The sequence below is a fragment of the Hevea brasiliensis genome, unplaced genomic scaffold, assembly GCF_030052815.1.
Source record: "Hevea brasiliensis isolate MT/VB/25A 57/8 unplaced genomic scaffold, ASM3005281v1 Scaf25, whole genome shotgun sequence".
Classification (NCBI taxonomy): domain Eukaryota; kingdom Viridiplantae; phylum Streptophyta; class Magnoliopsida; order Malpighiales; family Euphorbiaceae; genus Hevea; species Hevea brasiliensis.
The window spans coordinates 76,277-356,361 of NW_026614751.1; the positions used below are offsets into that span (position 1 = coordinate 76,277).

The 280,085-nt window shown below is 33.6% G+C and overlaps 4 protein-coding genes, 1 long non-coding RNA gene, 1 other non-coding gene and 2 pseudogenes across 7 annotated transcripts; 6 read left to right on the plus strand and 2 right to left on the minus strand.

Moving 5' to 3' along the window:
* The first annotated feature begins 1,408 nt into the window (after window positions 1–1,408).
* Window positions 1,409–2,067, plus strand: LOC110668601 (uncharacterized). The gene is made up of 2 exons (XM_058141843.1): window positions 1,409–1,725; window positions 1,960–2,067. The coding sequence occupies exons 1-2, from the start codon at window positions 1,441–1,443 to the stop codon at window positions 2,056–2,058; spliced, it is 384 nt and encodes a 127-aa protein (XP_057997826.1). The 5' UTR covers window positions 1,409–1,440; the 3' UTR covers window positions 2,059–2,067.
* A 41,800-nt stretch (window positions 2,068–43,867) lies between these two features.
* On the minus strand, window positions 43,868–43,975 carry LOC131176807 (small nucleolar RNA R71). Its single transcript, XR_009146693.1, has one exon. It is a non-coding gene; the product is annotated as a small nucleolar RNA R71 (small nucleolar RNA).
* Window positions 43,976–50,546: 6,571 nt separating this feature from the next.
* LOC131176803 (uncharacterized) lies at window positions 50,547–217,648 on the plus strand (annotated as a pseudogene).
* On the plus strand, window positions 142,059–150,644 carry LOC110668591 (uncharacterized). 2 transcript variants are annotated; one of them, XM_021829917.2, is made up of 3 exons: window positions 142,066–143,314; window positions 143,552–143,677; window positions 150,357–150,644. In XM_021829917.2, exons 1-2 carry the CDS (start codon window positions 142,214–142,216, stop codon window positions 143,648–143,650), a joined length of 1,200 nt encoding a protein of 399 aa, XP_021685609.2. In that variant the 5' UTR covers window positions 142,066–142,213; the 3' UTR covers window positions 143,651–143,677; window positions 150,357–150,644. The 2 variants fall into 2 exon arrangements, with proteins under 2 accessions (XP_021685610.2, XP_021685609.2); XM_021829918.2 differs by lacking the exon at window positions 150,357–150,644 and having other exon boundaries at window positions 142,059–142,959.
* Window positions 217,649–220,430: 2,782 nt separating the features above from the next.
* LOC131176806 (uncharacterized) lies at window positions 220,431–221,554 on the plus strand. Its single transcript, XR_009146692.1, has 2 exons — window positions 220,431–220,745; window positions 221,047–221,554. It is a non-coding gene; the product is annotated as an uncharacterized LOC131176806 (long non-coding RNA).
* A 3,866-nt stretch (window positions 221,555–225,420) lies between these two features.
* LOC110668593 (uncharacterized) lies at window positions 225,421–229,626 on the plus strand. Its single transcript, XM_021829921.2, has 2 exons — window positions 225,421–225,939; window positions 228,554–229,626. Exon 2 carries the CDS (start codon window positions 228,557–228,559, stop codon window positions 229,544–229,546), a length of 990 nt encoding a protein of 329 aa, XP_021685613.2. The 5' UTR covers window positions 225,421–225,939; window positions 228,554–228,556; the 3' UTR covers window positions 229,547–229,626.
* A 6,501-nt stretch (window positions 229,627–236,127) lies between these two features.
* Window positions 236,128–239,645, minus strand: LOC110668617 (THO complex subunit 2-like; annotated as a pseudogene).
* Window positions 239,646–250,488: 10,843 nt separating this feature from the next.
* On the plus strand, window positions 250,489–251,041 carry LOC131176805 (uncharacterized). Its single transcript, XM_058141842.1, has 2 exons — window positions 250,489–250,834; window positions 250,926–251,041. Exons 1-2 carry the CDS (start codon window positions 250,498–250,500, stop codon window positions 250,967–250,969), a joined length of 381 nt encoding a protein of 126 aa, XP_057997825.1. The 5' UTR covers window positions 250,489–250,497; the 3' UTR covers window positions 250,970–251,041.
* Window positions 251,042–280,085: the final 29,044 nt, after the last annotated feature.

The following is a 280,085-nucleotide window of genomic DNA, read 5'->3' on the forward strand; positions in this document are numbered from 1 at the left end:
GGACTGTTATTTGACTACTGGAGCAATAGAACGTACAGAACACGTATAGGGAGGATGTTACACAAATAGTCAACAGTTACAATGTGTAAAATTATAATTTAGTCCTTATAATTAATCCTTTTGCAAAAACTACGCAAATGAACTCTAAAAATTCTAAAACTTTACTTCGCGGTCCTTAGCAATATTACTAAGCCAATGCAAAAGGAATTATAATTTTCTAAGCTACCATGAATATTTTATGGATTTTTAATCCAATTTAAGCACTAGATAATTAAGAAAAAGTAAGGTTCGGGTTTATCTATGCCGATTCCGACCATGGGAACGTGCTCGGGTCGTCTGACAATGGTGGGGTAGCCAAAATCTCAATCTAATTCCAAGACTTTTTCGGTAGCCAGTCTGTCTGACCCTGAAATTGCAGATCCGAGCAACTGTGGAATTTTCGCAAATTGAAGGTACCTACGCGAAGCCCATAACACAGGGGTTAGTATATAATTTTTACGAAATTTTCTAAGCTCATTTAGTGCTCGGAAAAATACTACGAAGTTTCGTGGGACCCACCGAAAAATAGTGTCAGAAAATTTCGAAATTTATATTGCCGCGAAGCTCTCGATGAGTGGAGCACTCCGGTACTCTCGGTTTTCTAGTGGGGTTTACGGTTTGCGATAAATCTAGCCCAAAAGTCAAAATGGGCTAAAATTTCCCGGATAAAAATTGGGTAAACTGCTCGATGGATTTTGGTGTTCTTGGTGTCTATGGAAAGCTCTCGAGGTGTGGATGAGGTTTGACACAAGATCCGGTCCAATCGGTGGCCGGATCGGCCGAAATCAGCCCGGGAAGCCAAAGCAGCGCTCTGCGTGTTGGGTGGTCTTCGCGCTTTCCCGTGCACTGTGGCGGCCGGCGAGGAGAGAAGGCTGGGGCAGCACGCCGGCGAGGGGAGGAGGGCTGAGTGGCGGCTGGCCGGCGTGGGGAGGAGGGAGGAGAGTGAAAATGGGAGAGAGAGGAAGAGGGACAGGACTCGCGGGAAGAAAGAAAAAGGAAGAAGGAGGCCGGTCCGGTTCAATCGGTCCGATCCGATCTGGTTCGATTCGGCCAGTTCGATTCAATGTACCCGAAATTGAATTTTTTACTTTGCCTTGGGACTAAAAACGAGGTCCAAAACTTTCGAAAAAATTTCAGAAAACTCAGAAAAATCCATAGGGTTTAAATATATTTTTAGTTTTACCACGTGGTCTTAAATAGATTTTTAAAAATCACCAAAGTTTTATATTTTTGGGAAATCAAATCTGATTTTTAAAATCCGAAAAATTTCAAATAATTTTCCAAAATTTAAATAAAATAAAATATTAATATTTACCCATAAAATAATAAATTTAAAAATTATGGGTGTTATAAGACTAAAATCCAAGAATGTTCAGCAGCCTCCCAATCAAGACTATATCAATGAGGGAAGAAGTTGACTCTTTTTATGACTTGGATTGTAGCAGTTTTATTTTGCACTTGGGGAATCAACATTTCTGTTATCTGCACACTGGGTCTCCTCATGCTTTTGGATATCATGCTACTATTCAAGATGATTACCCCCGCACTCTTAAATTGTTTGTCTTCGAGGAAACCAACTGCAGTGCATCCGAATTTAATCCAAAAATTGTTTATTCTGCCAGTTTTGATATTAAAACTTCATTCATTAATAAGGGTGATATCATGAACTGCCATATCCTTAGCCCAGTAAGCTTTTAATTTTGTGTTTTTGTTACGATAAATGATACAACTTTGATTGTTCAGAACCATCCAACTTGTTACTGTGCTGAAATGGCTTAACCTTGCTGTAATTCTTTTCTGATGGGATCATTTTGGTTTTAGCTTGTATGAGGAAATTTCCTTTGTTGCATCCTTCAATGCTTTTTTATTTTTGTAGTATTTTTGTTTGGCTTTTGTTGGAATTTGATAATGGTTGTGCAGGGAGAGAAGCATGAGAGCATGAAGAGGAAACAAGAAGATAGCTGGAAGCATGAGAGCATGAAGAGAAACAAGAAGATAACTGGAAGCATGAGAGCATGAAGAGGAAATGTTTGCTGATTTTACAACCACCGCAAGTGCACGGATCGCTAACAACCAAAGCATGAGTTAAGTATCGTTTCCACGAGAACCGTGTTGAGTACCGAACTATAGTGATTTTAATTATCTAGACGATCGAATTGTGGAGAATTAATAATTATATCTAAATTAAAAGAAATAAAAATTAAAATTCTAATGGATGAGAACATTCTAGAGCTAGGGTTTGACACTTCAATCAATTATAAAATCAATATAATTCATTCAATGATTGGGAGATTATTACTTTGATGGAAATTAATCCTAAGTTATCTTACGTCCTCTCTCAAGGCACTCAAGGTGTATTTTAATTAACCCAAACCCTACTTTCGTGGTGATTAAATTAATTTAAACGCTTTAAGATCTTTGATTAATTTTGGAACTCCACAAAGGTCATCAGCCTATCTCTAGGTCATATTTTCTAGGTTCAAAATCTCGATTTTCTAATATTAATCTTCACCTTTCAGTCCTTTAATTAGTATCTGTAATCAATACTAAGTGGGTACCAACATATAGCATGCATTATGATCACAAGAAATTGAATCAAAGAATAAAATACCCAATGTATTAAATAAAATCAAACCAGATCCATAATGAAATTGAAAGTGCTATATCTTAACCCTAGAATAGGGAACCTACTCACCCATGGTGAGTTTTACAATCAAGTTTATAAAAAGATAAAGAGATGACATGAGAAGAAAATAGAGTGAAAGAACCCAAAAGGAGATTTATAGCCTTGGACTTTTAGAACTTCAGCTGAACATCTCTTCTAGCAATCTTGCAGATCTTGTATCTCCCTTGCCTCTCTTGAAGTTAATGTGCCTCCTTGAATGTAAATCAGCTCCCTTGAATCTAAATTCTATTCTAAATGTAAATTCTACTCTTCCCTCAATTTCTGACTTGTTCTATTTATATCTGGTGTAAAAACCCTAATTTCAGGGTCCTAGAAGTGTAAGGAGTCCATCCGGGTTGAGTTGGAACGCAGAAAGTCGCACTAGAATCGCTGTCAGGGGACTTTACACGGCCCGTGTAGTGTTACACAGCCCTGCCCCCTGTAACTTTCTGCCACTCTTGTTTTTCAAGTTTTCTTTGTCTAGAAGGTTGCACGGGGTCCAGGAAGTTACATGGGGCAAGTTACACGGCCCGTGTAATGTTTTTGGCACTGTATTTTTCACGTTTTGACCTCCAAATCTCTTCCAAACTCGTCTTTAATTCTAGAACCACATAAAAACACCTGATAAGATTTAAAAATCAATGAATTGAGTTAGATTAACATGTCTTCTAAAATAATAATGAAAACACATAAAAATAAACATAAAAGGAGAATAAATGCTAACAAAATGCAATGAATGTTAACCTTAAATGTCTATTTAATTTGATGCAATCAAATACCCCCAAACTCAAACCTTTGTTTGTCCTCAAGCAAAGTAAAACTTTACAAAAACTCATTGGGGTACTTAGAAACATAACTAAAAACTTAACTTGCACATAATTGGACACTCTTCAACTTTCATATCAATTCCCACTTTCAAGGCATACGGACCTCAACAATTGCCCGCTAGAACCTTACCCCCTTTATGGTGTTTCAACTAATTATTCCTCTATACAAGGCCATTAATAAGTCACAAATAACCTGTTTATCAGGATAGACTTGAGAAACACTTACTCCCCCAAATTTGCCTCTATTGTGGATAATTGTGATGAAGTGACTCAATTCCAACTCCATAGGCATATCTCATTTTTCTATCTCTCCTAATATAGCATACACTTTTCAAAAGATCAAAAGGTCTTTAAAAGGGTTGTAATGGGGTAAAAGGGATAATGACTTGGTTGCCAATGAAAGGTTTTTAAGGGATGCAAATATATGAGAATAGCATTTATGCATAAAGTACCAAGTATACTAAGTTTATTCTACTGATTTTATATAGAGAGGAAGGGCTTTTGGTTTTTATAGTGCCAAGCATACTTCCATGATATTTATCTTGGGACTTTTTCTTCTTCTTCTTTTTTTTTTTTTCTCTCTCTTTTTTTTTATGTCCCTTTTATCCTCTCCCCCAAACTCATTGCTTTTGCTGGGTTGGAAAGGCAAATTTTTCTTTGATTTCAATTGCACACTTGCACTCTTTCTTGAGTTCTTCATCTTCTCTCCATTTTCCCTCTCTTTTTTTTTTTTTTTTTTTTTTTTGCACTTAATATACTTTTTACTTATGCATTTAGCTTCCTCAAAAGGGTAGGTATGTATTTAGGCTAGGGGCTAGGTAAATAATATGGGTAAGCAATAAATTCTAAGGGATAAATATAGGCTTCAAGTTGGCTGCAAAGGATATATATTTTAATTAAGGGTGGCTAAGGCTTAATGGAGTTATATCAAATAATGCCTTAATCATCTCTTCATCAAGCATATGCTAGGATTTCGCCTTGATAGGTCCAAGAGACATGTTCTAGAGCTAGTGAGACATTTTTAGATTTGCTTGTATAAAAAATTTTCTCCTAATTTTGCAAGTTCAATGTGACAGATTAATAACTATGAAAGGGTTTAACTAGTTTAACTCCACTTAAGTGATTAAGCTCTTCACAAACAACATATTAAAGCCTTTTTGCCCATTCAGTTACATTCATTCCTCTTTCCCAGAGAGTCCAATCATTAGCTCATCAAGGTTTTACTTATAATTCTAAGTTAAAAGCCTTTTGAAAAAGTCTAGAATTTTCAAAATTTGTAAAAATTTTCTGGATTTTTGATACACAAATATAATATAGACATAATAAGGTGATAAAATGCAATATATGAATGCAATGCATGAAATGTACCCCCAAACTCAAATTTGACATTGTCCTCAATGTCATCAAGATATCATAATCAGGTCAAGAGCAACATCATAAATGTAATAACAAGGAAAAGCTAATGGATATAGAATACTCGCCCTTGAAGCGTGCCTTCCCTTGAAGATTTGTGAGTTTGATCTCCATTGCTCATTTCAAGTGCTTCTTGAACCTACAAAGTGAACAAATATCAAAATTAAGTTTGGGAGGGTGATAAAATAAAAGAAATAGACAAATACAAATATTAAATTTAAAACTTGGGTTGCCTCCCAAGAAGTGCTAATTTAATGTCATTAGCTTGACCCCTTTCAGAATTGCTAATCAAAAAGCAGCTTTCGCCCATAGTAGTTATTATACAACACCACATATGGGCCTTTATTTATGATGCCCTCAAGATTGGCAAGATTTGGAATAAGATTGCATATAGCACGAACAACACATGGTTTAGACTGATATGCTTGGGAAGAGGACTGCTTTAGCTCATGGAGGACATATGATGATGCGAGAGGTGTCCATGATAGAAAAGGGTCTTCTACTGGTGTATGTGTAAGCATCATTAATGAGCTTAAGTTGATAGTCTTGTCAATTTCTTCATCTACCACCTTCACCTCTGATTTATCTTCATGTAAGCACTCTTCTAATGACCCTCCAATAATAAAGGAGTTGTTTTCAATTTCTTCTTCAAGTAACTCCTGCTCTTGTGGGAACTCTACTGGCAAGTCATCTTCATAGGAATTTTGTTCTTGAGGTTTAACTTCTTCTATAGCTTCAAATTCCCATGAAGCTTCTTCATTCTCCCAACTTTGTTCATTTGTTTCCTCCTCATAGAGTGATAGCTCATTGTTCATCATAAGGTTGTCAAAATTTTCCAATGAAGCTATCACCTCTTCAAGTCCCACTCCCTTCTCTAATTATAGCTTGAATGGTTGGTGTGAAATATTAAGTTGATAGATGTCTGGAGGGTATTGGTGACTCCAAACCTGTAGTGAAGGATCCCAATGCCAATGGTGATCAAAATCTGCCATGTCATTCAATAAGTGAATGTCATCATTATGGTTTTTTTTAAGAATGTAATCACCGGTAGCCTAAGCTCCATAATCTACCCAATTCCTTATCACTTCATCCAGACTATTGTAGAATTTGAGAGTGAGTTCATAATTCAAAAGATTATGATTAGCAAATTGCTCTACCAATTCATTAAATCTTCTCCAAGCATTGTGAAAAGGTTCATTGTGTTGTTGAATAAAACTTGTGAAGACTTGTTGATGAAATATCTCAATGTACCTCACAAGAAAAACAAGTAAAAATAAAATTAAACAAGAAATAACAAAAAGAGAAATAAGAATGTCTAGAGTAATCAAATCACTAATCATTCAATATCAAGCACAGGTCCCTGGCAACGGCGCCAAAAACTTGTTTGCTGATTTTACAACCACCGTAAGTGCACGGATCGCTAACAAGTAATAAAGTGATGAGTTAAGTATTGTTCCCATGAGGACCATGTTGAGTACCGAACTATAGTGATTTTAATTATCTAGACGATCGAATTGTGGAGAATTAATAATTATATCTAAATTAAAAGAAACAAAAACTAAAATACTAATGGATGAGAACATTCTAGAGCTAAGGTTTCACACTTTAATCAATTATAAAATCAATATAATTCATTCAATAATTGGGAGATTATTACTTTGATGGAAATTAATCCTAAGTTATCTTAAGTCCTCTCTCAATGCATTCAAGATGTATTGTAATTAACCCAAACCCTACTTTCATGGTGATTAAATTAATTAAAACCCTTTAAGATCTTTAATTAATTTTGGTACTCCACAAAGGTCATCAGCCTATCTCTAGGTCATATTTCCTAGGTTCAAAATCTCAATTTTCTAATATTAATCTTTACCTTTCAGTTCTTCAATTAATATCTATAATCAATACTAAGTGGGTACCAACACATAGCATGCATTATGATCACAAGAAATTGAATCAAAGAATAAAATACCCAATATATTAAATAAAATCAAACCAGATCCATAATGAAATTGAAAGTGTTACACCCTAACCCTAGAATAGGGAACCTACTCACCCATGGTGAGTTTTACAATCAAGTTTATAAAAAGATAAAGAGATGACATGAGAAGAAAATAGAGTGAAAGAACCCAAAAGGAGATTTGTAGCCTTGGACTTTTGGAACTTCAGCTGAACATCTCTTCTAGCAATCTTGCAGATCTTGTATCTCCCTTGCCTCTCTTGAAGTTGATGTGCCTTCTTGAATGTAAATCAGCTCCCTTGAATCTAAATTCTATTCTAAATGTAAATTCTGCTCTCCCCTCAATTTCTGACTTGTTCTATTTATATCTGGTGTAAAAAACCTAATTTCAGGGTCCTAGAAGCGTTAGGAGTCCATCCGAATCGAGTTGGAATGCAGAAAGTCACACCAGAATTGCTGTCAGGGGACTTTACACGGCCCATGTAGTGTTACAAGGCCCTGCCCCGTGTAACTTTTTGCTACACTTGTTTTTCAAGTTTTCTTTGTCTAGAAGGTTGCACGCGGTCTAGGAAGTTACACGGGGTAAGTTACACGGCCCGTGTAATGTTTTTGGCACTATATTCTTCACGTTTTGACCTCCAAATCTCTTCCAAACTCATCTTTGATTCTAGAACCACATAAAAACACCTGATAAGATATAAAAATCAATGAATTGACTTAGATTAACATGTCTTCTAAGATAATAATGAAAACACATAAAAATAAACATAAAAGGAGAATAAATGCTAACAAAATGCAATGAATGTTAACCTTAAATGTCTATATAATTTGATGCAATCAGGAAACAAGAAGATAACTGACAAAGTAAGATTAGATTATTATTTGTTTCCTTCTTGCCTTCCCCTTTGTTAGGGTTTGAATCCCTAATGAGGCAGTTGTAGGTAACTGGGAAAGAAAAGAATCAGGAAGAAAAGAAATAGAGAATTTAGAGAGAGTTAATAGCAGAGATAGAGAGAAGAAAGAATTAGAGAGATGAGAACTTTAGTTATCATTTCAAGTGTTCTTTCTACTTATTTATACAGCTTCAGCTAGCTTCAGTTATTCTAATTGAAGTAGTTACAGCTGTTCTTATCTAAATGACTCCTCTTAACTACCTCTATAATAGTTCATCCTCTTAACTATTCTCTAGACTTCTTCCTTCTGTACTTTTTCCTCACATATGTAACAATCTTTAGCACCTTCTTGCCCCAAGAAGGGTGCAAAATCTAGAAATTTGGACATGATGAAAGAGGCATCCTCGCATGTTGCTGAATAGTGAAGCCATTTGATGAGAACTTGTGAGACTGGTAGACTGTTCCTGGTGATAATGCTTGACTGCAATGCTTTTTCAGGGGCTGCCTGCTGTAGTTTTTCTTGCAACACCAGAAGCTCTATGCTAGGGTTTATGAAACCCTAAGAGAAAGAAATAGGGGAATAAAGGTAAGAATAGAAAGAAGAGAGAAGAGAGAGACTGTGTTCTTGCTAATTCTTGGAATGAATTACAACAAGGTGATTGTTGAAGTATTTATAAACAATAACTGCCTTGTAAATACTTTAACTGACTATTCTAGCTAACACAACAGAGTTAGTTACGCTTCCTGCTAATTACTAACTCGTCAACTCCTCTAGAATTCCTAATCACATCTTATTCTTATATTTCCTCCTATAATATGTAACAATACCCCCTCTTCTAGTATTTTCTTGTCCCCAAGAAAGTGGAACTTCAGTGAACTGGCCTTCAGTAAAGCACTATCCTCCCAGGTGGCATCTTTTGCCAACAGATTAAGCCATTTTATAAGCCCTTCTTCTCAAGCATAGACACATGAGGCAAATCCAGGTGATAGGTCACCTTCCCAACTTTTGCCAAAATTCTGTATGGCCTATAAAACTTGGTAGGCAGCTCAAGGACTCATCTTACATCAATTTAAGTTTGCCAGCAAACTCCCTCCTAGTCCTTCTTTTGTTAGCTTGCTGTGTCATTCTGTGCTAGGCCACTTGTCAATTCTCTTTCAATAGATGCTTAAGCTGCTGCCTCTCTTTTAATAACTTCCTTACAGCCCCTACTGATGAATCAACTGAAGAATATTCATAAAATGAGGAAGGAGCATACCCATACAATGCATCAAATGGAGCCATTTGAATAGCATTGTGAGAAGATGAATTGTGCCACCATTTTGCCATAGGCAACCAAGACCTCTAATTAGTGGGCTTTAAATGGACCATGCCTTAAATTGGTTTTAACTCCCACATAGATTTTGTCTTTTTGATATAGAATCCCATTTTTCACATAATACCCAGAGATGGCATCCTTATCCAATGATAGCCTCTTAATTAAATTAGAGGCTCTCTCATAAATAGCAATCAACTTTTGCATCCAAGTAAGAATTACCACTGAATACATAGAATAAAAGTGGGTACCCACATCAATAGACCTCCTGGATAAAGCATTTGCCACATTATTTTTAATACCCTTCCTGTATAGCATTTTATAATCCAGTTCCAACAACTTGAGATACCTCTTTGCTATAGATTATTATTTAACTATACAAAAGTGGCATTAATTTCGGAGTGTCCACCAAAGTGAGATTTGTGATAAAGAGCAAGTAGATGCTCTTTTAAACTCCTATTACTCCCTACATAGAGCTTATCCTTATAAAGCAAGAGGCTATCCTTACAAGAGTACCCAAGATGAGCCTGCTCATCTATTGAAGGATGAGATATTAATTCTGCTGCTTTAGGATCCCCATCATAATTGTGAGACAATTGAGTTATCCAAGTAGAGTGTAAGGAGACATGAAGAGTGTAATTCAGCATCTTCTACTGCAGGTATTCTAGACAAAGTATCAGTAACTTTGTTATCTATACCCTTTCTATACAAAATCTTGTATTGCAGCCCTAATAATTTAGAAACACCCCTTAATTGCAAGTTGGTATGCAATATTTGCTCCATCAAATGCTTAATACTCTCATGGCCAGTCTTAATAAAAAAAATGGACCTTGCTCTAAGTAATGTCTATACTTAGAGACAACAAAAGTAATGGCCAACAACTCTCTCTCACAGACTGACAAGGCCTTTGTTTTGGGACCAAATGCCTTAGAGAAATATGCAATGGGATGCCCTTTCAGTTGCAAGACTGCCTCCATCCTAGAACCACTAGCATCTATTTCAAAAGTAAATGGCTTAGAGAAATCAGGAAGTGCTAATACTGGTGCTTGAGACATGATTGTTCTAAGATTATCAAATGCATATTGAGCTGCATCAATCCATTGGAAAGCATCCTTTTTTAACGTATCAGTAAGAGGTTTACTGATTATACCATAATTGTGGACAAATTTTCCATAATACCTCCTAAATTCTTTCACTGATTTAGGGGTTGGCCAACACATAACATCCTGAATCTTGGCAGGGTCTATGGCAACTCCCTTTCCAGATATATTAAGGCCCAAATAATCTATCTCAGTTTTGCTAAATGGACATTTACTGAGTTTGGCATACAGATGTTGTTGTTTCAACACTTCAAACACTAATTCCATGTGTTGTAAATGTTATTCCCGTGATGAGCTATATATGAGGATATCATAAAAAAATACTGACACAAACTTCCTCAAATAGGCTGAAATATGTGATCATAAGAGCCTAAAAAGTGGCAGGGGCATTTGTTAGCCCAAAGGGCATAACAGTAAATTCATAATGCCCATGATGCGTCTTAAAGGTTGTTTTATGAATATCAGGTGGACTCATCCTGATTTGGTGGTAACTTGCCTTTAAATCAACCTTAGAAAAGATTAAAGCACCATGAAGCTCATCTAAAGGATCATAAATTATTGGAATTGGGAACTTGTCTTTAATAGTGAGGTCCTTTAACTTTCTATAGTCAATGCAAAACCTCTAAGAACCATCCTTTTTCATGACAAGAAGTGTTGGAGAAGAATAAGGACTGGTGTTGGGTTGTATGACCTCATTTTGTAACATTTCATCTACCAATTTCTTTATTTCTGCTTTCTGAAAATGAGGGTACCTATAGGGCCTAATATTCATAGGTTATGTTGTTGGTATAAAGGGAATAGAATGATTGTGACTTCTAATTGGTGGTAAGGTATTTGGATCTTCAAAAACACACTGATACTTATTTTATAGATTCTTTAATTCAACTGAATTAGTATCATGAGTATTTGAAACAACATTATCTACTGCAGTAATTTAAATTGCAGTTGAAGGTGATCGAGACACTTCCACACTGAATAAAGGAGTTTGAAAATCATTCCCTTGCTTTTGTAAGAGCTGCTGATAACTCAAAAAATTCAGTAGCTTGGATTGAAACCCCATATCGCTAACTCTCTGCAATATTATCTCCTTCCCATCCTTCTTGAAACTAATTTTAGAATACTGGAAATCAAATAAAATGGGATTACAGTGTTTAAGCCAATCAACTCCAGGGATCATATCAAAATTGTCCATTTCTAACAATCTGAAGTCAAAGCTGAAAGGATATTGATGAATCTTTTAGCTAAATGCAGGCAAATATAAGTACTAGCAATTTTTCTACCATCTGCTAGCTTAACAAAAATTGCTGTTACTTCTACAAATGAAACTTTCAATTCCCAAGCTACTTTGGTATCCACGAAGCTATGGGTACTTCCACTGTCCACCAGAATTAGGAAAATTCCCTATTTTGAAACTTGCCAATAACCCTAATAGTTTTAGCCCTTTGAATTCCCTCCAAAGCGTGAAGTGAAAGAGTTATTGCCTTATCATTGTCAGGCACATCTCCCTCCATTGCATCATTGTCAGGTACATCTCCCTCCATTGCATCATGCCATTCTTCCTCCTCTTCTTCGTTTCCCTGCAATAGGAAAATTTCTCATTCCTTCTTAGTCACTTGTAAGGACATTAATGTTTTCTGTTTACATTGATGGCTAGGGTTGTATTTTTCTCCACACTTAAAGCGGGGCACAGGTTGCTTAATTGAATTTGGATTGGTGGAATTGATGGAATTAGTCCTAGTGACAGGGCTGATTTGCAAAAGATTGACTGGTAGTAGGTAAGGTTTTCTACACAGAATTTGATTATTTTGAATTGGAATTCTGGTATGTAATTGGAGGTTTGGGAGCATAGGGATAACTTTGAGAAGGTTGATTAAATTTATAGGTGAGAGGTGCTGAAGGTAAGAAAGTGTTAAATCTGAAATTAGCTTGTTAGGGTCTAGAGTAAGGAGTGGATTTCTTGGTAGAATTTATGAGTTGTTCTTGCAATCTTGCAACCTCAGTAGCTTGAGAAAGATTAATTGGCTTCATCATTTTAACCATGGGTCTAATGTCATTCCTTAATCCACTAATAATGCTTGATAAAAAAAAAAAAAGATTCCCTAGGTCAGGGATAACTCTTTCCAACCTGATTCTCCATCTTCAAATCTATCTTGATAATCTTCAAGAGTGCTTTCTTGCCTTAATCTCAGAAATTCTTCAACTACATTCCCAAATCCTTCATCCCCGCACCTGTAACATAATTCCTTCTCAAAATCTTCTCTAAGAATGACCTCCATCACCCTTACCCCAATTATGATATGCATCAGCTCTTTCTATCAAGAATAAACTTGCTATTCCCTTCCTCAGGAACCCCATACATCTCAAAATGCTGAGTACATTTCCTTAGCCAAGCCCTAGGTTCTTTGCTATTAAAAGTAATCAATTTAACTTTGGGTAAAATCTTGGACATACCTTCCGCATAAGTTGCAGATCCAGAGCTATTGTTATCACCTTTCTGAGTTACATTATTGTTCTCCTTTGATGTGGGAAGAATTCCCCTTCCCCCAATAGTAGCAACAGAGGCACCAGCTTCCTTATTGTCACCCTGATGCATTCCTCTACTTTTTCTAAGTAGATTTCCCCCAATTTTGGATCACAATTCTTCCAGAAGAACATTTCTGGTATCAATTATACCTTGTTGAACTCCTTGTTACACACTTTGCTTAATTTCTTCTTTCAATTCCTCCTTATTCCTTCTGGTTTCCTCTTGCAAAGCCTTAATAACTTCCTCTAAATTAGAGATCCTTGATTCCTGAGTAACTGCTCCAGATCTAGTCACCTTCACAGTGTTTTGAATCCAAAAAGAAAGCTAATCCCTCACACAACTTAGCTCTGATATCAAATTATTATGGACCAGATCTGATACAATCTTTAGATAGAGATTGGAACTCTAAACAGAGAAGAAAGATGAGATGAGAAGAGAATAGAAGAGTGAAAGAGAGAAATGTATTCTGTTATTGATTCTTGTAATGCCTTATTACAGAAGTTCTCTCCATCATACAAGAGCGATTATCGCATCCTAACAGAATGGCATAATGGCCTATAACAGATTCTGTTGCTAGTAAAGTATCTTTCCCTCTAATTCCTTAACTACCCAAGACTAACACTACTTATCATTATTCCTCTTTCTCCGCCTATAGTATGTAACAGATCACTAGTGAGATGGTCATCTTTATTAATACTTCGAAGATATACACGGACTGTTTTACAAAATTTGCTCCAGTAAGTTTGTTCTGTGATTTTCTTCATCACAGGAATCACATCGGCTATGATGGATTAACTTTTTGTCATTCTATATAAGACTACCACAGGCTAACTAAAGCATCACTTAATTCTTCACCAGGCTACCAAGAAACACAAACCTCGTGCCACAAATAGAAACCCAAGAATCAGTATTCGAATCAAACAGAAAACGCATAAAGCTAGAGAGAGCAGCACCAAAAATAGTATGAAACAAAACATGTAGTCACAAAGGATGAGTAGGAGCACTTTTAAGAAGTCACCAAATGGGGCAGTAGCACACCAGGGTGGAGTCCCCTCTTCAAGTTTACAAAGTAGGGGGAAGCCAGAGCGAAAACGATCGTCGAAAACAGCCTCACGTGTTGGAGCGTGGGGCAAGGTCAATGGAACAAAAAGGGCACGTGAAGGCCATACGTGCTTCCAGGCGCTGAATTCTAGGGGAAGGCCAGTTGATGGCCAGCGGTGCTTCTAGGGTAGGACATGAGAACAAAAGATCATCTTATGTGGGTGACCTCATTTCACAGTGGGTTTGGCACACACAGATAGAGTTCAAAGACATAGGATTCTTGAGAGATTTCAAATCAGATAACTAAAATTCTCAAAGACAAAAATTTGCCTATACACTTGGCTATACAAGGAATATATAATAATTAGGAATATATAGTTGACTTTCCCTAACAGCTCTTAAGCATTATTTTGGTGAGGATAAGCAGCTGATGCATTTAGTCATATAGCTACTGTTCTTCGTGAAATGAGTGAACATGTCATTGGTTTCGATAGGGTGTGAGATGATGATGATACTTGTTCTGATTTTGGTATCATTTTCTAATGGGAAATTGCCTAATACAGTTTGTAGTTTAATGCATCCATAATCATAAGCATAAATAAAGTCATTAGGAAACTGTCATTAATTTGCAAGCACTTATTCTAGTGATTTGATATAATATGGTATTCTTATGGTTCCACAATCCAAACAAGCTTCTATTTGAATGCACTGCAGTGTTCTGCCTTTGAGGAGGCTTGTTTTGTTGTTTTTGTTCATATGGTGAATAATTGAACTACTTGTTTTGAAAACTTGTAAGTGTTTGTTTGTTTAAAGATTGATGTACAAGAGTAGTGCCTGATTTGGAAATGAGTAGGCGTATGAATTTGGAAGATAAAGATTTTAAGATCTCTGTGTTATCTTCTACTCATTGCATAGTATTCAAGAGACATGATTATTCAGTTGTGTAAATTTTGATGTTGTGGCTATAAGTACCCAGGGAGAGAATTTATTTAGTCCTTGCATTTTCATTTTTTTCCCCTCTTTTTATTAATAGGAATCTTTTAAATCTTTTTATTCTATATAACATGGAAGGACATGGTGATTTTATTTTATATGATTGTGGTTGCATTAAACTGTATTATGCAATTTACTGTTAGAAAATGATTATGTTTATAGCATTTCATTTGTTATAGTTTAATTTAATTTAACACAATTGTGAAATAAACTATTGGCATTTCAGGGAATTTTGGTGGCAACAATTGGTTACAAATAGATCTATTATTTTGTGTCAGAGGTTGTAGCACATGCAACTTCATTCCACATATGTAGCACATGCAACTTCATTCCACATATTGACATACATGCAAATTCATGTATATTTGATGGAGTTTTTCTTTAATATTTTGTTTTGAAGCTGGCTTTATGTTTTAGTTGTTACTTTGTAGGACTCTTGTCGTTGTTCCAACCAAAGAAATGGTTTTAGTTTGAAATTTCTTGGACTTGGATTAATTTATTTTTATTTTTATTTTCTTGGCATTTCAGATCAGTTGGACTAACATTTTCTATGATGCTTATTCCCTATCTACAATCTAATAAGCTGTTAGTTTGAATTGTTGCCTGAGTTCCATTGATGGCACTTAGTGATTCTAAATTAGGCAATTGAGAAAAAGTTTCATCTATGGCTAGTAAATTACAATAGCACTGGCAAAGTAATTTTGGGTGGTAGTCAAGGCAACGTATTTAGAGATTCCAAGCACCATACATTTGCCAAACAAATCCCTTTTGTATTCATTAAAAAAGTCTTCCTTATCCAAACCAAATTAGGAAGTTTATGGCATGATCCACGTCCAAATATAAGCAGTTTCATTTTAAAAATGTAAGTTTTCACGTGGAACACAGATTCATATGGTTATGGTTCTGAAACTATACCCTTGTATCAATCACATCCTGGGGTGCTGGCTATTCTTCCAAATGGTGGAGTTCTTGCTGACGCCACACAATGTTGTGAGGTAAAGAGTTAGCAAAACTATTTAAAAATCTTTAAGCTCACTCTTATATCTTTACCTAATTTATTGCCAAAGTAGACTGATTTTAAGAAGGAATCAATTGTTCAATTCATTGTTTCAGCCTCATATCCTGTCATTACGTTTGGTCCGTTTGCTTCACACACTACTATCTTGAAATCTTTATCTCATGCAATTGGTAATTTATTTGACCCTTTTAGCTTTTTCTCTTTGAATCTAATTTGTCCTCTTTTAATGACTTTTTTAGTGTACACATTGTGTTGGGATTATTGTTAGATTTACATTCATATTTCATTAGACATGCAATATATAGCTTATGGAATGAATTTAACCTTTGAGAATTGACCGGTGAATATTGGGGTGTCTTATTTTCATGTTAAGGAATGAATCTTAAGTGTAAAAAGGTATGCCTCTATGTATGTTTATGTGTATCAGTTTACACTATGCATTTATGTCAGTTTGCAATCATCACTGTACTAGAAAAATCCATTGTAAACAAAATAGGTTATAGAGTCTACAATAAAGGATAAATTTTGACAATTGTCCCTGAACCTATTTAGTTGTAACATTAAAGTCCCTCAACTTAAAAATGTAACATAAAACCCCATCAACTTTCAAATTTTGTACAGTAAAATCCCTCTAACCTCCAATTATCAGTTTTTCAATTAGACACTGACCTGTATAGTTCCAGCATGGAGCTTAGTTAGTATTTCTCTTTTCTCTCTCAAGCCATGTGTAAATTGAATCATTTTTTCTCTCTATAGGCAAAATAATTTTTCATGCGTAAAGAGAATAATTTTACACTTTGCATAAGAGATGAGAGAGAAATGTTGACTAAGCATCATGCGGGAGCTATTCACATCAGTTTCTAACTGAAAATTCAGTAATTGAAAGTCAAAGAGATTTTACTGTGTAAAATTTGAAAGTTTAGGGGGTTTTATGTTACATTTTAAAGTTAAAAGACTGTAATGTTATAACTATATAAGTTCAGGAACAGTTGTTGAAATTTATCCCTACAATAAGGGATGGGAAATTAGGAGACAAAAGAAAGAATGAAAGGAAGATAACTGGGGATATCTACTACCTTACGGTGTATGGCATCACCACTCCCTTGGTTTTCAACTATCTTTGTTTGATAAATGTCATGTGAGACAAATAAGACCTCTTTGTTTATGTTTTTGCCCTTCCCTCTCTGATTGGCAATGAGATTTGTGGTTTTATATATATATATATATATATTGTATTTGAAGTGTAGGAGAAGTTCGTAAACTTCAAGAGAGAGCTAATTGTAGGCCTACAGTAAGTTTAGTAGCTTATAAAGCTATGTCCACAACCTTTAAGCTCATAAAATGCTGTTTGTATGGAACATTTGCTTTCCCTTGCTATTTCTCAAAGTTCTGTTTAGAATAAGGGTGTTTGTGAGCAAAACCTTGAAAGTGCCATTGAATGGGGTTCTATGGGTCTAGTAGTAGCACTAGCTTTGTAAGCAAGCTGTCTAAACTATGGCCAATCCATAATCTTTTGGCCATTGTGTATTAAAATTTTTGCCTTCTGATATAATATTTCTTGTTTTTGGAATTGGGTATTTGTAATTGCAATGAAATGGGATAAATTTTGACAACTATCCCTGAATTAATCTAGTTGTAACATTACAGTTTTTCAACTTATAAATGTAACATAAAACCCCATCAACTTTCAAATTTTGCACAGTAAAATCTCTCTAATCTCCAATTACTAGTTTTTCAGTTAGACGCTGACCTGGACAGTTCTAGCATGGAGTTTAGTCAATATTTCTCTTTTATCTCTCAAGCCATGTGTAAATTAAATCTTTTCTCTCTATAGACAAAATAATTTTTCATGCGTAAAGAGAATAATTTTACACTTTGCACAAGAGAGAAGAAAGAAATGTTGACTAAGCATCATGCGGGAGCTATTCACATCAGTTTCTCATTGAAAAATCAGTAATTAGAAGTCAGAGGAATTTTACTGTGTAAAATTTGAAAGTTTAGGGGGTTTTATGTTACATTTTAAAGTTAAAGGACTATAGTGTTATAACGATATAAGTTCAATAACAGTTGTTGAAATTTATCCTAATGAAATGGCTTTATCTTTGTTGTAATAGCCATAATAGTTTTTAATCGCAATGCCAAAAGGGATGTGCAATGGTTGGGTAGTAGAGGAAAAGAGAGAGAGGGGGGGGGGGGGGGGGGTGTTAGGTGGCATACCATAAAAGTGGTATATGGGTGGCTTAGGTGGTTATAGGTTGGAGTGTAAATGTCTAGTCTAACTATTTATTTTCCATTTAAAATTGTTTGGATACCCATATCAATGTAACTGATGTGAATAGCTCTCGCATGGTACTTATTCAACATTTCTCTCTCCTCTCTAATGTAAAGTATAAAATTATTCTCTTTATACATGAAAAATTATTCTGTCTATAGAGAGAAAAATGATTCAATTTACACATGGGTTGAGAGAGAAAAGAGAAATACTGACTAGGCTACATACTGGAACTATCCAGGTCAGCGTCTAACTGAAAAACTAGAAATTGGAGGTTAGAGGGATTTTATTGTGCAAAATTTGAAAGTTGATGGGGTTTTATGTTACATTTTTAAGTTGATGGACTGTAATATTACAACTAGATAAGTTCAGGGACAGTTGTCAAAATTTATCTATAGTGGTAGTGGTAGCACCTATTGATTAGTTTGTTTTTATTCATTTAATTTAATAGCCATTAGTAGGGGTGTACTGTTTTGCAACTGGAGCCAAACTAAAATTCGGTCTGATTTTTCCGTTCAATTCATTAATATTTCAGTTTCAATTCAATTTAGTTATCGATTCTTCAGTCTCAGATCTATTTTGTACAGTTTCGATTCTTAAAAAAATTTTATGCTTTTTTTTTTTTTATAAAAAGTCAAACATGAATTAACATTTAGGGCATAATTGGTATTGCTATTGGAACCACTATTAAGAAAATTACTTTTTTAAATATACTAAATTGAGAGTATTAAAAATAATTTAAAATCAAATTTGATAAGTTTTAATTATAAGAATATGAAAATAATAAAATAGTTTTTTCCAAACTATTTTTTTTAACAGTATCTAAAATAATATTTTTATTTAGAAAACAGATGTCAGTCCTCCAAATACAATACCAAACAGGCATTTAAACTCTAAAATTGGTTTGGTTATTAACACACTATATATTATATAACATACCTTTTAGCTATTTTTAAATTTATAATCTTTAACTATATGATTCACATATATTTTAGAATTATGCATATTATATAATATTTGGGATTAAGGCTTAGTTATATATAATATAGTAGTACACGTACATCATATAATATACAACGTTACAACGTCTTCTTCTTCAATAGTTTGTATACTTTGCCCATTTTCTAATTTAACAAGTACATTTTTGGCATTTAAATACTATTTCTATCTTAGTTTTGTTTCGAAAAAGGGAGTTTGTGAGCAAAACCTTGAAAGTGTCGTTGAATGGGGTTCTATGGGCATAATAGCATTCATTAATGTTGTAGATAGGGATGTGCATTATTCGATTATAACTGAATAACTGAACTATACCGATGAAATTCAGTTATTTCGGTGAGAGTAAGTTCGATTCGGTTCAAATTTTGATTAATAATAATAAAAACTTTTGATTTTAAATTATCGATTCGGTTACCTTTAATTTGGTAATTGAATTAATCAGAATAACTCAATTTATATTAATAAATGTATTAATTAAAATTTTATTAATAATATAATTTATTATTATTATTTTTATTATTTTGTAATAATATTTAACTTGCAATATTTTCTTATATATTAAATCATATTTATTGTCTTTTTATAAATAAAAAAGGATTGTAAATATTTTTATTAATATTTAATTAATTAATTGATAATATAAAATGTATATTTTATTTTTTTTTATTAATTAAAATTGAGTGGATGCCTATATCAATGTCACCCAAACAAACTCTAACCTACCCATTTATGCAATTGGTGATAGATTAGTAGTGGAGGTGGTATCACCTATTAATTGTTTTTTTATTCATTTAATACCCATTAGTATGTTCCAGTCTTAGTTTGAGGTCTGCCTTGGAACTGGAATCGAATTGAAATTTTGGTATGATTTCAGTTCGATTCATCGATGTTTTGGTTCTGATTCAGTTCAGTTATCGGTTCTTCAGTTTTAGTTTGGTTGTGTATAATTTTTTTTTCTTGAAACAATTTTATGCCCTTTTTTAGATATAAGTCATTCTTAAATTAGCATTTAAGCTTTAAAATTGGTTTGGTTGTTAAATATAACATACCTTTTAGCTATTTTTAAATTATATAACCTTTAACTATAAGGTTCGTATATATTTTAGAATTAAGTATATTATATAATATTTGGGATTAAAGCTTAGTTGTTATATATAATGTAGTTGTACATTTATATCATAGAGTATACCTTTTAACTGTTTTTTAATTATGTAGGTTTTATCTATAAGATATATAAAAAATTAAGAATTAGAAGGTAATTTAATGTATTTATAATTGTGAGGAAAGGTGTTTTTATTGATTACATAAGACGTTTGCACACCCCCACCTACCCACCCACCCACCCACCTACACATATTTATTGTATATTTCTTATACTAACTAGGAATTCTACATTAGGTAGGAATCCTTCTTTAATTAGGATATCCTATACAGATCAACTTCCTATACAGATCAACTTCTATAACTCAAGTTAGAGCATAAATATCAATCATTCTAAACTTGTTACATAAATAGTCAACCTAAGCTCCATTCAGAGCTTTTGTAAACATATCTTTTTATTACTTTCCTATTTTGATGCGCTGTGTTGAGATGATCTCTTGTTGGAGGTTTTTATAGACAAAATGACAATCAATCTCAATATGTTTGGTCCCTTCAGTTTAAATTTAAATTAATTATAATTTATTAATATCCTTATGCACATGAACATATTTTTTATTTTTTAATTTATTAGTAAATCTTAATTAGATTGTTGATTTTGAGCATAAGGCTACAAGAAAATCTAATTATGTTTTTGCATAATATATGTGAGAACTTACATTTATTATTACTTTAATTTTTAAATATCTTCATCCATTTATATTTTTAAAACTTATTATTATATATTTTTATTATATTACATTTAATTTTATAATTAATTTAATATTACATGCTAATAAAATAGCATATAACTTTTATAAAATATGATTCAACAAAAAAATTCTTAAATTAATAAATCTTTTATTTATATAATCAATTAAAATAATATTAAAATTAATATTTTAATTTAAATAATTAAGTATAATATTTATAATGCTATAATAATATTACAACATATATAAAAAGTAATAGAAAGTTATATTATATAAAAAAATAAATTATGAGATTTTATAATGTGGAAGTAGCATAAGAAACAAATTAGTTAACATATATATAATAAAAATATATCATTATTCATAAAAGTAATCTAATGAAAAAAAAAAAAATATATATATATATATATATATATATATATATATATATATATATATATATATATATATATATATATATAAAGTGTTATCATGATGATATTAGTAGATAAATAATAAAGATAAATAAAGAAATAAAGAGAAAAGAAAACACATGTAAAATCAACATTAAAAGCTTATCTTGGTATACATCCATAAATAATTTCATTTCCTTGCTTTTATTACATTTTCTAATATGACTGATTATAATCAATTCTATTAATAATAAAGAAAATATTTTTATATAGTCTAAAATTTGTAATTTTGGACGATTTAAATTAAAAGAAAATTTTATCATCTAAAATTAGTAATTTTGGGCAATTTAAATTAGATAGAATCTCTAAGAATCTTTGTTAATAATTATTAGGTTTTCTTATAAAAGCTTTAGCGATACAAAATCATGAAGTAGCCACAGCATCTTCTTCTTTAACAGTTTGTATACTTTGTCCATTTTCTAATTAACAAGTACATTTTTGGCATTCAAAATACTGTTTCTATCTTTCTTAGGTTTCTTTCGAAAAAGGGAGTTTGTGAGCAAAACCTTGAAAGTGCTATTGAACGGGGTTCTATGGGCAAAATAGCATTCATTAATGTTGTAGGTAGGGATGTGCATTATTCGATTATAACTGAATAATTGAACTGTACCGATGAAATTCAATTATTTCGGTGAGAGTAAGTTTGATTCAGTTCAAATTTTTTCGGTTCGGTTCAAATTTTGATTAATAATAATAAAAACTTTTGATTTTAAGTTATCGATTCGATTACCTTTAATTGGTAACTGAACTAATCATAATAACCCAATTTATATTAATAAATGTATTAATTAAAATTTTATTAATAATATAATTTATAATTATTATTTTTATTATTTTGTAACAATATTTAACTTACAATATTTTCTTATATATTAAATCATATTTATTGTCTTTTTATAAATAAAAAAGATTGTAAATATTTTTATTAATAATTAATTAATTAATTGATAATATAAAATGTATATTTTATTTTTTTTTATCAATTCGGTTATATAACCAATAATTAATCAAATATTTTCAGTTTCAGTTAATTTTGATTTTTCTCTCAATTTCGGTTTGGTTTGATTCGGTTAATAATTTTAGAGTCGGTTAACAATTCAATTAGTTAAAAATTTGGTTTAATTAACCGAATGCCCTAGTTGGAGGCAAGCTTCTAAACCATGGCCAATACATTATCTATTGGCCACTGTGTATAAGAATTTAGCCTTCTAACATGATATTTCTTGTTTTGGAATTGGGTATTTATGATCACAATGAAATGGCTCTTTATTTGTTGTAATAGCCATAATAGTTGCTACTCATAATGACAAAAGGGATGAGTAATAGTTGGGTAGTACATGAAGTAAAGAAGAGGAGGGGGAGAAAAAGGGAGGGGGGGGGGTGTTGAGGGTGGGGTGTTAGGTGGCATACCGTAGAAGTGGTATATAAGTAGCTTAGGTAGTTATGGGTTAGGGTGTAAATGACCAATCTAACTATTCATTTTCCATTTAAAATTGTGTGAATGCCTATATCAATGTCACCTAAACAAATTCTAATCTACCTATTTATGTAATTGGTAATAGATTAGTAGTGGTGGTGGCAGCACCTAGTAATTGTTTTTTGATTCATTTAATACACATTAGTATGTTCCTGTCTTAGTTCGAGGTCTACCTTGGAACTGGAATCGAATTGAAATTTCAGGATGATTTTAATTCGATTCATCGATGTTTTGGTTTTGCTTCAGTTCAATTTTTGGTTCTTCAGTTTCAGTTTGGTTCTGTACATTTCTGGTTCTTAAAATAATTTTTTGCTATTTTTTAGATATAAGTCATTCTTAAATTAGCATTTAAGCTTTAAAATTGGTTTAATTGTTAAATATAACATACCTTTTAGCTATTTTTAAATTATATAACCTTTAACTATAAGGTTCGTATATATTTTAGAATTAAGTATATTATATAATATTTAGGATTAAAGCTTAGTTGCTATATATAATGTAGTTGTACATTTATATCATAGAGTATACCTTTTAACTGTTTTTTAATTATGTAGTTTTTATCTATAAGATATATAAAAAATTAAGAATTATAAGGTAATTTAATGTATTTATAATTGTGAGGAAATGTGTTTTCATTGATTACATAAGACGTTTGCACACTCACACCCACAACCCCACCCACCTACACATATTTATGTATATCTCTTATACTAACTAGGAATTCTACATTAGGTAGGAATCCTTCTTTAATTAGGATATCCTATACATATCAACTTCTATAACTCAAGTTAGAGCATAGATATCAATAATTCTAAACTTGTTACATAAATAGTCAACCTAAGCTCCATTCAGAGCTTTTGTAAACATATCTTCTTATTGCTTTCCTATTTTGATGTGCCGTGTTGAGATGATCTCTTGTTGGAGGTTTTTATGGACAAAATGACAATCAATCTCAATATGTTTGGTCCCTTCAGTGTAAATTTAAGTTAATTATAATTTATTAATATCCTTATGCACATGAACATATTTTTTATTTTTTAATTTATTAGTAAATCTTAATTAGATTGTTGATTTTGAGCATAAGGCTATAAGAAAATCTAATTATGTTTTTGCATAATATATGTAAGAACTTACATTTATTATTACTTTACTTTAATTTTTAAATATCTTCATCCATTTATATTTTTAAAACTTATTATTATATTTTTTATTATATTAAATTTAATTTTATAATTAATTTAGGATTACATGTTAATAAAATAACACATAACTTTTGTAAAATATGATTCAACAAAAAAATTCTTAAATTAATAAATCTTTTATTTATATAATCAATTAAAATAATATTAAAATTAATATTTTAATTTAAATAATTAAGTATAATATTTATAATGCTATAATAATATTACAGCATATATAAAAGTAATAGAAAGTTATATAAAAAAATAAATAATGTGGAAGTAGCAGAAGAAACAAATTAGTTAACATATATATAATAAAAATATATCATTATTCATAAAAAGTAATCAAATGAAAAAATAAAAAAATATATAAAAGTGTTATCATGATGATTAGTAGATAAATAATAAAGATAAAAAAAGAAATAAAGATAAAAGAAAACACATGTGAAATCAACATTAAAAGCTTATCTTGGTATACATCCATAAATAATTTCATTTCCTTGCTATTATTACATTTTTTAATATGACTGATTACAATCAATTCTATTAATAATAAAGAAAATATTTTTATATCGTCTAAAATTTGTAATTTTGGACGATTTAAATTAAAAAAATAAAATTTATAATTTTGGACAATTTAAATTAGATAGAATCTTTGTTGATAATTATTAGGTTCTCTTTATAAAAGCTTTAGTGATACAAAATCATAAAGTAGGCGCAACATCTTCTTCCTCAACAGATTATATACTTTGCCCATTTTCTAATTTAACAACTATATTTTTAGCATTCAAATTATTGTTTCTATCTTTCTGACTAATATAATTATCTCAGCATCCTTTAGGTGATCCAGTGAAATTAAAAACTAAAATATATGCTATTCTAACATCAGAATTTCCTTTGGCTCTATAAGCAGTACAAGCCATAGCAATTTCTTGTAAAATATTTAAAATGTAATATTTAGATAGATCATCTAAATTTCACTCATAAATTACTTTACGATTATATTTAGCTTGAGCAATTTGACTTCTTTCTGCAAATATTTAAAATGTACATCAGGAGGTGTAGGACTTGGATAATAATTTATAGTCTTAGATAGATTATATTATAATATTAGTTTATTAATAATATGTTCTTTTTAGTTTATTACAATTATTTTTATTTTTCACTTATTAATTTTTATTTTAGTTAATTACTTCTTATAAAATTTTATATTTAATTGAAATTAAGTATAATTAAGATTAAGAATTTTAAATTTATATGAACTCTAAAATTAAAATTTTAAATTTATGCAAACATTAAAAATTAATTTAAATAATAAAGATATAATTGTAATTAATTTAAAGGATGAAAGGCATTATTGGCAATTCAAATGCCTCAAAAAATAGATATATATATATATATATATATACAAATTATAATTTAATATTATAAATTAGCAGAAAAAATAAGTTATTAATAACAATTAAATTATAAATTCAATAATCAATCAATTTAAAAAATGATCTTAAAGGAAAAATACCATAAAAAATAAAGTTAAATATTTGAATTTCAATTGGAAATACACAAGCTTTTATAAAATATAAATGTTACAAAAAAAATGAATTTCTGTGTATTTAGTTAATTATTAAAAAATGGGTCAATTTTTTTTTCCCAAATGAAGTAATGATTTTGGGAAAAAAAATTGATTTTACAACTACAATTAATATTTTATAAAATTTTATTTTAAATTATATTAAAAGATTTAATTAAATAGGATTTAAATATAAATAAGATTAAAAATTTTTAAACTTATATAAATTTTAAAATTTTATAAATAATTAAATTTTAATTTATAAATAAAATAAAATCTAAATTTATGTAGAAAATCAATCTAATTAACTATGTTTAAAATTTTTAAATTAAAATAATTATTAAATTTTTTTTAATTAATCACCTACTAATTAAATTTATTTAAATTTTTTAATATTATTAATAATATAAAGAAAATTTTACTTATTTTAGAATTAATTTTAATACTTATTGATCAATTAAATTTAATTATTTATTATTATAATTAATTTTAAATTATATATTTCATTTTTAGGGTATCTTTATCCAATGTTGTCCTCCTCTGTCTCAATACCCCAAAATCGGGATAAATTTCAACAACTGTTTATGAACTTATATAGTTGTAACACTACAGTCCTTTAACTTTAAAATATAATATAAAACCCCCTAAACTTTCAAATTTTACACAGTAAAATTCCTCTGACTTTCAATTATTGATTTTTCAGTTAGAAACTAATGTGAATAGCTCCCGCATGGCACTTAGTCAACATTTCTCTCTCATTTCTTATGCAAAGTGTAAAATTATTCTCTTTACGCATGAAAAATTATTCTGTCTATAGAGAGAAAAATAATTCAATTTACACATGGCTTGAGAGAGAAAAGAAAAATACTAACTAAGCTCCATGTTGGAACTGTCCAGGTCAGCGTCTAACTGAAAAACTGCTAATTGGAGGTTAGAGGAATTTTACTGTGCAAAATTTGAAAGTTGATGGGGTTTTATATTACATTTTTAAGTTGAGGGACTATAATGTTACAACTAGATAAGTTCAAGGACAGTTGTCAAAATTTATCCCCCAAAATCGTGAACCATCTGAAAATTCTTTAGACTCTTCGAATTGAATATTAGCTCCTAGCCTATCCTTGTTTAAACTTCCTTTATCAAAACTGGATTCGCCAAGAAAATGAGTACAGCGAAACCTCATCTCTCTCCGATTTTTGAATTTCTGCAACAAAAATATCGCAGACAAATTTGCTCCATCCAGTTGGGGTATGAATTCTACTTTCTTGGTGGGGAACATGACTTGAGGACGAATTAGCTCCTCTTGATCAATTTTTGCTGATGGAAAAGGTTCGATGAAAAGGGGTGTGTCTATGAACGCCGGAAAATGTGATCCATGTGTAGTTGTGGCTGATGGTATGATTTTTGTTCTTAGTAGTAGCTTTGTTTTTAACTTCACTGTACCTGGTTACACCGAGAAAGGGATGCCCATCAATAATTCTATCAGATTCTTTGAATGCTTTGATCCTGAGAGCAATAAATGGATGGTCCTTGATGATCTGCCAATAGATATTCTGGCCTTGTGGCGCTTCTTCTTCATTGGCCGAAGGATTATTTTCTTTATTGGCGGTGACGCAGATGGTTTCAGGGTACTTTCAGGCTTCAATCTCGACACCTTAGAATGGACATCCTTAATGAAGGTGGAGAAGGAGAAGATTACTGCTGAGGCTTCAATCTCTGTTATTTACTTACTGGGTCACCTCCTTCTGGTTTGGGATTTCCTGCTACTATTCCAAATGATTACTCCCGCGCTGTTAAATTGTTTATCCAAAAATTGTTTATTCTGCCAGTCTTGAGATCAAAACTTCATTAATTAATAAAAGTGATATCATTAACTACTAGATCCTTAGCCCAATAAGTTTTTAATTTTGTGTTTTTGTTACTATAAATGATACATCTTTGATTGTTTAGAACCATTCAACTTGGTACTGTGCTGAAATGGCTTAGCCTTACTGTAATTCTTTTCTGATGGGATCATTTTGGTTTTAGCTGGTATGATGAAATTTCCTCGGTTAAATCCTTCAGAACTTCTTTTTTGCTTGTGTTGTAATTTTTGTTTGGCTTTTGTTGGAATTTGATGATGGTTGTGTGCGGAGAGAAGCATGAGAGCATGAAGAGGAAACAAGAAGATAACTGACAAAGTAAGGCTAGATTATTGTTTCATTCCTTCTTGCCTTCCCCTTTGTTAGGGTTTGAATCCCTAATAAGGCGGTTATAGGTAATTGGGAAAGAAAAGAATTAGGAAGAAGAGAAATAGAGAAATCGAAACCCATGATTTGGATAGAGGAACCTAGGGGTGGAAGGCAAATCTGGTAATTATGGTTTGGTGAACTTTATTAAATCATTCAAACCATAGTCTGGGCAACTACTTTAGACCATAATGCCTTGTTTAGTCTATAAACTTTCCCTTTAGTTTCCATGTAAAAAGACATTCTTAACATCAAACTATTGGAAGTCCCACTCAAGATTTGTTACACAGGACAACAAGATTTTTGATGTCATTCATCTTTGCAATAGAAGCACTTGTCTCTTGATAACCTACTCTATATGCCTAAATGAAGTCTTTTGATACTAATCTAGCCTTATACCTTTTGATTGAGTTGTTTACTCTATGTTTTACTTGTTTTACTGTGAGCACCCTTTTACATCCAACTGGTTTCTTTCCCAAAGTAGGATTAACAAAATCTCATGTCTCAATTTTTGCCAAAGCTCTCATCTCCTCAACCATTGCTACCTTCCATTTTGAATCAAGGTATACATCCTTTCAATTTCGTATGAAGGAGACAACGAATCATAGGAAACAAAATTGGAAATAGGATGTTCTTTACAAGCTTTAACTTCTGTTCTTACAGCAATGGGTACATCATGATCAACAGTAGAGGAATTAGGTTAGAATCAAGCCGTAATAGTACTCATGCAATTGTTCTGATGTTCTTTTCATCTGCTGTAGCACTATTCTTGATCAAGGAATAGATGAATTGCAGCATGAACTGCCTAAAGGAATCTAGTTGAGATTTGATTTTGATTTTGATTTTGATTATTAACATCCGGTATGCTTATTACATTAATAGTGCTTAATTTCTAAAGATGCATTTTTCTTGTCCCTAATTTTTTTTTTTTGTATAACAGGATTTGCCAACTTTATACTTGCAAGGTAGATCAATAATTCCTTTGGGGCCCCCTCATCAGCATGTTGGTGAAGCTAATTTTTTTGATGACTTGACGCTCATTGTTGCATTAAGTGAAAATGGTAATCTAATGCATATTAATTTTCGTGAAGAAAAATCTTAAAAATTTGCATATATTAGTGGTTTTTAAGGAAAAAAAATAAAAATGAAAATTAAAGAAAAAAAAAAGACTAGACCAAACCGATCGTTGGACCAGTTCCAGGTTTCACCAGTTAGCTCTCTCATTCAGTCTCGTCCAAATCTTTAAAACACTAGTAATAACCAGTATATAAGTTATGCTATTTTTTTGGTTGATAAAAAATAAATAAGATTTGTTATTTTTCTATCTTTAAATAGTAAATAAAATTCGTTGTTTGTTTGTCTTTAAGGTTTCCCAAGAGATGAAAATCCAAGTTTCAAAATCCCCATTGGTAATGACATAATATTTGCTGTCTAAAGCTTGATCTAAGTTGTTGGATGACAAAATCTTGTAAAAAAACATATTATGAAAGTCAAATTCAGCCTCTAAGGAATTGGGTAGATTTCCATGGGATAGTAAAATTACTAAAATTTAATTCCTAACATTTAAGCTTTTTTAGATAATATTATGGCAAACATTTCTTTGTATTTCGTAGTAATTCTTGCATATTTTCAAAAATTGTAGAATCTTGTTATTTTGATGTCATCCTCTGACTTATCCTTAAATGATCATGATAGGATTCTAATTTAAACTTTTGTTTGGATTAGAAACATGGTTGTGATGTCATAGACTGACAATAGAGACTTGCAAAAATAATAGAGAATAGATTATCTCTTTCCCAAACATACCCCCTAAAGCAAATTTGTATTTGTATTTCATTAGTAGAAAAAGAGACTGATATACCTATGAATGTATTTCCATGGGCTTCTATTAGCTGACTTTTTTTTTTAATTCTTTTTTGTCTTGATATGCCACCTATGTTGGTGTAGGCTAAAATGAATCCTAAACTTATGTTGCTAATTCTAAACTAATGTCCGTCAATTGACACAGATCATCCACTTGATTTACTTAGCATGAATCAGGCAGCTTAAATTGTGGTGGTCGGCAATGCTTGAGAATCCAGATATCAGGTCTCCTGTGTTGATAAACAAATCTGTTATTGAAAATTTGTGTACTTTTATTAGAAATAATTGTTAGTCCTCCATGTATAGATGATGAATGTTGATGGCTTTAATAGATTAAATTAACCCAAATGCAAAGCATCTACTTTTTATGAAGTGCTCTAGCTTTGTAGATTTATTGTAAACTTTAAATTATCTATATGGCAATTCTTATTATGAGAATTTGATATTGCCTTCCTCAGGAAAGCTTTAGATTTTGAAAAGTGCAGATATAGGACTCCCCTCAGTAGTTCTATAATACTAGTTCTGCCTATTTAAGTGTGTTTAGTGATATAGGATTTACCAGATATTTTAGGACTACATATTTTCGAAAGAAGTATAGGAAGTAAAGTCTTAATTTTGCTTGGGAATTTGTGTTGATTTGAGATTCCTAATTAGAATTGGATTAATATTTTCTTGTTTAGGTTTCCAAATCCTAGTACTTGTAGGATTTCAAATGTTCTATATATACTTGTCTTCTTAGTATTTTGATGAGAATTTTTCTATGGTTGACAATTGATTTGAGTACTATAAAATTGAGAATTTTGTTTCTTATTCCCCCTTTTCGCTTTTGTTGTATTGGTTTTACATCACCTAGTTAAGAAAAAAGAGGGAACAAAGAAATAAAAGGAAAATTACAATACAGTATAAAACACCTTGACATTATGTAAAATTTACATTCACATTCTTATTTTTGGAAAGTGAATCAAGTAGTCCACTTTAGTCCTTCCATTACATTTTAGTCCCTTACTTTTTAAGTAAAATAATAACTTAATCCTTCACTATTATATTTTCAGGAATGAAAAGTTTATTTTTCTTGAAAACTCAAGGACTAAAATGTAATTCAAAATTTTAGGGACTAAAGTATATAATATTTTAAGTAAAAGACAAAGTTGTTATGAAATTAAAAAGTTGAGGTCTATTTAATTCAATTTTGAAAATGCAAGGATAGAGGTGTGAATATTGATAAATAAATGTCAAGAGAGATTTTTTGTAATTTTCCCAAAAATAATATAGTAATTGGCATTATAATGTACAATAGAAATAGGGAGGGTTTAGACTGATTAGGACATACAAGATTCCTGCTCGTATGTCCATTCAACCTTAGTAGTCTTGTGCACTTTGATTTGCCTAATTATAGTTTTGCTCACATTAGGGGTCCGGACCTCTTGCTCTAGTTTTTTGTATAGCAAAAGGAAAGGCAAGATGATCTTCCTACTCTGCTTCAGTCTCTATCACTCTCTCTGCAATTGCATGATTCTATGTTGGTCAGCTGGCAAAGGGATGTCTAAATCATTTCTTATGTACAGGGCAAGCTAAAGGTATATTATTCGAAGATGATGGTGATGGATATGAATTCGCCAAGGGTGGATATCTGGTTACACCTTATGTTACTGAACGTCTATATTCAGTTGTTATTGTTAGAGTTTCTAAAGCAGAAGGGTGATGGAAGAGGCCCAAAAGATACTTGCAAGTGCTATTATTGCTTGGTGGAGGTGCAATAGTACATCCTTTTTACTCAAGGGACATTGGCTTAGTTAGCATTGCCTATAATTTGCCTTTTGATTTGAAATATTTTGCAAAACTTATTTAATCAGTTCAAGCAGATTGAAGCATGGTGCATGGATTGAGGCGGTGTGATAATTTGGATGACTTCATAATGTTTTTGAGTTGGTATCAACAAGCGAGAAACAATATAGGAGGCGTTTAGGTAATATTTTTTCTTTGGAGCTGTTAGCCTGCCCCCTCATCCTCCTTTGCCTTCTCTATCTGGTTCTCATACATGTAGTTTAATTAAGATCTCTTTTAATATTACTATAATTTTCTTCGTTGACACTATCTTGATACATTAAATTGATGGCATAATTATCTTCTTCCAATAATTATGTGCGTGCTAAACATTTTCTTTTTACTGTATATTCTTTCCTTACATTTCAATTGTCCAACTTCATATTATATCTTAGTTTCTATGCTATTGAATTTTTTTTTTTTGTTATTTATTTTGTGTTTCGTTTCTTGTGTTGCCATTGTTATGATGTTATGATATTATGATGGGCAAATATGTTTTGAAGCTTTAAATTTTTAGTTGAAAGCTTCATGTTCTTCTTGTTCCTTTTCCCCCATCTTTTGTCCTCAGGTTCTTTTAGCAATAAGATTTATATTTTACTATAGTTATATATTGTATTTCTGGCTTTGACTTGAGATAAAATCTTTTATGGGCTTTCATGGTTGGTGGATTTTGGGGTCGAATTTATGGGATGAATTAGTTTTCTATAGTTAAATGCTATTAAAATACGTGGAAAATTCAGTGCTCATCTTGGATTGCAAATGAATTAGGAATTTATGGACTGAATGTCAAACTAAAATTAAATTGTCTAATTTCCTGCATTGTCATTGAGGCTAAATTTGAAAATTTTGAAAGTATGGAGACAAAAAGTAATATTGTGTCTATTCCAACATTTAAATTTGGAAAATGAGAATTGGAAGTTCACATTTTTATACATGGATGAATATGCCTTAGAAAAGATGTGTATCAATAGCTCTACTAGCATGATTTTACCTGTTATTGCTAGACCTTTAGGAGTCCTCCTTTTATATATATTATAGTGGATTCTCTTATTAAAGTGGCAAATGTAAAATATTATCTCTCTTTCTTCTCTTTTTATAGGATATTTACTAAATCAATTTCTTTCGTAAATAAATTTACTGATGAATACTAAACTTCAAATATTCCTATTTATCAATTGTGAACTTTTAGGTAATGTCATGTTCTTTGCTCATTGTTCAATGCATAAAGTTCTAAGCATATTCCAGATGTTAAAGAGGTTTCAGAACCAAAGGGCGCAAAGCTTTCTGGAATCCCTATTGAACTGAAATGTGATGATTGGATTGTTAAAATGGTTCCTTGGATTAGGGGTAGAATTATTTCCATGGGGCACATTCCTTCAGGTAATGATCATATTTTGGTGAGAGTAGTAGAGGCACAAATTATAATTGTATCTTTCTGTGTGAGACTATATATTTATTCATCTTGTTTTAATGGCAATCAATCAATGGCATTATATTACGATCCATTTAGAAGTCTTCACGAATTTTGAGATTGATAAAATTAAGAATTTCTTGTCTCGGTATTATTTAAGTAGTTTGCTCTTAGCCGGTCTCAAGCCCGGATAAAGGAGGAGGGTTGCGGTAGGTGACAACTAGCGTAAAAATTTTGTCACACCTTATGATATGGATTCAAATGATATAAATGTTGGGGCGTCATTTACTTATGACTCGCTACATCAGAGCCCGAGTGTAGTGAGAAATATGCAAGGGTGTAGGGCATTCACCGAAAGTGACATGCCATGCCGGCGCCTGGGTGTGGTGTTAAATGAGCAAGGGTTCCCACATCATGGACGGGTGTGGATAAAGAAGTTAGTCCATGGGACAGATAGTAGAACAAATAGTGGAACAGAACACAAGATCGGCATAGAAAACAATAGAAGATATCATAGAAGGAGATCAATTAGGAAGGAACAGGATGTGTGACACCCCTTACCTGTCTACTGTATAGCTGAACAAGAAGTGCCACATTCAGTGCCGGAGCACCCTATCTTGTCTTATCATGTCCATCGTAAATTTTAATATCATTTAAAATAGGTAATCTATGTGTAGAAATTTTTTTTTTGTCACACAACTTGTTTCTATGGAGACCTGGACAATGCCTCTTCCGTTTTGTTAGCATATGGCGGGTTCCCCTAATTACCTGTTAACATGTTCATATTCATTTCACACATTTCTATATCATATTTTTTCATGTCATTTTATGTCATTAAACATTCATATAATTTGCTCATATTCATTTCAAATAAGGACATCTCATTTCATTCATATAAAAGTTTATACATAATAATTTACAACCTCAAAATATGATTACATAATATTCATATACAATAAACCAAAATACTAAGTCTAATACATGGGCCCTACCAACAAAATATAAACAGCTGAGGTGATAAGTAGACATTGACAAATTTGATCGGTCTCTATATGAGCACTGCTGCTGCGGCTGCTGGGACTGATCTCCAGTACCTACGCAATAGAAAACCAATATGCTAAGCATAACGCTTAGTGGTGCATAATTTATAATAACAATAACTATATAATTGAAATAATAATGGCAATTCGTAATTTCTGGGTTTTTTACATTTTTATTTCACTTTGAAAATAATTAAAATTATTGGGATCTTTTCTATTTACTTATTGTATATTCAGTCTTAATTAATCATTATCAGTGCCTAAGAAACCTATAACAAATTATAAAAGTTGGATACACGAGAGTATACTAGTTAGACAGCCATATGTCTATCTAGTATACGTCGGTCATGTCAGGCATGAGGCCTGCGGGTAGGCATTTAAGCCAGATATAATATTAGGCACAATGGCCAACAGGCAGGCATGAGGGCTGTAGAACAATCATGTCAGACATATTTAATCTGTTAATGATTATTCTTATAGGCAGTATTGCTATCTGTAGTCCCTAATTGGTATACCAATTGATCCAATTTAAATAAATAAGTCTAGGTATACTATGGGCAAATAAACATTAATACTTATTTATTAGAAATATTTATGTCACTTTACAGTGGGAAAATAGGTCCCACATACCTCTTTCATGTGATTTAGTGTTTAATGGCTTGTTAGGGTTGATTTCCTACCACAAGATAATTTATCTCATGGACCTTTCTTTAGATTCAGTTTTTGTGTCTCACTTTTACCTATCCATTTAATCAATTTGTAGCTACTGTTTGGCCACACTTCCCTCATAAACATTGTTCCCCTATGTCTTATCTTTATTTTCCCTTTTGAATCATGTCAATTTGATTTTTAGAAATCAAGTTATGGTCGGATAACCATAGCTGACTCATTTCTAAATTATGGTTCATTAACTAGGCAACTTTTGGACTTAGACTTTACCTAATTAATGGAACATATTGTAGTCACTTTTAGGCATGGTGATCTTCATAGAAATTTTTTCCTATGTCTCATGATCATTGAGAAATTTGTATCATAATTTTTCAAGTTTTGTGGAATTAATTATGGCCAATTAATTGACCTGGGCTCATGTACCCTATTCTAACAGGTGTTCAGTTTAGGTCAGTGACTGCAGGTCAATTTTCAAGGTTCTTAAATCAATAATTTGAGGTAGGTTTCTAAAACAAAGTTGTAGCCCTATTTCTCAGGTTTTTGGAAAGGTATGGCTCATCCCAATTGCATTTTTCTAGTGAAAGATATGGCTAAAAGACTATTCTGGGGTCAAGTGAAGTTTGGTCAGATTCCAGGTTTTGATGCAGTGACTTATTCTAACTATTTAACCTAGTTCTCTTGATTTCTGGGTGTTGGTCAAAATACCAATTTTGTAGGTCTGTGTCCTGTGGACATTTTGCCACTAGTTTCATTTCATTTGACTTTTTGTGGACCAAGTTATGGCCATTTTGCCAAAACTGGTCGGGTAAGTTTATGTCCAGCAGTTTCTGGACAACCTAATTCTTGACAGTTTTGTGACCCAATTTGGGCCAGCCATTTGGTTTGGTTTTTGGCATTTCTGGGTTCAGTAATCTTCATGAAAATTGTAGCCCTATATCTAAGCTTTCCAATGATATCAAATTCAAGTCATTTAGACCATTATAGAGGGAGTTATGACCAAATGAACACGTACTGTTCATTTAGTCATTTTCTGAGTTTTGTGCAGGTTTATCCAGATTTGGGCTGAAATTTGATCATGATTTGACAAATTTTGGGCATGGTGTCTGCATAAAAAAATGGCTATTTTGAGTTTAATTTCACTTCCAATTGGCCTCATACCAATTGGAGTCACACAATTTTAGTTATGGCTCAATAAATACACTGAACTCATTGAGTCCCAACCTGCAGAAAACAAACACTCCCAATTTTCAATTTCCTCCAACTCCCTTACTTCAATTGGCATATATAGCACTTCTATAAGCAACAATCTCATTTCAATTAGGTCAATTTCAATAATTTCACAAAATCCCCAAATTCATATGCACAAAACCTAATTTCAATTATCCAATTGCTACAAACTTAACACATTTACACTTCTAATCATATCAACTTATCAAACATCCCCATGAAACCAATTTTCATCATTTAAAACTATCAAACCCCAAAGAGTTCATGGCTGCCGAAATTCAAATGTCTCTTTCCCTCAAATTTTCTTTTTAATTTCATGAATTTTACACTTGGTTTAGCATGATTTTCATGCTTAAAGAAGAGATTAGGAGTTTAGTGCACTAACCTCTTAATGATCCAACTTCAACTTCAACTTTCTTGCTTCTTATAGATATCTAAAGCTTCCTTATGGAGTGGGGAGGATTTTTAATGAAGAGGGCTAAAGGTTTTGATGGGTAAATGAAGAGGAAATTAAGCTTTAAGCTTGACAACAATGGTGGAAGGGAGAGAACCAAGCAGCCGGCTCATGAAGAGAGAGAAGTGGTGGAGAAGAAGATGGTTGGTAGGTTTTGTCTCTTATGAGTATTTATATATTCTATATGTTGTACTTAAATTTTTTAAATTTCAAAAGCCTTTTTAAATTTTTAAACAGTAGAATGTACGGACTACCTACAGTGAGGGCGTTACAATTCTTCCCCTCTAAATAGAAATTTTGTCCTCGAAATTTACTTGATGTGAAGAGCTGAGGGAACTACTGCCTCATCATTTCCTCGCTCTCCCATGTCACTTCTTTTGTGTTGTGGTGTCTCCACAAGACTTTCACTAATGGAATCCTCTTGTTTCTGAGTTCTTTCACTTCCTGTGCCAAGATTCTGATTGGTTCTTCTTCATATGTCAAATCAGGTTGTACAATTATCTCCTCTGCTGAAATGACATATGAAGGATCTGATTTGTATCTCCTGAGCATTGACAAATGGAATATATTGTGAATCTTGTTCAGCTCAGGTGTTAAAGCTAGCCTATAGGCTACTGGACCCACACATTCAATGACATCGTATGGACCAATCAACCTAAGGCTTAACTTACCCTTCTTGCCAAATCTTAGCACTTTCTTCCAAGATAATACCTTGAGAAACACCTTATCACTAACCTCATACTCTATATCCTTTCTCCTCAGGTTGGCATATGATTTCTATCTGTCTGAGGTAGCTTTTAAATTGTCTCTAATGAGTTTCACTTTTTCCTCAGTCTGCCTCACTAAATCTGGGCCCACTACTTTCTCCTCACCCAATTCTATACAACATAAGGTAGTCTTGCATCTCCTCCCATACAATGCTTCATATGGAGCCATTTTTATGCTGGCTTGGTAGCTGTTGTTGTAGGCAAACTCTACCAAAGGAAGATACTTCTCCCAACTTCCTTCAAAATCAATGATGCAGCTTCTAAGTATATCTTCCAGCACCTATCATGTCATTTATGTCATGTCATTATTATCAATCTTTTTTTTTAATTTTTGTAACAATTTGCAAAGTTCTAAGGGTTACCCGAATCACCCGTTCTGATTGTCCATCCATTTGTGGATGAAAAGTCATACTGAAGTGTAGTCAAGTGCCTAAAGACTCCTGTAGCCTCTTTCAAAATCTCGAAGTAAGTCTCGAATCTCGGTCAGATATGATCGATGTTGGCACTCCATGTAGGCAGACTATCTCATCTATGTAAATTTCTGCTAATCTTTCCAATGAGTAATCGGTTCTAAGTGGTAGGAAGTGAGCTGACTTAGTCAATCTATCCACAATCACGCATATAGTATCATGCTTCCTCTGTGTCAATGGTAGCCCAGTGATAAAATCCATAGTGATGCGATCCCATTTCCACTCTGGTACGGATATAGGTTGTAACAACCCTGATGGAACATGATGCTCAGCCTTAACTTGCTGGCATGTCAAACACCTGGTCACAAAATCACCAATCTATTTCTTCATCCCAGGCCACCAATAATGTGTTTTCAGATCTTGGTACATCTTGGTACTTCCTAGGTGCATAGCATGGAAGCTACTGTGTGTGGAAGCTACTGTGTGCCTCTTTCAAGATATTCTTCTTTAGTTCCTCATCTCCTGGTACACTTATTCTGCCTTTATAATACAAGCACTCATCTCTCTTCAACTCATAATCATTCTCCTTCCCCTCTTGAGTTCTGCCTATAACAGAAGCAACTTTTCATCCCTTAGCTATGCTTCTTATATTTGCTGTAACAAGCTTAGCTTTACAAGCAATTCAGCCAAAAGTACCCCATCCTGTGCTAAAGACAATCAAGCATTCAATGCTCTTAAAGCCATCATGGACTTCCTGCTCAGTACGTCAGCCACTACATTTGCCTTCCTCGGATGATAATGGATCACACAATCATAATCTTTAAGGAATTCAATCCATCTCCTTTGTCTTCGATTGAGTTCCTTTTGGGTTGGCAAATACTTTAGACTTTTATGATCTGTATATATGTAGCATTTCTCACCATATAGGCAATGCCTCCATATCTTCAATGCAAATATTTTTGTCGCCAATTCCAGATCATGAGTTGGGTAGTTCTTTTCATGTGGTCTTAGCTGTTTGGAAGCATAGGCAACTACTTTCCCTTCCTGCATCAGAACACACCCAAGCCCATTGTGAGAGGCATCACTGAAGATCACATAGTCTTTCCCAGACTCTAGCTGGGTCAGCACTGGAGCTTCTGTAAGCATAGCCCTTAGCTTCTTAAAACTGGTTTGACATTTGTCATTCCAATCAAACCTTGCATTCTTATGCAATAACTTAGTCAATGGGGCTGCTAAGGGAGAATCCCTTCACAAATCTCCTGTAGTACCTAGCTAACCCCAAGAAACTTTTGATCTCTGTTACATTTTTGGGAGGTTTCCATTCAACAATTGCATCAATCTTCTTTAGATCTACCCTGATCCCATCTGCCGATACAATGTGTCTAAGGAAGGATATCTCATCCAACCAGAAATCACACTTGGACAACTTGGCATGCAACTGCTTTTCCTGCAGTGTCTATAGTACTACTCTCAGGTGTTCATCATGCTCCTCTCAATTCTTAGGATACACCAAGATATCATCTATAAAGACCACGATGAACCGATCCAAGTAAGGATGAAAGATACTGTTCATTAGGTCCATGAAAGCTGCCGGTGCATTTGTCAGTCCAAATGGCATCACTAGAAACTCATTGTGTCCATATCGAGTCCTAAAAGCAGTTTTAGGAATATCTGTCTCCTTCACTCTCAACTGGTGATAGCTTGATCTGAGGTCTATCTTGGAGAATACTCCAGCTTCCCTCAGCTGATCAAACAAATCATTTACCTGAGGTAAAGGATATTTGTTTTTCACAGTCACCTTATTCAACTGTCGGTAGTCTATACAAAGTTGTAGTGTACTGTTTTTCTTCTTTACAAACAGCGCCGGTGCTCCCCAGGGCGACACACTAGGGCGTATGAAACCCTTGTCTAGTAGCTCCTATAACTGAACTTTTAACTCTCTCAGTTCAGTGGGTGCCATCCTATATGAAGCAATGGAAATTGGTGTAGTACCTGGCATAGCCTCTATAGCAAACTCCACTTCTCTATCTGGCAGCAAACCCGACAACTCTTCCGAAAACACATCTGGAAATTCACATACTATGGGGATCTCCTGTATGCTTGGGCTAATTTTCCTGGTGTCAACCACATGTGCTAAGAAAGCCTCACAGCCTTTTCTTATTATTCTTCTGGCTGCTATGGCTGATATGATAGTAGAAAGACAACCCGTTCCTTTGCCCTCAACTAAAATCTCATCCCCTTCTGCTGTTTGTAGTGACATCCTCTTTAGCCGACAATCTACCATCGCCTGATGACGTGATAACCAATCCATTCCCAATATCACATCAAACTCATGGAATGGCAGTTCAATCAAGTCAGCTGGAAACTCATACCCTTGTATTTTCAGAGGACAACCCTTATAGACCTTTTTCACCATGACACTATGGCCTAAAGGGTTTATAACTTGTATGTCCTCCTCTAACTCCTCTACTTGTACCCCTCTACCAACAGGTGGGGCGATGCACACATATGAATGTGTGGAGTCGGGATCAATTAGTGCACATACTAACATATCACAAAGAGAAAATGTACCTCTAATGACATCAGCTGGCTCTGGCTCATCTCGAGCTCTCATAGCTTAGACACAGGGTGCTACCCTAGTCTCTTGCCTCTGAACTGTCTCTACAGTAAGCCTCTATGATGTACCAGCTGTATCAGGCCTCGCAGGTCATTTACCCCTCTATGCTGCCAGGGTAGGTCTCTCTGTCTGGAGTGAAGCAGTGGGAACACTAGCACCCCTCTGTGGGCAATCCTTCAGGAAGTGATCCATCGACCCACATCTGAAACACCCACCAGTCAACAATCTGCACTCCCCTCTATGGGGCCTCCCACAATGTGTACAAGCGGGTGGTGGGGCTGATCCCCGTGTAGCTGCACCAGGTGAACTACCCACGGATGCACCAAACTGTCCTACTCCTCTCCTTGTAGCAAATTGAGATTTTTGCCTCTTACCCTGGCCCTGAGTCTAACCCTGAGACTCCTTGGTTCTCTTACTACTCGTGGTTGTTGAACTAGACTGACTAGATCCAGAACCCCTCTTACGCTGCTTGTCCCTCCTGGATTGCTCCTCATCTTTGACTCTCTCCACATCAAGGGCTGATGCTATCAACTGGGAGAAGTTTGTGAAGTGATGAGATGTGACTATCAGCCTGATGTTGTCATTCAGTCCATCCTCAAACCTTCTGCATTTATCAGTTTTTGTGGGCATTAATTCCAATGCATATCCGCTAAGTCTCATGAATTCCTGCTCATATTCGGACATTATAAGCTGCTTCTGTCTCAGTGCCAGGAATTCTCTCCTTCTGGCCTTCAAATACACATGGCTGATGTATTTCTTTCTAAATTTAGCCAGAAAGAACCCCCATGTAATTTGTGCAGGCTGTACCACTCTCGATACTGTCACCCACCATCTATATGCATCCTCTTGTAGCAGTGACAGTGCACACTCCAACTGCGCCGCCTGCGGTGCAACCGCTGCAATACCCTCTCTCCTCTCCACCAATACTGCTACTCTGGTGGATCATCATCCCTCTTACCCCTGAAGTCAACTGCCTCATACTTCCGCAGTCTCTCTAGTGGGGATCTGTGTATAGGTTACGGCTGTGGGGGCAGTGGCGGCTGTACAGGTGGTTGTGGTGGTGGTGGCTGTGGCTGTGGAGGTGGAGGTGGAGGTGGCTATGGCTGTGGCTGTGGAATGGCTCCAGTGACCTGACGAATTAGCTATGTCATCTGTTCCAAGAAGGCCTGCTGTGCCCTATCCATAGCACCTTGAGATGACTCTGCTCTACTACTACTGCGCCCCCGACTAGGAGCAGGTGTGGGTGCGTGACTCTCTACCTCCTCCTCTATCGGTCCTGGAGGTCCATGCTCCGAAGGATCATATGCCATCGATCATATAAAACAAATAAAGAACAGATCTGCATTAGTGTCACCTCAACTCTATTTAAAGGCCCATGCATGCGATGCACTCTATCTATTCCTAACTATCTAGGTTTAAGACTGCCTAAACCTCTGCTCTGATACCACTAAATGAGACGCCGCTTACCCGTCTACTGTATAACTGATACATGCATTTTGCATAGTCATTTAGGTTTAATTTCATGGCCATTTTAGTTGATTGTTAGTCACTTTTAGTCAATTTTATTAGTTATTTAGATAGTTTTTCATGATTGTCAATTTTTGGATTAATTTGTAATTTTATTTTATTTTGTAGGAAAAATGGTGTTTTTGAGGGACTAAAAAAGAAATTTTGCCAATGAGGAGTGATTTCTACGGCCAAAGATGTCAAAAACAAGTTTCAATGTTGAAGTATGCATTGGCCAAATTGCGCATAACTTGCCGCATAAGTTGTGCAGTTCTGCACAGGGAGAAGAAGCAATTTTCCAAACCTGTCAAAATCTGCATAAGTTACTACATAACTTGTGCAGATTCATGCACTGCTCATGTAGCTTCACATAGAGAGCCCAGAAACTTGCCAAAAATTGTATAAGGGACTGCATAACTTAAGCAGTTTTATAGAGTCTTCATAATGAGCTGGCAGAAGATTCCCACAAGAAAACAAACCTCAAACACACTATTTTAGGGCTACTTGTCAGAAAAAGATATAAATAGGCCCTTATCTCATTTTAGAAAGGGAGGAAGAGACATAAAAGGGAGCAGCAGTAGGGGCAGAGTCAAAAAGAGGGAGCAAAAATGTCACCCCTCCATTTCTAGACCAGATTTGGAGTTTTCTTTCCTTTCTTGCATATTACCTACCTTTCTTATATTGAGTTTCTTACTTCTTAGCTTAGATTAAAGATTTATTTCCATATTAACTCAGAATTTCTTGTAAATATTATGGATAGTGAGTAGTTTTCATTAGATTCTGGAGTTGGGATGTAATATTTGAGATATTTTGTGGATTTTGATTGGGTAATCCATATTTTGTGGTTTTAATGAGTTTTATTCATTTCTTGTGTGCTCAATGACATGCTTAGTGTAGGATCCCATTAAGTGTTGTTCTTAATCCATGGTTGAAGCACCGAAAGAAGAAAACCTTGTAATAGATAATCAAGAAATTGGACTTAATTAATTTAGATCTAGAAATAGACTAAGGATTAAGAGGATTTACAGATTAATTAAGGAACTTAATGGGTCTTGATTAATTTTAACTCCATGAAAGTAGGATTAGATTGATTAAGGCACTCTTTGTCCCACTCGAAAGGGTATTCAAAGGATTTAAGAATTAATCTCCTTAAAACCTGTAAGATCCATAAGATTGGATAACCAATTTAAAAATCCCAAAATAGCTTGAATATGAACTCCTGAACTCCGAAATTGCCCTTTTATCATTGTTAATTTCTAATTGAATTTAATTACTTGCCATTTTAAATCTTGCCATATTTCAATTTGTTATTTTAATTTGTTGCAAATTTAGTTAAATCATTACATTGTTGAATAGATTATTAATTTTGCACATATGGATTTCCACTTCAATATCTATCAATTTATTGCTTTAATTTCAAAAATAGTTCAAATTAGTCAATTTCCATATCAAAAATTCGATCATTAACACAACTCCTCGTGGGAACGATATCTTTTCTATATTACTTGTACGACCCGTGCACTTGCGGTTGGGCCACATTAAGTTTTTGGTGCTGTTGCTGGGGAGTTATTAGTTTAAGATTGAATTCTTGATTATTTTAGTTGTTTATAGTTTTATCTTTGTTATCTTTTCATTTTGTGTTTGTTTGTTCTTTTTAGGTACTCTTAATCTTTTATGAGAAGAGCTAGAAGCACAAGTGACACATCCTTATTGTTTAATCCTGAAATTGAGAAATTTAGTAGAGCCAACAAGAAAGAAACCAGAAAAAGGAAAGAAGCCTTGAGAGAAACTGAAATTGAAGCAGACATGGCTGATGAAAGAATTAGAATTGGTGGTGGTAATGCTGGTAATGATCGAAACAATGAACATGTAGCCCAAGGTGAAGAGGTTGTAAATGCTAATGTGCCTAGGGAAAGTATAATGGATCACGCATTTCCTTATTTTGATGATTTGAGAGAGAGCATAGCAAGACCAAGAATTGATGCAAATAGATATAAGATGGATTTTAGAGTACTATAAATGATTCAGAATTCTTAATTCAGAGGTCATCCTTCAGAAAATCCTCATACTCATCTTAAGAAGTTTGTTATGATCTGTGACATGCAAAAACAACCTGGAGTATCTGATGATGCAGCAAGATTGAAGCTATTCCCATTCTCTTTGAAGGATAGAGCATTGGATTGGCTTGATTCTTTACCTCACAACTCCATTACAAATTAGGAGCAACTCACTGATGCATTTCTTGCACAATATTTTCGACCTGGAAAAACTCAAGAATTAAGGAATCAAATGACAGCTTTCAAACCAAGAGAAGATGAAACTCTCTATGAATCATGGATGAGATGGAAGGAATTAGAGAGACAATGCCCACATCATGCCATTCCAAAATGGATGATAAACCAGAATTTTTACACCAATGTTACTCCTACAATTAGAGGGATTATTGATGCTCAAATAGGAGGAGAATTTATTATGAAGCATGAAGATAAAGCTTATGAGCTATTGGAGAAAATTGCAAAGAATACTCATCTTTGGAGTAGTCCAAGAGGATCAACTCCAACTCAAAAGAGGCAAGCTGCTGGAATGTATGACCTTGATCCATTCAACATGATTAATTCAAAGTTTGATGCACTTACAAATGTTTTGGCTAAGAAGATGGAAGATTTAAGTATGTTGGTGAGTTCATCATTATCATCTGGAAGTTCACAACAAGTTGCTTTTGCAGAAGGAACTACCAGCTGTGGAATAGACTATGGAGAGCAAGCTGCATATGTTGGTAATTATGGAAACAAACAAATGGGGAATCCTTACTCTCAAACTTATAATCCAACTTGGAGGAATCATCCCAACTTTTCATGGGGAAATCAGCAAAGTCAAGTCCCAAATCAGAATGTTCAACCACAACAGCAACAAGGAATTCTATATCAGCAAAATAGGCAACCATTGCCTAATTTTTAGCAGAGAAACATGAATCCTGCACCTTCACCAAAACAGCAAGAACAAGGTTCCACCACAGAAGCTTTATTACAACAGATTCTTGCTAACCAAACTAAGCATGATGAAGAGATGAGAGAGATGAAAGCAAGGCTAGAACAGATGCAAACACATAACAGAATGTTGAAAAATCAGATTGCACAACAAGCATCTTCCTCAGGTACCAAGTCTTTTGGAAAACTTCTAAGTCAACCGGAAAACCCAAGAGAACAGTGTCAAGCTATTACTTTAAGAAGTGGGAAGGTTGTAAACAATGAGAAGAGAGAAAATGAGAAAGAAATTGATGAGAGTGAAAAACAAGAAAGTGAGAAAGAAAGTGCAGAAAAAGGTAAAGAGAAAATTGAAGAGAAGGAAGAGAAGTATATACCTCCAGAGCCTTACAAACCACAACTTCCCTTTTCACAAAGATTTCAGAAAGCCAAGCTTGATAAGCAATTTGGAAAGTTCTTAGAGGTTTTGAAGAAGCTATACATAAATGTGTCTTTTATTGATGCTCTTTCACAAATGCCCTCTTATGCAAAATTTTTAAAAGAAATTCTCTCAAACAAGAGGAAACTTGAAGACCATGAAACTGTAGCTTTGACAGAAGAATGCAGTGCTATCCTCTAAAGGAAACTTCCTCCAAAGCTCAAGGATCCAGGGAGTTTTTCAATTCCATGCCACATTGGGGAATCATGTTCTACAAAAGCTTTATGTGATTTAGGGGCTAGTGTTAGCCTTATGCCCCTCTCCATTTATGAGAAGCTCAATATGAAAGATCTTAAGCCAACCCACATTTCTCTTCAATTAGCTAACAGATAAATTAAGTATCCTGAAGGGATTTTGGAGAATGTGCCTCTAAAGGTTAGGAAGTTCTGTATACCTGTTGACTTTGTCATCTTGGACATGGAAGAGGATTCTAATATTCCAATTATCTTGGGAAGGCCCTTTCTAGCTACAGCAGGAGCATTAATTGATGTTAAGGGAGAAAAATTAACTCTTAGAGTTGGTGAAGATCAATTGGTTTTCAATATTAATAACACTATGAAGAAACATCATTCTGAAGCTGATACTTGTTTGAGAATTGATATCATGGATGAGCTGGTTGAAGAACACTTTAGAAAGAGATATCCGGAAGATCCACTTGAAAATTGCTTGGTTCATGGAGGAAGCATAGACAATGATAACCCTCATGTGGCTGCATATGCTCAACATTTTGAGAGCAGTCCACCATTTATTTCTGCTCCAGTTTTTCAACTCACACAAAAGGAAAAAGTCGAGTCTAATAAACCATCATTCAAGGAAAAAGATGCACCTAAGGTAGAACTTAAGCAACTTCCTTCTCAGCTCAGGTATGAATTTCTTGGCCCCAATAACACTTATCCAGTAATTGTAAATGCAAACTTGAGCACTTTAGAGGTTGATAAGTTGTTAAGAGTGTTGAGACAATTTAGGAAATTTTTAGGATACACCATAGATGACATTAAGGGAATAAGTCCACACTTTTGCATGCACAGAATTATTTTGGAAGAAAATTGTAAGCCATCTATTGAACATCAAAGGATGTTGAACCCAAATATGAAAGAAGTTGTTAAAAAAGAAATTTTGAAGTTGCTTGATGTAGGGATCATATATCCTATCTCAGACCATACTTGGGTGAGTCCAATACATGTTGTCCCTAAAAAAGGTGGAATGAAAATGGTCAAAAATGAAAATAACGAATTAATTCTCACCAGAATAGTGACTAGTTGGCGAATGTGCATAGATTATAGAAAATTAAATATTGCCACTAGAAAAGATCATTTTCCACTTCCCTTCATTGATCAAATGTTAGAAAGACTGGCTAGGCATTCTTATTTTTGCTATTTAGATGGGTATTCAGGATTTTTCCAAATCCCTATCCATCCAAATAATCAAGAGAAAACCACTTTACTTGTCCATATGGAACCTTTGCTTATAGGAGGATGCCATTTGGGTTGTGTAATGCACCAGCCACTTTTCAAAGGTGCATGATGGCAATCTTCTCAGATTTCATTGAAGATATAATGGAGGTTTTTATGGATGACTTTTTTGTTTATGGATCTTCATTTGACATATGCTTGGCTAACCTTTCTAAAGTTTTGCAGCGATGTGTAGATACTGACCTTATGTTAAACTGGGAAAAGTGTCATTTCATGGTTCAAGAAGGGATAGTGCTTGGACATTTGGTGTCTAACAGAGGAATAGAGGTTGATAAAGCCAAGGTTGAAGTGATAGAGAAGATGGCTCCTCCTACCAATGTCAAAGGAATTCGAAGTTTTTTAGGACATGCCGGATTCTACAGAGGCTTTATCAAGGATTTTTCTAAAATAGCCAAACCTTTGTCTAATTTGTTAAGTCATGACATACCATTTGTATTTGACCAAGAGTGTTTGGATGCCTTTTGTAGATTGAAACAAGCTCTTATCACTGCACCAATCATGCAACCGCCTAATTAGAGCCGACCTTTTAAAATTATGTGTGATGCTAGCAACTATGCAATTGGAGCTGTTCTTGGTCAAAGAAAGGACAAAAGGGCTTATGCTATTTATTATGCTAGTAGAACACTAGATGAGGCTCAAACAAATTATGCAACAACTAAAAAGGAATTCTTAGCAATTGTCTTTGCATTGGAAAAGTTCAGACCTTACATTATTGACTCAAAGGTGGTTATATTTTTAGATCATGTTGCTATTAGGTATTTACTTCGTAAAAAGGAGGCTAAACCTAGGCTCATTAGGTGGATTCTGCTGCTACAAGAGTTTGATTTGGAAATTAGAGATAAGAAGGGAGCTGAAAATGTAGTTGCGGATAATCTTAGTAGGTTGAAATTGGATGATGAAGAAATGGATGAAGTCCCTATTGATGAGTTTTTCTTGGATGAACAACTTTTCTCTCTTGTTGCTAAACTACCTTGGTATGCAGACTTGGTGAATTATCTATCTTATGGAGCTTTACCTCTAGGAATGACATGGCAACAAAAGAAAAAGTTTTTGCATGAGGCAAGATTTTATAGATGGGATGATCCTTTACTCTTTAGGAGATGTTGTGATGGTTTAATAAGAAGATGTATTCCTGATGAGGAGATAGAGAGTGTTATGCATCATTGCCATGCTTTTAATTATGGAGGACACTTTAGAATCTCTAAAATAGCCAATAAAATTCTGTAGGCTGGTTTCTTTTGGCCAAACCTTTTTAAGGATGTGAGGAAATTTGTGTTAGAATGCGATAAATGTCAAAGGAGTGGAAATTTGTCAAAAAGAGATCAAATGCCCCTAAATAATATTCTTGAGGTGGAATTATTCGATGTATGGGAAATAGATTTTATGGGCCCACTTCCTCTTTCATATGTTAATAAATACATTCTAGTTGGAGTTGACTATGTGTCAAAGTGGGTAGAAGCTATTGCAACTCCAACTAATGATGCTAAGGTGGTAGTGAAATTCTTGAAGAAATTTGTCTTGAGTAGATTTGGAGCTCCAAGGGCTATAATTAGTGATGAGGGTTCACATTTTTGTAATAAGCAATTTGAGAGCTTAATGAGGAAGTATGGCGTAGTGCACAAAATAGCTACCCCATACCATCCTCAAACTTCAGGATAAGTTGAAATTTCTAACAGAGAACTCAAACATATCTTGGAGAAAACAGTGAGCAATTCTCAGAAAGATTGGTCTGTCAAACTAGATGATGCTTTATGGGCATATAGGACTGCTTACAAAACCCCTATAGGAACTAATCCCTTTAGGTTGGTGTATGGTAAGTCTTGTCATTTACCTATGGAGCTAGAACATAGAGCATATTGGGCCATTCAGACCTTGAATTTTGATCTCAAGCAAGCTGGTGAGAAGAGGCTATTGCAACTTAATGAGCTTGAAGAATTAAGGATGGATGCCTATGAAAGTGCCCGTATTTATAAAGAAAGAACTAAAGTTTGGCATGATAAGCATCTTAGGAAAAGGAATTTAAAGAAGGTGATTTAGTTTTATTATTCAACTCAAGATTGAAATTGTTCCCTGGAAAACTTAAATCAAGGTGGACTGGTCCATATAGAGTTTCTAAAGTTTTCCCTTATGGAGCAATTGAAATTTGGAGTGAAAAATCTAGGAATTTTAAGGTCAATGGACATAGATTGAAACATTATATAACTGGAGACCCAATAAAGGGAGCAAGCTGTTACAAGCTCTCTGATCCCTCACCTCCTTTTTAGTGAGATGCATGAAGAGTCCAGCTAAGGACTATAAATTAGCGCTCTTGGGAGGCACCCCAAGTTCTTTTATTTTGCTTTTGTTGATTTACTTTTATTTGCATTACTTTTGTTTTTATCTTAAATCTCCCCAAATTCAATTTTTGACATTGTTGAATTTTGTCTTTTGTAGATGTATTTCAATGGATGAAGGTTTTTGCACTGCTGGAGAGTAACTCTTAATCTAATAATTTATCCATTAACTCTCCCAAGATTGGTTTATTTTCATTGAATAACCTGTGCAGGACCCCTTCTTGGCTTATGAAGAAAACTTTTCAGCAAAAAGGGTCTGCAGCATATGGTATTTGCTTCTTTGTTGAGGTTGGGTGTGTAACTTTTATGTAATTGTGCTTATCATGTTAATATGATGGTAAGTGGGTCATTTTAGTAGTTCTGAACTTAATTGGGTTGTGTGATTCAATGTGCACATGTTGTATTTTCTTGGGATAACTTGGAGAGTCTATTTTCTTTTATGGATAAGTGCAATTTTGTGTAGATTTTTATTGAGCTTTAATGTGCTAGAATGTTAATTTGCAGGGTTTGAGTTAAAATGACATAACTCACATATGTCTCTTATGCAGAACTTTCTTCTACAAGCTTGTATAGTGCAATTATGATGGATTCTGCATATATTAATGTGTTTTTGATGATAATTTCTCATGATTTATACTTCACAGGGTTACATTTCTTCATTCTTGTGTATTTTTCAAACTTGCAAAGTATTTTTATTATAATATGAATCTTGTTGAAATGTGCATAAGTAACTGCATAACTTATGCAGCTTTCAGGTCTCTTTTTTTTCCCATTTTTCTTTTCTACCAAAACCTGCATTAGCTCGTGCCTAACTTATGCAATCCTGCATAACCAAATTTTTGCCATTTCATTTCTTACCGAAATCTGCATAAGGGTGTGCATAACTTATGCAATTCTGCACCGCCACATTTTTGCCAATTCCCAATTTCTGCCGAAACTTGCATAAGTGTGTGCATAACTTATGCACTCTTGCATAACTTCAAATCCTGCATTTTTATTTCTGCCGAAATCTACATGACCAAGTGCACAGCTTATGCACTTTTGCATAATCAAATTTTCTGGGATTTTATTTTTTGCTAAAACTTGCATAAGAAAGTGCATAAGTTATGCACTTTTGCATAACCAATTTTTCAGACTTCCCATTTTCTGCCAAAACTTGCATAAGAGAGTGCATAAGTTATGCACTTTTGCACGACCAACCTTTCACACTTCTATTTTTTGCCGAAACTTGCATAAGAGAGTGCATAAGTTATGTACTTTTATATAACCAATTTTTCAGACCTCCCATTTTCTGCCGAAACTAGCATAAGAGAGTGCATAACTTATGCACTTTTGCATAACCAACTTTTCACACTCCCATTTTCTGCCAAAACCTGCATAAGAGAGTGCAAAACTTATGCACACCCATTCTCCCCTTATGCAGAAAATCGCATGTCCTGTGCAAATCAAAATTTTTGGCACCCCACTTTCCCACCTCCCACTTCCCGTTATTTCTGTTCACAACCTCCCTCCTGTTCATTTTTCTCAGTATCCTTCTCCCCACACCCCCTTCTTCACCGACCAAAACCTTAATATCCCTTTTCCTCTTTTACTTTCTTCTTCCCTCCTCCATTCCCACCATCGTCGACCACCACCATGGAAATCCCTTCCCTCAAGGCTCTCCTCTCCAAGTCACGCCCCTAGCAATGCAGGCCCCCAATCCCAATTCTCCTCCACAACAAACCCCTCCACCTTTTCCTACATCCACCTATAAGAGGAGAATCCGGTCGAAATCAACCAGACCCATGGCCTCTACACCACCTCTCGCAAAACGAAAAGACCCACTTGCTACTCCACTTTTAGAACCTACACCCAAAAACCCCAAAACTTCAACTTCCACACGACAGGGGGTTGGCGTTTCTATCTCTACCCCACAAGCCAAATCACCCTCTTCTAGCAAGAAACAACCTTCAGCAGCGGCAGCACAGGTATCTAAACTAACTTGGCCTCTTTCTGATGCAACCCATAAGGTAACTTTTAAGAGGCTAAAGGACAGAAAAGTGCAACCCACTAGCTACATTTCTACAGATGCCCTCCAATCAGTTGGTTTATTTGTTAATGTTGTTGCTTACCTTTATGGACTAGGTTGGATGGAATTTGTGCATAAACAAGAATTAGTTTATCTAGCCATAGTATTGGAATTTATTTCCTCATTTTCTGCTACTCTGAAATTGCATGAGATAGATTACAAGCCAACTATGAAATTTAGGTGCTTGGGGCAAAATAGAGAGCTATCATTAAACCAATTTCATAGTATTTTTGGGTTTGCTATTGATGGATTGTTTAGGGTACCATATACAGGCATAGAGGTAGCAAATAAAGGTATTTGGAATGCTGTTCAGTTTTGGAGAAGCATTACAAACCAATCTCAGAGTTTTTATGCTGGCAGATCCAAGACCTCCCAAATAATAGACCCAGCACTTAGATTTATCCATAGGCTTATTACTAGCACTATCTTGGGTCGAGGGACTAGTTCTGGTGCTGTTGGAAATTCTGACTTATTCATGCTATGGTGTGCTTTTTACAAAGTCAAAATATCTCCTGGTTACTTCTTCTGTGAACATGTGTTGCATATTGCTACCAAATCTGTAGGTGATACAGTCATGGGTGGGCTCATAACTGTTATAGCTAAACATTTTGGTTTTGATCTGGAAGAGCATCCTCTACCAGCACTTTTAGACACTCTATATTTTGATGCTACTCACTTATCCAAAACTGGATTCAGTTTGCCACCATCTGACACTGTACAACCAGTAGCAGATACAGGACCATCTGCACAACCAGAGGCATAATCTGCACCAGCAGTCCAATAGCCTTCTGCTGAACCTGCACTACCTACTCAATCTGCACAGGATACCCCAACAGAATCTGCACAGCCAACACCATCTGCAGCTAGACCTTCTTCCTCCACAGCACCTCCTCCCTTCAACACTAAAGCCTTATTCACCTATCTTGAGAGGCTTAGTGATGATGTATATTTTATGGATAGGAAGCTTGAATCTGGTCTTGATACCCTTAAGGATCGCCATGATCAACTCTTTGATCTTGTTATGGAAACCAGAGATAAGCAGAAAGAGTTAAAAGAGATGATGAAGTAGCTCATGGCTTTTCTGGGTATGCCACCTCCACCTCCATCACCTCCTCCAGAACCACCCCTTCAGCAGAAGCCAGCTCCATCCAGTCCCCTAGCAGCACCTTTGGACAAGGGCAAAACCATAAAATTAGATTAGTTTTTATTTTGCTTTTGTTCAGCTTCTAGGAGTTTTCTTTTTAGATGTGCTGAAACAATTTTAGTTTGTCTTGAATTCTGTTTTCTTGAAGTTCAATTGGATGGCTATTCCATTAGTTTTTCATTGCTTCTCATTGCCTTTGCTGCCCTTTTGTGCATACTTGTCAATACACTGTATATATTTACATACCTCTGCCAGTGTTTGCAAGTTTTTCCTTGATATATCATTATGCTGTAGCTTTTCAATATACTGCACAGGCTGTGAAACTCCTTATGCAAATGTTCTGCATAACCTGTGCAGTCCCTTATGCAACTCATGCCATACTGCACAGCTTATGCACTCCCCTTATGCACCTGTGCTGTAAAGCATTTATTCTGCATAACTTGTGCAGCTTTCTTATGCATCACCATCATCTCTTGAATTCACATTTTAGATACTAAAACATTGCTCTATGCCAGGTAACTCTTTCTTTTTGCTTTTAAATTTAACTATTCCTGGCTATTCCTCTTTCCTTTGAATTTTCATGCTGCACTGCCTTAGACATTGAGGGCAATATCCAATTTTGAGTTTGGGGGTGTGCATTTTGATTTTTGCTACATTTTTCACATTTTGAGTATAGGAACATCTCATTCCATTCCATTTACATATATATTGTAAATATTTTACATACACATCCATACATAAATATACATAACACATTCACATACTCATTATACAACACTTAGAAATTATACACATTGCATATAAATAGATTTCTTCCATTTAGTTAATGCATTGCTCATTTTTAGGAATCGTGCATCATGAAATAAAATCTTTTGCCAAATCCCTTGAGTATTGAAAAGTTGCCTATTAGAGTGATTTGACTTACCTTAAGTTGGGTTTGTGGATTGAAAGTTTCCTAAGAGGTGCAAAGTTTTGAAGTTTTTATCCCTTGCCTATATCTTTTTAGCCAAAAAGCCACCCAACTAGTCCTTTAGAGATTAGAGTGTTTAGAGGGAGTTATTGGATATAAGGTAGTCAAGTGATGTCTCACCAATCCTAGAACAAATTTTCTAAACCTTTCAAGGGGAAATACCAGCTTGTACTTGAAAAGAGAGATGATTAGGCGTTCTTTGATTTAAACCTTCTCATTTTATACCTTTGGCCTTTTTCCTAATTAAAATTAACCCTTGCAAACCCGTTTTAGCCTTTATATTCCTAATTTTTCTTGAAACCCTTATTGCTACCTAACCAATGAACCAAACACTCCAAACCTTTTCATGAGGATAATTATTTATAATATTAGGTACATTTTATATTCATATAAAAAAAATAAAATAATAAATAAAAAAAGAAAAAATATATAATAATGAAAGCGAGAAGAAATGCTTGCCATCTTGTAAAAGTGCTAGTATACATGCTTTTCATTATTGTTATTCAAATTGAAAAAAAAAAATCCACCCAAAGTAATTAAAAGAAATGAGTTTGGGGGTGGTATTTTTAGGGACATTCATCAAGAGAAAATACAAGATACAAGTTTAAAGTATCAAGGTGTCCCTCCATTTTATGTATTTTGTAAAATATGCAAGCACTTGAAAATTCTTATTGTGTATTTCTCTCCTCTTTATATAATAAATAAAAAATAAATAAAAAAAGAGAAAAAATAATAATAAGAAAGTGTACCTTATGTTTTCAAGATTGAGAATATTCTCATGCTTTGAATCCTTTTTACCCTCATTCTTCTTAACCTCATTTTAAACCTCATGGCCCCATTACATCCCTAAAAAGACCTTTGATCTCTTGATAGTACCTGCTACATTAGTGGAGATAGGAGTAGGGAATTTGCCTATGGGATTGGAAATTTATTCATTCACTCATTAAATTCCATCATTCTATATAGAGACACTTTGGCTATTGATTGTTCTAGAATTCCTTTTGAGCATGACTCTCTCTTTTGATTGGTTGGTTTGGGAATTTTGGATGATATTTGACTTGATGGCTAAGCGGTGAAAGTTTGGATAAGCATTAAATTCTTTGCATTTTTGAAGGATGGGTATATGGATTATTGGTATGGCTAAAGGTATGTTAAGTTACTTTAATAAGTGATTTTCATAGCTCTTTGGACAAGGCACCCCTAAAAATTACATTATATTTTAAAGTTTGCTTGAGAACAAGCAAAGACTTGAGTTTGGGGGTTTTGATACATGCATTTTGCATAGTCATTTAGGTTTAATTTCATGGCCATTTTACTTGATTGTTAGTCACTTTTAGTCAATTTTATTAGTTATTTAGATAGTTTTTCATGATTATCAATTTTTGGATTAATTTGTAATTTTACTTTGTTTTGTAGGAAAAATAGTGTTTTTGAGGGACTAAAAAGGAAATTTTGCCAATGAGGAGTGATTTCTACAGCCAAAGATGTCAAAAACAAGTTTCAAATTGCGCATAACTTACCGCATAAGTTGTGCAGTTCTGCACAGGGAGAAGAAGCAATTTTCCAAACCTGCCGAAATCTGCATAAGTTACTGCATAACTTATGCAGATTCATGCCCTGCTCATGCAGCTTCACATAGAGAGCCCAGAAATTTGCCGAAAACTGCATAAGGGACTGCATAACTTATGTAGTCCACTTATGTAGTTTTATAGAGTCTTCATAATGAGCTGGCAGAAGATTCCCACATGAAAACAAACCTCAAACACACCATTTTAGGGATATTTGTCAGAAAAAGATATAAATAGGCCCTTATCTCATTTTAGAAAAGGAGGAAGAGACATAAAAGGGAGCAGCAGTAGGGGAAGAGTCAAAAAGAGGGAGCAAAACGTCACCTCTCTATTTCTAGACCAGATTTGGAGTTTTCTTTCCTTTCTTGCATATTACCTACCTTTCTTGTATTGGGTTTCTTAGTTCTTAGCTTAGATTAAAGATTTATTTTCGTATTAACTCAGAATTTCTTGTAAATATTATGGATAGTGAGTAGTTTTCGTTAGATTCTAGAGTTGGGATGTAATATTTGAGATATTTTGTGGATTTTGATTGGGTAATCCATATTTTGTGATTTTAATGAGTTTTATTCATTTCTTGTGTGCTCAATGACATGCTTAGTGTAGGATCCCATTAAGTGTTGTTCTTAATCCATAGTTGAAGCACCGAAAGGAGAAAACTTTGTAATAGATAATCAAGAAATTGGACTTAATTAACTTAGATCTAGAAATAGACTAAGGATTAAGAGGATTTACAGATTAATTAAGGAACTTAATGGGTCTTGATTAATTTTAACTCTACAAAAGTAGGATTAGATTGATTAAGGCACTCTTTGTCCCACTCGAAAGGGTATTCAAAGGATTTGAGAATTAATCTCCTTAAAACCCGTAAGATCCATAAGATTGGATAACCAATTTAAAAATCCCAAAATAGCTTAAATATGAACTCCCGAACTCTGGAATTGCCCTTTTTATCATTGTTAATTTCTAATTGAATTTAATTACTTGCCATTTTAAATCTTGCCATATTTCAATTTGTTATTTTAATTTGATGCAAATTTAGTTAAATCATTACATTGTTGAATAGTTATTAATTTTGCACATATGGATTTCACACTTCAATATCTATCAATTTATTGCTTTAATTTCAAAAATAGTTTAAATTAGTCAATTTTCATATCAAAAATTCGATCATTAACACAACTCCTCGTGAGAACGATATCTTTTCTATATTACTTGTACGACTCGTGCACTTGCGGTTGGGCCACATTAATAACCGAACAAGAAGTACCATATTCAGTGCCGGAGCACCCTATCTTATCTTATCATGTCCATTGTAAATTTTAATATCATTTAAAATAGGCAATCTATGTGTAGAAATTTTTTTTTTCACACAACTTGTTTCTATGGAGACCCGGACAGTGCCTCTTCCATTTTGTTAGCATCTGGCGGGTTCCCCTAATTACCTGCTAACATGTTCATATTCATTTCACACATTTCTATATCATATTTTTCCATGTCATTTTATGTCATTAAACATTCATATAATTTGCTCATATTCATTTCAAATAAGGACATCTCATTTCATTCATATAAAAGTTTATACATAATAATTTACAATCTCAAAATATGATTAAATAATGTTCATGTACAATAAACCAAAATACTAAGTTTAATACATGGGCCCTACCAACAAAATATATACAACTGAGGTGACAAGTAGACACTAGAAAATCTTATCGGTCTCTGTGTGAGTACTATTGCTGCTGCTGATCTCCAGTACCAACGCGATGGAAAACCAACATGATGGAAAACCAAGCGATGGATAACCAACGCGCTAAGCATAACGCTTAGTAGTGCATAATTTATAATAACAATAACTAAACAATTGAAATAATAATGGCAATTCCTAATTTCTGGGTCTTTTACATTTTTATTTCACTTTGAAAACAATTAAAATTATTGGGATCTTTTCTGTTTACTTATTGTATATTCAGTCTTAATTAATCATTATCAGTGCCCAAGAAACCTATAACAAATTATAAAAGCTGGATACACGAGAATATACTAGTTAGACAACCATATGTCTATCCAGTATACGTTGGTCATATCAGGCATGAGGTCTGCGGGTAGGCATTTAAGCCAGATATAATATTAGGCACAATGGCCAACGGGCAGGCATGAGGCCTTTAGAACAATCATGTCAGACAGATTTTATCTGTTAATGATTATTCTTATGGGCAATATTGCTATCTGTAGTCCTTAATTGGTATACCAATTGATCCAATTTAAATAAATAAGTCTATGTATATTATGGGTAAATAAACATTAATACTTATTTATTAGAAATATTTATTTCACTATACAGTGGGAAAATATGTCCCACGTACCTCTTTCATGTGATTTAGTGTTTAATGGTTTGTTAGGGTTGATTTCCTACCACAAGATAATTTATCTCATGGACCTTTCTTTAGGTTCAGTTTTTGTATCTCACTTTTACCTATCAGTTTGTAGCCACTGTTTAGCCACACTTCCCTCATGGAAGTTGTTCCCCTATGTCTTATCTTTATTTTCCCTTTTGAATCATGTCAATTTGATTTTTAGAACTCAAGTTATGGTCGGATAACCATAGCTGACTCATTTCTAAATTCTGGTTCCTTAACTAGGCAACTTTTGGACTTAGAATTTACCTAATTAATGGAACATGTTGCAGTCACTTTTAGGCATGGTGATCTTCATAGAAATTGTTGTCCAATGCCTCATGATCATTGAGAAATTTGTATCATAATTTTTTAAGTTTTGTGGAATTAATTATGGCCAATTAACTGACCTAGGCTCATGTACCCTATTCCAACAGGTGTTCAGTTCAGGTCAGTGAATGCAGGTCAATTTTCAAGATTCTTAAATTCATAATTTGAGGTAGGTTTCTAAAACAAAGTTGTAGCCCTATTTCTTACGTTTCTAGAAAGGTATGGCTCATCCCAATTGGATTTTTCTAGTGAAAGATATGGCTAAAAGACTATTCTGGGGTCAAGTGAAGTTTGGTCAGATTCCAGGTTTTGATGCAGTGATTTGTTCTAACTATTTGACCTAGTTTTCTTGATTTCTGGGTGTTGGTCAAAATACCAATTTTGTAGGTCTGTGTCTTTGGACATTTTGCTACTGGTTTCATTTCATTTGAGTTTTTGTAGACCAAGTTATAGCCATTTTGCCAAAACTAGTCGGGTAAGTTTATGTCCAGTAGTTTCTAGATAACCTAATTCTTGACAGTTTTGTGACCCAACTTGGGCCAGCCATTTGGTCTGGTTTTTGGCATTTCTGGGTTTAGTGATCTTCATGAAAATTGTAGCCCTATATCTAAGCTTTCCAATGGTATCAAATTCAGGTTATTTGGACCAGTATAGAGGGAGTTATGACCAAATGAACAATGGTCATTTTCTGGGTTATCCAGTTTTGGGCAGAAATTTAATCATGATTTTGACGAAATTTGAGCATGGTGTCCACATGAAAAATGGGTTATTTTGAGTCTAAATTCACCTCTAATTGGCCTCATACAAATTGGAGTCACACAATTTCAGTTATGACTCAATAACACTGAACTCATTGAGTCCCAACCTGCAGAAAACAAGCACTCTCAATTTTCAATTTCCTCTAACTCCCTTACTTCAATTGGCATACATAGCACTTCTATAAGCAACAATCTCATCTCAATTAGGTCAATTTCAACAATTTCACAAAATCCCCAAATTCATATGCACAAACCCTAATTTCAATTATCCAATTGATACAAACTTAACACATTTACACTTCTAATCATATCAACTTATCAAACATTCCCATGGAACCAATTTTCATCATTTAAAACCATCAAACCCCAAAGAGTTCATGGCTGCCGAAATTCAAATGTCTCTCTACCTCAAATTTCCTTTTTAATTTCATGAAATTTACACTTGGTTTAGCATGATTTTCATGCTTAAAGAAGAGATTAGGAGTTTAGTGCACTAACCTCTTGATGACCCAACTTCAACTTCAACTTTCTTGCTTCTTATGGGTATCTAAAGCTTCCTTATGCAGTGGGGAGGATTTTTAATGAAGAGGGCTAAAGGTTTTGATGGGTAAATGAAGAGGAAATTAAGCTTTAAGCTTGACAACAATGGTGGAAGGGAGAGAACCAAGCAGCCGGCTCATGTAGAGAGAGAAGTGGTGGAGAAGAAGATGGTTGGTGAGTTTTGTCTCTTGTGGGTATTTATATATTCTATATGTTGTACTTAAATTTTTAAAATTTCAAAAGCCTTTTTCTTTTCTTTTCCTTTCTTTTCTTTTCTTCTTTTCTCTTCTTCTTTTTCCTAATTAAATTCATAATTTTTAACTTATGTTAATTATTTCATTCTCTCAAATTTTATTTTGACATTTAGGTCAAAATTCACCTTTGGGGGTGAAATGACCAAAATGCCCTTCGTGGTGCTCATCGGGTTGTTTTTATTATTTTTGTACTAATTAATAAATTCTCAAATTTTATTTTATTTTCTCTAAATTTTTCCTATATTTTCTTAGCATTTATTCCATCTATTTATGCCTGCTCACTATAGTTTAAGTGTAGTTTCAGACATTCTGGCTGTCCCAATAGACATTAGTCGTCGAAACAGTAGAATGTGCAGACTACCTATGGTGAGGGCGTTATAGGATGGGAGGAGAATCAGGGTTGGTACTTGGAATGTTAGATCACTTACAGGAAAATTAATGGAGCTTGTGGATACCTTGGAAAGGAGAAGGGTGAATATTGCTTGCATTCAGTAGACTAAATGGGTAGGAGAGAAAAGCAAGGAAGTGGGTAATTCAGGGTACAAACTGTGGTTTACCGGAAAGGAGAGAAACAAGAACGGAGTGGGTATAATCATAAACAAGACATTGAAAGACGCTATAATAGTTGTGAAAAGAGTAGGAGATAGAATTATACTAGTAAAGCTAGTACTAGAAGGAGAAACAATAAATGTAGTTAGTGCTTATGCACCACAAGTAGGACTAGATAGTGAGAGTAAACAAAGGTTTTAGGATAATATGGATGATCTAATACAAAGCATACCGAATAAAGAGAATGTTTTCATTAGTGGAGATTTGAATGGATATGTAGGAAGTGATATGTAAGGTTATGAGAATGTTCATGGAGGTTTTGGTTTTGACAGTCGAAATGAGGAGGGAAAAAGTATCTTGGATTTTGCTATGGCATACGACCTAATACTAGCAAATACCTACTTTATAAAAAGAGAGTCACATTTAGTGACTTTCAAAAGTGGGCAACATAGAATCCAAATTGACTTCCTCTTAATTAGGAAGACAAATAGAGCTCTATGCAAGGATTGCAAAGTCATTCCAGGAGAGGCTTTAACAAGTCAACATTAGTTAGTGGTCTTGGATGTCAAGTTTAGGAACAATTCAAGTAAGGTCAGAAGAAATAGTGTAGCTCGAACAAAGTGGTGGGAGTTCAAAGGAGTAAAGCAAGTGAAGTTCAAAAATGAGCTTCTCGAGTCCGAAGCATGGAAGCTGGATATGGAGGCCAATGATATGTGGATACAGATGGCATCAAAGATTAGAGAAGTAGCTAGAAAATTACTTGGAGAGTCTAGAGGACATGGACCAGCCTCAAAAGAGAGATGGTGGTGGAATGAGGAAGTACAAAAGGCAGTGAAGAGAAAGAGAGAATGGTATAAGAAATTAGCTAAATGTGATAATAATGAGGCATATGAATAGTACAAGATAGCAAAGAAAGAGGCAAAAAAGGCAATTAGTCAAGCAAGAGCGTAGGCCTTTGAAAAGTTATATGAAAAACTTGGAACTAAATAAGGGGAGAAAGATATTTATAGATTAGCAAGGAGGAGAGAAAAGAAATGTCAAGATCTCAATCAAGTTAGGTGCATTAAGGATAAAGAAGGAAAAATATTGGTGAAAGATGAGGACATTAAAGAAAGATGGAGAAATTATTTTGATGATCTCTTTAATAATAGTCAAAGTAGTAATAACGAGAATATAGACTATAGAACAATAGAAAAGAATGTGAATTATACTAGAAGGATGAGAGCTTTAAAAAGTAAAGGAAGCACTTAAGAGAATGAAAATGGGTAAAGCCTATGGACCTGATGGAATACCATTTGAAGGGTGGAAGTGTTTGGGAGATATGGGAGTGGCATGGTTAACTAAATTATTTAATAAGATTCTAAACTCAGAGAAAATGCCTGATGAATGGAGGAGGAGTATTTTAGTACCTATTTTTAAAAATAAGGGAGACATATAGAGTTGCTTAAACTATATGAGAATTAAACTCATGAGCCATACTATGAAGTTGTGGGAGAGACTTGTGGAGCATCGACTACGTCATGATACTTCTATCTCTCCCAATCAATTTGGCTTCATGCCCGGTCGTTCAACTATGGAAGTGATCTTTCTCATTAGAAGCTTGATGGAGAAATGTAGAGATGTGAAGAAAGATCCACACATGGTTTTCACTGATTTGGAGAAGGCTTATGATAGTGTTCCAAAAGATTTCTTATGGAGAGTGTTAGAACAAAAGATGGTATCTATTAGGTACATACAAGTATTGAAAGATATGTATGAAGGAGCAACTATCATTGTGTGCACAGTGGGAGGGGACACAAGAGATTTTCCGATCTCAGTTCGATTACACTAAGGATCAGCTATAAGCCCTTACCTTTTTACATTAGTTTTAGATGAATTGACAAAACATATACAAGAGAGTATCTCTTGGTGCATAATGTTTACGGATGATATAGTTTTGATAGATGAGATACCAGAAGGAGTCAATAGAAAGTTAGAGCATTGAAGAAGTGCTTTAGAGTCAAAGGGCTTTAAGTTAAGTAGAACAAAGACATAATACACGCATTGCAAGTTCAGTGAAGGCCAAACTGGTGATAGGGAATGAGTTAGTTTGGATGGAGTAGTACTATCCCAAAGTAATCAATTTAAATACCTCGGCTTAGTCCTTCAAGTAGATGGGGGATGTGAGGAGGATGTTAGTCATAGGATTAAAGCTGGATGGTTGAAGTGGAGACGTGCCACGAGAGTTTTATGTGATCGTAAGATTCCCCATAAGTTGAAAGGCAAATTTTACCGTACAGCCATATGACCGGCCATGTTTTATGATAGTGAGTGTTGGGCATTGAAAGAGTCGTATGTGTCTAAGATAAGAGTTGCAGAGATGAGAATGTTAAGGTGGATGAGTGATCATACTAGATTAAATAAAGTCCGTAATGAGAGTATTAGAAAAAAGGTAGGAGTGGTGCCAATTAAGGATAAGTTGAGAGAAGGGAGATTGAGGTGGTTTGGTCATGTGAAGCGTAGACATACAGAGACTCCAGTTAGACAAGTAGATCACATTAGGTTAGAGGATAGAAAGAAAAGAAGGGGTAGACCTACATTGACTTGGAGGAGAGTAGTACAACATGACCTAGAAGCATTACACATTTTTTAGGATTTAACCCAAAATCGTTTAGAGTGGAGAAAGCGATTCCATATAGCTGACCCCAAATTTTTAGGATAAAGTCTTAACTGAGTTGAGTTGAGTTGAGTTGGTATTATTTAATTATACATCATGTGATGAGAGGTATTTGATTCCTATTTTGTTAATGATGACAATAGGAACACAATGGCTTCATAGTAGGATTGGGATTGATGGATATGAAGAATATAGTTGTACTGAGTACCCGTCAGCAGGATTCTATGAAGAATACAAGTTTGTTGAGTAAGTTGCTATGAATATCTGTTTTCTAATACAAACATGATTTTGAAATATATATTTTTTTTTCTATTACTTATTTCTACGTAATGAACATGGCTATCTATGTGATAAGTTAAAGCATGTGAGGTAATTACTGATGAAAGTCATGATAGACTATTCTACAAGGGAATTATTTTTAGATCGGTGGCATAGGGAACAAGAAGGTGAAGGAAAAAAAAATTAAATTAAGCAATCAGGAAGCTTAGAATTAAAGGAGGGGTTTTAAGTAATGGAGTTGGAAATGGTTTCGGACTTGGAAACAGCATAGTGGAATCAGGTTGAATCGGTCCAAAACAAACCAAATCAGCCACTAATTTCATGAATTTTTTTAAAAACTATCAACAAGATGACTTATATTTAAATTTAAATGACTGGTGTAAAACTTTTTGTAAATTGGTGATGTTTTTGTTTCTTCTCGCACTATATTTCCTTCTTCCTTTGAAATTGTTATCCTCCTTCCCTTAGAAGATAATCAAACTTATGCTTGAAAATAATTACAATATGCCTTCCTTGCTCCTGCTTTATGTTATGTAGTTGCTACACATTTTGACATCTATTCAATTTCATTGGAACATGTAATGTATCTATGCACTTCCTTATAATGAAAAGAGTAGACATTTAAAAGAAAGTCTGATATACCTCATTTTGCTTCTGTATGTTAATCTTTATTATTTGATAAATCTTTTTTTTTAAATGACCTTTTCATCCTTATCAATCAAGGAATAACATCTGAAATCATAGAAGTGTACTTGCTTTTATAGTTAAGTCCTAAAAGTTTTTTTTTCTTAATATAAATTTTAACAATCAAGTCCTTTTATTTCAAAAATTGTTCACTATTAATCTTATCCATTAATTGAACGCCAAAGGTACACTTTATCTCTCTCTCTCTCTCTCTCTCTCTCTCTCTCTCTCTCTCTTTTATTTCAATCCTAATACTTGTAAAAAGTACTTTCTTTTTAGTTTTGTATTCCCTCCCGCCCTTCCTCTTTTCTTGTTCAATTTATAAGAGAGAAACTTTAGTAATTCTTCAAAATCATATAAAATGATCATGGCCAATTTAGTGATGGAATGCATTAATATATAAGACAAGATAATATAGCAAGATCAATTGACCAAAAGTCTTTAGTTTCTGTATAATGCTAATAAATATAAAATATTTTTCTATTATTTTCCTTTGACCAAAAAAATAAAATGTTTTGCAGTGTTTGATAAATAATAAATATTATATTTTGGGAAGAAACTATTATTAAATAAGTGCTGCATACAACAAAAAGTAATTTGAGATAAATTATTATTGAGTTATTGTAGTTTGTCATAATTAATGATCATGTCCCTATGGTTTGAAAACTCAACAATTTGCCCCTAAAATTTAATTTAATCAATGATTTCATCCTTCTGTCTATTTAACTTGAGTTTTGTGATAAGTCAAGCCAACTAAATGAGAGATTCTTTCTTTCTCTCTCTCTCTCTCTCTCTCTCTCTCTCTCTCTCTCTCTTCCTATCCTCTGCTTCATGACCTGCCCTACCCCCCACCTCCTACTTCCCAACCACTGTTTTAAATAAATGTAATAGCCTTTATTTACAAGTGTTGTGAGATACTGTTTGGTCATATGCTTGCAGAGGGTGTTTGGATTTGCTTATAAGCTCTTAATATTTATATGCTAATATGAGTTTATAAGCATTTAAAATTGTAAGTAGTTATTTGTTTGGTTAGAGTGTTTATAAATGGTTAATAAGTAGCTAACATACTAGGTAAAAAAATCCACATAATCGACCATAACTAGTATGAGATGAAAACTTGGTCGTTCTTAATGTTATTATTGTTGTTATACATTAAATGCTAGAAACAGTGTGAATTATTTTTTCAAATTATATATATATATATATATATATATATATATATATATAGAGAGAGAGAGAGAGAGAGAGAGAGAGAGAGAGAGAGAGAGAGAGTCATGAGGAAAAAGAAAACTTATAAAATTTAAAAATTTATTTTTAAGAAACTTTTTCTTATATTTAAAATCTAAAAATTTTAAGAATAATAGCTTCAAAAATCGTCAAGTGTTTTATGCACTTTTGTTTTCAATTTATTAATCATTTTATTAGTATATATCAATTAATTTAAAAAACAATAAAAACTAATTTATCAATCAACTTATTTATTAATATTTGAAATAAAATTATAATTAATTAAAAATTTTATTATTCACATTATATATATCAAATTATTCTGCAATGATTAAAAAACAATAATTTTTGCATCAAGCGGGAAAAATGATTAGTTTTAGTTATAATTATGTGAACCTCACAATTAAGAAAAAAGGTTATATTTTCATTCAAGTCGGCTGTCATGTAAATGAATTTCAATTTTGATTATTGAATAAATTTATATGTTACGATAAATTACTAAATTTAAAATATTTGAAAATAATTAAAATTTCACATAGATTTTTTTTTTTCATTAAGCCTGCCCTTTATGCTTATTTCAATACTATTTTTTAAAGCCAATAAAAATAAATACATGTTGGGAATATATAAGTGTGGAATTCCCATATCAAAAAAAGATGAGATGAGTGAGAAACATATAAGTGGAAAAAATTCATACACCCATTGCCTTGGGTTGGATGTGCTGTCAAGTCCATGAATGTATTCTTTTATATGGCCGATCAGGAAAAATTCTCCCCAGAGATCTCTAACAAGTGCTATTAGATGTATTTTTTTACTTAAAAAAAAAATTTGAAATCTTAATTTTTCTCTAATTTTTTTAAAAAATGTTAGCAGGTGGAGAATGGGGTATACACATTATCATCCTTAGGCCAAGTTTAGATAACATATCAAACTCCAATTCAAGAAAAGTTATTATAATATTTTGAAGCCTTCGCTTGTTTTATAAAAGATCATTTATATCAATTAAAAAATATTTTTTAAGCGGACATTAATAATAATAATAATAAATTTTAATATATATTAGTATGATATAAAGAAATGCTATATTATTAATATATTGAAAGACCTTAAGGCTTATTCATGAAGGATTGGCTGAGTAGTAATGCGCATTTAAACTCTATACTTGGACAAATGTTTGAGTAGTGGAGTCACTATTTATGGGATGGCTTTAACATGATTACACCCAGCCAAAGGTGGGTTGTGTGTGTGTGGGGGAGAGGGGGAAAGAAGAAGACCTTGAGACTCAATCCAATAGAGTTGATTAAAGCTACAAGATTGATTGGTTAAGATGATAAAAAGGTTGAGAAATTTTACAACATGACTGATGAATATAAAGTTCTTTTTGCCTAAGAAGTGATTCAATCATTTGATTAAGTTGTGAGTTTTTTAATTTTTAGCATTAAGGATGCTTTATTAATTTTAAATATTTTTACAAATTAAAAAGAAATGTCTCATTGTCTAGCCTAATTTTATTCATTGGTTAAAGGCATAATACTCACATGATAAATGCTAAGTTTTAGTCCCTAGTTTCCCATTTTTTTGAAAACAAAAATTTTCATTATAAATTTTACATAATTAATTTATAGATCACATTGAAGATAAATTTGAAAACATAATGAGAATGAATTACATATTCTCATTCTTATTCCTAGGCCTTGTTTACTCTACTTTCACTTTTTAGGAAGTAACTTACCCTCATGAGTGTAAATAAGTTACTCCTGTGAAGTGAAAGAAATCGATTCCTTGACATCTGTAACACTCCTATTTGTATAGCCAGGTATATTTCACTGTTCCGGTGACCGGTGTCGGTCCGGACAATAAAGAGAATTAGAACCACGCCTAAGACACTTAATTAAGCCCTAAAAACAAATAATTAGTAATTGTCAAATACTTAAGTATAAATAAGAAAAATAGAACACAAGAAGTTAAATGAGCCGAGAGTCACAGCGATGGGTGACCTTCTCGGGAAGGACTGCGAGGTCGATTTAAACTCAATTTTTGAACCGTAAAATGTGACGCTGCGGCCCTTAGGACTATTACGAACACAGTGAAAAAGAGAAAATCACGAAAAAGAATTGTTAAGCAGGTCAAATAATTCGGTCAGGGATCCGGAAGAAATATTAAATTATTTGCAAACTGGGTCAAATCAACGAGGGGCAATTTGGTCAATTTACCCCTAGAACTGACTCCTGACCTAACTGTCCAATAAAATTTAAGAAATGAAAATTTTGAAATGTAGATTTAAATTGAAGAGTAAATGAAAAAGAAATGAAAAAGAAGTGAAAAATAAAAAATCAAAAAGTTTATGACATCATCCATGACACAATAAATGTCACACCTTACCCCTCTGTAAGGCATAACATGATCCCGTAGAATACCTAATGAACTACCGAACTTCACCTACCGCTAATTCATTAAGTACACTACAAGGGATTTTGAAACAATTTTCTTACATTTTGGAAGTGGTGAACATTTTGGTAGGAATTAAAAACCATTTATTCAAAGTTTAAATACTAGTAAAAATTTTTGTCCATTTTAATTTTGCCACAAATTTTATAAAAATTTTGACAGAGTTCCGTTTGTAATTAGAGAAAACAGTTCTTCAAATACCTGCGAAAACACTTCCAAAAATTTTTCACAACTCCCAACCTCCAATAAACCTCAAATCAACTCAATTCAATTCACTTCAAAGTAATTCCACGATCCAAATCAAAATTCATCATCTCAAAATATTTAATACTTCATTCACAAGGCATAAAACATGAAATTCACAAGTACAATTATGAATTTATAGAAGGAAATCCAAAAAAAAATATTATTACAATTTATTTACAACTGCTCAACTTACATTGATACATACAATATTTCTATATTTACATCAAAATTATCTACAAGGGTATAAAATAATACCCGTACAAAATGATCGATGTGGTCCACAATTCGATAGCAGCTCACTCTGCTGCTTTCTCCTTGCTCTTATCTGCGACACCAAAATAAGCTATCGCTGAGTATAAACATACTCAGTGGTGCACAATAAAAATTTAAAATGCAATACATAAATTATTCATTGGTGAAACACAATTTAAATACTTCTTAATCACATTTCACAAATATCAAAGCTCATAACAACTCCATTTAGTCAAATAATTTATTAAACACAGTGTTGCCAAAATCATACACAACTTAAGCCATGACACAAAATTTCCGATCAATGCCGTGTTGTACACCACGACAAAGCAATCTCAACCCCAATAATCGAAATCAATGAGGGAGGTGGCTAGCTAGCTAGCTAATGAGTACTCATCCGATCTCAACCTCAACTGGCAAGCCAGAGAAGGAGGAAAATAAACGATCTCAACCCCATAAATGGAGGAGGAATAATGTGATACTGTCATGCTAAGTGTGAATACAAAATCAATCCAAAACAATTTATTTAAATAATTTATGAGAAATCTGATCAATTTCCAAAGTCATATTTACAATTATAAAATGGCAACACAGTACATAATTAATCACAGAAGTCAAATTTCTGAGAATAAAATATTTAAACAAAAATTATTGTGCACAGACCTGACGTGAGTCGCCTCTAGGCCTTGACTCAGTCTCTCAGAGCTTCCAAGTCTTTTTCAGCTGAAACACACAGTTTCATAGTGTTTCAGTACTATAACTTAGCATAAATCCAAAAATAAATTTCACTTCAATTTTACTAGCTCTATTGCGTTAAATTCGACGTTCTCGAAGTTTTTGTATTTTGGGTTACTATTCACTACACTATTCAAGTCAAATTGTTGACTTTTTAAGGCTTAATAGGTATGGGAATTCCAACTTCACCCACATACCACATTTTGGTCATTAAATTTGTTGGTTTTGGTCATTTTCTCAAAGCTTAAGTCCTTTTGGCAAAATTGTCAAATTTTGAGTTTTGGTGTCCCTAGTTGCACTGTTCCATTGGTCATTTTACTGTTAGAATTTGACAAAACTTCCTTCATAGAAAATGTTCCTTATTGTCTTAAGTTTATTCTCATTTTTGGATCACCCCAATTGGAGTTTTGTAGCTCAAGTTATGGCCATTTGAACCAGGGCTGCCGGATGGAAAACAACCCAGATTTTCTGGGCAATTTTGGTGCTGGCAGATTTGGGTCACCAACTTGGGGTGGCCAAATGGCTTGGTTGATTGCAGAATTTGGACTTGTATTCTTCATAAAAGTTTTAGGTCTATATCTCATCTAATCACTGGTAAAATTTCAGGTCAATTTGACCTGTCTAGCTCGAGTTATGACCAAATGAACAAATACTGTTCATTTGGTCAGTTTGTACAGTGGCAGACTGCACTTATCCAACTTTGGTCAATTTGTTCACTAGGTTTTGGTCACTTTTTGGGCATGGTTCCTAAATGAAAATTGTGTCATTTTATGTCTATTTTCATCCCCAATTGGTGCCATATCAATTGGACTTGTAAAATTTTATTTTTGGTCCTTCAAAGTTGACTTGGTCATGCTGCCAGCAGCATGACCATACACCCTCCGAATTTAGCTTCAATTCCAACAATTCAAACACAACTCATTTGGTCACAAATGACCATTTTTCACTTCACAATAGGTCAAACACATCATTTACTCATTTCTCCAAATTTTTGCCTCAAAACCCTAGGCCTCCAAACCCTAATCACACTAAATTGTTGCATTCAATCACATTTAAGCATTTTAATCTTAACCATTCAACTAAATAAGGTTTTTAAACTCATTCAAATCCATCAAACCATACAAAATCATACTCCCCTTCAACCTGGCCGAAATTTCAGTTTGGTCCTCCCTCCATATTTTTATTTTATTTCATTAGTTTCTAAGCTCATTTCAACAACTAAATATGCATTTAAAGTAATAAATTGTAAGTTAGCACACTAACCTTTCTTAGATCTTCAAATCTCTATCTTTTGTTCTTCTTTCTTCTTGTAATCTTCTTCTTAAGTAGCAATAACAAGCTCTAGTGAGGTTTTTATGAGGGTTATTAAAGTTGAGTAAGGAAATTTAAGCTTCCTTTCCCTTAACAATGGTGGAACAAAGTGAAGGAATTGGGAGAGAGGGGTGAGGCAGCAACAATGGAAGAAGAAGAGGTTTTTATTTTTTTTTTCTTTTCTTTTCTTTTATCTATTATGGCTTATGGAAGACCCCAAAAAATCAAATTAATTAATTTATTAATTATACACTTATGGCATCATGCATGATGTCATGCATGATGTCATCACCTTTTTACTTTTTCATTTTCCCCATTTTTTTTTTAATTTTCTATTAATTCTTTAATTTAATTCTCGATTCCAAAATTTTCTTTCCTCTGATTTTATTTGACAGTTAGGTCAGGAGTCAGCTCTCGGGGTCAATTGACCAAATTGTCCCTCGCCGGTTCATCCCGGTTTGCAAATAATCCAATATTTCTTCCGGCTCCCTGACCTAATTATTTGACTGGCTTAACAGTTCTTTTTCGTGATTTTCTCTTTTCCACTGTGTTTATAATGGTCCTAAGGACTGCAGCGTCACATTTTACGGTTCGAAATTTGAGTTTAAAATGACTTCGCAGTCGTTCCTGAGAAGGTCACCCATCGCTGTGACTCTCGGCTCGTTTAACCTCTTATGTTCTATTTTTTCTTACTTATACTTAACTAATTGGCAATTACTAATTATTTGTGTTTATGGCTTCTCTAGTTGTCTTAAGTATGGTTCTAATCCCCTTAATTGTCTGGACCGACACCAATCACCGGAACAGTGAAATATACCAGGCTATACAAATAGGGGTGTTACAGTTCTCCCCCCCTTAAATAAATTTCGTCTCGAAATTTTACCTGGTATCAATCTCTGAACAGCTGTGGGTGTTGTCTCCTCATGTCCTCCTCTCGTTCCCAAGTAGCTTCTTAGCCCGAATGATGGTTCCACAGCACTTTTACCAATGGTATCTGCTTGTTCCGTAGCTGCTTCACCTCATAAGCCAGAATCTTTATGGGTTCTTCCTCATATGTGAGGTCTGGATTCACTTCAATTTCTTCTACTAGTAGTATATGGGATGGGTCTGATCGATACCTCCTCAACATAGACACATGGAAGACATTATGTATCTTCTCCAACTCTGGAGGTAGTGCCAACCGATATGCCAAAGGACCCACTCTTTCCAGAACCTCATATGGCCCAATAAAATGAAGACTTAGTTTCACCTTTCTGCCGAATCTCATAATTCTCTTCCAAGGAGAAACCTTGAGGAAAACTTTCTCACCCACTGCATACTCAATATCTCTTCTTTTCAAATCAATGTAGGACTTCTGCCGGTCTGATGCAGTCTTAAGTCGGTCTCTGATCACCCTGATTTTCTCTTCAGTCTGTTGAACCATTTCGGGTCCAATCATTTTTCTTTCACCCACGTCATCCCAACACAACGGGGTTCTACATTTTCTGCCATACAAAGCTTCATATGGAGGCATCCCAATGCTTGATTGGTAGCTGTTGTTATAAGCAAACTCAATCAAAGGCAAGTGTGTATCCCAACTACCCTCGAACTCAATCACACAAGCCCGTAGCATGTCCTCCAAGATCTGAATTACTTTCTCAGACTGGCCATCTGTCTGTGGGTGGAATGCAGTACTGAAGTTCAATCTAGTTCCTAGGGCTCTCTGAAGACTACCCCAGAATCTAGAAGTGAACCTAGGATCTCATACGTCTGATGGATACCGCACTCCATGAAGTCTCACAATCTCATCGATGTACAACCCGCCAATCTGTCCAAAGCGTAGTCCATTGATCGTGAGAAAATGAGCAGACTTAGTCAGTCTATCGACGATGACCCATACTGCATCATGACTCTTCTGTGTCTTTGGAAGTCCCATCACAAAATCCATAGTTATTCTCTCCGATTTCCATTCTGGCACTGGTAGTGGATGTAACAACCCAATGGGTACTTGATGCTCTGCCTTTACTTGCTGACAAGTTAGGCATTTGGATACAAACTCTGCCACATCTCTCTTCATACCCATCCACCAGTAATGCTCCTTTAGCCCTCTATACATTTTTGTACCACCAGGGTGCATGGCAAAAGGAGACTCATGTGCTTCCTTCAAAATGATCTGCCTCAAATCAATATCATTAGGAACACACATTACGCTCAGTGTAGCAAGAAACCATCATCTCGATTGAGAATTCGGTTTCTTGCCTGTAGGACTTCTTCCAAAGACTTCTGATACTTTTCATCATTCTGAGCAGCCATTCTAATCTGATCAATCAACATTGGCTGTACATGCCATGCAACTGCTGTCTGCCCATCATCATTAATCTCTAAACTGGCATGTAATAATCTCAACTCATGTACCAAAGACAAAGGAGTAACCCGTAGACTTGCCATAGTCTTGCGACTTAGGGCGTCAGCCACAACATTAGCTTTCCCTGGCTGATAGTCTATCAGACAATCATAGTCTTTTATTAACTCTAACCATCTCCTCTGTCTCAAATTAAGCTCTTTTTGGATGCCTAAATACTTCAAACTCTTATGATCTGTGTAGATGTAGCACTTCTCCCCATACAAATAATGTCTCCAAATCTTAAGAGCAAACACAATGGCTGCAAGCTCCAAGTCATGCGTCGGATAATTCCTCCCATGCGGTTTCAGCTGGCGTGATGCATAGGCAATGACATTTCGATCTTGTATCAACACACAACCTAACCCATTATGAGAAGCATCGCTGTAAATTGTATATTCTTTACCCGGTGTAGGTAAAGTCAGGACTGGAGCCTCAGTCAAATATCTCTTCAATTCATCAAAACTTTGCTGGCATTTGTCCGTCCACTGAAATTTCACATCCTTTCTAAGTAGCTTGGTCAATGGAGATGCCAACATGGAGAATCCCTTCACAAATCGACGGTAGTATCCAGCTAACCCCAGAAAACTACGAATCTCTGTGACATTTCTGGGTGGCTTCCAATTAAGGACAGCTTCTATCTTGCTAGGATCTACCTTAATACCCTCTGCTGATACTATGTGCCCCAAAAAGGATATCTCCTTCAGCCAAAATTCACATTTCGACAATTTGGCATATAGCTGTTTCTTCCTCAAAGTCTGTAGTACAATCCGCAGATGTCTATCATGCTCTTCTGCATTCCTCGAATAGACCAATATATCATCGATAAATACCACAACAAACTGGTTGAGGTATGGTCTGAAGATAGTGTTCATCAGATCCATAAAAGCAGTCGGAGCATTAGTTAACCCGAATGGCATGACCAAGAACTCATAATGGCCATAGCGGGTTCTGAAGGCAGTTTTAGGAATACTCTGCTCTTGTACTTTCAGCTGATAATAACCTGATCTCAGGTCAATTTTGGAGAACACAGCTGCACCCCTCAACTAATCAAACAAGTCACCAATACGGGGTAATGGATATCTGTTCTTTATTGTCACCTTATTCAACTGCCGATAGTCAATGCATAACCGGAGAGTGCCATCTTTCTTCTTTACAAACAATACTGGCGCTCCCCAAGGTGACACACTAGGGCGGATAAAGCCCTTATCAAGCAGCTCTTGCAACTGTACTTTCAATTCTTTTAGTTCTGCAGGTGCCATTCTGTATGGTGTTATGGAGATTGGGTCCACACCAGGCATAACATCAATTTCAAACTACACTTCTCTTTCTGGAGGTAATCCTGGCAATTCATCAGGAAATACATCCGGAAAGTCACATACAGTAGGAATGTCCCTCAGTGCTGGACTCCCCACTTGGGTATCTATTACATGTGCCAAGTACGCCTCACACCCTTTCCAAATCATTTTTCTAGCCAGTGCAGCTGAAATGATGTTTGAAGGTAATAACTGTCTCTCCCCATGTATTACTACATCACCATACTGAGGGAGACCAAAAGTGTCTGTCTTCAATCTACAGTCAATCATCGCATGATGCCTAGCTAACCAATCCATGCCCAAGATAATGTCATAATCTCTGAAGGGCATTTCAATTAAATCAGACAGAAAAGTGTGTCCTTGGATCACCAAAGGACAGTCCCTATATAGCCTATTTACCCTGACCTCCTAGCCTAATGGACTAGTTACTAGCACATCATAGTCCATTGGTACACACTGAATAGCAATAGAACACATCACACTAGCACTAACATACGAATGTGTGGAGCCAGGATCAAACAACACATGTACATCTTGGTCAAGGATGGAGAAAATACCAGCTACTACATTTGATGTTTCAGCCTCCTCCCTCTGACGCATGGTATACACTCTGACTGGTGCACCACTAGGTGCTGGCTGGTTAACAGTGCTTTGACTTCCAGGAGTGTTACCAGGACCCCTACCTCTGCCTCTACCTCTAGTAGCTGACTGTGACCCTCTAGGTGCAGAGACTTGGGCTGATCCTTCAGATGTAGCAAAAGATCCAGACCGGCGTGGACTAGTGCAATCCTTAGCGAAATGTCTGCTCCCTCCACAATTAAAACATGCACCGGTGGCCTTGAAACAAACCCCACCATGAGTTCTACCACAAGTTTCACACTGTCGTACTGATAGAGCTCCTCGGGATGATTGCTGGGTCTGCTGACCAGACCGGGGTGGTCTTTGGCCAGAAAATCTGCCTCTGCCAGATCTACGGGAGCTGGATCCCCCAAACTGTTTTCTCTTTCCAAAACCACTCTCAGATGCTTGTCCCGTAGTCTTTTCAGTTTTCTCTTTCTCTTGTATACCCTTCTTTACTGCCCCTTCTAATTCTATCATTTCTAGTTCCAGGGCCTGTGAGATCAACTCAGCGAAATTCTGATGTCGGAAACCCACAACTTGCATTCTCAAATTCGGCCTTAGCCCGGACTCAAACCTCTTGCATCTATCTCTGGGGGTGGAGACTAAGCTTCCAGCATAGTGGCTTAGCCTTGAAAAGTCTCTCTCATATTCTGCTATGGTTCTGTCCCCTTGTTTCAAACTCAGGAATTCTTGTAACTTCATATCCACATATGCATCGGGAACCCACTTCTGTCGGAACTCCCTCAAGAAGTCTGTCCATGTCAGCACAGGTGGCTCAACCAGGCTGTGGGGGATGGTCTTCCACCATTCATATGCATCCCCTTACAACAAGGAAACAGAATACTCGAACTTCATCTCTTCTGTACACTGCAGCTTTCTGAAAACTCGTTCTATTCTTTCCAACCACTGTTTTGCCTCCAGTGGATCCACAGTGCCTTTAAACTCGGTGGCCCCAAATTTCATCAATTTTTCATATTGCCGTGCTGAGGGCTGTGGTTGTGCTACAGGTACTTGCATCTGAGCTTGGGGTGGCACATTACCCGCCATTTGCTGGAAGAACGCAGCCATCTGCTGTACAAATTGAGTAGGGAACTGCGGTGCTGGAGCAGGAGCTGGAGTGGCTGACCCACTCACATTCTGGAGTGCTGGGGCTTCCCCTTGAACCTCAGCCTCAACAGATTGTTCTTCGGAATGATCTCCTCCTTCCATTCCATTTTCCCAAATTTTTTACTTCCTGAGATCAAACACAAGGAGGTTGACCTCCGTTAGTGCATATTCATAATGTAAATGTGTCATATGTATCAATTAAAGATACTTGAGCAGTTGTACTTATCAATAAAATATTCATACACATAGTCAAAATTTATTGCAAAACCATGCTCTGATACCACTAAAACATGTCACACCTTACCCCTCTGTAAGGCATAACATGATCCCGTAGAATACCTAATGAACTACCGAACTTCACCTACCAATAATTCATTAAGTACACTACAAGGGATTTTGAAACAATTTTCTTACATTTTGGAAGTGGTGAGCATTTTGGTAAGAATTAAAAACCATTTATTCAAAGTTTAAATACTAGTAAAAATTTTTGTCCATTTTAATTTTGCCACAAATTTTATAAAAATTTTGACAGAGTTCCGTTTGTAATTAGAGAAAACAGTTCTTCAAATACCTGCGAAAACACTTCCAAAAATTTTTCACAACTCCCAACCTCCAATAAACCTCAAATCAACTCAATTCAATTCACTTCAAAGTAATTCCACAATCCAAATCAAAATTCATCATCTCAAAATACTTAATACTTCATTCACAAGGCATAAAATATGAAATTCACAAGTACAATTATGAATTTACAGAAGGAAATCTAAAAAAAAATATTATTACAATTTATTTACAACTGCTCAACTTACATTGATACATACAACATTTCTATATTTACATCAAAATTATCTACAAGGGTATAAAATAATACCCGTACAAAATGATCGATGTGGTCCACAATTCGATAGCAGCTCACTCTGCTGCTTTCTCCTTGCTCTTATCTGTGACAGCAAAATAAGCTATCGCTGAGTATAAACATACTCAGTGGTGCACAATAAAAATTTAAAATGCAATACATAAATTATTCATTGATGAAACACAATTTAAATACTTCTCAATCACATTTCACAAATATCAAAGCTCATAACAACTCCATTTAGTCAAATAATTTATTAAACACATTGTTGCCAAAATCATACACAACTTAAGCCATAACACAAAATTTCCGATCAATGCCGTGTTGTACACCACGACAAAGCAATCTCAACCCCATTAATCAAAATCAATGAGGGAGGTGGCTAGCTAGCTAATGAGTACTCATCCGATCTCAACCTCAACTGGCAAGCTAGAGAGGGAGGAAAATAAACGATCTCAACCCCATAAATGGAGGAGGAATAATGTGATACTGTCATGCTAAGTGTGAATACAAAATCAATTCAAAACAATTTATTTAAATAATTTATGAGAAATCTGATCAATTTCCAAAGTTATATTTGCAATTATAAAATGGCAACACAGTACATAATTAATCACAGAAGTCAAATTTCTGAGAATAAAATATTTAAACAAGAATTATTGTGCACAGACCTGACGTGAGTCACCTCGAGGCCTTGACTCAGTCTCTCAGAGCTTTCAAGTCTTTTTCAGCTGAAACACACAGTTTCATAGTGTTTCAGTACCATAACTTAGCATAAATCCAAAAATAAATTTCACTTCATTTTTACTAGCTCTATTGCGTTAAATTCGACGTTTTTGAAGTTTTTGTATTTCGGGTTACTATTCACTACACTATTCAAGTCAAATTGTTGACTTTTTAAGGCTTAATAGGTATGGGAATTCCAACTTCACCCACATACCACATTTTGGTCATTAAATTTGTTGGTTTTGGTCATTTTCTCAAAGCTTAAGTCATTTTGGCAAAATTGTCAAATTTTCAGTTTTGGTGTCCCTAGTTGCACTGTTCCATTGGTCATTTTACCGTTAGAATTTGACAAAACTTCCTTCATAGAAAATGTTCCTTATTGCCTTAAGTTTATTCTCATTTTTGGATCACCCCAATTGGAATTTTGTAGCTCAAGTTATGGCCATTTGAACCAGGGCTGCCAGATGGAAAACAACCCAGATTTTCTGGGCAATTTTGGTGCTGGCAAATTTGGGTCACCAACTTGGGGTGGCCAAATGGCTTAGTTGCTGGCAGAATTTGGACTTGTTTCTTCATGAAAGTTTTAGGTCTATATCTCATCTAACCACTGGTAAAATTTCAGGTCAATTTGACCTGTCTAGCTCGAGTTATGACCAAATGAACAAACACTGTTCATTTGGTCAGTTTGTACAAGATGTGCATCGCACTTATCCAACTTTGGTCAATTTGTTCACTAGGTTTTGGTCACTTTTTGGGCATAGTTCCTAAATGAAAATTGTGTCATTTTATGTCTATTTTCATCCCCAATTGGTGCCATATCAATTAGACTTGTAAAATTTCATTTTTGGTCCTTCAAAGTTGTCTTGGTCATGCTGCCAGCAGCATTACCATACACCCTCCGAATTTAGCTTCAATTCCAACAATTCAAACACAACTCATTTGGTCACAAATGACCATTTTTCACTTCACAATAGGTCAAACACATCATTTACTTATTTCTCCAAATTTTTGCCTCAAAACCCTAGGCCTCCAAACCCTAATCACACTAAATTGTTGCATTCAATCACATTTAAGCATTTTAATCTTAACCATTCAACTAGATAAGGTTTTTAAACTCATTCAAATCCATTAAACCATACAAAATCATACTCCCCTTCAACCTGGCCGAAATTTCAGTTTGGTCCTCCCTCCATATTTTTATTTTATTTCATTAGTTTCTAAGCTCATTTCAACAACTAAATATGCATTTAAAGTAATAAATTGTAAGTTAGCACACTAACCTTTCTTAGATCTTCAAATCTCTATCTTTTGTTCTTCTTTCTTCTTGTAATCTTCTTCTTAAGTAGCAATAACAAGCTCTAGTGAGGTTTTTATGAGGGTTATTAAAGTTGAGTAAGGAAATTTAAGCTTCCTTTCCCTTAACAATGGTGGAACAAAGTGAAGGAATAGGGAGAGAGGGGTGAGGCGGCAACAATGGAAGAAGAAGAAGTTTTTATTTTTTTTTCTTTTCTTTTCTTTTATCTATTATGGCTTATGGAAGACTGTAACACCCTAGGCAAATCCCACATCGACAAAACACGGGAGAGATGCTGGGTTCATAAGTTGATAGTTCGTAACCCCTATTGACGCGTTTTAAAACCGTGAGGGCTTTGGTCCAGAGCGGACAATATCACTAGTGGGTCGGGCCATTACATTTGTGGTATCAGAGCAGCTCCGCGTGCAACCTTGAACGATGGTGGGGCAAAGTGAAATTGTCCGCTCTGGGCTGAAGCCCTCACGATTTTAAAACGCGTCACTAGGGGTTACGAACCACCAACTTATGAGCCCAGCATCTCTCCCGTGTTTTGTCGATGTGGGATTTGCCTAGGGTGTTACAATCCACCCCCCTTATGGGACTCAGGTTTGCCCCACCATCGTTCAAGGTTGCACGCGAGCGCTCGATACCATTAATGTAATGGCCCTACCACTAGTGAAATTGTCCGAAGCCCTCACGGTTTAAACGCGTCACTAGGGGTTACGAACCACCAACTTATGAACCCAAGATCTCTCCCGTGTTTTGTCGATGTGGATTTGCCTAGGTGTTACAATCCACCCCTTATGGGACTCGAGGTTTGCCCCACCATCGTTCAAGGTTGCACGCGGAGCGCTCTGATACCACAAATGTAATGGCCCGGCCCACTAGTGAAATTGTCCGCTCTGGGCTGAAGCCCTCACGGTTTTAAAACGCGTCACTAGGGGTTACGAACCACCAACTTATGAACCCAGCATCTCTCCCGTGTTTTGTCGATGTGGGATTTGCCTAGGGTGTTACAATCCACCCCCCTTATGGGACTCAGCGTCCTCGCTGAGGTTTGCCCCACCATCGTTCAAGGTTGCACGCGGAGCACTCTGATACCACAAATGTAATGGCCCGGCCCACTAGTGAAATTGTCCGCTCTGGGCTGAAGTCCTCACGGTTTTAAAACGCGTCACTAGGGGTTACGAACCACCAACTTATAAGCCCAGCATCTCTCCCGTGTTTTGCCGATGTGGGATTTGCCTAGGGTGTTACAAAGACCCCAAAAAATCAAATTAATTTATTTATTAATTATACACTTATGGCATCATGCATGATGTCATGCATGATGTCATCACCTTTTTACTTTTTCATTTTCCCCATTTTTTTTTAAAATTTTCTATTAATTCTTTAATTTAATTTTCGATTCCAAAATTTTCTTTCCTCCGATTTTATTTGACAGTTAGGTCAGGAGTCAGCTCTCGGGGTCAATTGACCAAATTGCCCCTCGCCGGTTCATCCCGGTTTGCAAATAATCCAATATTTCTTCCGGCTCTCTGACCTAATTATTTGACTGGCTTAACAGTTCTTTTTCATGATTTTCTCTTTTTCACTGTGTTTATAATGGTCCTAAGGACTGCAGCGTCACATTTAACGGTTCGAAATTTGAGTTTAAAATGACTTCGTAGTCATTCCCGAGAAGGTCACCCATCGCTGTGACTCTCGGCTCGTTTAACCTCTTATGTTCTGTTTTTTCTTACTTATACTTAACTAATTGGCAATTACTAATTATTTGTGTTTATGGCTTCTCTAGTTGTCTTAAGTGTGGTTCTAATCCCCTTAATTGTCCGGACTGACACCGATCGCCGGAACAGTGAAATATACCATGCTATACAAATAGGGGTGTTACAATAAATATTAATTTTTAAAATTTGAAAATTGGGAGATAATACAACATAAAAAGGAGCCAATAAGAATTAAAAGAAAAGAAAATTCATTTTTTTTTCCTTTCTTCTTCTTCTTGCCGTGAACCTATTCTCTTCTCTCTCTCATTTTTCTTTTCCTTTCTTCCATTAAAGCTCTCTTTGAGCTTTTGAAACCCCAAAAATTAACCATAAATTCCATAAATTCCTTCATTAAACCTTGTTTTTGAAGCTTGGTAAAACTATTGACAACAAAAAGAAGAGGAAAGAAAGGATATTTGAAGAAGGAAAAATTCAACAAAAGAGGTTAGTGGTTAGTTTTCAATTTTATGTTTAAATTCATAATTAAGTAGTTAAATTACATTAGAAATTGTGAAAAAATGAAACAAAAATAACATGTATAGCAACCCATGAAATTTGTCCATGTTAGAGATGAATAGAAATTGATGGGTTTGGATGCAATTAAATATATAGGCAAGTTTGATTGAGAGTGTAGATAATGTTTATACAATTTGAGTTCATGATTTGAAACTATTGAAGAATTAGGGTTTTGGATCTAGGGTTTGGAAGACAAAAATTGGAGAATTGGTCAAATGGTGTGTTTGATCTTATTTGAGCTGAAAAATGGTCATATGTGACCAATTGTGGTATGTTAGAAGTGTTAGAATTAGGTTTAAATTCGGATTGCTTATGGACATTCTGCAGGCAGCAGGACCAAGGTCCCTTTCAGGGACTAAAAATGAAAATTTACCAGTCCAATTGGTGTGAGGCTAATTGGGAATGAAACTAGACACAAAATGGCACATTTTTCATTCAGGAATTATGCCTAAAAAGTGACCATAGTATAGTGAACAAATTGGCCAAATCTGGAATTGAGTGTTCTACCCTGTACAAAATAACCAAATGAACAGTGTTTATTCATCTGGCCATATCTTGGGTTAGACAGGTCCAAATAACCTGAAATTTTACCAGTAGAAAGCTGAGATATAGATCAACAACTTTTATAAAAACACAAACACAAATTATGCCCTTAACCAAGTCATTTTGCCACTCAAATTTGATGACCTAAAACTGCCAGAATCAGTTTTGGTGCCCATAAAATCTGGGTTAGGCCAATCCGGCCAGCCATGTTCAAATGGCTATAACTTGAGCTACAAAACTCCAAATGGAGTGATTCAAAAAGGGAAATAAAGTTAAGACAATAAGGAACAATTTCTATGAAGAAAACTGGGCCAAATTCTAACAGCAACATGACCAATGGAACAGTACAAAATAGAACACCAAAACTGAAATTTTGTAATTTTTCTTAAAAGACCTAAGTTTTGAGAAAATAACCAAAACCAACAAAATTAGTGACTAAAATGTAGTATGCGAGTATAGTTGGAGTTCTCATACCTTTTAAGCATAAGAAAGTCAATAGTTTGACTTGAATAGTACCATAAATAGTAACCTCAACATGAAAATGTTCAAGGATGAAGTTTAAGCTATAGGAATTAATTATTGGAATTGTTGTGAGGTAAAGTTACTGAGACACTATAAATTTTGTGTTTCAGCTGAAAAAAACCTGGAAGGTCTAAGAGACTGAGTCAAGGCCTAGAGGCAACTCACGTCAGGTTTGTGCACAATAAACCTTAATTTATCGTTTTCTCATAGAAAATTTGTGTAGTTATGCATTGTGAAATTATTGTGTTAATTAAGGATTTTGAGAAGTACTGTGTTGCCACTTTGGGAATGGAAATTTGACTTTAGAAATTGATTGTGTTTTGCATAAAATATTTGAATAACTTGATTTAAATTATTTTTTAATTCACACTTGGCATGGCAATATTAATATGTTCCTCCTCCACTTGTGGGGTGAGTTTGATATTTGATCACTTTCCTCCCTCTCTAGCTTCCCAGTCTGAGGGGTGAGTTTGAATGAGTACTCATTAGCTAGCTAGCCACCTCCCTCATTGATTTCGATTAGTGGGGTGAGTTTGCCTTGTCGTGGTGTACAACACGGCATGTTTGGAAATTTTGTGTCATGGCCTAAGTTGTGTTATTGATTGGCAACAGTATGATTATTAAATTATTTGATCAAATTTGTGTTATATTAAGTTTTGAAATTTGTGAAATGATTAAAATGTGATTTGTTATAAATGTGATTTAAGAAAAATTTGTGAAATATTTGAACTATGAATTAATGACAAATGTTTTATATTTTGCATTTTATATTTATTGTGTACCACTGAGTATTTTTATACTCAGCGATAGCTTTCTTTGCTGTCGCATATAGAGAAAAGGACATAGCAGCAGAGTGAGCTGCTACAGTCAGAGAGGAGCACAGTTGAAGAATTTTTGTACGGGTATTTGTTAATACCTTTGTAATTATTTTGATGTAAATGGTTTAGTGTCATATGTATTAAGGTAGATTGAGCAGTTGTACAGTGAATGTATAATAATATTATTTTTGAGATTTTACGTCTGTAAATTAACTTATAAATGTAAATTAAATATTTAAAATGCAATGTGCATGAGTTTATGAAATATTTTGAGATATCAATTCTTGATTTGAAATTTGGATTTTGAATTGAAGTGTTGCTATTGCTGTTGATTTGAAATTTGGTGGTTGCAAATGGGGTTCAAGTTAATTATTTGAAAGTGTTTTTCACGGGTTTTGAAGAACTGTTTTTCCCAAATACAGACGACACTCTGCCGAAATTTTTATAAAATTTGCGGAAAAATAAAATGGGATAAAAATCTTAACTAGTTTTCAAACTTCAATTAAATGTTTTTATTCCTACCAAAATGCTCACCACTTCCAAAATATAAGAAAATGGTCTTAAAATCCCTTATAGTATATTTAATGGGTTACCGGTAGGCAAAGTACGGTAAATCATTAGATGTACTACGAGATCATGTTACATCTTACTAAGGGGTAGGGTGTGACAACTTGTCAAGAAGTTGAGATAAAATGCCAATCAAATAAAATTGATTTTCACAATTTTCTAGGAGCCTGAAGTTTGATAACCAAATTATGCCCAACCGAACAAGGTCCTAGTCTCATAATTGGGCTATTCTTAATTCCGAGAAATTATTTAGTATACTCAATGTACATACATTGCTTAGAATATATAGAAATTTATGAAGGGAGGAACATTAGCACCACCTAAAATCCCCTTTATGATTTACATTATTTATGAAAATACTAATAAAAATATATCTCTAGTGACATATATATGTATTTGTCACTGATAACATAAATAGCGAAGAAAAATTCGTTGCTAATTGCCTATAGTGACAACATATTCATCGCTAATACTTTTAGCAATGAGAAGTTAGTATGTATAAAGTTGTTGCTAATACTTTTAAGGATGACATATTCATCACTAATACTTTCAATAATGAGAAAATTATTCTATACAAATTCATAACTAATAATTTTTAGCGACAACTTATCTTTCCCTAAATAATTTGAATTGCTAATATAACTATAATTAATATAAATTGAAATTTTAAAATTATTTTAATAGTAATTCTATTTATATAGAAAATCATCTTATAATTATATATTCTTAATTCTATAAGTATTATTAATTCATTAAAAATTAATTAGGTTATTCTAATAAAATTAATAAACAACTTTAAACATTGAATTTAATTTCCACTAATTTATTTTTTTAATTATTCTAAATATTTACATATTATATTAAATTATAAAATTACTTCTAAAAAATTAACTATTTAGTTAACATAATTATAAAATTATTATTAAAAATTAACTATTCAAGTAAATAAATTTTTTTTCTTATATCAATAGATATGAAATTCTAATCTTATTCAGTGACAAATATTTTATTTATTATAAATTTGTAGTTTTTTTTTAAATAGTAATAGATAATTATTATTTTGTACGTCACAAGTACTATTAGAAGGTAGTTATATGTGAATGTAATCACTATGATTTTGTTATTATTGACAATATCAAATGATATCTTTGCAAATTCAATAATTTTTATAGAGGCTAAGATATATTGATTTTCCTATTTCTTTCATTTTTAATATTGATACATTCAATAACATTTGGGATTATTAATATTATTTTTGCATAAAAAATGTATTTTACATGTGATGATATGATTTTTTAATTTGTTTGGATCTACGTAGTTTAAATTTAGATTAATTATCATTGATTAATATCCTTATATGCATGAATATATTTTTTATTTTTTAATTTATTAGTAAGTCTTAGCTAGGTTGTTGATTTTGAGTATAAGACTATAAGAAAATCTAGTTATATTTTTACATAATGTATGTGAGAACTTACATCTATTATTACTTTATTTTAATTTTTAAAATCTTTGCCTATTTATATTTTTACAACTTATTATTATATTTTTTTATTAGATTACATTTAAGTTTATAATTAAGTTAATATTATATGTTAATAAAATAACACATAGCTTTCATAAAAATATTATCCAACTAAAATTTTCTTAAATTAATAAATATTTTATTTATATAATCAATTAAACTATTATTAAAATTAATATTTTAATTTAAATAATTAAATATAATATTATAAAAATATTACAACATATATAAAAAATAACAAAAAATCATATAAAAAAATTAAATTACAAATTTTTATAATGTGAACATAGCACAAGAAATAAATAAGTTGACACACACACACATAAGAATGTATGTATATATAAAAGTGTTATCATGATGACTAGTAAATGAATAATAACAACAAATAAAAAATAAAAATAAAAAAATACATGTAAAATCAACATTAAAAGCTTATTTTGATCTGCATCCATAAATAATTTCATTTCCTTACTATTATTACTTTTTTTTTATTAATTTTTTTATAGTCGATGCTATTTAATTTTTTAAGATTTTAGACTCAAAAGTCTCTTTGTAATATTATAAGAAATCAAAAATAAAAAATCGATAGAAATGTAAACAAAATTTGAGAGTTAAGACTTATAAAATTTAAAAGAAATAATTAAAAATAGAGTAAATCAAATAACAATTTGAAAGCTGAAGAAAGCTTGATAGTTTTCAAATAACACAAAATGTTTATTATATACAAGTAAAATGAGAAAAAAATTTAAAATAAAATTAATTCAATCATTGAATAATTTTAATTTAAAATAAAATTTCACCATTAATTTTGAATAAGTTTAGCCATTTATTGGTCATAGATCATCGGTCATCCTATTCCTTCATGTATTCCTACTTTTGAATGTGTTTTAGGAAAGCAGATTGTCAAACTTGAGGTTGGCCTTTCCCATATTTCTACCCTTTAGTTGTTAAATTTAAAATTTCATTCCTTTTTGTTGTCTCTAATTGTATTTATATGCTTATAGCATCTTTAATGCTAATGATGTTTTTTCCCCCTGGTTCAGCCTCCTAATGGTACCTCCTCCTATGGAACTGGGGAAGTTGGTGGACCACTTAAGTGGATAGGGAAGTAAGCAAGTCATTTTAATTTGTTTACCATTTCCACTCTGAATTTACATCACACTCTTATAGAGTTCTCAAATGAACTCTAGTATTTAGAGATTCCCAGCACCATATGCCCAAAACTCCCTTTCTACATTCATTTAAAAAAGTCTTCCAAATCCAAACCTAATTAGGAAGTCTATGGCATGATCCACAACATCTAAATATAAGTAGTTTCATCTTAAAAATGTAGGTTTCACGTGGAACACATATTCATTTGATTATGGTCCTGAAACTATATCCTTGTATCAATCACATCCTTGGGTGCTAGCTATTCTTCCAAATGGAGAGGCACTAGATGTTCTTGCTGACACCACACAATGAGGTAATGAGAATTACAGCAAAATATTTAAAAATCTTTAAGCTCACTCTTATATCTAATTTACTGTCAACGATCTATAACCAGCAGATTGATTTGAGAAAGGAATCAATTATTCAATTCATTCCTTCAGCCTCATATCCTGTCATTACATTTGGTCCATTTGCTTCACCCATTGCTGTCCTGAAATCTTTATCTCATGCATTTGGTAATTTACTTGACGCTTTTAGCCTTTTCTCTTTGAATCTAATTATTTCCTCTTGCAATGACTTTTTTTGTGCGCATGTTGTGTTGGGTTTGCTGTTAGATTTACATTCATACTTCATCAGACATACAATATATAGCTTATGGAATGAATTTTAACCTTTGAAAATTGACTGATGAATATTTGGATGTCTTATTTTGCTGTTAATGAATGAATGTTAAGTGTGAAAATATATGTCGGTATGTGTGTGTAAAAATATATATATATTTATATACATATATATATATATATATATATATATATATATATATATATATATATATATATATATATATATATATATATATATATATGTTTGCTTCATGCATTTATATCAGTTTGCAGTCATCACTGTACTAGAAAGTCCTTTGTCGACAAGATGGGTTATAGAGTTTGCAATAAGGAAATGGGAAATTAGAGGACAAAAGAAGGAATGAAAGGAAGATAACTACAGGTATCTACCACCTTATTGTGTATGGCATCACCACTCCCTTGGTTTTCAACTATCTTTGTTTGATAAAATTTTATGTGTTACAATAAGACTTCTGTGCTTAATGTTCTGCCCTTCCCTCTCTAATTGGCAATGAGAATTGTGGAAAGGCTATCCTTTTTAGTAGTTTTATTAAATATATTTTTTTTTTGTGTGTGTTGTGCTGGAGAAGTTCATAAAACTTCAAGGGATAGTTAATTGAAGGCCTACAGTGAGTTCAGTAGCTTGTAAAGCTATATGCACAACCTTCAAGCGCATAAAATGTTGTTTGTGGAGAACATTTGCTTTCCTTTGCTATTTCTCAGAGTTCTGTCTAAAAAAAGGGAGTTTGTGTGCAAAACCTTGAAAGTATGGTTGAATGGGGTTCTATGGGCATAGTAGCATTCATCAATGTTGTAGGTAGGGATGTGCATTATTTGGTTATAACTAAATAACTGAACTGTACCGATAAAATTCGATTATTTTGGTGAGAATAAGTTCAGTTCGGTTTAAATTTTGATTAATAACAATAAAAACTTTGGATTTTAAGTCATCAATCCGGTTATCTTTGATTTGATAACTAAACTAATCGGAATAACCCAATTTATATTCATTAATATATTAATTAAAATTTTATTAATAATATAATTTATAATTATTATTTTTATTATTTTATAATAATATTTAACTTACAATATTTTCTTATATATTAAATCATATTTATTGTCTTTTTTTTTAAATAAAAAAGGATTGTAAATATATTTTTATTAATATTTAATTGATTAATTGATAATATAAAATTTATATTTTATTTTCTTATTAATTCAGTTTTATAACCAATAATCAATTAAATATTTTCAGTTTCAGTTAATTTTGGTTTTTCTCTTAATTACGATTTGGTTTGATTAGGTTAATAATTTTAGAGTCGGTTAACAATTCAATTAGTTGAAAATTTAGTTTGGTTAATCGAATGCTCACCCCTAGTTATAGGCAGGCTTCTAAACTATGGCCAATACATAATCTATTGGCCAATGTATACAAGAATTTAGCCTTTTGACATGACATTTCTTGTTTTGGAATTGGGTATTTATAATCACAATGAAATGGCTCTTTATTTGTTGTAATAGCCATAATAGTTGCTACTCACGATGACAAAAGGGATGAGAATTAGTTGGGTAGTGCATGAAGTCGAGAAGAGAAGGGGGAGAAAAGAAGAGGGGGAGGGTGGGGTGTTAGGTGGCGTACCATAGACGTGGCATATAAGTGGCTTAGGTAGTTATGGGCTAGGGTGTAAATGACCAGTCTAACAATTCATTTTCCATTTAAAATTGTGTGAATGCCTATATCAATGTCACCCAAACAAACTCTAATCTACCCATTTATGCAATTGGTGATAGATTAGTAGTGGTGGTAGCAGCACATATTGATTGTTTTTTTATTCATTTAATACCCATTAGTATGTTCCAGTCGTAGTTCGAGGTCTATCTTGGAACTGGAATCGAACTGAAATTTCAATTCGATTCATCGATGTTTTGGTTCTGATTTAGTTCAGTTTTCGGTTCTTCAGTTTCAGTTCAGTTATGTACATTTCTGGTTCTTAAAACAATTTTATGTAGTTTTCCCGATACAAGTCATTCTTAAATTAATATTTAAGCTCTAAAATTGATTTGGTTATCAATATACAATGTATCATATAACATAACTTTTAGCTATTTTTAAATTATATAACCCTAATCTATAAGGTTCGTATATATTTTAGAATTAAGTATATTATATAATATTTGGGATTAAAGCCTAGTTGCTATATATAATGTAGTTGTACATTTATATCATAGAGTACACCTTTTAACTGCTTTTTAATTATGTAATTTTTATATATAAGATACATGTAAAATTAAAAATTATAAGGTGATTTAATGTATTTATAATTGTGAGGAATGGTGTTTTCATTGATTACATAAGAGGTTTACACCCCGACGCCCACACTCACACACACACACACACACACATATGTATATATATCTCTTATACTATCTAGGAATTCTACAGCAGGTAGGAATCCTTCTTTAATTAGGATATCCTATACAGATCGACTTCTATAACACTCCCCCTCAAGTTGGAGCATAGATATTTATCATTCCAAACTTGTTACATAAGTAGTCAACCCAAGCTCCACTCAGAGCTTTTGTAAATATATCTCCTTATTGCTTTCCTATTTTAATGTGCCGTGTTGAGATGATCTCTTGTTGAAGGTTTTTACGGACAAAATGGCAATCAATCTCAATATGCTTAGTCCCTTCATGAAATAGAGAATTAGAAGTAATATGAAGGGTAGCTTGATTATCACACCACAATTGTGCAGGCAAAGATGTCTTAAGGCCAACCTCATCTAATAATTGAAGTATCCACATTATCTTATACACTTATTATACTATACCTCTGTATTCTGATTCAGCGTTAGATCAAGAGACTACACTCTGCTTTTTACTCCTCTAAGACACCAAATTACCTCCAATAAAGACATAATACACAATAATCGATCTTCTATCAGCCTTAGATCTTTCCTAGTTTGCATCTTAAAAACACTCAATATTTAAATGCCCATGATTACTAAATAACAATCCTCTCCCTTGTGCTCCCTTAAAATAACACAAGATTTGTCCTAAAGCTTCCTAATAAGCATCAGTTGGGGAAGACAAACTGACTCACCAAATTGATTGAATATGTAATATCAAAACGAGTTACTGTAAGGTAGTTCAATTTACCCACTAGCCTCTTATACTTTTTTGGATTTTCAAACAACTTACCATTCTGTGTTACAAGTTGCAAATTTGGGATCATTGGTGCACTATAAGGCTTAACACCTAATTTTTTTATTTCTATCAATAGATCAAGAACATACTTTCGTTGAGACAAGAAAATACCTTTCTTACTTCTCATAACGTCAATATCCAAAAAATACTTTAATGGATGAAATGCCTGCAGAATCACTTCTAGTGATAACAATATCATCCACTTACACTACCAATAAGACTAGGGTAGCTTCAGATTATCTATAGAATATTGAATGATTGCATGTACTTTTCTACATACCAATCTCTTTTACTTCTTCATTTATCTTTCAAACCAAGCTCGAGAACTTTGTTTCAAGCCATAAAGCAAACTTTACCCAACTTTCCCAGAGCAATAAATCTTAATGGTTGCTCCTTATACACTTCCTCCTAAAGATCAGCGAGAAAAAATGCATTCTTGATATCTAACTGATGCAAAGGCCAATCATATGTAGCTTATAGAGAGATAAACAATTGAATGTCTTTTGGCTATAAGATGTGCTTTTAATCTGGCTATAGAACCATCAGGATTCATTTTCACTTTAAATACCCATTTGCAACTAATAATTTTCTTAACAATAGCCAAAGGCACTAGTTTTCATGTACCATTTGTATCTAAAGCCTCTATTTCTTCTTTCATAGCAGCACACCAACCAGGATGAGATAATGTCTCAATAACAGTTTTAGGGATATGGATAGAATCCAAAGAAGCAATAAAACATCGAGGAGAGGACAAATGATCATAAGACACAAAAGAGGAAATAGGATAAGTAAATGTAGATTTATCTTTGTAGAGAGCAATGGGAAGATCTAGAGTAGGATCATGATCAGTGATAGTAACAGCATCTTTCGATGAAGAAATTGGTGAGGGATCTGAGTCTAGAGCCTCTAATCTCCTCATGATTGGAAATGAAAAGGTTGTATATATATATATATATATATATATATATATATATATATATATATATATATATATATATATATATATAATTGGTTCTCGGTTGGGGACTCTTGAAAACCATACACAACTCTACCCATTAGTACCCTTTTATAATGGCTGAATAATTTGCCACCTTTACACTGATAGTATGAAGGGCAATACCATATAAGAATTTTAGAAAGAATTTATATTCAAACATTAATTGGTTGTGTGTTGGAAGGCAATATATATGTGTGTATGGTGCCTTGTTGATGGAAGGGGATGATTTTTTTTTTTTTTTTTTTGGTGGTGGGAGGTTGGTTTACACTAGTGTTGGACTTAGGTTGCTTCTCTCTCTCTCTCTCTCTCTCTCTCTCTCACCATAATTCCTCTTATAGCCTTAATTTCTAATTGCCTAAGAACCATAGTGCTTTGTGGGCTTTCATTTAATCTGCCTTTAAATTTTAAAACTAGTAAACATTTGCGACAAAATAAGTTCGGTCAAAATTTTTCTTGGTAAGTAATTTTCCTCAACTTTTTTTGGTTAAACTTAAATAGAAGACTTGTATTTGCAAATTTTGTCATAGCATGACTACTAATAGACTAATAGTTGGTAGAAATGGTGAAGGGGGGAAGCCATGGGTTGAAATCCTAACATCATGTTAGACAAAGGTCATGGCATTTGTATCCAATTTTTAGAAAAAAAAAAAAAAAAAGAATGGTGAGTTTACTCAAAGCTTTAAACAATTACATTTGACAACTTGTGTAGTTTTAGGTTATCAACAATGCCATTGGAGCTATAATTCTAGTAAGAGGGTTCGTGAGGTACCGTGTTAATGCATTATGTCAATATGTTGGCCACTATGGGATCTCAAGCTAGATTGTTTTTTATTTATTTATAACTATGGAAAGTCAAGTTTTAATAGTTCCCTTTTGCAAAGTTTTGTCTATTGCTTTTACTGTAGGCCTTTGATAGTTAGACATCATATATCCTTTCTTCTTGTTGTTGAGCCTTTTGCACTTACAAGTTGGCAGAACGTGCACGAAGAAGGGCATTCCTTGTGATGTCATATGGATAGCCATTGACTACATGGATGGTTTTCGCTGTTTCACATGTGACCAGGCATGTTTCTCTTAGATCCTTTGGATGATAGATTCATCCTTAATTAAATTGAAATGTTAGGCTACTCTATGGCTAAATACTTCTCATTTTTTTTCCTTGAATAAGCTCAATGTCATCATTCTTTCCTTGCCTCTTTGCTTTTTGCTACATATTCACTATTAGACAACACTGAAATTTACCGCTTATGGATGACCATTATTCAATTTTAGAATCAAGAATGTCATTTTTATGTGGAGCATATTTAGTGGCTTGCATTATCCTAATCTTGGTAGTCATGTCTATGGACCTAATTGAGTTACTACAAATACAAATGCAAAACACAAATTCATATAGATATGTCATATACATATATGTTGAAAAGAAAGTTTATGATATTCCTATTTCTAATAAAATGAATTTTTCTGCATTTTTGGTTGAGACTATCCTTAGAATCCAAAACTGAATCCAGCCTTGCAACTTAATAATTCAAGTCTCGGGATGCAAATAAACCAAATGTGCATTGTTCAAGTCTTTAAAGGTAATTGTAGAAAATGAAGAGGGAGAATAACTAGAAAAAGATTGTGGGGAAGATGGTAGATTATTCCCTTAAGCCTTTTGGTTATATATATATATATATATATATATATATATATATATATATATATATATATATATAATGTTACACATAAAGTAAGAATTGTAACACCCCTATGTTCGGTAGTGCGTTCTAATGTTCTAGTGACCAGTGTTCATCCGGACAGCTAGGATGCCTAGAACTACATTTAAATATTAGTGAGGAGACATAAAATAATGAAATACAAGAAAGGAAAATACAAGAAAAACAAAGGAAAAATAATAGCAATGAAATGAAACTAAGTTAAACGAGCCAGCACCGCAACGATGGGTGACCGCACGGAGAAGTTATGGCACAGGCAATAGCCGACCCCAGGACAGCAGGAAACCCTCAGAATTTAGTTTCGAGACATAATTAAAGACTTATTGAAGTATAAATGTCATTAGAAATATTAAAGAAAAATTAATTAATTAGTACAAAGAAAAACGAGAAATCGAGAAACCGACAAAAATCGGTGTTACCGAAAAATCAGGAATACAACTCGAATAGGGGCATTGTGATTATTTAACACCCCGAGTTGTCTTTTGACCTAAATGTCCATTAAAAATAAATGATATTAAAATTTGAAAATATCATAAAAATTAAAATGGTGGTACATAAATTAAATAGTAAAAGAAATGAGGTAAAATGTGAGAATTTAGAAACTTTGGAATAATTAATCATTAAGCTAACTTAGTGCTCCACTAATTATGTATTAAGTGGCCATATATAATGCCTTAGTGGATAGCTCAACATCATCTTCTTCCTCACAAATTCACTTTGGCCGAATTCAAGCTCCATTCCAAATCACCATTGCCGGTCATGGAAGGACCTCTATGCAACCTTGATCAAGTCACTTTTTTCACTAGGTTCCTTCACTAAACCTTACCTACACACCTTGGGCAGCAATAAGGGAGCAAGAAAGATAAGTTTTAGTGGAATTTTTAAGAAGTCCAAAAGAGGTAAGTGGTTATTTTCAATTCTTGTTTCATTAAAAGTGTAACTAAGGTTGTGGGTAGTTGAATTATGGAAGAAGTTTGAGGTTTGATGAATTATTGGTGATGGAGCATTTCGGTAGCCATGGAACTTCATCATGTACAGCTTGTCTTTACATGTAAATGGTTGTTTGAGATGTTAAATTAAGTGTTTAAATGTATTGGAGTTGGTTTTCATGTATAAAGTTTGATTTGTAAGCTTGAAAAGTGAAAATGGAAGTTGATGTGTATGTGTAATTTTTGGGCAGCCTCATAATGGAAAAGGGTAATGTTTAAGTTCATGAAATATTGTTGAAGTAGTGTACAAGAATGGCAGCACATGTGTATGGAATAGTAGTGATAGGTATGTAATTTGATGATGGAGGTATGTGTGATAATTAGAAGTAATTATGTATATATATTGTTGGGTTTGAACTTTGTGAATTGTGATTGCATTTGATGCATTTTGAAGTGGTTATATTCTGTCCAAGTTGACCTATAATGTAAAGAATTGAATGGTTTTGGTTAGTGCCAAATGCAGAATGGTATGGAGAAGTGAAGATGTAATTAGTAAACATGTGTTTGGTTTGGTGTTTGAAAAGCATGTAGAGGGCAGTGTGCGAATGGACCTATAACCCTAAGTGTGTGGCTCCAATTGGTATGAGGCTAATTGGAGGTGAAATTAGGCACAAAATGTGCCAACTTTCATGAAGAAAGCCTACCTAAATTCTGTCCAGAAAGTGACTTGAAAAATGACCAAATCCGGATTAGTGACTTGAAAGCCTGAAAATTGACCATTTGGGCAGCAGTTAGTTTTTTAGCCATAACTCACTCAAAACAGGTCCAAATGACCTGAAATTTTTACCATGAATAGGTTAGACCTAGAGCTACAACTCTTATGAAGACACCAAAACCCAGAAATGACCATAAGCAAGTCAAATAGCTTGCACAATTTCGGGTATAAAAACTACCAGAACTAGAAATGACCTAAAAATGACCTAAAGTTGCCATTTTAGTGCAATCTGTCCAGCTTTAGTAAATTGACCATATATTGGTCTATGCAACTCAGAATGACCTAAAATTTTGCCCCGAGTGCAATAAGACATAGAGCTATAATTTTGCTTCTTTGACCATAAGTTAAAAACCAAGAGAAATAAAGCTAGACTAATCTACCACACAAAAATTGAGAATTTGACATTTACATACAATGATGCTTGAGGTAATTTGGCAATGAACGCCAACTTGTAAAAAGGATAAATTGCATTGTATTGACAGCATATTGAATTGTAAATTGTGACATGTTGATGCTAGAATCAACTTATCCATATTACCTAAAAAGGTCAACATTATAGGTTGACTAATGAAAGGAGTAGTATCAATAAAATTTAATTATGGAACATTATAATTAGAAACAATTTAACTGAGTACTGAAACACTTTAAATTATGTGTTTCAGTTGAAAAGAATATTGAAGAGCATAAGGAACATTGAGTTAAGGCCAAGAGGTGACTCATCCGAGGTCTGTGCATAATATTTTTATATTCATTGCTTTTACTAGAAATTTTATTGGGAGAAATGAGTTTTGAATAATTTTTTATTGTTTTGGCTTTGGGAATTTTATTGGAAATTATTGTGTTGCCTACTTTGTGAATGGAAAATTGACTTTGGAAATGGATTATGTTTGCATGAAATATTTGAATAATATGATTTGAAATTGTTTTTGATTCACACTTGGCATGGCAGTCCCTTACTCTATTCCTCCTCCACTTGTGGGGTTGAGTTTGATATTTGATTATTTTCCTCCCTCTCTGGCTTGTAAGTCTGAGGTGAGTTTGGATGAGTACTCATTAGCTAGCTAGCTACCTCTCTCACTGCTTTCGATTAGTGGGGTGAGTATGTCTTGTCGTGGTGTACAACATGGCATGTTCGTAATATTTTGTGTCATGACCTAAGTTGTGTTATTGATTGACAAAACTGTGTTATTCAATTATTTAATCAAATTTGTGTTATGTGAGCTTTGAAAAATTGTGAATTGTTTGAATTGTAAATTGTCAATAAAAGTTTTATATACAGCATTTTAAATTGTTATTGTGCACCACTGAGTAAATTTTACTCAGCGATAGCTTTTTCATTACTGTCGCACGTAGATGGACGGACAGAGCAGCAAAGTAGGCTGCTTGTGCTACATTTTGAGATTTCGCCGGTATATTGAGTATACCATATTTTGTAGTTTTTATTGTAATGTATGTGCTCTGTATGTATATATTGTACTTGGTCTTGAGCAGTTGTAAACTAAAATTGTAAATTACTTTGGCCTATAAAAATATTGTGATATATTTATCTTATATCAGCTTTTGGAAACACTGGAAAATTGATGTTGAACTGAGTTGATAAATGTTGAGAAATTTATTGTGTAGAACTACTATTGGAGTTGGGATTGAACAAATTATTAGAAGTGCTTTTTATAGATTTTTGAAGAACTGCTTTATTAAAAATACATATGGCACTCTGCCAAAATTTTTACAGAAATCGTTGATACTCAAATTTGTTAATTGTTTTCACTTCAGTTAAAAATATTTTAACACCTGTCAACACTGCTCACCACTGTAAAAAGAAATAAGAAAAGGTTTAAAATCCCTTGTAGTGTATTTAATGGGTTATCAGTAGACCAACTAATTCATTAGGTATACTACGGGATCATGTTATGCCTTACGGAGGGGTAGGGTGTGACAAGAATGGTATGTTACCCATTTATAGTACAAAGGCACATTTATAGGCATAACTTATGAGTGACCGTTGTCTTCATATAACAATCTTTATACATTTACGTGGTTATCAAATGCTCAAGGCGCACCAAGTCGCTAAGATGTCTTGGATCCTAGGTGTTAAGTGCAGGCGCACACCCGAGCGAGTCAAGGCACGAAAATAAAAAGAATAATTAAAATTAAAAAAGTTAGAAATATTCTATCACACTTTAAGTAACATAATGCTAAATATTAAAAAAAAGGAGACAAGGAAATTAATAATTTATAATAACATAAGCTCTATTTACTTAATAGTAATTAACAAGCAGCAACATACAAGCCCATTTATGATACCATAATCTCAATTATAATAACAAAAACTAATAATTTATAACAGCATAAACTCAATTATTATATTTCTAAATTCTAATAATTTATAAAAAGTTCCACTAATAGCAAATCTAATCGCAATTACCAAGAAGATAAACCTAATTTCATTCAATCATAAACGTAAAAACTAATAACAAATTTAACCCATAAAGCTAATAAAAAATTTAGAGTAATACAATGTTAACATACTTTCACAATAAAGAATAAATAAAATTAGAAATTTAGACAAGAAAACCAAAAAAAGAAAATAGCATACGAATTGAAGGAAGAGCATGGTAGAATGGAAAAAAAAAAAAAAAAAAAAAGGGAGAGAGCAGCTGCTAGACAAAATAGAGCGAGGGAGAGAGAGAGAGGACCAAGCATGGTAGAACAAAAAAAAAAAGGAGAGCAGCTGCTGGACGAAACAGAGAGAGAGAGAGAGAGAGAGAGAGAGAGAGTAGAAAATGAGTAGAAAAGAAGAAGAAAAAAAGAAGAAAAATATATACGTGCCTGGATTTGGATTGTTGGGGATCAAGGTTAGTAGCTTCTTCTTTTTCTTTTTCTTTGGTGGCTAATGGCAGGTTTTAAGCCAAAGAAGCCCTATCTTCTTCTTCTTCTTCTTCTTCTTCTTCTTCTTCTTCTTCTTCTCATTCTTTGGTGGTTAACGGCAAGTTTTAAGCCAAAGAAACCTTATTTTTCTTTTAAATGCGGTTTGCCTTGTTACACCTGGGTGATGTCCTATGCCTTCTTCTTCTTCAAGCGCCACCACTTGTGCCTTGGGCCTTAAGCTCGCCTTTGATAACAATGTCCTTTTGACATACTTGAGAATGTAGATTACTGCATCCTAATGGCTATTGCATGGAGTTTGAAAAAATTAACCACCACACTAATAATTAAAAGAATATCTAGGAGGTAATTAAGTTTTCCAACAAGTCTCTAATATCTTCTAGAATCTATCAAGGCCTCCTGTCCGATAATGAGTTTTACGTTTGGATCCATAAGACTATCTATAGGTATGTAATCTAAAACGCTGGTTTCTTTCAATATGTCTAGTGCGTATTTTAGCTATGAAATTGAAATACCAATTCTAGATTATGCAACTTTAACTTCTAGAAAGTATTTCAATTTGCCCAAGTCTTTGATCTAAAAGTAATTGAATAATGTTATATTAATTGAATAATTCCATCATGATCATTGCCTACGATAACAATATCATTGACATAAACCACAAAATAGATACTCTTACCATGATTAATATGACAATAAATGCTCAATGATCAGCTCTACTTTGAGTCATCTCAAATTGTTGGATAAAAGTATTGAACCATCCAAACCATGCCCTTGGGGATTTTTTAATCTATAAAAGGATCAATGTAGTCTACATTCTAAGCTAGGCTGTCCCTAAGCAACAAACCTTGGTAGTTACTTTATACAATCCTTTTCTACCAATTCCCCATTTAAGAAAGCATTTTTTACATCAAGTTCATGAAGTGGCCAATGATAAATAGTGGCCACTTAGATAAGGAGGTGAATGATGGCAATCTTGTCCACTGGAGAAAAATTATCACTATAATCTTGTTAAAAAATTTTGAATGTATCCTTTAGTAACAAATCGATCCTGCAGGTGATCAAATTTTCTATTAGGACGGAGCTTATCATATAATTCTAACAACCAATAGTAGACTTCCAATGAGGCAAGGGAACTAAATGTTATCATGTGTATTATTAGAATGAAGAGTAGTAATTTCTGTAGTCATTACCTTGCACCACTTAGGATGGGATAATGCTTCACTAATGGTTTTTAGATCTTCGGTAGAGAAAAATTTGGAACAAAAGCATAATAGGGTGAGGACAGATGATGATAACCAAAGAAATTATAAATGGGATGCAGATTACAAGTATGAGTACCTTTATGAAGTTGTTTCTGCTGGAGGCTTGACCAGTGTAAGTGATGATGTTGGTATAAGAGATGAGTCACCCAGAGCATTTTGTGGACTTGTATCATAAAGGGAAACATCATTCTTATTAGTATGAGGATTTGGATGAGGTATTTGTTAATAGACCCGAGGAGGAGGTGGGATAGCATTTGGAGGAGGACTAAAAGGAACTGGGAGAGCTTCAAAGATGAAATTTTGTTTGCTTCTTAAATGAGAAGTTCAAAGATGTTTTGAAGAAAGTTACATCTATTAAAAAGAAATATTTGTTTGTGGTTGGCTCATAAAAATTTGTAAGCTTCTGAAAGAATATCCTGGAATAGTACAGCTAATAGATTTTGGTTGAAATTTGTCTTTCTAGAAGTAAGATTATGAACAAAGCAACTACAACAAAACACACAGGGAGAAAGATGATATGGCTTTCAATATGGAAATAAATGAGAATGAGGACTCTGATTCTTTAAAACAGAAGAAGACATATGATTAATTAAGTAACAAGAAGTAAGAATCTCTCCCTAAAAATGAAGCAGAACATGATGGTGTATGAGTAAAGTATGGGTTGTTTACATAAGTTGCTGATCCTTATGCTTAGCTACTCTTATTTTGTTGAGGAATACAAGCACAATAAATTTGATGAATGATTCCTTGAGAAGACATGAAATATTAAAAAGGAAGAGAAAAATATTCTAGTGTATTATTACTACGTAAGACTAAATTGATTATGTATCTCAGCTTGGGGTGTAAACGAACCATGCTGAGTCGAGCTTTGAAGAGCTCGGGCTTGAATAATTTAGAGGCATCTCGCAAGTAGCTTGAATAATTTACATCCTTAATGAATTTAAGGTTTAGAGTTATAAAGTTTAAACTTCACACTTTTGATTAGCTCTTGTAACACCCCGAACCTCCAAGTTATGAATAGTATCATTTTTGGTCCGTGACTAATACTATTCGAAGACACCTTGAGAACCAAAAATAAATAGAAAATTAATTGAGATAGAGACAATAAAAATTCTAGTGAACAAAAAAGCTAAGGACTCATCGGGTATTATAAAAAGAAGGATTATTACCCGATGAGGGGCATTTTGGTCCATTCACCTCAAGAGTTGACTTTTGACCAAAATGTCAATTAAATTAAATGAAATTAATGAATTGAATTATGGGGTAAAAATTGAAGAAAAATTCAAGTAAAAATATGTAAGGGAAAATTTAAGAAATGAAAACTTAAACTTTCATTTCCATTATAACAAAATTAAAATGAAAGACTTATAGGCTTTTGATAGTTAAATTTAATTATTTAATTAAAGGGAAAAATTAAGTGTAAATGAAAAAAAAAAGGAATAAAAATTTAAGTTTAATTATCCTTATGACATAATTAAAATTTATAATTTTAATAAGCTAATTTTGGGGATAAATATATATATATATATATATATATATATATATATATATATATATATATATATATATATATATATATATAAGAAGACAAATGTCTTCTTCATTTCTTTTTTTTTCATAAGAGGCCACCACCCTCTCCTCTCTCTTCCTCTCTCTTTCTCTCTCTCTCTCTTTTTTTCTTCTTCTTCCACTTCTTCCCCTCATTGATTTCCCCTCCCAACTTTTAATTCCCTTAAATTCCCTTCATAAATTCCATAGCCCACTAAAAGAAAACATCAAAGAGATCTTTGATTGAGAGATTAAAAGCAAGGAGAATAAGAATTGAAAGAAAAGTGAAGTTGGAAAGAAATCAACAAGAGGTAATTTTCTTTTCAAGTTAGATTAGTTGTATAAGCTTGGAATGAAGTTAATTTATGATGAAATTTCATAAGAAAATGAAAGAAAACATATATGGAACCTAAACTAGGGTTTTGGCCAAATGGGAGAAAAATTAGGGTTTTGAACATTAGGTTTAGAGACCAAAAATGTGAAGAAGTGCTAAATGATGTCTTTGACATAGTTTAAGGAAAGAAATGGCTATTTGTGACCTAATTAAGTGTGTTAGAAGTGTTTAAATCAAAACTAAATTCGGATTGGGTATGAAGCATGACCAAAAGTCAACTTTGAGGGACCAAAAATAAAATTTTACAAGTCCAATTGGTATGGGACCAATTGGGACTGAAAATAGGCACTAAATGACACCATTTTCATTCAGGAAGTATGCCCAAAAAGTGACCAAAACCTAGTGAACAAACTGACCAAACTTGAAAAACTGCAGTATGAACAGTACACATGAACAGTAATTGTTTTTGGGTCATAACTCAAGCTAGGCAGGTCAAAATGATCTGAAATTTTACCAGTAGTTAGATGAGATATAGACCTAAAACTTTTATGAGGAACACAAACCCAAATTATTCCATTAACCCAATCAAATTATTGAGCAAAGGAGTTACTGAATCTGCAAAACTACAGAATTGCCATATGAGCAGTAAAGTTTCAATGGCTATAACTCTCTCTAGAAAACTCCAATTTAGGCGATTCTTGAACCGATGGAAACCTAAGACACAGTAGAATATTTCATATGAAGAATATTAGGCCAAATTATGAACTTAACTCAATCAAATTGCGAAAAAAATTCGGGTCACCGAATCTGCCAGAATCTGGGCACCTAAAATTGACCAAATGAACAGTAAACTTTGTAAGGCTATAACTCTCTCTAGAAAACTCCGATTTAAGCGATTCTTAAACCGATGGAAACCTAAGACATAGTAGAACATTTCATATGAAGAACATTAGACCAACTTATGGACTTAACTTTGTCAAATTTCTGAACGAAGTTGGATCAATAAATCTGCCAGAACAAAATCTGTAGCATGAACAGTGACGTAAACAGTAATGGTGTTTTGGGCATAACTTGAGCTATATAGCTCCGAAATAGGCGATTCAAAAAGGAAAATAAAGTTAAGACCTAAATGAACAATTTTCATGAAGAACATTTCACTAAATTATGATCGAAACTAGGTAAAAATTGGGTTCAAAGATTGGGGCACCAAGCTGTCCCAAAACCAAAATATTCTAAAATTTTCAAAGCTAACTTGGGATGCATTAGACATGCATATAATGAGTTCTTGGCAGCAATTGAGATTGGTATTGAGGTATTCTATTTGTGTATTTTCAGTAGAAAAAGAAGTTGGAACGGACAAGGAGAAGTAGGTAACAATAGAGGAGAGCATTGAAGGTTTGTGCACAACTAACATTTTCTTCGTTTTTAAATTTGTAAATTACTTGGAATGTGTTAAATTGAATGAGTTTGCTTTGAACAAGTTTACTTTGACTGAAATATGGTTTTTCTCTTGCATTTAAGAAATTTAGGTGTTGTTACCTTTATTTGGATATTATGATGAATTTAAATGTGTTTATTGGTTTATAAATGTGATTGTTGAATGGAAAATTTTTGGAAACTGTTTTGAAACCACAGTTAGCATGACAGTCCCTTTCGGAACTCTCCAGTAGTAACGAATACTTGGGGTTGGTAATTGATATTGATTATGTCTCCCATTAATAACGGTTAGTGGGGTAAGACTATATGAGTACTCATTAGCTAGCTAGCCCTTCCCTCATTAATAACGGTTAGTGAGGTTGATATTGCTTTGTCGTGGTGTACAACACGGCACTGATCGTGAAATTTTGTGTCATGGCCTGAACTGTGTGTTGATGTTGGCAACATTAATGCTTTGTGAATTGTGATTTATGAAGTATGATTTCTCATTTACAATGTTATTCTAATAAATGGCTCTTATGAACTTAGAACTCTTGTGAAGTTTTCATGCTTAAGAAAAATGTGATTTATTATGCTTTGACAAATTATGTTTTACCTTAAGTTTTAAAGTTATTAGTTGTGCACCACTGAGTGATATACTCAGCGATAGCTTCTTTATGCTGTCGCAGGTAAGGGAAAGGAGAAGGCTGCCGAGTGAGAGACTTGAAAGCATCATTTTGGTATTGTTTGTGGGTATTTACGTTAGGTATACCCTTGTGATTCCTTTGGATATATTTTGTACCTATATGTATGGATGTACGGATATTGAGCAGTTTGTATTTAAAAGCATTGCATTGCTATCTCATTTTGAGTTTGTAACTATTTTGTATTTTACTTTGAGACTTATGAAAAATGTAACTTTTGTAATATTTAGTCTATTATTATTTACAATGAATGTTTACATGGAATTTTAACTATTCTCATGCAGTTTTCCGCAAAAGAACTGATAAGATAAAAAGTTATGGTTTGTTTTAAAATCCTTTGTAGCATAACTAATGGGTTATCTGTAGGTGGAGTTTGGTAATTCATTAGGTATGCTACAGGAACATGTCGTGCCTTACAAGGGATAAGGTGTGACATGTTTTAGTGGTATCAGAGCTTTAGTTTTTATACAAGTTTTGAAATTGCATGTTTGAAAATTTTTGATAAGTACAACTGCTCAATTGTCATTATTGATACATATAGTGCATTACATCATAAATATGGACTAATGGAAGGAAATCTCCTTGTGTTGGTTGCTCAGGGAGTAGAATTCCTTGTGATTCAATATGGAAGAGGGGGATCACACAATAGAGCAATCAGTAGCAGCTGAGGTACAAGGGGAAGCCCCAGCTCCTCAGAATGCTAATGGATCGGCTGCACCCATCCCACCTATGTAGTTTCCTGCTCAGTTCGCTCAGCAGATGGCTGCACTATTTCAGCAAATGGCTGGCAATATACCAGTCCAAGCTCCTGTGCAAGCACCTCCAGTGCAACCACCATCCCCAGCCAGACAATATGACAAGTTAATGAAGTATGGGGCAACAGAGTTCAAGGGTACAGTGGACCAATTGGAAGCTGAGCAATGGTTAGAACGGATGGAGAGGGTCTTCAAGAAATTGCACTGCACAGATGAGTTGAAGTTTGAATATTCAATGTCCTTGCTGTATGGAGATGCATATGAGTGGTGGAAGACCATTCCCCAAAGTTTGGCTGAGCCGCCAGTGCTGACATGGGATGACTTTCTAAGGGAGTTTAGACAGAAGTATGTTCCTGATACCTATGTGGATATGTAGCTACAGGAGTTTCTCAGTTTGAAGCAAGGGAACGAGACTATAGCCGAGTATGAGAGAGACTTTTCTTGCCTCAGCCATTATGCTGGAAGCCTACTCACTACCAGTAGAGACAGATGCAAATGGTTTGAGGCCGGTTTGAGGCCTAGTTTGATATTGCAAGTGGTTGGGTTTCGACATGACAACTTCTCTAGGTTGATATCACAGGCCCTTGAATTGGAAAGGATAGAACTGGAAGGGGCATTTGAGAAGGTAATCACTGAAAAAGAGAAGAGCAGTAAGCCTACAGGTCAAAGTCCAAGTAACAATTCGGGTAAGAGGAAGAGTTTTGGGGGACCAAGTAACAGAGGATCTAGTAGGGGAAGATTCTCAGGGCAGAGGCCACCTAAATCCGGACAGCAGACATCTAGGGGTTCCTTTCCTACCCGTGCTTGTGAAACTTGTGGCAGGACTCATGGAGGAGTATGTTATAAGGCCATAGGAGCCTGTTACAACTGTGGTGGAAGTGGGCACTTTGCTAGAGATTGCACTAGTGCCCGCAGATCTGGACCACCTACTACCACTCAGGGATCTGTTCAAGGTTCTGCTTCTAAAGGACAACAGATAACTAGTAGAGGCAGAGGCAGGGGTAGAGGTAACACTTAGCGGCGAGGCACGATGAGCTAACGAGAGCAGTGGTGCACGGTCGAGTGTACACCATGTGCCAGAGGGATGAAGCTGAGACATCAGATGTTGTGGCTGGTACTTTCTCCATTTTTGATAGAGATGTATATGTGCTGTTTGACCCTGGTTCTACACATTCTTATGCTAGTGCCAGTATTGCATGCTCTATTGCTATTCCTTGTGTGAAATTGGATTATGATGTGCTAGTGACTACTCCTTTAGGACAAGAGGTTAGGGTGAACAAATTGTATAAGGATTGTCCTTTGGTGATCCAAGGACATACATTCCTGTCAGACTTAATTGACATGCCCTTCCGAGATTATGATATCATCTTGGGCATGGATTGGTTAGCCAGGCATCACGCCATGATCGACTGTAGACTGAAGATAGTCACTTTTGGTCTTCTCGAGTATGCAGACATAGTGATACACGGGGAGAGACAGTTATTGCCATCCAACGTCATTTCAGCTACACTTGCTAGAAAGATGATTAGAAAGGGATGTGAAGCTTATCTAGCTCATGTGATAGACACCCAGGTGGGGAGTCCAGATCTTAAAGATATTCCTACAGTATGGGATTTTCCGGATGTCTTTCCGGAAGAATTACCGGGATTGCCTCCAGAAAGAGAGGTGCAGTTTGAAATTGAGACTATGCCTGGTGTGGAGCCAATCTCCATCACTCCTTATAGGATGGCACCTGCTGAGTTGAAAGAGTTGAAGGTACAATTGCAAGAATTGTTAGATAAGGGTTTCATCCGCCCTAGCGTGTCACCTTGGGCAGCACCAGTATTATTTGTGAAGAAGAAGGATGGTACTCTCCGCCTATGCATAGACTACAGACAGTTGAATAAGGTGACCATAAAGAATAGATATCCTCTGCCACGGATCGATGATTTATTTGATGAGTTGAAGGATGCAACTATATTCTCCAAAATTGACTTGAGATCAGGCTACTACCAGTTGAGGGTGTAGGAGCAAAGTATTCCTAAAACTGCCTTTAGGACTCGGTATGGCCACTATGAGTTCTTGGTAATGCCATTCGGGTTGACTAATGCTCCAGCTGCTTTTATGGGCCTAATGAACACTATCTTCAGGCCATATTTGGACCAGTTTGTTGTGGTGTTCATTAATGATATTTTGGTGTACTCAAATAATGCAGAGGAACACGACAAGCACTTGAGGATAGTATTGCAGACTTTGAGGGAGAAGCAGTTGTATGCCAAATTGTCGAAATGTGAGTTTTGGCTAAAGGAGATTTCATTTTTGGGGCATATTGTATCTGCAGAAGGTATCCAGGTGGATCCTAGCAAAGTAGAAGCCATTCTTAATTGGAAGCCACCTAGAAATGTCACGGAAGTTCGGAGTTTCCTTAGTTTAGCTGGGTATTATCGAAGGTTTGTGAAGGGATTCTCCATACTAGTATCTCCACTGACCAAGCTACTTAGGAAGGATGTAAAATTTCAGTGGACTAATCGATGCCAAGAAAGTTTTGATGCGTTAAAGAGGCATTTAACTGAAGCTCCAGTCTTAACCTTGCCCACTTTGGGTAAGGAGTATACCATATACAGTGATTCTTCTCATAACGGATTAGGCTGTGTGTTGATGCAAGATAGAAACGTCATTGCCTATGCTTCACGCTAGCTTAAACCGCATGAGAGGAATTATCCTACACATGACTTGGAGCTAGCAGCCATTGTCTTTGCCTTGAAGATCTGGAGACATTACTTGTATGGGGAGAGATGTTATATATACACAGATCATAAAAGTTTGAAGTACTTGGGCACACAAAAGGAGTTAAATTTGAGGCAAAGGAGATGGTTAGAGCTGATAAAAGATTATGATTGTTTGATAGACTATCAGCCTGGAAAAGCTAATGTTGTAACTGATGCTTTAAGTCGCAAGACTATGGCTGGTTTGAGGGTTTCTCCTTTGTCCATGGTGCATGAATTAAGGGCATTGCATGCTAATTTGGAGATTAATGAAGATGGGTAGATGGTAGCTACTTGGCAAGTGAAGCCAATGCTGACAAAACGAATTAAAGCAGTTGCACAGAAGGATGATAAGTATGTGAAGTTGATGGAAGAGGCTCGGGATGGCAAGAAACCAGAATTATCAGTAAATGATGAGAGCTTGTTGTTATATAAGGGCAGAATGTGCATTCCTAAGAATGTTGAACTGAGGCAGACCATTTTAAAGGAAGCACATGATTCACCTTTTGCAATGCGCCCTGGTGGAACCAAAATGTATAGAATTGTGAAAGAGCACTATTGGTGGAGAGGAATGAAGAAAGACATTGCAAAATATGTTGCCAAATGCCTAACTTGTCAGCAAGTAAAGGCAAAACACCAATTGCCTGCAGGGTTGCTACAGCCATTGCCAATTCCCGAGTGGAAATGGGAAAGAATCACTATGGATTTCGTAACAGGACTTCCACGTACACAAAAGAATCATGATGCAGTTTGGGTTATTGTTGATAGATTGACCAAGTCTGCACACTTTTTGCCAGTGAGAATGGATTACAGCTTGGAAAGATTAGCCAAACTATACATTGATGATGTTGTGAGGTTACATGGAGTGCCAGTGTCTATTGTGTCGGACAGAGACCCAAGGTTCACTTCTAGATTCTGGGGTAGTCTCCAAAAAGCCCTAAGAACTAGATTGAACTTCAGTACAGCATTCCATCCACAGACAGACGACCAATCCGAAAGGATCATTCAGATTTTGGAGGATATGCTTCGGGCTTGTGTGATTGAGTTTGAAGGGAGTTGGGACACACACTTGCCTTTAATTGAATTTGCCTACAACAACAGTTATCAGTCAAGCATCGGAATGCCTCCATACGAAGCACTTTATGGCAGGAAGTGTAGAACTCCCTTGTGTTGGTATGAAGTGGCCGAGAGGAAGTTGATTGGTCCAGAATTAGTGCAACAGACAGAAGAAAAGGTTAAGCTCATTAGAGACAGACTCAAAATTGCAACGGATAGACAGAAGTCCTACATTGACCTAAAGAGAAGAGATATTCGGTATAGTGTGGATGACATGGTGTTCCTGAAAGTTTCCCCATGGAAGAGGATCATGAGGTTTGGTAGAAAGGGGAAACTAAGTCCTTGCTTCATTGGGCCGTATGAGGTTCTGGAAAGAGTGGGTCCATTGGCATATAGACTTGCATTGCCTCCGGAGTTGGAAAAGATTCACAATATCTTCCATGTCTCCATGTTGAGGAGGTACAGATCAGACCCCTCTCACATTTTACCAATAGAGGAGATTGAGGTGAATCCAAACCTGACATATGATGAAGAGCCCATAAAGATCTTGGCACATGAGGTGAAGCAGCTGAGGAATAAACAGATACTGTAATGGCCCGACCCACTAGTGATATTGTCCGCTCTGGGCCGAAGCCCTCACGGTTTTAAAACGCATCACTAGGGGTTACGAACCACCAACTTATAAACCCAGCATCTCTCCCGTGTTTTGTCGATGTGGGATTTGCCTAGGGTGTTACAATCCAACCCCCTTATGGGACTCAGCGTCCCGGCCCACTAGTGATATTGTCCGCTCTGGATTGAAGTCCTCACTGTTTTAAAACACGTCACTAGGAGTTACGAACCACTAACTTATAAACCCAGCATCTCTCCCGTGTTTTGTCGATGTGGGATTTGCCTAGGGTGTTACAGATACCTCTAGTCAAAGTGCTGTGGAACCATCATTCAGGCCAGGAGGCTATGTGGGAGCGTGAGGAGGACATGAGGAGACAGCACCCACAGCTATTCAGAGACTGAGACCAGGTAAATTTCGAGGACGAAATTTATTTTTAAGGAGGGGAGAATTGTAACACCCCGAACCTTCGAGTTATGAATAGTACCATTTTTGGTCCGTGACTAATACTATTCAAAGACACCTTGAGGACCAAAAATAAATAGAAAATTAATTGAGATAGACACAATAAAAATTCTAGTGAACAAAAAAGCTAAGGACTCATCGGGTATTATAAAAAGAAGGATTATTACCCGATGAGGGGCATTTTGGTCAATTCACCTCAAGAGTCGACTTTTGACCAAAATGTCAATTAAATTAAATGAAATTAATAAATTGAATTATGGGGTAAAAATTGAAGAAAAATTCAAGTAAAAATATGTAAGGGAAAATTTAAGAAATGAAAACTTAAACTTTCATTTCCATTATGACAAAATTAAAATGAAAGACTTATGGGCTTTTGATAGTTAAATTTAATTATTTAATTCAAAGGAAAAATTAAGTGTAAATAAAAAAAAAAAAGGGAATAAAAATTTAAGTTTAATTATCCTTCTGACACAATTAAAATTTATAATTTTAATAAGCTAATTTTGGGGATAAATATATATACATATATATATATATATATATATAAGAAGACAAATGTCTTCTTCATTTCTTTTTTTTCATAAGAGGCCACCACCCTCTCCTCTCTCTTCCTCTCTCTTTCTCTCTCTCTCTCTTTTTCTCTTCTTCTTCCACTTCTTCCCCTCATTGATTTCCCCTCCTAAGTTTTAATTCCCTTAAATTCCCTTCATAAATTCCATAGCCCACTAAACAAAAACATCAAAGAGATCTTTGATCGAGAGATTAAAAGCAAGGAGAACAAGAATTAGAAGAAAAGTGAAGTTGGAAAGAAATCAACAAGAGGTAATTTTCTTTTCATGTTAGATTAGTTGTATAAGCTTGGAATGAAGTTAATTTATGATGAAATTTCATAAGAAAATGAAAGAAAACATATATGGAACCTAAACTAGGGTTTTGGCCAAATGGGAGAAAAATTAGGGTTTTGAACATTAGAGTTTAGAGACCAAAAATGTGAAGAAGTGCTAAATGATGTCTTTGACATAGTTTAAGGAAAGAAATGGCCATTTGTGACCTAATTAAGTGTGTTAGAAGTGTTTAAATCAAAGCCAAATTCGGATTGGGTATGAAGCATGACCAAAAGTCAACTTTGAGGGACTAAAAATGAAATTTACAAGTCCAATTGGTATGGGACCAATTGGGACTGAAAATAGGCACTAAATGACACAATTTTCATTCAGGAAGCATGCCCAAAAAGAGACCAAAACCTAGTGAACAAACTGACCAAACTTGAAAAACTGCAGTATGAACAGTACATATGAACAGTAATCGTTTTTGGGTCATAACTCGTGCTAGTCAGGTCAAAATGACCTGAAATTTTACCAGTAGTTAGATGAGATATAGACCTAAAACTTTCATGAAGAACACAAACCCAAATTATTCCATTAACCCAATCAAATTTTTGAGCAAATTTGAGTTACTGAATTTGCAAAACTGCAGAATTGCCATATGAGCAGTAAAGTTTTAATTGCTATAACTCTCTCTAGAAAACTCCAATTTAGGCGATTCTTGAACCGATGGAAACCTAAGACATAGTAGAATATTTCATATGAAGAATGTTAGGCCAAATTATGAACTTAACTCAATCAAATTGCGAAACGAATTCGGGTCACTGAATCTGCCAGAATCTGGGCACCTAAAATTGACCAAATGAACAGTAAATTTTGCAAGGCTATAACTCTCTCTAGAAAACTCCGATTTAGGCGATTCTTAAACCGATGGAAACCTAAGACATAGTAGAACATTTCATATGAAGGACATTAGACCAACTTATGGACTTAACTTGGTCAAATTGCTGAACGAAGTTGGATCGATAAATCTGCCAGAACAAAATCTGCAGCATGAACAGTGACGTAAATAGTAATGGTGTTTTGGGCATAACTTGAGCTACACAGCTTCGAAATAGGCGATTCAAAAAGGAAAATAAAGTTAAGACCTAAATGAACAATTTTCATGAAGAACATTTCACTAAATTATGATCAAAACCAGGTAAAAATTGGATTCAAAGATTGGGGCACCAAGCTGTCCCAAAACCAAAATATTCTAAATTTTCAAAGCTAACTTGGGATGCATTAGACATGCATATAATGAGTTCTTGGCAGCAATTGAGATTGGTATTGAGGTATTCTATTTGTGTATTTTTAGTAGAAAAAGAAGTTGGAACGAACAAGGAGAAGTAGGTAACAATAAAGGAGAGCATTGAAGATTTGTGCACAACTAACATTTTCTTCGTTTTTAAATTTGTAAATTGCTTGGAATGTGTTAAATTGAATGAGTTTGTTTTGAACAAGTTTACTTTGACTGAAATATGGTTTTTCTCTTGCATTTAAGAAATTTAGGTGTTGTTACCTTTATTTGGATATTATGATGAATTTAAATGTGTTTATTAGTTTATAAATGTGATTGTTGAATGGAAAATTTTTGGAAACTATTTTGAAACCACAGTTAGCATGACAGTCCCTTTCGGAACTCCCCAGTAGTAACGGCTACTTGGAGTTGGTAATTGATATTGATTATGTCTCCCATTAATAATAGTTAGCGGGATAAGACTATATAAGTACTCATTAGCTAGCTAGCCCTTCCCTCATTAATAACGGTTAGTGAGGTTGAGATTGTTTTGTCGTGGTGTGCAACATGGCAATGATCGTGAAATTTTATGTCATGGCCTGAACTGTGTGTTGATGTTGGCAATATTAATGCTTTGTGAATTGTGATTTATGAAGTATGATTTCTCATTTGCAATGTTATTCTAATAAATGGCTCTTATGAACTTGGAACTCTTGTGAAGTTTTCATGCTTAAGAAAAATGTGATTTATTATGCTTTGACAAATTGTGTTTTACCTTAAGTTTAAAAGTTATTAGTTGTGCACCACTGAGTGATATACTCAGCGATAGCTTTTTTATGCTGTCGCAGGTAAAGGAAAGGAGAAGGCTGCCGAGTGAGAGACTTGAAAGCAGCATTTTGGTATTGTTTGTGGTTATTTACGTTAGGTATACCCTTGTGATTCCTTTGGATGTATTTTGTACCTATATGTATGGATGTACGGATATTGAGCAGTTTGTATTTAAAAGCATTGCATTGCTATCTCATTTTGAGTTTGCAAGTATTTTGTATTTTACTTTAAGACTTATGAAAATGTAACTTTTGTAATATTTAGTCTATTATTATTTACAATGAATGTTTCCATGGAATTTTAACTATTCTCATGCAGTTTTCCGTAAAAGAACTGATAAGATAAAAAGTTATAGTTTGTTTTAAAATCCTTTGTAGCATAAATAATGGGTTATCTGTAGGTGGAGTTTGGTAATTCATTAGGTATGCTACGGGAACATGTCGTGCCTTACAAGGGATAAGGTGTGACAGCTCTCATATAAAAAATAACTTAATTTTCATAAAAAATTAAATTTAAAATACAAATAACTATATTCTATAAATACATTTAATATATTGATTATATCATAGATTTGCGAAGGTCGAGCTCAGCTCATTTATTAAACAAGCTTGAAAATCAATCTTGAGCTCGACTCGTATTCTAAACAAGTTGAATGAGCTTGAGCAACTTTCGAACAGCTTGGTTCGTTTACACCTTTAATCGCAGGGTGAATATAGAAAATAATTTAGAATGATTTTTCACAAAAAATAAAAAAATGCATCGAGAATAATCATCAATAAAGATAACAAACAGTGAAATGCCAAAGTTGAAGTGTTGAATTGACACAAATCGGACCTAATATGTCCAATTGAACAATGTAAAAAATGAATGCAACCCAGTTATTAGCTTGCTTTGGAAAAGAAGAATGAGTTTGTTTTTAAAGCTAACATGACTCGCAATTTAAAGAAGATAAGGTGGAAAGAGTACGAACTAGTGTCTTGATTTTGGAGATACTAGGATGATCAAAACGATTATGAAGAAGATCAAGAGAAGTGATGAAAGGCAATTAAAGATTTTGTTTTAGAGAGATAATATAGTCCTTTTTATTCATGTCCTATGCTAATCACGTTCCCCATACCTTTGTCCTACACAATGATAGAATTAGTTATAAATGTGACAAAACAATTAAGCTGTTTGGTGAATTTGCAAATGGAGATTAAAGTATATGGACACTTAGAAGTAAATACTACTAAAGTTAAAGAAACAGAGGGGAGAGGAAATTCCTCCCTTACCCTTCAATCTTGGCTTTCGATCCATTGGCTAAAGTATCATTAGATTGAATGGGAGAAGAAATACGGGTGGAAAAAAGATTTTTGTTCTTAGGATGTGATTAAAAGCACTAAAATCAAGGACTCATGGTTCAATGGATGAGGATTGGTTTAGACAATCCAAGATATTACCAAATTGAGAAAATGAGAATGACTACTGGTTAGGAAATTGATAGTGCAAGTATTATTCATATTAGACTTCAATCAAGGTGATAGAATGAGTTAATTAATGAGCAAGATGACACATGATTGTATTTATAGAGATTGCTTTGTTAGTCACCCTTTTTTTTCTTTAATCAGGAAGGAACAATATCTTGAATTTACAAGCCCAAGAAGTGTAAAAGCAATAGCAATAGAAATGGTTAAAAAAAGAAGGAGTGGGGAAGACTGAAATACCTAGAGAATAACTTTGAAGTGGTTGTGGATTCATGATACCTAGAGAATGAAATGAAGGAGGGCCAAAGGCTTCAATTCTTAGAGAAAATAGACTAAGATATGCTTTTATTAGATGAGAGGAGACAAATCTACAATAATCCAAGATACCAAAACCTTATGTTCTCTAAGACACCCAAGATAACAGGGGATTTAGTTGAAGGTTTGCTGCTAGAAGGAGTTGCGTAATTAAAGAAATGTGACTAGTGTTGATTCCAATGGAAAAGGATGGTTGACGACATCTCATTCACATGCATGTGTATAAGAGTCCAGAACCTTGTGACACTGTGTTATGGTCAGTGGGGGGCTTTCCAGTAGTAAGATTCTAGTGGAAAAGGCATTTGGCGGAGGATGGTGCTGCTACTAAGTATCTCTTCAACAACCCTTGATTGAAAAACATTAGTTTCATTTCTCAAAACAATGAAATAAGGGAGAAATAAATGTTAGGAGATGAGAACCTACATTTCTAATACCGTTTAGAAAATTAAGTGGGCGGAGTAATCGAAAGAGAATGTAGGGAAGAATTGCTTGATTATTCCCTCAAGCCTTTGGGTATATATACTGTTACACAAATTGAGAATTATATGTTACATATTTATGGAACACGCATTTAGAGGCATAAACATAGCACACAATCACAAACCCAATTTACTCAATCATAGCTTAATCCCAATACTCAATAAGTCATTCACAACTAGCACTCTAAAGTAACCATCTTGGTGAAAGTATTTAAATAGTCCGACCATGTTCAAAACATCTTTCTTACAACTCTGTTTTACTGGGGCAACACAGGTTTATGGACATTTTGTGAGCGATTAATGATTATCTAATCCTCTGGATGCATTTACTATTGTGCTCTATAATTTTATTAATTTCTTGCCTTCTGCCAAATTCACTACGCATTAAGCAAGATCTAAATCAATGATATTGGCATAGATAGAAATGTATTTTCTATGATAAACTTACAATTGTCAATCTTGACATAGAAATTTTGTTATGAATTATTTCAGAAACATTTTCCAGATCCACAATTTTTGGGCAAAGATCTATATGATGCAAGTTTTAAAGGAACTTAAATGCTTAACCCTGGTATCAAATGTGAGGAAGGCTATTTTGTGTATGATAGTGGTTCTAAAAGTGATGTTTGGGTTCTAAAAAATATTGAGTTGTTACTCTATTCCTACCCATTTTCAGGGGAGGTGTGGCCTGGGCCTTGTGTTGTCCCTGACTTCACGCAATTAAAGGTTTGCTCTTGGTGGGCTAGTTTAGTTAAAGATTTCATTTCTGATGATGTTGATGGTATATGGAATGATATGAATTAGCCAGTTGTTTTTAAAGTGACTCTTATTGTGATTTTCTTAGTGCTTGCAATTTCTTTAATAGTACTTAGACTCATTATTTAACTTTTCACATAGAAACAAGGGCAATATCTGAAAGCAATATTCGTCGAGGAGATAATGAACTCGGGGTTGTCAGGACCATTCGTGCTATCACAATGTATTCATCCTTTGCTTTTCCCTTATTTTGTTTTAATAAGATAATGATTTCTTCTAACGGAATTTAAGAATAGTTGTAACACCCCTATGTTCGGTAGTGCGTTCTCTTTATTAGATGATGATGTCTCATGCAGACAGTTAGGATGCTTGGAACTACATCTAAATATTAGTGAGAAGACATAAAATAATGAAATACAAGAAAGGAAAATACAAGAAAAATAAAGGAAAAATAATAGCAATGAAATGTAACCAAGTTAAACGAGCCAAAAATCGCAACGATAGGTGACCGCACCGGAAAGTTACGGCGAGGACCGTTGACTAGCCTTGGACCACGGAGAACCCTGGAAAATATTTTTAGGACTTAAATAAACATCTATTGAAGCATAAATGACATTAGAAATGTTAAAGAAAAATTAATTAATTAGTACAAAAAAAAAATGAAAAATCGAAAAACCGACAAAAATCAGTGTTACCGAAAAATCGGGAATACAACCCGAATAGGGGCATTTGGGTCATTTAACACTCCGAATTACCTTTTGACCTAAATGTCCATTAAAAATAAATGATATTGAACTTTGAAAATGTCATGAAAATTGAAATTGGGGTACATAATGTAAATAGTGGAAGAATAGTGACAAAATTGTAAAATTGGAAACTTTGGATTAATTAATCATTAACTAAACTTAGTGCTCCACTAAAGGGATTAGTGAACATATAATATATCATATTTGGGGCAGAAACCACTTCATCTTCAACCTCATAACAAACAGCCATATGAACCACCATTAAAGCTCCATTGCCGTCCATGGAGCAAGCCACATGCACTTCCATTTCAAGCTTCATTTCACCATAATTCCTTCACTAAAAGTGATCACCACACTTTGGGCAGCAATTAGGGAGCAAGAAATATAGGTTTTTATGAGTTTTTAACAAGCTTCAAATTGAGTAAGTGCTTGTTTTCCATTTTTGCTTCATTAAAGTTTGTGTGGGTGTTGTGGGTAGTTGATTTATGGAAGAATTTTTGTTATTGATGAATTATTGGAGTTGAGCCATTTAGGCAGCCATGAAACCTCACCATGAACAGCTTGTCCTTGTATGTAAATGGTTGTTTGGATGATGATTTAAATGTTTAATTGTAGTGAAGTTGAATTCCATGTGTAAGGTTTGATTTATAAGCTTGAAAAGTGAAAATGGAAGTTGATGGATATGTGTAAACTTATGGCAACCTCATGAAGAAGATTGAAGTGTTTAAGTTTATGAAATATTATTGAATTATGTTGCTTATGGTGGCAGCATGTGTATGTAAATAATTGTTTGGATTTGGACATGTGAATGAGGTATGTTCATGTGGTTAAATTATTGTAATTGGACTTTGAAAATTCTGAGTTATAATGTGAATGTTGAGAGTGGTTACAAGCTACCCAAAATAACCAAAATGTGATGTAAAGTGTGTTAATGTTATGGTACCAAATCAGAATTGGCATGAAAGGTAAACTTGGTAAGTATTGAATGTGTAATTGGTAAGTGTTGAAGAATGTGTAGCAGGGCAGTGTGTGTTTTAGCTTAGAACCTTAAGTGTATGACCCCAATTGGTATGAGGCCAATGGAGGGTGAAACTAGACACCAAATAGGCCAACTTTCATGTAGAAATGTTACCTAAATTCTGCCTAGAAGGTGACTTGAAAAATGACCAAATCCGGATTAGTGACTTGAAAGCCTGAAAATTGACCATTTGAGCAGCAGTTAGTGTTTTGACCATAACTTACTCAAAACAGGTCCAAATGACCTGAAATTTTTACCATGAATATTTTGGACATAGATCTACAATTCTTATGAAGACACCAAAGCCCAGAAATGGTCAGAACCAAGCCAAATGGCTTGCACAAGTTCAGGTACCAAAACTGGCCGAACCAAAAGTGACCTAAAAATGACCTAAGCCTACCATTTTAGTGCATTCTGTCCAACATTGGTAAATTGACCATATCTTGGTCTACACAACTCAGAATAACCTAAAATTTTGCCCCGCGTGTAATAAGAAATAGACCTACAAGTTTGTAGTTTAGACCAAAACTCGAAACCGAGGAAACTAGGTCGTCCGGCTAGGTCAAAATAGTACACCGAAATCCGGTAAATTGTAATAAAATGCAATACACTTGGAAATGAAATTGGTGACAAATACCAATACTAAAGGGCTATAAAATGTGACATATTGGTAACATTAGAATTGACTTACTTAGAGTGCATCAAGAGTCAACATTATAGGTTGACTAATGAAATGAATTGAAGGGAATAGTACCAATAAAATTTAAATATTAGATTTTATTGTTAGAAACAAATTCATTGAGTACTGAAACACTTTAAATTGTGTGTTTCAGTTGAAAAGGATATTGAGAAGCGTAAGGAACACTGATTCTGGGCTAAAAGGCATATATCAAAGGTCTGTGCGCAATACTTTTTTTATTCACTACTTTTACTAGAAAATTTATTTGGAGAAATGAGTTATGAATAATTTTTTATTATTTTAGCTTTGGGAATATTATTTGGAAATTATTGTGTTGCCTACTTTGCAAATGGAAATTTTGAGATAAAATGTGATTTGTGGTTTGTATGAAATATTGTGATTTGGAATTGTTTTGATTCGCACTTGGCATGACAATGTTACTATGTCCCTCCTCTATTTATGGGGTGAGTGTGATTATATTCCTCCCTCTTTGACTTGCCAGTCTGAGGTGAGTGTAGATGAGTACTCATTAACTAGCAAGCTTCCTCCCTCATTGATTTCGATTAGTGGGGTGAGTGTGCCTTATCGTGATGTACACAGGGCATTTTCGAAAAAATTTGTGTCATGGCCTAAATTGTGTTATTGATTGGCAAAACTGTGTTATTCAGTTATTTGATCAAATTGTGTTATTGATTGGCAAAACTGTGTTATTCAGTTATTTGATCAAATTGTGTTATTGATTGGCAACACTATCTTATTTAATTGTTTGATCAAATTTGTGTTATATGAGCTTTGAAAAATTGTGAATTGTTTGGATTGTAAATTGTCAATAAAAGTTTTACATACCGCATTTTTAAATTGTTATTGTGCACCACTGAGTAAATTTTACTCAGCGATAGCTTTTTCATTGCTGTCGCAGGTAGACAGACGGACAGAGCAGCAGAGTAGACTGCTTGTACCACATTTTGAGATTTCGCCGGGTATATTGAGTATACCATATTGTGTAGTTTTTGTTATAATATATGTGCACTGTATGTATATATTGTACTTGGTCTTGAGCAGTTGTAAACTAAAATTGTAAACTATTTGGCCTGTAAAAGTATTGTGATAAATTTATCTTATCTCAGTTTTGTTTTGGAAACACTGAAAAATTGATTGTTGAACTGAGTTGATAATGTTGAGAAATTTATTGTGTTGAACAAATTATTAGAGTTTGGGATTGAGGAATTATATATTTGAAGTGTTTTTTACAGGTTTTTGAAGAACTGTTTTATTTAAAATACAGATGTTACTCTGCCAAAATTTTTACAGAAATTGTTAATACTTCAAATGTGTTATTTGGTTCACTTCAGTTAAAAAAAAATTTTAACACCTGTCAAAAGTGCTCACCACTATAAAAAGAAGTAAGAAAAGTTTTAAAATCCCTTGTAGTGTATTTAATGGGTTATCAGTAGAAGAAGTTGGTAATTTATTAGGTATACTACGGGATCATGTTATGCCTTACGGAGGGGTAGGGTGTGACAATAGTTCCATGTTGTGATTGTTTTTATTTATACTTACTGTTGATAACCAAATAAATTTTGAACTTGAAGTTCTTATTTTTAGATATATGGCATGCTAATGGGAATATCAACATTTGAAGGCATGAAATTAGCTAATGAAAATAAGCATCCCTTTGTTCTTACTAGAGTTGGATTTATTGGCAGTTAAAAGAATGCTGCAACATGGACAGGAGATAATGTTTCCAATTGGGGGCATTCGCACATGTCTATGCCCATGGTTCTTTAATTGATGAGTAATTTATGAAGTTTGAGAAACCAGATATTGTATTTTGGGGCTAGAAGTCTTAGGAAAGTGTGGAAAATTGAATAAGCAAGAGGCCTAAAGTTTATGAATATCCTACATGAATGCCATTAGCAAAGTTTACCTAATCAACATGATGGAGATTACGCACCTTGCATCCTCTTTTCTATGGATTGTTGGATTTTGGGGCTAGCAATCTTAGTTTTATTCATAATTGAACCATGGATTGATTTCAATTACTTTAGGATGAAAAGGCTATCAAATGTGCAACAATGCTAAAACGGTCCGAATAAATGGCTTTCATAAAGTTTTTGCATATGTTGAACTAAGGATATGATTGTATTAGGGCTTTGATTTTAAATGTTGTAAAACTTCACTTGTAGATACTTTACTTGTCTTTTATGTGTTTCTATTATCGTATCAAATAATGGCTACTATTGAATTTTGAATGTTGCATTAAAGACCTTGATGCCCGAAATGATACTCGAAAAAAAAAATTCATGGTTAACAAATGACACTTTGATGCCCACGTCAATTTCAAGGAGTTGGGAGTTAAGGTTGAATTAGTGGAGATAAAAGAATGAAGAGTGTTTTTGAGGAGGAAGACTTAGCTTACTTGTCATATCCTAGTCTCCTTGTATCTCTTACTATAATTGTTACTCCTATCTGGTCTGTTGCTTTAAAAGCACTTTCAAATAGGTACAGTGTATAGCAGAATAGGTACTACATTTGTTTATTATGGAAAGTCAACTAAACTCTATATAGTAGGATTCCTATTTACAATGGATAACTAAATTGTACAAACGTAGTTATAAGGACTCTGAATATATATATGTATGCGTGTGCACGTGCATGTATGTATATAAAATTCTCTTTGAAATTAATGAAATAATATTGCCATTCTACATAGTCCGTAAAGAGACCTTGTTGTGTTCATTAAACTTTCTCCTATAATTTGTTCCTTGCAAAGGAAACGTTCCTAATTGGGTTTAAGCATTTGAACTCCCAATCAATATAGTGAGCTTGATAGTATATAACCAAGCTAAGAGCTTGGTTATGTCTGTTGGCTTTGAGGTCGTGGCAAGTTTGACTCAATTATTTTTAAGCATTGTCTTTGAACACATTTCATCTGAAGGTCGACCCAATATACCATTTTTCTCATGAAAGGTGGCTCGTATTTTTTATCCTACCTTAGTCTTAAAGAACCTCCATGTGCTTTGTTGGGTTGATTTATTAATGTTATGGTGTTTCGTGTCTTAAGTGTTGTATTGCTAATACTATCTTTTGTAGACAAGCCAAGGAGTAGGAGATTGTCTTAATTGTCTATGCAAATGATATTGTGATTACAGGATATGATATTAAAGGCATTCAAGCACTATATAGATGTTAAGGCCCTTTGCTAGGGATCACATTATAAGTCTATGGATAGAATATGGCGGTTGGTTTGAAGTCTATAAGGAGAATGTAACAAGTTTTTTCTTCTTACCAACTATGAATGCTAACTTATGGGTTCATTAGAGAGCATGCAAAAATCTCAAGTTGGAAGGGCATTCAAATTAATTTGGTATTCTAGGAATGTATATGTGTACATATGATTAGTGTTTAATCAATATAACAACTACATATTTGTTTTCTCTGTCTTTGTTTATTTTGATGGTCTTTTCATCCTAGATTGCATATCTATTTTGCTGAATTTTGTTCTTTGCGAAACTTGTTTTCCTTGTCATGATCCTCCTTATCTTCCATTCTTCCTTATTTTCTTGAATTTTTCATTGATTCTCTGTATTTTTTGGGGAATAGTTTGATTTGGAAGGAAGTAGAAAATGGTCTTTTTATCTGAAGGAAAATAAATTGCTTCAATAATAAAAATTACTTTTTGGGTCATCTCTTGCAACATAGTTATTTTATATAATTTTGGTTTTACTTTATGAACATGGACTCAGTGATCAACCATTTTTAAGACCTGATATTAGCGGATTTTTTGGCAATGCAACGCCCAAGCTTTTTGGAAGGTGGATGGATGTTAGTGCAATGTTTCCTTTTTGCCATGGGCATTCTGAAAAAGGCTTTTTTGACCATGAGCCATGGTCTATTGGAGAAGAGGTTTGTCCTATACACTAGCAATTTGATAGTAACCATCTTCAGATTTCCTACTGATATGTATGTCGATATTTCATTTATTAAGCAAAGCCTAGAGTTGATTTCCTACTGATACATATGTGTTTGCGCCTATCTTATCTCTTTTTAAATTTTCTATATTGCTTTTCAAGTTTATCCTAATTATCTTATTATGTTGGCAACTATGTGATGAACTAACTTCAGTTTCAACTTCCAATAGTGTGAAGAAGTTTGCCGTCAGACATTGAAGAGATGTTATCGCTTTATACCACACTTATATACTCAGAGTTTTATGCTCCTCATATAATGGGTACACCAGTGATAACTCTTTCCTTCTTCACTAGTATGTGATTGTGCTCGTGCTCTTGAATAATCCCATTTCATTTGAATGAGTTTGGAAAAAATATGTTCTTTTCAGTACTTAATGTACACAAACTGCTTGTGCAGATCCAAAAAATCCTAGCTTAGGGACCACTGAAAATTCCTTCCTTTTGGGTCCACTTCTGGTTTATGTAAGGTTTTGCTCTCTTTATTCTGAGATAAATCACTAGGTTATAACACACACGTGTTTGTGCTTTGTTGACTTTATATCAATGCACATAATGTGGGTTGGTTTATAAGGTTTTTTTTTATTTTATTTTTTATTTTTTATAAAATAATACTTATAGCTACGTCACATAAGGACCATTGTGCACTATAATGGTAAGAGCTTAGGTTTTCAACGGAATTTTTGTGATGATAAGGACTTATAGTACTTCATGTAAGGAGTGTTGCTGTGTTGCATATAAGAGAAAGGAAAAAGGCTGATAAATAGCTTATTCTAAGTTAATTATGGCAAGCACAGTTGTAGTTATTTATGTTTTGTTATAAAACAAGCTGTAAAATATACATCTAAAATTGTAAAGTGAGAATTCATTGATTGATTAATAGAGAATTCACCTTTATTCTTCCCTTTCTCCTCCTCTTTTTCCTACACTCATCTCCCTTAATTCCTCAAGACTAATTTTTCATTCCTAACATGTTTCTAGAATTTCCTTTTGGGTCTTACTTGCCATTCCCATAATTGTAACCACCTCTTTTTTTTCCCCAATATTACCACACATTAGGGTTAATCAAATCTCCAATCTTCATGCTGCACGTTAGGGGTAATCAAATGAAAAGAGCCAGAATTGAAAAAATGAAATTGACAAAAAATGGTTAGATGAGCCAGTTAGATTAGATAATAGTCATGGTTTTTCATTTTAGGTTTTTGGCTATGGATTTCAATTTAAGAATCCATTAATTAACTAGTGAAGAAGTGAGACAAATAGATCTATGTGATTGCAAAATACCAAATTGAAGGGAGAATTTCAGAGGACTATAATTCTACTAGTTATGATGTATGATAGTATGGCAGAAATGAGGATGTCAAGATTAATGTGTGAAAAATACAATAATAGAGATGGTAAGGAATTAATTGATGTGCATGAAGGTAAAAGTGGCAGAATAGGAAAAACTAAGAGAATGGACTACCTAGGGAGAAGCATAGGAAGTAAAGGGTTCCCAATACGAGTACTTGTAGGATTACAAATACTCTATATATACTTGTCTTATAGGTATTTTGAGGAGAATTTTTCTATGATTGACAATTGATTTGAGTATTAACAAAAAAGAGGAAACAAAAAAATAAAGAGAAATTACTATAAAGTATAAACCCCCTTTCCCCTTCACATTATGTAAAATTTGCATTCACATTTTTGTTTATGGAAAGTGAATCAAGTAGTCCATTTTAGTCCTTCGATTACATTTTAGTCCATCACTTTTTATGTAAAAAAACTTTAGTCCCTTGCTATTCGATTTTTCAGTGATGAAAAAGTAATTTTATTTGAAAACTCAAGGACGAAAATTCAATTCAAAATAAAATCTTTGGGATAAATTTTATAATATTTTAAGTGAATGAGAAATTTTTACGAAATTTAAAAGAGGACTATTTTAATTCAATTTTGAAAATGCAAGGACATAAGTTTGAATATTGGTAAAAGTCAGGGAGATCTTTTGTAATTTTCCCAAAAACAAAATAAATATTAGCATTATAATGTGCAAAATAAATAAATACCATATGTAAGAACCCTAGTGTAAGGTTTATCCTAATTAGGATGTGCAAAATTCCAACTAGCATGTGCATTCAACCTTGGTAGTCTTGTGCATTTTAAACTGCCTAGTTATGGTTTTGCTTATGCTAGGGGCCTGAACCTTGTCCTCTAGTAATTTGTATAGCTTAAGGAAAGGCAAAATAACCTTCCTACTCTACTTCTCTCTCTCTCTCCCTATCTCTCTCTCTCTGTGTGTGTGTGTGTGTGCAAGTGCATTGAGTTTTAACGGTAAAAAAAAAAACCTTTTTAGAAAAGCACCATTTTAGATATTGTTAAAAAAAGTTGTTTGAAAAAAATTATTCGAAAAAAGCTATTTTATTATTTTGATGCTCTCATGAAGAACATGTTAAATAATTTTAAATGAATTTTAATGCTCTCTAACTAAATATTCAAGAAAATGTTTTTTTTCAATGATAGCTCTAACAACAATGTTAAATAGACTCTATATATACTTGTCTTCTATTTATTTTGAGTAGAATTTTTTATATTTGACAATTGAATTGAGTATTAATAAAATTGAGAATTTATTTCTCATTCCCCTTTGTTCTGTTAGTTCTATATCACTTAGTCAATAAAAAAAAAGGAACTAAAAAATAAAGGAAAAATTAGCAAAAACCCCCTTGGCATTATGTAAAATTTACATTCGTAATAACTTCTTAGTTCCTCATATTCAATTTTTTTAGGGAAGAAAATGTAATTTGATTTGAAAAATCAAGGACTAAAATGTGATTCAAAATAAAATCTTAGGGACTAAAGTATATGATATTTTAAGTGAAAGACTAAAGTGTTATGAAATTAAATCATTGAGGACTATTTAATTCAATTTTAAAGAAGCAAAGACATAGGTGTGAATATCTATGAAGCACGGAAACGGAAACGTGGACACGGGGAAATGCAGAAACAGCATTTTAAAAAATATAAGAAACGAAAACGTGGGGGAAACGTGTAAATATAACAAATATTGGGGTGTATATATATATATATATATATCATGAAAGATGTTCAATAATGAATAAAGTCCAAATCAACATTCAAATTCAACCATAAAGATATATATTTAAAAGTTTAATACTTATAAGAAATAAACATTAACTACAACATATTCAAATATTTAAAAAAGAAAAAATAATGAAATTTATGACATTTCCTCTACTTCACTTTCTCCTTCCCCATACTTGTAGTTGCATTTTCATAAAAAACTCTTAACTTTGGTTCATCCAATGAAAGGTTGGCAAATTCAAGAATTCCTACATCTTCTGTAATGGCCCGACCCACTAGTGATATTGTCCGCTCTAGGCTGAAGCCCTCACGGTTTTAAAACGCGTCAATAGGGGTTACGAACCGCCAACTTATAAATCCAGCATCTCTCCCGTGTTTTGCCGATTTGCCTAGGGTGTTACATCTTTCATACTCCCAAATTGATCACCACTAACATCTCACAATTTTGTCTTCTCATCATAATATTGGGAGGAGTTTCTCGACAGAAAACGAAAATTATTATGGATAAAAACTAAGTTCTCTGCACATTTTGGAGTTAATTTATTCCTTCTACATGAATGAATGAAGGAATAAGTACTCCAATTCCTTTCACAACAAGAGGAGGAAGTAGGTTGTCCAAGCACTTTAAAAGCCACCCTTTGAAGTAAAGATACATTGGAACTAAAACATGCCCACCACTTCCTAGGATCTGTAGCATATATATTTTCAATAGAATCAAGATCTGTAAAAGGCCCACTTTTCAAAGAAAAATTTGCAAATTCATCATTTTCTCTAATTCATTAGAAAAAATTCCTCTTAAAGCATTTAATTCTTTCAGTTGATACTTCTCCATCCATATGAGGAGGCACTCTACCTTCTCCCTCTTGAAGCCATTTTTCACTATAAAATCTTCAAAAATAAGAAAATAAATTTTAGAAATAAAAAAAATTATAACAAGAAGATGACTGTATAAGTTAGAAATTTACCTTGAATTTAATGAATGAGCCAAACAATGAAGGGGAGTGTTGCTCTTTGCCCAACGATCAACAAGAATTCGATGAACCATATAATAGAAAGGAGAAAACCTATCTGTTTACTTTCTTTTATGATCAAAAATAACTTTCTTCACCTTTTCAATCATAGAATCCCACAACTCATAAGTCAAATAAAGGCATGGTATGTCTATGTTACAAACTCTGATCATGTCATAAATGGGCCCAGTAAAAGCAAAGATGTAATCAACATTTTCCCACCAATCCTCATCCACCACTTTATAATGAACAAATCTAGCTTTGCCTTGGTCATCTTCTCGGTATTGTGCCCACTGATCCTCATAACCATTGCTTCTAAAGCATGCCTAATGAGTTTAAATATTTTAAACATCACAACAATATAAGCAAAACGAGTTTTAGTAACTGAAAGCAATTTCAAAGGGCTAAACCGATTATAAATTGCAAGCCTCATGGAATGATTCATTATAAAATTCTTGATTTGCAAAGCATCCCCATGGATTTCAGTGATCCAGTGACACACATCATAAGTTTCTTAATTAGTTTCCAAATTTTTTATTGCACATATATTCTTCAAATCAATATTAAGAGTGTGCACAACACAAGGAGTCTAATAAAGATGTGAAAACATTCTCTCAATGATTTCTCCAGCACCTTTACAATTTGAAGCATTATCAGTAATGACTTGTAGCACTTTTTGATGACCTACCTCATCAATTACTTCTTTTAGCAAATTAGCAATAAATTGCTCATCTTTCACTTCACTAGAATAATCTACAGATTTGATAAACATGAGGCCAAACTCAGAAACAACCATAAAATTAATCAAAGGCCTCCTCTGGGTATCACTCCATCCATCACTCACAATACTAACACCCTTTTCTAATCAAGTGCTTTTAATTGGTTCAAGCAACCTCTCTACATTTGCTTTCTCTTGCTGAAGTAATGTGGTTCTCAATTTGTTATAACCAGGCGGCACATAACCACCCAAAGCATGATTAGCAGCAAAAGAATAAGAACTCACATAATAGGGGTTTCTAGCAAAATTAAAAGGTAGACCCCCCCCCCCCCAGTGTAGAACATTCTAGCAATCTCTGCATCTAATTGAGCTTTAGTTTGCAAGTCAAAAGCTCTACCAAGAGGAGAATCATTAACTCTTCTTTTCTTCAAAGCTGCTGAAATACTTGGTTCAATTATATTCAATAAAGGAACAGAAGTTGTACTAATAGGCAAAGGAACTCGCCTAGATTGTGAATTGGTAATTCTATTTGTTGCCTCATCCTCCTGTTTCCTCATTTCAGAAATACTATCATTCATCTCTTTTTTACACACACCAATCCCTTTTCCAGTGATTTTCAATAAATAAGCCATCACTCTAGTATAAGTCTCTTGCTTTTCTTGTCCACAAAAATTACATATCCATTTACAATTACCCCCTCCTCCTCCAGTTTTCTCAAGTTTAGTTACATATCTCCATAAAGGTTTAAATTCTTCCTCCCTAGTTTTCGAAGAAGTGGCACTCATGCTATTTGCTCGAGTAGAATTAGAGTTCAAAGAATCCATTCAAATATTGTCCTATCAAAATGACAAAAAGAAAATGCAATTTCATATAATTTACAAATTATTTAAACAAATTATATACTAAGGATTAAAGCACAATGCAAATTATATATTAAAAGATTAAAGAATTAAATAATAGAATTGAATAAATTGACTATAAAAATTATTATGAAAAATTTTAATATTAATATATAATATAACGATACATTAAAACAAATTATATTAAACACATTATATATAAATTATTACAAAAATATAAAATATATTAATATAAAATACAAATTTTGAATGTTGGAATTTTTTTTATTTATCATTAATTATAATTTAAAATTGAAATTTTATAATTTTAAAAATAACTTTAAAAATATATTTACATCTGTCCTTAATTTCCTTCAAAACTTTGATTGTAAAAATATGGCAAATCTCAAAAAATTTTAGTGAATTTGAGAGAAAAATTTTTTTATCTTCCTTTTAAAAAAAAAAATATTTATGATAACTCTTCAAATTTGGTTTGAGAAAAATCTAATTATGGAATACATTTAGAGAAAAAAAATGATATTAAATGTGATAAATTTATGATTAATTAATGGAATAAAATTGTAATTAATTAATGGAAGTTGCTTAATAAAATTGTTTCACAAAGAAATTAAAAAAGGAAAATAATAAATTAAATGATAAGGAAAATAATAAATTAAATAATAATAAATTAATCAAACAATAGCTATATAAACCTAAATACCTAAATGTGATGGGGAATGAGAAAAGAGTGCACGATCGGGAATAAGAAAGGGGAACCAGAAAAGCCAATTGACAGAGAAGGCAAAGTGCAGATAAAAGAAAAGAAGAAAAAGGCAAATGACATCTTTACCTGTGATGCTGTCGTTTCTCCCCTTTTGCTTCTTTTTCTTCTTCTTCTTCTATTGATGAGGATGGATCGGGCAAATCAGAGAATGAATAGGACAGACCAGAGAGAAAAGAAGACAAAGCAAGATGCAATCCTTACCTGCGATGCTGTCGTTGAAGTTCTAATCCTCCCCTTCTTCTTCTTTTTCTTCTTCTTCTTTTTCTATTGATCTTGATTGTGAATGTGAAGTGGTGTGATTTGTTTGTGATTTTAACCTACCCATTTTCCTTTTTTTTTTTTAATTTTCTTTAAAGAAACGTGTTTTCATTGCCGGAAATGCATTTCCAATTTTCAATATTTTTGGAAACGGCCTGAAAACGTTTCCCAGCCATGTTAGGTTGTTTCCTCATAAAAAATGTTTTCGACACTGGGAAACGTGACCCAGTGCCATTTATGTGCTTCATAGGTGAATATTGATAAATGTCAATGATATTTTAGTAATTTTTCCAAAAATAAAATATTTATTGGCATTTGACTGCACAGTAGAAATAAGGATTATATGTAAGAACCCTTGCATAGGGTTATATATTATGAATTGATTAGGATGTACAAGATTCCAGCTAGTGTGTCCATTCAACCTTGGTAGTCTTGTGCACGTTGGACTGCCTAGTTGTAGTTTTGCTCATGTTGGGAGCCTGAACCTTGTCCTCTAGTAATTTGTATGGTAGAAAGAAAGGAAACATAATATTTCTACTCTAGTTCTCTCTCTCTCTCTCTCTCTCTCTCTCTCTCTCTCTCTTTGTGCAAGTGCATCATTCTGTGTTGTTCAACCAACAAAGTGATGTCTGAACTATTTCTTAATTACAGGGCAAGTGAAAGGTGTATTATTTGAAGATGATGGTGATGGATATTGTGAAAAATAAAACAGAAGAAGAATATTGAGAATGATTGAAGAGTTTGATTATTCCCTCAAGCCAATGGTGTCAATTTATAATCTGCACAGGACAACTAAATAAGAAAGACAATCCTAATTAAATACATAATTATAGCCACGATTCTAGTACCTAAACATATTCACATAATTACTACAGATACACATATCCTAGCTATTTATGGTACATATCTTAACATTCCCCCTCAAGCTGGAGCATACAAATCATATGTTCCAAGCTTATTATAAACATATTCAATCTGAGAGCCTCTGAGAGATTTTGTCAGGATATCTGCTAATTGGTTATTTGAGTTAAAAAAGCTAATGGCAATACACCTAGATTTAATCTTTTGTTTGATGAAATGATAGTCCACCTCTATATGTTTCGTTCTCTCATGAAACAGTAGATTAGAGGCAATGTGAAGTGCAGCTTGATTGTCACAGATTAGCTACATTTGTTTAAGTTCCCCATACTTCAACTCTTGAAGAAGTTGTTTCAACTATATAAGTTCACAAGTTGCCAAAGCCATAGCTCGATATTCTGCTTCTACACTTGACCTAGCAGCCACATCTTGCTTCTTACCTTTCCAAGAAATCAAATTACCTCCAATCATAATGCAATATCCTAAAGTAGACCGACTGTATGAAGGAGAACCTGCCCAATCTGCATCGAGTAACCAATAATCTGTGAATAACCCCTATCTTTATATAATAGGCCTTGTCCTAGAGCTCCTTTAATATATCTAAGTATCCGAATAACTGCATCCCAATGACTACTACACGGTGCTTGAAGGAACTGACTAACCACACCTATAGCAAATGAGATGTGTGGGCGTGTGATTGTAAGATAATTGAGTTTTTCAATAAATCTCTAGTATCTACCAGGATCCTCCAATGGCTCCCCCTGTCTAGGAACAAGTTTGACATTTGGATCCATAGGAGTATCTGCGTGTCTACAGTCTAACATGCCCATCTCTGTCAGTATATCCAAAGCATATTTCCTTTGAGAAATGGCGATACTTGTCTTGGATTGTGCCACTTCAATCCCCAAGAGATACTTTAGCTTCCCAATATCCTTAGTTTGAAAATGACTAGACAAGTGTTGTTTGAGTTTTGAGATCCCAACATGATCATTTCTTGTAATAACAATGTCATCAATATAAACAAAGAGACAAATCACTTATCATGGCCATTATGGTGGAAAAATACTGAATGGTCAGCTTCACTCTGAAACATTCCAAATTGTTGGACTACAGTACTGAACCGTCCAAACCATGCTCTTGGAGATTATTTCAAGCCATATAAAGAATGCTGTAGGCAACATACCAAACTAGACTCCCCCTAAGTAACAAACCCTAGTGGTTGCTCCATATAAACTTCCTCAGCTGGCTCGCCATGTAAAAAGGCATTCTTGATATCCAGTTGAAGAAGTGGCCAGTAATGGATGGCAGCTAAGGAAATAAGAAGGTGAACCGAGATAATCTTAGCCGCGGGAGAGAAGGCATCATTGTAATCAAGGCCAAAGATCTGAGTATAGCCCTTTGCAACAAGGCGAGCTTTAAGTCTAGCAATCTGGCCATCAGGCCCCACCTTGACTATATAAACCTATCGACAGCCAATAGTAGTTTTGCCCTTCGGTAGTGGCACCAAATCCCAAATGCCATTGTTATGGAGAGCAATCATCTCTTCAACCATTGCATTACACCATCCTGGATGTTCCAAAGCTTCTCTAACAGTCTTAGGTACATATACATTAGACAAAGTGGTGACAAAAGCATAGTAGAAAGGAGACAAATAATGATAACTCACAAAATTATAAATAGGATGAGGATTTCGAGATGAACGAATACCTTTTCGGATGGCAATGGGAGGAGTAGCATCATCTGTTAAAGGTGAGACCGGAATAGGTGAAGATGAAGGAAGGCGAGAGTCACCAGGAGCCGGTGTTGTACCTATATCAAGCAAAGGAGCATCAATGGTGTTAGTGGGAGGATAAGGACAACATGAGTAGACGTGTAGAGGCGGTGGACTGATTGGTAGTGGAATAAGAGTAGGAACTGGTAAAGCAGTAGGAATAAAAACCTTGGATGCAGTATTGGAGGAAAAATAGGGAGATATTTCAAAGAAGGTTACATCAGCTAACACAAAAGTATTTATTTGTAAGTGGATTGTAAAATTTATAACCTTTTTAAAGTCTAGAATATCGCAAAAAGACACATTTTATTGATTTGGGCTGAAGTTTGTCTTTGTCAGGAGTGTGATCATGAACAAAACAAATACAACCAAATACACGCAGGGACAACTGATGGGAATCTTGGTCTGGAAACAAAATAGAATGAGGACTTTGATTCTACAAAACAGAAGAAGGCATTCGGTTAATTAAGTAACAAGCAATAAGAATAGCATCTCCCCAAAAACGAAGAGGAACATTATGGTGAATAAGTAAAGTGCAGGCAGTTTCAACTAGATGACGATTCTTTCGTTCAGCAACCCCACTTTGTTGAGGGGTATAGTCACATGAAGTTTGGTGAGTAATACCCTGAGAAAATAAGAAATGAGTAAAAAGAGTAGACAAATATTCTTGTGCATTGTCACTACGAAGTATTTTAATAGAAACGCCAAATTAATTATGTATTTCAGCAGAGAGTTTTTGAAATATAGAGAATAATTCAAAACAAGTCTTCAATAAAAATAACCAAGTGCAATGAGAATAATCATCAACAAAAGTAACAAAATAATGAAATCCTAAAGTTATACTGACACGACTTAGACCCCAAATGTCTGAATGGGACAATTTCAAACATGGACTTAGCCCTATTATTGACTCGCTTAGGAAAGGAAACACGATTTTGTTTCCCAAGTTGATAGGACTCACATTCAAAAGAAGATAAATTAAGAAGACTAGAAACTAATTTTTGCAATTTGGCAAGACTCGGATAACTTAGACGATTGTGAAAAAGATCAACGGAAGTGGTAGAGGTAAGAGCAACTGGAGAATTTGAAGTAGAAAGATGGTACAACCCTTGTGACTCACATCCTACTCAAATCATCTTCCCCGTACTCTGGTCCTACATAATAACAGAGTCAGTTGTAAAGATGACGGAACAATTGAGATTTTTAGTCAATTTACTAATGGAGATTAAATTATATGGGCATTCTGGAGTGAACAGAACTTTGGTTAAAGGAATAGATAAAAAAGATTTGTACTTCTCCTATGCCCTTAACTAAAGTTTGTGAACCATTAGCTAAAGTAACTTTAGACAAAACCAGAGGAGAAACTAAAGATGAGAAAAGACTTTTGTTACCAGATATATGATCAAAAGCACCAAAGTCTAGGATCCATTGACTAATGAGCGAAGACTGTGTTAGACAAGCAAAGAAATTACCAGAATGAGCACTGCTAGAAGATTGTTCTTTGGTTGTTTGATGTTGCAAATACACCTTGTAATCAGCTCCAGCTAATAGGGTAGAATCTGACACCTGATCCTTTTCATCAGGTAATGGAAGAATACCATTTTCATCGGATTGAGCCATATGAGCAGTTGATCAGCCCACATTATTTGTTTGTGATTACTCTTTATCACAATAAGTGCAATGGAGCCTTTTACCCTTGCCTCTCTGATAAGTACCCTGTCTCGGTTGGTTTCCACTTTGTGCAGCTAAAACTGAAGATTCAATTCCGAAGAAATTATTCTTATTGAGTGAGATGCGTAGAAGCCTGGCAGACACATCCTCTAGAGTGGGAACAACCAGACTAGTTAATATCTGGTCTCTAACAGAATCAAGGTCAAGTCTTAGCTCAATTAATGCCAAAACCATGAAGAACCTATCCCGCTGTTGCTCAGAAGTATTATCAGTACATGGCATGATAAAATTAAATTCATATTTCAGTGATTCTACCTGTCCCAAAAAACTAGACATATCTTGTTGATTTTGTTGTAGATGAACCATATCTGATACTACCTTATAAATACGCTGCACATCATTTATATATAAGGTTTTCTCCTTAGTCCATACTTTGCAACAGTTTTTACAAGACTAAAAAATATTAAGTAATTTTGGGTCTATAGAATGCCATAAGAGACTATATAATTGAGCATCAATCTTAGTCCAATTAGCTCTATTTGTTAAAGCTATATCTATGGCGTTTTTTAACCAATTGGTCATCATACCCTTACCCCATAAACCATAATTCCACTGATGTAACTCAAGACATATAATTTTGACTTCCTACTAACTTAATAATAGTAATAGCTGGTGAATTACCAATAGAAGAAAATATGGGTTTGAGAATCTCAGAACCTCTGTTGGAGGCTGTATTGGAGGACTCCTCAATCTCAGACATGTTGGCAAGAGAAGCACACTAAAATGTTACTTAGAAATACGTTAGAAAAGCCTACTGTATGAAAAGGTAGCGATAAAAAAGTGAGAAACAGGTGATAGGACTAGCGTGGTTGAGGTCGCCTGAGGCCGGCGAGTCAACGAGAAGAAGCGCGTGTGCCGGAGTCTTTCACCGGCGATCAGTGGAAAGGCCGATCTTGGGCTATGTAATCCACTAAGTTATGCTGTGATAGCCACGGACTGTTAAAAAGTGATAGGAAAAAGAGGGAAAGTTCCTCCCTATGAGGACTTTGTTTCAGATTTCAAATCAGACCCATCGAGGGCTCTAATACCATGTGAAAAATAGAACAGAAGAATAATATTCCCTCAAGACAATGGTGTCAATTTATAAACTGCACAAAACAACTAAATAGGAAATACAATCACAATTAAATACATAATTATAACCACGATTCTAGCACCTAAACATATTCACACAATCACTACAAATACACATATCCTAGCTATTTATGGTACGTATCTTAACAAATATTAATTCACCAAAGGCGCTTATCTATTTACATGTTATGTTGCTGAACTTCAATCTTCAATTGTTACTATTTTTCTGAAATAGAAGGGTCTTGGAAGAGGGCCAAAAGATGTCTGCACGTGCAATTATTGCTTGGTGGAGGTGCAATGGCAACATCTTTTTTACTCGAGGAACATTGGCTTAGAGTTAGCATTGTCTGTGATCTGCCATTGAAATATTTTGCAAAACTGGTTTAATATGTTCAAAAGGTTGATTCAAGAGGCATGTATGAAGATGTTGTGCAAATTATAATGCCTTTAGAAAATGATGTTTCTGAGCCAGTAGCAACAAGTAAGCAACAATATAGGAGTCACTTTGGTAAATATTTCTTTTTTGGAGCTGTTAGCTAGATAGCTAGTTAGCCTGCCCCTCATCCTCCTTTGCCTTCTCTTAGTTTGATCTATTTTAATATTACTATAGCTTTTTTTATTGACAATGTTTTGATGCATTAAATCGATGGCATAACTATCTTCTTTTAATAATTGTTGTGTATGCTAAATATTTGGTGTGAAGTGATCATTCTTTTTACTGTATTCTTTCATTATATTTCAATTGTCCAAGTTCTATCTTAGTTCTTGCATAATTTATTTTATTTTTTGTTTCTTAAGTTGCCACTACTATGATATTATGATGAACAGATATGTTCTGACACTTCAAATTATTCTTGTTCTTATTGTTCCTTCTTCCCCTTCTTTTATCCCCTGGTTCTTTTAGCAACAAGATTTAGATTTTGCTATGGCTATATACTGTAATGTTGGCTTTGGCTTGAGATAGAATCTTTTATCGGCTTTTGTGTTTGATGGATTTGGGGGTTGAATTTATAAGATGTATCAGGTTTCTATAGTTAAATGTTGTTAAGAAAGGTGGAAATTTAGCGCTTATCCTATATTGCAAATCAATTAAGAAGTTAATGGCTGAACATAAAGCTTAAATTAAGTTGTCTAATTCTCTGCATTTTCATTGAGACTAAAATGGAAAGTTTGGAAGTGTGGAGACTAAAACTAATATCTTGTAAATTTGGAAAAAATTTTGTTATCTAATAAATAATTTTTATATGTGGATGAATATGCCTCAGAAATAATGTGTATTAGCAGCTCTACCAGCACAATTTTACCTATTATTTCTAGACCTTCAGGAGTCCTCTCTTTATTTATGTTATAGTTGTTTCTCTTATTAAAGTGGCAATCAGAAATAAAAATATAAAAAAAAAAATCAATTCTCACTCTTGCTTCTCTTTTTATAGGATAATTAGTAAGTCAATTTCTTTCGTAAATAAATTTACTAATGAATCCTGAAATTTAAGTATTTCTATGTATCAATTATGAACCTTTTAGTTAATGTCATATTGATTGCTCATTGTTCAATGTAGAAAGTTCTAAGCATACCCCAGATGTTGAAGAGGTTTCGAGACCAAGGGGAGGAGAACTTTCTAAAATCCTGATTGAACTTAAAAGTGGTGATTGGATTGCTAAAATAGTTGCCTGGATTGGGGATAGAATTATTTCCATTGAGCACCTTCCTTCAGGTAATGATCATATTTTGGTGAAAGCATTCCTTTTAAAACCGGGGCTGGGACCTCCATTTTTATCATATAATTTTATCACATAAATATTTAACCATTTAATTAATTTTAACAAATCATTTAGTCATGAGAGTTAATATGTGTTGAAATTATGTAATGATTGTTTTATAATATTAGATATCTTATATATATATATATATATATATATATATATATATATATATATATATATAAACATGAAATTATAAATAAATATAATTTAATCTAATAAACTCCCATATGTGACTATTCATTTTCTTTTTAGTGATTTTTCATTTTAAGAAAAGTTATTGAATTATTTTTCTTCAAGAAAAAAGAACTTGCATTTAAAAAACTAATAGGGTAACATATCAATGGTTACAAGCCTAGCAATGAACAAAGTCGCATATCCCATATGAATAGTTTCAATCCTATTATACGGGAATGCATGTGAAATCTATCATTAATGGTTATAATACACTGTTGTACGTATAATAGAAATTAATTAAAATTAAAATTGAGAGACAACTAATTTAGCTAATGCATGAGCAATAGAATTAAACTCTCTTTATTATGTGGATGATGAAATTTGTATAATTGTAATACAAACATTATATAATATCTATAAATTAATAAGTATTATAATACATATGATAAATTATTGAATGTTTTTGATGTATGTGTGCATTCACTCACAAAATAGTGATTATACACTCCTAAATTTAAGGAACAACTGTTTTTTGTTTTTAATAATACATAGTGTACGCTTATAGTCTATATATATATATATATATATATATATATATATATATATATATATATATATATATATATTTATATAAAGTAAAGAGGTATTCCCAATAAAATGATATGTGACACATTTTTTGAAAAACTTGTCACATCTCACATTCTATAAATACTCTCTTTTATACTAATTATTATTTAATTTTTAATTTTTCTTTTAATTATCATAATTATTTACAATATTACCTTAACATTTGTTATTTAAATTATTATTTTCTTTAAAATTTAATTTCAAATCATAATTTAAATTTTTAATTAATTTTTAAAGAAAATAATAATTTAAATCATAAATGTTAAGGTAGTATTATAAATAATAATGATAATTAAAAGAAAAAAAATAATTAGTATAAAATAGATGAAATGTGAAATGCTCCATTCAATGTACCTTACATCAATTAATACTCTCATGGTTGCACTATTGTTGGAGTTATATTGGTTCTCTTTCTCTTATCGCGTTAATTTCTTTTCTTTTTTAAGAACTATAATGCATAGTGGGCTTTTATTTAATCTACCTTTAAATTTCAGTTCTAATTAACATTTGAGGTAAAATAAATTTGGGCAAAATTTTTCTTGGTACATATTTTTCCTCGACTTTTATTAGTTAAACTTAAATGAAGATTGGTATTTGCAATTTTTTTGAATAGCATGACTACTAATATACTAGGATAAATTTTGACAATTATCCCTTAACTTATCTAGTTGTAACATTACAGTTCCTCAACTTAAAAATATAACATAAAACCCCATCAACTTTTAAATTTTGCACAGTAAAATCCTTCTAACCTCCAATTACCAGTTTTTCAGTTAGACGCTGACCTAGACAGTTCCAGCATAGAACTTAGTTAGTATTTCTCTTTTCTCTCTCAAGCTATATGTAAATTGAATCCTTTTTCTCTCTATAAACAGAATAATTTTTTATGCATAAAGAGAATAATTTTACACTTTGCATAAGAGAGAAGAGAGAAATATTGACTAAATATCATACGGGAGTTATTCACATCAGTTTCTAACTGAAAAATCAGTAATTGAAAGTCAGAGGGATTTTACTATGCAAAATTTGAAAGTTTAGGGAGTTTTATGTTACATTTTAAAGTTAAAGAACTGTAGTGTTATAACTATACAAGTTCAGGGACAGCTGTTGAAATTTATCTTAATATACTAATAGTTGGTAGAAATGGTGAAGAGGAGGAGTCATGGGTTGAAATTCAAACAAAGATCATGGCATCTGCATCTAATTTTAGAAAAAAAAAATTTGCATGGTGAGTTTTACTCAAAGTGTTAGACAATTACATTTGATAACTTGTGTAGTTTTTAGGTGATAAATTTTAACAACTATCCCTGAACTTATATAGTTATAGCACTACAGTTCTTTTAAAATGTAACATAAACCCTCTAAACTTTTAAATTTTGCACAGTAAAATCCCTCTGACTTTCAATTACTGATTTTTCAGTTAGAAACTGATGTGAATAGCTCCCGCATGACGCTTAGTCAACATTTCTCTCTCATCTCTTATGCAAAGTGTAAAATTATTCTCTTTACGCATGAAAAATTATTCTGTCTCTAGAGAGAAAAATGATTCAATTTACACATGGCTTGAGAGAGAAAAGAGAAATAATAACTAAGCTCCATGCTGGAACTATCCAAGTCAGCGTCTAACTGAAAAACTAATAATTAGAGGTTAGAGAGATTTTACTATGCAAAATTTGAAAGTTGATAGGGTTTTATGTTATATTTTTAAGTTGAGGGACTGTAATGTTACAACTAGATAAGTTTATGGATAATTGTCAAAAGTTATCTAGTTTTTAGGTAACTTCTAATTGTTTCTTTTTTGTCTTATTTTTTGAATATCTTTTTGATAGGGATTTATGCTGCATATCTGTATTTAGGAACTATTTTTATGCCCCAGTGGGCCTTAGGTTATGAACAATGCTGTTAGAGTTATGATTATGATAAGAGGGTTCGCGAGGTACGGTGTTGATGCATGTCAGTATGTTGACCACTATGGGATCTCAAGCTAGATTGTTTTTATTTATTTATAACTATGGAAAGTCAAGTTTTAATAGTTCCCTTTTGCAAAGTTTTGTTGATAGTTTTTACTATGAGCCTTTGATAGTTAGACATCATATATCCTTTTTTCTTGTTGTTGAGCCTTTTGCACTTGCAAATTGCCGAAACATTTAGGAAGAAGGGCATTCTTTGTGATATCTTATGGATGGACATTGACTACATGGATGGTTTTCACTGTTTCACATTTGACCAGGTATGTTTCCCTTACATCCTTTGGATGATAAATTCATCCCTAATTAAATTGAAATGTTAGGTTACTGCATGGCTAAATACTTCTCATTTTTTTACCTTGAATAAGCTCAATATGATCATATTTTCCTTGCCTCATTGCTTCTTGCTACATATTCACTGTTAGACAATGTTGAAATTTGCCACTTATGGATGAATGAAGAATGATAATTTTTCGCAGAGCATATTTAGTGGGTTGCATGACCCAAACAAAGGACGTGCTGATTTCCTAAGACAATAGCAATTTACAATTTGAGATGATCTCTCCATATTTTGACCAATCTTCTATAGTCGATAGAAAAGCAAAACGCACCTCCTTGCAATCAATCTCTACATATGATAACCTTAATTACATATAGAGATATATAATTGTATTAAAATTATATATATATATATATATATATATATATATATATATATATATATATAGTCCTTTTTTTATTAAATTCTAATTCAATATCATTTTGATACGGTTATAATTCGATTACAGATAAATAATCAAAACTGAACTAAAACAATAAATATAAATTCAGTTTAATATAGTTCGATTCTTACAATAATAGTTTTTCGATTCTGATATAATTTGGTGTTATTTTTTGAAACCCTAAGACCATGCACTACCTTTATATCAAATGATTTATAGGTTATAATAATATTTTTATATAAATTTGTGTTAAATTTAATTACTTAAATTAAAATTAATTTAATTAATCTTGAAAAATTAATATTCAATAAAAATAATTCTAACTTAATAAAAATGTTTTATATATTTTAATATTTAAGCAGTTTTTTTATTGCTTAGTTTAAATATATAGTAATTGTAATTCAATATAAATAATTTATGGTGTTTAATATATTTTAAATTATAAAAAAATTGTGATAAAAAGTTAAATATTTATATTTTAATAAATATTAAATATTATAAATTAAGAATAACTTGTATTCATCACAAAAGTTTTTATACCTATATCGAAAAAAGTTCAAATCTTAATAAAATAAGAATTAAGACATATTTTTTTCTTTTTTTTGCATCATGTAAAATTTATTTTATAGTATCATATTATGAATATAATATAAAATTTCAATCTGTAACACCCTCACTGTATCCATTCCGTACATTCTACTGTTCCGCTGACCGGTGTCGGTCCGGACAGCTAGAACGTCTGAAAGAATATTTAAACTAAAGTGAGGAATCATAATTAATTCAAATATTAATAAGAAAAATTTAGGAAAAATTTTAGAAATAAAATACAACCAAGTTAAATGAGCCGGTGCCCTAGCGATAGGTAACTCAGTGGGAAGTTGCGGTTCTCACAACTAGGAGCCTTAGACCCAGGAGAAAATTCATAAAATACTTTTTGGGACTCTAGAGAAGAGTCATTGAGGATTCTATGGCATTAGAATGAAAAGAAAATGCTTAGAAAAATTTTTCAATCGGTACAGACAATTTTAGTCTGTTAAGCCAAACGGAGGACATTTTGGTCATTTCGCCTTCAGAGGTGATTTTTGGCCGACTTATCCAGTTAAGTAAATAATTATTATGACATAAAATTTGAATAAATATTGCTAAAAATTAAATTGAAAATGAGTAGAGAAGAGAAGAAAAGAAAATGAAAGAAAATGCTAATTATGACATCATATGATGTTATTAAAAACTTACCCACCAATCCCCATTAGATAACCACTTAATTAACTAATAAAAGAGGATAAATGAGACCAAAAATTGGAAAAGCAAGATGCTCCTTTCTTCCTCAACATTCCAGCCGTAACCCATTTCCCCAATCCAACCTCCATGAAAGCTTAAGGTAAGTTTGGAACCACCCACCAAATCACCTTGAAACCACTACCTTGCTTCACAAAAAAGTAATCTTACATCTTGAACAATCTCTAGCCAGCAAAAAGAAGAAGAAAGAAGGAAGTTTTGGATACTTGGAATAGTTAGCAAAAGAGGTTAGTGTCCAAATCTTTGATTCTTTCCTTTAAATTTTTGTTAGAATGCAAATTTGAACTAGGATATGTGTAAGTTCATTGAAGATAAAAATGTTAAGGTGTTACCCTATTTTTGGCAGCCATGGATTTGTTGTGGTCTTGATGGTTTATTTGGATTAAATGAGTGAATGGGCTACCCTTGATATGATTGTATCACTCAAAACATTAGTTTATGAGTTTAGTGCAAGAAAATGTAACTTTGGAATGTTAGGGTTAGGGTTTGAAACTCAAATATGTGAGTAGATATAATTGGACACAAAATGATGTTGTAATGGTCAATTAGTGACCATTTGAATGTGTGTGAGGAGGAATTGAAGTGAGTAAGGATAACTAAGTTGACCTTAGGCATGCTACCCTTGATGACCTGCAGGACTGGTTGTGAGTCTAGCAGGTTTGAGCAGCCATAAATGGAGTTGTATAGGTTCAATTGGTGCAAGGCCAATTGAATATGAAACTAGACACATAATGGCACAACTTTGGTGAAGAAACCCTGCCTAGAAAACCAAACCAAGTTGACCTAAAAATTACCCTAATCCGGGTGACTTGCATTCTGCCTGGGCAAAATGATCAAATGAACAGTGTTTATTCATTTGGTCATAACTCAGTGTAGAAAGGTCCAATTGACCTGATATTTTACCAGCAGAAAGCTGAGACATATACTTATAACTTTTATGAAGAATACAAATCCAAATTCTGACCATAACCTAGTCAAATTGCCAACTAAACTTAGGTTATCAAATCTGGCAGAACCAGTTTTGCCCAGAATTTTGGATTCTGTCCAATCCGGCCAGTTATGGTGTTTAGGCCATAACTTGAGCTACAAAACTCTAAATGGAGTGATTCAAAAAAAGAAATGTAACTAGACAAAAAAAGAAACAACTTTCATGAAGACAGTTTTACCAAATTCCTACTGTACAAATGACCAATGGAACAGTAAATATGAGGCTTGAAATCTGAAAATTTTGAATAACTAACACTAAGCTTAGAAATGATATTGGCAACCAAAACCAACAATTTTAGAATGCAAAATGTGGTATGTTGGGAGTATTAGAACCAATGTATCTATTGTCTATGCAAAAGTCAATATTTTAGTTGACTAATAAAATGAATAGTAACACCTAAACTTAAATTTCAAAAATTGTACAATCTAAAAGTGTAACATGCCCTAGTACACCTAGTAAGATTGGTTTGGATAAGTTGACATGCCAATAGGGTTCAGTTAGCAGTACTACACATGGCATTATGCCTTTCTGTGATTTCATGGCTTTTAGCCATTCTGACATTGTGTTGAGACTTGGCCTTGTGCCTAATGTTATTACAACTTATTAGCTATTCTATTGCACATCGGGAGACACATATGTGACCGATGGTGTGACAGCCCGAGGTACTTGATACCCAGTGCTAGTTTACCCATTTATCCAATCCAGTCATCCAGTATAGGTTACTTGGGCAACCAAAAATGAAAGTGGATAAATTTAATAAAATTATAAATATAACAAGTACATAATAAATAAGACTACAAATAATTATAGAAAAATTATCTTCGTAAGCCATCAGAATATGCACTGCATATTTATTTTTCTGTTTTTTTTTTAATTTTATTATTGGCACCATTAAGCATTATTGCTTAGCGCGTTGCTTTTGCCATGCGTAAGTTCTGGAGAGACCGACCGAGAGCCTAGTAAACCACAGATTGGGTGAGACCTTCTGCAGCTCTGCATAGTGTCCGTGTCACCTCACCGACATCAGTGCATTGGTAGGACACTAGGTTTCATTTTGGGTATTTTGTAATTAACTTTTATTTTCTCATGTGTAATTAAGACTTATGTAATGTATTTTAGTATTGATGTAAATAGTGAAAATTATGCTTTTGAATGAAAAAGTGAATATTTATTTATGACTTTTACATAAATATCATATGAACTGAATGATTAAGAAATGAAAATGTTGTTGAAAAATATTTAGATTTTGTTGATGAAATGGAGTTTGGGATTGATTGATTGAAAATTTATGAAGTGTTTTTCACAGGTTCCGAAGAACTGTTTTCTCCATTTTTAGCCGGTACTCTGCCAGATTTTCTATAAAACTTGCGGAACCTCAAATAATTTATGATTTCAATAAATGACTAAAATGAATTATATTTCGCAAATTATACTTCATAACTATGAAAAAAATAAATTAGGAAGGATAAAATTATTTGAAATAAAATATGGTATTCTGGTACATTGTGTGGCATATCTTGCTCGGCTACACTGTAGACGGGTAAGGGGTATCACACAATCCTTTAAGGCCTTTATATGAAATATAATATAAAAAAATGCATAATATGAAAACAAAATTATGGAAATGCCCGTAAATTGATTTAAAATGTTAGAAGTAAGGATTGCTCCTCGTATCTCCGCTCCATGGAAAATTGAAGACAGGGGGTATATTAATGGATTTATTTCTTTTTTTTTTTGTTTTAGTTTATCATTATATAATATAAATTTATTTATTAAAAAATAAATTATAAATATAAATTTTACACATAATCTTAATAATATATTAACATTTTTCTATTAAAAACAAAATATTTAAATACATAGATGCATAAAAATAAATTAATTTTTGCTATTTTTACAAAAGAATTTCCTTTGACTCTATAAGCAGTACAAGCCATAGCCACTTGTATAATATTTAAAGTTTGATACTCTGATAGACCATCTAAATTCTACTCATAAATATTTTCACCATCATATTTAACTTGAGTAATTTAACTTTTTTCTTCAAATTGTATATCAGAAGAAATGGGTCTTGAATAATAATTTTCAGTCTTAAATAAATTATATTATAATATTAGTTTATTAATAATGCAATCCTTGTAGTTTTTTACTATTATTTTTATTTTTCACGGGTTATTTTTTTTTATTTGAGTTAATTACTTCTTATAAAATTTTATATTTAATTAAAATTAAGTATAATTAGGATTAAAAATTTTAAATTTATATATACTCTAAAATTAAAATTTTAAATTTATATATATTTTAAAAATTAATTTAAATAATAAAAATATAATTATAATTAATTTAAAGGATAAAGAGCATTATTGGCAATCCCAATTTCTCCAAAAATAGATGTATAAATCATAATTTAATATTATAAATTAACTAAAAGAATAATTTATTAATAAAAATTAAATTATAAATTTAATAATTAATCAATTTTAAAAAATGGTCTTAAAGGAAAAATATCATAAAAAATGAAGTTAAAATACACAAGCTTTTATAAAATATAAATGTTACAAAAAAAAAAAAGTGAATTTCTGTGTACTTAGTTAATTATTAAAAAAAATGGATCAATTTTTTTAAATGAAAAAATTGATCGTACAACTATAATTATTATTTTATAAAATTTTATTTTAAATTATATTAAAAAATTTAATTAAATAAAATTTAAATATAGACATATTAAAAATTTTTAAATAAAATAAAATAAAATTTAAATTTAAGTAAAAAATCAATCTAATCAATTGAGTTTAAAATTTTTAAAATAAAAATAATTATTAAATTATTTTTGAATTAATCAAAATAGAGATTTCAAATCCAACTAATTAAGTTTATTTAAATGTTTTTTAATTTTTTTAATATCATTAATAATATAAAGAAAATTCTACTTATTTTAAAATTAATTTTTATTTTTATTAATCAACTAAATTTAATTATTTATTATTATAATTAATTTTAAATTACATATTTCATTTTTACGGTATTTTTACCCAATGTTCTCCTCCTCCATCTCGATGCCCAAATTGTGAGCCTATGCCCTCCGTCTGAAAATTCTTCAGACACTTCGAATTGAGGATTAGCTCCAAACCTATCCTTCCTTTATCGAAACCGAATTCGCCGAGGAAATGAGTACAACGATTTACATGTTGTTGCGTCATAGATGTGGAGAAATGGTTCTCTCTATGTATGAAATCAAGATCCCAAAAGATGAAACAGCGGAACCTCATCATCTCTCTGCGATTCTTGAATTTCCGGAACGAGAATACCCCAGAGGAATGTGCTCCGTCCAGTTGGGGTCTGAATTCTACTTTCTTGGTGGGGAACACGACTTGGAGGATCCCAGGGCTCCTTTTGATCAATGGTTCCCAAAAGATGTGTATATCTTTGACCCTATTGACGGCAAAGGTTCGATGAAAAGGGGTGTGTCTATGAACACCGGAAAAAGTAATCCATGTGCAGTTGTGGCTGATGGTAAGATTTTTGTTCTTAGTGGCAGCATTCCTGCTGACATCACTCTACCTTGTTATAACGAGAAAGGGATGCCCGTCGATGATTCTGTCAGATTCTTTGAATGCTTTGATCCTGAGAGCGATAAATGGATGGTTCTTGATGATCCGCCAATAGATATTCCGACCTGGTGGCACTTCTCCTTTGTTGGCGGAAGGTTTATTTTCTTTGTTGGCCGTGATGCAGACCATTTCAGGGTACTTTCAGTCTTCAATCTGGACACCTTAGAATGGACATCCTCGACGAAGTTGGAGAAAGAGAAGATTAATGCTGACGATTTTCTCACTTTTACTGCAGTTGGGGAAGATAGCAGCGACAAATACCTTTATGGTTTGCATGGACTTCTCCACAACCGTATCTTAAGGTCAGGGCCCTTGTCTAATATAGACCAAAATCCAAGAATGTTCAGCAGCCTCCCAATCAAGACTATATCAATGAGGGGAGAAGTTGACTCTTTTTATGACTTGGATTGTAGCAGTTTTATTTTGCACTTGGGGAATCAGCGTTTCTGTTATCTGCACACTGGGACTCCTCATCCTTTTGGATATCATGTTACTATTGAAGATGATTACCCCCGCACTCTTAAATTGTTTGTCTTCGAGGAAACCAACTGCAGTGCATCCGAATTTAATCCAAAAATTGTTTATTCTGCCAGTTTTGATATCAAAACTTCATTCATTAATAAGGGTGGTATCATGAACTGCCATATCCTTAGCCCAGTAAGCTTTTAATTTTGTGTTTTTGTTACTGTAAATGATACATCTTTGCTTGTTCAGAACCATCCAACTTGTTACTGTGCTGAAATGGCTTAACCGTGCTGTAATTCTTTTCTGATGGGATCATTTTGGTTTTAGCTTGTATGAGGAAATTTCATCTGTTGCATCTTCAGTGCTTCTTTTTTATTTGTGTAGTATTTTTTTTTTGGCTTTTGTTGGAATTTGATAATGGTTGTGCAGGGAGAGAAGCATGAGAGCATGAAGAGGAAACAAGAAGATAGCTGGAAGCATGAGAACATGAAGAGAAACAAGAAGATAACTGGAAGCATGAGAGCATGAAGAGGAAACAAGAAGATAACTGACAAAGTAAGATTAGATTATTGTTTGTTTCCTTCTTGCCTTCCCCTTTGTTAGGGTTTGAATCCCTAATGAGGCAGTTATAGGTAACTGGGAAAGAAAAGAATTAGGAAGAAAAGAAATAGAGAATTTAGAGAGAGTTAATAGCAGAGATAGAGAGAAGAAAGAATTAGAGAGATGAGAACTTCAGTTATCATTTCAAGTGTTCTTTCTACTTATTTATACAGCGTCAGCTAGCTTCAGTCATTCTAACTGAAGTAGTTACAGCTGTTCTTGTCTAGATGACTCCTCTTAACTACCTCTATAACAGTTCATCCTCTTAACTATTCTCTAGACTTCTTCCTTCTGTACTTTTTCCTCACATATGTAACAATCTTTAGCACCTTCTTGCCCCAAGAAGGGTGCAAAATTTGGAAATTTGGACATGATGAAAGAGGCATCCTCCCATGTTGCTGAATAGTGAAGCTATTTGATGAGAACTTTTGAGACTGGTAGGCTGTTCCTGGTGATAACGCTTGACTGCAATGCTTTTTCAGGGGCTACCTGCTGTAGTTCTTGCAACACCAGAAGCTCAATGTTAGAGGGGAATAGAGGTAAGAATAGAAAGCAGAGAGAATAGAAGGGAGAGACTGTATTCTTGCTAATTCCTGGAATGAATTACAACAAGGTGACAGTTGAAGTATTTATAAACAATAACTGTCTTGTAAATACTTCAGCTGACTATTCTAGTTAACACAACAGAATTAGTTACGCTTCCTGCTAATTACTAACTCCTCAACTCTTCTAGAATTCCTAATCACATCTTATTCTTATATTTCCTCCTATAATATGTAACAATACCCCCTCCTCTAGTATTTTCTTGTTCCCAAGAAAGTGGAACTTCAGGGAACTGGCCTTCAGTAAAGCACTATCCTCCCAGGTGGCATCTTTTGCCGACAGATTAAGCCATTTTATAAGCCCTTGTTCCACATGCTGGTCCCCTCTCATGACAACTCGTCCACAATACCTGCTCAGGAGCCACTTGAATGTGATCATCTTCCATAATAGGCCAATCGGTAGCAACAAAAACACCATCTCCCACCTTCTTCTCATGCATAGACGCATGAAAAAACAGGATGAATAGCAGATGTTGGAGGCAAATCCAGGTGATAAGTCACCTTCCCAACTCTTGCCAAATTTCTGTATGGCCCATAAAACTTGGCAGGCAGCTCAAGGACTTGTCTTACATCAATTTGAGTTTGCCTGTATAGCTGGAGCTTCAAATAAACCCAATCCCCAACACCAAACTCCCTATCAGTCCTCCTTTTGTCAGCCTGCTGTGTCATTCTGTTCTAGGCCACTTGTCAATTCTCTTTCAATAGATGCTTAAGCTGCTGCCTCTCTTTTAATAACTTCCTTACAGCTCCTACTAATGAATCAACTGAAGAATCTTCATGAAATGTGGAAGGAGCATACCCATACGATGCATCAAATGGAGTCATTTGAATAGCATTGTGAGAAGATGAATAGTACCACCATTTTGCCATAGGCAACCAAGACCTCTAATTTGTGGGCTTTAAATGGACCATGCCTTAAATTGGTTTTAACTCCCACATGCATTTTGTCTCTGTAACACAGAATCCCATTTTTCACCTAACACCCAGAAACAGCATCCTTATCCAATGACAGCCTCTTAATTAAATCAGAGGCTCTCCCATAAATAGCAATCAACTTTTGCATCCAAGTAAGAATTACCACTGAATACATAGAATAAAAGTGGGTACCCACATCAATAGACCTCCTGGATAAAGCATCTGCCACCTTATTTTTAATACCCTTCCTGTATAGCATTTTATAATCCAGTTCCAACAACTTGACATACCTCTTTGCTGCAGATTATTATTTAACTGTACAAAAGTGGCATTAATTTCGGAGTGTCCACCAAAGTGAGATTTATGATAAAGAGCCAGTAGATGCTCTTTTAAATTCCTATTACTCCCTACATACAGCTTATCCTTATAAAGCAAGAGGCTATCCTTATAAGAGTACCCAGGATGAGCCTGCTTATCTATTGAAAGATGAGATATTAATTCTGCTGCTTTAGGATCCCCATCATAATTGTGAGACAATTGAGTCATCCAAGTAGAGTGCAAGGAGGCATGAAGAGTGTAATTCAGCATCTGCTACTGCAGGTTTTCTAGACAACGCATCAGCAACTTTGTTATCTACACCCTTTCTACACAAAATCTTGTATTGCAACCCTAATAATTTAGAAACACCCCTTCATTGCGAGTTGGTATGCAATATTTGCTCCATCAAGTGCTTAATACTCTCATGGTCAGTCTTAATAAAAAATGGACCTTGCTCCAAGTAATATCTATACTTGGAGACAACAAAAGTAATGGCCAACAACTCTCTCTCACAGACTAACAAGGCCTTTGTTTTGGGACCAAATGCCTTAGAGAAATATGCAATGGGATGCCCTTTCTGTTGCAAGACTGCCTCCATCCTAGAACCACTAGCATCTATTTCAAAAGTAAATGGCTTAGAGAAATCAGGAAGTGCTAATACTGGTGCTTGAAACATGATTGTTCTAAGATTATCAAATGCATATTGAGCTGCATCAGTCCATTGGAAAGCATCCTTTTTTAACATATCAGTAAGAGGTTTACTGATTATACCATAATTGTGGACAAATTTTCCATAATACCTTCTCAATTCTTTCACTGATTTAGGGGTTGGCCAATACGTAACAGCTTGAATCTTGGCAGGGTCTGTGGCAACTCCCTTTCCAGATATATTAAGGCCCAAATAATCTATCTCAGTTTTGCTAAATGGACACTTACTGAGTTTGGCATACAGCCGTTGTTGTTTCAACACTTCAAACACTAATTCCAAGTTTTGCAAATGTTGTTCCCGTGATGAGCTATATATGAGGATATCATCAAAGAATACTGACACAAACTTCCTCAAATAGGGTTGAAATATGTGATTCATAAGAGCCTGAAAAGTGGCAGGGGCATTTGTTAGCCCAAAGGGCATAACAGTAAATTCATAATGCCCATGATGGGTCCTAAAGGTTGTTTTATGAATATCAGGTGGACTCATCCTGATTTGGTGGTAACCTGCCTTTAAATCAATCTTAGAAAAGATTAAAGCACCATGAAGCTCATTTAAAGGATCATCAATTATTAGAATTGGGAACTTGTCTTTAATAGTGAGGTCCTTTAACTTTCTATAGTCAAAGCAAAACCTCCAAGAACCATCCTTTTTCATACAAGAAGTCTTGGAGAAGAATAAGGACTGGTGTTGGGTTGTATGTCCTCATTTTGTAACATTTCATCCGCCAATTTCTCTATTTCTGCTTTCTGAAAATGAGGGTACCTATAGGGCCTAATATTCACAGGTTCTGCTGTTGGTACAAAGGGAATAGAATGACTGTGACTTCTAATTGGTGGTAAGGTCTTTGGATCTTCAAAAATACACTGATACTTATTTAATAGATTCTTTAATTCAACTGAATTAGTATCAGGAGTATTTGAAACAACATTACCTACTGTAGTAATTTGAATGCAGTTGAAGGTGATCGAGATAGTTCCACACAGAATAAAGGAGTTTGAAAATCCTTCCCTTGCTTTTGTAAGAGCTGCTGATAACTCAAACAATTCAGTAGCTTGGATTGAAACCCCATATCACTAACTCCCTGCAATATTATCTCCTTCCCATCCTTCTTGAAACTCTGGTCTATCTTTGGAGGTTTGGGAGCATAGGGATAACTTTGACAAGGTTGATTAAATTTATAGGTGAGAGGTGCTGAAGGTGAGAAAGTGTTAGATCTGACATTAGCTTGGTAGAGTCTAGAGTAAGGAGTGGGTTTCTTGGTAGAATTTATGAGTTGTTCTTGCAATCTTGCAACCTCAATAGCTTGAGAAAGATTAACTGGTTTCATCATTTTAACCATGGGTCTAATGTCATTCCTTGATCCACTAATAATGCTTGACCAAAAAAAAAAAAAAAAAGGAAGCTTCCCCTAGGTTAGGCATAACTCTTTCCAACCTGATTCTCAATCTTCAAATCTATCTTGATACTCTTCAAGAGCGCTTTCTTGCCTTAATCTCATAAATTCTTCAACTACATCTCCTAATCCTTCATCCCCACACGTGCAACACAATTCCTTCTCAAAATCTTCTCTAAGAATGATCTCCATCACCCTTACCCCAATTATGATATGCATCAACTCTTTCTATCAAGAATAAACTTGCTATTCCCTTCCTCAGGAACGCCATACATCTCAAAATACTTAGTACATTTCCTTAGCCAAGCCCTAGGTTTTTTGCCATTAAAAGCAATCAATTTAACTTTTGGTAAAATCTTGGACATACCTTTTGCATCCATTGCAGATCCAGAGCTATTGTTATCACCTTTCTGAGTTACATTATTATTCTCCTTTGATGTGGGAATAATTCCCCTTCCCCCAATAGTAGCAACAGAGGCACCAGCTTCCTTATTGTCACCCTGATGCATTCCTCTGCTTTTTTCAAGTAGATTTCCCCCAATTTTGGATCACAATTCTTCCAGAAGAACATTTCTGGTATCAATTTTACCTCTTTGAACTCCTTGTTGCACACTTTGCTTAATTTCTTCTTTCAATTCCTTCTTATTCCTTCTGGTTTCCTCTTGCAAAGGCTTAATAACTTCCCCTAAATTAGAGATCCTTGATTCCTGAGTAACTGCTCCAGATCTAGTCACCTTCACGGTGTTTCGAATCTAAAAAGAAAGCTAATCCCTCACGCAACTTAGCTCTGATATCAAATTGTTATGGACCAGATCTGATACAATCTATAGATAGAGATTGGAACTCAAAGCAGAGAAGAAAAGATGAGATGAGAAGAGAATAGAAGAGTAAGAGAGAAATGTATTCTGTTATTGATTCTTGGAATGCCTTATTACAGAAGTTCTCTCCTTCATACAAGAGCAGTGTAACTGCATCATAACAGAGTGGCATAATGGCCTACAACAGATTCTGTTGCTAGTAAAGTATCTTTCCCTCCAATTCCTTAACTACCCAAGACTAACACTACTTATCATTATTCCTCTTTCTTCCCCTATAGTATGTAACTGATCACTAGCGAGATGGTCATCTTTATTAATACTTCGAAGATACACACAGACTGTTTTACACAATTTGCTCCAGTAAGTTTGTTCTGTGATTTTCTTCATCACAGAAATCACATCCGCTATGATAGATTAACTTTCTGTCATTCTATATGAGACTACCACAGGCTAACTAAAGCATCACTTAATTCTTCACCAGGCTACCAAGAAACACAAACCCAGTGCCACAAATAGAAACCCAAGAATCAGTAATCGAATCAAGCAGAAAATGCACAAGCTAGAGAGAGCAGCACCAAAAATAGTATGAAACAAAACCTGTAGTCACAAAGGATGAGCAGGAGCACTTTCAAGAAGTCACCAAATGGGGCAGTAGCACACTAGGGTGGCGTCCCCTCTTCAAGTCGACGAAGTAGGGGGAAGCCGGAGCGAAAACGATCGCCGAAAACAGCCTCACGTGTCGAATTGTGGGGCGAGGTCAATGGAACAAAAAGGGCACGGGAAGGCCATATGTTCTTCCAGGCACTGAATTCTAGGGGAAGGCCAGTTGATGGCCAGCGGTGCTTCTAGGGTAGGACGTGAGAACAAAAGATCATCTTATATGGGGGACCTCATTTCACATTGGGTTTGGTACACACAGATAGAGTTCGAAGACATAGGACTCTTGAGAGATTTCAAATCAGAGAACTAAAATTCGCAAAGACAAAAATATGCCTATACACTTGGCTATACAAGGAATACATAATAATTAGGAATATATAGTTGACTTTCCCTAACAGCTCTTAAGCATTGTTTTGGCGAGAATAAGCAGCTGATGCATTTAGTCATATAGCTACTGTTCTTCATGAAATGAGTGAACCTGTCATTGGTTTCGATAGGGTGAGAGATGATGATGATACTTGTTCTGACTTTGGTCCCATTTTCTAACTGGAAATTTCCTAACACGGTTTGTAGTTTAATGCATCCATAATCATAAGCATAAATAAAGTCATTAGGAAACTGTCATTAATTTGCAAGCACTTATTCTAGTGATTTGATATAATATGGTATTCTTGTGGTTCCACAATCCAAACAAGCTTCTATTTGAATACACTGCAGTGTTTCTGCCTTTGAGGAGACTTGCTTTGTTGTTTTTTTTCATATGGTGAATAATTGAACTACTTGTTTTGAAAACCTGAAGTGTTTGCTTGTGTAAAGATTGATGTACAAGAGTAGTGCCTGAATTGGAAATGAATAGGCTAATGAATTTGGAAGATAAAGATTTTAAGATCTGTGTTATCTTCTACTCATTGCATGGTATTCAAGAGGCATGATTATTCAGTTGTGTAAATTTTGATGTTGTGGCTATAAACACCCAGGGAGAGAATTTATTTACTCCTTGCATTTTCATTTTTTTCCCCTCTTTTTATTAATGGGAATCTTTTAAATCTTTTTTTTTTTCTATATAACATGGAAGGACATGGTGATTTTATTTTATATGATTGTCGTTGCATTAAACTGTATTATGCAATTTACTGTTAGAAAGTGATTATGTTTATAGCATTTCGTTTGTTTTAATTTCGTTTAATTTAACACAATTGTGAAATAAACTTTGCAGGGAATTTTGGTGGTGACCAAATGGAGATTGAAGCAACAATTGGTTAGAAATAGATCTACTATTTTGTGGCAGAGGCTGTAGCACATGCAACTTCATTCCACATATTGACATACATGCAAATTCATGTATATCTGATGGAGTCTTTCTTTAATATTTTGTTTTGAAGCTGGCTTTGTGTTTTAGTTGTTGCTTTGTAGGACTCTTGTAGTTGTTCCAACCATGGAAATGGTTTTAGTTTGAAATTTCTTGGACTTGGATTAATTTATTTTTATTTTTATTTTCTTGGCATTTCACAGCAGTTGGACTAACATTTTCAATGATGTTTATTCCCTATCTACAATCTAATAAGACGTTAGTTTGAATTGTTGCCTGAGTTCCATTGATGGCACCTAGTGATTCTAAATTAGGCAATCAAGAAAAAGTTTCATCTCTTGATCGTAAATTAAGATAGCACTGGCAAAGTAATTTTGGGTTGTAGTCAGGGCAACGTATTTAGAGATTCCCAGCGCCATACATTCGCCTTACAAATCCCTTTTGTATTCATTAAAAAAAGTCTTTCATATCCAAACCAAATTAGGAAGTTTATGGCATGATTCACGTCCAAATATAAGCAGTTTCATTTTAAAAATGTAGGTTTTCACGTGGAACACAGATTCATATGGTTATGGTTCTGAAACTATACCCTTGTATCAATCACATCCTGGGGTGCTGGCTATTCTTCCAAATGGTGGAGTTCTTGATGACACCACACAATGTTGTGAGGTAAAGAGTTGGCAAAACTGTTTAAAAATCTTTAAGCTCACTCTTATATCTTTACCTAATTTATCGCCAAAGCAGATTGATTTTAAGAAGGAATTAACTGTTCAATTCATTGTTTCAGTCTCATATCCTGTCATTACATTTGGTCCGTTTGCTTCACACACTACTGTCTTGAAATCTTTATCTCATGCAATTCGTAATTTACTTGACCCTTTTGGCTTTTTCTCTTTGAATCTAATTTGTCCTCTTTTAATGACTTTTTTAGTGTGCACATTGTGTTGGGATTATTGTTAGATTTACATTTATATTTCATTAGACATGCAATATATAGCTTATGGAATGAATTTAAGCTTTGAGAATTGACTGGTGAATATTGGGTGTCTTATTTTGATGTTAAGGAATGAATGTCAAGTGTGAAAAGGTATGCCTTTGTGTATGTTTGTGTGTATCAGTTTGCACTATGCATTTATATCAGTTTGCAATCATCACTGTACTAGAAAAATCCATTGTAAACAAAATAGGTTATAGAGTCTACAATAAGGGATGGGAAATTAGGGGACAAAAGAAAGAATGAAAGGAAGATAACTGGGAATATCTACTACCTTACTGTGTATGGCATCACCACTCCCCTGGTTTTCAACTATCTTTGTTTGATAAATGTCATGTGAGACAAATAAGACCTCTTTGTTTATGTTTCTGCCCTTCCCTCTCTGATTGGCAATGAGATTTGTGGATATATATATATTTGTATGTGAAGTGCGGGAGAAGTTCGTAAAATTCAAGAGACAGCTAATTGCAGGCCTACAGTAAGTTTAGTAGCTTATTAAGCTATGTCCACAACCTTTAAGCTCATAAAATGCTGTTTGTATGGAACATTTGCTTTCCCTTGCTATTTCTCAAAGTTCTGTTTAGAATAAGGGTGTTTGTGAGAAAAACCTTGAAAGTGCTATTGAATGGGGTTCTATGGGTCTAGTAGTAGCACTAGCTTTGTAAGCAAGCTGTCTAAACTATGGTCAATCCATAATCTTTTGGCCATTGTGTATCAAAATTTTTGCCTTCTGATATAATATTTCTTGTGTTTGGGATTGGGTATTTGTAATCGCAATGAAATGGGATAAATTTTAACAACTATCCCTGAATTTATCTAGTTGTAACATTACAGTTTTTCAACTTAAAAATGTAACATAAAACTCCATCAACTTTCAAATTTTGCACAGTAAAATCCCTCTAATATCCAATTACTAAGTTTTCAGTTAGACGCTGACCTGGACAGTTCTAGCATGGAGTTTAATCAGTATTTCTCTTTTCTCTCTCAAGCTATATGTAAATTAAATCTTTTTTCTCTTTATAGACAAAATAATTTTTCATGCATAAAGAGAATAATTTTACACTTTGCATAAGAGAGGAGAGAAATGTTGACTAAGTACCATGCGGGAGCTATTCACATCAGTTTCTAACTGAAAAATCAGTAATTAGAAGTAAGAGAGATTTTACTGTATAAAATTTGAAACTTTAGGGGGTTTTATGTTACATTTTAGAGTTAAAGGACTGTAGTGTTATAACGATATAAGTTCAAGGACAGTTGTTGAAATTTATCCCAATGAAATGACTTTATCTTTGTTGTAATAGCTATAATAGTTTTTACTCGCAATGACAAAAGGGATGTGCAATGGTTGGGTAGTAGAGGAAAGGAAGAGAGAGGGGAGGGGGGGGGGGGGGGGGCGGCAGTGGTTTGTTCTGTGTTAGGTGGCGTACCATAAAAGTGGTATATGGGTGGCTTAGGTAGTTATAGGTTGGAGTGTAAATTGTCTAACTTTTTATTTTCCATTTAAAATTGTGTGGATACCCATATCAATGTAACCCAAACAAACTCCAGTCTATCCATTTATGCATTTGGTTATAGATTAGTAGTGGTAGTGGTAGCACCTATTGATTGGTTTGTTTTTATTCATTTAATTTAATACTCATTTGTAGGGGTGTACTGTTTTGCAACTGGAGCCAAACTAAAATTCAATATTATTTTTCGGTTCAATTCATTAATATTTCGGTTTCAATTCAATTTAGTTATCGATTCTTCAGTCCCAGATCTATTTTGTACAGTTTCGATTCTTAAAAAAATTTTATGTTTTTTTTTTTTTTTTTTTTTTTTATATAAGAAGTCAAACATGAATTAGCATTTAGGGCATAATTGGTATTGCTATTGGAACCACTATTGAGAAAATCTCTTTTTTAAATATACTAATTTGAGAGTATTAAAAATAATTTAAAATCAAACCTGATCAGTTTTAATTATAAGAATATTAAAATAATAAAATAACTTTTTCTAAATTATTTTTTTCAACAGTATCTAAAATGGTGCTTTTATTCAGAAAAGCGATTTCGGTCCTTCAAATGCAATACCAAACAGGCACTTAAACTCTAAGATTGGTTTGGTTATTAACACACTATATATTATATAACATACCTTTTAGCTATTTTTAAATTTATAATCTTTAACTATATGATTCACATATATTTTAGAATTATGCATATTATATAATATTTGGGATTAAGGCTTAGTTATATATAATATAGTGGTACACGTATATCATATAATATACAACGTCTTCTTCTTCAACAGTTTGTATACTTTGCCCATTTTTTAAATAAACAACTACATTTTTGGCATTCAAATACTATTTCTATCTTTCTTAGTTTTGTTTTGAAAAAGGGAGTTTGTGAGCAAAACCTTGAAAGTGCCGTTGAATGGGTTTCTATGGGCATAATAGTAGGGCTGTGCAGTTTTCAGTTGGAACCGAAAAACCGAACCGAATAAAATCATTTCGGTTCAATCGGTTAGATTTTTTTAATTTTATCGGTTCGGTTCAGTTCGGTTTGAAAATTTTAATATATTCAGTTTTCGATTCGGTTTGATTTTTTATCGGTTAAAACCGATAAAACCGAATAGTAAAATGGCCCAAATAAATTTTCAGCCCAAGATGCATAAGCCTCAAGGCCTAAGATGCATAACCGGGCCCAAGATGCATAACCAGCCCAAAAGAATAAAAATTATAATATTGGTTTAAAGGAACGGATCCGAACATATCTTCTAATTGCTTTCCTATTTTGATGTGCCGTGTTGAGATGATCTCTTGTTGGAGGTTTTTATGGACAAAATGATAATCAATCACAATATGTTTGGTCCCTTCAGTTTAAATTTAAATTAATTATAATTTATTAATATCCTTATGCACATGAACATATTTTTTATTTTTTAATTTATTAGTAAATCTTAATAAGATTATTGATTTTGAGCATAAGGCTACAAGAAAATCTAATTATGTTTTTGCATAATATATGTGAGAACTTACATTTATTATTACTTTAATTTTTAAATATCTTCATCCATTTATATTTTTAAAACTTATTATTATATTTTTTATTATATTACATTTAATTTTATAATTAATTTAATATTACATTTTAATAAAATAACATATAACTTTTATAAAATATGATTCAACAAAAAAAATCCTTAAATTAATAAATCTTTTATTTATATAATCAATTAAAATAATATTAAAATTAATATTTTAATTTAAATAATTAAGTATAATATTTATAATGCTATAATAATATTACAACATATATAAAAAGTAATAGAAAGTTATATAAAAAAATAAATTACGAGATTTTATAATGTGGAAGTAGCATAAGAAACAAATTAGTTAACATATATATAATAAAAATATATCATTATTCATAAAAGTAATCTAATGAAAAAATAAAAAATATATATAAAAAAGTGTTATCACTATGATATTAGTAGATAAATAATAAAGATAAATAAAGAAATAAAGAGAAAAGAAAACACATGTAAAATCAACATTAAAAGCTTATCTTGGTATACATCCATAAATAATTTCATTTCGTTGCTTTTATTACATTTTTTAATATGACTGATTATAATCAATTCTATTAATAATAAAGAAAATATTTTTATATAGTCTAAAATTTGTAATTTTGGACGATTTAAATTAAAAGAAAATTATATCATCTAAAATTTGTAATTTTGGGCAATTTAAATTAGATAGAATCTCTAAGAATCTTTGTTAATAATTATTAGGTTTTATTATAAAAGCTTTAGCGATACAAAATCATGAAGTAGCCACAGCATGTTCTTCTTTAACAGTTTGTATACTTTGCCCATTTTCTAATTTAACAAGTACATTTTTGGCATTCAAAATACTATTTCTATCTTTCTTAGTTTTCTTTCGAAAAAGGGAGTTTGTGAGCAAAACCTTGAAAGTGCCATTGAATGGGGTTCTATGGGCATAATAGCATTTGTTAATGTTGTAGGTAGGGAAGTGCATTATTCGATTATAATTGAATAATTGAACTGTACCGATGAAATTCAGTTATTTCGGTGAAAGTAAGTTTGATTCGGTTCAAATTTTGATTAATAATGATAAAAACTTTCGATTTTAAATTATCGATTCGGTTACCTTTAATTTGGTAATTGAACTAATCGGAATAACCCAATATTAATAAATGTATTAATTAAAATTTTATTAATAATATAATTTATAATTTTTATTTTTATTATTTTGTAATATATTTAACTTGCAATATTTTCTTATATATTAAATCATATTTATTGTCTTTTTATAAATAAAAAAGGATTGTAAATATTTTTATTAATATTTAATTAATTAATTGATAATATAAAATGTATATTTTATTTTTTTTTTATTAATTCGGTTATATAACCGATAATCAATCAAATATTTTCAGTTTCAGTTAATTTTGGTTTTTCTCTCAATTTCGGTTTGGTTTGATTCGGTTAATAATTTTAGAGTCAGTTAGCAATTCAATTAGTTGAAAATTTGGTTTAGTTAACCGAATGCCCTAGTTGGAGGCAAGCTTCTAAACTATGGCCAATACATAATCTATTGGCCACTGTGTATAAGAATTTAGCCTTCTGACATGATATTTCTTGTTTTGGAATTGGGTATTTATAATTACCATGAAATGGCTCTTTATTTGTTGTAATAGCCATAATAGTTGCTACTCATAATGACAAAAGGGATGAGTATCAGTTGGGTAGTACATGAAGTAAAGAAGAGGAGGGGGAGAGAAAAGGGGGGGGGGGGGGGGGTGGAGGTGCCTGCGGTGGGGTGATAGGTGGCGTACCATAGAAGTGGCTTAGGTAGTTATAGGTTAGGGTGTAAATAACTGATCTAACTATTCATTTTCCATTTAAAATTGTGTGAATGCCTATATTAATGTCACTCAAACAAACTCTAATCTACCCATTTATATAATTGGTGATAGATTAGTAGTGGTGGTGGCAGCACCTATTAATTGTTTTTTGATTCATTTAATACACATTAATATGTTCTAGTCTTAGTTCGAGGTCTACCTTGGAACTAGAATCTAATTGAAATTTTGGGATGATTTTAGTTCGATTCATCGATGTTTGGGTTCTGATTCAGTTCAATTCTCGGTTCTTCAGTTTCAGTTTGGTTCTGTACATTTTTTGTTCTTAAAATTTTTTGCTATTTTTTAGATATAAGTCATTCTTAAATTAGCATTTAAGCTTTAAAATTGGTTTGGTTATTAAATATAACATACCTTTTAGCTATTTTTAAATTATATAACCTTTAATTGTAAGGTTCGTATATATTTTAGAATTAAGTATATTATATAATACTTGAGATTAAAGCTTAGTTGCTATATATAATGTAGTTGTACATTTATATCATAAAGTATACCTTTTAACTGTTTTTTAATTATGTAGTTTTTATCTATAAGATATATAAAAAATTAAGAATTATAAGGTAATTTAATGTATTTATAATTGTGAGAAAAGGTGTTTTCATTGATTATATTAGAGGTTTGCACACCCCCCCCCCCCATCACACACACACATATTTATGTATATCGCTTATACTAACTAGGAATTCTACATTAGGTAGGAATCCTTCTTTAATTAGGATATCCTATACAGATTGACTTCTATAACACCCCCTCTCAAGTTGGAGCATAGATATTAATCATTCTAAACTTGTTACATAAGTAGTCAACCCAAGCTCCATACAGAGCTTTTGTAAACATATCTCCTTATTGCTTTCCTATTTTGATGTGCCGTGTTGAGATGATCTATTGTTGGAGGTTTTTATAGACAAAATGACAATCAATATCAATATGCTTGGTCTCTTCAGTTTAAATTTAAATTAATTATAATTTGTTAATATTCTTATGCACATGAACATATTTTTAATTTTTTAATTTATTAGTAAATCTTAATTAGATTGTTGATTTTTAGCATAAGGATACAAGAAAATCTAATTATGTTTTCGCATAATATATGTGAGAACTTACATTTATTATTACTTTACTTTAATTTTTAAATATCTTCAACCATTTATATTTTTAAAACTTATTATTATATTTTTTATTATATTACATTTAATATTATAATTAATTTAGTATTACATGTTAATAAAATAACATATAACTTTTATAAAATATGATTCAACAAAAAAATTTTTAAATTAATAAATCTTTTATTTATATAATCAATTAAAATAATATTAAAATTAATATTTTAATTTAAATAATTAAGTATAATATTTATAATGCTATAATAATATTACGGCATCTATAAAAAGTAATAGAAAGTTATATAAAAAAATAAATAATGTTGAAGTAGCAGAAGAAACAAATTGGTTAACATATATATAATAAAAATATATCATTATTCATAAAAAGTAATCTAATGAAAAAAAAATATATAAAAGTGTTATCATGATGATTAGTAGATAAATAATAAAGATAAATAAAGAAATAAAGATAAAAGAAAACACATGTGAAATCAACATTAAAAGCTTATCTTGGTATACATGCATAAAAAATTTCATTTCATTGCTATTATTACATTTTTTAATATGACTTATTACAATCAATTCTATTTTTATATCGTCTAAAATTTGTAATTTTGGACAATTTAAATTAAAAAAAAAATTATATCATCTAAAATTTATAATTTCGGACAATTTAAATTAGATAGAATCTCTAAGAATCTTTGTTGATAATTATTAGGTTCTCTTTATAAAAGCTTGAGTGATACAAAATCATAAAGTAGGCGCAACATCTTCTTCCTCAACAGTTTATATACTTTGCCCATTTTCTAATTTAACAACTATATTTTTAGCATTCAAAATACTATTTCTATCTTTGTGAGTAATATAACTATCTCAGCATCCTTTAGGTGGTCCAGTGAAATTAAAAACTAAAATATATGCTATTCTAACATCAGAATTTTCTTTGGCTCTATAAGCAGTACAAGCCATAGCCATTTCTTGTAAAATATTTAAAATGTAATATTTAGATAGACCATCAAAATTTCACTCATAAATTATTTTACCATTATATTTAGCTTGAGCAATTTGACTTCTTTCTGCAAATGTTTAAAATGTACATGAGGAGGTGTAGGACTTGGTTAATAATTTATAGTCTTAGATAGATTATATTATAATATTAGTTTATTAATAATATGTTCTTTTTAGTTTATTACAGTTATTTTTATTTTTCACTTATTAATTTCTTATTTTAGTTAATTACTTCTTATAAAATTTTATATTTAATTGAAGTTAACTATAATTAAGATTAAGAATTTTAAATTTATATGAACTCTAAAATTAAAATTTTAAATTTATGCAAACATTAAAAATTAATTTAAATAATAAAGATATAATTGTAATTAATTTAAAGGATGAAAGGCATTATTGGCAATTCAAATGCCTCCAAAAATAGATATATATATATATATATATATATATATATATATATATATATATATATATATATATACACGAATTATAATTTAATATTATAAATTAGCAGAAAAAATAATTTATTAATAACAATTAAATTATAAATTCAATAATCAATCAATTTAAAAAATGATCTTAAAGGAAAAATACCATAAAAAATAAAGTTAAACATTTGAATTTCAATTGGAAATACACAAGCTTTAATAAAATATAAATGTTACAAAAAAAAATGAATTTCTGTGTATTTAGTTAATTATTAAAAAAAATGGGTCAATTTTTTTTTTCCAAATGAAGTATTGATTTTGGGAAAAAAAATTGATTTTACAACTACAATTAATATTTTGTAAAATTTTATTTTAAATTATATAAAAAGATTTAATTAAAGAGGATTTAAATATAAATAAGATTAAAAATTTTTAAACTTATATAAATTTTAAAATTTTATAAATAATTAAATTTTAATTTATAAATAAAATAAAATCTAAATTTATGTAGAAAATCAATCTAATTAACTAAGTTTAAAATTTTTAAAGTAAAATAATTATTAAATTATTTTTTAATTAATCACCAACTAATTAAATTTATTTAAATTTTTTAATATTATTAATAACATAAAGAAAATTTTACTTATTTTAGAATTAATTTTAATATTTATTTATCAATTAAATTTAATTATTTATTATTATAATTAATTTTAAATTACATATTTCATTTTTAGGGTATCTTTATCCAATGTTGTCCTCCTCTGTCTCAATACCCTAAAATCGGGATAAATTTCAACAACTGTTTATAAACTTATATAGTTGTAACACTACAGTCTTTTAACTTTAAAATGTAACATAAAACCCCCTAAACTTTCAAATTTTGCACAGTAAAATCCCTCTGACTTTCAATTGTTAATTTTTCAGTTAAAAACTAATGTGAATAGCTCCCGCATGACACTTAGTCAATATTTCTCTCTCATTTCTTACGCAAAGTGTAAAATTATTCTCTTTACGCATGAAAAATTATTCTATCTGTAGAGAGAAAAATGATTCAATTTACACATGGCTTGAGAGAGAAAAGAAAAATACTGACTAAGCTCCATGTTAGAATTGTCCAGGTCAGCGTCTAATTGAAAAACTGCTAATTGGAGGTTAGAGAAATTTTACTGTGCAAAATTTGAAAGTTGATGGAATTTTATGTTACATTTTTAAGTTGAAGGACTGTAATGTTACAGCTAGATAAGTTCAGGGTTAGTTGTCAAAATTTATCCCCCAAAATCTTGAACCATCTGAAAATTCTTTAGACTCTTCAAATTGAATATTAGCTCCTAACCTATCCTTGTTTAAACTTCCTTTATCAAAACTGGATTCGCCGAGAAAATGAGTACAGTGGAACCTCATCTCTCTCCAATTTTTGAATTTCTGAAACAAGAATATCGCAGACAAATCTACTCCGTCTAGTTGGGGTCTGAATTCTACTTTCTTGGTGGGGAACATGACTTGAGGACGAATTAGCTCCTCTTGATCAATTTTTGTTGATGGCAAAGGTTCGATGAAAAGGGGTGTGTCTATGAATGCCGTGAAATGTGATCCATGTGTAGTTGTGGCTGATGGTATGATTTTTGTTCTTAGTAGCAGCCTTGTTTTTAACTTCACTGTACCTGGTTACACCAAGAAAGGGATGCCCATCGATAATTCTATCAGATTCTTTGAATGCTTTGATCCTGAGAGCGATAAATGGATGGTCCTTAATGATCCGCCAATAGATATTCCGACCTTGTGGCGCTTCTTCTTCGTTGGCAGAAGGAGTATTTTCTTTGTTGGCGGTGACGTAGACAGTTTCAGGGTACTTTCAGGCTTCAATCTCGACACCTTAGAATGGGCATCCTTGACGAAGGTGGAGAAGGAGAAGATTACTACTAAGCCTTCAATCTCTGTTATCTGCTTACTGGGTCACATCCTTGTGGTTTGGGATTTCCTGCTACTATTCCAGATGATTACTCCCGCGTTGTTAAATTGTCTATCCAAAAATTATTTATTCTACCAGTTTTTAGATCAAAACTTCATTAATTAATAATGGTGATATCATTGACTACCATATCCTTAGCCCAGTAAGTTTTTAATTTTGTGTTTTTGTTACTAAAAATGATACATCTTTGATTGTTTAGAACCATTCAACTTGTTATTGTGCTGAAATGGCTTAGCCTTACTGTAATTCTTTTCTGATGGGATCATTTTGGTTTTAGCTGGTATGAGGAAATTTCCTCTGTTAAATCCTTCAGTACTTCTTTTTTGCTTGTGTTGTAATTTTTCTTTGGCTTTTGTTGGAATTCGATAATGGTTGTGTACGGAGAGAAGCATGAGAGCATGAAGAGGAAACAAGAAGATAACTGGAAGCATGAGAGCATGAAGGGGAAACAAGAAGATAACTGACAAAGTAAGGCTAGATTATTGTTTCTTTCCTTCTCGCCTTCCCCTTTGTTAGGGTTTGAATCCCTAATAAGGCGGTTTATAGGTAATTGGGAAAGAAAAGAATTAGGAAGAAGAGAAATAGAGAAATCGAAACCCATGATTTGGATAGAGGAACCCAAGGGTGGAAGGCAAATCTGGTAACTATGGTTTGGTGAACTTTATTAAATCATTCAAACCATAGTCTGGGCAGCTACTTTAGACCATAATGCCTTGTTTAATCTATAAACTTTCCCTTTAGTTTCCATGTAAAAAGACATTCTTAACATCAAACTACTGGAAGTCCCACTCAAGATTTGTTGCACAGGACAATAAGATTTTGATGTCGTTCATCTTTGCAATAGAAGCACTTGTCTCTTGATAACCTACTCTATATGCCTAAATGAAGTCTTTCGATACTAATCTAGCCTTATACCTTTCGATTGAGTTGTTTGCTCTATGTTTTACTTGTTTTACTGTGAGCACCCATTTACATCCAACTAGTTTCTTTCCCAAAGTAGGATTAACAAAATCTCATGTCTCAATTTTTGCCAAAGCTCTCATCTCCTCAACCATTGCTACCTTCCATTTTGAATCGAGGCATACATCATTTCAATTTCGTATGAAGGAGACAAAGAATCATAGGGAACAAAATTGGAAATAGGATGTTCTTTACAAGCTTTAACTTCTGTTCTTACAGCAATGGGTACATCATGATCAACAGTAGAGGAATTAGGGTTAGAATCAAGCTGTAATAGTACTCATGCAATTGTTCTGATGTTCTTTTCATCTGCTGTAGCACTATTCCTGATTAGGGAATAGACGAATTGCAGCATGAACTGTCTAAAGGAATCTGGTTGAGATTTGATTTTGATTTTGATTATTAACATCCGGTATGCTTATTACATTAATAGTGCTTCTTTTCTAAAGATGCATTTTTCTTGTCCCTAATTTTTTTTTTTTTTGTATAATAGGATTTGCCAACTTTATACTTGCAAGGTAGATCAATAATTCCTTTGGGGCCCCCTCATCAGCATGTTGGTGAAGCTAATTTTTTTGATGACTTGACGCTCATTGTAGCATTAGGTGAAAATGGTAATCTGATGCATATTAATTTTCGTGAAGAAAAATCTTAAAATTTGCATATATTAGTGGCTCTTAAGGAAAAAATGAAAATGAGAATTAAAGAAAAAAAACATACTAGACAAAATCGATCGTTGGACCAGTTCCAGGTTTCACTAGTTAGCTCTCTCATTCAGTCTTGTCCAAATCTTTAAAACACTAGTAATACCATTATATAAGTTATGCTGTCTTTTTGGTTAATAAAAAATAAATAAGATTTGTTATTTTTCTATCCTTAAACAGTAAATAAGATTTGTTGTTTGTCTGTCTTTAAGGTTTCCCAAGAGATGAAAATCCAAGTTTCAAAATCCCCATTGGTAATGACATAATATTTGCTGTCTAAAGCTTGATCTAAGTTGTTGGATCACAAAATCTTGTAAAAAAACATATTATGAAAGTCAAATTCAGCCTCTAAGGAATTGGGTAGATTTCCATGGGATAGTAAAATTACTAAAATTTAATTCCTAACATTTAAGCTTTTCTCGATAATATTATGGCAAATATTTCTTTGTATTTCGTAGTAATTCTTGCATATTTTCAAAAGTTGTTGAATCTTGTTATTTTGATGTCATCCTCTGACTTATCCTTAAATGATCATGATAGGATTTTAATTAAACTTTTGTTTGGATTAGAAACATGGTTGTGATGTCATAGACCGACAATAGAGACTTGCAAAAATAATAGAGAATAGATTATCTCTTTCCCAAACATACCCCCTAAAGCAAATTTCAGGATAGTTTCTGACTTTGTATTTCATTAGCAGAAAAAGAGACTGATATACCTATGAATGTATTTCCATGGGCTTCTATTAGCTGACTTTTTTTTTTTTAATTCTTTTTTGTCTTGATATGCCACCCGTGTTGGTGTAGGCTAAAATGAATCCTAAACTTATGTTGCTAATTCTAAACTAATGTCCGTCAATTGACACAGATCATCCACTTGATTTACTTAGCATGAATCTGGCAGCTTAAATTGTGGTGGTCAACAGTGCTTGAGAATCTAGATATCAGGTCTCCTGTGTTGATAAACAAATCTGTTATTAAAAATTTGTGTACTTTTATTAGAAATAACTGTTAGTCCTCCATGTATATATGATGAATGTTGATGGCTTTAATAGATTAAATTAACCCAAATGCAAAGCATCTACTTTTTATGAAGTGCTTTAGCTTTGTAGATTTATTGTAAACTTTAAATTATCTATATGGCAACTCTTATTATGAGAATTTGATATTGCCTTCCTCGGGAAAACTTTAGATTTTGAAAAGTGCAGCTATAGGACTCCCCTCAGTAGTTCTATAATACTAGTTCTGCCTATTTAAGTGTACTTAGTGATGTAGGATTTACTAGACATTTTAGGACTACCTATTTTTGAAAGAAGTATGGGAAGTAAAGTCTTCATTTCGCTTGGGAATTTGTGTTGATTTGAGATTCCTAATTAGAATTGGATTAATATTTTCTTGTTTAGGGTTCCAAATCCTAGTACTTGTAGGATTTCAAATGTTCTATATATACTTGTCTTCTTAGTATTTTGATGAGAATTTTTCTATGGTTGACAATTGATTTGAGTATTATAAAATTGAGAATTTTGTTTCTTATTCCCCTTTTTCCCTTTGTTGTATTGGTTCTACATCACCTAGTTAAGAAAAAAGAGGGAACAAAGAAATAAAAGGAAAATTACTATACAGTATAAAACACTTTGACAATATGTAAAATTTACATTCACATTCTTGTTTTTGGAAAGTGAATCAAGTAGTCCACTTTAGTCCTTCCATTATATTTTAGTCCCTTACTTTTTAAGTAAAATAACTTCTTAGTCCTTCACTATTATATTTTCAGGAATGCAAAGTTTATTTTTCTTAAAAACTCAAGGACTAAACTAAACTCAACTCAACTCAACTAAGCCTTTATCCCAAAAATTTGGGGTCAGCTATATGGATTCGCTTTCTCCACTCTAAACGATTTTGGGTTAAATCCTTAGAAATTTGTAATGCTTCTAGGTCATGTTGTACTACTCTCCTCCAAGTCAATTTAGGTCTTCCCCTTTTTTTCTTTCTATCCTCTAACCTAATGTGCTCTATTTGTATAACTGGAGCCTCCGTATGTCTACGCTTCACATGACCAAACCATCTCAATCTCCCTTCTCTCAACTTATCCTTAATTGGTACCACTCCTACCTTTTCTCTAATACTCTCATTACGGACTTTATCTAGTCTAGTATGGCCACTCATCTACTTTAACATTCTCACCTCTGCAACTCTTATCTTAGACGCATACGACTCCTTTAATGCCCAACACTCACTACCATATAACATAGCCGGTCGTATGGCTGTACGGTAAAATTTTCCTTTCAACTTATTGGGAATCTTGCGATCACATAAAACTCTAGTGGCACGTCTCCACTTCAACCATCTGGCTTTAATCCTATGACTAACATCCTCCTCACATCCCCCATCTACTTGAAGGACTGAGCTGAGATATTTAAAGTGATTATTTTAGGACAGTACCACTCCATCCAAACTAACTCCCTCCCTATCACCAGTTTGGCCTTCATTGAACTTGCAATGCATGTATTTTGTCTTTGCTCTACTTAACTTAAAGCCCTTTGACTCTAGAGTACTTCTCCAAAGCTCTAGCTTTCTATTGACTCCTTCTCGCGTCTCATCTCTCAGAACAATATCATCCGCAAACATCATGCACCAAGGAATACTCTCTTGTATATGTTTCGTCAATTCATTTAAAACTAATGTAAAAAGGTAAGGGCTTATAGCTGATCCTTAGTGTTATCCAATTGAGATCGGAAAATCTCTTGTGTCCCCTCCCACTGTGCGAACAATAGTAGTTGCTCCTTCATAACTTTTAACACTTGTATGTACCTAATAGATACCCTCTTTTGTTCTAACACACTCCATAAGACATCTCTTGGAACACTATCATAAGCCTTCTCCAAATCAATAAAAACCATGTGTAGATCTTTCTTCACATCTCTATATTTCTCCATTAAGCTTCTAATAAGAAAGATCGCTTCCATAGTTGAACGACTGGGCATGAAGCCAAATTGATTGAGAGAGATAGAAGTATCATGACGTAGTCGATGCTCCACAACTCTCTCCCACAACTTCATAGTTTGACTCATGAGTTTAATTCCCCTATAGTTCGAGCAACTCTATATGTCTCCTTTATTTTTAAAAATAGGTACTAAAATACTCCTCCTCCATTCATCAGGCATTTTCGTTGAGTTTAGAATCTTATTAAATAATTTAGTTAACTATGCCACTCACATATCTCCCAAACACTTCCACACTTCAATTGGTATTCCATCAGGTCCATAGGCTTTACCCACTTTCATTCTCTTAAGTGCTTCCTTTACTTCTAAAGATCTAATTCTTCTAGTATAATTCACATTCTTTTCTATCATTCTATAGTCTATATTCACACTATTATCATTTTTACTATTATTAAAGAGCTCATTAAAATAATTTCTCCATCTTTCTTTGATGTCCTCAGCTTTCACCAACACTTTTCCTTCTTTATCCTTAATGCACCTAACTTGATTGAGATCTTGACATTTCCTTTCTCTCCTCCTTGCTAATCTATAAATATCTTTCTCCCCTTCTTTAGTTCTAAGTTTCTCATATAACTTTTCAAAGGCCTGTGCTCTCGCTTGACTAACCGCCTTTTTTGCCTCTTTCTTTGCTATCTTGTATTGTTCATATGCCTCATTATTATCACATTTAGGTAATTTCTTATACCATTCCCTTTTTCTCTTCACTGCCTTTTGTACTTCCTCATTCCACCACCATCTCTCTTTTGAGAGTGGTCCATGTCCTTTAGATTCTCCAAGTACTTTTCTAGCTACTTCTCTAATCTTTGATGCTATCTGTATCCACATATCATTGGCTTCCATATTCAGCTTCCATGCTTCGAACTCGAGAAGCTCATTTTTGAACTTCACTTGCTTTACTCCTTTGAACTCCCACCACTTTGTTCGAGCTACACAATTTCTTCTGACCTTACTTGAATTGTTCCTAAACTTGACATCCAAGACCACTAACCGATGTTGACTTGTTAAAGCCTCTCCTGGAATGACCTTGCAATCCTTGCATATAGCTCTATTTGTCTTCCTGGTTAAGAGGAAGTCGATTTGGCTTCTATGTTGCCTACTTTTGAAAGTCACTAAATGTGATTCTCTTTTTATAAAATAGGTATTTGCTAGTATTAGGTCGTATACCATAGCAAAATCCAGGATGTTTTTTCCCTCCTCATTTCGACTGCCAAAACCAAAACCTAAACCTCCATGAACATTCTCATAGCCTTGCCTATCACTTCCTACATGTCCATTCAAATCTCCACTAATGAAAATATTCTCTTCATTCGGTATGTTTTGCATTAAATCATCCATATCTTCCCAAAGCCTTTATTTACTCTCACTATCTAGTCCTATTTGTGGGGCATAAGTACTAACTACATTTATTATTTTTCCTTCTAGTACTAGCTTTACTAGTATAATTCTATCTCCTACTCTTTTCACAGCTATTACAGCGTCTTTCAATGTCATGTCTATGATTATGCCCACTCCGTTCTTATTTCTCTCCTTTCTGGTAAACCACTGTTTATACCCTGAATTACCCACTTCCTTTCTTTTCTCTCCTACCCATTTAGTCTCTTGAATGCAAGCAATATTTACCCTTCTCCTTTTTAAGGTATCCACAAGCTCTATTAATTTTCCTGTAAGTGATCCAACATTCCAAGTACCAACCCTGATCCTCCTCCTATTCTGTTCCTTCCTAATTGGTCTCCTTTTATGATATCTACTATTGTTTTCTATGTCTATTTTGTGTTTTGTTCCACTATCTATTCTATTATCTATCCTATGGACTAACTATCTATCCTATGGACTAACACCACACCCGGGCGCCGGCGGGGCACGTTGCTTTCGGTAAACGCCCTATACCTTTGTATATATCTCACTATACCTGGGCTCCGATGTAGCGCGTCGTTAGTAGAGGACACCCCAATATTTATATCATTTGAATCCATATCATAAGGTGTGACGAAATTTTTACGCTGGTTGTCGCCTACCGCAACCCTCCTCCTTTATCCGGGCTTGGGACCGGCTAAGTGCAAACTACTTAGGCGGAGTTAAAACTCAAGGACTTAAATGTAATTCAAAATTTTAGGGACTAAAGTATATAATGTTTTAAGTAAAAGACAAAGTTGTTATGAAATTAAAAAGTTGAGGTCTTTTTAATTCAATTTTGAAAATGCAAGGATAGAGGTGTGAATATTGATAAATGTCAAGAGAGATTTTTTGTAATTTTCCCAAAAATAATATAGTAATTGGCATTATAATGTACAGTAGAAATAGGGAGGGTTTAGATTGATTAGGATATATAAGATTCCTGCCAGTATGTTCATTCAACCTTAGTAGTCTTGTGCACTTTGATTTGCCTAATTATAGTTTTACTCATACTAGGGGCTCGGACCTCTTGCTCTAGTTCTTTGTATAGCAGAAGGAAAGGCAAGATGATCTTCGTACTCTGCTTCAGTCTCTATCACTCTCTCTGCAAGTGCATGATTCTGTGTTGGTCAGCTGGCAAAGGGATGTCCAAATCATTTCTTATGTATAGGGCAAGCTAAAGGTATATTATTTGAAGATGATGGTGATGGATATGAATTCACCAAGGGTGGATATCTGGTTACACCTTATGCTGCTGAACGTCTATATTCAGTTGTTATTGTTAGAGTTTCTGAAGCAGAAGGGTGATGGAAGAGGCCCAAAAGATACTTGCAAGTGCTATTATTGCTTGGTGGAGGTGCAATAGTACATCCTTTTTACTCAATGGACATTGGCTTAGTTAGCATTGCCTATAATTTGCCATTTGATTTGAAATATTTTGTAAAACTTATTTAATCTGTTCAAGCAGATTGAAGCATGGTGTATGGATTGAGGTGGTGTGATAATTTGGATGCCTTCATAATGTTTTTGAGTTGGTATCAATAAGCGAGAAATAATATAGGAGGCGTTTAAGTAATATTTCTTCTTTGGAGCTGTTAGCCTGCCCCCTCGTCCTCCTTTGCCTTCTCTATCTGGTTCTTATACATGTAGTTTGATTAAGATCTATTTTAATATTACTATAATTTTCTTCGTTGACACTATCTTGATGCATTAAATCGATGGCATAATTATCTTCTTCTAATAATTATGTGCATGCTAAACATTTTCTTTTTGTTGTATATTCTTTCTTTACATTTCAATTGTCCAACTCCATATTCTATCTTAGTTTCTATGCTATTGAATTTTTTTTTTTTGTGTTATTTATTTTGTGTTTGGTTTCTTGTGTTGCCATTGTTATGATATTATGATGGGCAGATATGTTTTGAAGCTTTAAATTCTTAGTTGAAAGCTTCATGTTCTTCTTGTTCCTTTTCTCCCATCTTTTGTCCTCAAGTTCTTTTAGCAATAAGATTTAGATTTTGCTATAGTTATATATTGTATTTTTGGCTTTGACTTGAGATAAAATCTTTTATGGGCTTTCATGGTTGGTGGATTTTGGGGTTGAATTTACGGGATGAATTAGTTTTCTACAGTTAAATGCTATTAAAATAGGTGGAAAATTCAGTGCTTATCCTGGATTGCAAATGAATTAGGAATTTATGGACTGAATGTAAAGCTTAAATTAAATTGTCTAATTTCTTGCATTGTCATTAGGGCTAAATTTGAAAATTTTGAAAGTATGGAGACAAAAAGTAATATTGTGTCTATTCTAATATTAAAATTTGGAAAATGAGAATTGGAAGTTCACATTTTTATACATGGATGAATATGCCTTAGAAAAGATGTGTATCAACAGCTCTACTAGCATGATTTTACCTATTGTTGCTGGACCTTTAGGAGTCCTCCTTTTATATATATTATAGTGGATTCTCTTATTAAAGTGGCAAATGTAAAATATTATCTCTCTTTCTTCTCTTTTTATAGGATATTTACTAAATCAATTTATTTCGTAAATAAATTTACTGATGAATACTAAACTTTAAATATTACTATATATCAATTGTGAACTTTTAGGTAATGTCATGTTCTTTGCTCGTTGTTCAATGCATAAAGTTCTAAGCATATTCCAGATGTTGAAGAGGTTTCAGAACCAAAGGGCGCAGAGCTTTCTGGAATCCCTATTGAATTGAAATGTGGTGATTGGATTGTTAAAATGGTTCCTTGGATTGGGGGTAGAATTATTTCCATGGGGCACCTTCCTTCAGGTAATGATCATATTTTGGTGAGAATAGTAGAGGCACAAATTATAATTGTATCTTTCTGCTCATGTGACACTATACATTTATTCATCTTGTTTTAATGGCAATCAATCAATGGTATTATATTATGATCCATTTAGAAGTCTTCACAAATTTTGAGATTGATAAAATTAAGAATTTCTTGTATTGGTATTATTTAAGTAGTTTGCTCTTAGCCGGTCCCAAGCCCGGATAAAGGAGGAGGGTTACGGTAGGTGATAACCAGCGTAAAAATTTCATCACACCTTATGATATGGATTTAAATGATATAAATGTTGGGGCGTCCTCTACTTATAACACGCTACATCGGAGCCCGGGTGTAGTGAGAAATATGCAAGGGTGTAGGGCGTTCACCGAAAGCGACGCACCATACCAGCGTCCGGGTGTGGTGTTAAATGAGCAAGGGTTCCCACATCATGGACGGGTGTGGGTAAAGAAGTTAGTCCATAGGACATATAGTAGAACAAATAGTGGAACAGAACACAAGATAGGCATAGAGAATAATAGAAGATATCATAGAAGGAGATCAATTAGGAAAGGAGAATGTTAGATGGGAGGAGAATCAGGCTTGGTACTTGGAATGTTAGATCACTTACAGGAAAATTAATGGAGCTTATGGATACCTTGGAAAGGAGAAGGGTGAATATTGCTTGCATTCAGGAGACTAAATGTGTAGGAGAGAAAAGCAAGAAAGTGAGTAATTCAGGGTACAAACTGTGGTTTACCGGAAAGGAGAGAAACAAAAACGGAGTGGGTATAATCATAGATAGGACATTGAAAGACGCTATAATAGCTGTGAAAAGAGTAGGAGATAGAATTATACTAATAAAGCTAGTACTAGAAAGAGAAACAATAAATGTAGTTAGTGCTTATGCCCCATGTGACACCCCTTACCTTTCTACAGTGTAATCGATCAAGGCATGCCACACTCGGTGCCGGAGCACCTTAACTTATCTTACTTTATTCCTTTAATCATTTTAAACTCATTATCTTTTAATATCAATTAGTTTTCTAAGGAGAAACAGATGGAGTTTCTCCTATTCTATTACCGTTTGACGTGTCTCGCTATTTATCTGCTTGAAAATTCAACAATATTTTCACAATAAAATCTCATCCATACTAATCATAATTATCTCATCAATCCGAATATCTTCTATATAATTTAATTTCATATTCATTTCCATACATTCCCACTCATGCTCAACTCATATGAGAAAATTCTCAATCTTCATTAATTTACATGATTTACAAGCTAATTACATAAATTCACAATTTACATGATATACAAATTAATTACAATTTGCTAATTTACATTACAACATAAGAAATAATTAACATATACAAAATATATGATATGCTTAATGTGAGCCCTATCTATATGCATTGCTGATGAGGTGACAACCTTGAACACTTCTGATACTTCTGCAGATCTGGACTCCAAAAATCCCAGTCAAATGTCTACTGTGTTTTAGCTTCAGTACCTGCATGAAGGAAACAATCCATCACACTAAGCATTGCTGCTTAGTGGTGCAATAATATAATAAGAAAATAATATACAAATAATGAAAGAAATCGATTATACTTTGGATACTCTGAAATTTAAGCTAATTTAATATAATACTTCTAATATTAATTATCTTTTGTTCTAATTTATTCCTCTTCAAAAGCGCTTACTTCCTAAATTCATAGTAATAATATACCATCTCCAAAAATTCCAAGCTCTCAAACTTCAATATTTCTTCTCTTTGTTACTACCAATAGCTTTCCCAAGACTAGAAATGAAGTTTTTGTTTTGGAAACTAGCTAATTTATGAAGATTTATCAAGGAATTTTTGTGAGAAGTTTTGATCAACAATGGTGGATTCTCTACCTCTCTCTCTCTTTCTCTTTGGTTCGGCCCAATGGTGAAGAAGGCAGCTGATTCATTTTATTTTTATCTCATTTTTATGTTATTTTTATCCCTTTTAATTTGTTTGTCAAGTTGTGATTGGGTGGAGAGTTTTTAATTGCATCATGGTGATGTCATAAGTCCCATTTACTTCATTTTCTTTTCTTTTCTTTACTACTCATTTTTAATTTAATTTTTAGCAATATTTATTCATATTTTATGTCATATAAATTATTTACTTAATTGAACAAGTTGGCCAAAAATTATTTTTGAAGACAAAATGACCAAAATGCCCTCCGTTTGGCTTATTAAGCCAAAATCATCTGTACCAATTGAATAAATTTTCTAGTATTTTCTTGGCATTCTAATACCATTGAAACCTCAATGACTCTTCTCTAGAGTCCCAAAAATTATTTCACAGAATTTCCCTCGGGTTTAGGGTTACTAGTTGTGAAGACAGCAACTTCTCATTAAGGTCACCCATCACCAGGGCATTGGCTCATTTAACTTTATTGTATTTCATTTCTAAAATTTTTCATAACTTTTTCTTATTATTATTTGGTTTATTTATGACTCCTCACTCTAGTTTAATTATTGTTCCAGACATTCTGACTCTCCGGATAGCCATTGATTACCGAAACAGTAAAATGTACGGAACCACTTAAAGTGAGGGCATTACACCCCATAAATAGGACTAGATAGTGAGAGTAAACAAAGGTTTGGGAAGATATGGATGATCTAATACAAAGCATACCGAATGAAGTGAATGTTTTTATTGGTGGAGATTTGAATTGACATGTAGGAAGCGATAAGCAAGGTTATGAGAATGTTCATGGAGGTTTTGGTTTTGACAGTTGAAATGAGGAGGGAAAAAGCATCTTGGATTTTGCTATGGCATACGACCTAATACTAGCAAATACCTACTTTATAAAAAGAGAGTCACATTTAGTGACTTTCAAAAATGGGCAACATAGAAGCCAAATTGACTTCCTCTTAACCAAGAAGGCAAATAGAGCTCTATACAAGGATTGCAAAGTCATTCCAGGAGAGGCTTTAACAAATCAACATCGGTTAGTGGTCTTGGATGTCAAGTTTAGGTACAATTCAAGTAAGGTCAAAAGAAATAGTATAGCTCGAACAAAGTGGTGAGAGTTCAAAGGAGTAAAGCAAGTGAAGTTCAAAAATGAGCTTTCGAGTCCGAAGCATGGAAGCTGGATATGGAGGCCAATGATATGTGGATACAGATGGCATCAAACATTAGAGAAGTAGTTAGAAAAGTACTTGGAGAGTCTAGAGGATATGGACCAACCTCAAAAGAGAGATGGTGGTGGAATGAGGAAGTACAAAAGGCAGTGAAGATATGAACAGTACAAGATAGTAAAGAACGAGGCAAAAAAGGCAATTAGTCAAGCAAGAGTGCAAACCTTTGAAAAGTTATATGAGAAACTTGGAACTAAATAAGGGGAGAAATAAATTTATAGATTTGCAAGGAGGAGAGAAAAGAAATGTCAAGATCTCAATCAAGTTAGGTGCATTAAGGATAAAGAAAGAAAAGTGTTGGTGAAAGATGAGGACATTAAAGAAAGAAGGAAAAGTGTTGGTGAAAGATGAGGACATTAAAGAAAGATGGAGAAATTATTTTGATGATCTCTTTAATAATAGTCAAAGTGGTAATAGTGTGAATATAGACTACAGAACAATAGAAAATAATGTGAATTATACTAGAAGGATTAGAGCTTTAGAAGTAAAGGAAGCACTTAAGAGAATGAAAGTGAGTAAAACCTGTGGACCCGATGGAATACCATTTTAAGTGTGGAAGTGTTTGGGAGATATGGGAGTCGCATGGTTAACTAAATTATTTAATAAGATTCTAAACTCAAAGAAAATGTCTGATGAATGGAGGAGGAGTATTTTAGTATTTTTAAAAATAAGGGAGACATACAGAGTTGCTCAAACTATAGGGGAATTAAACTCATGAGCCATACTATGAAGTTGTGGGAGAGACTTGTAGAGCATCGGCTACGTCATGATACTTTTATCTCTCCCAATCAATTTGGCTTCATGCCCGATCGTTCAACTATAGAAGCGATCTTTCTCATTAGAAGCTTGGCGGAGAAATATAGAGATGTGAAGAAAGATCTACACATGGTTTTTATTGATTTGGAGAAGGCTTATGATAGTGTTCCAAGAGATGTCTTATGGAGGGTGTTAGAACAAAAGATGGTATCTATTAGGTACATACAAGTATTGAAAGATATGTATGAAGGAGCAACTACCATTGTGCGCACAGTGGGAGGGGACACAATAGATTTTTCGATCTCAGTTGGATTACACCAAGGATCAGCTATAAGCCCTTACCTTTTTACATTAGTTTTAAATGAATTGATGAAACATATACAAGAGAGTATCTCTTGGTGCATGATGTTTGCGGATGATATAGTTCTGATAGATGAGACGCTAGAAGGAGTCAATAGAAAGCTAAAGCTTTAGAGAAGTACTTTAGAGTCAAAGGGCTTTAAGTTAAGTAGAACGAAGACAGAATACATGCATTGCAAGTTTAGTGAAGGCCAAACTGGTGATAGGGAAGGAGTTAGTTTAGATGGAGTAGTACTGTCCCAAAGTAATCAATTTAAATACCTCGGCTCAGTCCTTCAAATAGATGGGGGATGTGAGGAGGATGTTAGTCATAGGATTAAAGCCGGATGGTTGAAGTGGAGACGTGCCACGAGAGTTTTATGTGATCGTAAGATTCCCAATAAGTTGAAAGGAAAATTTTACCGTACAGCCATATGACCAGCCATGTTATATGGTAGTGAGTGTTGGGCACTGAAGGAGTCGTATGTGTTTAAGATAAGAGTTGCAGAGATGAAAATGTTAAGGTGGATGAGTGGCCATACTAGACTAGATAAAGTCTATAGTGAGAGTATTAGAGAAAAGGTAGCAGTGGTGCCAATTAAGGATAACTCGAGAGAAGGGAGATTGAGGTAGTTTGGTCACGTGAAGCATGGACATACGGAGGCTCCAGTTAGGTAAGTAGAGCACATTAGGTTAGAGGATAGAAAGAAAAGAAGGGGTGGACCTAAATTGACTTGGAGGAGAGTAGAACAACATGACCTAGAAGCATTACACATTTCTGAGGATTTAACTCAAAATCGTTTAGAGTGGAGAAAGCGAATCCATATAGCCGATCCCAAATTTTTAGGATAAAGGCTTAGTTGAGTTGAGTTGAGTTGAGTTGAGTTGAGTTAGTATTATTTAATTATACATCATGTGATGAGAGGTATTTGATTCCTATTTTGTTGATGATGACAATAGGAACACAATGGCTTCATAGTAGGATTGGGATTGATGGATATGAAGAATATAGTTGTACTAAGTACCCGTCAGTAGGATTCTATGAAGAATACAAGATTGTTGAGTAAGTTGCTATGAATATCTGTTTTCTACTAAAAACATGATTTTGAAATGCATTTTTTTTTCTGTTACTTATTTCTACGTAATGAACATGGCTATCTATGTGATAAGTTGAAGCATGTGAGGTAATTACTGATGAAAGTCATGATATACTATTCTACAAGGGAATTATTTTTAGATCGGTGGCATAGGGAACAAGAAGGTGAAGGAAAAAAAAATTAAATTAAGCAATCAGGAAGCTTAGAATTAAAGGAGGGGTTTTAAGTAACGGAGTTGGACATGGTTTCAGATTTGGAAACAGCATAGTGGAATCAAGTTGAATCGGTCCAAAACAAACCAAATCAGCCACTAATTTTATGAATTTTTTTTAAAACTATCAACAAGATGACTTATATTTAAATTTAAATGATTGGTGTAAAACTTTTTGTAAATTGGTGATGTTTTTGTTTCTCCTCGCACTATATTTCCTTCTTCCTTTGAAATTGTTATCCTCCTTCCCTTAGAAGATAATCAAACTTATGTTTGAAAATAATTACAATATGTCTTCCTTACTCCTGCTTTATGTTATGTAGTTGCTACACATTTAGACATCTATTCAATTTCATTGGAACATGTAATGCATCTATGCACTTCCTTATAATGAAAAGAGTAGACATGTAAAAGAAAGTTTGATATACCTCATTTTGCTTCTGTATGTTAATCTTTATTATTTGATAAATCTTTTTTTTAAAATGAGCTTTTCATCCTTATCAATCAAGGAATAAAATCTGAAATCATAGAAGTATACTTGCTTTTATAGTCAAGTCCTAAAAGTTTTTTTTTTCTTAATATAAATTTTAACAATCAAGTCCTTTTATTTCAAAAATTGTTCACTATTAATCTTATCCATTAATTGAACGCCAAAGGTACACTTTATCTCTCTCTCTCTCTCTCTCTCTCTCTCTCTTTTATTTCAATCCTAATACTTGTAAAAAGTACTTTCTTTCTAGTTTTGTATTCCCTCCCCCCTTCCTCTTTTCTTGTTCAATTTATAAGAGAGAAACTTTAGTAATTCTTCAAAAATATATAAAATGATCATGGCCAATTTAGTGATGGAATGCATTAATGTATAAGACAAGATAATATAGCAAGATCAATTGACCAAAAGTCTTTAGTTTTTGTATAATGCTAATAAATATAAAATATTTTTCTATTATTTTCCTTTGACCAAAAAAATAAAATGTTTTGCAGTGTTTGATAAATTATAAATATTATATTTTGGGAAGAAACTATTATGAAATAAGTGCTGCATACAACCAAAAGTAATTTGAGATAAATTATCATTGAGTTCTTGTAGTTTGTCATAATTAATGATCATGTCCCTATGGTTTAAAAACTCAACAATTTGCCCCTAAAATTTAATTTAATCAATGATTTCATCCTTTTGTCTATTTAACTTGAGTTTTGTGATAAGTTAAGCCAACCAAATGAGAGACTCTCTCTCTCTCTCTCTCTCTCTCTCTCTCTTTCTCTCTCTCTCTCTCTCTTCCCATCCTCTGCTTCATGATCTGCCCTACTCCCCACCTACTACTTCCCAACCATTGTATTAAATAAATGTAACAGCCTTTATTTACAAGTGTCGTGGGATACTATTTGGTCATATGCTTGCAGAGGGTGTTTGGATTAGCTTATAAGCTTATAAGCACTTAATATTTATATGCTAATATGAGTTTATAAGCATTTAAAATTATAAGTAGTTATTTGTTTGGTTATAGTATTTATAAATGGTTAATAAGTAGCTAACATACTAGGTAAAAAAATCCACATAATCGACCATAACTAGTATGAGATGAAAACTTGGTCGTTCTTAATGTTATTATTGTTGTTATATATTAAATGCTAGAAACAGTGTGAATTATTTTTTTCAAATTATATATATATATATATATATATATAGTCAAGAGGAAAAAAGAAAACTTATAAAATTTAAAAATCTATTTTTAAAAAACTTTTTCTTATATTTAAAATCTAAAAATTTTAAGAATAATAGCTTCAAAAATTGTCAAGTGTTTTATGTACTTTTGTTTTCATTTTATTTATCATTTTATTAGTATATGTCAACTAATTTAAAAAACAATAAAAACTAATTTATCAATCAACTTATTTATTAATATTTGAAATAAAATTATAATTAGTTAAAAATTTTATTATTCACATTATATATATATATATATATATATATATATATATATATATATATATATATATATATATATATCAAATTATGTTGCAATGATTAAAAAACAATAATCTTTGCATCAAGCGAGAAAAATGATTAGTTTTGGTTATAATTATGTGAACTTCACAATTAAGAAAAAAGGTTATATTTTCATTCAAGTCGGCTGTCATGTAAATGAATTTCAATTTTGATTATTGAATAAATTTATATTTTACGATAAATTACTAAATTTAAAATATTTGAAAATAATTAAAATTTCACATAGATTTTTTTTTCATTAAGCCCACCCTTTATGCTTATTTCAATACTATTTTTTAAAAGCCAATAAAAATAAATATTTTTTAAAAGCCAATAAAAATAAATACATGTTGGGAATATATAAGTGTGAAATTTCCATATCGAAAAAAGATGAGATGAGTGAGAAACATATAAGTGGAAAGAATTCATACACCCATTTCCTTGGGTTGGATGTGGTGTCAAGTCTATGAATGTATTCTTTTATATGGCCGATCAGGAAAAATTCTCCCAGAGATCTCTAACAAGTGCTATTAGATGTATTTTTTTACTTAAAAAAAAAAAGATTTGAAATCTTAATTTTTCTCTAATATTTTTTAAAAAATATTAGCAGGTGGAGAATGGGGTATACACATTATCATCCTTAGGCCAAGTTTAGATAACATATCAAACTCCAATTCAAGAAAAGTTATTATAATATTTTGAAGCCTTCGCTTGTTTTATAAAAGATTATTTATATCAATTAAAAAATATTTTTTAAGCGGACATTAATAATAATAATAAATTTTAATATATATTAGTATGATATAAAGAAATGCTATATTATTAATATATTGAAAGACCTTGAGGCTTATTCATGAAGGGTTGGCCGAGTAGTAATGCGCATTTAAACTCTATACTTGGACACAGGTTTGAGTAGTGGAGTTACTATTTATGGGATGACTTTAACATAATTACACCCAGCCAAAGGTGGGTTGTGTGTGTGTGTGGGAGAGGGGGAAAGAAGAAGACCTTGAGACTCAATCCAATAGAATTGATTAAAGCTACAAGATTGATTGGTTAAGATGATAAAAAGGTTGAGACATTTTACAAAATGACTGATGAATATTAAGTTCTATTTGCCTAAGAAGTGATTCAATCATTTGAGTAAGTTGTGAGTTTTTTTTGTTTTTAGCATTAAGGATGCTTTATTAATTTTAAATATTTTTACAAATTAAAAAGAAATGTCTCATTGTCTAGCCTAATTTGATTCATTGGTTAAAGGCATAATACTCACATGATAAATGCTAAGTTTTAGTCCCTACTTTCCCATTTTTTGAAAACAAAAATTTCCATTATAAATTTTACATAATTAATTTATAGATCACATTGAATATAAATTTGAAAACATAATGAGAATGAATCACATATTCTCATTCTTATTCCTAGGCCTTGTTTACTCTACTTTCACTTTTTAGGAAGTAACTTACCCTCATGAGTGTAAATAAGTTACTCCTGTGAAGTGAAAGAAATTGCTTCCTTGACTTCTCAAGAAGTTTAGATAAAATGACAATCAAATTAAATTGATTTTCACAGTTTTCTAGGAGCCTAAAGGTTGATAACCAAATTATGCCCAACCGAACAAGGTCCTAGTCTCATAATTGGGCTATTCTTAATTCCGAGAAATTATTTAGTATACTCAATGTACATACATTACTTAGAATATATAAAAATGTATGAAGGGAGGAACATTAGCACTGCCTAAAATCCCCTTTATGATTTATATTATTTATAAAAATACTAATAAAAATATATCTCTAGCGACAAATATATGTATTTGTTACTGATAACATAAATAGCAAAGAAAAATTCGTTGCTAATTGCCTATAGTGACAACATATTCATCGCTAATACTTTTAGCAATGAGAAGTTATTATGTATAAATTTGTTGCTAATACTTTTAAGGATGACATATTCGTCACTAATACTTTCAGCAATGAGAAAATTATTCTATACAAATTCATAACTAATAATTTTTAGCGACAACTTATCTTTCGCTAAATAATTTAAATTGCTAATATAACTATAATTAATATAAATTGAAATTTTAAAATTATTTTAATAGTAATTCTACTTATATAGAAAATCATATTATAGTTATATATTCTTAATTCTATAAGTATTATTAATTCATTAAAAATTAATTAGGTTATTCTAATAAAATTAATAAACAACTTTAAACATTGAATTTAATTTCCACTAATTTATTTTTTTATTATTCTAAATATTTACATACTTATTATATTAAATTATAAAATTACTTCTAAAAAATTAACTATTTAGTTAACATAATTATAAAATTATTATTAATATTCAAGTAAATAAATTTTTTTTCTTATATCAATAAATATGAAGTTCTAATCTTATTCAATGACAAATATTTATTTATTATAAATTTATAGTTTTAAAAAAAAAATAGTAATAGATAATTATTATTTTGTATTTCACAGGTACTATTAGAAGGTAGTTATATGTAAATGTAATCACTGTGATTTTGTTATTATTGACAATATCAAATAATATCTTTGCAAATTCAATAATATTTATAGAGGCTAAGATATATTGATTTTACTATTTTTTTCATTTTTAATATTGATACATTCAATAACATTTGGGATTATTAATATCATTTTTGCATAAAAAAGTATATTTTATATGTGATGATATGATATTTTAATTTTTTTGGATCTACGTAGTTTAAATTTAGATTAATTATAATTGATTAATATCCTTATGTGCATGAATATATTTTTTATTTTTTAATTTATTAGTAAGTCTTAGCTAGGTTATTGATTTTGAGCATAAGACTATAAGAAAACCTAGTTATATTTTTATATAATGTATGTGAGAACTTAAATCTATTATTACTTTATTTTAATGTTTAAAATCTTTGCCTATTTATATTTTTACAACTTATTATTATATTTTTTTATTAGATTACATTTAAGTTTATAATTAAGTTAATATTATATGTTAATAAAATAACACATAAGTTTCATAAAAATATTATCCAACTAAAAAATTTTTAAATTAATAAATATCTTATTTATATAATCAATTAAACTAATATTAAAATTAATATTTTAATTTAAATAATTAAATATAATATTATAAAAATATTACAACATATATAAAAAATAACAAAAAATCATATAAAAAAATTAAATTACAAATTTTTATATTGTAGACATAGCAGAAGAAATATATAAGTTGACACACACACACACATATAAATGTATGTATATATAAAAGTGTCATCATGATGATTAGTAAATGAATAATAACGACAAATAAAAAATAAAAATAAAAGAAAATACATGTAAAATCAACAGTAAAAGCTTATTTTGATATTCATCCATACATAATTTCATTTCCTTGCTATTATTACTTTTTTTATTATTTTTTTTATAGTCGACGCTATTGAATTTTTTAAGTTTTTAGACTCAAAAGTCTCTTTGTAATATTATAAGAAATCAAAAATAAAAAATCGACAGAAATATAAACAAAATTTGAGAGTTAAGACTTATAAAATTTAATAGAAATAATTAAAAATAGAGTAAATCAAATAACAATTTGAAACCTGAAGAAAGTTTGATACTTTTCAAATAACACAAAATGCTTATTATTTATAAGTAAAATGAGAAAAAATTAATAATAAAATTAATTCAGTCATTGAATAATTTTAATTAAAAAAATTACACCATTAATTTTGAATAAGTTTGACCATTTATTGGTCATAGATTATCGGTCATCCTATTCCTTCATGTATTCCTACTTTTGAATGTGTTTTAGGAAAGTAGATTGTCAAACTTGAGGTTGGCCTTTCCCATATTTCTACCCTTTAGTTGTTAAATTTAAAATTTCATTGCTTTTTGTTGTCTTTAATTGTATTTATATGCTTATAGCATCTTTAATGCTAATGATGTTTTTTCCCCCTGGTTCAGCCTCCTAATGGTACCTCCTCCTATGCTTATATTTGGGTGTCTTATTTTGCTGTTAATGAATGAATGTTAAGTGTGAAAAGATATGTCGGTTTGTGTGTGTAAATATATATATATCTGTTTGCTCCATGCATTTATGTCAGTTTGCAGTCATCATTGTACTAGAAAGTCCTTTGTCGACAAGATGGGTTATAGAGTTTGCAATAAGGGAATGGGAAATTAGAGGACAAAAGAAGGAATGAAAGGAAGATAACTGCACCACCTTATTGTGTGTGGCATCACCACTCCCTTGGTTTTCAACTATCTTTGTTTGATAAAATGTTATGTGTTACAAATAAGACTTCTGTGCTTATTGTTCTGCCCTTCCCTCTCTAATTGGCAATGAGAATTGTGGAAAGGCTATCCTTTTTAGTAGATTTATTAAATATACATATATTTTTTTTGTGTTGTGCGGGAGAAGTTCGTAAGACTTCAAGGGACAGTTAATTGAAGGCCTACAATGAGTTTAGTAGCTTGTAAAACCATATGCACAACCTTCAAGTGCATAAAATGTTGTTTGTGGAGAACATTTGCTTTCCTTTGCTACTTTCCTTTGCTTATTTATACTTACTGTTGATAACCAAATAAATTTTGAACTTCATGCTCTTATTTTTAGATATATGGCATGCTAATGGGAAGATCAACATTTGAAAGCATGAAATTAGCTAATGAAAATAAGCATCCCTTTGTTCTTACTAGAGCTGGATTTATTGGCAGTTAAAAGAATGCTGCAACATGGAAAGGAGATAATATTTCCAATTGGGAGCATTTGCACGTCTACGTCCATGGTTCTTTATAATTGAACCATGGATTGATTTCAATTGCTTTAGGATGAAAAGGCTATCAAATGTGCAACAATACAAAAATGATCAGAATAAATGGTTTTCATAAAGTTTTTACATATGTTGAACCAAGGATATGATTGTATTAGGGCTTTGATTTTAAATGTTGTAGAACTTCACTTGTAGATACTTTACTTGTCTTTTATGTGTTTCTATTGTCGTATCAAATAATGGCTACTATTGAATTTTGAATGCTTCATTAAAGACCTTGGTGCCCTAAATGATACTCAGAAAAAAAAAAAAAAAAAAAAAGCTTGGTTAACAAATGACACTTTGATGCCTACATCAATTTCAAGGAGTTGTGAGTTAAGGTTGAATTAGTGGAGATGAAAGAATGAAAAGTGTTTTTGAGGAGGAAGACTTAGCTTACTTGTCATGTCCTAGTCTCCTTGTATTTCTTACTATAATCACTACTCCTATCTTGTCTGTTGCTTTAAAAGCACTTTCAAATAGGTACAGTGTCTAGCAGAATAGATACTACATTAGTTTATTATGGAAAGTCAACTAAACTCTATATATCCTACATATAGTAGGATTCCTATTTAGGATAGATAACTAAATTGTAAAAACATAGTTATAGAGACTCTGAATATATATATGTGTGTGCGTGTGTGTGTGTGCATGTGCATGTGTGCGTATGTATATAAAATTCTCTTTGAAATTAATGAAATAATATTGCCATTCTACATAGTCCGTTGGCTTTGAGGTCATGGCAAGTTTGACTCAACTATTTCTAAGCATCATCTTTGACCACATTTCATTTGAAGGTCGACCCAATATACCATTTTTCTCATGAATGGTGGCTCATATTTTTTTATCCTACCTTAGTCTTAAAGAACCTCCATGTGCTTTGTTGGGTTGATTTATTGATGTTAAGGCGTTTAGCATCTTAAGTGTTGTATTGCCAATACTATCTTTTATAGACAAACCAAGGAGCGGGAGATTATCTTAATTGTCTATGCAAACGATATTGTGATTACAGGATATGATATTGAAGGCATTCAAGCACTATATAGATGTTAGGACCCTTTGCTAGGGATCACATTATAGGTCTATGGATAGAATATGGCAATTGGTTTGAAGTCTGTAAGGAGAATGTAACAGGTTTTTTCTTCTTACCAACTATGAATGCTAACTTATGGGTTCATTAGAGAGCATGCAAAAATCTCAAGTTGGAAAGGCATTCAAATTAATTTGGTATTCTAGGAATGTATATGTGTACATATGATTAGTGTTTAATCAATATAACAACTACATATTTGTTGTCTCTTTGTTTGTTTATTTTGATGGTCTTTTCATCCTAGATTGCATATCTATTTTCCTAAATTTTATTCTTTGTGAAACTTGTTTTCCTTGTCACAATCCCCCTTGTCTTCCGTTCTTCCTTATTTTCTTGAATTTTTCATTGATTCTTTGTATTTTTCAGGGCATAGTTTGATTAGGAAGGAAGTAGAAAATGGTCTTTTTATCTGGAGGAAAATAAATTGCTTCAATAATAAAAATTACTTTTTGGGTCATCTCTTACAACATAATTATTTTATATAATTTTGGTTTTACTTTATAAACAAGGACTCGGTGATCAACCATTTTTAGGACCTGATATTGGTGGATTTTTTGGCAATGCAACGCCCAAGCTTTTTGGAAGGTGGATGGGTGTTAGTGCAATATTTCCTTTTTGCCATGGGCATTCTGAAAAAGGCTCTTTTGACCATGAGCCATGGTCTTTTGGAGAAGAGGTTTGTCCTATACACTAGCAATTTGATAGTAACCATCTTCAGATTTCCTACTGATATTTATGTAGATATTTCATTTATTAAGCAAAGCCCATAGTTGATTTCTTACTGATATCTATGTGTTTGCGCCTATCTTATCTCTTTTTAAATTTTCAATATTGTTTTTCAAGTTTATCTTAATTATGCTATTCTGTTGGCAACTATGTGATGAACTAACTTCAGTTTCAACTTCCAATAGTGTGAAGAAGTTTGCCGCCAAACATTGAAGAGACATTATCGCTTTATACCACACTTATATACTCAGTTTTATGCTGCTCATATAATGGGTACACTAGTGATAACTCCCTCCTTCTTCACTGGTATGTGATTGTGCTCATGCTCTTGAATAATCCAATTTCATTTGAATGAGTTTGGAAAAAATATGTTCTTTTCAGTACTTAATGCACACAAACTGCTTGTGCATATCCAAAAAATCCTAGCTTAAGGACCACTGAAAATTTCTTCCTTTTGGGTCTACTTCTGGTTTATGTAAGGTTTTACTCTCTTTATTCCAAGATAAATCACTAGGTTATAACACAAATGTGTATGTGCTTTGTTGACTTTATATCAATGCACATAATGTGGGTTGGTTTATAAGGTTTTTTATTTTTATTTTTGTTTTTTATAAACTAATACTTATAGCTACGTGACATAAGGACCATTGTGCACTATAATGGTAAGAGCTTAAGTTTTCAATGGAATTTTTGCGATGATAAGGACTTATAGTACTTCATGTAAGGAGTGTTGCTGTGTTGCATATAAGAGAAAGGAAAAAGGCTGATAAATAGCTTATTCTAAGTTAATTATGGCAGGCATAGTTGTAGTTATTTATGTTTTGTTATAAAACAAACTGTAAAATATACATCTAAAATTGTAAAGTGAGAATTTATTGATTGATTAATAGAGAATTCACCTTTATTCTTCTCTTTCTCCTCCTCTTTTTCCTACTCTCATCTCCCTTAATTCCTCAGGATTGATTTTACATTGCTAACATGTTTCTAGAATTTCCTTCTGGGTCCTACTTGCCATTCCCATAATTGTAACCACCTCTTTTTTTCCCCAATATTGCCACATGTCAGGGCTAATCAAATCTCCAATCTTCGTGCTGCACGTTAGGGGTAATCAAATGGAAAGAGCCAGAATTGAAAAAATGAAATTGACAAAAAATGGTTGGATGAGCCAGTTAGATTAGATAATAGTCATGGTTTTTCATTTTAGGTTTTTAGCTATGGATTTCAATTTAAGAATCCATTGACTAACCAGTGAAGAAGTGAGACAAACAGATATGTGTGATTGCAAAATACCAAATTGAAGGGGGAATTTTAGAGGACTATAATTCTACTAGTTATGATGTATGGTAGAAATGAGGATGTCAAGATGAATGTGTGAAAAATACAATAATAGATATGGTAAGGAATGAATTGATGTGCACGAAGGTAAAAGTGGCACAATAGGAAAAACTGAGAGAATGGACTACCTAAGGAGAAGTATAGGAAGTAAAGGGTTCCCAATACTAATACTTGTAGGATTACAAATACTCTATATATACTTGTCTTATAGGTATTTTGAGGAGAATTTTTCAATGATTGACAATTGATTTGAGTATTAACAAAAAAGAGGAAACAAAAAAATAAAGGGAAATTACTATAAAGTATAAACCCCCTTTTTCATCATTATAAACCCCCTTCACATTATGTAAAATTTTCATTCACATTTTTGTTTATGGAAAATGAATCAAGTAGTCCACTTTAATCCTTTGATTACATTTTAGTCCATCACTTTTTACGTAACATAACTTCTTAGTCCCTTGCTATTCGATTTTTCAGGGATGAAAAAGTAATTTTATTTGAAAACTCAAGGACTAAAATTTAATTCAAAATAAAATCTTAGGGATAAATTTTATAATATTTTAAGTGAATGAGAAATTTTTAAGAAATTCAAATGAGGACTATTTAATTCTATTTTGAAAATGCAAGGACATAAGTTTGAATATTGGTAAAAGTCAGGGAGATCTTTTGTAATTTTCCCAAAAACAAAATAATTATTAGCATTATAATGTACAAAATAAATAAAGAATATATGTAAGAACCCTTGTGCAGGGTTTATCCTAATTAGGTTGTACAAGATTCCAACTAGTATGTGCATTCAACCTTGGTAGTCTTGTGCACTTTAAACTGCCTAGTTATGGTTTTGCTCATGCTGAGGGCCTGAACCTCGTCCTCTAGTAATTTGTTTAGCTGAAGGAAAGGCAAAATAACCTTCCTACTCTACTTCTCTCTCTCTCTCTCTCTCTCTCTCTCTCTGTGCAAGTGCATTGAGTTTTAACGGTAAAAAAAAACCTTTTTAGAAAAGCATCATTTTAGATATTGTTAAAAAAAGTTATTTGAAAAAAATTATTTGAAAAAAGCTATTTTATTATTTTGATGCTCTCATGATGAACATGTTAAATAATTTTAAATGAATTTTAATGCTCTCTAGCTAAATATTTAAGAAAATGTTTTTTTCAATGGTAGCTCTAACAACAATGTTAAATAGACTCTATATATACTTGTCTTCTATTTATTTTGAGTAGAACTTTTTTATATTTGACAATTGAATTGAGTATTAATAAAATTGAGAATTTGTTTCTCATTTCTCTTTGTTCTGATAGTTCTATATCTCACTTAGTCAATAAAAAAAAAAGGAATTAAAAAATAAAGGGAAAATTAGCATAAACCCCCTTGGCATTATGTAAAATTTACATTCGTATTCTCTTTTTTTTTTTTTTTTTTTTTTTTTGCGGGGGGGGGGGGGGGGTGAATAAGTTGTCCATTTTATTCCTTCCATTACATTTTTGTCCCTTATTTAAATAACTTCTTAGTTCCTCATATTCAATTTTTGTCGGGAAGAAAATGTAATTTTATTTGAAAACTCAAGGACTAAAATGTGATTCAAAATAAAATCTTAGGGACTAAAGTATATGATATTTTAAGTGAAAGACTAAAGTGTTATGAAATTAAAACATTGAGGACTATTTAATTCAATTTTAAAGAAGCAAAGACATAGGTTTGAATATCTATGTAGCACGGAAACGGAAACGCAGACACGGGAAAACGCGGAAACGGCATTTTAAAAAATATAGAAAACGAAAACGTGGGAAAACTTGTAAATATAAAAAATATAGGAGTATATATATATATATATCATAAAAGATGTTCAATAATAAATAAAGTCTAAATCAACATTCAAATTCAACCATAAAGATACATATTTAGAAGTTTCATACTCATAAGAAATAAACATTAACTACAACATATTCAAAAGTTTAAAAAGAAAAGATAATGAAAATTATGACATTTCCTCTGCTTCACTGTCTTTCTCCTTCCCCATGCTTGTAGTTGCATTTTCATAAAAAAAAAAATAGACTCTTAACTCTGGTTCATCCAATGAAAGGTTGGTAAATTCAAGAATTCTCACATCTTTCATACTCCCAAATTGATCACCACCAATATCTCACAATCTTGTCTTCTCATCATAATATTGGGAGGAGTTTCTCGACAGAAGACGAAGATTATTATGGATAAAAACTAAGTCCTCTGCACATTTTGGAGTTAATTTATTCCTTCTACATGAATGAATGAAAGAATAAAGACTCCAATTTATTTCACAACAAGAGGAGGAAGTAGGTTGTCCAAGCACTTTAAAAGCCAACCTTTGAAGTAAAGGTGCATTGGAACCAAAACATGCCCACCACTTCCTAGGATCTGTAGCATACATACTTTCAATAGAATCAAGATTTGCAAAAGGTCCACTTTTCAAAGAAAAATTTGCAAATTCATCATTTACTCTAATTTGCTCATCTTCATTAGAAAAACTCCTCCTAAAGCATTTAATTCTTTTAGTTGATACTTCTCCATCCATATGAGGAGGCACTCTACCTTCTCCCTCTTGAAGCCATTTTTCACTATAAAACCTTCAAAAATAAGAAAATAAATTCAGGAAATAAAAAAAAATTTATAACAAGAAGATGAGTATGTAAGTTAGAAATTTACCTTGGATTTAATGAATGAGCCAAACAAAGAAGGGGAGTGTTGCTTTCTACCCAACAATCAACAAGAATTCGATGAACCGCATAATAAAAAGGAGAAAACCCATCTGCTTGCTTTCTTTCATGATCAAAAATAACTTTCTTTACCTTTTCAATCATAGAATCCCACAACTCATAAACCAAATGAAGGCATGTTTTTTCTGTGTCACAAACTCTGATCATATCATAAATAGGCCCAGTAAAAGTAAGGATATAATCACCATTTTCCCACCAATCCTCATCCACCACTTTATCATGAACAAATCTAGCTTTGCCTTGGTCATCTTCTCGGTATTGTGCCCATTGATCACTCATAACCATTGCTTCTAAAGCATGCCTAATGAGTTTAAATCTTTTAAGCATCATAACAATAGAAGCAAAATGAGTGTCAGCAACTGAAAGCAATTTCAAAGGGCTAAACCGATTATAAATTGCAAGTCTCATGGAATGATTCATTATAAAATTCTTGATTTGCAAAGCATCCCTATGGATTTCAGTGATCGAGTGATACACATCATAAGTTTCTTCATTAGTTTCTAAATTTTTTGTTGCACATATATTCTTCAAAGCAAGATTAAGAGTGTGCACAACACAAAGAGTCCAATAAATGTGTGAAAACATTCCCTCAATGATTTCTCAAGCACCTTTACAATTTGAAGCATTATCAATAATGACTTGTACCACTTTTTGATGACCCACCTCATCAATTATTTCTTTTAGCAAATTAGCAATAAATTGCTTATATTTCACTTCACTAGAACAATCTACAGATTTGATAAACATGGGGCCAGACTCAGAAACAACCATAAAATTAATCAAAGGCCTCCTCTGGGGATCACTCCATCCATCACTCATAATACTAACACCCTTTTCTAATCAAGTGCTTTTAATTGGTTCAAGCAACCTCTCTACATTTGCTTTTTCTTGCTGAAGTAATGTGGTTCTCAATTTGTTATAACCAGGCAGCACATAACCACCTAAAGCATGATTAGCAGCAAAAGAATAAGAACTCACATAGTAAGGGTTTCTAGCAAAATTAAAAGCCAGACCCCCAGTGTAGAACATTCTAGCAATCTCTGCATCTAATTGAGCTCTAGTTTACAAGTCAAAAGTTCTACCAAGAGGAGAATCATTAACTCCTCTTTTCTTCAAAACTGCTAAATACTTGGTTCAGTTATATTCAATGAAGGAACAGAAGTTGTACTAATAGGCAAAGGAACTTGCCTAGATTGTGAATTGGTAATTCTGTTTGTTGCCTCATCCTCCTGTTTCCTCATTTCAGAAATACTATCATTCATCACTTTTTTACACACACCAATCCCTTTTCCAGTGATTTTCAATAAATAAGCCCTTACTTTAGTATAAGTCCCTTGCTTTTCTTGTCCACAAAAATTACATATCCATTTACAATTACCCCCTCCTTCTCCAGTTTTCTCAAGTTTAGTTACATATTTCCACAAAGGATTAAATTATTCCTCCCTAGTTTTCGAAGAAGTGGCACTAGTGCTATTTGCTTGGGTAGAATTAAAGTTCAAAGAATCCGTTCAAATATTGTCCTATCAAAATGATAAAAAGAAAATGCAATTTCATATAATTTACAAATTATCTAAACAAATTATATACTAAAGATTAAAGTACAATGTAAATTATATATTAAAAGATTAAAGAATTAAATAGTAGAATTGAATAAATTGACTATAAAAATTATTATGAAAAATTTTATTATATAATATAACGATACATTAAAACAAATTATATTAAACACATTATATATAAATTATTACAAAAATATAAAATATATTAATATAAAATACAAATTTTGAATGTTGGAATTATTTTTATTTATCATTAATTAGAATTTAAACTTGAAATTTTATAATTTTAAAAATAACTTTAAAAATATATTTACATTTGTCCTTAATTTCCTTCAAAACTTTGATTGTAAAAATATGGAAAATCTTGAAAATTTTTAGTGAATTTGAGAGAAATTTTTTTTTTATCTTCCTTTTTAAAAAAAAATAATAATATTTATGATAACTCTTCAAATTTGGTTTGAGAAAAATCTCATTATGGAATATACATTTAGAGAAAAAAATTGATATTAAATGTGATAAATTTATGATTAATTAATCGAATAAAATTGTAATTAATTAATGGAAGTTGCTTAATAAAATTGTTTCAAAAAGAAATTAAAGAAGGAGAATAATAAATTAAATGATAAGGAAAATAATAAATTAAATAATAATAAATTAATCAAACAATCTCTATATAAACCTAAATACCTAAATGTGATGGGGAATGATAAAAGAGTGCGTGATCGGGAATAAGAAAGGGGAACCAAAAAAGCCAATTGACAGAGCAGGCAGAGCGCAGATCGAGAGAAAAGAAGAAAATGGGAGATGCCATCTTTACCTGTGATGCTGTCGTTCCTCCCCTTCTGCTTCTTTTTCTTCTTCTTCTTCTGCTGATGAGGATGGATAGGGCAAATCAGAAAATGAATAGGGCAGAACAGAGAGAAAAGAAGAGAAAGGAAGATGCTATCCTTACCTGCGATGCTGCCGTTGAAGGTCTAATCCTCCCTTTCTTCTTTTTTTTTTTTCTTCTTTTTCTGTTGATCTTGATTGTGAATGTGAAGTGGTGCGATATGTTTGTGATTTTAACCTACCCATTTTCCTTTTTTTTATTTTCTTTAAAGAAATGCGTTTTCGTCGTTGGAAACACGTTTTCGATTTTTAATATTTTTGAAAATGGCCTGAAAACGTTTCCCAGCCGTGTCAGGTCGTTTTCTCATCGGAAACATTTCTAACACTGGGAAACATGACCCAGTGCCATTTTCGTGCTTCATAGGTGAATATTGATAAATGTCAAGGATATTTTAGTAATTTTTCCAAAAATATAATATTTATTGGCATCTGACTGTACAATAGAAATAGGGATTATATGTAAGAACCCTTGCGTAGGTTTATATATTATGAACTGATTAGGAAGTACAAGATTCCAGCTAGTGTGTCCATTGAACCTTGGTAGTCTTGTGCACATTGGACTGCCTAGTTGTAGTTTTGCTCATGTTGAGGGCCTGAACCTCATCCTCTAGTAATTTGTGTGGTAGAAAGAAAGGAAACATAATATTTCTACTCTAGTTCTCTCTCTCTCTCTCTCTCTCTCTCTCTCTCTCTCTCTCTCTATTTGTGCAAGTGCATGATTCTGTGTTGTTCAGCCAGCAAAGTGATGTCTGAACTATTTCTTAATTACAAGGCAAGCGAAAGGTGTATTATTTGAAGATGATGGTGATGGATATTAATTCACCAAGGGCGCTTATCTTTTTACATGTTATGTTGCTGAACTTCAATCTTCAATTGTTACTATTTTTCTGAAACATAAGGGTCTTGGTGGAGGTGCACATGCAATTATTGCTTGCTGGAGGTGCACATGCAATTATTGCTTGGTGGAGGTGCAAAGGTAACATCTTTTTTACTCGAGGAACATTGGCTTAGAGTTAGCATTGCCTGTGATCTGCCATTGAAATATTTTGCAAAACTTATTTAATATGTTTAAAAGGTTGATTCAAGGGCATGGATGGATGTTGTGCAAATTATAACGCTTGTAGAAAATGATGTTTCTGAGTCGGTAGCAACAAGTAAGCAACAATATAGGAGTCATTTAGGTAAATTTTTTTTTTTTTGGAGCTATTTGCTAGTTAGCCTGCCCCTCATCCTCCTTTGCCTTCTCTTAGTTTGATCTATTTTAATATTACTATAGCTTTTTTTGTTGACAATGTTTTGATGCAATAAATCGATGGCATAACTATCTTCTTCCAATAATTATGTGTATGCTAAATATTTGGTGTGAAGTGATCATTCTTTTTGCTGTATTCTTTCATTATATTTCAATTGTCCAACTCCAAGTTCTATCTTAGTTCCTGCATAATTTATTTTATTTTTTGTTTCTTAAGTTGCCACTACTATGATATTATGATGAACAGATATGTTCTGACACTTCAAATTATTCCTGTTCTTATTATTCCTTCTTCCCCTTCCTTTATCCCCTTGTTCTTTTAGCAAGAAGTTTAGATTTTGCTATGGCTATATACTATATTGTTGGCTTTGGCTTGAGATAGAATCTTTTATGGGCTTTTGTGTTTGATGGATTTGGGGGTTGAATTTATAGGATATATCAGGTTTCCATAGTTAAATGCTGTTAAGAAAGGTGGAAATTTAGCGCTTATCCTATATTGCAAATCAATTAGGAAGTTAATGGCTGAACATAAAGCTTAAATTAAGTTGTCTAATTCTCTACATTTTCACTGAGACTAAAATGGAAAATTTGGAATTGTGGAGACTAAAAGTTATATCTTGTAAATTTGGAAAAAAATTTGTTATCTAATAAATGATTTTTATATGTGGATGAATATGCCTCAGAAATAATGTATATCAGCAGCTTTACCAGCACAAATTTACCTATTTTTTCTAGACCTCTGGGAGTCCTCTTTTTATTTATGTTATAGTTATTTCTCTTATTAAAGTGGCAACTGTAAAAAAAAAAAAAAAAAAAAAAATCAATTCTCACTCTTGCTTTTCCTTTTATAGGATAATTAGTAAGTCAATTTCTTTCGTAAATAATTTTGCTAGTGAATCCTGAAATTTAAGTATTTCTATGTATCAATTGTGAACCTTTTAGTTAATGTCATATTGATTGCTCATTGTTCAATGTAGAAAGTTCTAAGCATACCCCAGATGTTGAAGAGGTTTCGAGATCAAGGGGAGGAGAACTTTCTAAAATCCCGATTGAACTTAAAAGTGGTGATTGGATTGTTAAAATAGTTGCCTAGATTAGGGGAGGAATTATTTCCATTGAGCACCTTTGATGAGGAGACGCCACCACCAGAGCCACTTCCATTGTTCAAGGGTCCAATTATAAGAGGAAGGGCAAGGGAGTTGCAAAGCTTGATTAGTAAACTTTGGAGGTGCCAAGAAGAACAGATTGGGCTTGGGCTTGGGCCTTTGGAGGATAAATGGATCAGCTTCACATAATTGGACCTTGAAGCCTAGCCTCTAGAATATTCTTTTTTTTTTTTCTTTATGCCATGTGGCAGATTAGTTATTTGTAACTCATATAAATACTTGTTTTCTACATCAAATGGGAGATAGCTAATATCAAATATTGAGAGAGCATTGATTTTCGGCCATCACCGTCAATTGTGAGAGTTTTATGATTTCTTCCTTGTTTCTTGAATAGAACTTGGACTTAAGCAAATTGACCACTTGCTTATTTTATCTTTATAATCAAGGTGCTCTAGCCTAGTTACTATTGTGTCTTGATTGGTTATCAATTCTGCCTTGTTTGTTGTTAAAAGATCTAATTCCATCTTTAGATGTTATGTCTCTAATCTAAATATTGGGGGTGTTCATCATTTGGTATCAGATCAATTGGGCATCAAACAAGGTATTTATTCTTAGATTTACTCTTTTAATTTATGCCTAGAATCCTTCATTCATGTTCTGTTTGTTTTCATCACAATAACATTCTGCTAAAGTGATTTTTCTAGGGTTTTTTGTAGTAGCTTCAAATCTGTCCGAATTTTTTTCATGTTTTTGGTTGAATATTTCTTGTTTCCTTAGTGATTTTTCATTCAAATCTGAGATTAATACATCATAGCCGAACACTCTACATTGGGTTTTAGATTTGATTTTTGCTTGAAATTGAGTTTTGTGTGTTTGTCTTGGGGTTGTAATCATTCAAGCTAATCTGTTTGTTCTTGCTATCTTTTACCTCTTTGATTTGAATATCAAGCTTGAGAAAATTATTGATGATGCATCTGATGATTATGAATTAATGTTGATTGTTGGATTGAATTAAAATCTGAGTTTGAACAAAAATAGTTATTTGGCTGTGTTTGGTTTGTGATTATTGCTGTTTGGCTAGAATTGGAAAATTGTGATAAGTTGTTTGCATTGATTTCTGAGGTTACACTTAGCTGCTGATCTTGAAATTTAATTTGTGATATTTTGAGGTATTTGAGACGTCATATATCAATTTTGGGGGGTAGATGATGCTGTTTGGCTGTTGAATCAAATTTTAATCATAAACCGGCCAATTTTTGGTTCACATAGTAAACCTATCCAGAAAAATCTGAAACTTTTTCCACAATTTAGATACTATCTCAGTAGGCTCCAGATAAAATTTCAGCTTAAAATTCCATCATTTGCATTGGAAACAAAATTTTTTGACACAAACCAGTCATTTTTTGGTTTACATAGTAAATCCTCCCACAAAAATTTGAAAAATTTTCCACTGTTTAGATGCCATCTCAGTAGCTTCCAGATAAAATTTCAGCCTTAAATTCCATCATTTGGTTTAGAAACAAAAATTTTTTGACACAAACTAGTCATTTTCTGGTTTACATAGCAAACCCATCCAGAAAAATCTGAAAATTTTTCCACTATTTAGATATTATCTTACTAGCCTCCAGATAAAATTTCAGCTCAAAATTCTATCATTTGTGTTGGAAACAAAAATTTTTGACACAAATTGGGCATTTTCTGGTTTACATAGAAAACCCACCCAGAAAATTCTGAAATTTTACCAGTAATTAGTCAGTTTTGAGATAGGTTTGTCCACAAAATTTTAGGAAAAAACTTATTCATTTGACTGGTGAACTGAATTATTACATCTTGTGGTGAAATTGTGCTATTGTTGAAAGTTGTGTGACTTGGCTATGGTTTCTGGGATTTTGGCTTGATATTTGATCATTAGGTTGTTAGTTTTTCCAGTCTATAAAATCTTTTCACTTATATTAATTGTTTTAATTTTTAAGTCTTCTTTTCTTTGATTCTATGTTTTATTGCATATTTTTATTTACGTTTTGTTTCGTCTCGTTCTTGAATATTTTGATAAATCTTATGAGTGTTTTGTTTGTTTTGTGTTTGGGTTCTTAAAAGAAGTGAATGAAGGAATTTGAGTGATAAAAGGCAAGAGTGGTGATTGCATAAGAGGGTAAAAGTCTAATTGTGTGCTAAACACTTGAGAGGGTGAGCCATTTATTTTCTAACCTTGTTTTCTTTGCAGCAAAATGGAACAAAACACAAGTAGTAGTAGTAGAGTAGAGGGGAGGAATTTTGAAGATGAAAGGGTTTATAAGGAGGCTATGGCACAACAATTTGAGAGACTTTCTCTCCAAACAGCTACTCATAATAAAGAATTGCAAACTATGATAAGAGACTTGAATGAGTTGAAGGGTTTGAGAGTTGATGTGAATAGGATGATGGAATATATGATGGATAATGAGAGGGAGAATAGAAATAGGAGAGAGGAAGTAGGTTTGCATATGGGAGATGGAGGTAGGGTTGGAAGGGGAATTCGGGTAGAACCTAGGATAGAGGAGCAAGAAGAGTTGAATTGGTATGATGATGAGTTTGAGGAAGCGTTTGAGTATGGGAACTATCACTTTGATGGTAGGAGGTTTCGGCCACCAAGGGGGAGAGGTGTTAGAGGTAGGAGAGGAGGAAGACAACTTAGATTTGATGACTATGGTGAGAGAGAGATACACCATGAGAGAGTTGATACCAATGTGGGAAGCATAAAGATGAAAATACCTCCTTTTCATGGCAAGGAGGATTCTGAAGCCTATATTGAATGGGAGAGACAGATTGAAATGATTTTTGAGTGCCACAATTATAGTGAGGAGAAGAAAGTTAAGTTGGCAGCAGTTGAGTTCAAGGATTATGCATTGGTTTGGTGGGATCAATTACTTGCAAGGAGGAGAAGACATGGCTTGAGGGGTGTTACTACTTGGGCCGAAATGAAGGAGATCTTGAGGGAAAGGTTTGTTCCACCACACTATGGAAGAGAGGTGAAGTTGAGGTTATAGTAACTTACCCAAAGAAGTAGGAGTATGGAGGAGTATTACAAAGCCATGCAAATTGCCATGATTAGGGCTAAAGTAGAGGAGGATGAAGAGGCCACCATGGTTTGGTTCTTGAATGGGTTGAATCCCGACATTGCTTACATGGTTAACTTGCAAAATTATAGAATGGTAGAGCAAATGATGCAAGTAGCCATCAAAATAGAAAAGGAGATAAAGAGGAAGCGGGCTACCAAAAGTAAATGGAACACTCAATCATCATACAATTCGGTTTCCAATGCACTATGGAAACCGAATTGGAGTGGAACACCTAAAGTAGAAAAAGATGTGCCGAAAGTGAAGAAGGAGGAGTGGAAAGGAAAAGGGAAGATGTAAGGAAAGGTAGAAGAGAAAAATAAGAAGGTGAAAAATAGAGAAAGGGATGTAAAGTGCTTCAAGTGTTTGGGAAGGGGACATTATTCCAATGAGTGTCCAAAAAGGAGAGTGATGTTTATTAGAGAAGATGGAGAATGGGAGAGTGGTGAAGAAAAGGCCAAAGAGAGTGCTAATGATGATAGTGGTGATGAGTATCCTGATGAGGGAGAGCAAGCTCCCATGGATGGTAATGTCCTTGTCACTATGCGCACCTTGAGTGCACAAGTCAATTTGGGTGATGGAGATGAGGTACAAAGGAATAATATTTTCCATACTAGATGTTTAGTGAATGAGAAACTATGTAGTATGATTGTGAATAGTGGTGGTTGCTGCAATATTGCTAGTAGCTTATTGGTTGAGAAATTGAGATTGCCTACCACTTTGCATCCAAAGACATATGGTCTCTAATGGCTTAATGATTGTGGAAAATTGAGAGTTACCAAACAGGTTGTAGTGCCTTTTAGCATTGGAAAGTACCATGATGAGGTAGTTTGTGAAGTGGTGCCTTTGGTAGCTACCCATTTGTTGTTGGGTCGTCCATGGAAATTTAATAGAAGTATAGTTCATGATGGGAAAAAGAACAAGTATACAGTTTTGAAAGATGGCCGAACCTATACCTTGCTTCCTATGTCACCATCTCAAGTGCATGAAGACCAAGTGAGGGTCTTAAAATCAATTGAGGAAAAGAAAGATTGGAGAGAAAATTTGAGAGAGGCCGAGCTTGATGAGAGGAAAAATGAGAGGAGAGTGAAAGCAACAGAAGTAAAAGAAAAAGAAAAGAGTGAGGGCTCAGGGCAAAAGGAGAGTAGAGAGAAGAAAATGACTTTGTATGTGAGAGGAAAAGAAGTGAGGGAAGCCTTACAAGGGGGGAGACCTCTTTGTGTGCTTATGTACCGGGAGGTGAATTTATGTTTATCTGACAATGACCAAAACTTGCCTAGTGATGCTGTTTCTTTGTTGCAGGAATTTGAAGATGTGTTTCCAGATGATCTTCCTTTAGGGTTTTCCACCAATTCGGGGGATAGAACACCAAATTGACCTCATTCCGGGTGCTCCAATTCCAAACAGACCAGTATATAGGAGTAATCCTAAGGAGACAAAAGAACTACAAAGGCAAGTGGAGGAACTTTTGGCAAAGGGCTATGTGCGTGAAAGTATGAGTCCATATGCGGTTCCAGTGCTCCTTGTACCAAAGAAGGATGGGACATTCAGAATGTGTGTAGATTGCCGTGCTATCAACAAAATCACAGTAAAGTATTGACATCACATTCCTCGATTAGATGATATGCTTGATGAGTTATTTGGTGCATGTGTGTTTACAAAGATTGACTTGAAAAGCGGTTACCATCAGATTAGAATGAAAGAGGGGGATGAATGGAAAACTGCATTCAAGACAAAATATAGGTTGTATGAGTGGATGGTTATGCCATTTGGGCTAACCAATGCACCTAGTACTTTCATGAGGTTAATGAACCATGTGCTTAGACAATTCATTGGCAAATTTATGGTAGTTTATTTTGATGACATCTTGATCTATAGCAAAAACATGGATGAGCATTTGCATCATTTGAGATATGTGTTTGATGTGTTGAGATCTAAAAAATTATATGCTAATATGAAGAAGTGTTCTTTTTGCTTAGATAGAGTTGTCTTTCTTGGTTATGTTGTGAGTAGCAAAGGTGTGGAAGTGGATGAGCAAAAGGTCATAGCCATTAGGGATTGGCCAACTACTAAAAATGCATCTGAGGTTAGGAGTTTTCATGGATTGGCTAGTTTCTATAGGAGATTTGTGCCTAATTTTAGTACTCTTACTGCTCCTTTGAATGAACTTGTGAAAAAGGATATTGTGTTTGAATGGAAAAAGAAGCATGAAAATGCATTTACTGAATTGAAAGAAAAATTATGCACTACACCATTGTTGAGCTCACCTGATTTTGATAAAATCTTTGAGATTGAATGTGATGCTAGTGGTGTAGGTATAGGTGCGGTTCTAATTTTGATAAAATGTTTGAGATTGAATGTGATGCTGGTGGTGTAAGTATAAGTGCGGTTCTAATGCAAGAGAAACGCCCTATTGTATATTTTAGTGAGAAATTGAATGGTGCTGCCTTGAATTACTCTACTTATGACAAAGAATTGTATGCACTTGTTAGGGCCTTGGAAACTTGGCAACATTATTTTTGGCCTAAAGAGTTTGTCATACATTCTGATCATGAATCATTAAAACATCTTAAGAGTCAAAATAAGTTGAGTAAAAGGCATGCTAAATGGATTGCTTTTGTTGATTCATTTCCATATGTGATTAGATATAAGCAAGGAAAGGAAAATGTTGTTGCTGATGCACTTTCTAGGAGGTACTCACTTTTGTCTACACTTGATGTAAAGTTGCTTGGGTTTGAATTCATGAAAGATTTGTATGCTAATGATGATGACTTTGCTGGTTTGTACGATGCTTGTGAGAAAGGTGCATTTCAAAAATATTATAGACATGATGGGTACTTGTTTAAAGAGACTAAACTTTGTGTGCCTAAGTGTTCTATACGTGACTTGCTTGTGTTGGAATAGCATAGTGGGGGTTTAATAGGCTATTTTGGCATGGCAAAAACTTTGGACATCTTGCATAAACATTTCTTTTGGCCTAAGATGAGAAAAGATGTTGAAAAAATTGTGTTCTAGTTATGTGCAATGTAAAAAGGCCAAGTCTAGAGTTATGCCATATGGGTTGTATACACCATTGCCTGTGCCTAAGGAACCTTGGACTGACATTTCCATGGATTTCATATTAGGGTTACTTAGGACACAAAGAAAACATGACAGCATATTTGTGGTTGTTGATAGATTTTCTAAGATGGCACATTTTATTCCATGCCATAAAACTGATGATGCCACTCATATTGTTGATTTGTTCTTTCGGGAGGTTGTCAAATTGCATGGCATACCTAGGACGATAGTTAGTGATAGAGATGCTAAGTTCCTAAGTCACTTTTGGAAAGTCTTGTGGGGTAAGTTAGGCACTAAACTTCTGTTTTCCATTACTTGTCATCCACAGGCTGATGGACAAACTGAGGTAGTGAATAGGACACTAACCACTCTATTGCGTGCTATGATCCAAAAGAACTTGAAATCTTGGGAAGATTGTTTGCCATTGGTTGAGTTTGCTTATAACAGTGTTGTGCATTCTTCCACAGGATTTTCACCTTTTCAGCTTTTATATGGATATAATCCATTCACACCACTAGACTTGCTACCATTACCTATGGATCATATTGATAGTCTAGATGGTAAGAAAAAGGCTGAATTGGTTAAGAAATTACATGAGCAAGCTAGGGTACACATTGAAAAGAAAAATGCACAATATGCTTCTCATGCTAACAAAGGCCACAAGGTACTTATTTTTGAGCTAGGTGACTTGGTGTGGGTATATTTCAGGAAGAAACGGTATCTAAACCAACGGAAATCGAAACTGCATCCAAGGTGTGATGGTCCATTCAAGGTGTTAGAGCAGATCAATAATAATGCCTACAAAATTGAACTGCCAGGTGAGTATGGCATTAGTGCTACATTTAATATTTCTTATCTTTCTCCTTTTATTGATGCAGGTCCGAATTCGAGGATGAATTCTTTTCATGAAGGGGGGGATGATGAGGAGACGCCACCACCGGAGCCACTTCCATTGTTCAAGGGCCCAATTACAAGAGGAAGGGCAAGGGAGTAGCAAAGCTTGATTAGCAAACTTTGGAGGCGCCAAGAGAAACAGATTGGGCTTGGGCTTGGGCCTTTGGAGGATAAATGGATCAGTTTCACACAATTGGACCTTGGAGCCTAGCCTCTAGAATATTTTATTTTTGTTTCTTTATGCCATATGGCAGATTAGTTTTTTGTAACTCATATAAATACTTGTCTTCTACATCAAATGGGGGATAGCTAATATCAAATATTGAGAGAGCATTGATTTTCGGCCATCGCCGCCAATTGTGAGAGTTTTATGATTTCTTCCTTATTTCTTGAATAGAACTTAGACTTAAGCAAATTGACCACTTGCTTATTTTATCTTTATAATCAAGGTGCTCTAGCCTAATTACTATTGTGTCTTGATTGGTTATCAATTCTGCCTTATTTATTGTTAAAAGATCTAATTCCATCTTTAGATGTTATGTCTTTAATCTGAATATTGGGGGTGTTCATCAACCTTCCTTCAGGTAATCATCATATTTTGGTGAAAGCATTCCTTTTAATACCAGGGCTGGGACCTTCATTTTTCATTTCCCTTCTCAACACCACCCTCTCTCCCCGCCACCCCACCCTTCTCCCAAAAAATAATGATATTGATATTGATATTGATAATGATAATAAGAGGAAAAAGTTGAAGCTTTTTTGGATCTCTGAATAAAAGTTCACCTTATATGATCCTCAATCATTGTATGCATTTGAGATTACATTATGCACTTTTTGTATGCCGTTATGGCCCATAAAGTGGGGTCTGAGGAGGTTGAATTTGGTGAATTCTATTCCTACTGTCGACACCATATTTTGGCCGATCCCTAGAATCAATAAAAAATTCTTTTTTTGAACAGCTAATCACGTTTCCAGTCCCTCTTTGATAGGCGGTCACATTTCCGATCTCTCCTCACAGAGAATTGAATCAATGCTAAGTCCTCACATTCATTAAAGCCTCGCCGATCTCTCAAAATCATTTTACCGACCTCTCAAACCCGATGTCGGATTAAGAATATTCCCGATCTCGTTGATAAATGAAATGAACACTAGATCTTTTCCTACCTTATTGCCGACCTCCTTGCCGAAATTTTAAGATCTAAAGTGTTGTTTCGATTCCGATCTTTAGTGTTCGAGTTAAATTTTATTTCTCCCCTACCGATCTCATGTTTAAAGTGCTTTCCGATCTCTCATACTTAGATTAATAATCACATTTAGTTTTTGTTTCTTTGTGCTCATACAATCAAATACTCGACAAATAATGGTTTAAAATTTTCCGATCACAATCATTCATTGAACAAAAGGCATTCCATTTCATGTCATAATTTGTACAAGTTATTGGATCACCCCACTGATCTACATTTGATCACTCTCCCTCTCTCCTCACCTTCGGCTTCATCCTCACTGTCTTCATCATTGTCCTCGGGAGCCACGTCGCCATCCAAGAGAAGTCTTCTCCATGAGATCCTTGTGAGCCTTCACATAGGCCTCGGCTATTCCCGTCACCATCTCTTCATCCCTCTCCTTAAGCTCCTTATCTTTCTCCTTAAGCTCCTTATCCTTCGCCTCGAGTTCCTCTATAAGTTGAGCGACTGTGGCGTGAAGCACTGGACTTCCTTAAGAGCACGGTCCCTCTCATCCAAAACACGATTCCAACCGGTCTTCATGGAGCTTTGCCCGTCCCTCGACTTGAGATATATAATCCCGAGCGGATGAGAGTTGGGATCGGAGGGAATCCACCTCCGATTCTTCTTCCCGATCTCCTTACCATCCTTTCCGGATCATGGTCCGGTTCACTAGACACTCCACGCTTAAGCTCATGGTCCGAGTCAATATGTCGCCGAGACCATTCGATAGATCCTCCGAAAAGAAGATGGTAGACCCGGGACTTTGGCGAAATCGAGTTCTCCGTTATTCCTCAAGCGATCGATTTGAGCGCCCGAGAAGAGGTCCTCCCGGAGCTTGAGTAGGCCCCCTTCCTGCTTGGAACAACCGCAGCAGAGTCGGAGGTCGCTCCTCCGATCTAGGAGGAGATCGGGTAGCTTCGTGGTCGGCGGACCAAGGTTGAGGTGGGTCTCTTTGTATCTCCCGGGTTCGTGGGTGTTTGAAGTCGTTCAACGCTTGATCTCCTTTATCTTCCGAGATCTCTCTCCTTCTTCCGCTTCCTAGAGCCATCGCCACCCGCCATACCTGCACAAAGAAAAGGTTAGTGAGATCGCTAAGGTCGTGAGAATTGAGATATAGAAAATACCAATGCCAAGGTTAGAGAGCGGAAGTTCGCGGTCTTAATGGTGTAGCTCGTGATCCAAACAAGAATACTTTTTAGTGGCAGCCTCACTCTTCAAATCCATCACTATTAGGCTTTCATCTTGGCTCGTGATGTGATTCGAAGCAAAGGTCCTACCACCGGAAGTCCTCAAAATGGCTCGGATCTTTGCTCCTCACAATGAAGAAACGATTCTTCCAATTCTAAGAGACGAGGCAGATCGGAAAAGAGCCGAGGCTTCACTGAAAGAACCGGTCATCGTCCTTTCGGCGAGATAGCCGGCAACTCGGCGAACACCTTAGCCGTAGGTCCGATTCCTTAGCTCGGCATAGGCCCTAAGGCTACTAAAATCCGCCATGAGTTAGGTGGATCTGAACGATGCTCGCCGGTGAAGTTTTAGGACCTCCTTATAGAAGTCATCCGGGAATCAAGACCGCCTTTAATCGTTCCTCATACACCATGACTATGTCGTTCTCTTCAAAGGAGTGATCGACACGAACATCGCCATGGCACTTGATCGATTCATATGAATCGGGACAAATGTTGTATTCTTGAACAAGCGATTGCAGAACCGATGGAAGCTCGTCTATAGGAAGGGTCTCTCTCCTTGAAGGTGGTGCAAGCCTTGATGGTATGACCCGACAGAGCAGACCCTAGGGGTTCAGGTTGCGTGCTTGGCCCGACCGCCTCTTCTTCATCGACGATGACCATGAGAACCGAATGGAAGGAGGGCTCGCGCTCTCGACCTTCGCTCATTTTCAAGGAAAAAAACAAAGAACTTAAACTAAAAAGGATTAAAGCCCTTAGAAAATGAGAGAACTTGAAGTTGTGAGCAGGGATTGAAAATGGAATGAGAGAACAAGCGGCTAACCCTCCCTATTTATACTAGTCCGAGCATTTAATGCTCGCGAGGTTCTAGGCGCGCATCGATTGGTGAGACTCGGACACTTCTCTCAAATATCCGAATGTTCGAGATCTTAATTGGAGATCGGCATAATAAGTTAGATATTTTGAATAAAGGATCGCTTAGGTGTCGTTCGGATCGTAAACGGATAACCACATTAGAGACCGGAAAATAATCAATGCAAAAATAATAAGATGATAATCGCAAAATAAAGTCTTTATTTGCAAAAGATCGGATTACATCATTTGGGCGATCTCTAGAGATCGGATTACATTAACATTGGATCACATCATTTACGTGATCTCTAGAGATCGAATTGCATTGAAAACAAAATATACCATTTGGGCGATCTCTAGGATCGGATGACAATGAAGGTCTAACGACATCATTTGGGCGATCTCTAGAGATCTGATTACATTTTAGGATTACATCATTTGGGCGATCTCTAGAGACCGGTGGAACATCCTATCTAAAAGGCCTATGTCAAAGCCAAGTCTCGTAATCAAAAGACGTGTTTGACCTGACATCGACCGATGTGCGTGACTATGACTCTCATGAAGATGAGAGACATCGAAACCACACCCAATGTGGAGGAAAAACACCCAATGTGATGAGAAACCGAATGAACTCGGTTGAGCGATCGAGATCGGTACAACCAAGGTCATATAGATCGGTCAAATCCAGTCCTCTCACCTTCGATTAAGGTCATTCGATCACCGGGATCGTAAATTTTCAATCGGTGAGTAAAGAAGTTAATCGGAAAAGATCAAAACCACAATCATGGCGAAAGCAAGAAAGGAAGAGAGAAAATCGGATGAAGAAATGTCTCAGTATATATAGGGAAAATGAGCATTTATTGAAACGGGCGCGAGAATCGAGATGCAATTAATGCTTGGACCGAATCTTAAGGGATAATAGAGATCGGAGATAGGAGATCGTATGAGAGATCGGAATAGGAGCTAGGGAGGGATCGGAAGACAAAAAGAATAAGACAAATCCCAATAACCGGAGGTAGTTAAAGCGGATCTCCACCGCACGCCTAAGAATCGCCGTGCCGGGTATGTCATGATCATCCCAATCTCCACCGTTGATCTCACTTGTAAGGATGAATCCGGAACCCTTGGATCAAAAGAGAAGACGACAATATTTCACTCTCACTCGGATCATTCCGGACAAGAGGATTCAAGACCGTCGGATTAAAAGAGGAAAAGGACAAATATTCTGAGGAGCGATCTCAGCCATTCGTTTTGATTCTCTTTAATTCCTGTACATCCGATCTTGTACTTCAAAATCTTGACCCTCCATCTCCTCAAAATGAATCTCGACCCTTCATGGGGAGCACCGATTCCTATAAATACCGCATGAAAAAAAAAACAAACGGAAAATATAGACAAGAGGTCGCTATTATCGTGGAGGAACTCAAACTTCATTCTTGTTACTCTGCTTTGTAGTGATTAAAAGACTTTTGAAACTAGTTTTAGTGTTTTCTTGGAAAAGGTTTTGAATCGAACTCCATATTTCAGTTTGTTCATTATCCGACATCAACTCTCAGGTGATCAATCCGCCATCTTCATCACTATTTACCATCTCATAGTTATTTCAATATATTTGGCTCCTCACGGTAAGAGCTCATCTTGTTTACGTTTATTTTCCACACTTCCTTTGTTCTTTATACATCCGCAACTTCCTTCAAAGATTATTTTGCACTAGAGAACCTCAAAAGGTGTTATTGTAGGAGTTCATGCTCTTTTACCTTTATTAAGTGTCCACGTTTATTTTCCGCATTTTCCTTGTTTTCTTACATCTGCGATTTTCTTCAAGTTTACTTTTTGCACAACGATCCCCAAAGAATGACACTCCTAAATCATTTCTTTAGTGATCTTATTTTTATTAATCTTCATCATTTCAAAGCAAGTTTTCTAACTCCCGAGTATGTAAATGTTTGGGTAAACGTAGGCAAGACTTAGAGGTCTCTTTTGAGGGAAGACATGAATAACACGTCGGAAAATAGCCAAACTATTAGGTGACATAAATGGCGATCAAGAGGCCACAAAGTGAGACAAAACCAAAGTAAACGAAATAGAATAGATCGGTCATTATATTGGTAAAAATGAATATCCGAAGGTCGGTAAATCAAGTCTAGTTTTCCCCGTCTAGCCAAAAGGTATCGAGAAGCCTTATCCCTGACATCTTTGAACGTCAGGATCTTTAACTTTAGGTTCTTCGGACATCAAAATTCGTGAGATCGTAAAAGTCTTTTCGTGCTCTGTTAACTTAAAAGAGATCGGAGGAGAGTTCTTATCGGTCTTAACTCAAAATTTTGCTAACTATTAAATAGGGATCGGAGGAGAGTTCTTATCAGGTCCCAACTCGAGACCTAAATAACTTAAAAGAGATCGGAGGAGAGTTCTTATCGGTCTCAACTTAAAATTCTAATAACTATAAAAAGGAGATCGGAGGAGGTTCTTATCCGGTCTCCTCAAAACTTCAAATAAATAACTTAAAAGAGACCGAGGAGGGTTCTTATCCCTCAAAATTTTAATGAACAACTTAAAAAAGGATCGGAGGAGAGTTCTTATCCGGTTCTCACACCCGTTCACTAAGGTTGTCTCATTTACTTATGTATCTGGGTGATCCAAATTTAGTGAAAAATCAAACATTCCTTCTACCAAAAGGATTAACATTGCCGCCTAAGCCCTTCTAACTAATTTGTAAGGATTAAATCTACTTACCCTTATTAAGGGACGAGGTGGGGTGCCTAACACCTTTAGAATCTCTGTTTTGAAGTGGTTTCATTTTTAATTTAACTTCTCAAATGGTTTTCTTTAGTTTCCCTCAAAACTAAGGTGGCGACTCCTCACTCTTTCCCACTTCGGTGAGTGATCGTCCGGGCGACCGCAAAATCCCATTGCGACACCTACCATTCACCATCTTTATTAAATAACTACTTTCAAAGCTTGAATCCAAAATTTGGGTCTTGAATGTATAACTTTTACCATAGCATCAATCAATGGACCTAATACAATGTTTACATTAAAAACAAAAAGGGTTTATTCACATTGTAAAGGGAACTTCATAATAGACATGAGGAACTACAGTGAAATTTTTTTGGTCCCCTCCGCTTTTTGTTGGTTTTGGGAAAGAATTGGATTTGTTGATGTGCTAGGAAAATTGACATTCTACTTCTAATTCTTAAATCTTAACAATCTACAAACATCATAAACTAAGAGATACCCTTTGGAATGTGCTTTGGCAACTTATCCACAAGCAAAACAAAATGCTATGGGGATTTGGCTAAAGGCTAATCCAAGATAAACCCATCCAATCAGACATTAGTGGCTAGACTTTCATATATATATATATATATGCTACAAGCACATGTATCTAAGTATTTAATAAACACTCCTCTTTTATTCCAAAATTCACCAAAGTATATTTTGGAATCTCTTCATATGCCTAGACTAACAAATTCCATAAGAAGGTAGAAGGTTTCTCTTTCTTTCTTTTGCTCGTGACCTCCAAACCCCCGCCCCACCCCCCTTTTTTGTATGCTGTTTTGGATCTCTGAACAAAAGTTCACCTTATATGATCCTCAATCATTGTATGCATTTGAGATTACATTATGCACTTTTTGTATGCCGTTATGGCCCATAAAGTGGGGTCTGAGGAGGTTGAATTTGGTGAATTCTATTCCTACCGTTCACCATCTTTATTAAATAACTACTTTCAAAGCTTAAATCCAAAATTTGGGTCTTGAATGTATAACTTTTACCATAGCATCAATCAATGGACCTGATACAATGTTTACATTAAAAACAAAAAGGGTTTATTCACATTGTAAAGGGAACTTCATAATAGACGTGAGGAACTAGAGTGAAATTTTTTTGGTCCCCTCCCCTTTTTATTGGTTTTGGGAAAGAATTGGATTTGTTGACGTGCTAGGAAAATTGACATTCTACTTCTAATTCTTAAATCTTAACAATCTACAAACATCATAAACTAAGAGATACCTTTTGGAATGTGCTTTGGCAACTTATCCACAAGCAAAACAAAATGCTATGGGGATTTGGCTAAAGGCTAATCCAAGATAAACCCATCCAATCAGACATTAGTGGCTAGACCTTCATATATATATATATATATGCTACAAGCACATGTATCTAAGTATTTAATAAACACTTCTCTTTTATTCCAAAATTCATTAAAGTATATTTTGGAATCTCTTCATATGCCTAGACTAACAAATTCCATAAGAAGGTGAAGGTTTCTCTTTCTTTCTTTTGCTCGCGACCTCCCCTCAACACCCCCCCCCCTCCTCCTTTTTTCAGGTAGAACTTTCTAAAATCCTGATTGAACTTAAAAGTGGTGATTGGATTGTTAAAATAGTTGCTTGGATTGGGGGTGGAATTATTTCCATCGAGCACCTTCCTTCAGGTAATCATCATATTTTGGTGAAAGCATTCCCTTTAATACTAGGGCTGGGACCTTCATTTTTCATTTTCCTTCTCAACACCACCCCCTCTCCTCGCCACCCCACCCTTCTCCCAAAAAATAATGATAAAGATATTGATATTGATAATGATAATAAGAGGAAAAAGTTGAAGCTTTTTTGGATCTCCTAACAAAAGTTCACCTTATATGATCCTCAATCATTATATGCATTTGAGATTACATTATGCACTTTTTGTATGCCGTTATGGCTTTATAAAGTGGGGTCTGAAGAGGTTGAATTTGGTGAATTCTATTCCTACCATTCACCATTTTTATTAAATAACTACTTTCAAAGCTTGAACCCGAAATTTGGGTCTTGAATGTATAACTTTTACCATAGCATCAATCAATGGACCTGCTACAATGTTTACATTAAAAACAAAAAAGGGTTTATTCACATTGTAAAGGGAACTTCATAATAGACATGAGGAACTACAGTGAAATTTTTTTGGTCCCCTCCCCTTTTTGTTGGTTTTGGAAAAGAATTGGATTTGTTGATGTGCTAGGAAAATTGACATTCTACTTCTAATTCTTAAATCTTAACAATCCACAAACATCATAAACTAAGAGATACCCTTTGGAATGTGCTTTGGCAACTCATCCACAAGCAAAACAAAATGCTATGGGGATTTGGCTAAAGGCTAATCCAAGATAAACCCATCCAATCAGACATTAGTGGCTAGACCCTCATATATATATATATATATATATATATATATACACACACACACACACACTACAAGCACATGTATCTAAGTATTTAATAAACACTCCTCTTTCATTCCAAAATTCACCAAAGTATATTTTAGAACCCTTCCATAAGGTAGAAGGTTTCTCTTTCTTTCTTTTTTCAATTTGAAATAATTTAGTTACTAAAGTTTTGTTTTATTAACAAAATAGTCTTTACATCAAAATTTTATATTTAATTAATTATTTATTTTATATTTAAATAATTACATATTTTACAAAAAATAAATATTTTTTATAATTATAATTATAATTATTTAAACATGAAATACTAAAAAATATTTAATTAGATAATAATATGCTTTTTCAAATAGTAAAAAATAGATAATAACAAATAATATGTTTTATTAAATTCTTATTTTTTTATATTACATCCTATAATTATAAAATATTTTATTTTATAGTAATATTTTTCAATAAATAATTATAAAAATTCTTTTAACATGATTTTCAAGAAAAATATGGTACAAAAAAGTTTATTTTTATATAATCTAATATAATTTGACAATACATAATCATACATAAATCATTTAAAGTAATAGTTTATTTATAACTTGTAAGTATTTTCAAAAATTATATCTTAAAATAAATTTTAATTTAACTTAGTTGTTTGAAAAATTAAATTTTATCATATTCTAAATGAAAATTTAATTTAAAATGTAAAATTCAACAATAAACTTTATTTTATAATTTTTTAAGAATTAATTTAAAATTTGGATGCATAATTAGAAAAAATATTTAAATACTCAACTCAATTCAACTAAGCCTTTATCCTAAAAATTTGGGGTCGGCTATATGGATTCGCTTTCTCCACTCTAAACGATTTTGGGTTAAATCCTTAGAAATGTGTAATACTTCTAGGTCATGTTGTACTACTCTCCTCCAAGTCAATTTAGGTCTACCCCTTTTTTTCTTTCTATCCTCTAACCTAATGTGCTTTACTTATCTAACTGGAGCCTCCGTATGTCTACGCTTCACATGACTAAACCACCTCAATCTCCCTTCTCTCAACTTATCTTCAATTGGCACCACTCCTACCTTTTCTCTAATACTCTCATTACGGACTTTATCTAGTATAGTATGGCCACTCATCCACCTTAACGTTCTCATCTCTGCAACTCTTATCTTAGACGCATACGACTCTTTCAGTGCCCAACACTCACTACCATATAACATAGCCGGTCGTATGGCTGTACGGTAAAATTTTCCTTTCAACTTATTGGGAATTTTGCGATCACATAAAAATCCCGTGGCACGTCTCCACTTCAGCCATCCTGCTTTAATCCTATGACTAACATCCTCTTCACATCCCCCAGCTACTTAAAGGACTGAGTCTAGATATTTAAAGTGATTACTTTGGGACAGTACCACTCCATTCAAACTAACTCCTTCCCTATCACCAATTTGGCCTTCACTGAACTTGCAATGCATATATTCTGTCTTCGTTCTACTTAACTTAAAACCCTTTGACTCTAGAGTACTTCTCCAAAGCTCTAGCTTTCTATTGACTCCTTCTCGTGTCTCATTTATCAGAATAATATCATCCGCAAACATCATGCACCAAGGAATACTTTCTTGTATATGTTTTGTCAATTCATCTAAAACTAATGTAAAAAGGTAAGGGCTTATGGCTGATCCTTGGTGTAATCCAATTAAGATCGAAAAATCTCTTGTGTCCCCTCTCACTATGCGCACAATAGTAGTTGCTCCTTCATACATATCTTTCAACACTTGAATGTACTTAATAGATACCCTCTTTTGTTCTAACACAATCCATAAGACATCTCTTGGAACACTATCATAAGCCCTCTCCAAATCAATAAAAACCATGAGTAAATCTTTCTTCACATCTTTATATTTCTCCATCAAACTTCTAATGAGAAAGATCGCTTCCATAGTTGAACGATCAAGCATGAAACCAAATTGATTAAGAGAGATAGAAGTATCATGACGTAGTCGATGCTCCACAACTCTCTCCCACAACTTCATAGTATAGCTCATGAGTTTAATTCCCCTATAGTTTGAGCAACTCTGTATGTCTCTCTTATTTTTAAAAATAGGTACTAAAATACTTCTCCTCCATTCATCAGGCATTTTCTTTAAGTTTAGAATCTTATTAAATAATTTAGTTAACCATGCCACTCCCATATCTCCCAAACACTTCCACACTTCAATTGGTATTTCATCAGGTCCACAAGCTTTACCCACTTTTATTCTCTTAAGTGCTTCCTTTACTTCTAAAGATCTAATCCTTCTAGTATAATTCACATTCTTTTCTATTGTTCTATAGTCTATATTCCTGCTATTACTATTTTGACTATTATTAAAGAGATCATTAAAATAATTTCTCCATCTTTCTTTAATGTCCTCATCTTTCACCAACACTTTTCCTTCTTTATCCTTAATGCACCTAACTTGATTGAGATCTTGACATTTCCTTTCTCTCCTCCTTGCTAATCTATAAATATCTTTCTCCCCTTCTTTAGTTCCAAGTTTCTCATATAATTTTTCAAAAGCCTGTGCTCTTGCTTGACTAACTGCCTTTTTTGCCTCTTTCTTTGCTATCTTGTACTGTTCATATGCCTTATTATTATCACATTTAGGTAATTTCTTATACCATTCCCTTTTTCTCTTCATTGCCATTTGTACTTCCTCATTCCACCACCATCTCTCTTTTGAGGGTGGTCCAAGTCCTTTAGACTCTCTAAGTACTTTTCTAGCTACTTCTCTAATCTTTGATGCCATCTGTATCCACATATCATTGGCCTCCATATACAGCTTCCATACTTAGGACTCGAGAAGCTCATTTTTGAACTTCACTTGCTTTACTCCTTTGAACTCCCACCACTTTGTTCGAGCTATACTATTTCTTCTGACCTTACTTGAATTGTTCCTAAACTTGATATCCAAGACCACTAACCGATATTGACTTGTTAAAGCCTCTCCTGGAATGACCTTGCAATCCTTGTATAGAGCTCTATTTGTCTTCCTGGTTAAGAGGAAGTCGATTAGGCTTTTATGTTGCTCACTTTTGAAAGTCACTAAATGTGACTCTCTTTTTATAAAGTAGGTATTTGCTAGTATTAGGTCGTATGCCATAGCAAAATCCAGGATGTTTTTTCCCTCCTCATTTCGACTGCCAAAACCAAAACCTCCATGAACATTCTCTTAACCTTGTCTATCACTTTCTACATGTCCATTCAAATCTCTACCAAGGAAAACATTTTTTTCATTCGGTATGCTTTGCATTAAATCATCCATATCTTCCCAAAACCTTTGTTTACTCTCACTGTCTAGTCCTATTTGTGAGACATAAGCACTAACTACATTTATTATTTCTCCTTCTAGTACTAGCTTTACTAGTATAATTCTATCTCCTACTCTTTTCACAGCTATTACTGCGTCTTTCAATGTCCTGTCTATGATTATGCCCACTCCGTTCTTGTTTCTCTCCTTTCCAGTAAATCACAGTTTGTGCCCTGAATTACCCACTTCCTTACTTTTCTCTCCTACCCATTTAGTCTCATGAATGCAAGCAATATTCACCCTTCTCCTTTCCAAGGTATCCACAAGCTCCATTAATTTTCCTGTAAGTGATCCAACATTCCAAGTACCAACTCTGATCCTCCTCCTATCCTGTTCCTTCCTAATTAGTCTCCTTCTATGATATCTTCTATTGTTTTCTATGTCTATCTTGTGTTCTGTTCCACTATCTGTTCTACTATCTGTCCTATGGACTAACTTCTTTACCTACACCCGTCCATGATGTGGGAACCCTTGCTCACTTAACACCACACCCGGGCGCCGACATGGCGCGTCACTTTTGGTGAACGCCCTACACCCTTGCATATTTCTCACTACACCCAGGCTCCGATGTAGCTAGTCGTAAGTAGAGGACGCCCCAACGTTTATATCATTTGAATCCATATCATAAAGTGTGACGAAATTTTTACGCTGGTTGTCACCTACCGCAACCCTTCTCCTTTATTCGGGCTTGGGACCGGCTAAGCGTAAACTACTTAGACGGAGTTAGAAAAAATATTTAAATACTTAATAAAATATATAACTTTTTAAATATAAAATAAATAATTACTTAAATATAAAATTTGGTTTTAGAAACTATTTTGTTAATGAAACAAAACTTTATGGACTAAATTATTTCAAATTGGGACAATTTTAATGGTAGGGACTAATCTATTAATGGAATCGATTCTAAGGGGCTAAATTGTTTCTCATAAAAAATACATTGACTAATTTGTATTTTTGAAATATCTTAGGAACTCATTTGTAATTTACCCTTACTAAAAGCGCTTCAGTAGTCAATATTCTTGGCATAAAATCAAATGGGTTGGGAGATATTGTGTCTTGTTTTTTCACCATTATGTTAAGATCCCTAATGTTTTCTATGTGACTAGTATATTATTGTTTATAGCGCTTGATAGCAAATATTGGAGTTTATAGTGCTTGATAAAAAATTATCTACATGGGCATCTGAACAATTAGCCAAAGTTTATACCTGTTACATGGCATTGAGTGTTGCAAACTGTTAGGGTTAAGGGAAGTGTATATTGAGTTGTCGGCTTCACACTGCTAAACAGACATGGGTATGTGCTGATGATTTTTCATAAATATATGGAGTTCAATAGAGGCACAAATTATAATTGTATCTTTCTTTTCATATGAGACTATACATTTGGTTATTCTTCTTATTTTCATGGCAATCAATCAATGGCATTTTATTCCGATCCATTTAGAAGTCTTCACGAGTTTTGAGAATGATAAAACTAAGAATTTCCTATCTTAATATTACTTAATGATACATTACTTGATGAGGTATTTGATTCCTTTTCTATTGGTGATGACAATAGGAACACAGTGGCTTCATAGCAGGATTGAGATTGATGGATATGAAGAATATAGTGCCACTGAGTATCGGTCAGATGGATGCTCTAAGGAATATAAGGTCATTGAGTAAGTCTCTATGAAATCGGTCCAACTTTTATTTCTGTTTTCCAATACAAACCTGATTTTAAATTACATTTTCTTCTTCTATACTTCTTTTCACGTAATGAAATGGCTATCCATTTGATAATATGTGATAAGGTGAAGCATGTGAGATAATCACTAAGGAAAATCATGATATGCTGTTCTAACAGGTTAATATTTTTAGAATGGTGGCATAGACAACAAGAAGCCAAAGAAAAAATAAAATTAAGCAATCAAGAAGCTTAGAATTATGGGAGGAGTTTTAAATAACAGAGTTAGAAATGGTTTTGGAATTGGAAAGCACACATTGGAATCAGTTTGAATAAGTTTAAAATGGGCCAAATCAGCTACTAATTTCGTAAATTTTTTAAAAACCATAAACAAGATGACATGTATGAATTTAAAATACTGGTGTAAAATTGTTGTGAATTGGTGATGTGTATGCTTCTCATTGCACATTATTTCCTTCTTCCTTTGAAATTGTTATCCCGTCCTACATTCTCCTCTTTCCCCTTGCGAGTTTATCAAACTAAACACAGCTTTGAATCACGAAGGACAAGGATCTTAGGAATCTATTATATCCAGAAAGGGTCAGAATCCTATAGAGTTTTCTAATAGTTGTCCATGGCTCCATGCATGAAAATAATTACAACAGTTCTCAATTGCTTCTGCTTATGTCATGTGTTTGCTACACACTAGAAAAAATTTTCTTGTGGGCGAGATTTTGAGCATGCGAGATTTTGAGCATGCAATAGAGGATGAATCTCTGATATTAGAATGTGATATTGGTGGGGGATTGGTTCTTCAACGGCAAATATCAATTTGACATTGACTCCAGCATTAAAGCCTAGAAAGTAGGAGCCGGTTCTGGTGGATTTTCCAGGTTAGATTCAAAGATTCTTTTTTAATGATTTTGTTCATGATTTCTGACTGCATTAGTAATTCTTTAACAGTTTGTATCTAACAACTGTAAAATCCCTTTCATTTTACCTTCTGTGCAACCTATCAACAACACTTGCAAATGAATCAAGCTAATTGGGAGATAGGATGCTAAAATAATGAATTTACTCTACATTGTAGTCAAATATCCATTGAATTCTTTGCTTAATGCTTAGCTTACCATGTTTCTCATATTTATACATAGATTCTACAGGATAGCAGCATTACATATCTGTGCCATGGTTGATCCCATATTTAGACATCTATTTGATTTTACTTGAATGTATAATGCATAGGTACTTATAACAAAAAGAGTAAGCATGTAAAAGAGTCTGACATACCTCATTTTGCTTCTGTATGTTACTCTTTATTGTTTAATAAATCTTTTTTTTTTCAAAATTTTGACCTTTTCATTCTCTTCAATTGTGGAATAATATCTGAAAAAATAGAAATACTGTTTTCATAGTTAAGTCTTAAAAGGTTTTTTTTTTAATAACAAAAATTTTAATAGTCAAGTCCTTTTATTTCTAAAAGTGCTCATTACTAGTCTTATTTTTGCTTACATTATAAGGGTAGAGAGAGAGAGAGAGAGAGAGAGAAAGAGGGGGGTAAATATTGTAAATTTGGGGTGATTATGAGGGTTATAATATTTTTTTAAGTGTCTCTAATGACTAATATGGACAAAAGAACTAACTCATTAATGAAAACAAAGTGCAGGGACTGGCTCATCTTAAGTTCCAAACTAAAGGGATGAAATAATAATTTACCAAAAATTGAATTGCAAATATTAAGAGATTTTTGGTTATATTCTCTTTATTGTAACATGATGAATTCAAATGGAATAAGGGGAAAAAAGAAGTTTTAAAAAATAAGAGTTTAACTATCTATAATTTAAGGATTTGCATTGCTTGCAATCTTTTGTTATTAACCAAACTCAATAATAATCATTTGATACCTGACATGACATTCCAAGTGATTCTAAGAGATGAAATAGATTCTGCAAACGTAACAGCATCCAAGTGTTATTCAGTGGCATTTATTATTTTAATGTGCTATCAAGTTGATGAGGACGTTGGCAAATGATAAAATATGAGTTTCTTGGTGTTTATTTTGCAAATAAATTCTTGCAAGTCAAGTCACAATGCATTTTATTGTCTATACAAATTGGTAATTGTTCACATGAGAAAGTTGATCATAACATTTCATTTTTGTGTATTTGCTTGTTTAAGTCATCTTTATTTTTCTTCTTTCTTGGTGTTTCTCTTGTATGCTAGGTTTTTTCCTCTTTCTTTTGATCACTATTATTTTATATGGGAAAAAAAATGATGATGCCTTCTTGTTTGTTGCTGCTGTTAATTTTGTGATTTAGGTTGGTTTTGCTTGAGAGTACATTCAAACTTTACCCTCTTACATCCCATGGAAACTCTTGTCTTATTCACTTCTGTTAATAGATCAAATCATGAAATTCTACTTCTAGGGATCAATTTTATGAATGGAATCGTTTGCCGAATGGTAGTTTGTTTTGCTTCTACATTTTACGAATTCTTTTTTTTTTTTTTTTTTTTTAAAGTGAAAGCATGTGCAAAACAAAAGAAAACTTAGACTAAAAAAAGATGAACAAGATGGTAAAAAACAATATGTGTGTTAATTAACCACTCTTTGCTGGATGATGAATGGGCTCTAAATAGATTTCGTAACATGTCTTAACCTTTTAGGAGTTCTAATTTAGTCATAAATTTGCTTATAAAACTAGTCAGCCCATGTTAAATGCTTCTATCACTGATTTTGCATGTTAAAAATTTATCATCTTATGAGCTTAGAGCGATATTTGAGAAAGAAACTCTTTTAGTTTGGGTTAATGTGAGAACGCATTTCTGATACATTTTAGTGAGAGCTTGAAAAACATAAGTTACGGTGTCTTATTATCATAATTTGAAGTATTTGTTGTGCATTGTTTCTTTTTGCTCATTTTTTAAGGACCTTTTACTTGGGGACAGATGCCAAATAAATGAATGGTAGGGGATAGGGATCACTGTGGATTGGGTTTTTGCACATAGCAGACCGAATCCTAATACAATGGATTTGAGTATTATATAATCAAGTTGTGATAGGTTTAGATTTGAAGAATAATGCCTGTTACAGGTTCCAGTTGGATTTGGGTTTTATATATTAGGTACTCGTTATTCGAACTTCTTTATATAAACACTTAATTAAATATAAAATATGTTTTTTAATAATATTTATAATTTTTATATATTTTATTTTATATAAAATAGAATTTAAACTATTTATGAAATTATTAAAATTTTAAAATATAAATTATTAATAAAAATAAATTTTTTATGTAGATTATTAATTAAAATAGATAAAATTAAATGGGTTCAGTTATTTTTTAAATAATAATAATAATAATTAGGTTTAGGACTGATAAAAATAAAGGTTGTGAGAAACTTTATTTTAAGCTTTCAAATCTAAATTTGAATATTCAAATGTTTATTAAAATTCTTTTAAAAACTATAAATATTTGATTCACATCAAACAATAATTATTATGAAGGACATCACATAATTAAATCTAATTAAATGAATGAAATATAAATATTTGTCTATGTAAAAATAGTTATTATTATAAAACTACCAATTTTACTTTTATTTTTAGATGGTAACCATAATGAAAATTATTTTAATAAGATAAAAAAATAATAATAATATAAGATAAAAAAATAATAATAATAACATTTTTTTCCTTCTTCATTAGAGGGAGTGGTAATCAAATTAAAAAGAAAAAGTAGGGACACATCTATATAACAAGAAATTTCCAAAACTTGAGGAGTTGGGTAAAAAGAAAGGAAAAAAGAGGCTATATCAAAAAAATATTCAAAATCTTAGGGGGCCAAATTAGAAAATGAAATAACACACCTTATCTGTTGATATTGTAGGGCTAATACCTTTCTTTTTTTTTTTTTTTGGGTCCTTCTCTTCTTTTTCTTCTTGAAAGTTAGATGCCTTAAAATAATATTCAATTCTTTTGTTTGAGAGGCCTTGTAGAATTACATCCATGATCATGAGATAATCTTGAAATATTATATACATATTAATTTGATCCTGGCTTTTCATTTTTAGAAGAATGGATGCTTGTTGATAAATGTTTTGGTATTGGGTTAGTCAATCAATTTAACCTCAATGAGGTCTAAAAGTGTTTCGTCCACTGGGGAACAAGAACAGTTTTAGAGCTGTCGTCTGAAGATATACCTGTTTCAAGGCAATCTCCTCTCATAATTTCCTACCAGTATGAAGTAAGAGTAACCTCTTAGTTTCTTTTATTATCAATTGTACTTGTAAAACTTCTATAAACTTCTATCAGAATAAGCTGTGTGCTATAACACTTTGCTACTTGAAATTCTATTGTGCAATCAGAAATTACTAAGTATGCGTGTGGAACTATTGTGGATTACCCAAAGAGATTGTATTATCTATAAATAATTGGATTTGTAGCATGTTTCTTTTTTCCCTGCTAATCTTTAATTTACTAATATTTAATATAAAATTATTTATTCCTATTCTAAATCTGCTCCCATTAATTTCTGGGCAATCATAACTAATGGTACTCCGTCGGAAGAAGAAGGCATATTTGTTATTTTATATATATATATATATATATATGATTTAATTTTTTATATAATTTTGATATAATATTATCATAGTGTTAAAAATGTTTTAATTATTTAAATTAAAATATTAATTTTAATATTATTTTAATTAATTATATAGATAAAAATATTTATTTATTTAAAATTATTATATTTTTAATGATAACATAATTATAAACTTAAATAAAATAAAATAAAACTTTTTAAAAATATAAATAGGTGAAGATATTTAAATATTAAAACAAATTAATAAGAAATACAAGTTAGTTCATTGAATTAAATTTATAGTAATTTTGTTATTTTATTTTTGTAAATTGGTTTGCTTATATTATATTTGTTATAATTTAAAATAAAATTAATTTATATAATGAGATTGTAAAGTTAGATTAATATGAAAGAAAATTATTTATAAAATTAAAAAATAGGATAATTTTTAAAATATATTTTTGTAGCTTAGTTATTATCATTATGCAATTTTTATTTTTATTATATTAATATTTTGAAATTTTATATTGTGATGTTATTTAATAAAAATAATTTTAAAACTTACTTAATATATTATTTAATATATTTAATAAATATTTTTATTTTTAAAATTATAAATTATATTATGTATGTTATAAACGCATCAATTATATATTAAAATATAAATATAAATTTAATCTAATTAATTCATATTAATTATATAATTAATACTCTTAAATAGCTAATTTTCTTTTCTTTTCCTTTTATATCTCTCTCATTTTTATCATTTTGAAAATCTAAAACATATAATAATTTAAAATTAATATTAACGGGTGTTTATCTTTCCACATAAATATATTTAAAAATATAATTAGGATTTCTTATAATCTTATAGTCAAAATCAACGACCTAACTAAGATTGCCATGGTAATTTGAATCAAAACCAATGCCAAAGGCTCATCAATAAATTGCATGATGAAAAATAAAAATACGGAAGTGCCCACATATTGAATTAACATGTTAATGAATAATAAATTTATTTATAACATATTTTTATCAACTTGGAATGACTACGCGTTGGGTGTGGGAATCAGTCCCTCTGTAATTATTCCTTAGAAAATTGGGATAGAGCAAACTTTCTAACTAGAATTTTTCTTTTTATTTTAATTTATGATTATATAATATAAATTTATTTATTAAAAGTATAAATTACAAGATAGGAATGTAAATTTTATGCATAAATACCTTAATACATAAAAAAAATTAATTTTAATAAAAAATAATAATATACTATTACAAGAATTGAAGGTAAAGATTTTTTTTTTGTTCGTCGCTATCTTGCACAACATCAAAGTCGCAAAAAATTAATCAAGTTAGATTTAAAAATAATTGTCATTCTATTTTAACGCTACTAATGAGAATCAATGCTAAAAAATATTGAATAATTAATGATTTTAAAAAATTAAAAATTAGATATATAAATTATTAAAATGCAATTAAATATTAGCGATTAATATTAAGCATTAAAGTAAAAAACTATGCAATCAATTTTAATTAATTTTATATTAAGATTTAATTATTATTCTGCAGTACAAAGTATAAATTATAAAATAATGTATTTTCGTAATATCGAGAAGTTTATATTTAATTTTTCTTTTAATTGTGAGATTCACATGTATGGATTTATAATTTTTTTTTATAAAATAATATTTTGATTGTAAGAATTTCAATTTTGATTATGGAATAAATTTACAATTAAATTCTCAAATTAAGATAAATTATTAAAATTAAAATATTTAAATATAATTAAAAAAATTCATATAGATTTATTTATTTATTTATTTTTATTAAATAGAGTAATAAGGTTTAAAAAACAGAATAAGTTTTAAATATATATTTTTTTAAACATTTGGACAGGGGCGTGCATTAAGCTGAGCAATGTTTAGTTTAAATTGATAAATCGAATTGAATCTCGCCATTTCACTTTAATTGATTCAGTTTTTCAGTATTTTCAATTTCATTTCCTTACCCATTATAACCGAACAATAGAGTAGACAGATCAATAACTTTTGCGATACTATGATGCTGGACTAGTCATTTTTTGATGCTGCAATACTGATTTATCTTTATGAACTTTTATTTATGGATTTTAATCTATTATGATTATAGACTTCTATGTAATATTGTGTTGTGTGGAGTTTTATGTAGCAAACTAGTAACGTGTAATGTTTTAATCTTATGGACTATTATGTAGTTTAAATTTATAATTTTATGGAATGTGTTAAGGCTGAGCACTATTCGATTTAAATCGAATTAATCGAATCGAATTGTTCTATTTTGGTAATTCAGTTCAGTTTTAAGAGTGGTTAATTTCGGTTCGGTTTTATTTTTATGAAATTTTGATTATTTCTGTTCGGTTCGATTTTGATGGACAAAAAGTTCGGTTAAATCGAATCGAAATTCATCAAAACTCTGCGTTTTGGCCTTGGGAGTTAGGGCTAACTTAAGTAATTTTCTCCAGACCAGGCGCCGCACCATTCTCCTCCTCCTCCGCGCTCACTGCTTTTTGGTCTGGTCATCAATTCTCAGTGTCAATCCTCTCTTCGGTTGGTCTTCAAGCTCCTCTTCCAAGATCAGTATTCATCACGACATCACCGGTGTTTATCAACCTGCAGTGGCAGTGTGGCTCAATCAAACAATTACTTAGTCCTTTCCACTCTTCTCTCTCGAACCGTTATTCTAACTGCCGCCGGCTTTGAGAGGGTCTCTCGCTCTCCTTCTCCTTCTCCAATCCACGGTAGGTTCAACTCTTCCCTCTAATAAATTCCTTGATCAATTTTTATGCAAAATGCAATGAACTTCTTATTGCTTGTAAACTGTTCGATTCTATGGGTCAAAGAAATGTAGTGTCTTGGATTGCCTTGACGACTGGGTATTTACATATGGGGTTAGGACTGATATCCATATTAAGGTTAGGACTGATACTAATGTAAAAGAAAATCAGTAATGGCATATTACTTAAAAAAGATTAATACAGCTTCTTCAAAAGTGCATCAATAAATCGTGGTTGCAGAATGTGCTAAAAATTGTGTGTTCAGATATCAAAGAACAGACCAAGCTATTATAGCTCAACTTTCTATAAGCAGATTCTAGTGTGAGACTCTGATTCAAAGTATACTACCATTCATTATTTTATGGTGCAATGACACGAGTATAAGGTTGTCCACAGCATGGGAGGGATTTGACTCTTCGTTGACTATGCCAAAACAGATGAAGTTGCGTTTAGTTGGCTATTTCTCACATCTTGTTGATTTGAAATTTATTTATTATTTATTATTATTAGTATTATTTTTTTTTGGCTACTCACCCACCCTGATGCCCTATTTAGACTGTAATTTTATTAGCATGTTTCTTGTTTATATATCACATTAACCCACTGACAAAGTGGTAGGTTAGCGGTGTAAGCTTATATGAGGAATGTAAATAATTCATGCATCTTAGCATAGGCAAACCACTAAACCTGAAGAGAGCATGGTTGTCTTCAGCTATGTTTTTGGATTGTTAAGGACTTTTGTATTTGCTTTTTGATGAATTTTCTTTTTTAAATTATTTTATTTTTATAGGGATTTTGTGTATTATATGTTTAGTTTTATTTATTAATGTGAAATTAAGTCCAAAAATAGGGTAAAAATCAGATTAAAAAAAAGTAAAAATCAGGTTCAAATAAAGTGAAATCAGGTCCAAAAGCCTAAACCAATCGAACCGAACCGAGCCGAAATATTTCAGTTCGGTTCTGTTTCGGTTTCTTGTATATTTCGGTTCGGTTTGGTTCAAACCGAATACTCAGCCTTAGAATGTGCACTCTCATTTAGTATTGATTTACAATTTTATAGATTTTGGATGAATTTATAATTTTATGGATTTTTGTATGGATTTTGATGTATTATTTATATTTATTTCTTAGGAGTAAACTGATTTTTATGGTATTTTGTAAAGATTTTGGTTTACGGCAATCGAACCGAGCCGAACTTTCTATTTTCTGTTTGGTTTGGTTTGTTTTGTTTATTCTTTGAAGGTCGGTTATTTGGTCTATTCTATTATTGAACGCTAGAAATAATTTTTGTAAATCTTTAGTTTGGTTTGTGTTGAACACTAATAATTATTGATGTTCCTGGATAGACCCCTATATCTTTCATACATAGAAGTGGTTAATAGTTTGATGGAGCAAAATATATAATTAGATGATTTGATAGTTTGAGCTTATGATTTGTGGCCCTATATATTGAAGATACTTGTTTAGTCATTATATGCTTATTTTTAAATCGGATGTTTAGTTTATAAATGGGAAGGATCCATTTGTGCTTTAAGGCTTCTGACCGTCATTTTTTTTTCTTTCCCAACCTAAAAGTTGTTGAATTTAGGGAAATAATTGTTTTGCATATGCATAAAACATGCATCCACCCATATCTCATATAATGTTTTTACAACATATTTTTAAAATCTACGTTTCTTAATTGTTGGGATCTTTTGATATTTTGAAATGAATATGGACAATGAGTTCTTGTTTTATTGATTCTTCAATGTGTTAGATCACTTTTTCTAGTTTAATATCTAAGTAGTGAATTATTTATTTCATTGGAAAACAATAGTTTGAAATTAAAATTAATTTAAATTGAATTGCTATAACAGGTTTTCTTTAATTTTCACTACAAGAAATAAAAAAAATAGCTACTAAAATCACCGACCAAAATAAATCTGTAGGTAAATACCGACTATTCACTGACTAATAAAAGATTAAATGAAATTATTAAATACTAATTATTTGTAGCGAATCAATTACCGACTATATACCTACAATCTTTTACCGACTAAAATCATTTAGTCGCTAATTATGGCATTAAGTTGGCCCGCAAATTATAGCTACTAATGTGGGCGCTTTACCGACCAAACTTTAGTCGGTACCTTATTGGGAAAAAATAAATAATATATAAATAATTTAGTAGCGACTATCTGAAACTTAGTTGGTAATATGAAAAATTTAGATGGTAATTTACCAACTACTTACGACTATATAGTAGGTAATTTACCGACAATAATTGGGATAGTAGGTAATATTAAAAAAAAATTATTTTAGTAAAAGTAAATATAAATAAAAAAGTATTAGCTACTATTTCCGTTCTTAGTAGGTAATGTACCGACTATTGCTGTGTTAGTAGGTAAATCAATAACGAATTTTGAATTTAATAAAGATAAATATAATTTGAGCAAAATATATTAGCGACTATGTATTCATTTAGTAGGTAAATTGACAAAGAAATTTGTACTTTAATAAACATAAATGTAATTTCAATGAAAATGTTAGTGACTATTTGATATGTTAGTAGGTAGTTTACTGACTACATACGGTTTAGTAAGTAAGATATGAAAGAATTTTGAATTTTAGCAAAAGAAAATATAAAATGATCAAAATAATTAGCTACTACTTTGAAGCGTAGTAGGTAATTTACCATCTAAACGAACGCTAGTAGCTACTTGAATAAATATTATTATATTTTAACCAAAAAAAATTTATATTAATCAAAATAATTAGCTACTATATTAAGACATAGCTGGTAATTTACCGACTAAAACAAATTTAGTTGCTAGTTTAAGAAATATTATTGTATTTTAGCAAAAGAAAACATAAATTGAATCAAATAAAATAGCGACTATTATCTTTATTAGTAGGTAGTTTACCGACTAAAAGTATGTTTGTAGGTAATGTAAAAAAAATTCTTTTCCAGTAAAAAAATAGAAATTTGAATAAAATTATTAGCTACCATGCGGGAAGAAAGTTAATAGGTAAATTACCGACTATAGCTGAGATAGTAGGTAATTTAAAAAAGAAATATAAATAAAAAATATTAGCTACTATTCAAAATATCAGTATGTATTTTACCTACTATATTTATTTGTCGTTAATTTAAAAAAGAAATATAACTTAATAATTTTAGCAACTATTCGCATTGTTAGTAGGTAATTTACCTACTACACCTTTGATAGTAGGTAATGTAATAAATATTTTTTTTTTATTTTAGTAAAAGTCAATATAATTTTAAAACATTAGCTACTATTTGAGGACATAGTAGGTGATTTACCGACTATAATTGTAATAGTCGGTAATTAAAAAATATAAATATAAATTAAAAATATTAGCTATTATTCTTTGAATTAGTAGGTAATTTACCTACGACATTTATGTTAGTAGGTAATTTTATAATTAGTAAAAGTAAATATATTTTTGTATAGATTAATTAGAAAGCAAATTTATATACAAAATATATTTATATATAGTCTAATTATAAAATATTAATTAGTGATATTTCATCGTAATTCATCAACGAAGTTAGTGATATTTCATTGTAATTTCATGAAAAAATATATATATATATTATGTATTTTGACAATGTCAAACAAAATCATGTGTATACTTTTACAAAATCTTGCTTTAAATTAATTAGTATTTAGTAATTGCATTCAAAATTTAAGAACATAAAATCTTATAATCCAAGCATTTGGTAATTGGACACACTAATTTAGTTGTGTTCTTATGATCTGCAGGAAATACTAAAAACTTGAGACACAATAATAGGGCCTCCTAAATCTAATTAATCTAATTTACTTCATGTTTTTGGGTTTAACTTTAAAATTATTATATATCAAAATATTATTAATTAATCATGAAATTAAAATATTATAAATCTTAATGAACTTATTTATTGTATGGCATTAATAAAATTTATTTCTCCCAATTATAAAATATAAAAATATAAAACTTATAAAAAAAATTAAAATATTATTAATTAATCATGAAATTAAAATATTATAAATCTCAATGAACATATTTATTGTATGACATTAATAAAATATAAAATTATAAAACTTATAAAAAAAATTTACTGGCTAAAAAAATTTACTTGCCATACCATTTATGAAAGAATTTTTTATGATTAAAAATTTTTTATGAAAGAAAAAAAAGAAATAAAATTTATCATGAAAGAAATAAAAAAATAAAAATCTCTCTGTTACTTGCTCTCTCTCTCTCTCTCTCTCTCTCTCTCTCTCTCTCTCTCTCTCTCGCCTTGTCACTCTCACTCGTTAGCTTTCGCTCTCTCGCTGACGCTCTGTGGCTCGCTTTCTCACTCACATTCTCTATCCAATTTTGTCAGGTTTGTTTATATTTAAAAATTTTTCTAGGGTATGGGCATGGCTAATTTTTTTAGGGTACTCGGATAATTGATTGATCTGCGGTGGGTTCTCTGGCATCACTTGGATCTAAGTTCTGGGGTGTGTTGAATTTTCTGTGCATTGTATCGAGGTTGATGTGTATGCTATTCTGATGTGTTTGAGGTTTGTAATGATGATTTGGTGCATACAGTTCTTGGTGTCTTATATTCCTTTTTGTACTGTTAATTCATTTTTCTGAGTTCTTGTTCTTAGATTTTAGAGATGGTTTTGTGTTTTGATTGAATCCAGTTATGTGTATATGTTTGGAATATAGCAGATTTGGATTTCACTTTCTTGATTAGTATCAGGATCTCTCCCTTTTTCTCCAAATTCTAAAAAGAGCAGAATGTAGGTGAAAAATAATAAAAAACAGTGAAAAAGCTATGCAAAGAGGGTTACCAAATTGGGCTTATGAATAAATACAAAACGTGTAAAGACAAGTGTAAAGCAAAAGAGCTACCCCTAAGATTAAGTCCAAGCAATATACTAACAGGATCCATTGAATAGGAGTCCAACGCAGTACTAACAGAACTAGATGCTGCTGCAGGTAGCAATTTACTTCTACCACCAACATTGTAAGTCTGAAACTCTCTCTGAGTTAAATAGAGGGGATCAGCAAGAATGATTGTCTATGCAAAGGAATAGTATCACTGTATAGAGGAGCTGGCTGTCTGAGAAGGTGCTCTCTTTCCAAATCCCTCTTGTGCGGGTCTAGAAGATCATAGGTACGATACTGCTTTTCACTCATGTATAAATCACAAGGAGCTTCCTCTCTATGTGTTGAAAGGGAAAATTGGAATATATGTATATATGACTTCTAAATTACAGAAGTACACAACCACCAAACAACAAATAAAACCAGTAATTCTCACTTTTTGAGCTGTAAGTTCTATTTTGAATTTGTTCCTTTTATCATAACTGTCCTTTGTGGCCTTCTTGAAAACACTGAGGGAGTGGAAAACAATCCTTATGGATACTGAACCGGACCTGAACTTCAAAAGTATCAGTGTGCAAATCTGACTAAATTGGTGAAGAAACTTATAATTATTACCAAGAGAATTTAGGCTGGATATAATAAAACATAACCTGAACTGGTGAGGACCTACCAAAAGCCTTTGGCTTCAATCTATCCTGCCAGAAGATGTTGCTTTGTGGATTCCGTACAAAAGTTTGAGGCCAAAATCATACACGAAAAGCTTACGTCCAGGTTTAAGTAGCATTCAGAGCTCACTGCTACATTTAACTCAGCCATAGACCATAGTACAGTCTAGTTAACGTACCTAGTACAGTCTAGTTAATCTTTAGCAGGGGAACATTATACTTTCGCGTTCCAATCATTTCTTATTTATTTAATCTCAACACACAAAAATGCACAATAAAACAAAAGAGCTACCCCTAAGATCACTTGGGCAGTCCATGTTCGTGCTAAATTTGTCTTTTTTATATATCGATAGTGAAAATCATGTAAACAGTGAAAATCATGCCGGAGCCAGTCAACAGTGGCTTTTCTCTTCTTCCTGTTCTGTTATTATATATCGATAGTGGGAGCACGTGCTTCAGGTATATATATATATATATATATATATATATATATATATATATATATATATACTGAAATAATGATAACCTGCCATGCATAATTTAATGTTGTATTTCTCACTGGAAACATTTATTTTTTTTCTTGTCTTAAATGATGGACTATAAAATGCAAACTATTGGACTTAAGCTTTAAAGCTTGTGATTATGGTGCCTACTAAAGGCTGTATGTAAAAGAAATTTTGATAGGGGGAAACAAAACAATCCTAGTTTAAGTGAGATGTCAAAATTTTAGTAGAACTTTAGAGACTTTTAGATAACATGTTAATAGCGGGAGTTCCATTGTTATATAGACAATTCAATTGAGTGAAGTTATAACACTAAGTTTATCATACGTATTAAGAACTACGTGGACCTGGTCCTCCATGGAAAAATGAAGGTTAGTAGGCAGCTTTTGGATGCGGTCCAAAGTAAGTAAAATTTTATTCTCTTTGCTTTCAATGTCCCTCTTTCTAGTTCTCTAAATATTTGAATCTGAAATAATATTTGTAAATATGATGTCTTAATATATAATTGATTTATTAATATATTTAATTAGTCACTTGGAAAAAAATTATGTTTATATGAGGTATTTATAGTTAGTTGATCAGTTATTTATAAGAAAACTATAGTTTAGTTTCAGGTTTCTCATGTTTTAATTAGGAGAATGGGTGTCCATTTGTGTGATGTCATGTTGGATTAATAACTTTTGTGATACTATGATGCTGGACTAGTCATTTTTTGATGCTGCGATATTGGTTTATCTTTATGAACTTTTATTTATGAATTCTAATCCATTATGGTTATAGACTTCTATGTAATATTGTGTTGTGTGGAGTTTTACGTAGTAAACTGGTAACGTGTAGTGTTTTAATCTTATGGACTTTTATGTAGTTTAAATTTATAATTTTATGGAATGTGCACTCTCATTTAGTATTGATTTATAATTTTATAGATTTGGGATGAATTTATAATTTTATGGATTTTTGTATGGATTTTGATGTATTATTTATATTTATTTCTTAGGAGTAAACTGATTTTTATGTAATTTTGTAAAGATTTTTGTTTACGGCAATCAAACCGAGCCAAACTGTCTATTTTCTATTTGGTTTGGTTTGTTTATTCTTTGAAGGCCGGTTATTTGGTCTATTTTGCTATTGAACGCTAGAAATAATTTTTGTAAATCTTTAGTTTGGCTTGTCTTGAACACTAATAATTATTGATGTTCTTGGATAGACCCCTATATCTTCCATACATAGAATTGGTTAATAGTTTGATGGAGCATAATATATAATTAGATGATGAGCTCATGATTTGTGGCCCTATATATTGAAGATACTTGTTTAGTCATTATATGCTTATTTTCAAATCGGATGTTTGGTTTATAAATGGGAATGATCCATTTGCGCTTTAAGGCTTCTGACTGTTAGTCTTTTTCTTTCCCAACCTAAAAGTTGTTGAATTTAGAGAAATGATTGTTTTGTATATGCACAAAACATGCATCCACCTATATCTCATATAATGTTTTTACTACATATTTTTAAGATCTACCTTTCATAATTGTCGGGATGTTTTGATATTTTGAAATGAATATGGACAGTGAGTTCTTGTTTCATTGAGTTGGGGCTTTTTCAATGTGTTAGATCACTTTTTCTAGTTTAACATCTAACTAGTGAGTTATTTATTTCATTGGAAAATAACCGTTTGAAATTAAAATTAATTTAAATTGAATTGCTATAACAGGTTTTCTTTAATTTTCCTCAGGTGATGGCTACTCAAATGAAGAATATATGTGTAAATGAATCATACGATTGTAATCTTGAAGAATGGTTGATTAAACACAACACTGATGCTAGGTGGTCAAGCAAGCACCACACATGGAATTTGGATCCTACTAAAGCATCTATCAATTGGAACTTAGAATGGCCCACATTGGAGACGGTGCAATTGGTGCAGGGCATGATAACAGCTGTCATAGAATTTCATGATAAGAATGGAATTCACGGTTATCTTCATAATCATAAGAACTTTTTGTTGAAATTTGGAATTAAGTGCTATTTAGGTGCACATGTGAGAGACATCATTAAAGTTTTTATTGTGCATGATGATAAGTCAGAGAAAAAAAATGGTGATTTCAAAGAGAAATCGAAAAATGCTGATGTGACTGAGTTGGCTAGCATGATTTGTTATACCATACTTGGTAAAGAGATGCAAGAGTTACCTTCTGATTGGATTAACCTAATTGACAGCGTTAATATGTTATACATGATTGATAAACAAAAAAATGTTATTCCAGTGGAATTCGTGAAGAATCATCCAGCATTGTGGCCATGGCGAAGGAGATTCATGTTTTATGAGGAATGTTGGGTTCAAGCTACACATAGGACGACTGACAGGCACATATCTCAAGGACAAACAGATTACATCTGCAATTGGGTTGAAAATATTGCATTAAGTATCAAATTTGTTGATTGGTCTTCTACTATTCCTGTGGATACACCAATGCGACGACTTTTTAATGATATGTGTGGGCGGTCTAGATTAAAAACAAATAATGGCTATGATCTCCTTCACTTTCTCAGGATTTTTCATCATCACTACTGTGATAGAGATAAGTCGCAAAATCTCATTGTACATCAAACGGATAGCAAGAATTATGAGGAGGACGAATTTATCGAAATTGTAACAACACAGTGTTTTCCATTGTTTTTGGTGACCATGTACAAAATATTATGCACGTATGATTTATTTTTTTAGGTATGTGCTTCTAGAATTTAATGAGCTATTATTTCTTTTTGTAATTAGAATTTATTATATTAATGTATCTTTTTGTGCAACTTCCTTTTATCTGGTGTAAGAAGTGTAGGAGGAGACAACCATTTTTCTGTTGTAGGAAGTGTGAAGTGTGAGAATAGGAAGAAGGCATTCAGCTAAAGCAAATTCATGTATATCTGATGGAGTCTACATTCAAGGATCTAGAACATACTTCAAATTTAGTTAGGTAATTTTTAGTAACTAGTTTTCAATTTTTAGCTAGTTTTGGTTGGTTGGGCAGTTAAAAAAATCAACATTGGTTGGCTTTCAATTGGCTAGTTATTGTTTTTCCACTTATTTTCTTTATTCCACCCTCAATTGCACATAAGACAGAACAATTACCGTGATCGAATTGAATGAAAACTTGCAGTTGTCCACCAAGTGGAGGCATTTCTATCATTGTTTTTTTCTCCCCAGCAAGCTAATATTGTTGCAATGATTTATGAGTAGATATGTGGAATTCTGATCTCTACTTTTAGATTTAATTATCAAGATTCAATTATGTAATTCTGGCTTAAATTGGTTACTACCGCAGATAAAGCAGTAGATTGGCTTAAACACTTTAATCCCAGTTTATTTGATTTCTAGTATTCTAAAATCAGTTTCAAGAAGGATGGGAAGGAGATAATATTGCAGGGAGTTAGTGATATGGTGTCTCAATCCAAGCTACTGAATTGTTTGAGTTATCAGCAGCTATTACAGAAGCAAAGGAAGGATTTTCAAACTCCTTTATTATGTGTGCAAGTGTCGTAATCACCTTCAACTACATTTTCAATTACTGCAGTAGGTAATGTTGTTTCAAGTACTCTTGACACTAATTCAGTTGAATTGCAGAATCTATTAAATAAGTATCAGTGTATTTTTTAAGATCCAAAGACCTTGCCACCATTTAGAAGTCACAATAATTCTATTCCCTTGGTACCAATAGCAGAACTTGTGAATATTAGGCCTTATAGGTACCCTCATTTTTAGAAAGCAGAAATAGAGAAATTGATGGATGAAATGTTACAAAATGAGGTCATACAACCCAACATCAGTCCTTATTTTTCTCCAGTACATCTTGTCAAGAAAAAGAATGGTTCTTGGATGTTTATTATTATTATATTTTATTTTTTACCAGCTTTGGGTTTTTGTCTAGCTCAGCTGTATCTATGTGAGTGTGACATTTTGTGTTTGTGACCTCTTCAATCAATATATCTCAGTTCTGTATGGTTACTCCAGTTAGGTGCTCGAGCAGAATTAGAAATCATGTCACTTCTCCATAATACAAATGGATTAGAAGTTGGCATAAGTGATGCTACATTCTCCTCATTGTGCAGGGCAGTGCTTGTTTTATTGTCGTTGAATCACTATATAGGTTGCTGACTTAGTTTAAAATCAATAGTAGTGTGAGCATCTTTTCAATTAGAGTGACTCTACTCAGAAGTTGACACTTTTCATAAGTTGAATTGTAGCAGTTTTATTTTGCACTTGGGGAATTGGCGTTTCTGTTATCTGCTCACTGGGTCTCCTCCTTGTGGTTTTGGATTTCCTGCTACTATTCAAGATGATTACTCCCGTATTGTTAAATTGTTTGTCTTCGAGGAAACCAACTGCAGTGCGTCTGAATTTTATCCAAAAATTGTTTATTCTGCCAGTTTTGAGATCAAAACTTCATTCATTAATAGGGGTGATATCATTAACCGCCATATCCTTAGCCCAGTGAGCTTTTAATTTTGTGTTTTTGTTACTATAAATGATACATCTTTGATTGTTTAGAACCATCCAACTTGTTACTGTGCTGAAATGGCTTAACCTTATTGTAATTCTTTTCTGATGGGATGATTTTGGTTTTAGCTTATATGAGGAAATTTCCTCTGTTGCATCCTTCAGTGCTTCTTTTTTATTTGTGTAGTGTTTTAGCTTATATGAGGAAATTTCCTCTGTTGCATCATTCAGTGCTTCTTTTTTATTTGTGTAGTATTTTTGTTTGGCTTTTGTTGGAATTTGATAATGGTTGTGCTAGGAGAGAAGCAAGAGAGCATGAAGAGGAAACAAGAAGATAACTGACAAAGTCAGATTCAATTAATGTTTGTTGACAAAGTAAGATTAGATTATTGTTTGTTTCCTTCTTGCCTTCCCCTTTGTTAGGTTTTGAATCCCTAACAAGGCAGTTATAGGTAATTGGGAAAGAAAAGAATTAGGAAGAAAAGAAATAGAGAATTTAGAGAGAGATAATAGCAGAGATAGAGAGAAGAAAGAATTAGAGAGATGAGAACTTCAGTTATCATTTCAAGTGTTCTTTCTACTTATTTATACAGCTTCAGCTAGCTTCAGTTATTCTAACTGAAGTAGTTACAGCTGTTCTTGTCTAAGTGAGTCCTCTTAACTACCTCTATAGCAGTTCATCCTCTTAACTATTCTCTAGACTTCTTCCTTCTGTACTTTTGCCTCTCATATGTAACAATCTTTAGCACCTTCTTGCCCCAAGAAGGGTGCAAAATCTGGAAATTGGGACATGATGAAAGAGGCATCCTCCCATGCTGCTGAATAGTGAAGCCATTTGATGAGAACTTGTGAGACTGGTAGACTGTTCCTGTGATAACGCTTGACTGCAATACTTCTTCAGGGGCTACCTGCTGTAGTTCTTCTTGCAACACTAGGAAGCTTGTTAGGGTTTATGAAACCCTAAGAGAAAGAAATAGGGAAATAGAGGTAAGAATAGAAAGAAGAGAGAATAGAAGAGAGATATTGTGTTCTTGCTAATTCTTGGAATGAATTACAACAAGGTTACAGTTGAAGTATTTGTACACAATAACTACCTTGTAACTACTTCAGCTGACTATTCTAGCTAACACAACAGAATTAGTTACGCTTCCTGCCAATTACTAACTCCTCAACTCTTCTAGAATTCCTAATCACATCTTATTCTTATATTTCCTCCTATAATATGTGATAATACCCCCTCCTCTATTATTTTCTTGTCCCAAGAAAGTGGAACTGCAGGGAACTGGCCTTCAGTAAAGCACTATCCTCCCAGGTGGCATCTTTTACCGACAGATTAAGCCATTTTATAAGCCCTTGTTCCACATGCTGGTCCCCTCTCATGACAACTCTAGTCTACAATACCTGCTCAGGAGCCACTTGATTGTGATCATCTTCCATAATAGGCCAATCAGTAGCAACAACAACACCAACTCCAATCTTGTTCTCAAGCATAGACGCATGAAAAAACAGGATGAATAGCAGATGTTGGAGGCAAATCCAGGTGATGAGTCACCTTCCCAACTCTTGCCAAAATTCTGTATGAGGTAAGAATAGAAAGAAGAGAGAATAGAAGAGAGATATTGTGTTCTTGCTAATTCTTGGAATGAATTACAACAAGGTTACAGTTGAAGTATTTGTACACAATAACTACCTTGTAACTACTTCAGCTGACTATTCTAGCTAACACAACAGAATTAGTTACGCTTCCTGCCAATTACTAACTCCTCAACTCTTCTAGAATTCCTAATCACATCTTATTCTTATAGTTCCTCCTATAATATGTGATAATACCCCCTCCTCTATTATTTTCTTGTCCCAAGAAAGTGGAACTGCAGGGAACTGGCCTTCAGTAAAGCACTATCCTCCCAGGTGGCATCTTTTACCGACAGATTAAGCCATTTTATAAGCCCTTGTTCCACATGCTGGTCCCCTCTCATGACAACTCTAGTCTACAATACCTGCTCAGGAGCCACTTGATTGTGATCATCTTCCATAATAGGCCAATCAGTAGCAACAACAACACCAACTCCAATCTTGTTCTCAAGCATAGACGCATGAAAAAACAGGATGAATAGCAGATGTTGGAGGCAAATCCAGGTGATGAGTCACCTTCCCAACTCTTGCCAAAATTCTGTATGGCCCATGAAACTTGGCAGGCAGCTCAAGGACTTGTCTTACATCAATTGAGGTTTGCCTGTATAGCAGCCTTGCAAGCGGAGCAGCTCTGCGAATTCTATGACTGGTGCAAGGCAAAGGGGTTGTGTGGCTCTTACGAGTACCCTTTCATAGAAAAAATTCCTGAGATACAGATTCGAGCTCTCGAGACTTTCCTCAATGGGATGTGGCAGTTAACAGAGTCTTCTTCGTCTGCTACGTCTCCATCTTCTTGGGTGGAGTCTAATAAATCAAGTTCGACTGAAGATGATGAAGCAGACAATAATAAGCAAATGGTTATTGCAGCTAGCTCTAGGTGGGTGAAATCTGAAGAAAATAATGGTTTATTTGCAAGAAAGATAGAGGAAATGAGGAAGAGATGGGTCCATTGATTCAATTACAAGATGGTGGAAATGATAACTGGGAGGTCCTACTTGATGCTTCACTTAATCTTCCAAGTATTCCTATCAACAACTACTCGATAAACCCTACTGGATTTAGCAATGGCTATGGATGTGAAGTTCTTGGGAAAGACTCAAACGCAGAAAAGAACAATCAATGGCAGATGCAAGTATATAATCCTAATAATGCATTCAATCCGTCTTGTCAACCTTATTATTACGCGCCAAATTGCACCGAATGGAGCAGTGCGAGTAATCCTGAATATCCATGGCGATTGTAGAAGAAGACATTAATCCATAGCTTTTGAAGAATGTGATTCAAGAAACATGTCATTGTAACCAGGAATTGGCTGGAGATTAGTTTACTATGGTTGTTTTTTGATTAATTTAGATCTGTCGTATAGGAGATTAGAAGTTTATTTATAAATTATAAATGATTCCTAGTGGACAATGCCATTTTTACATAACCTTTGATTTGATGAAACATTGATATGATCAATCCGTAAGCAGCAAAACAAAAGGCCTCATACCATTGACAGTGATATCGTAATTCATTTAAAATGTTTCTCAAATTTTTTTTTTACACTTGGTATAGAATTTAGAAGAGAAACATTTAGTAAGATAAAACTACTATATAGTCTACAAAGTTCGTAATATAACGTGACGCATTTAAATGACATTGATCAATCTCGCTTAATAAACTTCTATACAAGAACCACCAAAATCATGTGCCATAATAGCTAGTCCGTACAATTTAACAGAAATGTAAGTGCTAAAAGGAACTCAAGCAATCACATAAACCCATTTTGATGCACCCAAACAGTTAGTCTTGATCTGCTTCCAACACCCGCTTCTCGTGCCTCCACTTTTGTTCTGCTCTTTGCCTCTTGCCATCATCCCATTCTCGGTCATACATCCTATAACCGGATTAAGGACTAGAATTTCAGGTAATTAATACGCTTCAAAAATATAATCAAGCCTAACATAAATTTCATGATATACATATATATATATATATACATATATGTATATGTACATGTACATATACATGTATGTACATGTACATGTATGTATATGTACATGTACATGTATGTACATGTACATGTATGTATATGTACATACACATATATGTATATGTATATATACATATACACATATATATATATACATATACATATACATATACACATATATATATATATACATATACATATATATATATATATATATATATACACACACACTGTCCATTAAAGATATATACATATATATATATATATATATATATATACACACACACACACTGTCCATTAAAGACCATAATCGGATTTGAGGCCACATGTTCAAGCCAAGTCCAGCCATGCCCCAGTTTTTAGGGCAATTGTCCAAGTGGGTCCAGTTCAAGACCAAGTACTACTTGGATCTCTTTGAAGAAAACAAAAACTAGATTTTCATAGGAAGATAGCCATCATAAGCACAGCTTGAGCATAGTTTAACAGAATATGCATTTGTATTCTTAAATATGGTGCATACGCATAAATCATGAATGCATTCTTAAGAATGAGATTCAAGGATACGGATCTGCATCATGACGAGTCATCTTGTTGGCTGCTTCTTTACCATGAATCCTCATTGGAGGTTCATAGAAGTAACCTGCACGCTAGATCATGGCTCCTTTTCTATCTCCCCTATCTCTCCCATCATAAGATTGTGACATACCAATAGGAAGAGGTGGAGGTGGTGGAGCAACTGGAGAATACTCACCAGCTTCCCCCAATGATAACTGCTCTCTTTTAAGTTTACGTCTCTTAGAGGCGGCACTAATATCCATTTCCTCCTTCAAAAGGTTCACTTTCTCTCTCTCCCTCTCCCTTTCTCTTTCCCTCTCCTCCATCTCTATCATTGCTAAGATAAGCAAAAACCTTCAGTCTTCTAAGTGCAGTAAAAAAGTGAAAAAAAAGTTAGCATCTTAGGACACTTTGTCATCTAGGCTCAAGCTCTGCTTATTTATTAAACAAGCCAAGCTATACATTGTTCAAATTCCATGCATCGTTGTCTACTTTTAGGATACTTGTGAACCAAAAACAAGAACAAAGGAGCCACAAACATCAACACACATTAATTCATTATGGGCTTAACACCAACCCAATTCAAGCCAATGCAATCCAGCAAGCAACCAAACTACAGTTACCCCACCCCACAAGAAGAGGGAGGAATGGAAAGTTAAACTGGGTCAAATGCAGTCCATTTCTGCATGTCACCAAATCCCATCAAATAATCCTAAATGAAAATAGAATAAATAGTCAACACCTAATACATACCTTCATTAACAGTCCCTCTCGCTCTTCTCGCTTTCTCTCTCAAAAATCATCTTCTCTCCTATGCTTTGCATCATGTTGTGAAACCAAAGAATTTCTTCTGAGTGTCGCCTTTCTTTCTTCTCATGCCTAGGAGAAAGCCTCTGAGTATGCCTGGTAGTTCCAAAACTTCTATCAGCGTCTTCATCTCGTCTACCAGAATTAACAGATTGGGGAACCACATGAGGAGGCAAGGGTGGTGGAGGTGGCAAGTTTTGCCCATAAAATCGGTCGTCATCATGAGATTTTACCATGGATGTATCACCATAGCGCAGCTTGCTTCGGTCATCCTTATTTCGTTCATGCTTAGCTTTGTCAGAGGGCCAGTCAAAATTCCTATCAGCACCTCTCTCCTGCCCTCTCTCTACTGAATTCTCTCTTCCATATCTTTCCATTGACCTGTCTGTTGATCTTTCCAATAAAATATCATCTCCACGAGACTTATCAGGATGCTCTGATCTTTCACTATATTCCCTGTCATATCTCTCATTGCCTTTATCTTTTAATCTATCCATAACTTTATATATGCTTCTATGCATACTTTGTTCATCAGTTCCTGTCTTGTCAAGATCCACTAATCGAGCATCCATGGGCCTCTCCCTGTTAGAGAAGCGAACTTCACCCTCTAAATCTCTCAATTCACTATCACCTTCCCAGCGTTTGCTTAATCTGTCAGGATCTTTTGCAGGACTTGTTCTCCTTTGCAGCTTATCACCAGACTTTGTTGTCACAAGAGAACTATCATGCTTGGGAGCGTGAACAAGTCTAGGAGGCTGCTTTTGAATATCACCACCTTTAGTAACATCATCTTTTACCACAGATTTGGCAGCTCCATTATCTACCTTTAATTCACCACCATGACCATCAAAGGTTCTTGCAGATGATGTCAAGCCTCTTGCTGTTGTGGAAACTGCATTACCATTAGATGTGATTGCAGAAGAAACATTAATAACATTTCCTTGCCTTCCTTCTAACAAATGAGAAGGGATATCTTTGTCACCGGACGAAGTGCTAGGAGTTCTGCCCACTGCTTTTCCAGATTTGGAGTCTTCTTTTGCAAGATCTTGTTTAGGTGTTTTAATTGATCCAGCAGGTATTGACTGTTTTGCTGAAGCTTTCACCTGCCCAACAAATAAAGAATATAATTATAATAACAATATTAACAAAAAATAGAACATAATAAATCCTTCCACATTTTAAACAAATAGAGTTAGATTGTAGATCAAGGGTAAGTCTAACCCTTCAATAAAAGAATTTACAAAAATAAACAGATAAATGATTCATGCAGCTAAAGCCACCTAATAACTATATGATAATTGATCAAATTTTGTTTTTCTAGCCAATAACGGCATCCTTACCTCCTCCTATCTACAATGATTAATGTATGCAAAACTTCATAAGTTGAGAAATTAGGACTAATGTTTGATATTGATTACACCCCTTAAATATTCTTTCTACTAACTGAAAGGCTGGACATAATATGCATTATACCATTAATGCTACTTCACCAAGAAAAGATCCAACAAAATTTAAACCATGGACCCATCTTTGATAACACAGACTAATAATTTTAAGTGATCCAACGACACCAGCATAAAAATTGGTGGTGAGTCCCATTTCCTTTTTATTTTAGTCCCCAATTTATTTTCTTTGGATGTTTATTGAGTTGGCAACTCAATGATGTGCGTGATCCCGCAAGTAAAGCCGTGACACAATTGGCAGAGACAAAATATTAGTGTGTATTTATAAGCATGTGTACTAGTTAAGAATGTAAACATGATAGTCTTTTTTTTTTTTTTTTTATTACAATGTAAACATTATAGTTAAGACACACAAAATTAACAAATTGATAAACAACAGAAATAAACAGGCAATTTAAGTAGGCACCCTTCACCACATGTTTAACCATGATGATTCCTCTGTTGCAGTAATCAACGGTGAATAACTTAAAATCAGATGGCTCTTATTTTCTATACACGCCAATCTAAAGGCAAGTGATTTCACCCACTGTTATTAAGGCGAAAGGCGACACTGAGGCGATAAGGTATCCCATGGCCTTAAGCGAGAGGCGAGGGCCTTTTTGAAGCAAGGCACTGCAACCTAAATTGCCATATATATATATATACTTCTAACATAAAAATTCATTCATTTAACTGGTTTAATAAGTAAAAAGGCACATTAAATTACCATTTGCAAATGCACAATACCTATTTATCCTAAACCAAGAGGAGCATATCAAACTTCCCATTAATGGGACCTAAACCATTTTAAAATTAAATTAATTAACCATTCTAAATGAGATTTGCATTATCCATTTAATAAAAATCATATAAAAATTGACAATAACAAAATGCATATCACTGTGCCCATATAATAAACAATATGAAACAACAATTTAACAAAAAAAAAGTGCTACTGCTTGATAAAAATGGCGTAACTGTTTGTAAGAGAAGAAAGCATAGAAAAGATAAGAAAAAAAATAAAAGGAAAAAAAAAGGGAAAATAAGTAGGAGAGAAGAGAAAAAATAGCATTCTCCAAGTCTGTTGGTAAGAGGAAAATAACAGGTGAGAGGGGAGAAGAATACAAAAGAAGAATAGAGGAGAAGGAGAGGAAAGAAGGTGAAGAAGGCAGAGAGAGAGAGAGAGAGAGAGAGAGAGAGAGAGAGAAAGGAAAAATACTTGGTCTGGTGCAGTTCTGCAAGTCTATTGGGGGCGTGAGTTTAGGGTTCCTTTTTTTTTTTTGTATTTTTATGCTATTTAAAAAAAATAGAAAAAGGGAAAATAGACTTTCTTCAATCAGGCGACGCCTTGGTTGCCCAAATACCTCTCCTCAAAGAATCTCAGGGGCGCACCTCCTTCAAGTTGCCTCGCCTCAGCCAGGCGAGGCGCCATGGCCTCGCCTTGCCTCGCCTAGCGCCTTGCCTGGTGCCTTTTATCGCCTTTAATAACACTGATTTCACCTAAACACAGAGAAACCAATAACAATTATGAAGCACATCCATACATAACAAATAACACATTTCATAAAATAAAATACCTCAGATTCTCAGAGAGTTCGAGGCACTCTGCGTGCTTTCATCCGGTATTCTATTTGCTGATTCTTCCATTTGCTTTTGATTCTCCATCGATCTTGATGTTCTAGCCATGAGTGAGGAAGCAAATTGACCAACATCTGACCATTCACGACAAAGATTTTAATGAATATAAGAAAATATGTACCTTCTGCAGCAATATTATATCACGGTAAAGATAAGGTCCAATAGTCGCAAGCATTTGAAAAAGCTCTTTGGTAAGATCAACGAATGACCTATGGCCAAGAGAACTAATTGTGTCCTTAGAATCAATGCCAGCCCCTGAATAAGACCCAAAATTTTGGAGATGCATTTGACGAATGATATCATATGCTGCTGAGACTAACTTTTCAACAAGCCCGAACATAAGCATGACAGAGTTATCAAAAAAGCTAATGCACACATCTAGTGGTGCTAATAATGGGTTAAAAAGAATTCTAGTCCAAAAAATCCTTTCTCAAGTCAACACGCCAATCTTGGTGTGCATTCAATTTACCTAGACAATGCATTGCATATTTGAACATGTGCCACTGGATTTGGTGAAGAGAGATGATCAAACAGTATGTGAGCATGATACCTGAGACAAGAGATGTCATATAGAGCACAATAACACATAAATAAACTATCAATCTCAATTAAATAGGGCTATAAAGTTCTGCATGAGGAAAAATATTTAAATGTAAATTTTTTTTTTTAAAAAGCAAGCAATGATAGAATATTCAATCATTCCTTTGGGGTAAAGGGTACAACTATGCATGATAAACATAACATTCATAAAACATATATGTATAGGCTATAGACCTATATCTATAAATAAATTATAAGTAAGTAACAAAGGAAACTGTTAGAGATCTAGGGAGTCTACCAGAAGAGTGTCTTCTTGCTCCATTGGGCCTACCAGGAATCACTTGACTCTTTCATCCACATGTCAGAGCATTATGAGAATCACTGACCACCATTTTCATACCCATCCCCTGCCAAACCAAGGCTCCACTTGTTAGAGATCTGAGAAGCCCAAAGCACCTGAGGAGAATCCTTCTTGATAGGTCTTATGAAAGAATACACTCATGGGCTTGACACCACATCCAACCCAAAACCTTAAGACAATGAGTCTATGGGTCCTTCCCACTTATATGTCTCTCATTCATCCCATCTTTTTCCGATGCGGGAATTCCACACTTGTATATTCCCAACAGAAACCATTGCACAAGGCATAATGAAAAAGAACAAAACACAATGAATTATTCCAACATTCCTTAGGTGAAAAAGGGCAGAATTCCCAAGGACCATTAATGACAAACAGAACATTTATCATGTATTTATTTATAAATCAATCACTGTCAGTCAATATCGTAAGGGTTTTGCGGTCGCCGGACGATTCTTACCGAAGTGGAGAAAGTGAGGAGTCATCACTTTAATTTTGAGGGAAATTAAAAAAAACCTCTTGCAAAAATAAATTTAAAACTACTTCAAAAACAGAGATTCTAGGTTCGGGGTCCATATACAGGTGAGGAATCTGTTAGGCACCCCACCTCGTCCCTCAACGAGGGCAGGCAGACTTAATGATGTGCTCTTCATAAATTAAAATTGATAGTTTGGGGCTAGAGTTGTAATGTTAACCCTTTGTATTGACAAAAGAGATATTTAATATTTCACTATTACAGGTTGCCCAAGTACACGAGTATATAGGATGACCCTTCAGTGAACAAGTGTTGCATAATGGTTATTTTGAGGATGGGTAGTGAAGTTGTTATTTTTAGGGGGAATTTTACCTTATAAATATGAGTGCCTTGAGGAGGACTCTCCATCTGCCTCACAGAATATTCGGATACTTTGGAAGAACTCTCCTGCAGACCCGTTGTTTAAAAGCATATAAAGAGTTTCATAATAAAAGCATTTGGGGTTAGAAAGGGAAGAATTTTCTCCCGATCAGAGACATTATATTAGAATTTTAGTGGAGAATTTAAAGGAGGACTCTCTCCCGATCTTTTAGTATATTTTGTTAAATCTTATGCTGAGAACTCGGGTAAGAACTCTCTCTCGATCTCTTAATATATTTTGCTAAAAATTTGAGCTGAGAACTCGGATAAGAATTCTCTCCCGATCTCTTGACATATTTTGATGAAAATTTAAGCTGAGAACTCGGGTAAGAACTCTCTCCTGATCTCTTGACATATTTTATTAAAAATTTGAGCTGAAAAATTGGGGAAGAACTCTCTCCCGATCTCTTGACATATTTTGATGAAAATTTAAGCTGAGAACTCGGGTAAGAACTCTCTCCTGATCTCTTGACATCTTTTTATGAAAATTTAAGCTGAGAACTCAGGTAAAAACTCTCTCTTGATCTCTTGACATATTTTATTAAAATTTGAGCTGAGAACTCGGGTAAGAACTCTCTCCCGATCTCTAAATATTGGAAAAATTACCAGACGCAGGAAACCCTTGAGAAAGGTTTTTCCTGGTCTATGGGATTTTCGTAAATGAATGGATGTTGGGCCGAATTTCTTGCCGATCTTTCGCACGATTGTTGTATCCAGACTCTCTGGCTTCAGAGTTTGTCCTCTTTGTCACTCGCCCAAGGCTCGAACTTGTTTTGGTTTCCAATCTACTGTCTTGTCGTCTGATGTTATAACTCATTTTCTCATATCGATCCTATCAGCCTATTCTGACCTTTCTATGGCTATTTCGAGTTGCGCTCATTTTTCTACTTTTTCATTTATTTGGGCTAAAAGTTATAATATCAGCACTTTTACCTGTACTCTTTGGAGTAATTATGAAACGTTGATGACCCGAACATTTGTTTTCAAGGGAAATAAAAAAATGATGCGATGATGAAAATAAAATTTGCGAAAGATAAAAAAAAAAACTGGTTGGAGCTAAGGAAATCTCTTTTAAGACTCGATGTGATAGATATTTAAAGAAAGAAGACACTCATGAAAACAAAGCAAAGGTATTTAATAAGCGACAAGTCAAACGCATACCTGTAGAAAGCTGGGATGACGGGTGAGCCAACACCGACCTCAGCAAATCTTAGGAGGCTTGAGACTGGAGCAGAGGAGAGACTTGAGCCGACCTAAAGTGATGAGAATCGCAATCTCAGTGATGGGAATGAGGTTAAGTATGCTAGGGAATGTGCGAGTACTGAAAGTGTGAATCAATAGGTTTATAGCCCTTTCCTTGAGATACTTTAGAAAACTAGTTTCTAAAGTTTCTGAAGAATTTAAGATAATGAGGCTATATTGAAATTCAGAGTTTTCTTCCATGATAATCACCACCCCCTCCTACAGTATCGCATGCAAGTTTTATAGGGAATGGGCGCTCAGAATAGAGGGTCAGGATTTCAAGAGGAGGAGACGGAAGGCCTAGATTCAATAGGACACAATTCGACGTTCTAGAATTAAAGAGAATCAAAATTGATTGTTGGGATTCCATTCAGAATTTCTGTCCTTTCACCCCTTAATCCAACGGTCAAGGGTCTTGCCTTACAAGATGGATCCAAAGGCTAGGAACAAAAGGCGCTGATTCTGTTATTTGCTTTTGATCTAAGAGCTTCAAATTTGTCCTTACAATTGTGATCAACGATGTAAATTGGGCTATACTGGACTGCTTTAACTGCTTAGAATCCGATGACAAGGGTTAAACTTGTGAATCAAAGGTCGTGATTGGAAGCGGTTGGGCTTCTCTATCACTTCTGATCTCTATATGTTATTCCTTGTTTTACCCGATTTCTCTCATTTTCCGAACTCTCCTCTTGATCAACCCATATTGGTCAAAGCAATAAATTCCTCAATTTCCGATGAATCCACTTCGGGTTCTGCATACAATAAATGCCAGGGCCCTATATATACGGGAGAGGAACCCATAATTTTCACGCTCTCCTTTGGTGAATTTCCAATGTACCGCTTTCCAGTTCTTAATTTTTCCCGTGAAGTTTACTGTCATGACAACCGCTCCAATCTTTTTTCGATTATGTTTTTTGCTCGTCGCTTGAAAATGGATAATTTCGGTGATCACATAATTATTAGAGCATCGCCTGATGACAACGAGAGGACCGGACTAATTTACCAATCGGGGTCCAAAATGACTACCGTGCCGATCTCCAATCTGCTTACTGATATGATCTGCAGACTGATCTCAAATAAGTGGACTGCTAATTTCAATCTTGATGTTGGTGATCGCCTCTTGAAGTTCATTTGGCTCCTAACTATATCGGGGGCCCTGACTACAGTTCGGTTCTAGTTGATGACACCGACAATGACATCGCCCAGTGTCTTGAGAGTCATAGTTACCCCATCTGAGCTGGACATCTATCCAGTACTTGTTACTGGCTTTCTGATCAAACACATCTTTTGATTCAGCCACAAGACTAGGCTTTGACATAGGCCTATTATGCGACATTTTGGGTTCTAGGAGTAGTCCGAGTTAGATAGAATGTAGTGTAGGGACATTTGTAATTGTTGATCTTGAGAGATCACCCAAATGATGTAATCTGACCTTGAGAGATCGCCCAAATGATGTAGTTTGACCTTGAGAGATCACCCAAATGATGCAGTCTGACCTTGAGAGATCGCCCAAATGATGTAATCTGACCCTTTTGAAATGAAATCTATTATTTAAAATTGAGTTTGCTTATTCTGTTTTTTATTATTATTCTGATCTCTAATAACTGTTGGATCTGATCCCTAGACGGATCCCCATTCTACCTATCTTATCTGATGATCTATCGATAACCGATCTTTTTTTTCCCATCTCTTTATTATGTTTCTGGAATTTTCTTTTGGTGTATTATTGGAATGGCTCGGTCCCATTAACCAATGCGTCACTTGGGGTTGTGTGAGCATTTAATGCCCAAGCGGGTATAAATAAGGAGGGGGGTAGCCACTTGCCCCCTTATGTCATTCTTAGACTCCTGTTGGCGATTTCAACACTCTCCCTTTTTCTAAAGTTTTCCGGCGCTGTTTTATACTCTGGTAAGGGCTTTAATCTTCTTCCGACCAATTTTATTTTTATTTTGTGAAGATGATTGGTACCGAGGGTCAGAGAGTTGCGAGTCCACCTTCCGTTTAGATTTTGTGGACGTATGAAGAAAGCGATGTGGTTGGGCCGAGCGGGCGGTCTAGCATAACCATTATTCTGGTTACTGGTCAAGCTACTAGACCGAAGCGAGCATCATCTTCGAGGAAAGAGAACCTGCCTGTTGATGAACTTCTGTTAATCCTTAAAGAGACCGATCTCCAATCTATCAGTCAAGAATACAATCTCTCGATCAATTCTTACGAACTCATCAGATGCTATGGCGATCATCGAGCCGATCATTTCTTTGAGGAAGGAGATCTCATCATAGTGTATGAGGAGCAGCTAAAAGCCGGGCTCCGTTTTCCCTTGGATGGATTTTATAAAGCTGTTCTAGAATTCTACCATGTGAGTGTAGCTCAGGTGCATTCAAACTCCTAGCGAACTCTAGTAGCATTCAGAGGTCTTTGTCGAGCTAAGAAGCTAGAGCCTACGGTCAAAGTTTTTGCCGAACTGCATAGGCTTGCCCGGAGAAGGGATGATGAATTCTGGTTTTTCTAGGCCAAGCCGAACTGCGGGCTCTTCACCGATTTCCCTTCTTCGTTGAAGAACAAGAAAGATCGGTTTTTCATACTTAGAAGCAATGATAGGAATGGCTTTAAGGGGATCCCGCGTAATTGGAATTACTTGGTCCCCCAAGTGCCCAAGAAGATCGCTCTAAATAAAGGTAAAGATGCCATGGTGAAGGAGTTGAAAAATCAGGCTACCGTTCACAAATATTCATGTTTGGATGCGGTCATGGTGAACTGAAGTGGTGGATGATGTGGCTGATCAGCATGAGGATTACAAGCTACAACTCTCTGACCTCGGTCCCGTGACTGGTATAATCTAGACCCTTGGTCTCTTAGCCTTAGTGATCTCACTAACTTATTCTTTGTGCAGGTATGGTGGGAAGCGAGTCTGTAAAAGAGAGCCGCAAGTGAAAAAGAGCTCAGAAAGTACGAGAGATAAAGAAAGCTGCTGCCTCTGCTACCCTGACACCGAGACGGGACCAGGTAGAAGCATCGAGCTCTCCATTCCGACCTCCAGAGCAGCCGACCCCGGAGCTAGAGGTTATTCCCTCTCTGCCTCGGCGGGTCAAAACTCCGCCTCCTCCTGTCTCTTCAACTGTAGAAGGGGGGCCTTCCCATCCAGCTGTTAGGATGCTCTCCCGAGGTGCTCAGATCCTCATTCATTCTTTGGAAAGGAATCGCTCAATTCTAGGCAATCCTAATCTGGCTAAGGTCCTGGGCGCTACTATCTATTTTTAGGAAGATAGAAACAGGATGGCCGAGGATAGCATTGATGATCTCTTAACTCAGACGATGAGCCTAGGTTTGGAGACTATCGCGAATCAACATGTAATCAGAGAAAAGGCTCACCTTTTGAGACAGGAGATCATGAAAGCTGTTCAAGACGCAGCGACCGCCAGAGCCCAACTCTCCACTGCCAATGATTACATCGCCAAGGTGGAAGATCAGGCGAAGTCTTATGAAGAAAGGATTACCGAACTGGAGCGAGAGCTTGAAGACGGTCGGGCTAGGCGTTCTACTGACCTCGCTCAATTCACTAAAGCGCTTAAAGTGATGGATGAGGAAGTTGTGGCGAGAGAAGCTGGAGCTTATGTAAATGATCATAGCGACCTCCTGGCCGAACTGAGGAAGCACTATCCTGAGGAGGACTTCACTTGGATAGAGAAGCTCGTCCCGATGGTCGAAGACGACAACGAGGAAGAGCATGAGGGCGAGGGGGAAGAGAGGAATGTAACTGAAGAACAGGGTGGGGAAGACCCTCTTGCCAATTGACTTGTACAATTTCCCTTGAATTTCAATAAATTTAAGTTTTTATGATCAGCTTCCAATGAGATCGAAAAATGTCAAACTAAATATGAATGAATACCGACCATCAAACTTAATTGTTAAAAGAGATCGGATAGATTGAAAAAAAATGACTTGGATTTATTGGGTCCCTGAATTACTTAGAGATCGGGTAAAACACTTATCACCCCCGGTTTGGAACATCGAACATAGTGAGATTAGAAAATAAACATACCAGATCAGACGATTGAATGGCCCGAGGGTTAATCCAAACTGATCCCAGAGATCGAAAAATATTTGACTTATTGATGAGATCGGAAGAATATCGTGAAGGAGAGATCGGAAAATATTTGTCTCATTAATGAGATCGAAAAAAAAATAACATGAAGGAGAGATCGGAAAATATTTGTCTTATTGATGAGATCGGAAAAATAACGTGAAGGAGAGATCGGCTGAAACGCTAACAAGAGAGATCGACTGAATCGCAATTTCTCAAGTTATGACTTTGAAGGTCGGCCGAAATATGGTGTCTACAGTCAATAAATTAACTTCTTAGCATTTTCAAACTTACAAAAAGGTCCTCTAATGATGTATGAATAGCAATTGAATTGAGTGAAAGCATATATAGCTTTACAGAATCACAAGAAACTTCAACAAAAATTAAACAAAGACTCAATATTACAATCAATGAGCAACCTAAAAAGAACAAGTTAAATAAGTAACATGTGATATAAATTCCTTTCTACCATCCTTGTTGTATTTATGTATCAAAGTGATTGTACAAATCTTCTAAAAATTGAAGCCAAATGGTGACAAGAGAAATAAGACAAGTGGTTATTAATATTTAATTAGAACCTTCATAGCTAATGACTCAAATTGATCCAATTCAAATGCGCAAAGCTGATAAAGTATAACTGTGGAGAAGCAAAAAGAAATTATGTGCATACTGCATAATTATCATAAACCACAAGCAAAAGCAAAAGAGATTTTCTTAGCCATTCCAAAAAATACGAGTTTTAGCACTAAACCTCCAGTCATCTACTTAAAGAAAGCCCGCGGGCAAGCCCAAAGTTTGACTGTTTTCAAGCTCTGAGGACCTTTCAGCAACAGCCTTAGTTTCCATGTCAAAAGCAGCAAAAAGCTCGATTGTCATGTCTCCTTGTTTATCATCATCTATGAGGTCCTTTCCAGTAGCAGCCAGATTTATTTTTCCAATCTTGTTGGACTGCAGAAATTAGTGTTATCAAAGGCGAGCGAGGCACCCAGGCGAGGTGCCAGGCGAGACGAGGCGCCCCTCTGTCGCCTCGACTGGAACGCTTGGCTGGACTTAGGGGAGGCGATGCCTCAGGCCGAAGAGGCGAGAGGCGACGCCTCTTCACAGCAACGGTAATTTTTTTTTTTTTATAAATTAAAAAAATCAATAGAACTACCACTTACTTACCTGATGCAGCCACACCACTTCCTCACGAAGACAACAGAGCCGCTTTTTTCCTCAACCTCACGAAGACAGCAGAGCCGCTCTCTTCCTCGATTTCACGATGACAGGGACGGATCATCGCAGGGTCCTCTTCCTTTCAAGACAGAACAGGTACGCCCTCTCTCTCTCTCTCTTATCTTCTTCTTCTTCTTCTTCCTCGCTTCGATCTCTCTCTCTCACGACTTCTTCTTCTTCTTCTTTCCTCTGTTCGATCTCTCTCACGCTCTTTTCTTTTTGCTTTCTCCTCCACTTTTCTTCTTTGCTATCAAGGCATGTGCACTATTTTTGATTTTTTATTGTTTTCCCCTCTCCTCTCCTTCTTCTTTCAACAGTCCCTTTTTATTTTTTATTTTTTTTCCTTCTCCTCCTTATTATTAATTAGTTATTATTAATTATTTATTTATTTGTTAATTTAATTATTTTATTTTTGATTCTTGTTAATTAATTATTTAAATTTTATGGGTATTGGTAAATTGATTATTTAACTTTGTATTCTTGTTTAATTAGTTGATTAATTAATATGGGTATTGTTGATTTGTTGGTAATTAGTTTAATTTTTATTTGTTATTCTTGTTAATTTGATTAGTTTTACTTTTTACCTTGTTAATTAGACATTATTTGTTAATTAATTAATTATTTTATATAAGTATTATTAATTTATTGTTAATTTGATTTTTTATCTTCTTATTATTGTTGATTAATTGTTTAATTTATATGGGAATTGTTAATTTGTTATTAATTAGTTTACCTTTTACTTGTTATTCTTGTTAATTAGTTTTAGTTTGATTAATTTTGCTTTTTTCTTGTTAATTAGATATTAGATGTTTATTTTATATGGGTATTATTAATTTATTGTTAATTAGATTATTTTCTTTTTGTTCTTGGTAAGTAATTGTGTAATTTATCTGGACATTATTACTTTGTTGTTAATTAGTTTACTTTTTACTTATTATTGTTAATTAGTTGTTAGATTAATTAGTTTTACTTTTGTCTTGTTAATTACGCATTAGTTGTTAATTAGTTGTTTATTTTATATGGTATTATTAATTTATTATTAATTTGATGATTTTACTTTTTGTTCTTATTAATTAATTGTTTAATTTGTATGGGCATTGTTAATTTGTTGTTCATTAGTTTACTATTTTACTTTTTACTTATCATTCTTGTTAATTACTTATTTAATTTATATTGGCTATTGTTAATTTGTTGTTAATTTATTTATTTTTTATTCTTGTTAATTTTTTTGTTAGATTATAAATGGGCGATAAGAATAATACATCTGGATCTTCTGCTAGTAGTCAAAGCACGGTCACATGATGTGCACATGTAATTCAAGTTAATTAAAATAATACCATTGATATTCAATGCTTATTCTGTATGAAAGTTTATAAAGGAGGAATTAATAGAATCAAGAAACATCTTGCTGGAAGTTACAAAATGTAGTTCGTGTCCAAAATGTCCGTAAGATGTAAGGAATCAAATGCAGGAATTCATTGTTAAAAAAAGAGAGCAAAAATCAATTATGAATATGGAAAGACCACCTAAATTTGATGATGTTGAAGTACTGGGATTAGATGAAAATGAGGAAGAGGAAGAGTTGATGCTAGAAATTGGCAGTGAAAGAAGAAGGCAAGTACTGGAGGTTACAAGTACTAGTGCTTCAAAAAAACCAAAAGTTTTACCACCACAAAGTAGTAGAGGGCCTATTGATCGTTATTTTTCCCTAAACCCATCACATGGAAAAATATGAGGCAAACTACCATTGATGAAAATAGTCCAGCTAAAAAGGAGTTAAGGGAGCGTGCTTGTGTTGCCATAACACGATGGATGTATGATGTGGGAATAGCTTTTAATGCTGTGAATTATGATAGCTTTGGGGAAATGATTCGAGCAATTGGAAATTATGGGAGAGAAATGAAACCTCTAAGTTTTCATGAGGTTAGAGTTCAATTACTTAACAAAGAAGTGCAAATCATAAATGATCTTCTCAAGTCTCATAAAGAAGAATGGGAAAATTATGGATGTACATTGATGTGTGATGGATGGACGGATAGAAAAGGGAGAACCTTGATTAATTTCTTGGCTAATAGTCCAAAGGGAAGTGTATTTATTAAATCAGTTGATGCAAGTGATGAATCAAAGACAGCGGCATTGTTGGCTAGTTTGATTGAGAAAGAATTGATGGAAATTGGTCCCAAAAAAGTAGTTCAAGTTGTTACAGATAATGCATCAAATAATGTTGCAGCAGGTAAAATTTTTATTTAATTTTTTCAATTACTAAAAAAAAATATCATTTTATTTTTATTATTAATGGAATGAATTTTTCTACTTGTTTATGATAGGGAGAATATTGGAAGCAAATTTTCCTCATCTATACTGGACTCCATGTGCAACGCATTGTATAGATTTGATGTTGGAGGATATCATTAAGATCCGTGTTTTCAAATAAACATTCCGCAAAATTGTTGAGCTTACTGGTTTAATATATGGCTCTTTAGGAGTTCTAAATATGTTGCGGAAGTTTACTAATGGAGTAAAATTGTTAAGGCCAGGGCAAACTATATTTTCAACACAATTTATTGCACTGTGAACGATTCATCTTCAGAAAGCCAACATTAGAAAAATGTTTACTTCGGAAAGTTGGACAACTTATGAATGGGCTAAAGAGGTGAAAGGAAAAAAGTGTGAAAGGACGGTTTTGAGTCCTGCCTTCTAGAATCATGTTGTTTATGCTCTTAAGGTTTTCGGTCCTCTTGTTCGTGTGCTTCGACTTATTGATAATGAAAAAAAAACCAGCCATAGGATATATTTATGAAGCCATGGATAAGGCTAAAGAACCCATTGCCAACTCACTCAATGGCAATGAAGAGAAATACAAGAGCATTTTTGAGATTATTGATGCGAGATGGTCACTTCAATTGCATCGTCCTTTGCATGCTACCGGATACTTTTTGAATCCTGAATTTTTTTATCCAAATAAGATGAGAATTGAATCTAATGAAGACGTCAATACAGGATTGCTTTCGTGCATTCATAAAATAGAAAAAAATTTAGCAAAAGTTGACATGATTCTTGATGAAATTGAGAGATACAAGGCAGCTGCAGGGACCTTTGGTTTTCCTTCTGCTATTAGAGGAAGAACAACCAAATCTCCAGGTTATTAATTTAATTCTTATTAATTTTTCATTTTGCTCATTTATTAATTTATATCATGAATTTAACAATCATTGGTTCTATATTTTAATAGCTGCTTGGTGGAAAACATATGGTTCTTTAACTCCAAACCTATAAAAGTTTGTTGTAAAGGTTCTAAGTCTCCCATATAGTGCAAGTGGTTGTGAAAGAAATTAGAGTGTATTTGAGCATGTAAGTAACATATATGTATATATATACAAATTTCTTAATTTGTTATTTTACCTTGAGGCTTTTGAGTTTGAAGTTTAACTTATTTGTTACTGTAAAATAAATGACAGCTTCATAGCAAGAAAAGAAATCGACTATTTCAAGAACGCTTAAACAATTTGGTATATGTGAAGTACAATAAAGCGTTACTACGCCGACACACTTTTGGGGATATCACAACACCTGTTGATTTAGCAAATATTAATAAAAGTAATGAGTGGTTGCTTGGTGAATTAGAAAAAGGCAATGGGGATGATGATGATGATGATGATTCTCTTGTTTTCATGAATGACGTGTTGACCTGGGGTGATTTTGGTAGAGCAGCTAGAGTTTCTAAATCTCATTATGAATTGAGATTGTAACACCCCTATTTGTATAGCTTGGTACATTTCACTATTTCGGTGACCGAAGTTGGTCAGGATAATTAAGGGGATTAGAACCACAATTAAGACAACTAGATAAGCTCTGAACACAAATAATTAGTAATTGCCAATTAGTTAAATATAAATAAGAAAAACAGAACATAAGAAGTCAAATGAGCCGAGAGTCACAGCGATGGGTGACCTTCTCGGGAAGGATTGCGAAGTCGATTTAAACTCAAATTTGGAACCAGAAATATAACGCCGCTGTCCTTAAGACTATTACAAACACAAAGTGGAAAAGAGAAAATCATGAAAAGAACTGTTAAGCTACCAAATAATTAGGTTAGAGAGCCGGAAGAAATATTGAATTATTTGCAAATCGGGTTAAACTGGCGAAGGGCAATTTGGTCAATTGACCCCGAGAACTGACTCCTGACCTAACTGTCAAATAAAATCAGAGAAAAGAAAATTTCAGAATCAAAAATTAAATTAAAGAACTAATGAAAAAATTAAAAAAAAAAAAGAAAGGAAAAGAAAAAGGTTATTACATCATGGGTGACATCAATGATGATGTCATAATTAAAATTATTTTTCCTACCAAATTTGACTAAGTTAAAAATCTATTAAGTAAGACAAAAATAACATAAAAAAAAAAGAAGTCACTCTCATCTTCTCTCCCAACCAAGCCGGCCACTCTTCCCTCTCCCTCAAACCACCATTGTTACACCATAAAGCTTGAATCCAAGCTTTCTTTCAACCATTTAAACCTATTTTGACCCCAACTTAACTTATTAGAACTTGATTTAGTCACTTGAGAAGAAGATTGATCACCAAAGAAAGAAGAAAAGAAGAAGGAAATTGAAGAATTAGCATCCAAGTTGAGGTTAGTGATTTAAATTGCAAAATTTAGTTTATTAGTTGTGTTTATAGCTTAACTAACTTAGAAATAAACTTAAAATAAAATAAAAACAATTGTGAAGGACCAAGTTGAATTTCGGTCAACTAGGGTTTTGATATATGCATGCATGAATTTGTTGGATTTAAAAGTGTATGTGAGATTGATTGTGTTGAATGATTATGATTAAATACCTTGAATTAGTTAAATGCAATGAATTGGTGAACTAGGGTTTTGGACACTTAGGGTTTAGGAGACAAAATTTGGAGAAATGGTGAAATGATGTATTTGACCTAGTTTGAAGTGAGAAATGGTCATTTGTGACCAAATGAAGTGTGTTGGAAGTGTTTGAATTGAGGTTAAATTCAGATTGAATGTGGTCATGCTGCTGGTAGCAGGACCAAGGTCTTTTTGAGGGACCAAAACTGAAAATTTAGAAGTCCAATTAGTATGAGACCAATTGGGAATGAAAATAGACACAAAATGACACAATTTTCATTTAGGAATCATGCCCAAAAAGTGATCAAAACCTAGTGAACAAATTGACCAAATCCGGATTTTCTCAGTCTGACTTGTACAAAAATGACCAAATAAATAGTGTTTGTTCATTTGGCCATAACTTGAGCTAGGCAGGTCTAAATGACCTGAAATTTTACCAGTGGACAGTTGAGATATAGACCTAAAATTTCATGAAGAACACAAACCCAAATTATGCCATTAACCAAGTCATTTGGCCACCCAAATTCGGTAACCTAAAACTGCTAAAACCAGAATTTGCCCAAAAATCTGGGTTAAGTCCAATCCGGCAGCCATGATTCAAATGGCTATAACTTGAGCTACAAAACTCCAATTGGAGTTATCCAAAAAGGAGAATAAAGTTAAGATAATAGGGAACATTTTCTATGAAGGAAGTTCTGCCAAATTCTAACAGAAAAATGACCAATGGAACAGTGCAACTTAAGACACTAAAACTGAAAATTTGCAAATTTGCCTAAAAGACTTAGAATTTGAGTAAACAACCAAAACCAACAAATTTAGTGACCAAAATGTGGTATGTGGGTGAAGTTGGAATTCCCATACCTATTAAGCCTTAGAAAGTCAACAAATTGACTTGAATATTGTAGTGAATAGTAACTCCGAAACACAAAATTTAAAGAACATCAAGTTTAGCACATTAGAGCTAGGTAAAAGTGAATTTAAATTTATTTTTGGATTTATGCTAAGTTATGATACTGAAATACTGTGAAAATGTGTGTTTCAGTGGAAAAGAACACCGGGAAAGAACCCGAGGAATCGAGTCAAGGCCAAGAGGCGACTCGCTTAAGGTTTGTGCACAACATAGAATTTCTATAAATTTCTTCTACATATTGTTTTGAATAATTTGAAATATTGAATTGTGACATCATTGTGATGAAATATTTATTATGCTTTTGATTTAAATTGTTGAAAGTTATTTGTGTATATTTGAGATGGCATAAATGTTTAGTAAATTGTTAAGATAAGTTTTAAAGCCACAGTGTCATGACCATATATTTGAACACCTCACTAGTATACTAATGGGGGTAATCAATTTCGAATTTTGATTCCTTCTCTGGCTGAAGTGTTGAGGTGTGTGCCAGTAGAAGAAGAAATTGAATGGATATCCATATATTTGAGCTAGCTAGCCTTGTGATGTGACTTCTCCTTAGCCTCTGGCTATTGAGATTATATTTGTTCCGAATGGAATGATATAACTGTGGGTTTATTGAAATGTGTTTTGATACTTCGAAATGTAAAATCTCATAATTCATGTTTTGTATTTAATTCGCATGTTCAGTCTAATTTTTGGATAAATATGATTTAAACTCAGCATAAAAATTATTTTAGTATGTTGTGCACCACTGAGTCCTAGTACTCAGCGATGGCTGTTATTGCTGTCGCAGATTTAGAGACTAGAGGAGCAGCAGAGTGAGCTGCTGAGGATTGTGGAGCAACTTACCTTGAAGTTATATCGGGTATACATTATACCCTGACTGTAAATATTTATTTTGATGTATGTAATGCACACAAATATATGGACATGTAAAATTGGTCTTGAGCAGCTTGTACAAAATTTGTATAAAGTTTGTAATAAATTTTAGTTTGGATTTTCCTAATGTAGATTTTTAGTATGATGTGTATATAAATTATTTTGTCTTCAATGAAATATGAATAGAAATATTTTATTTTAATTTGAATGAAATTGATTGATAGTATTTTGATGATTACTGAATTTTGGAAATTTGAGAAATGATGATTGTTGAATTTTGAAACTTGAGAAATTGGTTGGGATTGTTGTGGAGTTGTGGAAATTGTTGAGATAAATTATTTAGAAGTGCTTTTTACAGGTATTTGAAGAAATGTTTTCTCAAAATACAGATTTAAGACTCACTAAATTTTTATAAAATTTATGGAAAAATAAAATGGGCAAAAAATTTTAACTAGTTTTCAACTTTGAATAAATTATTTTAATATCTATTAGAAAATGCTCACCACTTATAAAAGTAAGAAAATTGTTGTAAAATCCCTTGAAGGGTACTTAATGAGTTATCGGTAGGTGAAGTTCGGTAGTTCATTAGGTATTCTACGGGATCATGTTATGCCTTATAGATGGGTAAGGTGTGACATATTTTAGTGGTATCAGAGCAAAATTTTTGAAGTATATTTTAACTTGTGAGTTTGTGTCTTTACTTGTTAAGTACAATTGCTCAATGTCCTTATCTGTTACATACAGTGCATTACATCATAAATATGAACTAACGGAGGGAAATCTCCTTGTGTTATTTGTTCAGGAGATACCCTAATTTTTGACTGAAATGGAAGAAGGGGATCACTCAGTCGAGCAACTGCTGAAGCCGAGGCACAAGGAAGCCCCACTTTACTGCATGTCAAGGCATCAAGAGCACCACTCGCAAATGCCGCAGTTTCCTTCACAGTTCACACAGCAGATGGCTGCGATATTTCAACAAATGGTTGGGGGTATGCCTACTCAAGCTCCACCCTAAACACCTGTGGCACAACCACTGCCTCCAGCTAGACAGTATGACAAGTTATTGAAGTATGGAGCCACAGAATTTAAGGGTACAGTAGACCCGTTTGAGGCAGAGCAATGGCTTGAAAGAATGGATAGAGTGTTTAAGAAGCTGCACTGCCAAGATGAATTGAAGTTTGAATACTCAGTATCGCCATCGCAAGGGGATGCGTATGATTGGTGGAAGACCATCCCCCACAGCTTAGCTGAACCACCAGTACTGACCTGGGATGACTTCATCAGAGAATTCAGACAAAAATACATCCCAAATGCATATGTGGATCAAAAGTTGCAAGAATTTCTGAGTCTAAAGCAAGGGAGTAAATCAGTGGCAGAATATGAGAGGGAGTTCTCCCGCTTAAGCCATTATGCTGGGAGTCTCCTTTCTACCAGCAAGGAAAGGTGCAAGAGATTTGAGACTAGTTTGAAGCCCAGTTTGAGAATGCAAGTTGTGGGATTCAGACACAGCAATTTTTTAGAACTCATGTCTCAAGCACTCGAGTTAGAGAGAATTGAAACAGAAGCGACCCCAACAAAAGAAAAATCAGAAAAAGTTGAAAATCAGAGAAAGACAAGGGGGAAAAATCAGTTGAACAAAGTTCTGGTGGTACTTCTTGTTAGTAGTATGCCCTAGAGCATATCATTTAGTATGTATCTTGTACATATTTTTATTAATAAAGGCATTTCCACTTTTCCGTTTACATAATATATTTATGTGTAATAGAAAAGGTCCATTGATATTTTGTTAGAAATATTATTCTTAAGTTGTTAAGAATATGAGTGACAATATTTCTAGCACGAAGTATCATAAATAGGTTCACAATCGAGGATACTTCATAATAAGGACATGACTTATCCAGAAAGATTGTATTCATGTTTGTTCCCAAGTTATTTATATGAGATATAAATAAGATGGAATGGTGAGTCTCATGCTATATAACAAACATGATAGGCACTTATAAATGATAAGTAGGTCAACTAGGACACTTATGACAAGCACATGGAGTTTACTCTTGTCAATGTTTTGTCATAAATCATATCAAGGCATATAATCTTTAGACCGAGATAGCATGCTTATCTTATATATAGGTAGTTTGAGTTTGATAACGCTTTCATACTTGTACCGTATGGGTATATGGGCATGTGTTGGCTCCTACTAGTTATATATGGAGGTAGGTGTTGATCAAGATGGAATCTGCCTCTAAGTAAATAGAGATAAAATCCTATGTTCATTTAATTGTTCTTGATGTTTCAAGTTCCTGCCAGACAGATAGATTTATTCGTAAAAGAGTTTCGATGAGAAAATCTTTTAATCAAGAACTGGAATTAAAAGAGAACATAATATTCATAGCAAATGGAGTTTGACATAAACCATGACTCAAATTTTTAAGTTGGGATTTTGTAACAGAGAGATTCTAGTGCATGGTAACATATGATTATAGGTTTATTTAAGGTAAACCTTATTACTAATTGGGTGGCCATGGCATGCTATGCTAGGTGTTAACCATGGTCTATGAGGTTCATAAAATGATTTAGAAAAATCATTTGTGGTAAGAAAGAGTTCTGATGATATTAAGAGTTGATATCATGTCTCATTGCCAATTAGTGATGAGCCTAGTAAGTCACACACATACACAAGTTATCACCTAATTAAATATGATTTAATTAATTAATTAAAGAGTTTAATTGATTAATTAAATAGGTTTGGTTTGCAATTAGATTGCAAAGTCCCTAGCATGACTTGAAACCAAATCTAGATTATTGGATGTATAATATAAGTTAAATTTATATTTAAAGTATTTAAATATGAATTTACTTAATGAGAAATTAATTAATAGAGATTAATTAATTAATTTATATTTGATATAAATTAATTAGAAGAAGAAAAATAATTATTTTGGGTTAAGAACTCAAAATTAAGACACAGGGGCATTTTGGTCATTTCACAGTGTGACACATGGGATTATGCATAAGCTTGCCAAATGTTTTTTAATCATGTAAGATGATTAAAATCAAGATTAAATATAGGTTTGACACTTCGCACAATGTGATTGGGTCACTTAAACCTAGAGCTAATCAAAGGGTGACATGTGGCAAGGGTTTAATGTGTTAACCTAGCTATATAAGTGTTGTTATGAGAAAAATAAAAACAACCAGCAGCCTCTCCTCTCATTTGTCACGCCACTTTGAGCCTCTCCAGCTATTTCTCTTCATCTCTCATCAATTCAAAGAGATTAGCCATCAATCTCTTTAATTAAGAACACTAGAAATTGTTTCTAGTGTCCTGTTTACATCTCTAATCTCTTAAAAGGCAGAACTTGAATTTCTAATTAATAGAAAAGGCTTTAGAAGCTGTTCAAGGGCTGCCATAGGTGTTCTTGGTGTGGACAAGCTAGAGGGACAACATCTGGTGTCCTAAAGACGAATCTCAAAGGCGCAGACACGCTGCAGTGCATCAAGAGGTTAGTGTAATCGTTCTTGATTTAATCTAGGGTTCTAAAATTAATCTGATTAATTTTAAAATCTTAAATGAAAAATACATATCCAAAAACATATTAAAAGAGTTTTAATATGTTGTTTATCATTGAAATCAAATAGATAAAAATAAATCTTGCATGATGCATGTGACCCTAGGTGAAAATTTTTGAATTCAATGGTATAAACTTGTGTTTTTCACGCTTCCGTTCCTTCACTTCTGGGAAGTGGAAGAAATTTGGTGGACCTAGCAGAGGTCGAGGTGGAAGATTTGGAAGGGGTCGATTCTCTGGACAGAGACCCCCTAGGTCTGGTCAGCAGTCAAGCAGGGGTTCATATCCTACCCGCCCCTGTGAGACTTGTGGCAAGATTCATGGGGGAGAATGCTATTAGGCTACGGGAGCTCGCTTAATCGTGGAGGCAAGGGCCATTTAGCAAAAGACTGCACTAGTGCTCCTAAATATGGTCTAGCTCCTACAACTGCAGAAGTATCTATTTAGAGTCCTGCTCCCAGAGGTTCACAACCTGTTGGCAGAAGAAGAGGCAGAGGTAGAGGCACTGCTTCAGCAAAGTGGCATCGTTGGTCACCAAAGACAAGGAAGTGCTTCAGCCAGAGTTTACACGATGAGACAGCGAGAAGAGGCTGAGACTTTCGATGTGGTAGCTGGTACATTCTCTATCTCTGATCAAGAAGTATTTGTGTTGTTTGATCCGGGTTCAACCCACTCCTATGTTAGTGCTAGCATAGTCAGTTCACTTGCTATACCATGTGTCCAAATGGGTTTTGAAGTGCTAGTAACTAGTCCGTTAGGACAAGAGGTTCGGGTCAACAGAATCTATGGAGACTGTCCTTTGGTGATCCAAGGACATGTTTTCCTGTAAGATTTGATTGAAATGCCCTTCAGAGATTATGATATTATCTTGGGCATGGATTGGTTAGCCAGGCATCATGCCATGATTGATCAGAGATCAAGATACTACTTTTGGTCTCCTCTCAGACGGTGATGTGGTAATACATGGGGAGAGGCATTTACTGCCATCAAATATCATTTCGGCTACACAAGCCAGAAGAATGATCAGAAAAGGGTGTGAAGCATACTTGGCACATATGATAGATGTAACACCCCTATGTTCTGTGAGTGCTCATCGCTCTCGTGACTGTTATCCGGACAGCTAGGATGCCTAGAACTACACTTAGATATGAGTGAGGAGACATAAAATAATGAAGTACAAGAAAAGAAAATACAAGAAAAACAAAGGAAAAATAATAGCAATAAAATGTAACCAAGTTAAACAAGCCGAGAACCCTAGCGATGGGTGACCGCACCGGGAAGTTGCGGCGTGGACCGTTGACTAGCCCTGGACCGTGGAGAACCCTGAAAAATATTTTTAGGACTTAAATAAATGTCTATTGAAGTATAAATACCATTAGAAATATCAAAGAAAAATTAATTAATTAGTACAAAGAAAAGTGAGAAATCGAGAAAATGACAAAACTCTGTATTACCAAAAAATCTGGAATGCAACCCGAACAGGGCCATTGTGGTCATTTGACACACTGAGTTGTCTTTGACCTAAATGTCCATTAAAAATACATGATATTACACTTGGAAAATGTCATGAAAAATTAAATTGGTGGTACATAGTTTAAGTAGCAAAAATTGGGAGCTTAATGTGAGAAATTGGGAATTTAAGATTAAACTAACATTAAATCTCACATAGTGCTCCACTAACTCACTTAAGTGGACCACTAAACCTTCATTTGGACAGAATATACTTCATCTTCCTCACCTCTCAAAGACCAGCCGAAATTAAAGAATGAATTCCTCCATGGCCGAAGTTGAAGAACCTTCATGCAAGCATGATCCAAGCCATTTTTTCACTAGCTCCCTTCACTAAAATTATTCTACACCACTTGGGCAGTAGATAGGCAGTAAGAAGATCAAGTTTTGGTGAAGTTTTGAAGAGTTTCCAAAGTGGTAAGTAGTTATTTTTGATGCTTGCTTCATTAAAGTTTGTGTGGATGTTATGGGTAGTTGAATTGTGGAATGATTTTTGGAGTTTGATGTTTTAAGGGAGATGTATATTTTTGGAAGCCATGGAAACTCCATAAGAACAGTTTATCCTTACATGTAAATGGTAGATTAAAGTGTTGATGAAGTGTTTATGTGTGTAGGAATAAATTGGGTGATGTATACTAAATGTATGTGAATGTACACTTGACTTTGGAAGCTTGGAAAGCTAATTGAAGAAGATTATAATTCGGCAATTTGAAGTGTGGACCAAAAAAATGTTGTTTCATGGTTTGGTTTATGGAATTTTATTGTTGAATTATGGTGCTTGTTATGGCAGCTTGTACATGTGTATAAAGGTTTGAGTTTGGACATGTAAATGAGCTAGGTTAGGTGGTTAAATTGTTTATAATTTGAACTTGGAAAATTCTGGACTATAATGTGCATATTGAGTGTGGTTATAAGCTGCCAAGATGACCAACAATGTAAAGTAAAATGTGTTTATGTTATGGTATAAACCAGAATTGGCATGAATGTGTAACTTGGTAAGTGTTAAATGTGTAGTTGATGAGTGATGAACAATATGCAATAGGGCAGTGTGTGTTTTGGCTTAGAACATTATGTGTGGCTCCAATTGGTATGAGACCAATTGAGGTGAAACTAGGCACAAAAAGTGCCAACTTTCATGAAGGAAGTTTACCAAAATTCTGCTTAGAAGGTAACTTGAAAAATGACAAAATCCGGATTAGTGCATTTAAGGCCTGAAAATTGACCATTTGGGCAGCAGTTAGTGTTTTGGCCATAACTTACTCAAAACAGGTCCAATTGACTTGAAATTTTTACCATGAATAGTTGAGACATATATCTACAAGTCTTATGAAGACACCAAAGCCCAGAAATGACCATAAGTAAGTCAAATAGCTTGCACAAGTTTGGGTCCAAAAACTGGCCGAACCAAAAGTGACCTAAAAATGACCTAAAGTGACCATTTTGGTACATTCTGACCAGCAATAGTAAAATGACCATAACTTGGTCTAGTAAACTCAGAATGACCTAAAATTTTTTCCCGCATGCAATAAGACATAGATCTACAAGTTTGTAGTTTTGACTGAAACCAGAAAACCAAGGGAACTAGGTCATCCTGCTAGGTCAAATTAGTATACCGGAATTCGACAAATTGCAATAAAACGCAATATACATGGAAATGAATTGGGTAACATGTACCAACACTAAAAGGCTACAAATGTGATATATTAGTAACATTAAAACCTAATTCACCTAGAATGCATCGAGGGTCGACATCTTAGGTTGACTAAGGAAATAATAGAATTCAATAAATTAATTATTGAACCTTATTGTTAGAGACAGTTTAAATGAGTACTGATAACATGTACCAACACTAAAAAGCTATAAATGTGACATATTGGTAACATTAAAACCTAATTCACCTAGAATGCATCGAGGGTCGACATCTTAGGTTGACTAAGGAAATAATAGAATTCAATAAATTAATTATAGAACCTTATTGTTAGAGACAATTTAAATGAGTACTGAAACACTTCAAATTGTGTGTTTCAGTTAGCAACGACTCAGGGAAAGGGAAGGAAACACTGAGTTAGAGCCAAGAGGCATATATCAGAGGTTTGTGCACAATAGTTATTTCTTTTGAATTTTTCAATTAAAATAAATTTTGATTATTTGTATGTTATTATTTTAAATTGTGTTTGTGCACAATAATTTTGATTTCTTATTTTCTACTTAAAAATTTATTTGAACATTATAGTTTTAAATTGTGTCTGTGGTACAATACTTTTTATATTCATCGCTTACCAAAAAATTTATTTGGAGAAATGAGTTATGAATAATTTTTTATTGTTTTGGCCTTGAGAATCTTATTTGGAAATTATTGTGTTGCCTACTTTGCAAATGGAAATTTTGAGATAAAATGTGATTTGGGAATTGCATGAAATATTGTGATTTGGAATTGTTTTGATTCACACTTGGCATGACACTGTTATTATATTCCTCCCTCTTTGACTTATCACCGGGTGAGTGTGATTATGTTCCTCCCTCTTTGACTTGTCAGTCTGAGATGAGTGTGGATGAGTACTCATTATCTAGCTAGCTTCCTCCCTCATTGATTTCGATTATTAGGGTGAGTGTGTCTTGTCGTGGAGTGCAACACGGCATGTGCGGAAAAATTGTGTCATGGCCTAAATTGTGTTATCAATTGGCAACACTGTGTTATTCAGTTATTTGATCAAATTGTGTTATTGATTGGCAACACTGTATTATTCAGTTATTTGATCAAATGGTGTTATTGATTGGCAAAATCAGATATTCAGTTATTTGATCAAATGGTATTATTGATTGGCAAAACTGTGTTATTCAATTGTTTGATCAAATTTGTGTTATATGAACTTTGTAAATTGTGAAATGGAACTGTGAACTATTTGATTTATGAATTGTCAATAAAAGAATTATATATCGCATTTCAAATTGTTATTGTGCACCACTGAGTAAATTTTACTCAGCGATAGCTTTTCATTGCTGTCGCAGGTAGACAGACTGACAGGGCAGCAGACTAGGCTGCTAATGCTATATTGAGAGTTCATCGGGTATATTGAGTATATCATATTTTGCATTTTGTATTGTAATGTATGTTCACTGTATGTATATAGTGTTCTTGGTTTTGAGCAGTTGTAAATTAAAATTGTACATTGAAGTTGTAAAATAAGTTGTAAATTATTTTGGCTTGTAAAATTTGTGATATATTTCTTTTATCTCAGCCTTTGAAATTACTGAAAAATTAATGTGGATTTGAGTTGAGAAACATATTGAGTTGATTAAATGTTGGAGTTTGAGATTGAGAAATATATTTGAAGTGCTTTTTACAGGTTTTTGAAGAACTGTTTTATTCCAAAATACAGATGGCACTCCGCCAAAATTTTTACAGAAATTACTAATAATTTAAATGTGTTAGCTGTTTCACTTCAGTTCAAAAGAAAAAAATTTTAACACCTGTAAATAGTGCTCACCACTGTAAAAAGAAGTAAGAAAAGTTTTAAAATCCCTTATAGTGTATTTAATGGGTTATCGTGAGACGGTTGGTAATTCATTAGGTATACTATGGGATCATGTTATGCCTTACAGAGGAGTAGGGTGTGACAATAGAAACCCAAGTGGGCAGTCCAGCACTGAAGGACATCCCTACTGTATGTGACTTTCCAGATGTGTTTCTTGATGAATTGCCAGGATTACCTCCAGAAAGAAAGGTGCAGTTTGAGATTGATGTTATGCCTGGTGTGGACCCAATCTCCATAACGTCATATAGAATGGCACCTGCAGAATTGAAGGAGTTGAAAGTGCAATGCAAGAACTACTTGACAAGGGCCTTATCCGCCCCAAAGGTGTCACCTTGGGGAGCGCTAGTGTTGTTTGTTAAGAAGAAAGATGGCACTCTCCGCTTATGTATTAATTATAGGCGCTGAATAAGGTGACAATAAAGAATAGATATCCATTGCCCTCATTGATGACTTGTTTGATCACTGAGGGGTACAACGTGTTCTCCAAAATTGACCTGAGATCAGGTTATTATCAGCTGAAAGTACAAGAGCAGAGTATTCCTGAAACTACCTTCAGAACCCTCTATGGCCATTATGAGTTCTTGGTTATGCCATTCGGGTTAACTAATGCTCCACCGCTTATGGATCTGATGAATACTATCTTCAGACCATACCTAGATCAGTTTGTAGTGGTATTCATTGATGATATATTGGTCTATTCGAGGAGTGTAGAAGAGCATGATAGACATCTGTGGATTGTACTACAGACTTTGAGGGAGAAACAACTATATGCCAAATTATCGAAATGTAAATTTTGGCTGAAGGAGATATCCTTTTTGGGGCACATAGTATTAGCAGAGGGTATCAAGGTAGATCCAAGTAAGATTAAAACTGTCCTTAATTGGAGGCCACCCAGAAATATCATGGAGATTCGCAGTTTTCTGGGTTTAGCTAGATACTACCGTAGATTTGTGAAGGGATTTTCTATGTTGGCATCTCCATTGACCAAGCTGCTGAGGAAAGATGTGAAATTTCAGTGGACGAATAAATGCCAGCAGAGTTTTGATGAATTGAAGAAATGTTTGATCAAGCTCCACTCCGACTTTACCTACTCCGTAAAGAATACACGCTTATAGTGATGCTTCTCACAATGGGTTAGGCTGTGTATTGATGCAAGATCGAAATGTCATTGCCTATGCATCACGCCAGCTAAAACCGCATGAGAGGAATTATCCGACACATGATTTGGAGCTTACAGCTATTGTGTTTGCTCTTAAGATCTGGAGGCACTATTTGTATGGGGAGAAATGCTACATCTACACAGATCATAAGAGTTTGAAGTATTTGGGCACCCAGAAAGAGTTGAATTTGAGACAGAGGAGATGGTTAGAGTTAATAAAAGACTATGATTGTCTGATAGACTATCAGCCAAGGAAAACTAATGTTGTGGCTGACGCCTTAAGTCGCAAGACTATGGCAAGTCTACGGGTTACTCCTTTGTCTATGGTACATGAGTTGAGATCATTACATGCCAGCTTAGAGATTAATGATGAGGGGCGCATGCAGCTTGCATGGTATATACAACCAAAGGTTGATTGATCAAATCGTAATGGCTACTCGTAATGATGAAAGGTATCGTGTCGTTGGAAGAAGTCCTACAGGCAAGAAACCGTAATTCTCAATAAGAGATGACGGCCCATCGCTACACTGTAAGCGTAATGTGTGTTCCTAATGATGTCGATTTGAGGTAAATCATTTTGAAGGAAGCACATGAGTCTCCTTTTGCCATGCACCCTGGTGGTACAAAAATGTATAGAGGGCTAAAGGAGCATTACTGGTGGATGGATATGAAAAGAGATGTGGCAGAGTTTGTTTCTAAATGCCTAACTTGTCAGCAAGTAAAGGCAGAGCATCAAGTACCCGTTGGGTTATTACATCCACTACCAGTACCAGAATGGAAATGGGAGAGAATAACGATGGATTTTTTGATGGGACTTCCGAGGACATAGAAGAGTCATGATGCAGTATGGGTCATTGTTGACAGACTGACCAAGTCCGCCATTTTCTCGCCACCAGATGGACTACGCTTTAGAAAGATTGGCCAAGTTGTACGCTGATGAGATAGTGAGACCGCATGGAGTGCCAGATCCATCGTGACGTATTGAGATCCTAGGTTCACTTCTAGATTCTCGGGTAGTCTTCAGAGAGCCCTAGGAACTAGATTGAACTTTAGCATCGCATTCCACCCACGCATGCATGGCCAACTGAGAGGGTAATTCAGATCTTGGAGGACATGCTACAGGCTTGTGTGATTGAATTTGAGGGCAGTTGGGACACACACTTGCCTTTGATTGAGTTTGCTTACAACAACAAATACCAATCAAGCATTGGGATGCCTCCATATGAAGCTTTGTATGGCGTAGAAATGTAGAACCCGCTATGTTGGGATGACGTGGGTGAAAGAAAGATGATTGGACCAAATTGTTCAAAGAATCAAGAGAAAATCGTGGTGATCAGAGATCGACTTAAGACCGCATCGCACCGTCAAGTCCTATATTGATTTAAAGAGAAGAGATATTGAGTATGCAAAGTGGTGAGAAAGTATTCTCACGGTTTCTCCTTGGAAGAGAATTATGAGATTCAGCAGAAAGGGAAAACTTAGTCCTCGCTTCATTGGGCCATATGAGGTTCTCGGAAAGAGTGGGTCCTTTGGCATATCGGCTGGCATTACCTCAAAAACTATAGAAGATACATAACGTCTTTCATGTGTCTATGTTGAGGAGGTATCGATTAGGCCCATCTCATATACTACCAGTAGAAGAAATTGAAGTGAATCCAGACCTCACATATGAGGAAGAACCCATGGAGATTCTGGCTTATGAGGTGAAGCAGCTACGGAACAAGCAGATACCGTTAGTAAAAGTGCTGTGGAACCATCATTCGGGCTAAGAAACTACTTGGGAACGAGAGGAGGACATGAAAAGATAGCACCCACAGCTGTTCAGAAATTAATACCAGGTAAAAATTTCGAGACGAAATTTATTTTAAGGGGGGGAGATTTGTAACACCCCTATTTGTATAGCCTGGTACATTTCACTATTCCGGTAACCGGAGTCAGTCCGAATAATTAAGGGGATTAGAACCACACTTAAGACAACTAGATAAGCCCTGAACACAAATAATTAGTAATTGCCAATTAGTTAAATATAAATAAGAAAAACAGAACATAAGAAGTTAAATGAGCCGAGAGTCACAGCGATGGGTGACCTTCTTGGGAAGGATTGCGAAGTCGATTTAAACTCAAATTTCGAACCATAAAATGTGACGCCGCGGTCCTTAAGACTATTACAAACACAAAGTGGAAAAGAGAAAATCACTAAAAAGAACCATAAGCTACCAAATAATTAGGTCGTGAGCCGAAGAAATATTAAATTATTTGCAAATCGGATAGAACCGGCGAGAGGCAATTTGGTCAATTGACCCCGAGAGTTGACTCCTGACCTAACTGTCAAATAAAATCAGAGAAAAGAAAATTTTGGGATCAAAAATTAAATTAAAGAACTAATGGAAAAATATAAAAAAAAAGGAAAAGAAAAAGGTTATTACATCATGGGTGACATCAATGATGATGTCATAATTAAAATTATTTTTCCTACCAAATTTGACTAAGTTAAAAATCTATTAAGTAAGACAAAAATAACATAAAAAAAAGAAGTCACTCTCATCTTCTCTCCCAACCAAGTCGGCCACTCTTCCCTCTCCCTCAAACCACCATTGTTACACCATAAAGCTTGAATCCAAGCTTTCTTTCAACCATTTGAACCTATTTTGACCCCAACTTAACTTATTAGAACTTGATTTAGTCACTTGAGAAGAAGATTGATCACCAAAGAAAGAAGAAAAGAAGAAGGAAATTGAAGAATTAGCATCCAAGTTGAGGTTAGTGATTTAAGTTGCAAAATTTAGTTTATTAGTTGTGTTTATAGCTTAACTAACTTAGAAACAAACTTAAAATGAAATAAAACAATTGTGAAGGACCAAGTTGAATTTCGTCAACTAGGGTTTTGATATATGTATGCATGAATTTGGTGGATTTAAAAGTGTATGTGAGCTTGATTGTGTTGAATGATTATGATTAAATGCCTTGAATTAGTTAAATGCAATGAATTGGTGAACTAGGGTTTTGGACACTTAGGTTGAGAAGACAAAAGATAGAGAATTGGTGAAATGATGTGTTTGACCTAGTTTGAAGTGAGAAATGGACATTTTTGACCAAATGAATTGTGTTGTAAGTATTTGAATTGAGGTTAAATTGATTGAATGTGGTCATGCTACTAGAAGAGGACCAAGGTCCCTTTGAGGCACCAAAATGAAAATTTACAATTCCAATTGGTATGAGACCCATAGGGAATGAAAATAGACACAAAACGACACAATTTTCATTTAGGAATCATGCCCAAAAAGTGACCAAAAACTAGTGAAAAAATTGACCAAATCTGGATTTTCTCACCGACTCAGATAAAATGACCAAATGAACAGTGTTTGTTCATTTGGCCATAACTTGAGCTAGTCAGGTTTAAATGAACTAAAATTTGACCAGTGGATAGTTGAGATATAGACCTAAAACTTTCATGAAGAACACAAATCCAAATTATGCCATTAATCAAGTCATTTAGCCACCCCAAATTGGTGACCTAAAATTGCCAGAACCAAAATTTGCCCACAAAATCTGGGTTGAGTCCAATCCGGCAGCCATGATTCAAATGGCTATAACTTGAGCTACAAAACTCCAATTGAGTCATCCAAAAGGAGAATAAAGTTAAGACAGTAGGGAACATTTTCTATGAAGGAAGTTCTGTCAAATTCTAACAGAAAAATAACCAATAGAACATTGCAACTTAAGACACCAAAATCAAAAATTTGCAAATTTGCCTAAAAGACTAAGAATTTGAGTAAACAACCAAAACCAACAAATTTAGTGACCAAAATGTGGTATGTGGGTGAAGTTGGAATTCCCATACCTATTAAGCCTTAGAAAGTCAACAAATTGACTTGAATAGTGTAGTGAATAGTAACCCCAAAACACAAAATTTAAAGAACGTCAAGTTTAGCACATTAGAGCTAGGAAAAAGTGAATTTAAATTTATTTTTGGATTTATGCTAAGTTATGATACTGAAACACTGTGAAAATGTGTGTTTCAGTGGAAAAAAACACTGGAAAAGAACCCGAGGAATCGAGTCAAGGCCAAGAGACGACTCGCTTAAGGTTTGTGCACAACATAGAATTTCTGTAAATTTCTTCTACATATTGTTTTGAATAATTTGAAATATTGAATTTTGACATCATTGTGGTGAAATATTTATTATGCTTTTGATTTAAATTGTTAAAAGTTATTTGTGTATATTTGAGATGGCATAAATGTTTAGTAAATTATTAAGATAAGTTTTGAAACCACAGTGTCATGGCCATATATTTGAACACCTCACTAGCATGACTAGTGGGGGTAATCAGTTTCGAATTTTGATTCCTTCTTTGGCTAAAGTGTTGAGGTGTGTGCCAGTAGAAGAAGAAATTGAATGGATATCCATATATTTGAGCTAGCTAGCCTTGTGATGTGACTTCTCCTTAGCCTCTGGCTATTGAGATTATATTTGTTCCGAATGGCATGATATAACTGTGGGTTTTATGAAATGTGTTTTGATACTTCGAAATGTAAAATCTCATAATTCATGTTTTGTATTTAATTCGCATGTTCAGTCTAATTTTTGGATAAATATGATTTAAACTCAGCATAAAAATTATTTTAGTATATTGTGCACCACTGAGTCCTAGTACTCAGCGATGGCTGTTATTGCTGTCGCAGATTTAGAGACTAGAGGAGTAGCAGAGTGAGCTGCTGAGGATTGTGGAGCGACTTACCTTGAAGTTATATCGGGTATACGTTATACCTTGACTGTAAATATTTATTTTGATGTATATAATGCACGCAAATGTATGGACATGTAAAATTGGTCTTGAGCAGCTTGTACAAAATTTGTATAAAGTTTGTAATAAATTTTAGTTTGGATTTTCCTAATGTAGATTTTTAGTATGATGTGTATATAAATTATTTTGTTTTCAATGAAATATGAATAGAAATATTTTATTTTAATTTGAATGAAATTGATTGATAGTATTTTGATGATTACTGAATTTTGGAAATTTGAGAAATGATGATTGTTGAATTTTGAAACTTGAGAAATTGGTTGGGATTGTTGTGGAGTTGTGGAAATTGTTGAGATAAATTATTAGAAGTGCTTTTTACAGGTATTTGAAGAATTGTTTTCTCAAAATATAGACGGCACTCTGCCGAAATTTTTATAAAATTTACGGAAAAACAAAATGGGCCAAAAATTTTAACTAGTTTTCAACTTTGAATAAATGATTTTAATGAAGGAACGGAAGCGTGAAAAACACAAGATTATACCATTGAATTCAAAAAAATTTCACCTAGGGTCACATGCACCATGCAAGATTTTTTTTATCTATTTGATTTCAATGATAAACAACATATTAAAACTCTTTTAATATGTTTTTGGATCTGTATTTGCCATTTAAGATTTTAAAATTAATCAGATTAATTTTAGAACCCTAGATTAAATCAAGAACGATTACACTAACCTCTTGATGTGCTGCAGCGTGTCTCGCGCTTTGAGATTCGCCTTCAGACACCGTGATGTTGTCCTCTAGCTTGTCCACACCAAGAACACCTATGGCAGCCCTTGAACAGCTTCTAAAGCCTTTTCTATTAATTAGAAATTCAAGTTCTGCCTTTTAAGAGATTAGAGATAAACAGACACTAGAAACAATTTCTAGTGTTCTTAATTCAAGAGATTGATGGCTAATCTCTTTGAATTGATGAGAGATGAAGAGAAATAGCTGGAGAGGCTCAAAGTGGCGTGACAATTGAGAGGAGAGGCTGCTGGTTATGTTTTCTTTCATAACCACACTTAAATAGCTAGGATAACACATAAAACCCTAGACACATGTCACCTTTTGATTAGCTCTAGGTTTAAGTGACCCAATCACATTGTGCCAAGTGTCAAACCTATATTTAATCTTGATTTTAATCATCTTACATGATTTAAAAAAAAAACATTTGGCCAGCTTATGTGTTATGCCATGTGTCACGATCTCATGGTGCCACGTGTCACAATCGTGAAATGACCAAAATGCCCTCGTGTCTTAATTTTGAGTTCTTAACCCAAAATAATTATTTTCTTCTTCTAATTAATTTATATCAAATATAAATTAATTAATTAATCTCTATTAATTAATTTTCATCAATTAAATTCATATTTAAACACTTTAAATATAAATTTAATTTATACTACACATCCAATAATCTAGATTTGGTTTCAAGTCATGCTAGGACTTTGCAATTTAATTGCAAACTAAATATATTTAATTAATCAATTAAACTCTTTAAATAATTAATTAAATCATATTTAAATAGGTTATAACTTGTGTATGTGTGTGACTAACTAGGCTCATCAATAATTTGCAATGAGACATGATATCAAAAATTAATATCATCAGAACACTTTCTTACCATAAATGATTTCTCTAAATCACTTTATGAACCTCATAGACCATGGGTAACACCTAGCATAGCATGCCATGGCCAACCAATTAGTAATAAGATTTTCCTTAAATGAACCTATAATCATATGTTACCATGCACTAGAATCTCTCTGTTAAAAAATCCCATCTCAAGCCGAGTCATGGTTTATGTCAAACTCCATTTGCTATGAATATTATGTTCTCTTTAATTCCAGCTTGATTAAAAGATTTTTCTCATCGTAAACTCTTTCTCAATAAATCTATCCGTCTCCGGCCAGAACTTGAAACATCAAGAACAATTAAATGAACATAGGATTTTATCTCTATTTACTTAGAGGAACAGATTCCTTCTTGATCAACACCTACCTCCATATATAACTAGCAGGAGCCAACACATGCCCATATACCCATACATAGTACAATTATGAAAGCAAAGATCAAACTCAAACTACCTATATACAAGATAATCTGTATATCTCAGTCTAAAGATTATATGCATCGATATGATTTATGACAAAACATTAACAAGAGTAAACTCCATGTGCTTGTCATAAGTGTCACCGGTTCTGCCTACTTATCATTTATAAGTGCCTATCAAGTTTGTTATATGGCAAGAGACTCACCATTCCATCTTATTTATATCTCATATAAATAACTTGGGAACAAACATGAATACAATCTTTCTGGATAAGTCATGTCCTTATTATGAAGTATCCTCGATTGTGAACCTATTTATGATACTTTGTGCTAGAAATATTGTCACTCATATTCTTAATAACTTAAGAATAATATTTCTAACAAAATATCAATGGACCTTTTCTATTACACATAAATATCTTATGTAAACTAAAAGTGAAAATGCCTTTTATTATTAAAAATATGTACAAGATACATACTAAATGATATGCTCTAGGCATACTACTAACAATCTCCCACTAGCACTAGAGCCATTCATTACAATATCTTAGACCTATCTTCTCAAGATGTCGGTCTAATCGAGTCCGTGACATAGGCTTAGTGAATGGATCACCGGATTTTCACCGATGCTATTTTCTCGCATGGCTACATCGCCGCCCAACTATTTCTCCGATAATGTGGTAGCGCCTTTCTATGTGTTTGGATTTCGTGAGACCTTGGTTCCTTAGCTCAGATGATCGCTTCCATTATTGTCACAAGGTAGTGGAACCGCCGACTCAATGGAAGGAACTATCGTAAGTTCTCACGAACTTCTTTATCCAAATGCCTTCTTTGCAAAGATTCGATGCAAAGAATATACTCAAATTTCTCAAGAGTGGAATCTGCAATGCGGCTCGCTTGGAACTCTTCCAACCGATCGCACTTCCATTACAAATGAACACATATCCAGAGGTAGACTTTCTATCATCGATATCCGATTGGAAATCGTAATCGTGATAACCATCCAATTGCAAGTCTCCACTTCCATAAATCAAGAATAAATCCTTAGTTCTTCTCAAGTACTTAAGGATATTCTGATACCTATCCAAAGGTTCCAAACTCGATTGGATTGATACCGCTAGTCAAACTAATAAAGATATGCGATATCCGCCTAGTACACAACATTGCATACATTAAACTTCCAATAGCCAAGCATATGGAATCCTGCCATCTTATCTCTTTCTTCGTGTGTCTTTGGAGACATCTCTTTAGAAAGGTGGATACCATGTCTCACTGTAATAATCCTCTCTTGGAATCAAGCATGTTAAACCTCTTTAACACCTTTTCCAAGTATAGACTTTGGGATAAACCAATTATTCTTTTCGCCTATCTCTATAGATGCTAATCCCAAGAATATAGGTTGCCTCCCTAAGTCTTTCATGGAGAATGTATTTGACAACCATACCTTTATAGTCATCAACATACCGTATCATTACCCATCAACAAAGATGTCATCCACATATAAGACAAGGAAAGTGATAGCACTGTCACTAACCTTCTTATATACACATGGCTCATCCTCATTTTTGATAAAACCAAAAGATTTAATGGCTTCATCAAAACGGATGTTCCAACTCCTCAAGCTTGTTTCAACCCATAAATGGATCGCTTAGCTTGCATACCTTGGAACCATCTTGGGATTCAAATCCCTAGGTTGTTCCATGAAAATGTTTTCTTCAATGTATCCATTGAGAAAAGTCGCTTTGACATCCATCCGCCAAATCTCATAATCATAGTATGCAAAATTGCTAATAAAATCCTAATTGATTTAAGCATGGCAACAAAGTAGAAAGTCTCCTCATAGTCTATTCCTTGCCTTTGGCGAAACCCTTCGCTACTAGCCTTGCCTTATAGGTCTCTACCTTTCCATCGTAACCAATTTTCTTCTTGAAAACCCATTTGTTCCCTATAGGTACAATACCTTCTGTGGGTCAACAAGATCCCAAACTTGATTCTTATACATGGAATCAATCTCGATTTCATAGCATCAATCCATTTTGAAGAGTCTATATCCGATATAGCTTTTTCATAGGTAAGTGGATCATCTCCATGATCTACTTCTTCATGAGTAGACAACTCTTGTTCTTCTTCATGAAGAAAACCATATCTCACCGTGGGTGAGATACCCCGGTTGTTCTACGAGGAACAATCGTAGATGTTTCATCAATGGGTATAAGTTGACTAGATGGATCTATATCCATCCTGATTCTGGTTGGTCGTAATTCTCCAATTCTAACTCTATTTGCCTTCCTTTGCCTCCTTCTTGAACAAACCGTTGTTCAAGAAATGTGGCATCTCTACTTATCACAACATTTTGTGAAGTAGGCAAATAAAAATAATATCCAAAACTATCTTTTGGATATCCAACAAATCGACTCTTTCTAACTGGTCTCCAATTTATCGTTGTTCACCTTTTGATATAAGTCGACAACCCCAAATCTTAACATGCTTAAGACTTGGATTTCTTCCATGCCATATCTCATAAGGTGTGGAAGAAACTGATTTTGATGGAATCCTATTCGAATATATAAAGTCGATTCTAATGCAAATCCTCAAAAGGAGATTGGCATATCAAGATAGCTTATCATACTACGCACTATATCCAATAGGGTACGATTTCTCCTTCAGATACACCATTCACCGTGGCGCTCCCGAGGAGTCACCGAGAAACAATGCCATGCTCTCTCAAGTATTCATCAAATTCAAGATCAAATATTCACCTCCACGATCCGATCAAGAGCTTTAATACTTTTTCCGCTTGATTTTCTACTTCGATTTAAATTCCTTAAACTTTTCAAAGGATTCATGTTTGTATTTCATCAAATACAAATACCCAAACCTTGATTTATCATTAGTAAAGGTAATAAAATAATGAAAGCCCTCTAGCCATTTCTTTAAATGGACCACATACATCACTATGTATTAGCTCCAAAATATTTTCACTCTTAGCCCTTGTCCAACAAAGGGTGATCTAGTCATTTTGCCTTGAAGGCAAGATTCACAAGTTGAATAGGCTCAGAGCCCAATGAGGATAAAATCCCCATTTTCTCCAATTTTGCAATCCTATCTTCTCGCAACATGACATAACCTTAAGTGCCAAATATATTTTAAACTTGAGTTGGTTTTCACCATGGCATTGTATTCTTTTAGATTGCTATACTCCGCCATGGAAACACTTTCATCGCAATGGAAACACTTTCCGCTGGCAATGGAAACACTTTCCCGCTGGCAAGTGGAAACACTTTCCTTTGCCTTTGTCACTTTGGTCTTCCCTTTCTGCTTAGCTATTTTCTTGGAAGGACTAGGAATCAAGTTTCTTTTCTTATTGCCCTTCTTCTTGTTGGACTTTCCAAAGAAAAGAAGATGCAATCAAAGCTACCTCTTTTCCTTTATTGCCCGGATATTCTTTTGGGCAATAACCAAAGATGTTGAGTAAACCACTAAGGTGCATTCCTGCTTAGTCATATGGAAATTTGTCACAAAATTCCAAAAAACTCAGAAGGGATCAAGGATCAAATCCGCTTGTAGTTGGAAATCCATGTTGAAGTCAAGATGTTCCAACCGCCAATCACCAATCATCTTGTGGACATGATCCCCAACATTCTCCCCTCGACATCCTCATACTAATAACTGCCTAGATATCTCATACCTAGCATTCCCCGCCGTGCTCACCATACAACTCTTGTAGGTGAAGGAGGATCTCACTGCACTTTGCATGTTCTCATGTTGCTTCAGAACTCATTACTCATAGAAGCAAGCATGTAACACTTAGCTCTCATATCATGCTCCTTCCACTTGTCCAAAGTTTTATGTTCCTCTTGTGTGGCCTCCGGAGGTAAGGGACCAGAACATTTGAATCTAGAACATATCCTATATGTTCAAGGTTCAGACAAGTTTCAAATTTCTTAGCCAATCGCATGATTAGGTCCTCACAACTCAACAGATCAAGTATGCTTGCAAGGATATTGATGGTGGTGGTTGTTTTGTGCTCATTTTTATCAAAAATTAATCAGAAAATAACCAGATTAATTAGTAAATGTATCATGTAATTAATCAAAATGATTATGGTCTTTTAATCAAATTGGTCCTCCCACTAACTTAGCGAATCCTACACTTCCAAAGTAGAAAACTAAATCCTAGTTGGATGGATTTCTAGTGGGTGATTGAATTCTTATAATTCTATTGATCATCCTCGTGTACATCCATTATTGGAATTACAATAAACTATAAGTGAGTAACTCCTGCCCATCACATCTCATGTGAGGTTCAACTTTACCTAGCCCCTAATGCTCAAAATCTCAGTACATCCATTATTGACTTATCTTGCATTAGTTGTTGATCCCATTGAGCCGAATTATGCAAATAATTTTAATGTCCTCAGTACATCCAATATTGGCCACCAAACCATTTACATATTTACAACATTCATGCTTAACAATTATTCTTAAGAAAATCTCTTAAATTAATTGCATCTCATGCAACTATTTAAAAGTTCTTAAAATAATTGCCCCAATGGAGGGCTTATGTTATAATTACTTTAATTATAGCATTTCCAACTTAATCATTTGTTTGGAAGATTTTATAGCCATCCTAATTACTATTAAGGTCTCACTTTGCACATTATCCATTTAGCATGCATATATCATATAATTGCATACATTCCCATACATCTCATGCATTAATGGATAAGCAGTAAATATGGTATGATCATGGATTTTCTAAGGGATTCAATTCGAGCCACCAAGAATTGAATCGTGGCATTCCTAGGTGCATTTCATTCATTCATTTTACAAGAGTTGCTGAAGGAGTACATAATCAACACTTGATATTGAATTCTCCCACCGGTCCCACCAATGCTCTTGACTTCCTTGAACTTCTTGCAATCCAATACAACATAGTAATCCTTAGCATACCAAGGCGAATTTACAAGAACTTAAATAAATGAAATTACAACTCAAAAATATTACAAACTTAATAATACATGCCCAAAATAAATTAAAATAAATAAATTAATTTACAATCCCATAGAAATATAAAAAAAAATAAATCCAATCACATTGGTCTTTTTATAGTCCATGATCATCCATCATGCATATCACTATTTAACAATTAAATAAAACATACATACTTAAATTAAATTGAATATCTCATATTCAACTTAAAAATCCAGATTTGAATATGATTCAAATAAATTTAAAAATTCAGATTTGAATCTCATTCAAACAAATTTAAAAATTCAGATTTGAATCACATTCAAACAACTTCAAAAAATTCAGATTTGAATCACATTCAAACATTTTTTTAAAAAAATCAGATTTGAATCACATTCAAATATTTTTTAAAAAATCAAATCTGAATTTTATTGAATCAATTTTAAAAAATCAGATTTAAATATGATTCAAACAACTTTAAAAATTCAGATTTGAATCACATTCAAACAACTTTTAAAATTCAGATTTGAATCATATTCAAACAATTTTTAAAATTTTGATTTGAATCATAATTTAATTGTGTGATTAAAACAACTAATTAAACACTTTAATTAGTCAAAGAATAGGCCTTAGATCATACAACAATTGCAGAATTAAAAGCCAAACCTTGAACCACCCAAGGAACCATTGTTGTCGCCACCAATGGTGGCTTCACCATGTGTGCCGCCACACCTCATGATCCAACCAGCAATGAATCTCTTGATCTCATGATCAAACACACAATTAAATTATATAATCAACAATCTAAATGGCAAATATAGTGGCTCGATACCAATTGAAGGAACGGAAGCGTGAAAACACAAGATTATACCATTGAATTCAAAAAATTTCACCTAGGTCACATGCACCATGCAAGATTTTTTTATCTATTTGATTTCATGATAAACAACATATTAAAACTCTTTAATATGTTTTTGGATCTGTATTTTCTATTTAAGATTTTAAAATTAATCAGATTAATTTTAGAACCCTAGATTAAATCAAGAACGATTACACTAACCTCTTGATGTGCCGCAGCTGTCTCGCGCTTTGAGATTCGCCTTCAGACACCGATGTTGTCCTCTAGCTTGTCCACACTAAGAACACCTATGGCAGCCCTTGAACAGCTTCTAAAGCCTTTTCTATTAATTAGAAATTCAAGTTCTGCCTTTTAAGAGATTAGAGATAAACAGTGACACTAGAAACAATTTCTAGTGTTCTTAATTCTACTGATTGATGTCTAATCTCTTTGAATTGATGAGCGATGAAGAGTAATAGCTGAGAGTCTCAAAGTGGCGTGAAAATTGAGAGGAGAGGCTGCTGGTTATGTTTTCTTTCATAACCACACTTAAATAGCTAGGTTAACACATTAAACCCTAGCCACATGTCACCTTTGATTAGCTCTAGGTTTAAGTGACCTAATCACATTGTGCCATGTGACACCCCTTACCCGTATAGTGTACCCGAATAAATAATGCCACATGTATCGCACACTCTAGTATACCTTAATTAATTTATATCATGCTTTTGCATATAATTTATGAAATATGATTTATTTTAACCATTTATCAAAAGTATTATTCATTTGAGGTTCAAGATTTTAAAGAAAATCCGCGAGTACTGCTAAAAATGGAGAAAATAGCTTCTTGAACTGCTAAAAACACTTCCAATATACAAACTCATTCATTCTCAACTCCAATATCATTATAAAACTCAATATCAAGATCTCAACAATTTTTCAATTTCAGGTCTCAACAACCTTTTCATTTCTCAAACATCCCTTTCTCAGGGTTCTCATATATATACAACCATTAAATACTCAAATTAATACTACACATGACCATAAATCTTTATTATTTACATAAAGCTCAAAATACATTACATAAATCCCAAATACATATGAGAAATAAAAATTTAATTACAAATGACAAATGACATCTAGTGTCCTACCAATGCACCGCAGTGACGAGGTGACACTGACATCGAGCAGAATCGGATGGACTCACCTACCGTGGTCTACCGGGCTCACGATCGATCTCCAGACTTACGCGTGGCAAAGCAACGCGCTAAGCAATAATGCTTAGTGGTGCAATAATATAATAGAAGAAAATAGCAAGAAAATAAATGTGTATGTAATGTGTATGCTTTCTTTGTTTGGTATTGATATATTCATTGTTTTATTAACGTTGTTCACTTTTATTCCTTTGGTTGCCCCAAGTAACCTACACTAGATGACTGGATCGATAACGGTAACCGCACCGTATCAAGTACTCGCCGCCACACCATCGGCCACATATGCATCTCCCGGCAGGCAATGTAACACTAACAAGTCAGAATATATCGTGCACAAGGCCAAAGCTCAATCTAAAGTCAGAATGGCTAAAAGCCATAAAATCACTGAATGGCATATTGCCATGTGCGATCGCTAATCGAACCTATTGGCATGCCAAACTATCCAAACCAATCTTGTTAGGTATACTAGGGCATTTGAAACTTTTAAATTCTTCAATTTGTGAATTTCAAATTTTTGGTGTCACTATTCATCATTGGTCCACAAAAATGTTGACTTTTGGAATAAAAATGTGTACATCAACTTTGGCGGTCCCAACATACCACATTTGGTGTTTAAAACTTGTTGGCATTAAGTGTTAATACCATTTCTAAGCATTAAACCAAAGGAGCAGATTTTTCAGATTTTGTACCATAATTTCACTGTTCCATTGGACACTGTTACTGTGGGAATTTGAAGAAATGTAAAACATGAAAGTTGTTCCTTATTTTGTCTAGTTGAATTTCCTTTTTTGAATCACTCCATTTGGAGTTTTGTAGCTCCATATATGACCCAAAAACCCAGGCTGGCCGGATTTCCATTCTGCAGAAAATACCATATCTACAGTAGCATGAACAGTAACTAGAGCCACTTGGTTGGATGGGTTCTGGCCATAATTTGGGGTAGGTTCCTTCATGAAAGTTGTTTGTCTATGTCTTAAATTGTTTCTGTAAAAATTTCAGGTCAATTGACCAAATCTACCGTGAGTTATGGCCAAATGAACAGTTACTGTTCATTTGGTCAATTCTGCAGAATTCAGAGCAGCCTCTCCGGATCTGAGCTGAGTTTTGGTCCTTTTGCTTTGGTCTTTGGGCATGGTTTCTTCAGCAAAAATGTGCCATTATAAGCCTAGTTTCATGTCCAATTGGCCAAACTTCAATTGGACTAACACAGCCCAAGTTATGAGCAGCAAAGGACTGAATTTTCAGTCCCTATGCTACCGCCCTAGGGCAGTTTATACCTTGACTTTGCCATACCATTTTTCAGTCCAAATTGTATTCAACATACCTCAAATGGTCACTTATTGACCATTAGATTGTTCTTTAACAGTTTAGTAAGTCAAGTCAATTTTTCATGCCTCAAAACCCTAATATCCAATGCAATTTACCCATAAACTTCAACTAGCACCCTAGTTCAACATCTATATAGGTATATAGCTTAAACATAAACTCCAAATCATGCTAAGTCCATTAAAACATCCAAAACCATTCCTCTATTAGGGCTGCCGAAATTCAAGTGTTCATATCCATAGGTTTTTTGTTCATTTAAACTACAAATCTTACTAAGTTCAAGTCCAAAATCATGGAAATAAAGAGTTTAATGGGTATAAGTGCACTAACCTTGTTTGGGCAGAATTTCCAAAGCCCTAAACTCCAATTTCTTTCTCCTTCTTGGCTGCCAAGAGCTTCTCCAAGTGATATGGTCAAGGTTTAATGAAAGGGGTTAGGGTTTAGTGGTGTAAGAAAGGGAGAGATTGAGCTTGATTGAAAAAAATCAATGGAGGTGTCTAGGGCAATTTTCGGCTAGCTTTTGGGGAGGGAAGTAGCTGCTGCAATTTTTATTGTTTTGGTCTTCTTTTAGTCCATTTTAATAGTTAGTCAAATGAGGGCTTAATGGTGATTGGTCAAATTTCTTAATGACATCACCATGATGTCATAAACAAGCTTTTTCCTCATTTTCTTTTCTTTCCTCCACTACTCATTTCAAATTTCATTTCTAGTAATATTTCTTCATATTTTATGTCATATTAATTATTTACTCAACTGGGCAAGTCGGCCAAAATCACCGA

Coding starts and splice junctions, on each gene's coding strand:
- LOC110668591 (XM_021829917.2), top strand. CDS start 142,214: ATGAGTACAACGATTTACATGTTGTTGCGTCATAGATGTGGAGAAATG. Junction 143,315..143,551: donor ACTGCCATATCCTTAGCCCA/GTAAGCTTTTAA, acceptor ATGGTTGTGCAG/GGAGAGAAGCATGAGAGCAT.
- LOC131176805 (XM_058141842.1), top strand. CDS start 250,498: ATGGATAAGGCTAAAGAACCCATTGCCAACTCACTCAATGGCAATGAA. Junction 250,835..250,925: donor AAGAACAACCAAATCTCCAG/GTTATTAATTTA, acceptor ATATTTTAATAG/CTGCTTGGTGGAAAACATAT.
- LOC110668601 (XM_058141843.1), top strand. CDS start 1,441: ATGAGGGAAGAAGTTGACTCTTTTTATGACTTGGATTGTAGCAGTTTT. Junction 1,726..1,959: donor ACTGCCATATCCTTAGCCCA/GTAAGCTTTTAA, acceptor ATGGTTGTGCAG/GGAGAGAAGCATGAGAGCAT.
- LOC110668593 (XM_021829921.2), top strand. CDS start 228,557: ATGGCTACTCAAATGAAGAATATATGTGTAAATGAATCATACGATTGT.